Raw genomic sequence first — 288358 nt, 5'->3', positions numbered from 1 at the left:
ACCATTAAAAATAATACACATGAAGCCATTTTGATTCCTGGATATCAATGGAGGAGAATTCATATGCCCTGCTTTAATTGGAAGGTTATTTAAACTTTAGATCACAGGTTACTATCACAATACTATCAAATACATAGAAATATAAATAGATATGAATGTTTTCAAAACATACATAAAGTTAGAATATGTGGAGGTACATTATAATAGATTAGTACGAGATTAAGAGAAATGAGTATGTTGTTGACTTTTTGTAGAAATACTGTAATAGTCACTTTCATGTTTTTACAGATTTGATTTTATTGGAAAAACAATGCAGTTTTTAGGCATTTTCTAGCCAAACAATCAGAAACAGGATTTTTTAAAAAAGAAGTCTTAAATTATTTTCAGTATTTTGCAGCATTTTAGCATGATTGTGATTCAATAAACATGAATTGATGAGTATAAAAATTGTTTAATGCTATGTTTTATTTTTGTTACAAGCTACATACATGCTAATATTTCACTCATTGTCATCTTTATTTCCGTTTTTTAAATCTGTACGAACCACTGTAATTTTGAGGGACATATGAAATAAAATATTTAATCTTTATGCTAGACAATAATTTCAGACATTTTCAAATGAGCAGTTTTTGGTCTCACTCTTCATATACCCTTTTAGTAATCAATGGACAACACTACTGTGGAATTTAGGAAATATATTTTTAAAAAGGACTCTTGAAATCTGTATGAACAAAATATTTTTTTATGTGCTAGAGCATCATAAATAAGAGTTTGGATTATTTTAAAAAAAACCTGACTTTTAAAGCGCTGAATAAAAATCTACTCTGTAATCATAGGGAAGCAAAAAGGCATCTGGTGGCTATACTTTTCATCCATTTAAAATAAATTATTGTGAGGGAAATACAAGAATACAGGTAGACCTTGATTTAAAATAGTTCATTTAGTGACTGTTCAAAGTTACATCATCACTGAAAAAAGTCATTGTTTTTCACACAAACTGTTGCAGCATCCCCATAGTGACATGATCAAAATTGGATGCTTGGCAACTGACTCATATTGATGATTGTTGCAATGTCCCAGGGTCATGTGATCACCTTTTGTGACCCTATGACAAGTAAAGTTAATGGGGAAGCCAGATTCACTTTAACAACCATGTTACTAACTTAACAACAGCAGTGATTCACTTAACAACTGCAGCAAGAAAAGTCATAAAATGGGGCAAAATTTACCTAACAACTGACTCACTTAGCAACAGAATTTTGGGCTCAATTGTGGTAAGTCAAGGACTACCTTTACAGAGTTGTATCAACTGGTTTTTTTTTAATGTAAATTAGTTTCTATAGCCTATTCACATAAAAATTGGTGGCTTTCAATGTGACATTATTAATAAAAGCACATATAAGCTAAAAATAGGCCATAAGGCTAGTTGAGATCATTTAGATAGCTACCGGTAGTTTTGTGGCAATTCCCTAAAGCAATGCCCCCCAAATTTATTCCTTCATTACCCAAAATCTTTTTTCAATCCAAGATGAATATTCCCAGTCATTTACTTAATTTTCATTTTAAACATAAGTTGGTAATAATTTTAGGAAAGGTGCTGCACTCAAGTTCTTTGCGGTCCATATGCAGCTCCAGGCATCATGTTGGGCTCTTGTACTCTTAAGAATTAATAGAAATATTTGTTTCAGTTACTTATTTAGGACTGACTGTAAATTTAAATCATTTAGAGTTAGGGTTAAGCAATGAGGTGTCTGCATTTGCTGATGCTACGATACTGTTCAGAGTGTTTAATAGGAATTGCAAGGAGCTCAAAAGCAATCTCTCCAAGCTGGATGCTTAAAACTGCCAAATACAATTCAATATATACAAGTATAAAAATAGTTATTTATTCAATTTATATAGCTGTCCATCATACCTACATGACTGGGCAGTTCACACAGTTAAAAGACAATAAACAAATAACCAAAACAAAAGGAACTCCATTAAAATTAAACTTACCTGTATTAAAACAAGATCCATGGAAGAATGCAGTTCATACATTACAAACAATGAAACCATTAGCTGGCTCCATACTTTCACTGGATCTCCAGGCATGAAAGTGAAGTTATATCTTCAGGGCCTTACAGAATACAATAAATAGAATAATTTATTAATTGATTAGTCTTGCAACCTTATCAATAAGATAAAAGAAAAATAAAATACGTAATCTAGTTTCAGGATAAAATAAATGGAAGGCAAATCACATGGAAGGTAATAAAATATGTGATGATACAATGAGTCAGCAATCAGATAAGTGAATCTCCCTTGCAGGATATGCCAATTTGTTCAATGCATCAGATTCTTAGCTCAACCACCTTAAGATAAAAACTTAGCGGTTCTGCTTACAATAGAGCCCAGGAGAAAAGAAATTAATCTGTCATTCAGTTCCCAGCATGCTGTTCTTTCCAATAGGGATGATAAATATTTAAGCCTAAAAGCGGCATATTGATAGTTGAACAACATGAGGAATATTTTCAATGATTGAGGTATTAGGCTTCCAGAAAGCCAAAGATGCTGGCATGCGCATGCATGCACGCAAATGCACAAACACACACACACATACATATCCTTATAAATTAATTGTCTCTGATATGGCAGTGACTGACAAGAAAAGGAATCTTAAGAGTCACAGTGTGCTTACAATGTTTGATAAAAATGTTAACACAGCATGCAGCTGCTGAGAAGGATAGATAATGCCATGTTTTGAATCATTAGAGAGAACTGCAAAATTAATGCTTTTATATAGATCTCTGGTGGGAGCACATTTTGAGTATTACCGATATGTACACATCTTAATAAGCATATGATACAACTAGAAATAATATGAAGAAAACATATTAACATTTTTAGGGATCAGCAGCAGGTCCCTTATGAGAGAAAACTGCAACAGTTGGGGTTTTTCATCTTGGGATGAAGGAGGATAAGGGACACATGGCAGAAGCCTACAAAAATCATAAATAATGTGAAGAGAAAATTTTCTCGATCTCTCACAGGACTTGAGATCATCCACTAAAACTGAACACCTGTTCATTCAGGTCTAAGAAAAGGAATGCTTTTCAAAGAGCACACAATTAACTGTGGAATTTGCAGCCTGTGGATATGGTGACAATAGTCAATGTGATGGTTCTAAAAGTTACTGAACAGGATCATGGAATGTTACAGTAACAATGACTATTAATACTTGAAACATAGGCTGCAGATTTCAATATTAATTGATGGGAAGTGATAGCAGAAGGGACAATCCCCCTCCATTGAGACCTTTCAGTTTCCCAAATTCTTCCAATTGGCCAAAATGTGACACAAAATGCTGGAGAATATGGTTTTAGCTTCTGAAGGAGGAGAAGAAACAACGGGCAGCAAAACACAACACTTGCACTGTGGTACATCAATATACATGTCACCCATTTGGCTGGTTACTGACATTAAGAGCAGGAATCTTCTATGGTTAAAAGGCCAGCAAGAATATTTATGGACATGCAGCTGACCATCAGGTGCAGTGCCAGTTTTGGATACTTGATAGATGTGAGTTGTATAGCCAGATTTTCTTTCAACTTAACACTCCACAGCCTCTCTTTTTCTTTTTCCTTTCCTTTTTTAAAAGAAGACAAAAATTTACACAAGTTAATGTAAAGCAAGAAAAAAAATGAAGAAATCAAAGAGAAAGTTAAAGGTGCAAGAAAAGAGAAAATAAGGTGAAAGAAAAATAGAAATGAAAAAGTAGCTTCTGATCTTTACACCAGCTGAGTACAATTATAAATTTATTTCTTACACTATGTTTACAAAATAAGTCTTGTTTCTATAATCTATTCTGTCTAATCACTGAAACTATAAATCATAACTTCATTTCCGTTTTACACAAAAAGTTTGTAAGAAGTTTCCAGTCAGCAATCAACGTCGCATTTCATTTTATTAGTGCTGCCCAGGGAGCAAATCAGAATTTCCTTTGAGTAAGATGCTGGTCAGTGAAATGCAATCACAATTTTCTCACCATTCAAATTTGATTTGACTGAAGTGCGCAACACTTTCAGTTGCTAAGGAAAATGTAATTCAGAGCACAGGGGAGCCTGCATATAGCATCTGTTGAAAAGTCTTAAGATAACTGCATGGGGAGGGTGGGGGTTTCTCATCATTATAATTGTCTTCAGTCACTCTTTGATCTTAAAAACAAGGAAACAAGATCAATCTGTGATCTTTTTCTGTGTCTCTTTCACTCTCTCCGAGCACTCGACCTCCAATCTATTTGTCGTGATATTCTTCCAAATTCCCCCCAAGCCATGGAAGAGCCACATCCCAGGAAAATACGCTGAGAGGGGCACTGCTTAGAGGAGGAATTGGGGGTGATACCTTGGTGGTGGGGGAGGAAACCCACTTCTTTCCCTCTCTTTCTCGTTCCTTTGTTTTGCAGTTCAGGGGCAGAAAGGAACTAGGGCAGCCTCAAGAATTGCACGGGTTCCATTTCTGCTAGCCATATAGCTGCAGAGAGGAAAAGTGAGGGGCAGGTGTTGAGAAGTGAGCCTGATTTTGGGGGCGGGGAGGGGATGCAGGGCCTGCAGCAGGTTGTTGGAAGGACTGTGAGGCGATTTTCCTTGGGGCAGGGAGAAAGTCAGAATAAGGCTTCTGGCCTTGGGAATGGGACAACTTGCAAGGGCCAACAGCTGCTGATACAGTGCTACAGGTGAAACTCAAAAAATTAGAATATCGTGCAAAAGTTCATTTATTTCAGTAATGCAACTTAAAAGGTGAAACTAATATATGAGAGAGACTCATTACAAGCAAAGTGAGATAGTTCAAGCCTTGATTTGTCATAATTTTGATGATTATGGCTTACAGCTCATGAAAACCCCAAATTCACAATCTCAGAAAATTAGAATATTACATGAAATCAATAAAACAATTGTACATAGAACAATATCGGACCTCTGAAAAGTATAAGCATGCATATGTACTCAGTACTTGGTTTGGGCCCCTTTTGCATCAATTACTGCCTCAGTGCGGCATGGCATGGATGCTATCGGCCTGTGGCACTGCTGAGTTGTTATGGAAGACCAGGATGCTTCAATAGCGGCCTTCAGCTCTTCTGCATTGTTCGGTCTCATGTCTCTCATCTTTCTCTTGGCAATGCCCCATAGATTCTCTATGGGGTTCAGGTCAGGCGAGTTTGCTGGCCAATCAAGCACAGTAATCCCATGGTCATTGAACCAGGTTTTGGTACTTTTAGCAGTGTGGGCAGGTGCCAAGTCCTGATGGAAAATGAAGTCAGCATCCCCATAAAGCTCGTCTGCGGAAGGAAGCATGAAGTGCTCCAAAATCTCCTGTAGACGGCTACATTGTCAAGCACAGTGGACCAACACCAGCAGATGACATGGCTCCCCAAATCAAGAGACTGTGGAAACTTCACACTGGACTTCAAGCATCTTGCAGTGTGTGCCTCTCCATTCTTCCTCCAGACTCTGGGTCCTTGGTTTCCAAATGAGTTGCAAAAGTTGCTCTCATCAGAAAAGAGGACTTTGGACCACTGAGCAACAGACCAATTCTTTTTGTCTTTAGCCCAGGTAAGATGCTTCTGACGTTGTTTGATGTTCAGGAGCGGCTTGACAAGAGGAATACGACATTTGAAGCCCATATCCAGGATCCATCTGTGTGTGGTGGCTCTTGATGCACTGACTCCAGCCTCAGTCCACTCCTTGTGAAAGTCCCCAACACTTTTGAATGGCCTTTTCCTGACAATCATCTCCAGGCTGCGGTCATCCCTGCTACTTGTGTACCTTTTTCTTCCACACTTTTCCCTTCCACATAACTTTCTATTAATATGCTTTGATACAGCACTTTGGGAACATCCAACTTCTTTTGCAATTGCCTTTTGAGGCTTTCCCTCCTTATGGAGGGTGTCAATGATGGTTTTCTGTACAACTGTCAGGTCAGCAGTCTTTCCCATGATTGTGATTCCTACTGAACCAGACTGAGAGACCATTTAAAGGCTCAGGAACCCTTTGCAGGTGTTATGGCTTAATTAGCTGATTAGAGTGGGACACTTTGAGCCTGGAATATTGAACCTTTTCACAATATTCTAATTTTCTGAGATTGTGAATTTGGGGTTTTCGTGAGCTGTAAGCCATAATCATCAAAATTATGACAAATCAAGGCTTGAACTATCTCGCTTTGCATGTAATGAGTCTATCTCATATATTAGTTTCACCTTTTAAGTTGCATTACTGAAATAAATGAACTTTTGCACGATATTCTAATTTTTCGAGTTTCACCTGTACAGCTGAATTATTGAGTCTGTCATCTGCACCTCTATAACTGTCTGGTTTGATTCTGCAATCCAATAAGACAGACACAGACTTCAGAGGATAATTAGAACGGCAGAAAAAACAATTGCTACCAACCTGCCTTCCATTGAGGACCTGTATACTGCGCAAGTCAAAAAGAGGGCTGTGAAAATATTTACAGACCCCTCACATCCTGGACATAAACTGTTTCAACTCCTACCCTCAAAATGACGCTATAGAGCACTGCACATCAGAACAACTAGACACAAGAACAGTTTTTTCCCGAACGCCACACTCTGCTAAACAAATAATTCCCTCAACACTGTCAAACTATTTACTAAGTCTGCATTACTGTTAATTTTCTCATCGTTTCCATCACCCATCTCCTTCCAGTTATGACTGTATGACTGTAACTTTGTTGCTTGTATCCTTGCGATTTATATTGATATTGTTTCCTGATTGCTTATTTGTACCCTATGACTATCATTAAGTGTGTTACCTTAGGATTCTTGATGTACGTATCTTTTCTTTTATGTACACTGAGAGCGTATGCACCAAGACAAATTCCTTGTGTACCCAATCACACTTGGCCAATAAAAAATTCTATTCTATTCTATTCTATTCTATTCTATTCTATTCTATTCTATTCTATTCTATTCTATTCTATTCTATTCTATTCTATTCTATTCTCTCCACAGGACAATTTAACCGAGGGGGTCTTCAAACTTGGCAGCTTTAAGACTTGTGGACTTCAACTCCCAGAATTCTGCAGCCAGCTATGCTGGCTGGAGAATTCTGGGAGTTGAAGTCCACAAGTCTTAAAGCTGCCACGTTTGAAGACCTCTGTAATAACCGTTCAATTTAATTATTTAAAATAAATAAAAATATTTTAATTTTTGTCGTTCACATTTCATTCTGTCCCTCCTTTTGCATCCTTTTTAAAAACAATTCTATTCCACCATTTCTTTGATTATTAAGTGTATCCCTTGTCCCATAGTGAATTGCCCCACGGTAGACTTCTCCCGCTGCGAGTTATCCACGGCGAATTGTCACTCCAAGATTCAAAGGTCCCACTCTAGGCCGTACAACTCTACGAGTCTAACTGCCCTCAGGCAAACCGGCTTCTAACAGCCTCCATTCGTCCCGAGCGCCAGCCAAGACAAGCGACCGCAACCATTAAGAAAGCAGCTGGTCCTCCAGGCCTGCAGAGGGGGCAAATTGCGGAAGCAGGTTCGGGAGAGTCCTGATCGGCCCATTTGCTCTTCTAACCCGGAAGCGAGAAGAGCAGCTTCAGGCGGGGGGAGCCTTTGCGGTTTAAGTTCGCAGCCACCACTCCCATCCACCACCGAAACTGCGCGACGCCACGTGGCCTGAACCACGCGAGGCACGTCGAACCTGACCGAGCGGCCTTCTCCTGCAGCTGAGCCCCGTTTCCCAGGCCTGCTCCGACTTTGCCTTGAGCTCCCGTCGGCCGGCCTGAGCTGCCGCTCGGCATACAAGCAGTAGGCAAAGTGGTTCCCGGCAGAGCTCGGGCTATGAGTGACGCGACGCCTTCCCTCGGAGCGTCAGGTAGGCAATAAGGCGCGCGTCCAGTCTCGCGCAACGAATGCTGCCGTTAAAGCAGGGCTCTCCAACCTTGGCAACTTTAAGCCTGGAGGACTTCAACTCCCAGAATTCCCCAGCCAGCAAAACTTTGCTGGCTGGGGAATTCTGGGAGTTGAAGTCCTCCAGGCTTAAAGTTGCCAAGGTTGGGGACCCCTGCCCTAAAGCACGCCCAGGCCGTTACAGGGCGTGCCTGACATTGACAGGCCGTAGAGGCCCCTTTTTTTAAATGGCGGTGTGGTGAGAGGTTAGCATCCCCCCCCCACACCGGAATATGTACACCTTTTCAAAGCACGTGTCCTTATTATAGGCAGTCCTCAACTTGTGACTGCAATTGAGAAACCAAAAATATAGGTTGCTAAGCGAGACATTTGCGAAGTGAGGTTTTTTTCACCCCACCTTACGACGCATTATTTGTACCCTATGACTATCACTAAGTGTTGTACCTTATGATTCTTGACGAACGTATCTTTTCTTTTATGTACACTGAGAGCGTATGCACCAAGACAAATTCCTTGTGGGTCCGATCACCCTTGGCCAATAAAAATATTCTATTCTATTCATTTGTTAAAGTGAATCGCTGCAGTTCTTAAATGAGTAAGGCCGCCGTTAAGGGAATCCGGCTTCCCCTTTGACTTTGCTTGTGGGGATGCGGCCAAAGATGGTCACATGACTCACACCCACACCCACCCCGGGACACTGCAACCGTCGTAAATGTGAGTCGGTTGTCAAGTATCTGAATGTCAGTCGCATGACCACGGGGATGCTGCAACGGTCCTAAGTCTGAAAAACGGTCGTTAAGTCGCTTTTTTCAGTGTCGTTGTAACTTTGGGATGGTCACTAAGTGAATTGTTGAAAGTTGAGGACAACCTGTAGTCCTGCCCCTGGGTACAATAAGAGGGGGCTGTGTTTGTGCCAAACATACTTCTTCAATGGGTGGCAGTTCAAATGGGGCCTTGTCTGTGTCTCAGTGGCTGCTGGGGTTGATTTTAATGGAAAGCAGAGTTGCATCACCATGTGGGATTGGAGTGGAGTGAAGAGGAAGGAGTGGTGTGAACTGTTGTGTTCTAAGATACACTTTTGTATTTATTACTGGAGATACTAACCTTTGTACCTTATACAAAGTCCTCCACTTATGACTACAATGGAGCCCTATATTTCTATTGCTAAGTGAGACATTTGTTAAGTGAGTTTTGCCCCGTTTTACGTTTTCTTGCCCCAGTTCTTATGTGAATCACCTCGTTGTTATGTAAAGCTGGCTTCCCCACTGATTTGGCTTGTCAGAAGGTCCCAAAGGGGGATCACAGACCCCAGGACACTGCACCTATCATAAATATGGGTCAGTTGCCAAGCATCTGAATTTTGATCATGTGATCCTGGGGATGCTGCAACAATTGATTGTATGTGTGAAAAGCGGTCACAAGTCACTTTTTTCAGTATTGTAATTTTTAACGGTCACTAAGTGAACTGTCATAAGTCAAGGACTACATGTAATCTTCTGAATGCCGAGAAGAGACATTTAACCTTTTAACTACAAAGTCTAATACAATTTGCCATCCAGCTGCAGTCTTGCAAAGAGTTGGCAGTAACTTTGATTTCTGTAGCCCAAAGTAAGAGAGCAGAACAGGTTATTTCTATTGATATTTGATTTTGTTTTTATTTGGCAGGTATATGTATTTTATATTGTTTGTCTCTGACTTTTTCCCCAAATCTGTAAGGTTCAAGAATTCTTGAACAAATTCTGTCATATTCTTAAATTTAAATTAATACCCGTTATCTGTAACAATAAGAAAACTTCTTAGAAAACATTTCTTGACATATAAAATATCTATCCCCTTGACTTCTTAAAGTAAGATAAATTTGACTTCCAGGAACATTAGACTATAATTCCTATTGTCAGGTGTGCTGGCTAAATTATGGGAGCTGTAGTTCAGTATTCCTGAAGGGAGCCAGGATGGAAATGTCTGAAATAGAATTATATCTGAGCTAATTGATTAAGCCAAATTTCTTTCAGTTCAAACTTTGATGTGCATTTACTTGTTTCCTTTCTTCCCAGCTCCAGCATCATACACCTGCATCACTTGCCGAGTAACTATCAAGGATGCGGATGTTCAGCGAGCCCACTATAAGACTGACTGGCACAGGTATAACCTAAAGAGAAAAGTCGCTGAGATGCCTCCTGTCACTGCTGAGAACTTTCAAGAGAGAGTACTAGCCCAAAGAGCAGGACTGGAAGAACAGAACAAGGCCACTGCAACTTATTGTGTGGCTTGCAGTAAGAGATTTTCCAATTTCAACGCATATGCGAACCACCTGAAATCCAGGAAGCATTTGGAGCTTGAGAAGAAAGCAGTCCAAGCTATCAGCAAGAAAGTGGAACTCTTGAATGAGAAGAATTTAGAGAAGGGCCTTGCTGAAGAGAACGTTGACAAAGATGCCATGAACACTGCTATCCAGCAAGCGGTCAAAGCTCAGCCATCCTCGTCTCCAAAGAAGGTTGCCCTGTCTGCAGATGCCATTGGTTCTTCTTTCATGGAAGAAAGCAGCAGTTCTCTTCAGAGAAAAGAGTGCATGGAAAGACCACCTCGATTACACTGGTTTGAGCAACAGGCTAAGAAGCTGACACAACCAGAAACTGACGATGAAAGAAAGGAGGAAGATATGGAGGAAGGTAATGGCAAAAGCAGTCAAAACTAAAAGTGAAAAACTTAAATGTTGATCTTGTAGCTGAAAGGAAGCCCTGTATAATGTTCAGTTTGAAACTTTGAAAGCAGGTTAGCACCTTCCAGTTAGGCTGCAGTATCTAATCAGATATTTGGGTTATGTAATAGAATATGCTATGCAATAATCTTTATTGAACAATAGGCCTTTATCTTGGATAAAAAGTCATAAGATTGTGCTGCATTGAAAACATATTAATTAAAAGAATGATGTCATATACCGTATTTTTTGGAGTATAAAACGCACCTTTTCCCCCCAAAAAAGAGGATGAAAATCTGGGTGCGTCTTATACTCCGAATGTAGCCCTGCCCAGCTTCTCAAATGGAGATTTCAGAGGCTGAAAAAAGCATCAGAAACAAAGCTTCAGAAAAGAAGCCCCCAAACAGAGCTTTTATTCTGAAGCTCTGTTTCGGAGGCTTTCAGAAGTTTTTTTCTGAAACAAAGTTTCTGAGGTAGAAAAAAAACAAAAAAAAGCAAGGCACAGAGCTCACAACCAAGGAACCTGTTGCTAAAATTCACCTCTGGGAACAGCTGATTGGAGGGTATTCTGGGAGGCCGATCCACCTGCCAATCAGCTTTTTTCTTATTTTCCTCCCCCAAAACTAAGGTGCGTTTTATACTCCGGTGCATCCTATACTCCGAAAAACATGGTAATTGGCCTGCATTTTTTTAAAAAAACAACAAAATTAGAATATATAATTTACTGTAAAAAAAAACAAATTGTTTTTAAAGGCTTTTCTTTTGCTTGTACCTTAAGAAATATTTCCTATCTTGTCCTCTAAATTGTATGTAATTCTGAAGAAGTGGTTTGCTTCAGAATTAGATTTATTTTTACATTATGTTATGGTTGAATCAATATATGTAATTTTGGCTGAAATCTTTTTTTCATTGGGCCAAAATTTCTTCATATCCTCTGCTAGTTGGTTGATATATAATTTATGAGTGACTTTTGACCCATCATGTAGAATATTCATCAAACTAACCACTGCTATACTGATCTGAATCTCAAATTTCTTTTGAAATTTGATTTGAGCCTTTTGGAGCTCACATATGTGGCACCTGTCTTCCAGTCTTTAAAACAACTGTGTCATTTTTCAGGAACATGTGACAGCTGCAGAGAGTAGCTATATGCTTCTGGTTAAATTGTGGCTGTGCTATACAAAAGATTTTCTCTCAATTATTTTCCAAGCACTGTCCTACTAGAATGTATTTTTTCAAAGCCCTCAAGCTTATGTATTATCTTAGGAAAATGACGCTTCACAGAGAAGAGCTGGTAAGGGACTGGGCAGCTTGAAGGTTTAAAGTCAAACATTGGCATTGGTGTCAAAGTTTTTCAAGTGATTTTGAAAAATTCATTTTCTTAACAAAATTAAAACAGTTAACATTATCCTTAATGGCAAGATCTTGTAGTATGCTATTGCTTTAAATTGTTGACATGCATCATCTTAATGCAATCAAACCCCCTTAAGGTTTTGTTCTGATTTCTTGTAGAAGGTTGGGAGGATATCGACTCAGATGAAGAGTCTGAAGAAGAGATAGAAGGAAATCCAGATGAAGCGGAAAGCAGTGTACCTGGGAATGATGGGGCTGAACCTGATGCAATTCCTATAACAGACTGCTTGTTCTGTTCTCACCATTCAAGTTGCTTCATGAAGAATGTGGCCCACATGACAAAAGACCATAGTTTTTTTATTCCAGACATAGAATACCTTGTAGATTTCAGAGGATTGATCAAGTATTTGGGTAAGTCTGTCAGAGCTTTCTCCCTTGTAAATAGATAAACATTGTTATGGATTTTTAAGAAAGAGGAATATGTTATTTCTCTCAGTGTTTCATTCTCCTTATATATAACTGATTAATAAATATAGCATTTTTTTAAAATCACATTTTCTTAATAATGTAGATGGCATTTTTAACATTAGCTATATTAGGGTTGGTGTGGATGGCGCCTTAAATGTATATCAAATAGGATAAGATGTCAACCTGTTAGACAGAAGTTGACCTCTGGAAATAAAAACTATTCCATATAGATGTAGACTATTGGATTTTCTCCTAGAATTTAATGCTCTTTAATAAACCTGATCTTACATCAGAATAAGGTTGAGCACACACACACTGGAGAGTACACCTATAAGTTTTGTAGATCTTTGGTTACAACCAATTATTCAGCAATCATAAAAGTTATAGCAGAGCTGAAAGAATGGTACTTCCAATCAGTTCTTGTAGTTCCAGCTGTTGCAGCACCCCTGTGGTCACATGATCACAATTTCCAACATTCCTGTTGGCTTCCTATAAGCGGAGTCAATGGGGAAGCTGGCAGGAAGTCAGAAGTTGTGATCACATGAGGTCCTCACTTGATGATGGCAACCAGGATTGCCAGAATTGCCATTGCTAAATGACCCAGTCACATGACATTGTGCTTTATGACTGCATTACTTAGCAAAGACAATTATAACCCAAGGACTACCTGTATAATGTATAGATACAGGTTATGAAACAATTATATCTGTTCCTCTCACTGGTGGAATGGACCTGCACCAGAGGTTCTAGTAAGCTCTCATGTTCAACCGAAAAGCTTATCTCGAAAATAATGTTAATCACAGAAAATGGAAGTTACTTTTCAGGCGAACCGGATGCTAATTTTAAATCTGGTTTGCTGACTCAGTAGTTGCAAGGACTGGCTGGCCATGCCCATCTTGCCCCTCCCCTCCTAGGAGTCTCCATGTGGCCCATTTTGGATGCCAGGTAAGTGCAGGGCCCACACGGAGGCTCAGGAAGGGCGAAAAACAGGCCTCCCGGAAGTCCAGAAACGAGTCCATTTCTAGCCTCCGAAGGGCCTCCGGAGTCCGAGGAATGCCTTTCGCCCTCCTAGAGGCTTGAGGAAAGCCTCCGGAGCCTGGAGAGGGTGAAAAACGGGCCTCCCAGAAGTCCAGAAATGGGCCCATTTCTGGCCTCCAGAGCCCAGGGGAGGCCGTTTTCACCCTCCTGGAGGCTCGAAGAAAGTCTCCAGAGCTTGGGGAGACAAAAATACTTCCCCCCCCACTGTGATTCAGGAGGCCGAGTAGGCCACGCCCACCATGGCCATGCCCACCCAGCAACCGGGCAGAAAACCGGTTGCTATAATTTTTGAACAATTATATCCTTAATCCCAAAACCAGGTAAAGATTTATAAAAGATTGAATCCTATCGGCCCATTTCCTTGATTAACCAAGATGCTAAGATATTTACTGCAATTGTAGCAAATAGATTGAATAATTTTGTAGATAAATATATAAACCACAATCAAGTAGGTTTTGTTAAAGGGCGTTATATGTGTGATTTAGTTAGAAGAGTATTAAATGTTATTGATATTGCTGAGAATAATGGTGATAAAATAGGTATTCTTGTCTTGGATATTTTTAAAGCCTTTGACTCTATACAGTGGGATACTATAAAAGAAATGATTTCTGCATTAGGATTTGGTTTATTCATATTATTTCTAAATTGTACCAGAGGGGTATGGCAAGAGTGAAGGTAAATGGTATATTTATACAAGATATAAATTTGGAAGCAGGGACGAGACAGGGTTGTCCCCTGTCTCCGACCCTATTCTTATTAGCAATGGAAATTTTAACAACTTTGATTGAAGAGGATTCAGAATTAATAGGTTATAAAGGCATCAAAGTTAATTTATATGCAGATGACACTCTTGTCATTTTAAATAATATTACAAATGATATAAAAAGAGTTCAAATACATTTGGAAGAATTTGAAGATATGACTGGTTTGAAAGTAAATTGGACAAAATCAGAATTATTAATGGAAATTGATAGGGAAAACAAATTAGAAAAATTACAAAATCAATTTGGAATTAGGATAAGGATAAAGGATAATTTAAGATATTTAGGTATTATACTTTCACTTAAAATTAAAAATTTAAAGAAACTAAATTATGACATAGTAATAAAAGAAATTGAAGAGAAAATTGGGAAATATAAAAAACAAAAGTTATCTTGGTTTGGTAGAGTAGCTATATGTAAAATGATGTTACTTCCTAAATTTAACTTTTTATTCGAGATGCTTCCGATTTTTTTAACTGAGAAGGACATTGAAGTATATCAAAAAAAAATTAGATAAATTTTGTAATGGGGATAAAAAATCAAGATTGATTAAGAAAATGTGGTATCAGAACCAAAAACAAGGTGGTTTAGGAATTCCAAAATAAACTATTTATTTATTTATTTATTTAACTATTATTAAACTATTATAGAGCATTTAATATAAGAACAGTAGTAAAAATTTTAAAAGGAGATGTTGAACTTTGGGGTAGTTTGGAAATGAAGTGAAATAAAGAAGTTTGGTTACGAATGGTTTTTGGAAAATTTTAAAGGTAAGGTTAAAATTTGTAATTATTGGTTGAATAGTTTGACTAAAAATTGGGACAGAGTAGCAAAAAAATTAATACCAGACGTATTGTATTTAGGTAAACTGAAAGAGAATTGCCCAATGAAATTAAATAGCAACAGAGAGAGGATTATAATAGAAGAGAAAGTGGAAACAATTAGTGAATGGTTGAAATTTACAGAAAATGAAATGAGGAAAGAGGAAATTTATGGAAAATTAAACATTAATTGGTTTGAAAGAATTCAAATGAATAAATGGAATAGGAAATGTAAAGAAAGGAATGATGAGAGTAGAAAGGAAACGGAATTTGAAAACTTGACATCTCGAATAATAAAAGATGAAATTGGGCCAAAGGGGTTAGCAAAATTTATAAAATTATTAACTTTGATAATAATTCACAAATGGTAATGAAAGAGAATTGGGCAAAAGAACTGGGTATTGAAATTTCTAATCAAAATTGGAATATGAACTGGGTTAGCAGAATAATGAGGACATTATCAATAAGGATTAAAGAACATAATTACAAAGTTATTTGGAAGTGGTATCTGACCCCAATAAGACTTTTTCAAATGGATAATAAAGTGGATAAAATGTGTTGGAGATGTATAGTGGAACTTGGGACATATGCTCATATGTGGTGTAAATGCAATGGGGTTGAACTTTTTTGGTCTAGGATAGAAAATGAAATATTTGAAATGATTAAGAAGAGGGTCATATTGAAATCGGAAACCATATTATTATTAATATTGAATGAAACAACATTAACAACTGGAGAAAGAGAATTGGTGAGGATTTTGGTTATAATGGGGAGAATTATAATTGCTAGATATTGGAAATTAAATGTTGACTTAAAATTAGAAGAATGGTATAATGAAACATGGAAATTTGCATTAAATGATAAATTGACTTGTGATATTAAAATTAGAAGTGGTATATACAAAGAGAATGTTTTTTGGAACACTTGGCAACCATTTGTGGACTTTGTACTTGGGAGATTGGATGAATCGGCGGCAGTACCTTATCAAAGAGATTTTTGGAAGAATTGAAGACTTTAATTTCCTAAAACTTCCTTTCCATTTGTATAGCACATTGGGGGGAAAAAAAATTTCTTTCTTTACTATTGATTTTTGTATTGTTTCTTTTTTTTTCTGTTACTCTTTAACAATAAAAATACAATAATTTTTTTTTTAAAAAAAATAAAATTTTTGAATCCCACTCCTGATTAGGGTGCAATTAATATTTTGAAGTCATGTAAGATCAAACGTCAGTTCTTGTCTCTTTTCTTCCAATGTTCAGGAGAGAAGATTGGGGTTGGGAAGGTCTGTCTATGGTGCAATGAGAAAGGGAAGTCCTTCTACACAACTAAAGCTGTACAGGCACATATGAATGACAAGAGCCATTGCAAGCTCTTCATTGAGGGAGATGCTGCTTTGGAGTTTGCAGACTTCTATGACTTCAGGTAGGAGTTGCATTGTTGGTGAAAAACATGGAATGCTTGGCTGATGGTGATGGCACAGTCCTGGGCTTGGGATGGTGTATGTAATGAATCTGCTTATGGATGACCAAAATTATAAGGCTACATTCTAAGTCAGTGCTATTATCTTGTAACAGTTACTTGGGAATCACTGCATAGAGTAATCTTTTCATCAATGTGACCCACAGCAAAGCCATTCAAGGTAGAGTGCCCCTGTTTGTTTACCACTCTGCCTTGGCTCTAGGAGAATTGAGCTTCCTTCCTATCAGTCCTTCCTGTCTGTGATTGTGTCTACCTGTAGACCTTGTATTCCCTACACTTCTCTAGATACAGTCACTGTAGATGCAACAAATTCAGTAGTACAGCATTTATGGTGGCCTTTTGAAACTTGGAGGTGTGTCTTCATTCTGTCTGCATTTTGAGAAGTCATGTGGGGTATATATTTCTTCTTCCTTTACGTGAATTATAAATATATTGAACAATATGCTGATAGCTTATTCAGTAGGAAGGAAATAGGTTATTAAAGGGCATCATGTCCCTGATTAAAATACATTCATTAAATCTGTATTCTACAAGATCCTTGTTCTTTTGCCCCACCATAGGATGCAGTATGGTTTAAACAAGACTAGAATAGCACATTATCCAGTCTTCCTGCAGTTGTACTTGTTTAGATTAAATTGGAAGAGCCCACATTAATTCCGTACATATAAAATACTAAGTCATTGGGGTGAGAGCTAGGTTGCACATTATCTGTATGTAATCCTGCCAGTGTGATTTTATTTTATTTTATTTTATTTATTCCTCCCATCTCACTGTTAAGTTATTCTGGGCAGCTTATCAACATCATAAAAACAAAGATAGAAAACATTAACACATTGAAGTTTAAAATGGACAGAAGTTAAATAAGTTAAAAACCAGAATACTACAGAGTGGAGGTGGGATCTTCGTAGTCCACTAACTACCTCCAACATGGAAGGCCCAAAGACAATCAGCAGAGCAAGGTTTTGAGGCTCTTAAAGAAGACCAGGAGGGTGGGGGCAGATGTCTCTTTGAGGGGCATGTTGTTCCAAAAGGCGGGAGCCATAGCAGAAAAAGCCTTTCTCTAAAGTGCCTTTTATTGCATCTGGTGCACTTTTAAATTCTTTTAGAGTTACTAGCTATCGCTGTTTCAGGAATCATTTTTTCTAGGACTATTACATTGCATTTGAATGATCTGATTGAAGAAAAATATCACTGGCAATCTATTTCTGATTATTTAAAGCAATTACGGAATACTCTGTTCATTAGTTAGAAGGAGTGGCCCACAGATCAATAATAAATAATAAATGAAAATAATCCCTGATCTGAGCCATATAAAGAAGATTTTTGTTTGTTTGTCTGTTCTAAATTTCCTTCTGATCAATTATATTGAATAACCACTTCTCCCGTGGCTTAAGAGAACCCCAGGTCCTGCTGCTTACAACAAGGAAAAAAATCTTATCTTGAGCCAGTTTTTCATGCAATATATAACTTTATACACCTTGATTATGTTGCCCTTTATATGCCTTTTTCTAGGCTAAAGATCTTAACTCTTCTAGCCTTTTCTTTGTTGGGAGGGTGTCAAACTGACATTGTTTTCATTGAATTATTTTGTACTTTTTTTCAGCTGTATTTTGTACTTTTATAAATGTCTTGACCAGACCAATATATATTATTCAGCTTCGGCCATAGCATAAATGACAACATTGGCTGCTTTCTTTTAAGCCCCTTTTCTAATAATTCCTAGATATATCCACCTCCTTAAATTATAAAAATAATAAAGGTGGGATAAAAATAAATAGATCTTAGTCTCATGATGATAAAATACATGATACAAGGAAAAGAGATAGTAAGGCTCTAATTTTAATGATCAAGATTCATACAACAATCAGCTATAGTGCAGCTACATGGCCAATAGGATGGAAAACAGCTCAGTGAGAAGAGAAGCAAAATTGCTGGTCCTTAATTGAATGCATGATTCCCCAGGAGGTAGGATTAGGACAGATATGTGTCTTTTTCATGTTAAGCAAACTGTTTTTTTCTTTGGCCTCAAAGTTCCCACAGTTATATTTCTCACAGCACAAGATTTTCATTTTCAGACCCAGCCATTTTAACAGCTATTTTTTTCAGACAGTCTCTTCTCACTTTTAAAGGCAAAATGTTGACCCTTTTCTTTTATAGGAGCAGTTATCCTGATTACCAAGAAGGGGAGGATATAGAGATGTCTGAACAACTGCCGTCAGAAAAGAAATTGGACTATGATGATGAAACTATGGAGCTGATTTTACCTTCAGGTATGCGACCCTATGCAAATTAGCCATGATTGTCTTGCTATGCTAGCTTTCTGTTATTGCAGTTTAGAAGGATGCAGCTGCTTGTCTGGGATGGGATGGTGCAGGAATACATATATATGGCTTCTAGATTTCTTGGTTAGTGATCTGCCTTTCTATGAAAAACTTATTTATTTATTTATTTATTTATTTATTTATTTATTTATTTATTTATTTATTTATTTATTTATTTATTTATTTATTGGTTCGATTTATATGCCGCCCTTTTCCAGAGACTCAGGGCGGCTTACAGTGCGTTAAGCAATAACCTTCATACTTTTGTATATACCTGCTTAGTAGGGCTTTCGGCCCTCCCCCAAGCAGTGTTCTTTTTTATACAAAGTCAGCTTATTGCCCCCACAAACCGGGTCCTCATTTTACCTACCTCAAAAGGATGGAAGGCTGAGTCAACCTTGAGCCTGGTGAGATTTGAATTTGCAGTAATTTCAGGCAGCTGGTGTTACTTAACAGTGCTTTAGTCTGCTGCACCACCAAGGCTCATCATTTTGTACCTATTCCATCCATTGCAGAAAACAGGAAATTGCTGTAAGGATGGGTTTGGTTTAGGACAAGGTTATGGGTTTAGGAATGCTAGCAGTTCAAATGCACATATCTTAAAGTTGATAAGATAGAAATGCTGGTCTATGGATTGGATACTGGCAGAAAAATTATCCTTTGGCCTTTTGGTTAGAAGCCTAGAATAAAATTGTGATCTGTTGGAGAGAGCCCCTTGGAAAAGGGGACTGGCCAGCAACTATTTTGTAAGAGTAACATTATTCTGGACTCATTTCTCCCTTCTCTTATTTCCTTTTTACACTAATTATCTCACAAAAATAGTTATCAATAAAGACGTTTGCATTGTCTTTATTCTGAAAAAGTGTCTCCTGTAAAAAAAGATAAACTGTGTGAATAACAATTTCCTAAGTGCCAAGAATTGTAATCCATAACTGTCATAGACAGTTAAAACAAGGCCTTGTTGATTTCAGGGGACTTTAAAATGCTGATTTTTTTCAAATGTGATCCAGCACATAGACTGGTACCTAATGCAACAACTAATCATATCTGGATCTGGTCAGTGCTTTAGTGGGAGCCTGTCTAAGGAAGTCTGTCTGCATTGCCTTGGGTTAAATATTGAAAGAAAATTGGATTATAATTATCCTAAGTAACTGTAGTTCTACTTTTCATGCAGCAATTAGATCAATAGAACACTTCTCTTTTGGATATAGGAATCTGATTTGAATATTTGTAATGCATTTTATGTGGGACTGCCCTATAAACTACCCAGAAGCTCTTACTAGAATAGAGTGGCACAAATAAATAAAAGTCATAGCTTGGTACATCTGTGAACACCAGAACTCTGTGAGCTGGGTTGACTCCCTTTAGATTTCTGGATTTAATTTGGTGTGCTGATCATCACCTAAAAGTTCCTTTAAGGCACTGAATGATTAATATTGTTGCCCAGAATTTGATATACTATGGCACTTATAAAAAAAGTTTTAAATAAAATAAATAAAAGACAGTTAAATTGTCTTCAGTTGTCTCTGTCCCATAAGATCCTGCAGGATGAGTGTGCTTCAGGCTCCTTTTTTTGAAACCAGACCACCTATGGGGGAAGAGGGCAGAGATGTACTTTCGCTTTCACAGCACCTGCCCTATGGAACATTATTCCCTCTGATGTGTGGATAGCTCGGACCCTGCTGGTCTTCCATAAGCCCTGGTTCTTTGCTCAGGCAATGGATGAACCCATTCAGAATTAAAGTTTTTTGCATGGACTGTACAGTTTTGGGCCTGTTTTGTTTCCTTTTAGTTCATTCTGTTCTTTATATGTGTTTGCTGGGAGTTTTTTTCTAACTCTTTTGTTTTCATTCTTCTGTACAATTATAAATTACTCAGGATTGCTTTATAAATTGGGCAGCCTTATAAAGCAAATTAATATAGAAACAAATAATTTGCAAGTACCAAATGTTCGCAAAAGGCTGGGTGTTATGAAAAAAATAACTTTTAACTGCATCTATATGATTTCCTTACCATAATTTATAAGTGTGCCATTGAGCCAGCTCCTGTCTTCACCCAGACTGTTCAAAAACAGCCTCCATTGGACAGTTTAAATGAGATTTTTATTTTTATCTCCCTGTGGCACTTTGCCCTTGTTAGCAAAAAAAGAATCTGTTTATTTGAAATTCTTTTCGCTGATTAGTTTTTCAAATCATGCAATGTGCAATGACATATGGGCAGCTTTTTTTTAATCATAGGGGTCAGGGAAGGATACCAGATGGGACTTGCATCTGGATACCTTTAACTAGAAATGATGGTAAGTGTGTTGTGTAATCTCTTCCAATGAGCATATTGAGAATAATATAATTGTTTTGCAGAATTTGGCTTGATAATTTCCATACAGACCCCTAAGAGCTGTCTTGTGCTGAATTGTTTCTTTGGCTTCCAATGTGCAGTGTGAAAAATAAAGAACCTTTTCCCTCCTTCTCTACATCACAAATTCAGCAGGAGTGATTCAATGTACAGGGCACACTTCTGCTAGGACATGAAGCAGATCTGCCTCTGAGAACAAATTGGAATTACATAGATGCTATAGTATTGGGTTAATCGATGGGAAAGCATTATGCTTAAAATAGCAGAAACTGAAGTGACTTATATAACATTTTAAAACAATTGTTCTTCAAAATTTAGTGTTCTGGATGAAGTAACACATAATATTGAATGTTAATGTTATTACCTTTATTTATTCACGATTACCTAAAAACATTTTTGGGATAAGAAGCTGTAGGATTACCGTTCGGTACAGTTGATCTCAAATACCTTGATAAAGCAGAGATACACATGAAATAAAATAAATGGTTATGTTCCCTGTAAACAAGGGATTTCGAACATATGGTATATTATTTATTGGAATACATTTTACTGCTGGGATTTATCTTTCTTTTAAAGAATCCATGGAATATTACTCATATCCTCTGGAATAAATAATACATAGTTGGAACTTTATTCTTGAAAATATATTTTATTCAGGCTGTTGCGTTAATCTTTTATACTGGATAAAGCCCCATTATTCATAATTGCTAGTTTATATGCTCTAAAATACTTTAATTGCATACTATTGTATTGCATTTTATATTTAGACGTGATGACGTTGGCAAGTGTTATATAAAAAACTAAATACATAAATAATGTAGGATAAGAAATAACCTTAGCATTAGGCTCAAGACATTGATATAGAACATATTGCCTTTTGACTCATACTGCTAGACACGTTTTATCATCAAAAAAGATTGTTCTCAATCATTAGCATATTCACATGGGCAGGAATACTATTCTGTCAGATCTCTGCATGGCCACATTTACCAATAGTGACTCATTCATTCATCTGATCTTAAATTATGTTCATCTGATATAAAGTGGAGGGAAGCTAATGTTTTCTAATAATGCAAAGACTTTTCCTTGCTTTTGGCTTGTAGTAGTCTTAGATTAATTATAATTCATAACTGTTTTCCCAAAATGATTTTGAGAGAGATTTGGAGGGGGCGGGGCAGTGGTAATAAGGAAAGAGAAAGGTTTTCATCTAGAAATATTTTTGTTGGTTCCATTTAAGTATGATTCCCAATCTTTGGTGGTAAAATCTGGAATATTAATTTTTATACTGTAAAATTTTTACTTTCTAAAATAATCCCTAATCAGGCATGTGCATATGGATATTAAACACGGCAAATTGAGAGGAGAAAGAAACACTTAGTGGTAAGAGTCTATTTATCCATTTGAAAATGATTCTGATAGACAGCATAGGGAAGTTGTTAATATTTGACCTCGCCCTGAGGATAAAATCACAAATCTTAGATTTCTTGCCCTGGTTTTTCAATTAATTTCTCTTGATATATGATATGTCTGAATTCCAAAAATTAATAGTTGATTACCCTCCATTCACTTACGAATGGAGTGAATATGAAAAAAGTTTGATGAACTTTTGGAAAGAAAACATAGAGTAATGCAATAGCTTCAAAGTTAGGGTTTCAAAATGTCAGTCAAATTCCACCTAACATTGGGTGATGGCCCTCAAGCAAAAGAATTTTTTTTTACCATGCATATGTGTGTACATTATCTTTTCTGGAATGCCAGTGGGTTTGTTTTTTACAGTTCATATATTATGGTTTGTGACCTGCATGCTAGATAGTAGGTTAAGGCTCCCCAAAAATCGGGTTGTGCACAAATTTGGTGCACCCCTGAGGTATGTCAGAAAGTTTCATACATATGCTGGTTCTTCAAGGCAAGATAGAATCTCAGCACCAAATTGAATGTTGACTATGGGGACGCTTTGGTGTGATTCAGCTCTTTAAACTGTTTTGAGAAAATAATACATTGTGTTTACATTTTAAAAAGAGCTATGTTTAGCTTTTGTTTCTCCATAAGATGGCAAAGTGCATATAAAAATGGATGAGTGATTGACAGATCTACTTTCTTATCACAGGACAATATATTAGAATATTTCCATTAGATTGCTGGGGGAAGAATATTGAATCTTTCATTTCCTTGCAGCCAATCTTATTCTTTTAAAACAAAAATGTGTCACAGGTCCATAACTTAATTAAAACAAAGAATTTAAAGTAGCCTACTTTTCAAAGCCCCAAAGTTATTTCTCTACAATTTATCACCTCAGAAGGATCTGTTGTGCCTGCATATTTCATCCCAGGTTTCTAACAAAACAAAGTTAACATCAGTAAAAACTGGGAGCTATGTTTCCAAACCTTACTATAGACTTAGTTTTTACTATTGCAGTTACAATCTTTAATAAAAAATGATTACAAGGCAAATCTCGCTATAAGCTCAAAGGTCCCAAAGAAATCAATCAGCTTTCAGAATTGGAATCCAAATGAACTCTAGCAGTTCTCATCAAATTTCCTTTTTGTGTGGGCATAGTATTCCACAGTGAATTTCCAACTACTTCTGCAGTTACAAGCTTTTGGGAAAGAGAATATTCCTCAGATAGGGACACAATATTCCTATTATAACAAAAAAGGTATCTTTTATTATTTTAATATATGAATATTGGTTTTTCTTATAAAGGTGCCAGGATTGGTCACCGTTCCTTGATGAGATATTACAAGCAGCGATTTGGTTCTTCACGAGCAGTAGCGGTTTCCAGAAACAAGCAGACAGTGGGCAGAGTGCTGCAGCAGTATAAAGCCCTTGGTTGGACAAGCAACTCAGGTCAGCAGATAAAAGCAGTGTCCTTCTAGCTTGCTTTTTCATTGTTCTTAACAGATTTGCAAGTAAAAATACTTAAATAATAAAAAGCTTATCCTTGAGAAGTAATTTGTTGAACCATAAGGTTCCTGTAAGTAACTAAATCTAGATCCTGATGTTGACAGAACTCTTCTCTCACACTCCAAACTGGATGTCATGTTTTCAAGAACAGATACGCCAGTTCTTCCATCCCCCTTCTTCCCTATTTGTAGATACAGAGTGAAAATTCAGCATCATGAAAGCAAATCTATATTCTAAGAGGGCTTTCTCTTATTTATCTGTGCGCCTTTCCCTTTGGGTGCTGGTAGAATCCTCTCCCCCTCATGGTTATTCTGCCAAAAAAAAATGTTACAGAATTCTACTGATAGCTCAGAAATACAGTACAGTAAGTATAGTTGGAAACAGAATATTGAACTAGATAGTCACTGATGTTTATGTTGATCAGTTTGCAGGGCCAGAACAATAGGCAAACTCCATATAGGATAATTTCAAAGTGTTTGTGAACATTTAAAGTGTAAAAGTAGTTGCATTTCAAAAATGACAGACTTTATGGAGAGCACAGTATACCTTTGTAGAGTTTAAGCAGGTTTAAGCAGCTATGTTCATCTTGAAAATAATTATGCTTTTTGGTGAAATTCAGATATTGGCTCTTTCTCCATTAATGCAGGAGCAGCTCTGGCTCACGAGCGTGACATGCAGTACCTTCAAAGGATGAAAGCAAAGTGGATGCTGAAAATGAGCATGCAAAATAATAGTACAAAGCAGATGCACTTCCGCTCACAAATCCAGTTCTAAGAGCGTAATAAAAAGTATTCAGTATTGAAGTATTGATGCCGCAAATATATGGCTGATGCCTTACCAGTGGTTGCATCTACGCTGCTATTTCAAATATTTCAGTTCAATGTTGTCAATCAGATATGCTCAATAAAATATATGCATAAAATGTATTGTAATTTGCTGACAATATTGCATCCCAATCATGTGTACTACGTAGCTGAGTTTAAGGTGTACCTCTTCTTGAGAGCTTTCAGATAATATGTATCATTCTGGCATGACACCTGTAACCATTTCACACATTCCAGTTTAGTGAACCATTTTGCATACTGCTTGGTAAACCGCTATTGCATTAAAACCTCATCAAATTGGAAATTCACTAAGAATAAGTTTGAATTGGTGACTGCCTTCCTTGCACTATTAATCACAGTGTTCAAGCAGTTCTCTGCTATTCTCAAAGGTAATTTGAGGTAATAAAACATTCCAGATGGCTAGAAGGGGTTGTGGGAACCGTTTCATTTACTTATCTTCTGATAAATCAGTGTTTTATAATTGGCAAGGTCCTCTCCACAATCATTTTTTTCAAGGTACCAGTACAATATTCCAAAATTCCAGTTGAGGCTACTAGCCCTGAAATGCTGGGGACTTTGCACTTTGGCAAATTGTCACAGCATGGTCTAACATATCATGTAGAGACAATTCTCATAGAACTTAATATTGCACTTATACTGCGATTTTACTGAAAGTAGGAGGCAGATCTGTATACTACTATCTAATATAAAAGAGGTGAGTTTATACATCTTCCAGTTAAACTAACTGAACAGTCTTGGATAATTGGTTAGAAAGAAGCATCTTGCCTAGAGGGACATTTTTCAAGCAATACCATATGTGACTATATCAGAAGTGACCTTTCTCATTGCAAAATGACTGTGCATACAATTAACATTTATTACAGTCAAATTATATTGCTCAAAAAGATTTTAAAAAAATAGGGAGAATGTGAATTATCAAGAGATGGAACTGCCTGACCTCCGAGTATAATACCTATAACATTCTCTTGACATGACAGTTTTAACATTTGCAATAGAGCTATATCCTTACTTAGCAGAACATTTCCCTTTTAAACAGTATGCTATACATTGTCATGTAAAATTATACAGGGGACTGTCCCCATACTGGGGACTTCTGGGGAAGAAATGGCAGACTAAAGAAGTCTCTGCAAAAAACATAGACAAATGACTGTGATAGAATAAAGAGCCAGTGAGAAGACTGGCTGTTTGTAGTTCCTCTGCAGACAAAGGGAAGACTTAAAATTACCCAAAAGTGCTCCAGACAATTGCTTTTTGTGAGGAGACCATAAGACAGTGGTTTCCAGCAAATTTAGAGCTTTGAGAGACAAGGAAATAGCCATCTTGCTCAAACCACAGTTCGTGTCTTCAAAAGGACACTAGATTCACATACTTTATTTTCTAATTACTTTTGGAAATTACTTGTTAATTGCTTTTCAGCTATTAGGAACCTTTGAATTGATAAGTCTGAAAACATGGAGTGAGTTTTCTTCAGTTTTTCGCAAAAGAAGTTTTAAATACAAGTTCTGTGGGTTTTATTGAATAAACAAAAAGGCTGATTAGAACTTTGATTCTGGAGAGTTACAAATACATTACTAAAACTCTCCTATCTGTCTATAACCTTCAACTTGGCAAAATGGTGCATAGGGCAAACATTTTTGAATCTCAGTACCTCAAAGGAAGTAACTTAAAGAATACATCCAAAATCCATGGGGCTACCTGCAGCACCGCTGAAGCCAGCCATGGTCATATTAACTTGATTTCCAATGCTCCCTGCCAACTTCCCATGTGCAAAATCAATGGGGAAGCTGGCAGGAAGTTGGAAATAACACCTGTTCCCTTGCTGTTGTGCTTACCCATGGTCATTCTGCCTATAACTGACAAGACTTTAATCAGTTTCACGTGTTCAGCTTTTGTTTGCCTCTTTAATGGCTCAGGGCTCTAAGCCTGCTAGGCAGACACTAATGCTAGCACATTCTTTTCTATGTGTATTCCCCATTGTGTACCTGCTTACTCTCCAATGATTAATGTAAATACATTAATTCTCTTCTTGCCAATTATCCCAGTGCCAAGTGGACATTCCAAAGGGTGGAAAAGTGGGTGCAGGGAGGAAAATGGAACTAAAATTAATAAGCACAGTTACAGTCGTGTAATTGTTCACTTAGCAACCACTTCACTTAACCACTAAATAGTTGGCCTGAATTCTAATAGCTAAACAAGGACTACCTGTACTTAATAAACAAAGCAATAACTGGGTCAGCCCAAAGTTATACTGAATATTTTGTTTCTGTTTCCTGTAAAAGCTGAGTTGATTCCCTTGGAAATTTGGAAATCCTTATCCACAATTATTGTTGTATTTTGTGGAGGGTGATGTGTACTATTAATACCTGTTTTGCCCCAGCACTTCATGTAATTTGAAAGATTGGGGAGTTTGGTCAGCACTGTTTTCAACTGACAAAGTCATGTTTGACCTGTGTGAAAGTCAGTTCTTTCTGTTGCAACACAGCAATGACTACACAATATTCACTCCAGTCTCTGAATATAGCATTCTAATCTTGAAACACTCAATACTGCAAGCATGCATCAAATACTGAAATGACTTCTAATCAATGCACTGTTCAAAAATGAGCAGCAGACCTCTGCAGAATTACGGTATTCATATTGCAATACTAAGCCTCTTTCACACTAGATTATCTTCTGCAAGAGTAATAGATTTCCTAAGGATTAACAATTACTAATCTACAGTACCATCAGTTTATGACAAGACTAACAGCAAGAAGATCAGTATTGTGTGTGTGTGTGTGTGTGTGTGTGTGTATAAAGCTCAGAAGTGTTTGCTTTTTAAAAAATGAAAGGAAATAAACTCTCTTCTATGTTACTTAGAAGAAGATGGATTCAGTGATTCAAGTCCATTAAAAAAAACATGTCAAGTCTTGCTACATGAGTAATAGAATTCATCAATCAAATTTGTCATGAACTGCTCTTGTAAACTGAATAAAGTATTTGTCAATATTGGATTGGAAAACTATCAAGAAGTACTGAAAATGCTATCTCATCTTGTAATAACCTTAAAGGCATTAAAGTGATTCGGAAAGAGTTATTAAGAATACATATATAGTATTTTAAAATGCACCAATATCCCCATTGATTAAAAAAGTTATGCGTTGCTTAGTTCATCCCCCCTCCCCTTTATTATTCAATAGAATATTAGAAATTATGAAAAGGGCTTGCGATTCTGGCCATCTGTTTGTCTCTGACCATCAGCAGGATAACGGAAGAGATTGGGTCAAAATTTGACAAGATGGGAAATTTGACAATATTCAGCAAAAGAAAGGCTGAATATATACAGTATCCCCACTGGTAAAGACAGGCAGCAGCATGGAAAGTTGCTGTTATATTCTCAGCCTTCCTCTCTTCAAGTCATGTGACTCCAAATGCAGAGTATGGAGCCCACTCTGTGCTTTTCAGCATGCACAAATAAATACACAAGTATAAAATGAAGGGGAAACAGAAACCTACACTACACAATTTCATTACGCTGAAAAAAATGCAGATGCTTCTAATTGCCAACTTTGGCAAATGGTTTGCAAGCAGGTCCAGAAGTTAGGCTCGTGTGCTTTCCCTAAAGTCTTCAGTCACATTATCCATTTCCTTTCTAAATTCCTCTAAATTCCAGCTGTTTCCACTGACAAGGAAACGGATGGAAATGTGAAGGTTTTTCATTTCAGAAGCCAGCCTGTCACACTTGGACAACATAGAGCTAACAAGATCATCTTGTATTCCGAACCACTATATATTCTTAACTTATTTGATTGATTGATATCCTGGTTGTCCTCTAAGGATATGCATTGGGCTTTCTTTGCCCATTTTTTCCACACAACCCTCTGAGTTGGTACAGTGCTTGGAGAGACTGACTACCCCAAGTTATCTAGTGTAATATACAGCAGGAATGATCTTGAGGAACAGAAGGAAGAGCTGCTACCAAGACAATGATCAGATAAAAGAAACTTAAGTCCAGAGCAGAACTGTAGCCTGAGAAAATGTCTCTGACAAGACTCTGCCTAGCATTCACACCAGGGATAGGTTCTACTTACCTCCGCTACCGGTTTGCTTCGCTCATGCACACCTGCTTCTGCGCATGCATAAATCGTCCATGATGACGTCTGGCTGGGTGGGCGGAGCCTTCTGCTGCCATTACTACCAGTTCTCAAGAACCGGACCAAACCAGGATCAACCCACCACTAATTCACACATATAAAGGGAAGGAGAAGGGAAGCACACTGAGGCTTGCAACACAGTTACCACAACTTTATAATAAAAATAGTACTGACCTGCATGACTTTACTTTTCTAATCTAATCTACCTCTAGTAGACTAGATGCCTAGGGCTGACATCTATTAAACTTCCATTGGTGTAAACAGGAATAAAATGAGCTGACTCTCTGCTCAATATTGGTTTATAGTAATACAGATAGGCCCTTCATAGTACAACCTGCCCTTTATAGTACAAAGACAGGTCTTCAATATTAATCCGGAAACCTAGCAAAAAATTCACACGTGCTTATTTCTTTAAACTTTTGAATGAGTATCATGCATATAACAGCTTTATTTATCATATACCTTGCAACCTACCTAGAAGCATATACACATAATAACCATGCATTTGACTACATGTTCAGACACAAAAACATTTTTCAAGTATAGGAGAAGTGAAATATAAAATCAGATGTGATATGCAAGAGTTCTTGTTTGATACGAACTGGCCAAAGGGGTAGAATCCCAGTTATTTCAAAAGGAATACTTTGATGCAGTCTGAAATGATATTTGCTCAGGAATAATATCATGGGGACCTCCCCTAGCACCCCCTAGGCTTCCTGTCCTAAGACTTGATTTCTAAAATTATTGTAATTAAAGAATAAAATAAAAATTATAGGATGAATTAATAGAAAGCAGAAAACTATGCTGTAAAGCACAGCCCCCAGAAGCATTTTCTATTCATTCAAATGTTTTTATTTTTACAAAATGAAAATGGTCTTTAGTTGCAGACAAGGCAAACACAGTCTCTGTTAGATAGCCATTTATTACGATGTTTCATAAAAATAATCACAATTCCAACAAATTGCATGCCCTTGCACAAACACGCATACACAAATTCACAAGTATATTGAGCTCATGATCCAATGTTGCAGCACAGATTTTCAGACAGCTACTCCAAACAATATATTACTCTATGTTTCTCTTTTGAGTAAATTCTTTTCTCGGGAACTAAGTTCTTCAGCTTTGCAATTTATTTCAGATCTTCATAAACATGTGCCTATCACTTCTTGTAGGTGATGCCGTGACTGTATTCTACAAGTGACTATGGGAAGAATTCAGTTATTTATGGATGACCTCATTTTAGATACAGCCACCTTTTTCTGATGTATGTTCAATAATATATCTTGCTACATCCCCACTCAACAATTATTTTAATCTAAGAACTTTTTGGGAAAGATAGGCATCACTTAAAATGCAGGGCTGCAAAACTGCTGCCATTTCTCATTAGCACAAATGTTGCGCCTTCATATGATATATTTGCCTTTTGTTTAATAATAAGTAGCCTGAGTGGCTACTCCTGAGAATAAGGAGCCTGAGTGCGCAGCAGACTAATGCTACTGCTAAAGGTAGGATTTAGCTTCCAGCTGCTTGCAATTACTGCGAGTTCAATTCTCACCAGGCTCAAGGTTGACTCAGCCTTCCAACCTTTCTAAGGTAGGTAAAATAAGGATCCAGTTTGCGGGGGGCAATAAGCTGACTTTGTATAAAATATACAAAAGTATGAAGGCTATTGCTTAACGCCTTGTAAGCCGCCCTGAATCTCTGGAGAAGGGCGGCATATAAATAAATAAATAAAAAGTAGTGGCCATTTTAGTCGAAGGCCTTTCCAGCTGCAGGCAACCATTCTACAGACCATTATGTCTTCATGGATTGTTCTGTCTTTCAGTATATTGCAGCAGTGTTTTGCCTCTCTACCATAAACGTTACAAGTTCAAAAACTTCACTGTTGAAGTAGAGCAGCTCTAATGTGTCTTTTGCAGATTAGGAATTATTGCTTGTCACACAATCCCTTTTTGGGGCTTTTTGTTGTACATATGGTGACAATTTGTTCACATTGTTGGATAGCAATGTGCCTTGAGAGCCACATCTCTGTGCTGTGGGGAACAGCTGGCAAGGACACAGATCAATGTGTTGTTCAGCTTTCCCATACCAGTCAGCTGGGTAAATCATGAGAGGAAAACGATCGAAGTGTGTGAATGAGGAAGAGAGAAATACTGGTGTGCTTGTGCATAAATAAGTGCAAGTTAAGGAATGGCTGAAAGTGAACAGGGGAAAACTGGTGCGTTTGCATTGATAATAAGGGGAAAGAGGATCCACCACTGGCATGGAAAAAAGGTTTGCCCACCTCTGATTTAAATTTATGAATACTTAGCCACCTATGAATAGAAACGATGTGATTTTTAGGGTCATTTTTTATAGCAAAAAGGAAAGGAATAGTTAGAGAAAGGAAGCTAAACCGTATTCATATTTGTCAATGAGCTCCCATAACCTCCAATGAAAGCCAATTTGGTATAGTTGTTAAGGCATCAGGCTAGAAACCAGGAGACTGATTTAGTCCTGATTTAGACACAAAGCCAGCTGTATAACCTTGAGTCAGCCACTCTCTCAGCCTTAAGAAGGAGGCAATGGCAAACGATTTCCAAAAAATCATGATCTAGTGATGTGTGAATGAGAAAGTCCTGATTTAGACACAAAGCCAGGTGGATAAGCTTGAGCTAGCCACTCTCTCTCAGCCTTAAGAAGGAGGCAATGGCAAATGATTTCCAAAAAACCTTGCCCAGAAAATTGCAGGGATTTGCCCAGATAGTTGCCAGGGGTCAATGCTAAGTCAAAGAACCAAAACAAAGCACAAAAAAATCTACTTTTCAATTGCACTGTTATTTTTCTACGATTGAGGATATCAAGACAAATGAAGCACTGTGGTCATAATTGATTGTATACCATTTTTATACTACCATGTTTTCCCAAAAATAAGACCCAATCTTATATATTTTTTTGCCAGCAAAAAAGGCACCAGGTCTTATTTTCGGCACCAGGTCTTATATTTTTTTGCCACCAAAAAAGGCCCCAGGTCTTATTTTGATTGCACACATCAATCCGGAGCTCTTTTATCGGCTGCAGAGGCCTTTCCTGAAGGCATGTGCAGCGAAACGGAGGCTGGGGGCGACACGCACAAGTGGGCCAGCAAGGCAAGGCAGGTGTTGGGGTATGTGAGGCCTGGCTGCAACTGTCTAAAGGTAAGCAGCTCGACCACCACCCCATCCACACCTTTGCTTGATTTTTACCCGTGCACGTCGCCCCACTCTGTGTAACCAGGTGCAATGGAATGAGTGGGATCTTAACTAGGGCTTATTTTGGTGGTAGGGCTTATATTGGGTGCATGTATAAAAATCAAGCTAGATCTTATTTTCAGGGAAACACGGCACACACACACACACACACACACACACAGATGTGTATTCTATTGAAAATTGTCTTCTGTCTTCTTAACATTTGTCCTCTTTCATATTTATATCTACATCACAGCCAGGACAAATGCAGAATGTTAGTCTGTAAATAAATGTCTCCATCGCTATTATATTTCTAAGTATTCTTGACATTTCTAAGATATTGTGATACCAACTGAGTGTGTGCACATGAGTGAATGATTATTATAACCATTCACACTATTAACTCTTCAACATATTCCTCTTCTGACAACTTTCTAAGGAAACCTAGTGAGTCATAGGACTTGTGAAAAGCAACAAATCTCTGTTCCTCAGCTGCAGATTTAACACACATTGACTTCTTATTGTACACACAAGTTCTCACTTAACACCTCCTTGAGTCATCTCTAGTTCACTAAGACAACTAAGACTAAGACTAAGACTATTACAGTATGAATGCCCTAGGAAAACTTTTTTGAGACATTGCTTTAAGGCACCTCCAATTATCTTAATTTTAAGGTGACATAAAATAATATTAATAAATAAACAAATCCCTTCAGACTACATCTGCCAAACAGCTATTACAAGTAAAACAAATAATCTTATTGAACTGGAAAATAGCTACTGCTTTTCCAATGTATCAATTTAAATTGTATTGCTGTCAGTTGAGATTCCAGCTTGACCACATTCTTTTACTAGTATTTAACCTCAAATTAATATAATTGTGCATTGTTTAAATAATCTAATATTGGAGTAATGTTCTGATATAAATAATATGATAACATTATTTAATAAAATAGAATATGTTGTGCCAGGACAAATGAAGAATGGTATTCTGTAAATAAAAAATACTACGATTTCAATGTCATAACATTGTAAAAGCAACTGATAGTTGCTTAAATGTAAAAATTGAAGCTTGTGATTTCAGTTTCATTAGTTAGTTTATATTGCAGAAATAACAGGAAAAGCATTTGAGCAGAATAAAATTCAGGGATGCACTTTATTTTGATAGACAAGCTATTTAGGTATATTGCCAAGTAAAACCAATTCTTTTATAGAATCCAGAGGGAATAAAAACGCTGATTAATAATGGAATTTTAAGCTTTATTGTTCACTCTAGCAGTAAGATTTAAACAGAAGCAAAAGCATAGCATACCAAGCAAGGTGATAACAAATCTCCATTCAGCTATTGACAGCCCGGTGGAACAACAACAAATACCCAAAGACAGTCAAAACTCTAAACTCAAGCAGCAATACCAGTGTCATTTATCCTTATCATGGACTAAATCATTTGTCAATAGGTTAATCTGTTTACACTTGGTTTCAAAACCTCCTGACCTTGTTTACATGATACCACAATTGCATGACCTTAGTTAGATGGCATAGCTGTTCATCATGCAAATTGACAGTATCTGGATTTAGACCAAAAGACTTATAAATATGCAGATAAGCAGATGCCAAGTTAAGTGATCTCGGGGTTCTCCCTAGTGTATTAGAGCTATGTTAAGATTGTTCCCTTATCTTAGTTAGCATCAGTAGAAAATGAGAAGCAATTTAGATACCATAGCAACCCCTGGTCTAAAGTTCTAGAATCTTAATATGAAGAAAAAATTCAGATGTTGAAATACAATGGTCTTCTACAATGTCACTATATTAAGAAACAATTAGATGATACGATATAAATGAGCCTTGGTAGTACAGTGGTTTAATGCACCCTGTAATTAACACAGCTGCCTGCAATTTCTGCAGGTTCGAATCTTACCAGGCTCAAGGTTGACTCAGCCTTCCATCCTTTCTAAGGTAGGTTAAATGAGGACCCAGTTGTGGGGGCAATAAGCTGACTTTGTATAAATATACAAAAGTATGAAGGCTATTGCTTAACGCATTGTAAGCCACCCTGAGTCTCCGGAGAAGGGCAGCATATAAATCAAATAAAAAATAAATAAATAAAAATGATATGTGATAATTGAACATAAAGAAATATTTCCCCAACTTAATGAAGAATGTCATTTAGAACAGTGTTCCTCAACCTTGCCAATTTTAAGATATGTGGACTTCAACTCCCAGAATTCTCCAGTCAGCAGTCTACATATTTTAAAGCTGCAGATTGAGAAACACTGCCTTATAAATTATATAGCTATAGTTATTAAAGCTTCCACACAAAGCCCTTTCAAGAGATATTTTTTAGTAGAAGAATAAATGAACATGGAGCTGTAGACTATTAACTCAAACTATAATCTCCATTAGCTGAAAGAGAAGGTATCAACAGCATATGCAATTTGAAATTTAAGTTTCTGTATAATTGTAGGGGAAATCATAAAATGCCGTAATTTAGAATAGTGAATAAAACAATTTTTCAATGCAATGTTATTTTTAACCTTTAAATAAAATAAACTTTGTGTTTTGAGATACAAAAGTCAGATTATTCAATAACAGCAATTGTAAGGACAAATGTTATATTTACTTGTGAGGAGGCAAAACAGATTTTATTAATGGATCACATGTTATGGATTTCCTGTTTGGCCGCTCTCAGAGGGTCAGATTAGGTAATCATATCTCCTCAGCCCTTATTCTTAACACTGGTACATCACAGGGTTGTTTGTTGAGTTCCTTACTCTATACTCTTTATATACATGACTGCATTCCCATTCACACCAGTAATACTATTATTAAATCTGCAACAGTGGTGGGACTCATCTCCGGGAGGGATGAGTCTGCCTATCGAGATGAGGTGGACCGGTTGCTTTCGTGGAGAGAATAACTTGGTCCTTAACACCAATAAGACCAAGGAGCTTATAGTGGACTATAGAAGGAATAGATCAGACATCCAGCCCTTGGTTATCAATGGAGACCAAGTAGAGCAAGTGGCTAGTTTTAAGTTTCTGGGTGTTATCATAAAAGAGGACCTGACCTGGGGCACTCATATTGCAGCACTGGTCAAAAGGGCCCAGCAGAGATTATACTACTTGAGACTTCTCAGGAAACAACAACTGAATGGAAAACTGCTGGTGACCTTCTACCGCTGTACCATAGAGAGTATTTTAACTTACTGCACCTGTGTGTATGGTTTGAAAATTGCACAGTGGCAGATAGAACAGTGCTCCAGAGGCTTAACATCATTGCCCAGAAGATCATTGGTTGCCCTTTCCCCTCTTTGGAAGAGCTTTATAGCTCCCGCTGCCTTAAGAAAGTTCAAAACATTCTTAAAGATCCATCTCATGCTGGGCACCCTTTTTTTGAACTATTGCCATCTGGCAGATGGTACAGGGCAATAAAAACAAGGACAAATAGCAGTGGTGAAATCTAATTTTTTTACTACCGGTTCTGTAGGCGTGGCTTGGTGGGCATGGTGTGGCTTGGTGGGCATGGCAGGGGAAGGATACTGCAAAATCTCCATTTCCTCCCCACTCCTGGGAAACAGATTGCAAAATCTCCATTCCCACCAGGGGTGGGTTCTATTTACCTCCGCTACTGGTTCACAATGGGAGCGCACGCGTGCTTCTGTGCATTCGCAGATCGTCTGTGATGACGTCCGGCCAGGTTGGCGGAGCTTCCTGCCACCATTACTACTGGTTCACAAGAACCGGACCAAAACAGGAACAACCCATCACTGATTCCCACCCCACTCTGGGGCCAGCCAGAGGTGGTATTTGCTGGTTCTCTGAACTACTCAAAATTTTCGCTACCGGTTCTCCAGAAACTGTCAGAACCTGCTGGATTTCACCCCTGATAAATAGGCTGAAAAACAGCTTCTACCCCAGAGCAGTAACTATATTGAATTCTACTGTATAGTGCAATATTAATGCAATATCAGGGGTTTTCAATACAATTGAATAGAATGTGAAGGATGTGTGTTTTTGTTTTATTTTTCTATGTATAATGTACACTGAAGATGGCATTTAATTTAGTTGTATGTGGAACAATGACAATAAAGTAAATTAAAGTAAAGTAAAGTAAACTAAACTAAACTAAAACAATCCTATTATCAATAATTATTGATACTTACCTAATTGTAGATAAATAATTCTAGTATTACTGCTTTTATCTCTTTATTTTTCATCACTCAGATATCCTTGATTTTGGATGAGACATCAGTCATCAAACTACAAAATGAATGCTCAATTGCATACACATTTCTTTAAAAATATATTATTGCTATACTGTCTTACCAGCTGCACAGTGCAAAAGAGCTGATTATACTTTTTTTTACTTCAAAGCCCCTTAAATGTGGTCATATAATAATAATTACAATTTCAATTAATTTCTTTCAATTTCCCACCAAGTTAATTATGATGCCATTATATTACCATCAAGAAAATAGTATAGTGTAATCTTAAGCATAAATAGATAAATATTTACATAAATAGATAAATACATACATAAATAACATAAGCCATTCCATTTCAACACATTTCAAAGAAAATTGGACTTTGACAAAGCAGGATAGGAAGAGTATTGATGCTTCTGGTGTTAAAGAAGACTCCTGAAAATATCTTGCACAGGCAAGAAAGCAGATCTTAATAATATACCTCAGTTTAAAAAACCTGGTAAAATGAATAATTTAATTTTAGTGCAGTAGTTTTTAGCCTGCAGCTAAATTACCAGTTTAATAATTAGAACAGAATTCAACAATTTATGAGTTACCAATTTTTATATGACAGGAATTTTGAAGACTTAAATATGTTCTTAAGATACGTTGCTAAGGAGAAATGAAATGTGCTAATTTGCTATTTGGCTGACAGAAACTGAGTTGTTTTGTACTACTTCATGTGACAACAACAAACAGATATGGAGATTGCAGTGACATAATGAGAAATGGTGAAAATATCTGAAGTTTTAAAATAGGTGATTTTAAAAAAAAGAACAAAAGAAAAATCTTTCTTTAGAAAATACACAAATTCAGGAAATTAACTCAGGCAGAAATAGATACATCTCTTTAGAGTAAGTACAAATGAAGAATATACCATAGGACAAATGCATTATGCTTTACTTTACCCATTATTTTACATTTGTTTTTTTTTAAATATAAACTAGACAGTGGTTTACTTCCAATTTTAAAATAATTTTATTGAAGTTTTTAAAATAAACAATGTAACATTAATATAAACTTAATTAGAACAAAGAAACAGAAGAAAAAAGAAAAAAGCAACGAAGACAATAATAAAGTGACTTCCAATCTTCATCACGTCAAGCATAAGCTTGTCATCGAGTATAATAATTTTTCCCCCTTTTAAAGCTACAAATAAAAAAAACCTTTCTGCCTAGAGTCTAACTTTTATCTATATGTAATCCAGAAATTGTCATATTCTCAGTCCTTGTTCAACGAAAAGTCCGTTAGGAGTTACTAATGCATGAAGAATATTCCAACATTTTTCCTCATAAAATTCTCATTCTGATCCAGTAATGCATCCAGTATTACATTCAAATACTTAGTTACAATAATCTGATCCATATGTTTCTCCAGACATTTTATTAAACAAAGACAAACAATATCAGACTAGGGTATAAACATTTATGTAAACTTTTGGGTAACCTCTAACAATCAATATTATATTATGTCCTTCTGATTTTGATTTATACTGGTAGAAGAAGGAAATGACAAGACATTCTCAAAAATGTTACCAAAAAAACTGCAGGAACTTTTACTCATCATATTTATATCTGATTAATCTTGTTTCAGCTGAAAAGTATTTTTCATTAGGGAGACTATTAATTTTGTTCAAGAAGAATATTTTAGTCTTTATTCTCTTACATTTATGAAAAATCTTTCCCATTTTATTTTACCTCTTAACTCTTTAATTTTCCATAAAACAAACATTGTTGTCATGTAATAAAATCAATAATATCAAAAATACTTTATTTTTCATCATAAAGATTAGACCAGATTCCAGGTCTTGGTTATTAAGCAAATATTAATAAATTTGTATATGTGTAAGTGTGTGTATATGTATATGTATATATGTATGTACATACACATATATTAGAGGGACACGGCAGCTCAGTGGCTAAGATGCTGAGCTTGTCGATCGAAAGATCGGCAGTTCAGCAGTTCAAATCCCTAGTGCCGCGTAATGGAGTGAGCTCCCGTTACTTGTCCCGGCTTCTGCCAACCTAGCAGTTTGAAAGCACGTAAAAAAATGCAAGTAAAAAAATAGGGACCACCTTTGGTGGGAAGATAACAGCGTTGGCTTTAGTCATGCCGGCCACATGACCATGGAGATGGCTTCAGACAGCATGGGCTCTTCGGTTTTGAAATGGAGATGAGCACCGGCCCCTAGAGTCAGGAACGACTAGCACATCTGTGTGAGGGGAACTTTTACCTTTACACATATATTAAGAAATAATATAAGAGAGAGAGAGAAAATTCAAGTAACTGAAAGTAAAAAAGAAGAGAAAAAATGTATTTTGGATACAGTAAAGATCACAATCTTATTTACAAGAAAATTTACATAGGGACTCCTAGAGAAGGCAAATGTGTAAACACATCTCTGAAAGTGCTGAAATGATGACTGTGCCAAAGACAGAAGAACTGACAAGTAGACCAATTCTTGAAAACTTTTCTGGATAAGGAGAGGACAGGAAATTACTCACATGTGGTCTGCACAGCAGTCTCCTGAAGATTTGAGCACCAGGAGACAAAGGGATCAATAAACATTCTCACAACCATGGCGGAGCCTTTTAAAGGACACTAACGTCTACTTCTTTTGCTACCCTCACTTTCTAATCATTTTTGGAAACTGCTTTTTTAACTATCTTAAGGGTATTAAAGATATTCAGAATGACAAGTTTGAAAACCACCGGATATATTTACCTTCATTCTTGAATAAAAGTTAAATTAACTATAAGTTTAAGAAAGATTTGGAAATAAATAGGAAAAAGCTAAATAAGCCTTTGATTGAAGTCGCTCGGATTCGGGAAGGCTTGGACTCCGACTGGGTGAGTCCGGGAGAGGAGTCGAGGGTAGGTCTTGAGAATATTACCTGGGAGGAGTTTGATCCTGTGGCTCCCGAGGATGTGGACAGGGTTCTGGGTAGGATTAGTGCTGCCACATGTTTATTGGACCCATGTCCCTCCTGGTTGGTACTGGCCTCCCGGGAGGTTACACGAGGCTGGCTCCAGGGGATTATAACTGCTTCTCTGAGCGAGGGTGCCTTTCCCGCCACCTTGAAAGAGGCGGTGGTGAGGCCCCTCCTCAAGAAGCCTTCCCTGGACCTGGCTGAATTAACCAACTACCGTCCGGTCTCCAATCTTCATTTTGTGGCGAAGGTTGTTGAGAGTGTGGTGGCACGACAACTGCCCGGGCACCTGGATGAAGCTATCTATCTAGACCTGTACCAGTCGGGCTTCAGGCAGGGGCACAGCACAGAAATGGCATTGGTCGCGTTGGTGGATGATCTCTGGAGGGTTCGGGACAGGGGTTGCTCCTCTGTCCTAGTCCTATTAGATCTCTCAGCGGCTTTTGATACCATCGACCATGGTATCATGCTGCAGCGGTTGAGGGGGTTAGGAATAGGGGGCACCATTCTGCGGTGGTTCTCCTCCTTCCTCTCCGACCGCTCGCAGTTTGTATTGGCAGGGGGGCAGAGGTCGACCTCGAGGCATCTCGCATGGGGAGTGCCACAAGGGTCGGTCCTCTCGCCCCTTCTGTTCAACATTTATGTGAAGCCGCTGGGTGAAATCATCCGTGGTTTTGGGGTGAAGTGTCATCTGTACGCTGATGATACTCAGCTGTACATCTCCACCCCAGACCACCTCAACGATGCCCTTGATGTGATGTCTCGCTGCCGTGCAGGTCTGGATGGGGAGGAACAGGCTCAGACTCAACCCGTCCAAGACCGAGTGGCTGTGGCTGCCGACGTCCCGATATAGTCAGCAGGTGCCATCGCTGACTATTGGGGGTGAATCTTTGCCCCCCACAGAGAGGGCTCGCAATCTGGGTGTCCTCCTGGATATACCGCTGTCTTTAGAAGAGCATATGACGGCCGTGGCCAGGGGGCCTTTTATCAGGTTCGCCTGATTCGCCAGTTGCAGCCCTTTATGGACTGGGACGCCTTGCGCACAGTCACTCACGCCCTTGTCACCTCCCAGCTGGACTATTGTAATGCTCTCTACATGGGGCTCCCCTTGAAGACCACTTAGAGGCTCCAACTGGTCCAGAATGCGGCCGCGTGGGTGGTTATGGGCGCAACTCGTTGTGCCCGTGTGACACCCCTCCTGCGCGAGCTGCACTGGCTCCCAGTGGTCTTCCGGGTGCGATTCAAGGTGTTGGTCATCACCTTTAAAGCGCTCCATGGCACAGGACCCGGGTACCTTCGAGATCGACTTCTGCCACCAATAGCCTCCCACCGGCCAGTTCGCTCCCACAGAGAGGGTCTCCTCAGGGTGCCATCAGCCAAGTTATGTCGGCTGGTGACACCCAGGGGGAGGGCCTTCTCTGTGGGAGCCCCAGCCCTGTGGAATGAACTGCCCCCGGAAATACGTAAGATCTCCGACCTCTGGGTGTTTCGCTGCACACTGAAGACCCTGTTGTTCCGCCAGGCCGGGCTATCAACATAATAATTTTAAATTGGGGTACTTTAAATTTTCGGGGTTTTAAACTGGGCCAAATCTATTTAATTATTTTAATTTTTAATCATTGTTGTCTTGTGTTTTTAAATTGGCTGTACACCGCCCTGAGTCCTTCAGGAGAAGGGCAGTATAGAATATTATTATTATTATTATTATTATTATTATTATTATTATTATTATTATTATTGTTGTTGTTGTTGTTGTTGTTGTTGTTGTTGTTGTTGTTGTTGTTGTTGTTGATTTAAAGAAGTTAAAAATAAATTATTGTCTAGATAAGTTTTGAATATTGAGGCTTTTATTAGAAGATTTTAGACCTACTTATATAAAAGAAACAGCTTTTAATGGGAACCAAATTGTTTAGTCATTACAGAGATTTGAGATTTCATGATTTCAGAAATTGGACACTAGAATGAGACTTAAGATTCCAGGCAGAAAAAAAGGTGTAAATTTGCCCTTGGCATCTGGTTAGTACAAAGATTTTACAAATGACACAAAACATTATAACATTTGAAATACTCCAGAAGATTTTTGAAGTGGATAGAGTAGGGATGTTCTTTAGCAAAGCAGCTTTGATTGCAAAACCTAGAGTACTGTTTTCAGTCTGTGGTTTTCTTTTCCAAAAAAACCAAACAAACCCATCCCACCATATATCCACTCACTACTTCCTGTAATGAATCTTCATATGTTAGTCTGGTTTCATTGAGTGAGGCAACGTCAATGCTATAATAGGAAAGTCTGGCTGCTATGTGTGCTGTTCCTCTTTCAGGCCTTGATACCTTGTCTCTATCCAGCAAGGTATGAACTGGGCTCGAACAATGACGGTTTTTTAATTCTTTTTTTTCTTGATTCTCAACTGCTTAAGGAGATTTCTAACTCCCTTCCTTGTGTGGAGTTTTCCTCATAAGGCCTGCTCAATCACCCTGGATGCTGCCAGACATCAACACGCCCTTGCAAATATATGTGCATTAAATACACAGAAATAACTCTCTGGTGTAATTATTTCTCAACACTGTGGCAAAATTCCAGCCACAATATGGATATAGTTCATATTTTAGATAGCTATTTCAGCATCATAACATTTTCTCACACTAGAATCCAGGACTAAGCGAACATGTATAAAATATAAGAAGAATGTCTTAATCCCATTTTCTGGCAATGAGATGTGCATGATGAAACTCTTTAAGCTTCTTTACTACTCTTGGAAGCAAATCTAAAAATAATTTTTGGTTTCTTTCCCCTTTGCATTCCAAAATGTTTGCATTCTTTAATCCTTGTAATACAATATTTTTTGGATAACTCTCTCATCCCCCACCACCCAAAATCAACAACTACAGAATTGGGACTTTGAAGAGATTTATTCTTCACAAAATGCTGTGTCGACTAAATCACCTTAGTTCAAATGAAACAGCTCTTGTTCCCCCTGTACCCCACCTCAATTGCAACTACCAGTGATTGTGTATTTTCTAGAATGGGAAGCCTTAAAATACTATATGTATTTCTTTTCCCGGGATATTTGACCTTGGATCCATTTCAATTGATCTTGGCAGGAACCCAGCTTTTTGCTCTTGGTAGTTTTTGTCTAGTTCTTGCAAAGTTTTAAACTCTTTCCTTATATATAGAGCTTCTTGCTGCTTAAATATTTTCATAATGGCATAGTATCAACCACTTCAACAATATATTCAGAGAGGTGTTGATTCATCAGTTGTAACTCAACATTTGTAAAATCCCTTACACAAATGTTTGAAAAAATTCCAGGATTTAAAATCTTGTATATCTCACATCTGTACTTAAGTTTCAAGCCAAAGATCTCACTGATGAAAGAGGTAAATAAAAATAAAGTCATACATCCCAGCAATACAGTGGTTCTCTCCAGAAGCTAGAACAGGAGAGTGTCATCTGACAAAAACTGTTGCTCTGTAGTGGAAACTAGTAGAGACATATTATTGTCCAAAAGGCAACTCAGAACAATATCACTAGTAATTCTTTTTTTTGCTAACACCCATTATTTTTGTAATTTATGAAGGGAGAGATTTTCAGGCAGATCATCAACTTGCCTGAAGTTCCAAACAAAACCATCTGAAAAGCTAATAGAGAAGACTTCAAGCAAACATCTAGAGGCAAGATATTTTACTATGTTGAAGCAATTACAGAAAATAATTTTCTCTAGCCTTAAATTCTCCTAGTGAAAATGCTGTGTTTACCTGGTTATCTTTGGGACCATCTCTTCCAGATAGAATCTGGCCACTCTACACTGTCTTTTTGAGAAGGATTGTTTGAGATGCCTATTGCCAGGAAGTTAAAGAAGTTGAGATTTTGAGAAAGACCTTCTTGATGTGACCTCTTGATGTGGAACACCTTTCCCTCTGAAGTCAGGTTGGCTTCCATAGAAGAGCAGTAAACATTATTCTCTTCCTGAGAACACTTGTTGAGGAAGTGTTTTTCAGCTACTGTGCATTGTACAAGCCTCAGCTTCAAAGTGGTTTTCAAAGACAACTCAGTTCATTACAGCTTTTATGCTTCACAAAGTGGAGTATGCAGATTCATCACATGTCATATTACTTACCATTGTCATTATGTTCCCTTAAATTAGTTTGCAGAATCATTATAAATGTGTCATATTTCTGACATACATAAGGAGCCTCATGTCTGTAGCAATCTAGTTAAGGCTGTGGTTCTGCTCATTGATGACTTGCAGTTCCTTTTTCACTTGCTTGAAGTTTAATTACCATTTTGAACTTAAATGGGTTCATGCATCCTTGCGTACAAAGTTATTATGTCAGCATATCAATTTTTGAGTTAAAACTATAGGTATAATAATAAAGTAATCAATGTCTTTAAGCTTTAAGACTGAATAATTTTAGAAGTTTTGAATCAAACTTGGAAAAATTAAAAAGGTGACTTTGAATCCTATAGCTACCTAAACAAAAAATAGTTATGATAAATGATCTCCTTTAATTTAATAAAGGTTTAAACAAATATTTTAAATTAAAAACAAAAGAAAATATTTATTTCTCTGTTAAGTCAGAAACTGATATTATGTATTATTTCAAATATTCCTTTTCCAGGAAGAAAGAGAAAGAGAAACAGTTTGATGTAGTGGTTAAAGTGTTGGCTGGAAACCAGGAGACTGTGAGTTCTAGTTCCCACTTGGACATGAAAAATCGGCTGTGTGACTTTGGGTCAATCACTCTCTCACAGAGTTGTTGTAGTAGGGAAACTAGAAGAAGGAAGTACTATTGGTATGTTTGCCATCTTGAGTTGTGAAAAAGAAAAAGGACCAGATTTTTTAAAAATGCTAGTATTCCAACAGGAAGTTTTGTATTATTTTTATTTGACATTTTAAAATCAGTTTGGACTAGAAAATTCACCAGTGTTAATTATATAACTAAATGAACTGAATAATTCACTCAAATAATTTGTGACTGATACAAGGTATGCTAGTATCTATATATCCTATAGGATGCTTGGAATATCATAGGAATAATTAAGATAGTAAAACAGAAAATAAGATTGGAAACAAAGCATTATTAGTGCTCTATGTTTTATATTATCCATTAAGTAACATCTTCCCAATTAAACATTTGAAGTTTCTATTACCTTACTATTATTCCACACACTTTTTATAAATTATTTTATCAACTCTATAATTTGCTTTTCTGTTTCAATGTAAGTATACATGTTCAGTGAGAAACTACTTGTTGTATGTACTGTATTATTTATACACAGAGAATTGCAGTCTTAATCTTGTCAGAAGATTATGAGAGCTATTAAGACTTGTGTTACAAACCCTCTGTGTCTTTGCATAAACACAATGTTTGTGGAGATGTTTTATATATATATTTCTCATCAAGCATAATGATAATTTATTTCAGCATATATAACAATAATGAGTTGAAACACCTAATCCTATTATGTGAACAGGATATTGCTCTGTTATAATAAACTATTATTAACAATGTCAGCAATAGAGGTCTGGAAAATACAGCTCATAATATAACAGGTTCCCTTTCATAGCTTTTATTTTCTGCAATGTTTTCTTGTCATCTGTTTCAGTATTCTTTTTCCTTCATTCCTAATGTTCTACTGATAACTTCAGTGTTATTCTTGCTCATGTACTGTTAGTTATTAGAAACAGAAAATTATTCGGAGCTCACATCCAACTCAATTATGCACAGGGGAGGATGTGTAGGCAGTTGTTTTTCCCTGATTCCACGCTATCACAGTTAATTGGAAATTATCATATTCTACATGGAAGATATTTCAGTCTAGCTTTCGCAGGCTGTATTTGAGCAGGAAGAATGTGAATAGTTCAGCACTCCAGTGTTTCCTGGGACTTAATATCCCTGATACAATCACCATATCTGATTGCCTGGTTGGGTAAACTGCATACTCTTTCATCCAGCAGTATTTCCCAGCTATAACAAGACTCTTGTCAAGATTTCATGTATTTCATGCATAAGTAATCAAAACAAATACTGCATTTTCCTACACAATTTTCTTGCATATAGGGGCTTGTCACTGATATAATAAACCAAATTTGGTTAATAACCACCCAAAACCCACTATCCTACTTATCAAGCACCATACTTTAACCAAAATTACTTCAATTTTGCATTTTTAAACTTATTTTAGAACAAATCCAAAATGGAGTCTTTTAGTATGGATAACAAGATAAACTTCAAATTTTGTAATGCAATCTATGAAAATGACAACAGGTACACTCAATAACTGAATTTTGGGATTGGATTGTGCAAACACTGTTGTAAAAATTTGCCAGATATTTATACTGACTCAATTAAGACACAAATATACTGACAGCTTTCTCTTTCAGAGTGGAGAAAGGCATAAATAAATAAGTCATTCTTGTTTTGATCCTAACACAGGAGGTAGGATAGTTTCATACAACCAGTTTTCCCAGATCTCCAAATCCTCATAAACTGAATTACAGCTCTGCAGTTGTCCTCATAACAAATGCTAGGAACTGTTTATGTGTGGAACAGCACTTTCTACTCTCTGATCAATGGAGGTGAACAAAATTTAGCCACCCTGTGCCCCTTGCTCCACCCTTGCCCTATCTTTGCATGGATCATTGTCACAATAACTTTTTAAAATGTACGAGCCACTGCAAGGAGAGTTGCAATCCTTCCCCAATAAGAGACACAAGAAAGGGCACCATGGTACTTTGGTGCATTAATTCAGTTAAGGACAATTGAATAGTCAGGAAATAGGCAGAAGCAAGAAGTGCAAAGTAGAATAATGAGGAAGATCAGAGGACTGGAAATTAAATTTTATGAGAGACTGAGGCAACTGGATATGTTCACTCTCGAGAAAATAGTGAGTGAAGCAAGATAACACTGAACCTGAAGAAGTATTACATAAAAGGTCAAGATGTTTTCTCTATTGTTCCTGAGTGCAAGGCGCTGTACAGCAGTGATAACTTACATACAAGCAGATTATGGTTGAATGTTAGGAAAAATGCCTAATGATAAGAGGAATTTGACAAAAGAACAAATTACAGTGGACAATGTAATTGATGAGCTCCCTTTCACGAGATATATTTCAGCAGAGGCTGAGCAGCCATCTGTCAGGAATGTAGCAAAATGTATTATTTCACAGAGCTGGGGATTATGTTCTGTTGCCCTTATAATTGTGTGATTGTGTGTGCATTGGCTCCTAAAGTCAGGTTTCTAAAGATACCACAATCTCAAAATCTATTTATATATGTAGAGACTTCCAGACTTCCACACCCTATCTCTGAGCCCTGATTCATAGTTCTAAAATGTATTTAGATAAGGCAACTTTCAGTAAAGCTTTTGTATTTGTTATATATAAATTTAGGATTTTATGTATTTATGAAATTTATTTACTACCCATCTCACTGTTGAGTGATTCTGGGTGGCTCAGGTCATTAAAAACAAGAGTATAAAAACATTAAACATTGTTAACAAAGTTATCTAAAAATTGAAATTACTTATATTCCAAAATCATACTTTTACCTGATTTTAATTTTCTCTTGATCTTTTGGTTTTTTATTTTATTCTTACATTTTATAATTGGTACTGTAATTGCTCTAAGGTACCTCAAATGTTGCATATATATAAAGATAAAATATACATCTAATAAATTAAAAAATAACAGAAACAGATCATATTACTTAATATGAATGTTTTTTTATTAAAAAGTTTTTTATTTTATAAACAAACAAATATACAATATATAATCAATCAGTCAATATATCATCTGAATACATCTTTTTTCCATCTTACTCCTCCAATAATTATCATATCTTAATATTATAATTTCATTTATTATTACATTTCCCCCACATTTACTTTTCTATTAAAACATATATCTATTCAACACTTTTATCCCAACCCAACCTTTGTCCCTCCCTCCCCACCCCACCCCCAACTTCCCAGAGTGAAAACAGGGTATAACATTTAACAAGCATAAGCTAAAATATACTAACTAACTACAAAATTCAAAACTCCCACACACACTTTAACTCCCCTTACTCAAATTCATCAAGCTCCCTTTTATAAATTCTCAAAATCAATTGAATTAAATTCATTCTTCCTAAATATAAAGACCTTTTTCTTGATGTGTAATCCAATAATTTAACAATATTACAAACATTAAAAATCATGGATAAGTTTCATGTCCACACCCTCAAACACCATTCTTTTTCAGCATTACTCCCTAATAGGATTCTAAATTTAACATTTATCCTCTTTAATCCTTCATAAAATTGAACATTTTAAAACCTTAAACATTTTCTCTCGTATACCTTTTAAGATACTATAATCTTATGTTAAACATTTTAAAAATCTCTTAATACATCAATAAAACATTCTTAATTCATTTCACAAAATATAAATTTCAAAACCTGCAGGAAGATATCCTTCAAATTTTCATTTAACCATTTTAATACCTCCATAACTTTTAAAAAACAATCGTTTTTATATCCAAAACTAATTGTAAGAAAACACTTCCTTTATATCATTGTCTTAAAATAACCTTTAAAAATACCAATTTAATTAAGATTTCAATTTATTACTAAAATCCTCCCCCAAAAAGAATTAATCTTCTATTCTTCCCTTCTTTCTATATTTTTTCCAGTTCTTCTTCTTCAATAATTCTTTCAACATTGCTCCTCCCCCTAATTTTATTTTCAAAATTTTTGAATTTTGATTTGAGGTTGATGTATCTTGAAAGCTCGCTCTCTTCTTGAAATCATTTTCTCTGGTTTAAAACCCCCATTTCGACTCTTCTTGCTTGTATAATCAATCAGTTCATTCCTTTGTCTATAAAGCCAAGAATTGTTACCATAAAGTTTATCAGCTTGCAATAAAGAGTCTACTTGTTGCTTTTCTATTAATTGAGTGGAAGTGTCTGCCAAGACCTCCGTTTCAACTGTGCCAACCTCCATTTCAATCCTGACAGCCTCTTCGTCCTCCAGAATCAAAATCCTCTGTTTAATTTCCTCCTGTTTTCCAGCCAACAAATCATTATAATTCTCCAAGCTATATTTTTGAAAAGTTCTTTCAATTGATTCCAAAAGAGCAGAGCTAAAAGAGTCTAAAAGTTCTTGAAAAACCTTTACAGTCACAAGTTGAGAATTTGCTGATTCACCAAACAGTGATCCTCCAGCCCTGATGTCAGCCATGTTTCAGTCTTCACTTTATATTTATCCAGCTATCAGGTCGACAAATCCAACTATTTTCCACACAGTGTAAAGATGTAAATTAATTGAGGTCAATACCAAATTTTTTTCCATGCCGCTTCCACTTTAAATCTTTTTCTTAGGGTGTAATCCAGTAGCTGTATCAATGTTACAAGTGTTAACAAGCGTTAGCAAGCATTTTCACTAAGCTTTTGCTTTCACGCCCTCAGGCACCATTTTCTGCATTTTTAAACAGAGTTACTTGCATTTTTTTTCTTTTTTGTTCTCCTGATTTGCTCTGCCAGCACCCAAAGTCCAAATTCTATATGATCCTTAAAATTGCGTTGCTGGTGTGGACGCGATGCCTCCGTCTGCATGAAGCAGACTCGTCCCGGATTTGGAGCAATGAAGAGCTTACAGGGAGCTCACCCTGCAACCCCCAGGCTTAAAAAGACAAACCTGGGGGTCTAGGGGAGCTCTACCCAGACCCTTTGGTTCTTCTCTCCCCCTTTTTCCCAGGGGGAGATTTTCAAGCCACTGAACAGCCGGTTTTCGCTGTTCTAGTGGCTAACGAAATCACGGGGCTGGAGCTCCTGAAGGAGCGTCCGTTTGGCGATCGCGGAGCCAGCGGAAGTTTCCTTAATATGAATGTTATTTCCTAATTAAACGAGTTGTGAAGCCTTCAAAATCTAAAGAAAATTAAATACATTTTTTATTCAGAACCCTATGATTTGAACAATTTCTTCAAGAATCTTCATGAGCAAGAAAGGATTGTGTTGAGAACACAAAAGGGAGGCATCACTGTGGTTTAATGTTTAGTTTTACATGAAAATTTGCCCTAGCCAAAACATATGTCAGTCATCTCTTTTATCATTTTACTATGTTTAACCACTCATAGGATTAGAAATGGGACTATTGTGTGAACAAAATGATTAAAAGCAGCCATCTCAATTGCCTTGCATTTCCATAGGAGAGATAGAATATTGTGAATACCTCATTGTGGGACAGCATAATGACTACAACTCTGAAAGAGGCATTGTGTTCACTCCATTTTCAAGCTACTGCCTTGTATGCACTTGTATTTGACAAATATTGTTCTATATCCAATCTTCCCTATGTGGGGAAAGTGGTGGAACAACAACTACAAAGTGCCTACAACAAATGGATTATTTAGTTTCATGAGAGCCAGGATTCAGATTCTGGCACAGGGACTGAAAATACATTGGTCATGCACATAGAGGAGTTGGGCAAGGCTTGGATAATAGGAACATGACTGTCCTTGTCTTGCTAGATAGCTTTTGAATTTTTGAACAAAGTATGCTTCTGGACTGCCTATGAAGTTTGGAAGTTGGTGGCACAATTTTACAGTGGTTCTAGTTCTTAAGATATTCTAATTAGTTCTCGAGCTGGGTGGGGAAAGTTCAGCCCTTTGGTGATACATTATGTGATGCCTCAGGGCTTGGTCCTACTCCTATTCTTTTATGCATCTGTATGAAACCAATGGGAAATGATGATGGCCAGTTATACATCTCCACTTTGGGATGAATGAGGTTATTGTGGAAGCTTTGATCCAGTGTTTGTAGACTGTCAGAACCTGAATAGGGAGGAATAGGCTCAACCTAAGAGACAATGACTGACTTATTTTTGACTCTTTGTAGGATTGTGCTCTATATGGACAACAGGCTTGCTACTTTGCATTTGTCTTAGACTTATGGCTTCTTCTAGAATAGCAATTGGAAACTGTAGCCAGGATGACTTTTGTCCAATTTCAGCTGGGGTATCAATTTTGGGCTAACTTAGAACTGGGGACATTGAAGAGGGTCACTCATGATCTTGTCTTCTCCCACATGATTTTATTTATGCATTAGTTTTATAGTGTTGCTTATCTCACTTTCCTGACTCTGGGCAGCTTACAAAGTTGAAAATATAACAGAATAATAGAAAAACAACCAAAGAATATGACCACACAAATTGTAAAACATTAACAATAAAAACTATTAAAACTGTAAAACATATGATTTGTGGGATAGTATGGTATCATTCATTTTCCTAACAGTACCACGTAACAGTTTCTTCACCAACATCACTGAATCTCCAGACCATGTCTTCAGTCTCTTTCAAAAGGCTAACAAAGTCAGAGCCAATCTCACTTTATCTGGGATGATGTTTCACAGGCTGAGCAATATGACAGCAAATGCTCTCCTTCTGTGTCTTGACAGATAACATTCCTTTCTGGATAAAACACATTTTTTTCTACTTCCTAATAGGATAGATCATAGATGTGATTGGGAGAGGTGGGCCCTCAGATATCCCAGTTCTATGCCATGTAGGGCTTTATAGGTAATTACTAGCACCTTGAATTCAGAAGAAAACTGGTAGCCAATTCAATTTGTGGAGCAGACAAATATTACATGATGATGTAGGTGCAGACTGTCCACACCACCAATTTTGCACCAACGGAAGCTTCCAGATGGTCCTCAAGGGAAGCTCTATGTAGAGCCCATTACAGTAATCCATGGAAGAGGTGATCAGAGCATGAGTGACTGAACATAGGACCTTGTGGTTCAGGAATTACTGTAATTCTGCTGTACATTATACATGAAACTGCATCTAATCCAGAATACAGAGGCATGGGCGATTATGGGCATATCTCCTTGGGCTGCATTGGTTACCATTTGACTTCCAGATGTAATTCAGGAAACCTGTAGTTTCTCAAGCTATACAACTTGGTTTTCCAAGGACTGTCTTCCATGACTTCTCCTGGCTTGTACAATTGGGCAGAGTTGCCATGCCCCAGAACCCATCTACTAAGTAGATCCTATCAGGCCCAGCTGATGGGATTTAAGAAACATGCCTTCTCTGTCACAGCACTGCTCTCTGGAACATCCTCCCCTCTTCTTCAAAATACATCTGGCCTCCACCCTGGCCATATTCAAAAGAGCTTTGAAAATCAGGCTCTTTCTCCATGACTTGGGTTAAAATATTGCATGTGTCATTGCCTTTTAATGGTTGTTCTTCTTTTTGGCTGGGGCATTATTTTAAATAAATAAATGAATATCAGCTTTACATGGGACCACCTTAAAGATGACCTGGAAAATTCAGTTGGTGAAAAATCCAATGGCCAATATGCTTATTGGACAGTCTTGTTACTATCACATACCACTATTGCTCTTGGAGTATCACTGGCTATTGATATATAGCCAGTGGGCAAGATACCCAAGCCCTAAATGAGTCAGAGCCTGGGTATCCTCAAGACCATCTATTGTATACAGAATGTATTCTGCATATATTCTGCCTGCCCAGTCATGGGACACTGAGAATGTCTGTTGAAAATCCCCAATTATCCAGAAATATGATGGGAGGGGTGCCCAAAGCAACAATTTTTGTGATGACTCTCCTTTTTGGAACTGCTGGCTTCTGAAATAAATAATATTATTTATTCTTTGGCCTTCTGAAAGATAGTAGAAACTTGACTGTTCCAAAAGGCCTTTTGGACAAGCCCTCTAGAATTTCTGGTACTAAGGATTATTATATTAATTATAATTTGTACTTAATTTTATATTGTATTTCTGTTATTGTATACTATTATTTATTGGTATTACTATTTCCTTGGATGCAGTTGTTGTTTTTGTAGCCCACAGAAGCTAGCCTTGATTGGATTAATATATAAAATATAAATGTAATAAATAAATCAGCCCCTTAAACTATGCAAATAATGTAACAAAATACATTTATAAGGCGGAAAAAATGGTCTTTTCAGGATATATTAACAAATGGTCCTTTCAGGATATATTAACAAATGGTTTAAATAAATAATTTGCTGTCTGCTTTAAAATTCTCTTTTTGACAATTAAGCCATCCACATGTGATATATTTGTGCATATATGGCATTCAGTTGAAGTCTATAGATGTCAAATATTGAGTGAGTTGGAGGATAAGCCTATTTCTCTCCCCCCCCTTCTTGAGCTAATTGTTTTTCCACTGGGTGTGCATGAGCACTTCATGCAAAGTGGGAAAAACTGAGAACATAGCAGGAGACAGAGAATATGTGCATTATATTCTAGTTCTGAGCAGGAGAAAGTGACATATATACATCAGGATCTCCTGCCTGAGGAGGATGAGTCAAATTATTACATTGTATTTCTGTTATTCTATATCATTGCTTGTTAGTGTTAGGATTTCTTCAAATGCAGCTGTTGCTTTTGTTATCCTTAACCGAGGAGGTTTATAAGTGCATAAATTCATAAACTATAAATGCAATAAATGAATCTGCATAGTTCTTAAACTATGTGCTATGATGACATCACGGTTACTTTCTAAAACATCTCTTGGAGAAATATTGCCTTTATGCATTTTGATCTCTTCCCCCTCCTCAATATTTAAGAGAAAATGGGGAAGAAAAAAACCAGGAAGATACAAACAAAGGTGTAACATTTCTCCTTCACTCATGGGAAGAATTCTTACTATACTCAAGACTTTTGAGAGTTTGCGATTATGATTATTCAAGGATCACTGAACAAACGTGGTGGGTTACTCTGAAGCCAATCCTCATATTTGAACTACTGGGACATGGAAGTCAGAATAGAACTGGAAGGGACCTTGGAGGTCTTCTAGTCCAACTCCTTGCTCAAGCAGGAGACCTTATCCCATTTCAGACAGGCGGCTGCCCAGCCTTTTCTTAAAAACCTCCGGTGGTGAAGCACCTACAACTTCTGAAGGCAAGCTGAGAAACATGTTTCAACATGTTTCAACATGCCTGAGAGGGTAAACCAGCGTCAAGACGAGCAGAACAGGTGCGAGAAGTGCAGGCGCTTTTGAGGAAAAAATGTCTCCCCAATGCTTTTGGCGGGGGGCCCTCCGGGGCTTCTGTGAGGGGAAAAGGAAGCGCACTGGGACCCTAGGAGGAGGTACATGATGAAGTCGGCAGGAGGCATCTGGCGCCCTCTGAGGGGAATGGCTGCTTCGTTGGCTGTGGGGGGTAGAAAAGAGCATTTATCGTCGGGGTGGGGGGGGAGGGGGAGGAAGGTGGTCGCGAGGAGGCACGTGTCGCGTGCAGGTGGCGGAGTTTCCCCACCTCCCACCCCCTCTCCGTCTTCCTCCCCCCTTTCGCTCGCGCCCGGTAACGGTCTCTAACGGTTTCTCACCCACCGCATTCTGAGGCAGCCGCTGGCGTCAGAAGCGGGGAATCTCGCGCCCGCACCAAACCGAGGGATGGGGTGGGAGGGAGGAGGACGCTGACACGCGGTGACCGCTTCGCTTGCCCTCGTCAGCCAGCCAGCCAGCCAGCCAGCCAGCAGGCGGCTCGTGCCTGCCTCGCCTCTCTTTCGCTCTCGCCCTGTCCCCTCCGCAGAGCAGGAGGGGGCGGCGACCGGGCAGGGCAGGCGGGTGAAGAAAAAAAAAGGGGGGGGGTCTGTCAGACACCGGTGTCCCCCATGAGCTCCGGTGGGGGAGACGGTGGTAGCCCCGGCGGCGGGGATCTACCGCAGCAAAAACCCACCTCGCCTTCTGTGCCGCCTGGGACAGCAGCTGGGAAAGCGACTGGAGTCCCGCCCGGGCCGGGCCCTAGTAACCGCTCCGCGAAGGGCGGGACTGGCCAGAGCGAGAAACCCGAGACCCGCTCGGTGTGTAGTAACAGCAGCTGGGAAGCCGGCGGGGGCGGTGCCGGCCCCATCTGCAAGATCTGCTTCCAGGGCGCTGAGCAGGTGAGCTCTGGGGTAGAGACGGGCTCAGAGAGGAACGGGGAGAGGGGGGGAGAGTCTTCCATTGACAAGGATGGGCAGGCAGATTTGCAGCCTGCCATCCCCCCCCATCCTGCCCCCCCCCAAATCAGGCAGCAATTGTAGTCCTGAGACCCGATTGGGAACCACAGAGAGTCTCATGCTTCTAAATGACAGGTTAAGATGCCTTAAATGACTTTCAGGGAGGAAGAAGCAGAAAAGGAGGGGGGGTCCCGCACGCGCCTCCGCCCCCGCTCCGTTTGTTATATCTCCCTTAAGGCATACTGCTTCTTCAAATACGATTAGTGAAATAGTAGTAACTCCACGGGCTGCTCATCAGCACCACGGACAGCGCCTGGGGGGGGCTGCTTTAGAAAAGCACTGCAGAAAAGAGGAAGTGAAGAATCCGGTTTCTGGTTTTGCCGCTGGGTTGAATCATCATAATATTGTAGTAGGCGGGGTTAAGCTCCCAGACTAGACATGCTACCTCTTATATGACGAGGTGATAGCATGGTGGTGGCACCTTTTGACATTCAGTAAGAACAAGTAAGGGTAACTTTCTTGTTACAATGGCAAGTTGCATAGAGGCTTGCTAATACATCTGCAGGTCAAAGAATCCGGTATTAATTAACCATTAGCTGTTTTCGGACATACAGCTGCAGGGTTGAATGTCTTTCAATCAAGATAACTTATGCAATTCACTTCAATAAATAGGTGGCTTAGATCAGTATAAATTGTAAACTATCACCTTATAACAGCCTAGTTTTGTATACTTAATAATGCTGCAATATGTGTGTGTGTGTGCCTATATAGACATTTATTACTGGCCTGTGTTAATTTTTATATGGGAGTATCAGTATGAGTGCAGCCTAGATCAGGATGCACCTTCATTTGGATCAAGAATCACACTTATGTATAGCAGAAATTACATTCCAAAACAGCAAACTAGACCAGGACTAAAATAAAAATTGTTTAATTTGAGGGTAAACTTCAGATCAAAGTAATTTAATACAGACAATATTATTGCTTTCCCAATGCCACAGTAAAAAGTATAATTTTGTCGCAAGTTTTCACAGTTTTGGGGATGTGTACCCCTTAGATGTAGTTTTTTTTCTGCATGGATATTAAGGAAGTGGGTATATGCTTAGATTACCACCTGATGAAGTTTCTTTTCCCCCATTCCAGAGGAGGATCTATTAAGATGTCCTGACTCCAGAGGTTTATGAAATCTGATAGATTCTTGAATTTCCAGTGTATTTTCCTGAAGCAAGTATCAATTATTCCATTAATGTTCCTGATGATATATTAATCATCAGGAACATTGAGAAAACAGAAGGGCTGAGAAAACAGAAGGGCCTTTCAAAGCTTAACTCAGTTCAATGAACTGCAAACAAGTGGGTTGTAAATCACAGATATATTAATGGTTATAAATTGTACATCATCCTGAAAATTGAGATTGAGAATAGCAGGGAACCAAGCAGTAGTAATGTTTCTAATCCATGATAAGAATTAAAATTCCAGCAAGAAGTACCAAAAATATCAGGTTCAAGGGTAGCAGATGTCATGTTTCATCCAAGAGCCAGGAAAAGTACAATTTTAGAAATGGTGCCATTGGCAGAGTACCCAAGTAACTTTCTCATTCCATCCAGGGACATCTCATAATAGCCCTGATTAATTATGATTGGACTCTGCAAAACTTTTGCTTCAGTTCCAGCTTTCAATCTTTTATATTTTAATCCAGATCTGATCTTGTTCCCAATCCTAAATGTATTGCCTTTTCTACAATTAGATCAGGAATGTAAAGGTCTGTATCCATTGCCTCATGGTACATTAGGCTCCTCAGCTTCTAAGATGATAGGTTCATTTGCTTAGGATTTTTATATATGTAGCTGGACCCTGAAAGAGCCATTGAGACAATCACTAAATGTACTCTTTGACAATGTTGGAGAGCCGTGGTGACGCAGTGGTTAGAACACAGTATTGCAGGCTACTTCTGCTGATTGATGACTGCCAGCAGTTCGGCAGTTAGCTAAAGGTTGACTCAGTCTTCCATCCTTCCGAGGTCGGTAAAATGGGGATCCAGATTGTTGGTGGCAATATGCTGATTCAGTAAACTGCTTAGAGAGGGCTGTAAAGCACTGTGAAGCCGTATGTAAGTCTAAGTGTTTTTGCTATATGAAATCTAACATACAAACACATTCTCAGGTTTTCTGGAAATAGAAATAAAGCTAGCCAAGAAATAACTGGATTGTATATGGTTCAAATTTATATTGAAACTAACTGAGTTTGGCTTAGTATATTCAGTTACATCTACAATGGCAACAAAAGTCTTATTTTGTATCCTCCATTGCTTTCTTAGGTAGCCAGGCATAATTCTTCAGAAAACAAACAAACAAACAAACAAACAAACAAACAAATTTTCTTATTGCCATTTACTCTGCAAGGCTCAGTGCAGGAGTCCTCATACACCCATTGTAACAGATTAGTGAGACATTTTGAGGATACAATAATTTATTTTCATGGTCCTTAAAACACTGTTTTTGATATCCATTGTACTGAAGTATCTAGTATGTGTCACCTGAGATAAATGAGTGGGATTGTTTCCAGTTTTCATAGTATATGGGTAAAATGTTTGTAATGTATTGCCTATTCTTGAATGGATACAGAGAGTTGTAGATGTATTATGTAATGGAATAGTTCCACCACCTCGAAAGGAGTCAGTGATCGGTTCATTCCTGAAGAGGCTGTCTCTATGTTAAGAGAATTTTGTCCTATTAGGATAAAATATTTTGGGGAAAATATATTTGCGAAATTAATATTGTGAAGTCAATGCCCATGTATTGATAAAAACAGTTTTTGTAAAATTTAAAAATAGGTTTATTTAAATAAAATGTATAATGTTCCCCATTGGCTTTTGCCATTGATTTTTCCTACAGCGGATGTTTCTCTCAGAATTATGGTTGATTTATTGAGAAATACAGCTTTAATAATAATAATAATAATAATAATAATAATAATAATAATAATAATAATAATAATAATAATAATAATAATAATAATAATAATAATAATAATTTTATTTCTATACCGCCCTTCTCCCGAAGGACTCAGGGTGGTGTACAGCCTATTAAAAACACAAAAATATACAGACATCAATTAAAAAATAATTAAAATTATTAAATAATTTCGGCCAAATTAAAACCCAAAAATTTAAAACACCCAATTTAAAATCCTTTACATTGATAGCCCAGCCTGGCAGAGCAGCAGGGTCTTGAGGGCACAGCGAAATACACGGAGGTCGGAGATCTTGTGCAATTCCGGGGGCAGTTCATTCCACAGGGCAGGTACAATTAATGAACACCAATGACCTCAAAATTTTTGTATTAAATCTTCACAAGAGGAAGACCATGTTGGCATTTCCCAAATTCTCAAATGGTTGCAATCCCTCAACAAGAGTTTGTTTGTCATTTAAATGTACTCATAAACTCAGAGCTGTCATTGAGTGCCCAGATAACTTCTGTGGCACATGCACTAATTATGCCTTTTCCTGAACAGAGCCAACCAAGCTACTGTTGTGCAGGTATTGCCAATCTTATGTTTCATTTTTGTAATGTACTGTTCATAGGACTACCCTTGCCCTGGATGTTACAGCTAGGCATAAAATAGCAGCCATATTGCTGAGTAGAATGCCTGTTCATATAACATGTTAAATTTCTGTAAAAGCAATTGCACTAGCTGCCAGTTAGCATCAAACCATATTGTAGTTATGACATATAAAGCATTAAGTAATTTGGGATCAGGATGCTTGATAGAATGCTTGCAATATTAAGACTTACTCAGTCCCTATGGTAATTGGAAGATATTATATTGTAAGTTCCCACTACCACAGAGTATCATTTTATAATAATTCATGGACATACATGCTTGCTCTCTACAATCTGTACCACTCTTTTTCTTGAAATTAACGAGGTCCCTACTGTTGGCATTTTGTAGATGTTTGACGAAGATCTTCACACATTTTCTCTATATGAATATAGTATGAAAAGATTTTTTTGACATGAAATAATAGTTTTTTTCTCATCATATTCAATATCTTTTGAGAAAAATCATCCATTATTCATTATTTCTTAAATGCTTTAAAAGTATTGCATATTGCATACTATTTTTCATTAATGAATGTTATGATTTTTCTAAAATCAATAGCATTAGCATTTTCTCACAACATCCCATTTATCAGTTAATGACCTTAAATTAAACTTTGAACCGTTAAACTACAAAAAAGCTTTATTCTTCATTCCTATCTTTGTCCTACTTAATTTATTTTAGCTGTTCATTTCACATTTACCCATGGAACTGAGTCCCACTTTATGTCAGTGAACTGCTCTTTAACTAATATTACTTTATGTCAAGTTAAAATTTATTTATGATTCAATACCAAATACATGAAAAAGACCAACAATACCATAAATACCGTAAAAGAAGAAAAATATTGACAGAAAGTATTACAAGAAAATACAGTTAACAATAGCATGGGGGAGAAACTAGATGACTTCTATCAGTTATAGCAATTGACAGCAATTTTACAATCTTCTTAGACGTTTCTGAAGAATGGTCACCCTAAAGAAGAGCAATGGCATTATAGCATGTTTTTAGTGATCTGGTGTAACTCGTTGTGTGTGTCAGCAAATGGAGAAAGAGAAAAAAAGAAGAAGCTCAATTCTAGCCTTGAAGGACAGGTGTACTGTCCCAAGGGCTGATGTGTTGACCTGGCTGCTAGCCAGAATTGTTGTGGGGCAGACATAGACAGCATTGCCATTGGCCAGGCCTTGCATATAGGTGTGGGGATCTAGATCCCTGGGATGAAGATCTCGTTAGTTGCTGGACAACATGATACTAGTTTAACCCAAAATTGGAGAGCAAGCAAGAGTGGGAAAAAAATGAGAGGAGAAATGAAGAGACAAAATGACAACTACAAAGACTATTGTAGAATGGAATGGCTGGAGAAGCCAGAAAGAAAATCTAGAAGAAATGTTGATGTGTGTGGAGCAGTTGTCAGTTTGTGGTTGTAGAAAGAGAGCAGAAAACAGATGACTTTCCTGGGGGAATAGAAGCAAAATCCCAGAGAGATGGCATATGGGTAGGAGGGAGATGGCTGGCTATGGACAGAGTGTCAGACTCTTCGGCAAAGCCCTAGTCTCTAGGGAAAGAATAAGAAAAAGATGCCCAAGAGAAGTTCATCTCCTAACAGAGGAGATGCAGATGATGATCATCTGAAGAGATCCAAAGAAAGAATATTAACAGCATTTAGCACACTCGTTCATAAATCCAGCACATTCCTTCCTTTAATTCTCTTGTGGTGATTCCAGAAATGGGCAATGCAGACAAATTGAAGGAAGAAGAAGTGAAGCATTTAGGAGAAGATTTAGAAGGAAGTAATCTTTAGAAAAGAGTTGAGAAGAAATCTAAAACTAGGTAAAAACCAGGATCTTGTTGTAAATATCTATTGTAAATAGTTTTGTTGCATATAGTGAAAAAGCATAAAAGCCTCTACTGCCTTGGTTACCTTGTGTCAATTGTCATCCTTGTACTCTTGAATACACATTCAGTTCTAAAAGAATCCAGTCACACAATGACAGCCCTCTTTGTTACAACAGAATTAAAGTTTTTAACAATTGTAAATATTAAGTTCAATTGTCACTGGGTAAAACAGACATTGTAACAGCACATGTGAAACAGATTCTTTCTCCCTGCCTGAACAGAAAAAAAACAACAGCTTTCATAAGGGAGACTTTTAAATACCAGTGGTTTCTCTAATAGGTAACATCTCAATTCATGCCATGACAAATTGTCTCCTTTGAGGGGCATATATAATATTGAAAAAAATATCTAGGACAATCCAGGGAGGGGAATCAATCGTACTATAAAAGGGGTGGGAAATAGTAGCTCTTTTATTTTGCATATCTAAATCCTAAATCATTTGGTTCAGTTAAATTAAAATTTTATCACGACTCAACTCTAATAATGCTGAGAAGGAAAGACCAACACAAACAAAATTATCATTAATTTCTCTTTTAGGATAGAATAGAACCTATCTAATAAGGTGAGATGAATGAAGGAAAGTCCCTATTTAACTTGCTTTAGCCAAAATTTGAGACAATTGCATCTTAAACAAGCCCCAAGAAAAATGCAGTCTTCTTTCAGTTGCATTCAAGTGTTAAAGATTAAATAATGGACTCATTAATATTAACTTTTTCAAAAACTAAGCAGCGCTGATCTAGCTTATCCATATATTGCTAAAACTTTCATGTCTGTAACCTTTATCTGGGGAAAATTGTACATCATAGGGCAAAATCTTTTCAATCAAGGTACCTCAAATGGGCTAACTTACAGAATGCATCCAAAATTGAGGAATTATGTCTCCCATGGAATTGCTTTTTAAATTTTTTAAGAATAAGATTTGGCAAATTTTGTAAAACACTCTATGACACAAAAGTTGACAAAAAGTATTTTATGGCGTAATGCAAAATGCCATGAAAGATTTCCTGTGCTCAACTCCTGATGCTTGACTGTACTATACAGATCAACATAGGCTACTTTCAGAACAGATACATCTCTGAATATCTTCCTGAATTTCTAAGAACTTTTCAAGTACATTAGTTCTGCCGTTGTTGAAAGTATTGAGGAATCCGGAAAGAAAATCTCATAGATTAGAAAACAGTCATAGATTATTGTCTAGTTTTTAATAAACACTCCTGACTTTTAATCATTTTCTTTCTAAATAAAACTAGTGGTTTATCCATCCATAAGTAAAATATTCTTAGATTTATAACTATAAGTAGAATGAGTTTATGAATCATACTAAGACCCGGTTTGCTTGAATTTCAGTTGTCTGAGTTTGTGCAACATACTAAGCCAAAACTAGGCAAATCAAACTTTGGCTAAGCGATATAAACCAGCCAGTGAGTGGGCCCACTAAAGCAGTGGAACTCTATTCAAGTAATTTAACATTAAAAGAATTTAAATATGGCTGGGATGTCTAAATTGTTTAATGTATAAGAATCAGAATTATAGATTTGAAATTCTGTATTTATTTCCTGTTCCCTTTTTACATAATATTTCAAAACATGCTTGTAGATGAGCCAGAATACCAACTCCACATAGCAACTTCTAATTATTCTAATAAGTAGTAAAAGATAGATCCTACAATATTTCTAAGTCTTTGTAACAGGAAGTTCATGTCCTTGGATGGAAGCTGTGAGTCAGTGAGATCCGTAAATATGCTGTAAATATGCTGTAAATTTAGCTACTTTGATCAAAGCTTAGGGAATTCAGCAAAGTTGCCTATCTGATCACATTTAGATTTTATGCAAGTAGTCTTTTTATATATATTTTTTAAATTAGCAAAAATACTCTTTCCATTTATTGTTTTTTTTAATATTTCTTTTTCAAATTTGCAACTTTGTGTTACTGTTTTTAGTTTAACTCACAGATGCATAGAGCTGACTGAATACATTAATAGATGTAGGTACAGTAACTGCCCTTTTACTTCCTTTAAATTTCATTCCCCCCCCCCCCCCCAGATAGTTACAAGCATTTTGCTAAGCATTCTGCTATGGTTGTGTTTTCATAGTCTACTCATTCTCTTTTCACAGCAGTGTGTCTTTTTCTCCAATCCTTTTAATATGCTTTAATTGGCAGTCTATTTGAACATCTTTTCTTTTAACATATAATTTCATGTCTAGATAATAATGGCTGTTCTGAAATTTAACATCTGTGCTAAATATATTGTTTCCTGACCTAGACAAACTTATCTGCTTCCCTTACAGCTTGGTCTGTGAGCAAGTGCTTTTGGTTGAGTTCATTCCTCCACTAATTTTAGAGGCAATCACAGCAATATTACTGAAAGAGGAAGGCAGCACCATCATGGCTATTTTTTATGAGGCCAATGTAACTGTCAGATGTAAATGCCTTATTCCCTAATGTGTAAATAATGTATATATGGGATATCAGGGGTTAACTTATTCTTTGTTTCTTAATGTATTCATAATTCACCACTCCTACTCTTGGCTCCACCCTTTGTATATATAAGGAGCCACCTTCGCCATTTTCCTTGCTTCTATCTGTGAATATTCAGTGAATATAGAATGCCTACTATAATTAAAGAGAAATATATTTGAATCTCTAACTCTAAATATTATTATTGAGTCTGATCCTAAAAATATTGCAACAAACTGGTAGCAGAGGATGGTTAATTGACTCAATAAATAACTAAAAATGTCTAAGAAAGATAGGCCCAACACCAGGGCCTACAGCAAAGAAATAGAAATTGAACAAGAAATAATCAACGAATCCACAAACGCGATTTCGAGAGAATCCGAAGAATACACCACTGAAGAAGAAGAACTAATAAATGAAAATGATGGCCAGGAAGAAATCGAAATAGAAAATAACGAACTCAGGTCAGAGATACTAAAGATTTTAAAAAGCCAGAAGAATGATGAAAGCCTCATCGCGAACCTCCAAGAAATGCTGAAGAACAGCGGAGCAGCGAGAGAGAAAAACATCGCTAAAGAGAAACCCAAAGACCAAAAAACTGTGAGTGATGTGACTACAGAGAAAGTCGTTATGAAAAAGAAAAGATGTGATCCCGCGCGAAATTTTGAATGGCAGCCATCTTGGTTTCAACAAGCCTCCAAAGTGAGCGAAGCAGAGCCAATCAAAATGCTCAGTTCAAAATTTCTGGCGCCAAAAACGTTATCAGACAACGAAAGTGAAAAGGAGGATTCAAACTCTTCGGAAGAGCCAGAATCAGAAAATGAAAACGACTTAACGAAATCCCAAGTAAAGTCAGCAATGAAGACGCTTTTTGCCGCATTCGGGCCAAAATTAAAAATTTCCAAAGCGCCAACGAAGAAGCAAGCGAACAAGCCGATGCTTCAAGACCTGCACGCTCCCATCCTGACTTCGAGAACGACGACGCCCGAGCCCAGAGAGCCATGTCGATTCCGCCCTACACCGCAGACCGAAGCAAGTGCCAACGCACCCAAAAGAAAGAAAAGAACAGCCGCCGCCATCAGAACTCCTAAGACCGAGCCAGAGACCGACTCGTCTGAAGAGGAACGGAGCGAGCGAGCTGCAATGGAGAGAACCTTCCATGACGACGTCAAAGAAGAAATGAACAACGCGCATGTGCGAAACTACGTAGACGGTCCGGAAAGACTTGAACTGGCCAGAGAACCGCGCAGACTCGTTGCGAGCATTCCCATGCCGTTTTGCAATTTTCTACACTTGCGAGACCACGGACTGCCTCAGGTTGTAAGTAATGGACAAAATAATGTGGGTAACTTACCCAGTGACTTCCCAAAACTTAGAGTTGATGGCATTAATTTACAAGAATGGTATCAACAGCTCCAGGTTGTCTTTATGAAAGAAAATTTACTATTATTTATCACTAGTCCCCCAAGAAGACCTTGGACTTTAAAAATAGATTGTTTACACCATAAGGCATTTTTCTTAATAATATCTAGCGTGTCTCCTGCAATGTATCATAGCATCAAACCAAACCTAACTGTTTCAGAAATAATTCAATGCATGTTTAATTTGTTTCACAGCGATAGTGTAGCTACCACCACAAGAATGTCTAAGGACTTCTTTTCTTCCAGAGTAAAACCAGGGGTTTCCATAAGTGAGCATTTAATATCTTTAAACAAAATAAGAGCTGAGCTGCATTTGAGGGGGGAAGTGATTTCAGATCAAACAATGAAAAGTGTTATTATCAACTCACTTGATTCATCATGGGATAGTTTTATGTCACACTTAGACACCATCAATCTAGGATATTTGTCAATAGAAAGTCTATCTAACAAATTAATAGCAGAAGACAATTCAAGAAAAAATCGCTATAGCAATCACACAGAACACAAACCTTTTAGGAAGGTAGCTTTCCAAGAAAAATATAGTGAAACCCTTAAATGCCACAATTATGGGTCCAGAGAACACAATAGAAGAGATTGCCCCAAAATCTCAAAAGAAAGACATAGGTCAGAATATAGGAATAAATACAATTATAGACAGTCTTCCACAGACAGACATAAATATAGAAGCCCACCAAATTACAGAGAAAATAGAGGGGGCAGAGAAAATTCAAAAGAGAGAAAATCTGGTTCACTGAATGGACTAAATAAACAAGATAGCACCAAAACGCAACCAAATGAGAACAATAATTGGCTTATTGATTCTGGAGCAACTAATCACACCACTAATAACAAAAATATATTGTCTTCATTTACAGAAGATAAGTTTGTAATAAAAGTAGCTAACCAAGAAAAAGTTCAAGTACTAGGCAGAGGGAATGTGACCTTGCCTGGTCTAGGAAAAATAGAGGGGGTATTGTTAATACCAGAAATACCTCATAACATACTAAGTGTCATAAAATTAAGCAGAGATTCTGACATCAATATAGTTTTCTCAAAGGGAAAAGCAACTTTAGAGAAGAATAAAACTAATGTAGGCACTGTGATGATTAAAGGAGGCCTACCCTATCTGATAACAAAAGAAAGATGGTTACATAACATTGATTCAAATATGGAAGATTGCATTGAGGCAGATGATGAAAATATTAGTAACAGTGACAATGATGAATGTAAAATATCTCATGGTCACACAGATACACACAATGAGAAGAAACCAAAAATAGGTAAACCAATACATGACGAGTGTGCTCATATCTTACATAGGAAGTTAGGACATGCAAGTTTTCCTGTAGTACAAAAAATGATTGAACACGCAGAAGGTGTCAAAATAAAAAATTGTGAAAATTATTTGGAATGCTCAGTATGTAAATCTACTAAATTAAAAACTAGTCCCAGGCCAAAAAAATCCACCAGATCAACTAACAAAATTTTTGACTTAGTACACATGGACTTAGTTGGTCCATTAACTCCATCAATCACTTATAGAAAACGTTACTTCCTAACAATAGTAGACGATTATAGTCGCTATGGTTTTGTTTACACATTAAAACACAAGGATGAAACCTTTCAAAAATTTAAGGAATTTTATAAACGCATAGAAACACAACATAATATCAGAATAAAACAAATTATGACAGATAGGGGATGTGAATTCATGTCTAAGGAATTCTCCCAATGGTTAAAGGATAGAGGAATGTTACATTACACATCTAGTCCATTTTCTGCGTTCCAAAACGGGATTGCAGAGAGAAAGAATTCCACATTACAAACCATGATTAGATGCACATTAGAGGATGCTGGTTTAGGCAAACAATTTTGGTCAGAAGCCCTACATTATTCAAATTACACTCAAAATAGAACCTGGTCCAGTATTGTGAATAAGACACCATATGAGGTGATGTATAATAGGAAACCAAAATTAGCACACATGCACATATTTGGGGTCACTGCAGACGTACACATACCCAAACAATTGAGGAGAAAGGGAGAAAACGTATCCAGAAGATTAAGATTTATGGGATATGAAACTGGCACCAAAGGGTACAGATTCATTGATAATAATAATAAATTTATAGTTTCTAGAACAGCTGTGTTCCATGAACAGGCCAACTGGTCTAAATTACATCTTAATGAAATATTTCCGAATAAATGCAAGGATACCAAATCTCGTGAGGAAGGGACAATAGAAAATCAAAATATTAACAGAAGCAAAAACAAAACCAAAACATGGACAAATAGTAAACACAAAATAAAGACAGACACATTAACAAAAAAGGAAGCAAGATATTTGCATGACTACCATAGCAAACCAGAAAGAACTATTAGGAACAACAGAAATCAAATACCAAATAAATACAAAGATTACATAATGCATATGGATGGTGAACAAATAACACCTAATACATATGAGGAAGTATTAAAACTACCTCGTGAAGAAAAAGAAAAATGGGAACTAGCTATGAAAAAAGAGATGGAGAGCTTACAAGGATTAAATGTATTCACACCTGCGATTGCACCCAAAGATAAAACAATTATTGGTACCAGGTGGATTTATAAAATTAAGAATCTAGAAGGAGGCAATACCTTATACAAAGCTAGATTGGTTGCACAAGGTTATGCACAAAAATATCCGGAGGACTATACTGACACATACTCCCCCACAGTAAGAACAGAGAGTGTTAAAACAGCTCTAGTAGTAGCATCCACACTCAATCTTGATGTATTCCAATATGACATACAGACTGCGTACCTACACGCAAAACTAGATAAGGAGATATACGTAAGAGCACCTCACAGTCAATACACTAATAAAAATGAAATTTGGCTATTGAACAAGAGCTTATACGGATTAAAGCAATCTGGCAAAAGATGGTACGATTGCTTGGTAAAAGTACTTAAAACCATGGATTTCAACGCTACCACTGCTGATAACTGTTTCTTTGTCAAAAAGAGTGATGATCACGTTGAGTTTGTATTGATCTACGTAGATGATATTTTATATATAGGAAAACACAGAGAGAGAAGAGAAATCTTTGTAAACAAGTTAAATGAACATTTCTCGTTGAAATCTCTAGGTAAAATAAACAAATACCTTGGTGTACAAATTAACAAAACTAGAAAGGGTTTCAAACTTACTCAGAAAGATAAGATTATTGAACTTCTAAACAAATGTAATTTAAATAATGCCAAACCCTGTGACACTCCTATGCAAACTGATTTCCTTAGAAATACTGATGAATCTTCCCCTGAATTCAAGGATAATACATTCTATAGATCAGTAATAGGTTCACTTCTTTATATATCTAATTGGACCAGACCAGATATTGCATTACCACTCAATTTATTATCAAGGCACGTTAGTAAACCAACAATGTATCACTGGGAAGCTGTCAAAAGAATTTTAAGATATCTGAAAAGTACATTGGACTTTTGTCTAGTATTAGAGCCTAGTGATAACAAAGAACCAAGACTTACATGTTACGCAGATGCGGATTGGGCTGGAGATACATCATGCAGAAAAAGTACCTCTGGTTATATTTTTCTGTTAAATGACTGTCCAGTTTACTGGTACACTGGTAAACAAGAATTGGTAGCCACTTCAACCACAGAAGCGGAGTATGTTTGTTTATCCAAAGCTGCAAATAACCTTGTATGGTTTAATGATTTAATTTCAGATGTTTGGAAAAAACCTGCTTTGCCTTTTGTTATGCATGAAGACAATAAAGCGGCCATTGAAATATCTAGATCCGATGCCATTGGACAAAGATCCAGGCATATAGATATAAAATTTAAGCATGTGAGACAATTGTCCCAAGATGGATTTATCAAAGCAGTACATTGCGATACCTCTGAACAATTGGCTGACATATTGACGAAGCCTTTACCTTCTAAACAGCACAAATACTTAACTTCCAGATTGTATGTATTATATTGTCCTGAATCTGAATGTAATTGGTGTTGTATAGCGAACCGGCATTTAGAGGGGGATTTGTCAGATGTAAATGCCTTATTCCCTAATGTGTAAATAATGTATATATGGGATATCAGGGGTTAACTTATTCTTTGTTTCTTAATGTATTCATAATTCACCACTCCTACTCTTGGCTCCACCCTTTGTATATATAAGGAGCCACCTTCGCCATTTTCCTTGCTTCTATCTGTGAATATTCAGTGAATATAGAATGCCTACTATAATTAAAGAGAAATATATTTGAATCTCTAACTCTAAATATTATTATTGAGTCTGATCCTAAAAATATTGCAACAGTAACTATCTGTAGAAGAGCTGAATAGCAGAAACATCTTTGATTTCCTCAATTAAAAACTGTTAGCTGTTTTGCTCATAAATTTAGCCTGGCATGAGGGAAGTGTTTTTTGTGAGAGCTTGATCTTTCTCACATCTTGAAGCAAATTCAGTAGAACTGTAGAAGACTGAGAAGACCTTATTCTATTTTAGAGCAGGTCTTCATCTGCTGACATGATAATCTTCATTCCGAGTAGAATCTACATTGAAGGCCTAAATGAGAAAGAATGAAATATATATCTTCAGAATAATAATACTTCTCTTTTCATAGATGTCATACAGGTAGTCCTCGACTTACAACAGTTCGTTTAGTGACCACTCAAAGTTACAATGGCACTGAAAAAAGTGACATGACCATTTTTCATACTTATGATTGTTGCATCCCCATAGTCACATGATTTACATTCGGATGCTTGACAACTGACTCATATTTATGACAATTGCAATGTCCCAGAGTCATGTGTTCACCTTTTGTGACCTTCTGACAAGCAAAGACAAAGGGGAAACCAGATTCACTTGACACTATGTTACTAATTTAACAACTGCAGCAATTCACTTAACAAATGTGGCAAGAAAAGTCAAGAAATCAAAAAAGGCAAGAAAAAGGCAAGAAAACAAATGGGCAAAACTCACTTAACAAATTTCTTACTTAGCAACTTAAATTTTGGGTTCAATTATAATTGTAAATTGAGGACTACCTGTAGTCTAATAATTAAGGATTACAATCTGAATTACTGCTGTGTATTAGAATTTTTATATATCCTTACAGTTGTTACATGCATATGTTTATTTACTCAAGTAAAGTCTGAAATCTGATAAATGAGGCAACATAAATTTTTGTATTGTATCAATATTTGAGCAGTTTTGATTTCTTTGAAATGATGAAATAAAGATAGACTTTAAAACAAAGACTTTAAAACAAACAAATAATCAAGAATGTTTTTGAGAGCCAATGTGTTGTAGTGCAATTTGGGTGTAGATTGCTAGACTAGGAGCAGGGAAATCTAGTTCTCCCTAAGAAAACAGCCAGTTTGGTGATTTGGATAAGACATTCCCTCTTATCTCTCTCAGATTCTGACAAGCTGGTTGAAAAACAAAGAGCCTTGTTACTTCATACATTGAAAAACTTTGTTGTGAGAACCAAACAAACATAGTGCAAAACAGATCCTCAATTGTGGGAGAAACTCAAGTCTAAGAAAAACAACATAAAGAATGTTTATTTATGAATTTGTATTTTTCATTCCACAGTTGAGATTAATTTGAGAATAAGAAAGGTAACGATGATTGCAAATGAATCTGCAAAATGATGTTATTGAAAGAAAAAACTAGATTTATTCAGCCAATAAGACCATTTTTGAAAAAAAATGTGTTGCATTTTGGAATTTTAAAAGTTTAATATTGATTTAAATTTTTAATCTTTTTCTAGGGTGAGTTGCTAAATCCTTGTCGCTGTGATGGCTCTGTAAGATATACACATCAACTCTGCCTACTGAAGTGGATCAGTGAAAGAGGATCATGGACTTGTGAACTCTGCTGTTACAGATACCATGTTATAGCAATTAAAATGAAAAGGCCTTGCCAGGTAATATAAAATAATTTCCACTATCAATATATCACATGAACATAACACATTTCTTTTAACCATTTCTTCTCATGCTAAAATTTAGGGAAAAGTCCATCCTCTCAATCTGCAATAATCTTTTTAAAAATGCATAAGGGTACCAGCACAAAATGTCCTCCTAATGCAAATAACAGAAGGTTTTTCCCCTTTTAAGAAAAGAGACTTTATCTCCCTAATATGCTGGATGCCTTGTAAAGTAGGTCAGCTGGACATATTCTCTTTTTGTTGTAGTAGCTGAGAAAATTCCTCAGTGACGTGAGGCAATTAAAGTACAAGCTTTACATTTATATTACCTTTCTTCTTTGCTAAAGTGGTAGACTTTTGTATGGTCTGCCCTGGGTGTCTGATTGATCCAGAAGGCTTCCTGAGGGTGCTTGAGGATTTCCCTGTAATCTGGTGGGCAATCCTAGTTGCTTTCTAGAATAAAGAAGTGACAAGAATGCTGCCAATATGAAAAGTCCATTGATTTATCTCTGAGAAATGAAAAGAATGAAGAGATCTTTAGAATAAAAATACTGGGAAATAAACAGTGAATATGATAGGAGCCTATGTTTGGGCCTACCTTGAGACAATGCAATAGTATGCTGTTAATTGTGTCATAGAATGGTATGCAGCTGTCTTGTTTTGAATAACTTAGTTCGTATTGGGGATGAGTGGTTGGGACAATACTCTTGCTGTTCACTGTGACGTGTCTACCTATATTATTATTATTATTATTATTATTATTATTATTATTATTATTATTAGTCACTCAAGCCAGATGTTTACAGTGGATTTGGCATTTTTATACATCTATCAAGTTCTTCCTAAGGACCTGGGATAGACAGATGTTCTTGTTTGATGATGTTATTGGCATCATTGCAGGATGTTAGCTGTTTCAAGTAAAAATGCTATTTGACATTGACTGATGGTGATTTTGTCAATGTTGATGGTGTTCAAATGATGCTCCATATGTTTTAGGATTGCACCCAAGGCACCTATTAGTATTGGTTCCGCTCTAAAGATTCTGCCAAAATCAAAACTAAGTCATCTATAGTAGCTCTTAACTTTTATGATTCTTTCTTAATTTTTATACCTGCAATCTTTTCATATTGTATTATATCTCTATTTAGTATTTCAAGAACTAAAATAAATAAGAGAAGAGATAGTGGGCAATCTTCTCTTGTTCCCTTTTGTATTTCACATGGTTTAGTTAAAACTGTGTTCATGATTATTTGTGCTGTCTGTGAGATGTTAATCAATAGAAAGAAGTTGTTTCTCAACCTAGAAAGATAATCATGATAGTCTATTATACATTACTACCTCAAGTCATGCTAGAAATGGTGTGGAAATCCTGACTTGGTGTCTTGAGATATAGGTCTAAATCAGGGGTGGGTTCTAAATTTTTTTACTACCGGTTCTGTGGGCGTGGCTTATTTTGTGGGTGTGGCTTGGAGGTCATGTGACTAGATGGGCGTGGCTAGCTGGTCAGAGTCATTTCTGGAAGGTCCTCGCACTTACGACCAGTCCTCGCACTTACGACCCAACTCATTTGTTTGCTTTTAACACTGATCAGCTGTAGGATGGCCCCTTGAAGCCCCGCAGCAAGAGTTTAAATAGTTTTTTTCCCTCTAGTCATCAGCTGGGTCTCAGGAGGCAGCAATAGATTGGGGGTGGGACCAAATAAAAGGTAAGAATAACGTGGGGGGGGCGGGGGCGGGGGTGGAGAACCGGTTCGGTGACGTCATATCACCGCTACTGGCTCGGCCGAACCGGACCGAACCGGGAAGAACCCACCACTGGTCTAAATGAGCCAAAACAAATTTAATCTGAATCTAATACAGAAATAGCCAGGCTTCTGGTGATTGCTCTGGACAAAGTTACTTGTCCTTTGAAGGAACAGTTCTGAATTTTGGATGTCTTTCTAGACTTATGACTTCTACTGGAAATGGAAGCCATGACCAGAGTGGCATTTGCCCAATTGTGCTGATTGCAGCCCTATCTGCCAACAGTGACTCATGCCAGTGGTGAAATCCAATTTTTTTTACTACCAGTTCTGTGGGTGTGGCTTGGTGGGCATGGTGTGGCTTGGTGGGCATGGCAGGGGAAGGATATTGCAAAATACTCCTGGGGGAAGGGTATTGCAAAATCTCCATTCCCACCCCACTCGAGGGGAAGGATACTGCAAAATCCCCATTCCCTCACCACTCCTGGGGGAAGGATATTGCAAAATCTCCATTCCCACCCCACTCTGGGGCCAGCCAGAGGTGGCATTTGCCGGTTCTCTGAATTACTCAAAATTTCCGCTACTGGTTCTCCAGAACCTGTCAGAACCTGCTGGATTTCACCCCGACTCATGCCCTCATCACTATATAAATAGGCTTTGTAATGTACTCTGCATCCCATTGCCTCTTACAAGATCCCAGAAGTTTTAGTGGACACAAATGTTAGTGTTGAGAGCCAATTCTCCAGTGAGTGAATCCAATTCAAAATGCTGTTTTTGGCTTATAAAGACTTATATATTTAAGTTCAAGGATATTTTATGGACTGTCTGCCCAGCCTGGACACAAGCAGGAAGTGGATGCTTTAGGGCAGTGGTCACCAACTGATGGTCCGCAGAAAAATCATTTGCATTTTTTATATTGCGCTAAATCAGGGGTTCTCAAACTATGGCCCCCTGGGACAGATACATGCAATGAACACTTGTGTTTCTACAAAGAGTCTCCTCCTTCAGAGTCTTTTTGTGTGGGTCGGAGGGGGGGAGAAATTCCAACTTGGGGTCTGCTTCGGCTTCCTGGTCCAGGGCTTTGGGTAAAGGCTGGAGGGAAGTGCCGCTGGTGGCAAAGAGCTGGAGGGCCTTGTTCCAGTGGGATTGCATCATGGCCTGGAACTGGCTGACCATCTCAGCCCACTGAGCCTCCAAGCGCCTGTACCTGGTCTTGCACTCCCGCAGGTCTTACCTCTGCTTGGAAAGCCTATGCTCGGAGTCCTCAGTGAGGTGCTTCTACTGAGCCTCCTTCTTGGTCAGATCCAATTTGAACTGAGCTGTTTTGCCAACTCTTCCTTGTGGTGGCTGCTTAGCTCCAACAACTGCTTCCTGTTGGGGCCCTAAGGAGCCTAGGCAGGTAGGCAAGGAGTGGCTGGGAGGCGAGGGAAAAGTAGAAGCTGGCGAGGCACCCCTCGATGTGAGTGACATTGAGTTGGCTATGCCAACCCAGTCATATGACCACCTAGCCACACCCACCCATCCAGTCATTAGGTAGATCATATTAGTGGTCTGTGGGATTTAAAATTATGAATTTAGTGGTCTGTGAGGTCCGAAAGGTTGGTGACCCCTGCTTTAGGGTCCTGTCCCCACGAGAACACAAAGGGACAAAGAGCCTAAGGCAATCCTTCTGATTCATAGCTGCCTGGTTATACAACACCCTACATTAGAGATACACTAGGAGCCCAACTTATTTGCATTCCATAGAGCAATGAAACTAGCTTTATTCCAGCAGGCATTTGACGATTGATTTTTAGTAGTGTTATGCTACATGGTGTTTGAACTTCTGGGTTTTTTTAATGTGGATATCAGATTTATATATCTTTTCCTTTTAATCTTATTATGAAGCTTTTAGAATCTTGAGAGCTGAGTGTTGCTTAAATTCATACAAATATGAATAAGTTCCTGGAAATGAGATAGCATTGGAAGCAAAAATCTCCACTAATGGACTAATAGCCTGCCCTCCATTCATTCCCTGTTAGGTAGCGAGGTGAACACAAGTTTCCACAGAGCTGGGCAGCAGGTGAACAAATCTTTGTTGGATTTGTTAGAATAACCACCCAGACTCTAGCTCATGATAAACTAATGAAGGATTATGCCAAAGATTAAAAACAAAAGCAGCTTAACATGTACTACTTATTCTGAAGTATGAAACTCACAGAACACAGAGGACATGTACAGTTGTATCATACAATAACTACATGCGATATTCAGCAGGACAAGGGAGTAATGAAATTATTCCAATGTTTATTTGGCTACACAGGAAAAACAATTGTCTTTTCTTACTATCTATCAATCAGGAAGAAACTTTCTCAACCTTCTAAAAGCTAGAAGATGTATTTTATCATTTTACTTACTAAGCTTATACTGTATATGTCTCTTTGGTTATAACTGAGTCTGGTTGCTTATCCGAACCCTCTTGGATTCCACACAACTGTTTTCTATCACTTTTTTGCAACAACAACCATCACTACTCATAATGGATTCTGAATAGAAAAGAGCTGGCAAAATGACAAGATGGTCAGTCTTTTTTATCTCAGGTCAGATTTGCCTGGAATGTCTGAGATGTTTATTCTGATGGATTGCTGAATTGATTAACAATTTCTCCATATTTGTTACCTACACATATCCATATTTCTAACAGCAATCTCCCTTCCCCAGTTCACCACTTTGTCTTTTTCTCCTGGAATTGTCTTCTGAGCCTTGCGGTTCTTAGTTTCTGTGTGACTTCTCTTCTTTTCCCTTTGTTCCTTTTCCTTTTACCTCTCTAGCCATCTCCAACTCACCATTATAGCACACTAAAAATCTGCAATCCCTTCTCTAACCAACATCCCTCCATCTCTGCGAGTTCTTAACTTGGATGGAATGTATAGTTGAAAAAGGAGTGAGTGAGGAATGTTGGCAGTACTACTGCAACTTCCCAGGGAGGAGGCAGAATATTCCAGAGGGGGACCAAAGACTAACGACTGAATAATCCTGAGCTGCATGGGACGGGGGAAGAAAATGGTTCAGGATAGCCAATTACAATGACTTATTACTATTTCTTACTACTACGGTAGTTAACTTTAATAAAACATTAATGGTAAAGGAAAATTTAATTAAACTGTGCTATTAGCTTTTCTTCAAGTCTTAATTAAGCACTATATTAATTAAGCAAATACATTAATATGCTCCTCATTGTCAATTAATTAAAATAATTTTATCAGTCTCCTTTAGCTATCATAAGTATCAGAAAAGAGGTACAGACTTCTCTACCTCTTTTCTCCCAGTTAATGGTCATCTATATTTTTGCAACCCTAAGATGCATCACGATACCTACCCTAGGATAACAGAATAGAATAAAATTATACAATAAAATAACATTATATCTCACAAACTCTAGTTTTAAATTGTGTAGCATTGTTCTTTATATTGAACCTGAACATTCTATTACATCTATGAGAGTAACAGTTGCCCAGAATTCTATAAGTCTGACTATTCTTCATTACTTAGTTAAATCTGTAGGATTAATGGAGCTCAGCTGATTGAATAGGATAGGGGATAAGAATTTCTTATTCCTAGGTTTTCTCATTTCTGTGCATGCTGCAAGCAAATTATTTTTTGGCTTTGCTCCTCTTGAATACACAATGAAGTTGGCCTATAATATTTGTAAAATATATATTCTGAACATCCAAAATCTCTTATCATTTTTTTTTTTACATTGTAATTCCCTTAAAAAAGGATGCATAAAATGTGCTCTCCATATTTTGGCCATTAAATTTGTTGGGGTGAATTTAGCTGATATAAGAAGTTTTCTAAGCTAAGCCTACCCGCATATCTTATGCTGTGGTCATTTCTGCCATGTTTTCAATACTATTACTGTTACAGTAATAGGACAAATGTTAATTATTAATTTGTTTAGTAGCATTAGATTTTGTTTTTCTGTTGACTCTTACAGAAAAGCTCACAACAATTAGAAAATGCAGTGGTACACATATATCACATATAAATATACATACACCCCAACCAGGGGTGCGTTCTAAATTTTTTTACTACTGGTTCTGTGGGTGTGGCTTGATGGTCATGTGACAGTGGGCATGGCTTGATAGTCATGTGACTGGGTGGGCATGGCCAACTCAATGTCACTCACGTCAAGGGGTGCCTCATCTGGCCCCTCCCCTCCCAGCCATTCCTTGTCACACCCAGCCTCAGTGTAGCTATAGTTCTGTAAAAATGTTGTTTCACCTTTTTTCAATTTTATTATCTACATACTATAGATGTACTTTCACGGACCACTGAAATAGTGGTGGGTTTCAAAAATTTTTACTACCAGTTCTGGGATGTGGCTTGGTGGGCATGACGTGGCTTGGTGGGCATGACAGGGGAAGGATGCTGCAAAATCCCCATTTCCTCCCCACTCCAGGGGAAAGTTACTTCAAAATCCACATTCCCACCCCACCCCACCCCAACCTGCTCTGGGAAGGAATCAAACTCCCCCCTCTTCATTTCCCCCAAATAAAATATTACTCATAAGAAAAGGCTCCCAGAAAAGCAAGGAAAAATCAAGCTGCTTACAAGAAACCTGCCTGATACTCATTCCACATTCCTGCCAGCTGCATAAAGGAAACTTTGTAAGAAGAAAACAGCTACCGGTGCTTAGAGATAATAGAAGGTGGAAGCTGGAAGTTCGGCTCCATTTACAAGCAGGCAGAAAACTCATTCAAGACAGGATATTTCACAATCGAAATCGCCCAAACCTTTTTAGAAACACAAAGCCCATGTTGCACAAACCCCAAAACTTCAAAAACATAGAACCATATAAGAACCCCTCCTCTTATCCAGTTTGTTGTTCAGCTAACCCAGAAATGAACTGCTGAATGTCACTGCGCTTCTGCAAGGTTCTGCAGCTGCTTCTTGGCTTGTCAATTTAAAGCGACGGTATCTTGTTTTTTTTCCCTCTTCTTTGTCAAGTGAGCCCTGATTTTCTCCTTCTAGCTGATCAGCTGGGAGACTGGGAGGCAGCAAATAGATTGGGGCAGGGCCAGGCAGAGATGGTATTTACCGGTTCTCCGAACTACTCAAAATTTCCACTACTAGTTCGCAAGAACCAGCAACCCACAACTGACCCCACCCCCAAAACAGAGCATCAGCATTAAAATAGATATAAGATACTGTTTTCATCTATTTGAATTGTTTCTCTCATACACCTTTATTCTCATAAATTTCTGTCTACAGGACAGTTGTATTGGCACCTGCAGTTGGACCTTTACTTAAAATAAATCCACTTATTTCAATGGAATTAGTTTATGCAGAGATTGTTTCAACTCAATCTAATATGAGAGGTAGACTATAATGTATAGATGAAGATAGGAAGGAACACTGATTCTCACCTACTGAATAACTGCACTAATTTATAGCCTATAAATTTCAGCTAGTTAGCTGCTGATCAAATAAGGAAGACATCTTAAACACAGAGTGAAGCATGGACTGTACTTCATTTTTATATTTGTTATTTTTTTCAACCCAATGGAATATTGAATAGGAATTATGTAAAGAGGCTTGGGGTCTCAGGACTCTATTAACATGATAACTCTGAAAACAAAACAGAATGGGACCAGATTTGGTTTGGGACAAAGTAGAAAGATCTAGTCTGAAAACGGACTGGATCTGATTTTAATACAACATGCCCATAAAAAAAAAAAAAATCCCTTCTTCATTCTAAGTCCCTCCCTCCTCTCTCCTGGTCATGTGGCCTAATGTGGAGCTGCTATTAAGGGATTGGAAAGAATTCCAAAAGCCACACTATGCATGTTCTCTCTAATTTATCAGTGATCATAAATTCCTTATATAATACAATATTTAAAAGCAATCACTTAAAATATAAAACTATTGACAGTCACAGAAAATGTACAGCAGAAAGCAAAATAATGGTAATAATCTAGGCCACAAACATTATTTAAAAGCCACATCTTAACTGCTCACAAAAATGCCAGCAGTGAGATAGTCATACAGGCTCCCCCACAGTAAATGTTCTACAATTTAGGAACCACTTAAAGTTCTTTATTAAAATCCTGCTGTGAAATCTTTATTTCTTCATCAAATTGCAGATGCAAAGCTTCCACTTCCTACTGGGCTACTTTGATCTCAGAATGTTGTTAATTACTCCAGCTTTCCCATAGCTGGTACTCTCGGGTATTTTGGACTATTTGGTTAATCCCAAACTATAATGGCTGGGGATTATAATTACTGTAGTCTAAAACATCTAGTTGAAGAACCAGTTATTTATTCCATGTTGCTTTATTCATTACTATATAACTTTCTGTTTAAATAAACAGTGATTCTATTCTTTAAAATTGGGGGCAGGGTGTGTTCCAAGGGAGAAATTCTAGGATCAACATAATAGAACCAAAACAACAACAAAAAAAGAGTTAATTAGAATGCACTTGCATTGCTAAATGATTATGACACAAGTCAGTGCTGACTCTTAGAAATCACACAGAGAATCCTTCTCCAGGATGACCCTGGCCCTTCAGATCTTTCAAAAGTATATCCATTGCTACTGCAATTGAGTCCATCCACTTTGCTGCTAATCATTTTCTTTTTCTTTCTACCTTTCCCAGCATTTTAAACTTCTGAAGAGTTCTGGATCTTTGTATAATGGGTCCAAAATGTACTAAATTATCAGACTAGTATCCTCAATTTAGCACTGGTAATTCATGATTATTCCTCTAGTTTTAAAACCACAGATTCATTTTGTTCTTGTCCAACCCTTCTCAATATATATTCAGTATATATATATTGAATGAATAAGGGAAGAGTATACAACCTTCTCTCATTCTTTTGCTGACTTAGAACCAGTCTGTGTTATCATTTTTCCTTCTTGACTATGGTTTCCTTTCCTGTGTACAGTATAAGGTTTTCATGAGGACAATGAGAAATTCTGGGATCCCATTTCCCCCAAGTATATTCACAGCTTTTCATGGCGGATACAATCAAAGTCCTTTCTATAACCAATGAGGCATATATTGACTTTCTAAATTATCTTGTGTGCATCAACAACAACACCTTTTGTTTTTTTGGCCATTTGTAAAACCAGCTTGAACATCTGGCATCTCTCCCTTGTCATGTAAGGCCCTAATCTGCATTGGACGATCCTAAATATCATTTTGTTAGCATGTGAAATTAAGGACATTGTATAATAGTATAACCAATTCCTGTAATTATCCAACTTGGTAATGACTTGAGTGTTAAAATAAATGCTGAAGATGTTCTAGTATGGTGTTAATTAAAGCAGCTACTGACCAAAATAGTATGCTGTTGTGGTAGCAATGCTCTGGAATAGTCTTTCTTTAGTGGTTTCAGTTGTCGTAGCCATATTGTCCTTTAAACTAGCCTTGAAGACCTGGTTGTTTTCCCAGACTCTGGGTTAAGAAGCATTTGCCTTGGGGCGGGGGGGGGGAGTCAACTTCATTAATACGTTGGGTATGTCAGTCCCTGGGTTATCATTTTCCTCCTCCTCCCCCCTCCTTTTTTTCCTCTCAAGTGTTGGTTTAAACTTGTAAATTTGTTACCCAAAGTTATTTATGAATTGGATGGCCTATAAACTACATAAATGTATCTCCCAATTTTAGTATGCTGGGTAAAGAGCCACTTTGGTCTAATGGTTAGTGAGAAGCTGTACCACCTTAGCCATGAAAGCTGGTGACTTTGGGCCAATCATTGTGTCTCAGCCCAACCTTCCTCACGGTGTTGTTGTTGTGGGAAAATAGGAGAGGAAGGTGTATTGGATATTATTTTTCAACTTGAGTTATTCCACTCATAAAGGCAGAATACAAACTAACAAACAAATATTTTTTTTAAAAAAGTACACTAGGTTAATTCCAGTTTGTTAGTCTGTAATACAACTCAATTAGCATGTAATGTCATATTGCAGGACTAAGTGTAGAGTATCATTTTTCATCTATATGGCTAGACTACTAAGTCTTTGCAATATCATAATGGTACCATCATCCTTTTCATCACATCATTCTATTTTAATTAAGCTATTTGAATTCAGAGATTCTTGCTGTAGCATCATGGATTTGAAACTGTAATATTCTTCAAGTAAGGTTTTATAATTTGAGGAATATATGAATCACAGTTTAAAGTAAAATGTCAATATTGATGAAAATGTTTGTGTCTTTATCAAGAGTTAGAATATGAAATGTTGGCAATGCTATTTCATCCATGATACTATTTTGCACAATTCTGCTAACAATTTCTAGAAATTCAAATTCTGCTTTAGCTCTCTGGTATGCTCTTATGCTTTTTCTTTTGACATTCATATGCTGGATATAAACTCTGAACTATTCAGTTCAATAGCCAAGATATACTGATAACCAGCAAAACACAACAAATACCTAGGTTACTTCTGGAGTTAAATGCTTGCATTTAAAATTAGTTTTCTTCCTTTTTGGCTGGATCTTCAAGCAGTGTGATGAGCAATCTTACTGTTTGTTTGTTTGTTTGTTTGTTTGTTTGTTTGTTTGTTTGTTTGTTTTGGACCCATTATATAAAGACCCAGAACTTTTCAAGAGTCTAAAATTTTGGGAAAGGTAGAAAGAAAAAGAAAATGATTAGCAGCAAAGTGGATGGACTCAATTACAGCAGCAATGAAAATACTTTTGAAATATCTGAAGGGCCCTGGGGACAGATCATCCTGGAGAAGGCTTCTCTGTGTTATTTCTAAGAGTCAGCACTGACTTGTGTCATCATTTATCAATGCAAATGCATTCTAATTAACTGTTTGTTTGTTTGTTTAGTCTATTTATTTATTAATAAAATGTATTGCCTGTCATCTTACCATAGGGTAACTCTTATTACACAATCAACCACCTCCATTGTGCTGATCCTCCACTTGGGCACCAAATCTACTGGCACAGTCACATCTTTAGGCCCTTATGAAAAGATAGAAGGGTTGGGGACCAACCTCACATTGGGAGGCAAGATGTTCCAGAGGGCAGGATATGGTTGAATAAAAGAATAATTCTCATATTAGAGACAGTTCTGCTTTGAAGAATGGGGTAAACTTTGGTTTGTCCCTTTGTGGTAAGATTATACATGCTAAGATAATACGTCACTGAAGAAAAATTATTTACAATGGTCATGAGTAAAAATTCTCCAAATTTTATTTGAATGGCACTTTATACAGTATTTAATCACAATGAATTTGTATATACGAGCATGCTTAAAAAACTAATGTATAACTATAAATAATATATATTCAATTATGCAGACTTTATTCTCTGTGCTAGGGTTATGTTCCCTGAAAACTGCTCAAAAATTATATTCATATAAATTGAGACACTGAAATGGGGATTGTAGGGTATTGTAATAAATGTTCTCATAAATTTTTAGAGCTTTATTCTTAAGCACTACATCATTCAAACACATTCCTTCTTTGTTTTCTGTTCTACGTACAGTGAAAGCATTTTCTGCATATATCTTTACAATTGGATTTCTAATGTGTACAATTATCCTGACAAACAAGAAACATGACACACTTTATTAGTATTCTTCATTGTGTTGCACACAGTACTAAATCCAGTTAAAAGTTTGTTCTAGGACCCAGTTTTGACAAGGACCATGTTTTTACCAAACATTGAAATGTAATGTCCAAATAGTGATTTGTGACATTTCTAAACTGTTCAAGTTATTCAATTTAAAATGAATGGAGTTTCTTTCTCCAGAATGAATATGAAAAAATGCTATGAACAAATATAATAGAACTTTGTGAATATTGTCATGATGAGTTTAAATAGACCTAGAATTTTTTGATTAATATTTTATTCATATTGCTTTTTCTTCCTTTTAGTGGCAGAGCATTACTGTAACTCTGGTTGAGAAGGTACAAATGATTGCTGTAATTTTGGGATCATTATTCTTAGTAGCAAGTGTAACTTGGCTTCTGTGGTCAGCCTTCAGTCCCTATGCCGTATGGCAAAGAAAAGACCTCCTTTTTCAAATCTGCTATGGAATGTATGGTTTTATGGATCTAGTATGCATAGGTAAGTTTAAAAAAATAATACAATCATTCATTTTGCTAAATGTGGTATGATATCATTTGAGACTATGTTTTTGTATATCTGATTTACATACATGGTAGTTTCCAGAAAAAAATAAAATGTATGTGAATATTGTCACTTTTAGATATAACAAGAATTTCAATTTTAAAGATGCAATAATTCAGATAAACAATATTAAAAAGTTGCCTGATAATTATGCTTACCCACAATACCTATAGAATGATCCATAATACTCTCAAGTTAAATGAAATTACAGCAGCCTTCAAGAATATCAGGGGCAATCAATCAGAGGATCATGGGTCACATACTTCTAGAATCACCTGAAATTGAATTTCTGAAATTTGCTAGCAAATTTTGAAAATTTCAAAAGAGCCAAAAGGTTTAGGGGTTAAGGCACCAGGCTAGAAACCAGGGACTAGTAAATTAGGCATGAAAATTAGCTGGGTGACTTTGGGCCAGTCATTCTCTCTTAGCCCAACTCACCTCACAGGAAAGTTGTGGGGAAAATAGGAACAAAAAGGAATATTTGATATATTCACTGCCTTGATATATTTACAAAAATAATAAAGATGAAATAAAAAAAACTATTAAAAAATCACTAAAAAACCCAGTAATATTATTTACAGTGTGAATTCACAAAAATTACATATTAATATACTTACAAATAGGAAAGGGCCCAAAACTATAAAAGAAGAAAGACTGGATCAAAATTTGACTTCACCTTTATAGTCATGTCACTATATTACTACCTTATTTAGTCTTTTGACAAAGAACTCCAACTATTATATTATTAAAAATACTCTAATTCTTGTATATAAATACTATATGTGTATATATTCAACTATTCTTAGTTGAATGCATACATATATAGTATTTGTATAGAAATATTGGCACAAACCCACCACATTTAACAATTTATAACTGTATTTATTTCTTTGAGGCATTCCATCTAATACTCAGATAGGTACTCAAATACCTTTGGACCAGTGAACAACCTTCACATATTTCTGAATGATATTCATTAGTTCCATTCATTACAGATGGCTAATCTGGAGACTAAGCTATATATTGCACAGATAACTATTTCATTGCTACTGTTTTTTGAGAACTTAAGTTTTCAACACAATTGATTTTTCAAGAAACACTTTTAAAAATTAGATTTTGACATACTATTTTAGGTGGTTCTGTTATTCTTCCTTGTGGTTAATCTTCTGAAGGGTATGCTAAAGGCCATGGAGTCCCACAGATTCATCCGTCTATCATATTATTTAACAACTATTTGAAGTTATTGGTGAAAACATAAATGGATTTTTACTTTTTTCTAATAAGTTACTTTTGGCACTGCTTTTTCTGTTGGATTTTAGACAGTTAGAAGTCCTAAATAAATATATAGAATCAGTACTGAACAAAGTAGTTGAGTAGGTTATGAGTAGAATAGTTATTATATGATTTTGTATTCAATTTGCTTTGAATAAGATTGACCTTGACTAGAATTTTAAATGAGAAACAAGATGTTGCATTCACTGGATAGATCTTTGACCAGAGATCTTGATCAGGATTGCAATTTAGGAAAAAGAATAAACCATTTCTGGGTGCCCTGGTGGTGAACTGGAAATTTGTTTGTATGTATGTTGCTGCCTTTCCAAGAAACATTAAATTGAGCTACAATCACACATGACTCAATCACATTCAAATTAGATTATTAATGTTCTACATCATCATGCCTTTTAAGTGTCTATAAAAACTGAGCCTTTTCAAAATGTGGTTGTGAGCAAACTAACTCGGCCCAGCAAAAAAAAAAGTATAATGTGTATTGATTTCTAGTATGATTTCAGTCCCAGTTCTCATTTTGCATTTGAATAGAGGCTAATATTGATATGTCCCCATTTTTATGTACTACCCTCTCTCACCACCTTCCCCGCCCATGAGATAGTATTCTTCTTTCCAACTCACAAGATCCTTGGGTTTCTATAACAGAAATGATGCTGGTATTGAGAAGGAGAATGGAAGCATAATTTTCCTTTTCCTTGTAGTAATTTTGAGTGAGTCCGTGGAGAGTATATCACTCATCCCTACCCACAAGCAGTTCTCCTCAGGAAAGCTGTTCTCTAGCATTAGCAGCAGAAAATGATGCTTCTACTTTCACAGGGCAATTGATCAACATGATCAATGCCTGATGGGAAACAGAAAAGCAATTTTCTATTACTAAGAGCAAAGGGAAAATAATAGTAAGTTCCCTACCAGTTATTTGACTAGAGAGAAAAGCTGCTAGACATTCCCACAGTTTTGCAAGCTGCATCTTTTGCAGTTAAAGGCTTGTCTAGGAGACAAGTTGTTCCCCCACCTGTACTTTATAGGCTTCTGTAAGGATGAATCCACCCAATGAAGTGAAGTAATGCTACGTGAGATACTAGTAAGTGATTATCTAAGTTCTTCTAGTAATGGAAATTCCATAACATTTCTGGTACCATTATTTTTTGCCTGAAAATAATGAAAATATTGTAAATACTATTGTGCCTTTATTTTCATTGATGCGGATGTTCCTATTTATTTAGTTTTTTTAAAAAATGATGGTTGTCTCTTTATGTAGAAGTTTAACTTGCTTGGGAGAAAATTTCTAATGAGATCACTCCTAAAGAGTTATGGTCTAGTTTGTAGCCTTCGGACTCCCATATTTGGATTTTAAAAAATCTAGATGACAGCTATATTACAGCAAAGAGATAAAAAAAACCCCTATGTATGTAATGGTATAAACTTGTGGTCTGGATTCTGAAGCCCAGGCATGCCTTAAACTTACTAAAATCATTTTCTACTGCTACCAGTTTTGCAACCTTGAACTAAGTTTCCAAAGAAAGGACAGACCCACAGTGTCTAAGAGATCACTACCTCCTTAAAGTTGGGAGCAGAAAAATTAAATACCAGATTTCTGGGAAGAGTACATTGTCTACACAGATGTTACTCTGAGTAGGCTGTTCTTCTATAATTCTATAATTGCTTTATAATCTCAATTCAACTGAAGCAGTACTGACTGTATTTGAGCTGAGTGGGAGTTTCTGGGATAAAGGGCTCATAAAGTACTGACATAATGTTTCTAGAAGTCTAACTGAAACTGTGTTATTTCTTGAGATGCATTTTTACTTTGATCATCCAGATAACTTGATATTTGCCAGAACATTGGCACAATCATTGCCTAATGCTCTGTTTTACAAACAAAACAATATTCCTTAAACTCTGGATCAGATCTTGACTAAGAATTTCTTTACTATCTTTGCTGTAAATATTGACTGCTGCTTTTTCATCCCAGATTTTCTAGGTTAATGCTTCTTGCACTGTTACGGCAGAGCAAATACAACTACTGACTTGGAAAGATAAAGAAAGATCACTAGATGGCAGTGAAGAAACACAGAAAGTCTAACCCTTAGTTGCCATCTTATGCTGTTTTAATTTACCATTCTGAAATAGTAGCATTAAAAGAGGGCAGGGTTTTTTTTAGCCACTAAAGCACAGATGGAGGGGTTAAATAGCAGGATAAAGTTCTAAGGATCTGAGTGTCTCTTTGCCATAGTTACCAATGCTATGAAAAGTTAATTGAACCAGCTTGTGGCTTAACTATTTTCATCACCTAAGCATCCAATATGCAAATTCTGAATAAATCTATCTGGAAAATATGATGGGGATACTGAAATATTTCCAGCAACCCTTGACCAGCATACTTTTTATGCTGAGAGCAAGAAATTTCACAAAGAGAAACCAGTAGACTTTACTGTTACTGGATAACTTATTACAGGAGAGAGATACAGATGAGTACAGCGTTCAAGTCTGTCACACCTTATATAAACATCTTTGCAAAGGTAATGTAAATATTTTGTAAGGATTCTCAAAAATGTGAAAAGCTGTATTAGACACTTTTGCATAATAGGTGTAGGGCAGAGATCTGTTGCTATATACACCAGTAATCATTGACTGGTAGCTCATGACTACCATGGTATACTAGGAGCCATGGTGGTGCAGTGGTTATAATGCAGTATTGCAGTGTGACCATAGCCTGACAGGGTTCAAGGTTGATTCAGCCTTCCATTTAGGTCAGTAAAATGAGAACCCAGATTGCTGGGGGAAATCTGTGCAGTTGATTTGGATTCTGAGGGGTTCATAGGCTGGTTGTAGGTTAACGTGTCTGTTGATGGAATTGCTTGTGGAATGCCAGGCTTCGATGAACTCACGAGCATGGCGGGTGGTAGTGTGGTTGATGATTTTTGTGTTGCTCCAATCAAGTTGGTGTTGTTTGGTGTCAGTGTGGGTAGAGAATAAGCATTTGGGATCATGGCGTTGACTGCCAGCCAGTGTTCATGGATCCTGGTTTTTAATTGATGTGATGTTTGGTTGCTCGATGTCTTTCTCTGTAATAACTATCCAAAAAATGTCATATTCTGACACACAGCACTCAAACCGCACCACTCCACACAGCCAACCATCATGCAAAAATGAACCCTACGGTACACAAAAGGGGTGTCGGAAATGACAGCCAGAATCCTCCAACCCCTAGTAATAACAATAGCCCACAAACCCACAGCCACACCCCATCAGGAATTATCCAGCACCAAAGAGAAAATACAGAAGGTTGAAAGAAACAATGTAATCTACAAAATTAACTGTAACCATTGCAGCCAATTGTACATGGGACATATATCACATCAATTAAAAACCAGGATCCACGAACACTGGCTGGCAGTCAAATGCCACGATCTTAAATCCTTAATCTCTACCCACATGACACCAAATAGCACCAATCCAATTGGAGCAACACAAAAATCATTGGTCACGCTACCACCTGTTATGCTCATGATTAGATTATTATCTGAAAATATTATTATAATTTAATATAAGTTAAAACTGAAAAGGAAAATCTATGAGGAATGGATGGATAAGTTGGATATGTTTCATTTCAAGAAGAGAAGACTATGGGGAACTCTAACTGTTTTCATTATAATGTACATTATATATTATAGTAGCAATCCACAATCAATTCCATCAACAGACATATTGCCCTACATCCAGCCTACGAACCTCTCAGAATCCAAATCAATCCCACAGCCAACCAGAAACAGCACTGACCCTCAACCAACCCATGCAACCCACCCCCCAGCAGTTCACCTCCCAATGATCCTGACCTGATGTAATCTCCTTATCACATGGCCCACCACAAGACTCACATATGACTCACACCTGACCCATCACAGGAGCCTCACTTGACACCCACCCACCCCCAAAGCCCTTATAAACAGAAGAAAATTGACACTCTGCTGAAGATGTTACCTAGCCTGGTAACAAAATGTTTGGAAACCAAACCATAAGATCAGAGAATGAACCTTCACCCTCATCCTACATCCAAGCTACAGATATTCACCACTATTGAAAAACCACATATTTTGTCATATAAATTCAGATTCAGTAGTTCAGCCTATGAATAGGTCCTGAAAACCACCATCTTGCACTTTGAAAATTTCTATTATTTTCTGGAACCTTCACTTGTGTTTGAGATAATTTACATTTACAATAACAAAAATCATTAACAAGTCAAATTGTGAGAATATGTTAAGCCAGGCCAGTTTCCATTTTACCTTGTACTCTATCCAAAATTGCTGATCGCTAAATCCAACTAAGTATAACCCATAGAATTATAAAATCAAATCAATTTACATCATGATCATCTGACTACTAAATATTTTGGATTCTACAAGACTTTGTACCTCCAGTGACCTTTGGTGGCCTCAAATTAGAAATTATAAAATGTATCACAATCTCTAATGTAGGTGGGTGAACTGCTGGCCTGGTTAGCATACATGTCTTCTTATACATGTCCTCAAGCACAGATAGTCAATTGTTTTGGACTTTATTTTCAAGTATAAGTCAAAATACAGTTTTATTCATAGTTGAATGTGGCCAGTCTCCTTCTAATCCTTACCCACAGCTCATGAAGTAAGGACATAAAATGTGAACTGCGAAAAATCTGGATGACAGCTTGATAGCAACAAAGAGAGGGGTTTTTTGTGTATTTCCTTCCTACCAGCTAGTAGTTATTTGAATTTTGCATAGTTATGAAATTGCACAATTATTCCTGAAGTATCTTTGTCCCTTTATGGTCTCCCAGAATACAACCATAAACAAAAGCTATTAATTTATTGCAAATTTCAGACATAACATATTCAAGATAATATTTAGAATACCCAAGTTGTCTACCTTGTATAACTGTAGTTAGGCAGAATGTCAATGCCACTTTGGAGCAATATATGTACTTAGATTAGTTTTCAGTAAACCTGTTGCCATATAACAGCAAGCTTCTATACAGCAATACTCCAGGTTTTCATTTGTGTTTTTTCCCCAATAGAATCATTCTTTCCTCAGTTATTACAGTGGATTAGATGCACTGGATAGAACAAGGATGGCCTAACAAGACTGCAATGTCTATACAGGCCAGAAGAAACAAAATGGAACTTTTTTTCATAGCTGGTAACAAGTCTGATTTTCCATGAATCATCTACTGTTTTATGCTCAGACTAGAAATCTAAGCCTACACTTCATAGCAGCCTTCAAGATAACTGCTCAAATTAATCTTACAGCATACCAGCTACATTCATACAACTACACATCTGTTCTTGATATTCCTTCCCAGTCTGGTCATGTCAGCCTCTTTCATCCTCTAACAATGCTGATTAAAGGACAAGAAGATTATGTAGTAGTACAGATTTTTAATTTTCATTTCCATTATTGATGTGTGCAGTATCTGGGAAGGGATTAGAAGGTTTCTCTTTTGGAGTGCTTTAAATGTGCATTCTCTCAGCTTGACAAACCATTTTCCTCTAAACTAAAATAAACCAACTTTCACACAACTGGAGAAGATATATATTGGGAAGGGAAATAACTTCTCCTTTGAAGAGAAGCACAACTAGGTGAGAATTAGGATTCTAGCAAGTATAAACTAAGGAATTTAGTTCTATCTCTGAGGTCTTGGTGGAGTCACTTTCAACAACCTCTGACTCTGCTTACATTAACTGAGATTCTGAAGGAAAGACAGAGGCACAAAATCTATAATAATGTTTGCAACTCTCGTTTGAGTAGCAGAGAACAGAAAAACAGAAATACCATATTCTGGGGAAAATGTCTTGAGATTACTATTTTACTCTGAAGTAGGCTGCTTTTTCAAGTAGTTCAGTGACTAAAATTCATTTCAAACAGAACCAGTTTTGTTTGGTTGGAGACTAGGAGCTTCTGGTCCTAGGTCCTTTTAAACATTGGAACAACACTGTACAGCTGTATTTTGACTCCTTTTTTTTCCAAATGACCCTTTCTTGGACAATGCAAGTAATTCTGTATTTGCTGACCTTGTGATGTCTCTTGCTCCCAAACTGTCTGAACCTTGCTGTATACATAATGAAACTTCCTGACCATTCTACTGCCTACTGTTTGTTTGCTTCGTGTAGTTGTTTGATGCTGTTTTTTGCTCTAATTTCTGGATAGATGGAGAGGGAGAGAATTTCTTTCCCTCTCCATCTATCATCTCTCCCATCTCTCTCTCTGTTTATCTCTCTCTCTTCTCTTCTCTCTCTCTCTTCTATCTATCATCTTTCATCTCTCTCTCCCCATCCATCATCTATCAATCAATCAATCTATCCTATCTATCTATTTATCTATCTATCTTGTATAAATGGTACTTATTAAAATTAATAATAGATCCCAGTTTAGCCTAACTTCTAAATGTTTAAATAAAACCATTATCTTTCTTCTCTTTATCAATAATACATCTTGTAAGCTATCAAAAAAAGATATATCTGGATATAAACATTTATACAATGGATATGTGGGAATCAATTATCCATAACTCAAGTCTTTGTACTTAGATTCAAGCCAGCATTTCAATTTTAATTGTATTTCTTTACAAAATGTACATTTGACGTACAGAACTAAGGGCTTCAATAATTTTTTCCTTTAATTTCAGGACTTATTGTACATGAAGGTGCATCAGTTTGCAGAGTATTTAAGCGTTGGAGGGCTGTCAATTTGCACTGGGATGTACAAAATTATGACAAAGCAACAGACATAGAAGAGAGCACTCGAGGAGAATCCTCCACAGCTAGGACTTTGTGGCTACCACTAAATGCATTGAGAAACAGAAATTTAGTTCATTCAACACAGTTAACTTCACCAAGATTTCAATGTGGCTATGTTTTATTACAACTCTTCAGTCGAATGAGACCTCCAGAGGATTCATCAGATGACAACAGTTCTGGGGAGGTTGTTATGAGAGTGACTTCAGTGTAAAAGTTATGATCATTATGCTTCACAAACAAAGACATTTTGCCCAGAACTTGTGAAATATCCTGGAATGTAATGCAATGAATGGTGAAACCATAGCCCATAAAAATATATAAACTTTTTTAGTTTATGCTTTTATATGATCAGTTGAATTGCAAATACATTCTCCCAAGAAAGTATTTCTTTCTTTTTATACCATGATTTATTACTTTTTATCTATTTGTACTTGGCATTTATAAAAATATAATTTAACAGTAGCTTTAATAATGTGAAGACAAATATTTTAAACTACAACTATTTTTGATAGATTTAAATGTATTTTTAAAGTTCTATGTCATCTATAATTTTCCAGTTATAGTAAATTAAATTAATGACATAGCTTGAGGTAAGGAAACAATAGAAATTCATCTACATAATTTCAGTTTGGGAAATAAGTATATGTTTTATTTTGGTCTTTGGACAAACAGTGTTATTTTGGGATTGGATAGGGGTCTTGTGCTGTAAACTAAGAGTTGAAAAACAAAATATTGCATTCTTGAAAATAAAGAAATTAATTATCTGTGATTCACAGATATACACATCACCTGGGATCCAAGATATTCTTATCCATATTTAATGATACAGGTTCAATGAAGCAATTTTAGAGTTATTTTATGGAAAAAGGGGAAATCAGCATTTAAATAAACATTTCATGTAGGACAAAAAAAAAAGTTCCACAATTGTTTTCAGGATTTATGACTGTAAACATTTAGGAAGATGGTTTGTTTCTTATTTCACGACAATTCTATTTGATTTTATTTTCAAATTAGCTAAATTAAATTCAGTTACACTGAAAGAAATTTTCTTTACTGTATTCCCATTTTTTAATTCTTTGTATTCTTTCTTCTGCATTTAACATTTCATTTTCACTCATTTAAAGATGAAAAAAAAAAAGCAATTGCTTAAAATCCAGATATCTTTACCAGAAAAAAGTAATATTTATTTATATTCTTCCAAAGTTTCATGTTACTTAAGTAACCTTGTCTAAGAGATTGATAAAATTCTTTTAAATATTAAAACAGCACAGGCTTGGATAGATAATTTGTATAAAATAGGTTTACCTGATCATCTTCATCGTAGCATACTATGAAAATGAAGGGGTAAAATTTGTCCTTCTTAATCCTTTACAAATTGGATGCAGTAGGATCAGATTATATAATATCCTGTTTTGAAATTATACCAGAGAGATGGCCTTTTTACAACTTTTTCACATACACAGCCAAAAACATCTAAGCACACTGGCCAGAATTTCAGCAAAATCAGTTTGTAATAAGAAATAATGTTGATTTAGATTAGAAAGATCCAGGAATTTTATATTTCTGCCATATTCTTTTATTACACCTTTTTATACTTAAAACAACATATGGAGTTGGAACTACTTAGAATTTTTTTTTTAAAGTCAAGTTTGTAAAATCAGTTTAATTTTCAGTGTTATTTCTTAGCAATTGCAAAGTTGACTGAAAATATATCTGAATTATATCCTGGAAAGCCACCATAGTAATTTTGCTAATCTGTAGTTGTCCACTTTGGTCTTTTTCAGATTGGGTTGTCATTAATTTTCAGATTGTCATTAATAGTTATTCTTCATTGTTTTCAAAAATTATGAACTTAACTAATAAGAATGCTCATTCATTTAACATTCAAGGACTTCCAAAATAACTAGAGCTTTAGCCTTAAGATACTTAAAACTGATATCTTTAATTAATTAATTAATTAATTAAATTCTACACATTTTACATTAGTATTACTCCTGTGGAATATAATGAAATAGCTGAGTAAAAATGTGTGGGCTTGAGCTGAAAGAGATATTTGCAATCTTTTATGAGTGTTATATTTCTTTGCAGTCCTACTTGGCTGCAAGCTTCACTGATTAACACACTATATATCCTGGCAAGTAGGTGCAATATTTATAGTGCAGCCCTAAGTCTTACACTTAGTAAATCTTCTGTTGAAAATCCTACTTTCAATGTGATGTATCTACTTATTTAGATTTATAATATACTTTTTAGTTAAGCTCAACTCAAACTTAATCTTTTGGTTACAAAAACTGTCAAGATGGGGTACAATATATATTTATGATTTAACTCACAAATACAACAAACCAGGGCATTACAGTAATAATGTTCTGTAATAGCAATATGTGTGTGTGTGTGTGTGTGTGTGTGTGTGTGTGTTCTCACTTAAATGTAAAAGAATAAATGTAATGTTTATTAACTGTTTGGTATAAAGCAGCCTTAGCAACCATATGCCCTGCAGATAAATTAGGGAATAAACTAACAGGAAATTGTCTGGGAATCTCAGGCATTGCATTTTCAAAATACTGTATCTGAAAATTACTAAATTGTGTGTACTAGACTGTTTTAAAGAGAGCAACTACTCTTTCCTTATTATATCTACTGCATGATTTGCAAGAATTCTTGTCCTGAGCTCATGTTTGGAAAGGGATTTTCAAGAGAAGAGGTCCTCCCCTTGCTGCGCTATATATAATTAAAACGTAACTAAAATGAGGAAAGTCCTAATCATGAATATTTTATTGCTCCAAATATGTCTCTAGAAACTGGGCAATGAAACAAAAGTTATTTTTCCATTTGAAACATTCCTGTACAGCATAAAGATACTTTAAAAATCTCTCTACCTTTAATTGCCCACCCTAATTCCCATTCTTTTAGAACATTTACTATATTTCCTCTACTTTCCTCTATTTCTTTTTTTCCTTCAAGTGACATTTCAGCACTTGAAGAAATATCCTGAGGCACAAGGTCCAAATCAATTAAAAAAATAAAATAAAAATAAATTTAAATACTTCCAGTGTTTCTCCAGCTATATAGCTGGAGAAATCCGCAAACTAGGTAGAAAATATCAATTTTTGCATAATTCCTTTTGCTCTAAACTGATCTCCCTGTTAGAGGGATATGATATTCAAATGAGTATTTCTACTCTGACAGTTTCATAGAATAGGTCCCACTTTTTTGTATCAACCAATAGTTTAAATAAAGAAAAAATTAAAAAATAATGCATTTTTAAATAAAACACTCATATTTGTGTGCAATCTTCTTTGGAATAATATTTAACAATGAAAAGGGGAATACAAATTATATATAAAAAAGTATGAATTTTAGGATATTTCTTAAGTATATTGTGTATTGGACTAAGATATGTACTTTCAAACTAAAATTCCCATATCTCTGCTTTTTAATATTTTTTGTCAGTTAAGAATAATATAAGGAGGAAGGAGGATTGTTGAGGAGGAAAACAAACAATCCAGGGAATGCAAGTTAAGGACCACATCCTTCAAAAATGCAGACTGAATTAAAATAATATTTTGATGTAAAACAATAGAACAAGAATAGAATTATAAATCAGTATTTATTTTTGTTAATTTTTCTTAATGCAAGTCTTCCCAGGCATTTTGACATAGCTTCTTTTCTTGAAGTCTTCAAATAATTTTGTACAAATGTGGCTCCAATTTTAAGTTGCTGCACTCATAGTCTTTGCAAGTGAGTAAATGGAGATATCTAAGTTTGAAGTAAAGATTAAACACATGCAAGATATATGATAGCATAAGACATCCTTGAAATTAGCGGGTCATGTTCTTGAATAAACTTTGATGCAACCACAATGCTTAGTAGAAAGATCTGCGCATAGATGACATCATCATTAACTTATTCACTCATTCCTAGAAAACTGGAATCATCCCTCTCTAGTCTAATAAGTGTATGCTGGAAGGAATATATGCTGCATTTTATACTATTTCTTTTGGGAATCTTGTGTGTTAACAGAAAGAGACTGACTAGCCAAAATCTTGAAGCAGAAAAATGTATAAAGCTTGGAAGCTTCAAAGATAAAAAGATGAATTTCTTCAAGCTGTCTATTAGAATCCAAAGCCCCAGCTGTTGCAGCTGTACCAAACCTTGGGGAAAGTTTTTTTCCCCCAAGACTTTATTTGTTTAATTAGCATGGGAAAAGTGCTGTATGATTTTGTTTGGCTATCTAATTTTGTCAATTCAAAAAAGGGTTAACTTTGGTAAGTCTTTTATACAAAGCATGAAACAATTATAGTATAACTGATTCCAAAAGGTAATTCATAGTTCAATTTTCTCCATTTCTTTGCCATTTTATTCTTTTAATTCTACAATTGTTTTTTTGGACAAAGAACTATTGTCTTTCCCAAAGGTCTCTGAAAAGTCTTGCACTAAGAATTGTTCATTCTAAGGCCACAAATACAACTGTCTCAAAAGATTGGATCAATTTAGAAAAATAAGACAGGACATTTGTACTTTTGACATCTGTGTAGAAGGGAGCATTTGGTATGTCTCTCTGGCATGCGACATTACATGTGCTGAAAATTCCTTTGTTTACAGAATTATTAAATTCTGTTATTTTCTGTGTCTTGTCACTCTGCTAAATATTTCTGTAGAATTTGTGGACAAATAGGGCACAACCTATGCTATATCAATGTAATGTTTGATAAATTCAACTTTAATGGTGCATAATTTCATGGGCTGTGGTTTTATATTGGTCTATTCTTTAATCAATATTGCTAAAATTAGGTAAATCATGCTCAGAACTTCAATATTCTTGTTCACAGCTCTTAGACTGAAAAGAAATCTAATTTTTCCTTGTATCTTTAATCCATCTTTCATACCTAGTATATTAAATTACTTTGCCTTAAGGAAGGTGAAAGTTGGTGTGCTCTTCACTGGATTTTACCCAGAGTTTTAGTGTCCCTATAAATATCTCACTGTGCATTAGTGTTTTAAAGTGGATGGATAGAAAGAAATAGGATGGATTATTTCATATTAAGTGAAACTATATTTACTCTGTGGTCCATTATGTAAATCATTACCTTAGAAATGTGAATGAGCCCTTTCACACTTTGGAATAGTTACAGCTGCAGTCAAGAACCAGTAGTGATTAAATGAACTTTCACACTAGTAATGGATGGACTCAAATAGACTGGACTCTGAACAGGTTGCTGTTTTTTGTATCTTTTTGCTGGAGATCATTTGGATTGTAGCTCAGATATTCTAAGCCTCATTATTTTTTGGCTTAACATTTTGTAATGTTAAGAAAGGCTTAAACAATATCCTGACAGCTCTATGTTTAATCATAGATTTCTTGCTGAAGTTAACAAGAAACAAAATGCAAAATAGTCACATTTTGCAGTGCATATCATCAGCATGGTTGAAAATCCTTTACTATTATTATGTCCTCCCTCCTCTTTCTAAAGCCAAGCCTTTGCTAGGTTTGGGCATCAGATGTCAAAAGGATTTTCTTTTCTAACTCCAAAATAACTCTGGCTGGTGTCATATGAATTATTATAATACAAGTTTGGACAGTTCAGTGTAGAATCTATAGTAGATAGCATCCCCTTCATTCTTTAGCTTCAGACAAGATATTAAGTAATATTTTGCTTTAATGACCATTTGTGTACATAAAGCTATGTCTGTAAAATTACATTTATTGCAGGATATGAATTCACCCACTAAATATGGGATAATTTAGTTTCACTTAAAAAAATAGAACAATATCCCTATATTTGAAGTGCTGTTGCTTATCTCTTCATTTTTCTTTTTTCTTCTTTCATCTGCTATTTCCTAATGTGGTGCTTCTCAAATAGAGAATGGTCATTAATGTTTATTATTCTTTTTATATAACATATCAAACAGAAAAATTAAACTTCATTGGCAATAGAGTTATATATCATACTGGATAAAATCAATGAATCTCAGAACAAAAGTGATTATTTAAGTCCTGGGACATTTCTCATTGTGCTTTCTGGTCTCAGATATAAAAACATATTTATTCTTCGGCTACATTTGTGAATGCATCTAAATTACTAACTTTATATGACTCTTTCTCCTGAAGTAATCTACAGTAGTGTTTATTTACAAAAAAGCCTCAGCAAAACAAATCAAACAATAATATTATCAGCCCTAAAAACCATAAACATTCAGCATTATCCTGAAGGAATTGCAAATAGTGTCAAACTTCAGTCGTTCAAACAAGAGCATGAGGACCAGTGGTGGGTTGCCCCCGGTTCTGTCCGGTTCTATAAAACCGGTAGTAAAACCGGTGGGAGGCTCCGCCCATCCACCACCACATCATCATGGATGATCTGTGCATGTGCAGAAGCTTTGCAATGGGAGCGTGCGTTCCCGTTGTGAACCGGTCGTAAAGGTAAGTAGAACCCACCCCTGATGAGGACCATATTTATTTCACTTAGGAGAGAATTCCAAAATAGCTGGGGTGTAACGAGGAAACTTAATACCTGGATACTGCATGGTGAGTTGAAACGTTAGTGAGGCATATCTCAGATTATTTTTGGATGTAGATTGAATACTGTCATGAACAAACTTGGTAATGCATAGTAATAAATATTCAGATTAAAAACCATTGTATTAATTGTACATGTAGGTTTTTTTTTTAATTTGGTGCAACAGGAATGTAATCTGTAGGCCTTTGGCAGTCAAAACTGACAAAAGCCAATTATGTTACTGGATTATGACTATTACTTTGAAATGAGTTGTGTTTCCTAGCTAGGCAGTTATATCAATATAGATTCTAGGGATGATTTTATTCAGTCAAGGGTTTTGTCCTTTAGATATGAGATAGTTCTGTCACACAGTTGTGCTTCACCACCTACATATACCTGTATTTAGACATGAAACCAAACTTGCTGCCAGGTATCAGGAAGCTGAGTTCTGTAAAGATTTGCAAACTGAGCCAGGGTAGAAACTCAGCTTTTAGGCAGAAGCAAGTCTCGTTCAGTTGGTCCACCTGCCTGCACGGTAGCATCTCAGGATCTCTCACAATGAGCAGTATCATCTTCCAAGACCCTTCTCTATTTACATGCTATAAAGTTGACGTTGCTTTCTGTCAGTGCTCAGCTCAGTGGACGGGACAGCAAAGGAGAAAAAACACTGAAGGAAAGAAAGTGTTCTGAGAGAGGGGGCAAAAAAGGTAGATTTGGATCAGATCAATGTAACAGTAAATCAAATATTAGTTTGTTGGTTAATGAAAAAAAGGACACCACCTAAACAGATAAAATGAAGTGGCTCTGTTTTACAAGGAGCTCTATTTCATGATGAAATTTTAACTTTTAGTAAATATATGTTTATATGGCACACCATCATACTTTTATTTTTTTTAGTGAATAGAGACTCATGCATCAATGTATGAAAGGATTTTAATGTTCACCCTCAGGCTAATGCAGTAGTTCTCATGCTGATTTAACTTTTAGACCTCTAATTGAGTTGCTGGGAATATTCCATTTCCTCAAGGTTAAAATCTATAGTAGATTGTCATGTCAAAATAAAGAATAGTGAATGAATATTTAGAACTGCATGGTAGAAATGAAAGTGGAGTTAAGAAAAGTAATTGAAATGAAATGATTTTAAAAAAACAAGGAAATGATCCAAGATATGGTTCAATGCTAAAACATTATTGAACAACAAACTGATTAAACTTAGAATTACAGATAGGAAAAGAACGTATTTCATTTGATAAATATGATTTGTTTTTTGTGTTTTTGGAATGGGTATCATAGCACATAATCAATCACTGGTGATAAAAATGGTGATCAGTAAGTTAATATTACATTGAAATCAATACAGGTAATCCTTGATTTACAACCTTGAAGTTGAAAAAAGTGATTTATGACTGTTTTTCACACAATCATTGCAGCATCTCCATGGTCACATGATCAGAATTTGGATGCTTGGCAACTGGCTCATATTTATAATAGTTGCAGTGTCCCAGGAAAATGTGATCACCTTTTGCGACCTTCTGACAAGCAAAGTCAATGGGGAAGCCAGATTCACTTTACAACAGGGGTGAAATCCAGCAGGTTCTAACAGGTTCTGGAAAACCAGTAGCAGAAATTTTGAGTAGTATGGAGAACTGGCAAATACCATCTCTGGCTGGCCTCAGAGTGCGGTGGGAATGGAGATTTTGCAGTATCCTGCTCCTGCCATGCCCACCAAGCCATGCCCACCAAGCCACGCCTACAGAACCGGTAGTAAAATATTTGGATTTCACCACTGCTTTATAACCGTGTTACTAATTTAACAGCTGCAGTAATTTACTTAAAACAATGGCAAGAAATAAAATGGAGCAGAATTCAACAACTGTCTTGCTTATCAACAGAAATTTTGGGCTCAATTGTGGTTCTAAGTCTAGGACTATCTATATTGTCTCAGAAAAAAAAATGTATCAGGGCTATTCTCCAAAATATTGGAGCTACATAACCATTATAGTACCTATTTAACAAAAATGAGTCAATTTCTCAAGCTTTTTAGAATATTTAGATTTTAAAATTATATTCATAATTATTGGTTGTATTTTAGTAATGCAACTATTTAAGCACCAGTATAACAGTATAATAGTAATTGGGGAATATTTCTATATAGGGAATGCAAAATAATTACTGCTTACATTTAAAAGTCAGGAAGGAGTAAATAAAAGTTGATAGTTAGTGATAGGATTGAAGGTTGAAGAAAGCTATTTTTTTAAAAAAAAGATTCAAAACTATATATGTAAAATTATATGATCCTTATTTTAAACAAATACCCTGGTATATAAGTATCACACAAAATACTCCTAGGTACATGTGATAAGAACTAATAGTTCATGTTTCATCACATTCGTATTTCATCACATGTTTTTCAATAACCAGTTTGGGAACATCACCAGGCCCTTTATAAATGAATGTTTCATTGTACGCTGGCCTCATGACCTGGAACCACACAATCTGTTTATCCCACATTTAACAACCAACATATGTATCAACATTAATTAGTTACATTAATTAGTTGTTGATCTTGCAAATATATTTCTAACGCCAAGTTCTTTGCAATTAGATAGTTTCAGCCTGGAAGGACAAGTGAGAAATGGAGTCAGAAGCTGAGTAGATACCATCTTACAATTGTAACAGATATGCATGAGATGGTTCTTAGCCATGGAAGTTAGTTATTTTGATTGGTTGAATATCTTGAGGACTGAACAGCTTAAAGAGCAAAACTGGCCAGGAAGGGCTTAGGTAGTTAATGGGACCAGCATTATGATGTGCTCCCATTTTGTTTTTCCTCAGATTGCCTGGGTGATTAGGTGAAGTTTCTATGAAAGCATGTCCTAGCTAGGGAAGTTGTCACACCATCTGGAATATACAACACATATCAGCATTTCAGTTCTGTTACTTCCTTGCCTTTTTTATGTAAAATGAAGCCATCTCTTAAAAAAAGTTTAAAGTGAGATGCTGTCCCCATATGTATAAAGAGTTTTCAATTTTACTCATTTATCAATCAAGGCATTATACTAATATGCTGATTTATTTCTTGGTAGTTGTGAATTAAGGCTTTATAGTAAATCAATGAAAGTCAATCTACATATTAACTCCCTTTAGGAATCAAGTAATGTTATTTTTTCCTTAATATCAGCAAACCAAATTACTTCAAAAAGACAAAAAAAAAAAAGTATCCTTCAATCTTGTTTGAAACCTTGAAAAAAGAAAGCCTTGTTCAGATCACAATTAATTTTCCCTCAGGACACAGATCACAATTTAAATCTACATTTATCCTTTCTACGAGCAAAGAATAGTGAAGACTATTTTAGGCAAGGATAATATTGTACGAAATAATCAACATATAAATGAAAAAGGAGGGAAATTAAATGGCTATTAATAGTGTTGTTTCTCAAAATTTGCTCTAGGATTACAGCAGTGTTCTACCATTATTATTGCTGGATATAAATGTTCAATATATAATAGAAAACTGAATGTATTCTTTAGTGAGAGGCAATAGCATTTTGGATACGTATCTTAAGAAAGTGTTTCTCAATTTCAACAATTTAAGATGTGTGCATTTCAACTATTCTAGAATTCCCTAGCCAGTATTTTGCTTGGGGAATTCTGGGAGTTGAAATCCACTCATCTCAAAATTGCTAAGGGTGGTAAACACTGTTCTAAGAAGACATTTATGTACTGTATGTATAAAAAGTCTATACACTAAACACAAGATGGACAATCTATGAGTTTAGATGCTGATCAAAACCAATTTCTTATTTTCCTTGGCCAAGTTGGTTGGCATTGCAGTCTAACACATCTGAGTATTGTAGAATGTGTGCTATTGCAATATATAAGGATTGTTTACTTGCCCGATTTGTTTAATAAAAGTGGAAACAATTTTTAACATTCTCACTTCAGTCATTTAAAAAGGGTTTTTTAAATGAGAATTGTTACAAATAATGTACATTTCTTTTGTTCCTTAGGATGTGAATTTTTTGCTGTATGTTTGTTCCACATCTGGAGACACTCTAGTTATGGGTTTTTTTAAAATGAAAACCAGACAGGATGATTCCCTTCCTACAGTTCTGTTCAAGAGATGTTTTAAGTAATGCTCATAAACCAGTTGTTAGCCATATATGAGGAAGTCCATCTGAAGATATAACCAGCCTTGCTGAGTTTCATATTACAGGACACTGTCTGACTCTTCAGATAGAAATTGTGAAAACATTTGCTCAGGAAAAAAGTGATTACAATAAGAGGAAAATACTTTTAAAAGACAATTTTTAAGTATTGTAGTAGACTTTGGAGATAAACAGTGGCATTTTAGGGTGTTTCAGTCATTCAGAATGAAGGTGACAGCTTCTCTTAAATTCAAGATCTTACGATGAACAACTTCTAAGAGAGTTGTTTAGGTTATTCCCATGCTGAATTCTTTCACGGTTCTGACCTGATTTATTGAATAAAACACTATGTCTGTGTTGTTACAACATGCAAAGTCAAAGAAACCACAGTACTGTATGGATTAGTATGTTGTGTGAAACAACCTTATGTGGGTAAAAAAGTAATGATCAATTACATGCCCTGTCAGGGCCCTAAAAAACCTATCTCTGCATTCTTTTGTAAACTGTACTCGCTCATGACATATAGAGTTCTGCAGTAGTTGCACTGAGGTTCCCCAAAGATGAATCAATGAAGCTAAAACATGTGAACACCCCTGATTTTGAACATGGCTTTTAAGAGCGAAAATTCAATATTTATGTCCAACATTGCCATTCTCCAATTCCTTTCAGGTTCTTGAGGCAACAGTCGGCTTACTCTGCTACAATTTTAGGCTTCCTAACATCTGTTGAACTTCAGCAACTAAAAGAATGCTTACTTAGCGATAGCAGGTCAAACTGCATAACTGGATTGCCATAATAGGCTAAGCCCAAATCAAACAAACCACATTACAGCTGCCTGTGATTTGTGGATCCAAGCTGCAGGTCAGATGTACAGAATATCAGTGCAACTGCTGACTGTTGGGGCCTCCCTAAACATTCCTCCTACACTCTGTAATTGTACTTTGAAAGCAAACTTTCCATGATTCCAACAGGAGGTATTTATCAAACCTGATTGCAGTAGCTCCTACGTGTTTTGTACATGAGGGTGTCTGGGAAGGAGATGTGTGTGCATGGAGAGCATTTGGCTTTGGCCCCACACCTTTCAGGCTTTGGCCTTGCACTAGTAGGGGATATGAACAGTGTTTTCAGAACATTGCTGCAAAAAAAGCTTTCCATGACCATATAAGATACTAGGAGTTGGTATTTGTGTTTCCCAGTGTACTATGGCATACATGCAGTAGAAATTGGGGGTGCATTTTCAATTTGCCTTCTTTAACTAGACGATGGAGTATCCTAAATCTCTGTTCTCTAAGGAAATGGCTTTAAAAATTAATTGCTTTACTGTCTGGAAAACATTGCTTGGTCTGAGAGAAAGAATATTAGAACGTGAGCCAAAGGATTTTTTTTTAATAGCATGAGATACCTCTGTCATTGAGAAACAAACATATTATGCCTGTTACGTCTACAAAAATTTACTAAGAATATCATGCTAGTAAGACTTAGAGAAAACTTATTTTAGTTTTTGTAAGCTTTCTTACAAAAACTTTGAAGAATCTATTATTTCTATAGATTTATGGATACAGATGTCCTGTTTTCCTGACAGAGTAAAAAAAAAAAAAAAGAACAACAGAAATTTGGGTTTTTCTAAATTTTTCTAGTAACCTTAATATTTTCCCAAGTTTAGCAGAATAAATTCCTCTCTGCTTTGCTGTATTAATTCCTGGACTTTTTTTTGCACAGCAGCTGGAATCCAGAAAGTCATCTGTGCTTTAGAAATGGAAAAAAATGGTAGCATTTTTATAACATTATTCATGACAAATAAAATTGCCTGAGTGTCTGCACAAATATATAAAATCTTTGCTCAGATTTGACCAAATGCACATGGAGCTTGTTTAATATGTACACACACTGAATTAATTATTGTATCAGAAATATTTGGGAAGAACGTAATGGTTATAGTATTGGTCTGAAAAAATGAACCAGTAAGTAGAACTTTCCCCATAAAAAAAATATTAATGCTACAAAAATGTATGTAAACAGAACTCTCTGGTCTAGAAGCTGAGACTATAGTCTGTGATCATCTTCTTTTCCTTTTCTTCTTTTGAAATATTTCTGGATTGTAAGGTTCTCCATGGTTGCGTCGTGAATTGTGAAACATCTGAAAGGCACTCAGTTAGGATAAAGGACACAGGGATGTGAGGTGAGAAGGAAAAACTGAAATAGGAATACAGGTAAATCTCAAAGCACTGAGAGTTACATATTTTAAAACATTTCCTTAGTATGCAGGGTCTCTAAAATAATTCTCAGACCTCCTAACAGGACAATTTTCATTGTGTCATCAGACTGTGAACAATTTGATAAATGTACTGATTGGAAAACTAATTCTATGCTACTAATATCAATTTACTGCATTCCTGAATCTATGAGAAATAGGATTTAAGTACTAAACTGAAAGTGTCAGGTGAGCATACTTTCACGGTTAACATTAATTTTTTTTCCTCTTGTTAAATCTAACAAGTGCACAATATTATTTATTTTGAAAAAGGTTTTTTTCCTGAATAATCATTGAGAATATACATTATTTCCCTCCAACTTAATGTTGCTTAGTCTAATAAATTTCTGTCAGCGTCATGACAGGGCACACAGTCCCTTGAACATTAATTGAGGTTTGTTTCTAGAATGCAAAACCAAGGAAAGGTGCTATAGAATTAGGTGATTTCCATTAATCACACAAATGTGAATATTCTTTCATTGTGCCATAGGCCCTCCAGATCTTAAATATTAAAAGATAAGACAGTGTGTGCAAAGAAGGGGCCATATTCTACATAGAGGAGAATGGGAAGTCTAGTCAATGACCACATTTTGTTATAAGCAGGGGAATATTGCCTGGTTACATTTTGTAGGTTGATTGTGATTTGGGAGGAAGTTGGAGGGAGATTTTTTTGTTTCTTTGTGATGGGCCTGTTTTAGGGTTTACAGTAGTCTGAGCTTGATTGTTTTCTTGCAGACATTTCATTATCCAAGAATCCCTCATTTCAACCCTGAGCTACAAATATTCTCCTTTATTGGTTAAAGGAGTCTTTATCTGTTTCCAGCCTAAGCATAGCAGGAAACTGTGATGTCATTTTTCAGCAATTGTGGTCAATCAGAGTTTGGGGGAAAGGCACAAAGGGGAATTGGGAGGTCAAAAGTGGCCTCCTTTACTACGTATGTTTTGAGATAAAAGATTGCCATAAGGATACCGAGTAGATTAAATATATGTTTCTTTTAAATAACAGGATATGCTATGACACTCTGAAGGAAGGTGTCCTACAACCTATTAGAGAAAAACTCTGAGAATTCCTGAGAGGCACCGGAGAGCAGGAAAAGTAGGGAACTCATTCAAAATGGAGAATCATAATTAAAATACATGTGTGCTTAATCTCTCACAGTTGCATAATTACAATAGCTAGAAAGGACAGAGGTGCTAAAAGTATTGCACTTTGAGTGGTAACTTTTGTTTTTGCAATAATTATGGCACAAACATGTAAAACCAAACACAGTCTTAAAAGAGGGGAGGTTTTTATCATTCCAACTTAGCTAAAGATAGCCGTGACAAAGTTCCAAAGAGAACAACAATGTTTTTTCATAACTATCTTTTCCAACAAGTTTTCAAGGAGTTAAAATTAAACTTACTCTGAATTAGACCCCAGGATGTTTGACATCAACAACAAATTTAGACTTGTTACTTGCCTTGGGATTTCTGAACGCTACATACATATCACTCGCTCAGTAACCTGAAAGGCCAGAGAGTGATGATTTTATGCAGTTTTCAGAAGTTGAAGAGTTGAGTAAGGCTGCTAAAAGATATCATATAGGGACCAACGTAATGGCCAAAGTCTATGTTGCTACTCCTGGTATAAGAAAGGTATAGTTGCATATGCGGACAAACTGTGCACATGTACATACAAACAATTTTAATCTTTTGTTTCAACAACAAGTATGACTCTCGCTTCAAAAAAAGGCAGGGTTAGTATGCTCTATAATGCAGCGCTTACAATGGCGCTTAACAAACCGCAAAGCTTCCACTGAAATCTCACAGTCCTGAACGTTCAGCATCTGCAGGTCAAAGCAATTGGCTGCTACAATCTGCAGGCCTTGTCCGGTGACACTTTCGCATGACTTCAGGCTCAGTCGCTTCAAGTTGAAGCAGTTCAGAGCCAGGAACTCCAAGCCAATGTCAGAGACCAGAGGGCATTTCCCAATGTCCAGTGACTTGAGTTTTGTGCAATTTTTGGCCAGGTATTCTATTCCATGGTCTGTGATGCCTTCACAGCCTCGTGCATTGAGGTAACGCAGCTTGCTGCAGTACTTAGTAATGTATCGGAGACCGACATCAGTGATGCGGACACAGTGGGCGATGCTGAGATAACGCAGGCGGAACTCCAGCTTTGCAATCTCACGCATGCCAAAGTCACTGATGAAGCGGCAGTCGCTCACGCTCAACTCCCTGATGGAAGGGCAGTAAATCATCAGGTACCGGAGGCCTTCATCGGTAATGCGGATGCAGCGGCGCAAATAGAGATGTGTCAACTGAGTGCAATGGGTGGCAATGGTGTGCAGTCCTTCATCCTCAAGGACAAAACAGTCACTCATGTCCAAGTAGCGAATAGAAATCTGCTTGCCGTGTAAAGGAGATAACTTGATGGAAACTTCGCGGGATAAGCTGATGCACGTCACTTTGGAACAACCTATATTGGAAAGAGGAGAAAAATTGTTAACAAGGACGGTCCACTTCCCCTTTATATAAATGAACTTAGTGATATAGGATTTTCATCCCAGGAATGACTGACCGGAGCTTACTCAGTCAGCCAGCAACATTCTGCCTAAATTCAGTAGTTAAACTCGTGAAGGCTAAGCAACATTACTCAGTTTGTATTTTTTTAAAAAAAGTTTAAAGGTCTTTGAAAAACTTACCAGATTTCAATCAAATCTGATGTGGCTCAGACTATATACTACTACAGGTAGTCCTCAAGTTATGACCACAATTGACCCCAAAATTTCTGTTGATGAGTGAGACATTTGTTAAGCGAGTTTGGCTCCATTTTTCCACCTTTCTTGCCACAGTTGTTAAGTGAATCACTGCAGTTGATAAGCTATTATACGGTTGTTAAGTGAATTTGGCTTCCCCAATGATTTTGCTTGTCAAAAGATTGCCAAAGGTGATCACATGACCTTGGGACACAGCAACGGTCATAAATATGAGTCAGTTTGCCAAGCATCTGTATTTTGATCACATGATCATGGGGATGCTACAAAGGTTATAAGGGTGAAAAACGGTCATGTCACTTTTTTTCAATGTTCTTGCAACTTTGAACGGGCACTAAATGAACTGTTGTAAATTGAGGACTACCTGTATACACTTGTTACCGTAATCTTGAACTAATTTTAAGCAAAACGGTGCATCACAGCGCAACAAATTTTGAATCAAGGTAAATGAGCTAATTTACAGAATGCCTCCAAAATCTGAGACCCATGATTCCCATGGAACTAAAATTTGGCAAATTTTATAAAATGAACTATGCAGGGGTGAAATGCTACTGCTTCGTTCTGGTTCGTGCATAGTAAAAAAAAGCTACTGCTTCGGTCGAACCGGTAGTTTAAAACAGCTACGATCTGACAATCACCTGTGCCGCACAGATTAGCTTTGCTAGAAAGTAGGATTTCTTAAACCGCATGCCACAGCTGATTCCCCTCAACCCCCACTGTTCTACTTACCTTCCCAAGCTTCCTTTTGGTGTGGTAGCTTTTAAACTACCAGTTCGCCTGAACTGGTAGCTAACTACCAGTTAGCTTTTTAAATGTGCAGTGCGCGTTCAGTGCACATTGAGCATGCACACAATGCGCATTTGGTGCGCATGCATGCAGCACGCACTTGGTGCGCAGCTCGCATGCACGGCCAGTGAACCGGTAGCAAACCGGTTCAGATTTCACCCCTGGAATTATGCTGTAAAAAATCATAAAACAGAAATGTCATGAAACATTTCCTGTGCTACACATTTCAACATGGAGCATTTTCAAGACAGATACATATCTGAATGTATCCCAATTTTTCCAGTAAAGACACCACTGAGGATTCTGATGAAGAAACATATCTGGAGAGATGACCCAATGAGTCACACTTTAAAATAAAATCATGTAATATTTCCTTTGCTAAACTGCAGACAATATTCAGGAAATGTGTCTAGTTGATGTCTATCAATTTTAGGTAATGTCACACCTGAATTCCTGAGTTGATTAAAGCTTTCTTCATGCTTTATTGTGGGAACTGATGCATGGCATGGATAGCAAAATTAACTTCTGTCCTGGACTAGTATTATCCAGAAATTAATCTCTAAAAATATAGAAACTGGCTATTATTTATACATAATTCATTGGGCCATGAGAATGAGAAAAGGAAAAGACTGATTCACGTGCTGCTGATATTCTTAGGAAGGTGCAGATGATAGATAGGGCTAATGATAAAACTGACACCATCTGGATAGAGAAGAGAAAGGAAGAACAACTTTTTTTCAGTCCCTGGAGACAATATCTTGAAAGCAAGACTCTGACAATGGGTCTGGTCAAAACACCTCCAACTTGTTTTGGTTCTGTGATAACCACCAGAGGTAGTATTCAGCAGGTTCTGACCAGTTCTGGAGAACCGGTAGTGGAAATTTTGAGTAGTTTGGAGAACCGGTAAATACCATCTCTGACTGGCCCCACCCCCATCTATTCTCTGCCTCCTGAGTCCCAGCTGATCGGGAGGAAATGGAGATTTTACAGTATCCTTCCCTTGGAGTGGGGTGGGAATGGAGATTTTACAGTATCCTTCCCCTGTCATGCCCACCAAGCCACACCCAAGCCATGCCACGCCCACCAAGCCACACCCACAGAACCAGTAGTAAACATTTTTGAATCCCAGCACTGATAACCACCACCTCAAACCATCCCTCCTGCTTCTTTCCCACATTTCCCTCTTACGAACTTCAACAAAGAAATGAGGAGGTATAGGAAAGAAACCAGGAGTTGAAACAATAAAACACCTGAGGTGGGGATGATAATAATCATTACTATTTGATGGAGCTTTCTCTTTTTTTATGTTCTTTATTTAGTCAGATGGACACATCCATCTATTTAATCTTCTCCCTCTCCCCCTCTCTTTTTCTTCCTCCTTCTAGTTCCCCAATTTTGTTTCTCTTTCATTCTCCATGAAAATGTTGTCAGTTCACTGGACACCTGCAGACCACAGCAACCTTCTTGCTATTTTTGCCAGAGGAAGACAACAGAGAAACAGACCAAATGGCAAATAGGCCATGGCTGAAATCCAATTTTTTCCCCTACTGGTTCTGTGGGCGTGGTTTGGTGGGCGTGGCAAAATCTCCATTCCCACCCCACTCTAGGGGAAGGATACTGTAAAATCTCCATTCCCTCTCCACTCCAGGGGAAGGTTACTGCAAAATCCCCATTTTCTCCCAATCAGCTGGGACTCGGGAGGCAGAGAATAGATGGGGGCGGGGCCAGTCAGAGGTGGTATTTACCGGTTCTCCAAACTACTCAAAATTTCCACTACCGGTTCTCCAGAAGACCCTGTTATTAAGCTGGTTATTAAGACCAGCTGCCTGCAATTACTGCAGGTTTGAATCTCGCCAAGGCTCAAGGTTGACTTAGCCTTCCATCCTTTCTAAGGTAGGTAAATTGAGGACCCAGTTGTGGGGGCAATAAGCTGACTTTGTATAAATATACAAAAGGATGAAGGCTGAGCACATTGTAAGCCGCCCTGAGTCTCCGGAGAAGTGCGGCATATAAGTCAAATTAAAAAAAAAAAAAAAGGACACTGCAAAATCTCCATTCCCTCCCCTCCTGGGGGAAGGGTATTGTAAAATTTCCATTCCCACCCCATTCTGGGGCCAGCCAGAAGTGGTATTTGCTGGTTCTCTGAACTACTCAAAATTTCTGCTACCGGTTCTCCAGAACCTGTTAGAACCTGCTGGATTTCACCCCTGAAATAGGATGAATCGCAATGATGCTTGAAAGTTTAATCATAAAGCGTGTTTGAGTCATGAAGCATAGCCTTTCCAAAAACAACGTGCAGCTTTATAAAGTTGATGTGCTCCAGAGTTGACACTCCAAACTTATATTTATATTTGCCTCCTAATCTTCTTCGTTTTCTCCTGGAAGATCGCAATGGCTGACTTCAGTAATGCCAAGTTTGGCTTCCCAGTCTGTATGGTCTGCAGACTGTTGGTTACTTCCTGAAGCAAAGTTAGAAGGTGAAATCATGCTTGGCTGATGGATACTGCAGAATTCAGGGCTACTTATAATCCTGAATCCATTTAAATAGTGTCCATCCCAACCTTTTAAAATAGATTCTATAGTTTAGTTAGTATATTTACCTACACTATGTCTGGAAGCATTTTATCTACCCTGAATAATAATAATAATAAAACATACATGTTCTTGGCAACAGTCTTTCCATAGAGAAAATGTAAATGATTTTAAATCAAATGAGAAAGTTTCAGGGAACTTTGAAACTCTGAATAAACTTTGGCCAGTTATGAGATAATGGGTCATAGTCTAGTCCATCTGTGTAGGCGCTCTGCTGAAAACTGAGAGAGACCTTTTAAAAATGTGGAAAATCTGATATCCAACTTTTCTGTGGTTTTTGACATAATGGTATAATTTCTAGGATGCATTATTCATAAGATCCCACAATGACTTTTCAAAGTAAACTAGGTCTCACGTGAGGCCTGCAAACTAGTCTAACATATAAGTTGTCATGTTGATACTAATAAAATCCCATTTTATATGGACATCTATTCTATGCCAAACATTTGAAGAGTTAAAGCCAGCTAAAACCAAAGACTTGTCCCAAAGCATGTATACAGGATTAATTCCTTATATACACACTTGGAAATATGTAAGTGCAAGCTATACCTAACAGAATATTTCTATAATGATTACACTATAGCTATACACTCCAAAAATTATGCATTCTTCTATTCCCATTTATCTCTCTCTCTCTTTTACATTATCTTGCATAAGTTCACTGAAAAGTTATGTACAGTATATATCACATTCAGGTCTGCTTATTTAGCAGAATTTTTGTTCCAATGGCTGAATGAAAGAACGTGTGTGATGCACAGAGATATTTTGCTTCCTGAGAAATATATTTTTACATGATGTAAGAACCACACATTCGAAATGTAAAATGGCAAGTATGCCAGAAGGGTGGCAGCTAGCAAAAACTCTGTTATTATGAACTTTTGAGTCAATTTTGTCTCTTGGTGACTATGTGGATGACTCTATGCCGTTTTCTTGGCAGGATTTTTGAAAGTCCATTGTCAATACCTTCTTAAAGGATGTTTTTCAACTTCCCAAGGTAGGGTTGGGAGAAATGATTGCTTAAAGTCACCCATATGGCATCAGTGCCTAAGAATAGACTAAAACTCAAATCTCCGTAGTCTAGCATCTTTAACTGCTGCATCAAACTGGCTTTCTGTGGAAAACTTTGTATACAGTAGTCCTCAATTTACAACAGTTCATTTATTGATCATTCAAAGTACATTGGCACTGAAAAAAGTGACGCATGACCGTTTTCCACACTTACAACCTTTGTAGCAGCCCTATGATCATGTGATCAAAATTCAGATTCTTGGCAACTGACTCATCCTTATGACCACTGCAGTGTCCCAAGGTCATGTGATCACCTTTTGCACCCTTTTGACAAGCAAAATCAATAGGGAAGCCAGATTCACTTAACAACCATGTTACTAACTTATCCACTACAGTGATTCACTTAAGAACTGTGGCAAGAAAAGTCATAAGATTGGCAGGGAGAAATACACTTAACAAATGTTTCACTTAACAACAGTAATGTTGGGCTCAACTGTAGTCATAAGTCAAGGACTTCCTGTAATTAATATTTTACAGGTCAGCTATCTGTTGGTACCATGAATATGTCCCAAAATCAGTTATATGCAGATATACATGCATACTCACAACATTTTCCCAATGTTAGAAAACACTGGTGTCCAGGGATAAAAATTTCTGTGTCCCACATCTGCTCCTGGCAAGATTTGTCTGTTGTGTGTAAATTTTGTAATCCACTTATAGTGTTTTCTGCTGGCTTTATGTAGTCTTTGTTCCTAGAGCTTTATGCTGCTATACATGTATTCTTTCTAAAGCAATTCAGTGAGATTTCAAAACATTCTGAATCAAAGTCCTTGCAGGCAGTGAGTTGAATTTATTTCTTTTCCTTTCCAAAACCAACAACTCCTAATGACAAATATTCTTACTTCCTGCTTGTTTTTCTGTAAGGGCTTTTACTTTTATCTATGAAACAATCTGAAGGAACTGCTTGTTTGGGGATCAAAAGTAAATGAATGGTGCTTTACATCAGGTTGCAATGCTGAATTTTCTCTACCCTATAATATGGCATTAAGCTAGCCTCAGGAAGCTGCAATTGTGCGAAATACAGAATTGATCTACTGGCAAGTGACTGAAACTAGGTTGCTGAAATGCGTTAAAATAATCTGGGGTAGGTGGAGGGGGGAAAAGGAGACGACGTTGAGGGAAAGAATGTCTGTGCCCATGTATGCATATATCATATATCATATCATATCATATCATATCATATCATATCATATCATATCATATCATATATCTTGTCTCGTCTTATCTCCATCTCTCCATCTCTTTCTCTCTCTCTGTCTCATCTCTACACACACACACACACACACACACAAGCATACACACATTTGCTAGTTTGGGCATTTTTCTCAGCAGAGGGCAGTATTGCTTCCCAATAACATCACACTGAGAAAATCTGAGAGTGAATTCTGCAAGGATGATTGTGGCTGCAAACATAGCAAAGTGCTTTGTGGCAAGAAACACTATCACTTTTAAAGAGGTCATATAATGTTTCTGGGACAGCATAGAGACCTGAGGATCAAAGCTTACTGTTACTGACTTGCCTTTCTTTTACTTTCTCCTTTCTTTGACTTGCAAGTCGAAAGTGGCATACCCTAAATTTATCCTACCTGATGTTGCCTTCTACTTCCTCCAATCCAGAAAATTAATTTATGATCAAAGTTGATTATTCTCTTTATAAGCAGACTAAATGGATAAATTGGATATTCCTGTTGAAGTGAGCCCTGGTCACATCAGAATTTCCATAAGGAAATTCCATAAGGAAATAAGGACAGTAGTAATTTTTTATTGGTTTATTCTGCCTTTTCTGCAAGACCTCCCAGGACAATATAGGGCATTCCCTCCTTCACTGTTTGCCAACAACTCATCTGGAAGTTCAGTTGGGTTGAGAACAAAATAACTGATCCTACATTGTCCTGTGAATTTCCATGGGAAGACTTGGGTCTCTTTGCTCATAGTTCAGAAATCGTAACCACAACATCACACTTCTTTTATAAAATGTTGTGGCATGTAAACACTAACACATTGGTACAATGCACACATAATGAAATGGACTGGGATCCACAAATGCTTGTGCAATAATATGTGACTGTTTAAAGAATTGCAGGGACTTTTGTTGTTTTGACACGCTAAACCTGGCACTCTTTAAAGATTCATGCTCAATTACAAACCCTTTGAAGTATTTAACGGTACAGAGTACAATTTTAAATGCAAGATTAAAATTGAGATTTAAATGCAAGATTATTTGGAGAAATCCATAATATTATTTTTTTAAAAAGCAGAGAAAGAGAAAAAGAGAGAGAGAGTGAGAAAGAGAGAGAGCAGAGAGATATTCTAAAAATGTTAGTTACAGAGTGAAAAAGTTACTATCAAGATGTGATCAAAAATATTGAGAATATTTTCTCCATTAAATTTGACATGCTTTTTTCCAAAACTTTCCAGCCAGAGTGTAAATGTAGACTTTTTCCATTACCTGATACATCTAAATGTTCCAAGTTTGGACACAAGGACACTACATCAAAAACCGCCTCATTGGAAATGTTGTAGCAACCAGATACTTCCAATTGCCTCAGTTCTGGGCAGCATTGAGCAATGGTGTAAAGTCCTCGGTCTGTGAGCCGCCTGCAGCCACTAACAATTACCGTCTCCAGCATGAGACAGACGTTTGGGGTGTCCTGGCAAAGTCGTCGTGTCAACACCTTCAGAGCCCTGTCCACATTGATTGTCTCCCCTATCAGGCGAATAGTCCTCCAAAGTCGTGGGTCCCAAGCAAGATTATACCAGCGGCGGCACACGCGAGCACAGCGGCACAACTGGTTGGTGGGCAAAAAAGAAAATATCTGGATCACAGAAAGGTCGGGAAGCCGGTTGATATTGGCCTGTTCTTTTTGAAGCCGAGAGGCAGCATGAATGAAAGGGTGGGTGAGGCAAGTGGAAGGAGGCGAGTGAACCATTGCAATGGTCTCTCCGGTGACTGAAGAAGAAGATGTAGAAGATTCTTTTCCATTTTGCAAGCTGTGTGAATTTGGTGGACATATTAGTGCAGGACTGGGAGTGCTCAGAGTGCGCATGCTCAGGTCGGAATCTGAAAGAAACCAAAGGACACAATGGTGAGACTATTTCATAAATTGGAAGCCATGTTCTGCATCAACATGAAGGGCTCCCAAGGATGTTCATGCTAAAAGAAGGCTATATGCATAAAAACAGATTCTGTCTGCATTTATTATCAGTAGTTGCCAAGCTCAGACTAGTGCCTGATGGATTTTTTAAACAAACAAAAAACTATCACCAACTTTTTATCAATTTGCTTCCTACAATTATTTTGCAAAACAATGTGAAAATACGTGTTGAGTTTAGAACTGAGAAACACAGCAGTGCTTTGCTGAGTACTTAGCATGAGTGATTTCCTGGAACAGTACTGTCAGGTACCCTGCAACACCCAAATCAGAGTTCTTCATCCAAATCCCTCCCACATGTGTCAACACTACAATGGCCAGAATTTTTGTAAGACAAATATAGTTGGAGATTCTGGGATCTGGATTCCCAGCATATCTGAAGGGTACTAGTTAGGAAATCTCATTTTGTCTTGGAGATTATTTAAAACTGTAAGAATAGATTTATTTCCAATTATAGTATTACTTCTACTACCAAGAGGTGCATATAACTATGGAAACATGAAGCAAGAATTGAGATCCTAGAACAAATATATAATTTTTATTATTGGTACTATAAATGTAATCAAAAAGGGAATCTTCTAGCTATTAAATAATAACACTGAATCTTTTTTGAAAAAGAGATTACTCCTTCCCTAATAGTCCACTGAAGCCATAAAGTTGAAGCTCTTAAAAATTCATAGAATTATTTTATTCTCAGCTTTATGTAACTATTATTTTAATTAACATGATACAAGTGAACATATGAAATTTCTGATACTAAGTCCAATTGGTCCATTTAGCTCAATCTTGCCGAGCATGAGCAGCAACAGCTGTCCTGGGTTTCTAGAAAAAGGAACCAGGACACTTACACTGAAGTTTGGATGCCTGTATAGAGATAAAACCAAAGAATAGCAAGGTGGTTAAAAAAAAAGACACCAGCTTTTTGATATAGTGTGCCTGGTTATAAATACAATTTGTAATAGAAATAAACTCAAGAGATTGTTAGGAATTGTCACGTCTTCACAATTTATTCATCTGATTATTTGCATTTTTTCATTTATTTACACTGCAGTTTATTTAGATCAAAGTATAAATATAGAACATTAATGGCAATCTGTGGATTAAAATTTTAAGAAGAATGTAGCTAATACCTTCTCCTATGGGACAGTATTACAAAGCTTGAACACATCCCAGGTTTCCTTACCGCAATTGTGATGAAGCAATACATTGCCATCTTTCTGGAAATATCTGAAGATGTATTAGCTGTTAGGAAAGATGCATTGGCTAATAATTTATTAACTAATAAAAAGGATGTCTACTCTTTCATGGTGCAATTTCATGCTGGAGCAATTAACAATATTAATTCAGAGCACCATGTATAGTGGACAACTTCACAGAACACGAGATGTTGATTCAGCAACATGCAAGGACAGATTTGGTACTCTCATGCCTGGTGAAGGTAAAAACTTTTCTATGAGAGACAGGAAAAATATTTAGGGATAGATAAAGCCTCATCCCAAAGATCAAGCGTTTGGATTTTATTGTTGCCATTGTTAGCATTCCACACTGGACATTAAAAAAAAATTTTTTTTAAAGGAATTAAAGTATAAAATTCCTTCTTCAACCTCTTAATCACTCTTCAGCATAGAAACACAGATACTGCAGTTTACGACTCAAAATTACACAGGGTGATCAGGTAAACATTTAACACATCTCTGGGGATGGATGGTTCTTTTCCCTATTGTGGCGAACATTGTTTGCCCAGGATGTGTGTATAGACCAGTGGTGGGTTTCAAATTTTTTTTACTACCGGTTCTGACGGTGTGGCTTGGTGGGCGTGGCAGGGGAAGGATTTCCTCCCGATCACCTGGGATCCGGGAGGCAGAGAATAGATGGGGGTGGGGCCAGTCAGAGGTGGTATTTACCGGTTCTCCGAACTACTCAAAATTTTCGCTACCAGTTCTCCAGAACTGGTCAGAACCTGCTGAAACCCACCTCTGGTGTAGACTCTTCCTCATTGATTTGCAGTCCTTTTAGATAACATCAAAGACAACAACAATTGGTTGTTAGCATAGACAACACCTCTTAGTTAAAGTGAGCAACATACACTTCTTATTATTCTAGCAAGCTGAGTTTCCTGCCCTTGAACTGAGTTGGAATCTTAATTTGGTGACCAGTGTGAAGGAAATATGTGAAACAGACTTGAAAGCAACAAAAATATATTGGGGTGGTAGATGTAAATACCTGGGTTTTTTTAAAAAGTAATTTTTGTCTGGAATGGAGATTATTGGGAGTTCAACAATTCAGGGATCCAAAGTATCTGGAATTTTCTTAAAATTCACAACACCTTCAATTAAAAAAAGATGAATAATGACACGATAGCACTACAACTCTTTTCTGCAACCTAGGCAACCTACAGGGTAATTCTGGCTTTCTTTTCTACGCATTTTCTTCTCATAAAGGAGACAAAGGTAAGGATTAATAGATTTGGCCAATTTTCTACGTAAAACTTTAATGACAGTCAAATCAGTGTGGAAAGTATCTTGTTAATCGGAAAACCTCAACTATAGTTCTTAACCAGAATGCAAGGAAAGATTTCGACCATATTCAAGAAATGAAATGCATATACATATAAGGAAAAATAATTTAGTGAGTTGCTTGAAACTAAAAAAAAAAAGGGGGTGGTGGTGGTGGAGGGCTAACTATTGCTATCTGTATCTAAAAACAATTCTTTTTTTTTTTTAATTTGATTTATATGCCGCCCTTCTCCGAAGACTCAGGGCGGCTTACAATGTGCTCAACAATAGCCTTCATCCTTTTGTATATTTATACAAAGTCAGCTTATTGCCCCCACAAACTGGGTCCTCAGTTTGGGTCCTCAGAATTCTAGGGATTCCTTTGAAATTTCCAAACAAAAAAACAATGATTAGAGTTGTTGACATATGATTATTTTCGCCAACAAACCTCCAAAACAATTACATAAAATTCAAATGATCTAATACCACTTATACAGTATGATATCACTAACCCTCCACAAAAGATAAATATATTTGACAAAAAATAATCTCGTCTTCTGTCTCAGTGTCTGCTCCTTCATCTGGAATGGGAGCTTCTGACATGTCATAAACTGATGTGATTCTTCCCATCAACACTGTGTACAGCATTCCTTGTGTGAGCACAAGTGATCCACAAGGATTATTTCCTCATTTATTTTCACTTTGGCTGAAGTCCCTTTTATCTACTACTTCAGCTGTAGCATCCATCTCCTACTGGAAATCCCAAAGCTGCTTTTTTCAAGAGGCAACTGGACTTTCTTGCTTTTCTTTGAAGATGTTTTGCTTCTCATCCAAGAAGCTTCTTCAGCTCCTTCCATTCCCCACCATCCAGTCAGAGCTGAAGAAGCTTCTTGGATGCGAAGCGAAAGGTTTTCAAAGAAAAACAAGAAAGTCCAATTGTCTCTTGAAAAAAGCACTTTTGGGACAATCATGACTTAGATGATCGAGAATCTCCATAGACACTCTTATTAGAAAGTGAGTAACATGATCATTTCATTATAAGGATATGTGTAAAGTATTTTGAACACTGAAGAACAGCTATATAAACATTGGGCATTAGACAGCCTGAATTGTGTGGGGTATGGAATGATCTGCAAAAAGGCCTTCTATAAATCTTTAATGATGTTCATTAAGTAAATAAAAATGCCAATTTCATGGCAAAATCCTTGCCAGCACAACTGTACACATAAAACCTTACTCATTTTATTTACTAGAAAAGGCAAGTTTGTGAAAAGGAAGAAGCTGAAAACAGACCTGCCTCCTCCATTTGCATGAATGAAGACAATACCAATATTTATTTTCATGACCTATGCTACCTTTCAGCCTCCAGTATTAAACCGCTGCACAATTCTTACCCACACCTACCTAGCAGCAGTTGCATCAAAAGCATGATCTTCAAGGATCGTATGGAGTCAGTAAAGCAGAGCAGGAGGGCAATTCGTGATGGCTATGTATGCATTAAATGTAATTTTCCACTGGACAAATATAATTGGATTTTTTTTTCAAATGGACACTTAATTGCAACATGTTTAAAAAGTCCAGGAATGTGTATTTATATTATGGTGACTGAAGAAACTCAAAATTGAAAAAAAAAACCCAGACTATTACTGTACTCCTCTATGATTATCAATCCTTTAGTGCAGGATGATTATAATTATAGCTTCCTTCCAATTCCCAGGATTGTGTATTGACGTGAAACAAGGCTGCTGAGAGCAGTAGTTGTTTGTAGAACCTGCAATTTTACTATAGTCAGAGCTCTCATACTCAGTTCAATGTGAATTTCAGAGTTTTAATGCCATGGTAAAGAAAAGGATTTGATGTAAAACCTAATCATATATTTATTTTCCTCTTTAAGAGGATTGTTGCAATCAATAGCCATCAGAAACAACAAATGTGAATTTTATTTAGAAATCATAAAATTTTTTAGTAGTAGAAGCAGATTTGAAAAGCAGCTGACATTTAGCTACCATCACACCATACCTAATACAAAACCACAATCAACTATTGTTGATGCCAACACCCAGATACCTCAATAGGTTTGCTCCCTGCATCTTCATGCAGTTCCCTGCTTAAGTCCAGACCAGAAGAGACACAAGTGCTGATGAGTGACATCACAGTCAGAGATTGAAGATTTGTTCAGGCCAGCACTATGGGATGGCTGCAGATTGAACCTCATCTCTAATCTCTTTAAATTTAAGGAAAATCTGAGAGGCTTGATAATCTGTGATCTTAAAATAATTGAAGGAATCACTATAAATGGTTTAGCACTTCTGCCAAAGGGAAAATAATGATCCATAATTACTGGATAGAAGAGGAACCCCAAAGCATAAAAAGATGCTAGAAGGGAATAGGCAAGAACAGACCTCTGTGTTACCAAGAGGGACAGAAATACAGAGAGAAAAATGGCCAAGAGAAAAGAAGAGATAATATGCAGAAGAGACTATTCAGGATGGCAGAAGCCAATGCAATGTGGTGTAATGGTTAAGGGGATGGACTATTGTGGAGGAGACAATTTATGCTCATTTTCAGCTACGGATGGCAGTTGTATGGATTAGTGGCCATCATTAAAAATGAGGTTACTTTTGTGGAGAAAAGTCAGAGAGGAGGAAGTACTATGCATGTCCCCTTGTGTATATAATACCGTGTTTCCCCTAAATTAAGACCTGGTCTTATTTTCTTTTGGGTTTGAAAATAAGCACTCGGGCTTATTTTTGGGGAGGTCTTGTTTTTTTTAATGTAGAAGGCGGCAAGTGCGGGGGCTGATGGGAGTGGGAACGCAGCTACTGCTGGCCATACCCTCTCCGTCCCACTGTCTGCTTGTTCTTGGCATGCCCCGGCCTCTACATGCCCTGCCTGCTGTGCCAGCTGCTGCCAGGACACTTCTTGGCCACGGCGCCTCACAGAGGGTTTAACCCTCCTGGCAGGGCAGGTGGAGGCTGGGGCATGCCGAGAGTTTGGTCCATTGAGGCTGCGGGCGAGCAGACAGTGGGATGGAAAGGGCAGGGTTTGTGGTAGCTGCCCAAACACTTTTCACCGAGAGGGAGACAAAGCTTTGTCTGCTTGCAAAGGGGATGGTTTGAAAAAGAACTAATTGTAACAAACCTCACGGTGTTCTGCTGCAAGCTGCTCCATCGGTGCAACAAGCCTCACTGTGTTCTGATATGAGCGGCTCCACCGGCAAGATGAGCCTTGTGGCATTATGCCACGAGCAGCTCCACCAGCGCGATGAGGTAAGAGGTTGCGGGGTTCATGGAGCACCTCCACCCCCCACCGCTGCCCTAGCTTGATTTTTACACCTGTGCTTCGTGCCCCACCTCATACAGCCAGATGTGGGCAGGGTGTAACTAGGGCTTATTTTTGGGGTATGGCTTATATTATTAGGCGCAGGTGTGAAAATCGGGCAAGGGCTTGTTTTCAGGGTAGGTCGTATTTTCAGGGAAACACAATATACATATAACGAGCTAACCAATAAGCACATTTGAGGAAGAACATATTCTTCAAGTGTTCCAGAAGTCCCTTAAGACTTGGCTTTGATCCTAGGCCTGGGGTTAGGATGCTTGAATATTCTTGTTGTTCTCTTGTAACAAATTTAGGAAGTAAATAAGTAAATTTCCTGCTCCTTAATCCATTATTCTGACCATGGGTTGGCTCTACCCTCATGCTCACTGCAGCAGCAGAAGAGAAGATATAAGGAAAGAGAGTTCTTCCACTGTCCTCACCCTCAAGATATATCAACTGAAGGCTTATTTCCTCCTGCATTCTGATCTCCAAGCTATTCAGATGCTGCTGAGAAATCAACAAGGACATAAGACAACAGGTACAATGGTATTTTATTTCTAGCAATGGGTATTCAGTGATATATTACTTCTAACACTAGGAGTGTACATCAATGAATAGGTATGTGCAGAATCTCATAGAATGGCAACAAAATCTCCTCTCCCTGCCCCATCACATAAATACACTCTGCCAGAACTGATGAAGCTTCTTCGATGAGAAGCAAAACATCTTAGAAACACAATGAAAGTCCAGTTGCCTTTTGAAAAAGCACCTCTGAGAAAACCAACTATGGATGATCTCCATAGACATTCACCACACAAACGCTTAATTATGTTGAAGGCTCACATGTTGGGGACATGAACTCTGCAATTTTCATATGGCCCTGGGTTAAAAGCAAGAAGCTGCCTTTAATATATATGATGGAAAGACAGAGTAGACTGAAGCACAACATGTGACTAAAGCTTTCAAATTCTTTTATAGAAATATGGAAACCATTTCTTCCCCCTGGCCAGTTCTGTCCCTTGCCACTTGGCAGAAATGATTTTTGCTTCCCGTATTTTGAATAGAACTAAAAATACCACAGTTGCCTTTGTTTAACAAACAAAAAACAGCAATCGGCATATATGAGGTTTGCCAAGACATATTTGGTTTCTGCATCAGCATCTTTGCTTCTGCCAACATGACAAGCCTGTGAAAAGTCTATCACTACCACAAAGTACCTTGGAAAGGAAAAGGCAATAGGGTGGGAAGGGGATGCATTCTTTCAACTTAGAAACAGGGAGGATAATGATACATTTACACATACAATATGTTTGAATTACCATACACTTGAGGGAGGAGAGATCTTGCAAAATATCAAACTAGTATAATTGTAATATAAGAGAAATAAACTCTATTTATCAGCTTTCTACCTTGCCTTCTGTTCAGATGCTCAACGTTACCAATAGCAGTATTCCCTCTTTTCCTCCAAAATGATATCCTGTGAGGTAGTTCAATCAGGAAAAAAACCAACTTACTGACTCAGGTTAACCAATTTATCTGGTCCAAAGTCACCCATTGAGCTTCCATGGCAGACTTAAATCTGGGCCCTGGGTCCAATAGCTTAAGAGCAGAGCAGTACAGAGCTAAGCAATGACATCTCCATAATACGTCTCAATAAAAATTACAGAAGGTTTGGAGAACCTCCCTCACAATTCTCTGTATATCCCTCCAAATAATCAAATTCTCTGATTAAAACTACTCTCAGTCTTCATTTGGGCTATATTTGAGGATTGTGTTTGGTGTAGTATTCTGGTCCGGTAGATTTCAATTTCTTATTTTTTTTTCTCTTTTCATAAAATACATATAACAACAATGCCCAAGTTTACCCTTAACATATATTAGTGACAGGAACCCTCCAGAGATGTTGGGATAAAACTCTCAAAATTCTCCAGACACCTGGAGATCTCCCATTTACAGTCCCAGAACATTTGGATCATCCTTGGTCATGGATTATAGTTTGCAATTCATAAAATGTGAGACCATCACTGGCTTCCACAAATTTGTTTCAATACACAGTGAAGGATAAGATTTGTTTCTAACAATGTTAGTTTCTGAGGATTTTCTTTATAACCCTCCAGAAAGTTCTCTAATCTGATGTATCCTCTCTGTTACACTTCTCTGTGTCTTTCGCATGAATTAAAATGAAGAAAATATTTCACCTCTAGAGTGAACAGAGGGCTTAATTCCATAAGACTGTACCTGAAAGCGGGAGTAGGACTTGACTGCTAAACAGGGATATTTGTTCCCCTCAATTTTTATATCTCTAAAGGGCATAGTCATAACCTTTTAGTTTTGGAGTAATTTCTCTAGGATGAATCAGATTATTAACACCAATCTATCAGTGGTCTTTTTCTAACCAACTGGAATCAGTAATTTCCTCTGAAGTCATTCCAGGAGAGAAGGTGATATATATATATATCCAAATGATTGACATGCCCTTTCACAGAGGGGAATTTATTGTTAGAACTAGATTTAATTATAATTTCTGTTAGAGTTCTCTCTTTAGTACCACTAATACTTATTTTCATATATCTCTGTCTTGATTTGTATGCATGAACAGCGAAGATACCTGACAGGTGACATAATGTCTTTTGTATAGATCAATAAAAGTGGAAGCACTCAAATTGATAGGAAATTAATATTGTCAGTCAGCTAAAAATATAGATTCTGTAAAAATGGTGCAGTCCAGCAATATAAAGTACAGAAATATAAAGGTGTCCATCAAAAATAATGGGACAGATTTCAGAATAGTCCAGAGAAATCTTTTTTAAGTTATATAAAAAAATCTTGAAAACAGCTAGATCTTAATTTTGATGTTCTTTTTTCAAATTTATGTTTCAAATTTATGCTCTATCTTTTATTTCTACTATTTATTTTCACTTGTTTTGCTTTGTAAACAAGTCACAATGAGTTCAATAGGATTTATTTGCAGAAAAGTTCATTGACTATTAAAACCTTTGATTCAGGGGCATCTTTTAGGAGCCAGTGTAGCAAAGTGGTTACATTGCTGGACTAGGAGACATAGATTCTAATCCACCTTTGACTGTGAAAGCTCACTTATTGACTTTGGGCTGGTCATTCTCTCTCAATCCAAACTATTGTGTGTTATCCTTTTTTTGCGAGAAAAAATAGAAGAGAGCACTGTGCCTACTAGTTTGAGCTGTTGAATAAAAGGTAGGATATAAATCTAAAAAGTAAAATAAATATGTGTATACTGGTTGGACATGGTGAATGTAAAGTCACTGAAATTAGAGAGGCTTACTTTAGCCATGATTAATTTATTCAACTATTTCAATGAATGTGCTCTAAGCATGAGTACATCTACATTCAAATCAGTGCTTTTTAATTGTAAGCAATCTTGGATCTCTTGGGGAAATATTCAAATAAAATATAAATAAGGGCTGTATTATTTTTTTAGTTCCTCAGTGAAGAATATAATTATAATTGGTTAAAGGATGAAAGGGGAAGAGGAAGGAGGATTTTTAGAAATGCTTTATTAGGATCTCAGTAGACTTGCTATGCTTTGTTCTTAAGCATAGGAAAAGAAAATGTAAAAAATAAAGCCTCACAGATACACTTAGTTGTTTGATATACAAACAATCCAGTGTTTTCTCTCTTGCTCGGTTCTCAGTTACACTATCAACCATACTGACGTCCCCTTGAAATTTCTGGAGCCATTTCTTTTGTGCTATTATAAATACATAGACTGAAATCACTGAGAATGTAAACTTGGCGGGGCATCTAAATTGTATAACAAAACAACTGAGGGACCCGGGGAGTCCAATTCTTTTATGGGATGCAACTTCATCCGTTTTTTTTTTTAGTCCACTCTTTTTCTCGTAAGAATACATAAACTCTCGGTCTTAAACAACAAGGTCCCTACATTTATGAGAGCAATTAGCTTTTGTTTAGACAGACGTATTTGTCTGTCTCCTATATTTTTCAATGTTTCTCATTTTCTTTGCCTAAAGCAAACAAATCACTGTTTAGATTTTTAATGAAGAGCTGGCCACAGCCAATGTTTGTTTCACATCCTGAAATGTCATTAACTTCCAAAATGGAGATATTGACTTTTTCAGGAGATCTGCAATGCCAACTTTACATGGAGACTCAATATGAGAACATATGTTTCTGTCTCAGGCATATGCAACAATTTCATTTGTGGCCTCGCTGGAAGAATGTTTGCCTTACAAACTCTCTTAGACAGATACATCCCCAGATTCAGAGTCCCACGTGGCTCCAGATAATTTTATAGTTGATAAACTAAGAGGAATGGAGCATCTAAAGGGCAGAGTTGAAGTTTTGGAGTCTGGAACAAGGGAACTGAGTTATTCCACAAGGGGTGGGAGGGGGTTTATGGTTTGTTTAACCCAAAGGTATGAGTTATTATTGAAATGGGGCAGTCATGTCTTCTATTGTTTCATTAATTTCTTAACACCATAGAGGCAACATGTTGCTAGTGTTCTCTGAGTATGCAAACCCACAATCGATTTTCAATTGCAGCCAGCCAGCCTATGGAAACATACACTGCACAAGGAAGTGACAGCCTCACCCCAGTGTCCATTATTCAGAAGTATACAATTGTTACATACAGAGACTCTCATCAGTTCTTGTTTTAATAAAGGTTGGCAGCATGACAAGTTGAAAGAAGCCCATGAAGATAATTATGGTTTTCTTATGAATGGGATGGCTCCTTTGGAATACAGTATAGCTTTATTAGGCTCGCGCAATCCTTTCACAAATTATAAAGCCGCTCATAGTGTCCATTTTTTAAAAGGTAGGATTCCATGTGCAGCTGCTGTCTTCAGTAGGCCATTCAGTGCATTGTTCACATTGACCTTTGAGGCTGACCTTATTTTATCAGTGCTGAAAGGTCAGGTTTACTCTTGACAACACGACTTTTAACATCCTTGCCAAGGAAAGCAACCAACAAAATGTCAGCACATTCTGAAGACTTTCCCATGTGACGCGGGGAGAAAAATAAATGCAGCCCTGACTCCCAGATTTGTTGTTTTTTTTTTTTAAAAGAAAATATTTTGAATGCTGTGGTACTCTGTTAAACATGTGTTGAAATACATGTTTGACTTCATTTGAATGCTGGCAATCTTTTAAGCCAGTAGGATCTGCTTATCATTTGGGAAAAATGGGGAACAAGTGTCCAGATCAAGCGATACAGTTGCAAAAAGCAAGATAGTTCTCTCTTAAGCAAAACAATGCAGTGAATTTTATATAGCAAAAGCATTATAGCAGGCAAGCCACAATTTCATATTTTATAAGTAATGGCAATGCATGTTATAAATCAAGCATTCATGCCAAACAAATACACTTAGGAAAATGGGTGTGGCACTCTGAAGTTCTTCTTTTGCATTAATGTCATGTTTTTTTAAATCATTTAAGCCTTTATTACCTACTTAGAAACAGATCTTTTATTTTCATTTTTGTACCTAGCTTTGCTCCCATGGGCCCCTGCTTCTCCTCTGCATTGTTTGGCATTTCCAGTTGCTTTGTCTCCCAGTATATCTGCATAGCAATTCCAGTTTACACAACCACATTCTACCTCTGCATAACAATTCCAATTTACAAGATCACATCCAACTCATCGCATAGCTCCATTTTCCAATCTGCAAACTCTCCCCTCCAAATAATCCCCAATGTTACATTTGAATAGTTTTGCCTTTCCCTTATCTGCATTTAAAATTATGACAAACAGCATCTTTAGTAAATCAACTCAAGTTTCACAAAATTTTTGCAAGCAGTGGTTCTCAACCTGTGGTTTGTGAACCACTGAGGGGCCATGATATTGTCACAGGAGGGTTGTGAAGGCTTGAAGAAATGTTGTGATTTAAAGCTTGAGTTAAGTCTTTGGGGGGAGGGGGTCCATGACCATCTTCCGTGGTCACAAAAGGTACTTTAAGGGGGTTCATGATGAAGAAAAGGTTGAGAACCACTGCTCGTAAGATTAAATATTTATCATTGTTTAAACTAAAAAAAAGGAAAAGAGGAAAAATAAGGATAATTACAATAAAAATACCTTATCACAGAAAAAAACCACATAGAAAGTGCTTTTAAAAATAAGTTAAAAATACAATGGAAAAACGAAAAAAAAATAGTATAATATATACTATTTTAACAGCAAATACAGGTAGTCCTTGACTTACAACAGTTCCTTTAGTGACTGTTCACAGTTACAACTGTGAAAAAGTGACTTATGACTGTTTTTCACACTTATGACCATTGCAGCATCCCCACAGTCACGTAATCAAAATTCAGATGCTGGGCAACTGATTCCTATTTATGATGGTTGCTGTGTCCCAGGGTCATGTGATCAACGCTTGTGAGCTATTGACAAGCAAAATTAATGGGGAAGCCAGATTTATTTAACAACCATATTACTAATTTAACAACGGCCTGGATATTTACAGGACCGCCTGCTGCCACTGACTGCCTCCCACCGACCGATACGCTCCCACAGAGAAGGCCTCCTCAAGGTGTCGTCGGCCAAACAATGTCGACTGTGACTCCTAGGGGGAGAGCCTTCTCTGTGGGGGCTCCTGTCCTATGGAACGAATTGCCCCCGGATATACGAAGGATCCCCGACTTCCGTGCCTTCCGTCGTGCACTGAAGACCCTGTTATTCCAGCAAGCCGGTCTGATGGGATAATAATTTTAATCAGGTTTTAAATATGGGTTTTTAACATGGTTTTATAAGGGTTGTAGAATGGGAATTTTAAATTTGGCCAAAAATTGAATTATTTTAATATGGTTTTTAAATTTGTCTTGTATATTGTTTTATTATGGCTATTCAGCACCCTGAGTCCTTCGGGAGAAGGGCGGTATAAAAATATAATCAAATCAAATCAAATCAAAATCAAATCAACGGCAATGATTCATTTAACAAATGTGTGAGAAAGGTTGTAAAATGGGGCATAACTCACTTAACAAATGTTTCACTTAGCAACATAAATTTTGGGCTCAATTGTGGTCATAAATTGAGGACTACCTGTAGTTACAATTCCATTTTAAATATATAGAATTATAAACACTTGTAAGTATTAGGGTTTCCAAGAATTCAGCCGTGACAAAAACAGGGAGAGAAATTTGGCTGATCTGCACCAGTTTCTATTCTGATTTGGATTGAGAACATTTATTAAGGAGAGATTATTACTGTTGGTTATTTGATTCTTATTTAGGCTTTCATTAAGCACAGATTTTTGTTACATTACCCCTGGAATTCTCCCAAAGCTTCCTGGGAAGAAGAAACATATAAATGTTTCCTTGCCTTACTGAAATTATAACTTCTAGCATCAATAGTGACAACAGAATTTAGAACAAAATAAACAGAGATTCCAATCTGAGGATTCCATCATCAGGACCAAAGGTTTATTCTTCCAAGCTTTCGAGCTCATAATGGAGGCCATCATCAGGGAACTTCTCTCTCTCTTCAGAAAATGTGCACTGGGCTGTTCTGTGCATTGTATTTATATGGTTCTCGGTTGTGCAGTAGCTTTTAGTTGTTAATTAGAGTGTTGATGGCTAGCTATTAAGTAATTAGCTGTTGTTTCCTTATGCTGCCTGCCCTTGGCTTCAAAGTACCTTATAGGCTGATGATAAATCAGCACTCCCATTGACTGAGAAGGGACTATTTCCCAGGTTTCAAACATTTCTCTGGCTATTTTTGGGGTGTGGTGGCACAAGAAAACAACAACTAATGACTTCATAGCAATAGCACTTAACTTATATATTGCTTCACAGTGCTCTACAGCCCTCTCTAAGTGGTTTACACAGTCAGCATATTGCCCCCAACAATCTGGGCCCTCATTTACTGACCTCAGAAGGATGGAAGGCTAAATCAATCTTGAGCCTGATGAAATTCGAACTGCCAAACTTCAGGCAGCCAGTAGTCAGCAAAAGTAGCCTGCACTGCTGCATTCTAACCACTGTGCCACCGTAGTTCTAGCTAGCCATCAACAACCTAATTAACAACTAAAAGCTACATACAACAAGAAACCATATAAATACAACACTTAGAATATCCCATTGCATATTTTCTGGAGAAAGAGAAGTTCCCTAACGATGGGCTCCAGCACAAGCCTGAAAGATTGGAAGGATAAACCTTTGGTTCTGGTGACCAACTCAGATTGGATCTTGAACATTATCCATGGTCACATATGTTTACCTTTATTCACAAAATCAACTGAATCCACATAATTGGGATTGTTCTCAATTGGGAAAGTAGTTTGATTGAAGCCAAGCAATGATTATGCAGTGTTGAACATTAACTATTAGGATCATTTTGATGTTTGGATTTGCTGGTTTCTTTATCCACTAGTATGTAACTTATCCAGCATGGATATTTTTTTCTAACATGCTGATTTCAATAACTTACTTTTTAAAACAGCTTCTGGATGTTGGATGAATTCTTATTGTTCCTGATATGATCCCTATTAAGTCACCTTAAAATCTGCCCTTCATTTTTACAGAATATAGTTGGCTTGCACAATTGTACTAAGAAAACATGAAGGTGAAAATAAAGCTGATGATAAGACTGATGAATAGAAAAATAAAAATTACTGAATTTGACAGAAAGATACATAATTGAGAACAATAGCTGCAGTTAAATTTGCTTCAATACTATGTTTGAGCTACAAGTCTTAATCTTTAGAATGAAATCTCAGTTGTATTATTTTAAAAAAATTATATTCAGGACAAAAAGCTATAAATATCACAAATGCAACTAAGCTGATCTTGTATGTCCTCAACTGCCACTCTTATCAAATATCAAGAAGCCAATGGTACTCACAAAATTATTGCAATAACTACTTTGGCCCAGTTGGTTTGGTAATTTGAAGTTAAATTCTCTATAAATATCCTTTTTTAAGCATGTCACCTAACTGTTTTGGGCATCATTTGAGGTACCTTGATTCAAAATTTCTTGCCTTGTGGTGCACTATTTCTATTAAAATTAGTTAAAGATTATGGGAACAAATGTATAGTAGTATATAGTCTGAGCCACATCAGATTTGATTGAAATCTAGTAAGTTTTTCAAAGACTTTTAAACTTTTTTTAAAAAAAAATACAATCTGAGTAATGTTGCTTAGCCTTAGGGGTGTAATTCAGCTGGTTCTGGCAGGTTCTGGAGAACTGGTAGCAGAAATTTTGAGTAGTTCGGAAAACCAGCAAATACCACCTCTGGCTGGTCCCAGAGTGGGGTGGGAATGGAAATTTTGCAATATCCTTCCCCTGCCACGCCCACCAAGCCACACCATGCCCACCAAGCCATGCCCACAGAACCGGTAGTAAAAAATTGTTGAATTCCACCACTGCTTAGTCTTCACTAGTTTAACTACTGAATTTAGGCAGAATATTGCTGGCTGACTGAGAAAGCTTCAGTCCATCATTCCTGGAATGAAAATCCTATACTCCTAAGATCATTTATATAAAAGGGAAGTGCACCATTTATTAACAATTCCCCACCCCCACCCCTTTCAAATATAGGTTGTTCCAAAGTGATCAAGTAACTGCTTTGAAAGGAGCTGCAACAATGACTACATTGTTTCAAGATATACAATAGAGAGATAGCTTTATATTGGTCTCACCAGTTTGTCTTGACTGGTGCCACATCCATTTTATGAGATATGCCTTCAAAAGTCCAAGGCTGTCCACCACAAAAAAGGCTGGTTACCTCGGTAAAAAGATGAATATCCCCAGCAAAAAGTGTTTCTAATAAGAAAAAGTACAAACTTGACTATGTCATAATTTCTGTATAAACTCACATAGGAGAAAACTGCTAAAGGAAACACAACCAAAAATGAAATAAACAAAATCAATTCAAAACATTCTTGTTTTTTTCCTCCACATTCTTCTGTTAACTATTGTTCTGTGCTGCTTTTTTTGGAATAAATAAATGTTGTACAACATACCAACAAAAAACTTGGAAATAGAGTAATGTTCAGCACTACTCTGGCCTAGATATGCAGAACGGAGCCTTTAACAAATTATGAAAAGAACAAATGCAGACTAAAGAAGTATCCTCTTCGATGAATAGTTTAATGTATTGCCTTTTATTGAATCATACTTGTCTTAAAGCTGGTCCAAATTAAACCAAAACCATTCTAATCCTCATTAAACACAAGTGAATCCTGTGGTTAATTACTCTGGGCTACAATTTAGAATTTGAATACCATATGTAATATTAAGACAGCATGCAAATACAACATAGTCTCATTTTAATTATATATGAATTACAGCCTATCATCAAAATTCCCATATTTTTAAATGTTATGTTTTAGTGAGGAATGTTATATAAAAAAAGAGAAATAAATGGCTCTTAAAACAAACAAACAAACAAAAACCTATCCAAAGTTGGGGGAGAAAAAAAGACATGCAATAGAAGCAAGAATCTATACAGAAACTTAACCGAACATCGAGAATGGAGAGAGAAAAGAGAAAAAAAAAAAGCCCATCTGCCTATTTTACTAAATGGGAAATATAATAGTTTTTAAAGATGAAATCATGCTAACATTCTAAAACTATTTTTAGCATCTTGGCATACGATTAAGCACAGATGCAGATTTAGTCTAGCCTGAACAAATAAAGAGTTATATCTAAGAATAGTAATCTTTTTTTAAAAAAGCCAAATATCTTTGAAGTAGGCAATATAAAGAAGCTTTGCTCTTCGATCATGGCAGCAAAACCATGCTTTTATGTCCTGAACAACAAGGCAGCAACAAGCTAGCTCAGCATGAGCTGAGTGGCATGATAATTAAGTCAATACATAGCTAGCTTGAAGATTGTACTCAAAGAAAGTCCATCAATGTTTTTCATCAAGCTGTAGAGAGGATCTTTGTGGAGTGCCACAAAGTTCAGTACTGGGTCCTCTACTCAACATTTTTATTAATGAGTTGGGTGAAAAAATGGAGAGAATTCTGACCAGACTGCAAAAGAATTAAGATGGAATGAGATGGACATAAATAAAGATCAAAATGATATTGATGAATGAAGAATAATGGGTTTAAAATAAAAGAGTTAAACTTAACATATGAATTCTTTCTTTGCTTACAAAATAGAAATCAAATATACATTGGGAGAATTATAGTAGATAACTGAATTAGTAATACTCCTTTTGCGAAAAATATCTTGAAATATTAGTTGCCTGCAATCTTGATTTCAGACAATAATGTAATACCGCTGGGAAAAATATCAAATGCAATTTTAGGCTGCATCAACAGAACTACTGTTTTCAAATCATGGAAAGGAATAATTCTACTTTCTGCTATTTTGGTCTGATTCTCTCATGGTTGCTGCATCCAGTGCTGGGCACCACACTTAAGAAGGATTCAGAACAACTGGAACAAGTTCAGCAAAAAGGCCACAAGGTTTAATCAGTGGATTAGAAACAAAGTTCTACGATGCAACTGATGAAACCAAGAATGTTGAGAATTGAACAAAATTGAGAGGGGATAGGCTAATATTCTTCAAATACACAAAAAGATGTCACAAAGTAGAAAGTCAAAACCTTTTTTTCTACTGTTGCCAAGTGTATGCCACAAAACAATGAATTTAATTTACAGGGAAGAAGAATCCAATTGAAGTTTTAAAAAAAACTGATTTATTTTTTTTTGAAATAAAATAATGCATGGAATGGATACCCACACAATAAAACAGGTAAACAGCAAACACACTCAATCTTCATAAAATGAGAAAATAAATATGGATAAAAAAGAGAAGGAACTGTAACACCTATGAGGTTAGATCAGGAGTCTCACATGTGCTGATGCACCCCAGCATACTATTTACACCACACAAATACCATTCACATAAAACACTCCCACAGTATGACCACAGCTTTCTTGCTTATTTTAGGAACAGATACAGTATATTTTGAGGACAAAAAACGAAGGAAAATGTAATGGCTCCTTATTCTTATTCTATTTTGTAAGGTCCTGACAATATCAGCCTAATTTCCAATTGATGCTATTCAGTATTTAATTCCCATTGGAAACAAGGCTGATTCTTTCCATAACCTGCTGCTACCCAAATATGTTCGGCTTTAACTCCTACAATTTCCAGTCAACTAAAGGCTGGATTTGATGAACATTGGTTTGACCTTTAAAATTTTGTATCTTTATCTAATTCTATTTTGCAGTTTTAGTGTGAAGTATTCTCATCATTATGGGGTTTAAGTACTGTATATGACGGTGTTCAGCATTACAAATCTAGAACCTACAACCTCAACACAAGATTGGGCTGCTGCCTGGGATATTTGTAAATAATACAGTATGATCCATTTACCAAAAAGATCATCCACTTTTTAACCCACAGGACTGTAAGTGTCTGGGCTTCAATAAGGAGGCTACAGTTGACTAAGAGTAACAAGAACAGTACTTCAACTTGCAGGGAAGAAGAGCAACAATATTGTAAAGATCCTCACAAAGTTGCATCAGAACGGACCAAATACAACCATTTGAAACGTATGTCTGCTATATTCCAAAATAAGGAAAGCCAAATGCACATATTACCAAAATTGCATACAAACATTCTGCTTTTCAGTCAGCTGAGCCCTGTCATATGAACATATGTTATGAAGAAGTGATCCATAAAAATCAAACTGCTCCCTGTTGAAGAACCTGGTGAAAGTCAAAGATAATACAGTAGAACCCACTGGTCACGAACGCTTCTGACCACGACCAAATTGGGTTCCGACCAAAAAATTCACAATTTTTTTTTTCACAGCCGATCTTCCCTTTCGTGCCAATTTTTTTTATAAACGCCAAATTTATAAAATTAGGTTCGGGTCATGACCAAATCGGGTTGTGACCAAAGTTATGGAACAAATGTAGTCTGCATTATTCAAGAAGTCTCTTGCATTAGGTTATAAAAGACCTCACTTGCTTTAAAAAAATGTTAATTATTGATAACACTATAGCATGAAGCAATGATTTGGTAGTGGTGCAGCTGGGTGGGTAGCCATGGCAGTGTGCTGGGAGTATGGGGGCCATGGCAGATCACCTGGGGCAGGGGCTCCATGATCAAATAGCTGAGACAATGTGGCCATGGCCAACTGTCCTAGACCCATGATGCTGTAACCGGTAGGGAGGAGCTGACATTGTGAATATTTTCAGTATATCTTGGTGTCAGTTGCACCATATCTGCAGACAGCAAATGCTGTTTCAAGGGGTCCAGTGGCACTTCTGGAATGGTGCTAAAGTATTGTTGCTTATGTTGATAGGGCATTTTCTGCTCTTGGAAGTGATGCTTAGCAACTGCTGTATCCCAGCTTGCTTGCTTGCTTGCTTGCTTGCTTATTTATCTATCTATCTATCTATCTATCTATCTATCTATCTATCTATCTATCTATCTATCTATCTATCTATCTATCTATCTATCTATCTATCTATCAAATTTCTATACTGCCCTACTCCCGGAGGACTCAGGGCGGTGAACAGCCAAGATAAAATACAGATAATACAAACATTAAAAGTCCATTAAAATTATTAAATATTTTGGCCGAAAATTTAAAACACCCCATTTATAAAACAAATTAAACAATTTAAAAATTTAAAAGGGAGAGTTTCTTGGATCCCACAGCATGTGAAAATGATAAGGAAAAGAAACTCAAATGCACTACTGTTGACACACTAGCCTTAGTGTTTTTGAAGGAATTTTCACCGGCAAGCCTACAAACAGTCAGAAGTTAGATAGTAAATAAGAAGTGATAGGCTAATAGTTGTCTGTTCTCAGTTATGGCCAGAATGGGCAAGTAAGACTATTGGTACTTTTCAGCAAGCAACTTTCCCTGAATAGGTTTGAAAAAAGTCAAAAATACCCTGGTTCAACACAGTTGGGAAGCAGAAAATCAAATCCTTGGAAGTTAAGTCCCTTTAACTAAGATACAGGCTAAAATAATGTTAAAATTTAACGTTCAGAATTTTGATAAGCATCTGATTTTTCTAGCCTAACTGGAACTTCATCAATCTAAAAAAACAGATACTGTTAGATTCAACAGAACACAAGTTGTCCTGTGTTCCAAAAACTGTAACTATTTTCTACCACTTGCAAAAGAATTACTCATTCCCTGCTATACATATTACTTCATTCTTTTTAGGAGCCAGTTAATTTTCTATTAAAAAGCATAGAAAAGAAAATTAGATTACCGATAGCACAGATGGTTTTGAAATTAATTTACTTTCATGCCTAAAAGATAAGGGTATCAGTGTAAAGCATTGGGTTAAAGATAGAGGCCTTTTATCTGATAGTGAAATCAGGTTTTAATCAACTGCTCTATGTGAGGATCTTGCTGTGAAACATTGTGGCAGGCCAAAATAAAGTTATTAATTTCCATGATCACCTACAGAAACATGATAGCATTCTGGATTCAGAAAGTATGATCCTTAGGAATTCACATTATTAGTAATCACAGAAAGCTCTAAGGTATTTCAAATCAGGGCTGGGTGCCAAAATATGCAATGTAAGCTAAAGCAAACATGTACTTGGTTGTACTTAGTAAAATCTCATTACAGGGGTACCAGTCCTGATCGAATCCCCACAGAGTACAAATATGAGCTAGCAATCATCAATCAACTCTTCAAGTAGGAAAACTATATCTACTCTGAAAGATGTCAAGTCTGGAATGGTAGAGAAATTTAATCAATACCCTCGACCCATCTTTGTTGGAAATCTCCTTCTCAATAATGGTGGGTCTCCTTGAATGTCCCTCATTAAAAGAAATAGATGCTTTAACAGAAAATTAGTCCACTGATTCAAAATTATGAAACAATACTTATCTTTTAATAACGTAGATCTAAACAAAGAATGTTTAAGGTCCTCCAAGAAACTCCTCTTTAATAAAAAGATGTCTTACTAGACTATTGGAAGAAGTGATAGCTAACAATCTTTACAAGTTATGCTACGTAGTCTACTGAAAACTGTCCAAGTGATTCTTGTTAAAGCTTGGTCTAATTATGGTCATGCTTGCTCAATCTAGCTCTTAGAATAAGAATATGAGATAATCACACCTAGTGGTTAATCTTGGGATAGCCAAACTAAAACATTTTACATATACATTGTCCAAACATTTTGAGAAAGAACCAACATTTAATACTGTAAAATGGTAACATTGGGAAGCAATCCCAAAGGTGTTTTTTCAAGGGGCAACTGGACATTCTGGTTTTTCTTTGAAGACATTTCACTTCTCATCCAAGAAGCTTCTTTCAGAGCTGAAAAAGCACAAATGACCTGGATGACTGAGAATCTTCATAGATATTGGGAAGCAATCTCCATAAACAAGCAAATGTAGTTTGACATTAAAGGAATAGTGGCAAGCCAGAAACAGTAGTCCAATGAAACATTTTCAGTTCTAAATTCTACATATTAACATTCCCAATCTGTTCACTTGCAGATATGTTGGACCACATCACATCTTTGGGTGGCAGTGCTAACTCTCAAACTTTTGGAAAACACCAAGTGGGGAAAACTCCTCTACTTGTTCCTTAATTGAAGAACTAAAATGCATGACATTTCAGAAAGTATCAATTAAACAACAGAAAATATTATCAAATATACTTAATTTAATTTAATTAATTTAATTTAATTTAATTTAATTTTTCCATTCAAAGCTAAGCGGCACCAGAATACAGGTATTCCTCGACTTACAATAGTTCATTTAATGACCATTTGAAGTTACAGCACTGAAAAAATGGACTTTAAAAATGGTTTTCACACTTACGATTCTTGCAGCATCCAAGTGATCATGTGATCAAAATTTAGATATTCGACAACTGACATGTATTTATAAAGACTGCAGTGTCCCAGAGTCATGTGATCTCCTTTTGTGGCCTTCCCACGAGCAAAGTCAATGGGAAAGCCAGATTCATTTAACAATCGTGTCATTAACTTAACAACTGCAGTGATTCACGTAACAACGGTGGCAAGAAAGGTCATAAAATGGGGCAAAACTCACCTAACAAATGTCTCACTTAGCAACAGAAATTTTGTGCTCAGTTGTTGTTGTAAGTTAAGGACAACCTGTAAATATAACTGATATACTGAATATACAATGAAAGAATAAGAAGAGTTAAGAAGCCATTAATAAAAATAAAAGATATGAAGTTGTGCTTCAATTTTTTTAAAAAAATCTTCACTTAAAAACAGCAATTTTTTTCACAGAAAGTTGTACATTCTGTGTCTCTTGTTAATAAAGAAAGGAAAAAAAGAAATGTTCCTATTTATATTGTATTTTTCATTAGACAGAGATTAAGTTCATGAGTTCTTACTTTGCTAAAAAATATACATAGGATCTTTGAAAATGTGTATTTCTGAATCTATGAATGGGTTATCAACTCAGTGAAAGCGAAAATTACTATTATCATGAATTCTCAGAATTTCAAAAAATTGATATTAAAGGAGCTTAACCCATAATACATTACAGAATTAGGAATTATGTTTCCATGGAGTACAAGCATATTATTTAACAAATACTGTTGCTTATTCAAGTTATAAATTGCCACATGCACCCTTTTATGGCAATGGTTCTTAACCCGGGTTGCAATAAAATCCATTGCTTTGCCTATTTTTATGAATTACCAAGTTTAACGAACAATGTATATTGATGGACTTTCATGTTTGTATGATTGTTTTTCTTATTAAAGTTTTTTGCACATATACTTCCATATTAACCTTAGCGCTCAACTACTCTTTTGTAACTGGTATTCAACAAAAATACTATAAATATCAGTACATTTCTCTAAATAAAAACCCTGTACATAAATCAAACTGCATTTATCTAAAAATATTTTTCAGCTTGAAAATTTACTATTTTAATTCACTTTTTAAAATTATAGTGCTAAGCACCTAAATATTTAGGATTCCAATTAAAAATCCACTTGGCTTATAAGGATCTATGCTGTTAAGTAGCTGACGGTTTCCTAGCAATGATCTAAACTGCAAAGATCTTGCATAGGATACAATTGTATTTGGCTCTGATAATGCTATGCATTGCCAATCCCTCTGCATAGAGAAAAAAGATTCAGAAGAAATGGAATGAAAACTTACTTTCTGGCTCTAAGGCTATTTTCTCTGGCTGAATTGTGAAGTAATAATACTAGCACCACTTGAATCAACATAAATTGCCATTAACTGTTTCTTCCCCTATTGTATATGCTGAAGAACATCCAAATCTTTATTGCAAGGCTATTATTATGGACACATTAGGTTTTTGCTTTTTGGCAATAACTATGAAACAAGGACCCGGCTTTAGCTAGTTAAAGAAAAAAAATTCTCTCTAAACAGGCTCAATATTAGGGCAATCTTTAAACTTTTAAACTTTCTTGCAAAGATGTTGCTCTGATACAAAGCACATCTTCTGCATCAAAATAATACTTGCCTACTAACCACATTCATAGCCATCAGACAGATGGAAAAAATGGAAGGTCTTGGTCCAAAAGCTTTCAACCCTAAATCCTGATTCTGTGTACTTTGTTCTGTTTATTATTCTTTTATATGAAGTCATCTCTTGAACTATTTGAACTGGAAAAGAAAACTGCCTTAAAGTTTTGGATAATACCCAGAAAATGGCAGGCCATTGCATAATGCAACAGAAACTATATTAATTACAAACCTTATAAAACAATGGTCCAGAAGATGATGATGAGTAGCCATCATTGTTTACAATCTCGTAACAACCCAACTTCAAAGGGAAACTGTCTTATTCCAAGAAAAACGGTTAAAAGAATAAGAAAAAAATTCTTTATGTAAAATATAATCTTGAATGTAAGGAGACCCTGTCAAATGTTCCCCCTATACTTTTCCCTCTATGTTTTGTAGTGGTGCAGCAGCTTAAAGACGCTGGATTTGTTGACCAGAGATGATCAGCACTCCAGTGATTTGAGCCCGTGGCATCATATGGCGGAGTGAGCTCCCATCATTAGCCTGGAGGCTGTAGTTTCTGCCCACCTAGTAGTTCAAAAATATGTAAAAATGCAAATAGATAAATAGATACCATTCCGATGGGAAAAGCTAGTAGCATTCTGTGTGGAAGCAGGGCCCAGCACTGATTCTGCCCGGATATAAGGCAAGGTCGGCAGAAGAAAACTTGAATGACCCAAATGCTGCTAGCCAGCTGGTGCAAAACTAGTTTGTGCCTGTGATGTACCATGGATGAGTGAACAAAATGAACTAGCAACCTTGGACTGCCAGAACAACTCTATGGTAAAAAGCATTGTAGACTTCCTTGGCTACGTCATCATACGTCAGTGATGGCTAACCTTTTTGCCATCACGTGCCAAAAGCATGGGGAACATGGGGGGCTGTCACGCATGTGTGTGCCCACACCCATAATTCTATGCTCCTCACCCCCCAGCGTATGCATGCACGACACCCCCCCGTGCTCCTGCTTTTGGCATGTGATGGCACGGTGGGTCCAGTAGGCCTGTTTTTCACCCTCCCCAGACTCCAGAGGCTTTCTAGGAGCCTGGGGAGGGCAAAAACAGCCTTTCCCACCCCCCTGGAAGCCGGAAACAGCCCGTTTGCCAACTTCTGGTGGGACCAAAAGTCGGCAAACAGGCCATTTCTGGCCTCCGGAGGGCATCCGGGGGGTGGTGGGGAAGGCCGTTTTTGCCCTTACCAGGGTCCTAGAAAGCATCTGGAGCCAGGGGAAAGCGAAAAATGGGCCTTCCGGTCCCACCGGAAGTCAGCAAAATGGCCATTTCCAGCCTCTGGAGGACCTCCAGGGGAGGTAGGCTGTTTTCGCCCTCCCCAGGATCATAGTAAGGCTCTGGAGCTTGGGGAGAGCAAAAAATGGGCCTTCCCTACCCCAGCCCCCCAAGGCCCTCTGGAGGCCGGAAACAGCCTGTTTCCCGACTTCTGGTGGGCCCAGAAGGCCAGAAAATTGGAGCTGAGCTCACATGCCCACTGATATGGCGCATGTGCCATAGCTTCACCTTCACGGCCATACACTAAAAAGAAAAGTGACTAAATGTCTACTTAGTCACTTTTTGTGTCTAAGTGTCTACTTAGTCACTTTTTGTTCAGGGAGCCTTTCTATTAACTGAGAATCCTGATTTCCCTATAATCTGAAGGGCCACAAAAGAATAGAGTTAGGTGGCTTGGCTGAGGAAGCCCTTTCTCCTCATGTCCTACTACTGTTTCGCCTCTTGCTTTCGTTAACTGCACTTCCAGCCTAATAGCTAACTTTCAACTCATTTTTCTCTATTACCCTATTTTCAGTTAATGTGAGATGATTCTTTTCACCATTCATCTTGAGAACTGTTCACACTTCTGGATTTGCAAGAAAAGAATGCTGGGGTAATTTCTGGTTTATATTTCTCAATATGCCAACCAGACACTGTTTTCATTTCTTCTTCCCCTTAGCTAATCCGCTAGCTAGATGCATACTGGTGAAAAAGCGATCAACTGTTAATTCTCATTCCAAATCCTGTAAATGTGTTATTAGTTTCTCAACTGCTGCCTGAACTGTGTTTTGAATTGTGGAACTGGATGATGGAAAGGATGCCTGAGCACAACAATATATTTTCTAAAAATATTGCTGCGAACAGAAGAAAACGTTCACTTAAGAGTCATTGATTAAGAATTGCCATTAGATCTGGCCACCAACTGCATAAGATGCTAATTGCTTGCAGATACTTATAGATAGTTGAATTCAAAACGGTCCCTAAAGCAGAAATGCTAAATACTTTTAGCATAAACAGAACAAATAACTATAATGAATTAAAGTACCATAAAGATTAGTAATTTATAAAATATGTTCTAAACATCAGAGTTATAAAAGGTTTTGTAAATCTATTTTGACAAGTAATTCCAAGTATTTTTAGTAGTATTAAGAAGCAAGTAAAAATGGAAAATTGTTTGTATTTCCTTTCTCACAATAAATGGAATTCAACAGGATGTAAGCTAAGTATGGAAATCAATAAATTTAAATACAATTTTTCAAATTAATCTTAAATGCACATCTTTAATTTTTCTGTGTCAGTTTAATGGGAGTAGCAAAAGATTTTCGGTTCCATATTGCTTTCTTTGGAGATGTTTTTCAACTTCCTGTTCTATCTACAGTCCCACCCTTTGGAAGAATCTCATCCAAGTACTGATCAGATCCAACCCCCACTTGCAGAACTTGTAGAATAATTTTTTTTTCCTGCATGTATTTAGAATATAGAAGTGAAGCATCATGAGGGAATTGATGAGATGTCTCAGGACTTTAAGGCAGCTAAAACACACTTGTACTCCAGTTACTATAGATTTCTGAGGAATATTCGACCTTCCAGTTGATACAAGTTTTTGAGTACAATTATTCTGTATCATATTTTTATATCAGAAATAGATTTGAAATGAAACTAGAGTACAAGCTCGTTAGCTAAAGCACATTATGATCAGTTATTTACTTCTGCATTCATAAGTGTATATGATCTCATAAAACTTAAAAGCAAAACAAATTATAAAGTTTCCAAAGCTATTCCAAATCCTCAGTGATGAATGTGCCTAAGACCGTTTCCAAGGGAAAAACAATGTACATTTGTATATATTAAAAAGAAAACAAAGTTGTGGTTTATATAATAGAGTAAAAAGACTTGATGGTTTTCTACATGTGTTGCATTGGTACATGGAGCTCAGTTGGAGGTTTAAAGTCCTCAAACCTTCACGCTGAATGAACTGCACTTTATTAATCTGATTTCCTAACATGAATTATTCATGCTATTGATCTACACAGCATTCATTTATGGAAAGTATAATACATCCTAAGCAGGGGTGGGTTCTACTTACCTTTACTACCAGTTCGCAACGGGAGCACCCAGGCGTCCATTATGATGTCTGGGCGGTGGGCAGAGCCTCCCGCTGCTTTTACTACCAGTTTGCAAGAACCGGACAGAACCGGGAGCAACCCACCACTGATCCTTAGTTACAGAATTCCACTAGAAAAAAAAAATCAGTCTATTTTCCTAAATATCAATACAGTCCTCTATATATTTCAGCTGCATAATTCTGATACAATTTAACAGCAATGAAAGCAAATGTGGTTTTAGTTACTTTTCCCTCTGTACCAACAAGGCAGTTTTACGCTCAGTAGAAAAGTGATTTGTCCAAAAAGTGCTGGAATAATTTTTGTGGATATCTTTTCAAACAGATGAAGATCTTCCTCTTGATTGGTTAGAATCCCCAATCAAAAGGAAAATTCAGAGATTGTAGTGCCAACTACAAATGACTGATTATTAAAACCTGAGAATTTTCTATTAAGCTTGGAGGGAATAATTTTTGTGCAAGGCAAAATTGTTATAATCAGATTCTTGCTACTTTGCTTCCTGAGCCAGCTGGACAGACAGTTGAATATAATACTGCTAACAAGATAATGCTCTCCACCTCATCTAAGGCATCACACTGATTTAAAGGAACGGAGGAGTTGATTAGCATGAACAGTTTTTCCTCTAGTGCAGAAAACAACGACTGATTCAGAAAAACCACCCAGGAATCCCTCTCTTTCGTTTGATTGGTCTAAGGTAGGAATAGGTAACCAGCAACCTAAGTATGGCCCCTAGAATGCAAAAGTCAAAATTGGGTGATCCTAAGCATATTTACTGTTGAGGTCAGCCTGTCACTAGGAACAATCTGCTTTGCATGGAGAAAATTAGTGAACCAAAGAGAAGCCTGTCAAATGGTAAATTTAAAACAACTGGAGACTTAATTACACCACATTTCAACCACCTTTCTGTCCTGCCCCAGCTACGGACCCCAAAGAACGCAGCACACACAAAGTCTGTACAAACCTTAGCTTACTAAATTAAATCAGTCTTTTTCAAACAAAGGCTGTTAATTAACTTTCTTAACAGCCTACAAGAATCCAAAGAATAAATAATCATAATCTTACTATGGTTGGCAGAAAGCCCAGAAGCAATTTGCAGAGAACTAAGATCAAGATGCGAAGGAGAGTGAACGAAGTTGTTCCCTGCAAATTGTCTCAGTTGTCGTCCTTCCTTAAATAGGCAAAGGGAGTGGCCAATTAGTCCCAAGCCTTACTCTCGAGGAGACCTCCTCCTGAGGAGCCACTCCTGCCTTTTGGCAGCTCTGTGCGCCCGTATATCAAGAACAGGCTCCTCCTCTTCTTCCTCTTCACTTATGGGAGCTTCTGGAGGTTCTGAAGGCCCTGGCTGAATCTCCGCTCTGGCACCACATCTTCTCCAGCCTCCTCATTGTCCGACTCAAGTGCCAGCTGCACAGGCTGCTGGTGCAGCACCACACCAGCCTCCTTGCTGTCGGAATCAGCTACTAGCTGCAAAGGCCACTGATGGGTCACAACACTTTCTTACAAAGCAATTTTTCTTCATTGCCAGTATTAACTCTTACTTGTTTGTTTCATCTTCCTGACCGATGGGGTTAGACCAGGTGGATCTTAAGCTTGTTTAAGAGCTCTATCCTTAGTGGGTTCAGCAGTCACCGAGGACAATAATTCTACAGGTACAGAGATATTGAGCTGCCCTTTTAATTCACTTCTCATTTCTAATACAAACAGCCACACGATAACCATCATCCATGCAACATTACCTCTTCTGCAGCTGACAGAAGAGCTGATGGCCAGTCAAATCAATGGATAGATTGTTGGAGCCAACTTGAACTAGGAGCTTAATAAAGACTTGAATTAACTTTTGTAGTCCCTTTTTCTTTTCTCTCTTTTACTCTTCAGGAAGACAATGTGCTGGACTCTGAACAAAAATTTCCAACTAACCCAAACCTGGACATTATTATAGTGTTACTCCCTCTTTGAAAAGAATAATATTGGGATTTTTTTCATCATCTCCAAAATGTTCTCTTCAGTTACAAATATTTCACATTATCTTTCTGTATCTTTTGGCTTTTAAACAATGGATTTCTGCTATTCTGTCCCCCCCAACCATTCTCCACTTACGTCTGATAGCTCTCAGGTTTGCTCAAGTACTATATGTAGTTTCCTATTTTGCCTTATGATAATCCTTTCTTAGAAAAATACTTTGTATTGAAGAGTTTAACACTACTAAAAGATAATACAAACAGGTATCATACAGAAAAAAGTACACGATAAAGGAAAGGAAAAGAAAGGAAAAGAAAATAGAAGAATGTTTAAAGAAGTATTTTTTACTTTAACTTTGATTAGACAAAATATTCCTTTTATTTTTATTTTTTGTTTCTGACAGTCTTGCTCTTTAATTTATCAAGTTGTGTAGTAGGATTGAATCTCCATTCACCAAATTTTTTTTCTCAAAGGTTTGTTCAAGGCTTCAGAAAACTTTTGTAAATCCAATTAAAGGTCTTTTTTCATCTCTTGCTTACTGTTTGTATTTTTACTTTAGCTGTCATTTCTGTCTTATAATTTTATAATTGTTGTAGTCTGGTTCATTGATGTTGGTAATACTAGGATTGAGGAAAAACAATTTATTTATTTATTTATTTATTTATTTATTTATTTATTTATTTATTTATTTATTTATTTATTTAATTTGTTGAACAAATTATGAAATACTCGTAGATTGAAGATGAACACTTACGGAAAAAGAAATATGTTGTTATCCGTATAGCCCTGTGAGCAATATCTAAATGCCTCCTTTGATATCTGGAAATACTAAATTTATCAAATCAAATCAAATAACTTTACTATGGTCATTAACCAGCAGAATAATTTATCAAACCTGAACACCCTAATTTTACAAACAAACAAATAAATCCTTTCTTGGAACTACCTATATTCTTAGACCTTTAATAATTATTGGGTCTTTAGTTAGGATTTGAATTATTTAGCTTCCACCAGTCTTAAACTGTGAATCAAACTGTAGATTAACCACACATAATTAAATTATGTGTTCAGGTTTGATAAATACATTTACACCTATATGTCACACTATTCCTAATGGTCTTGGTTGTCTGGGCTTCAACAATGTTGTTACTCAAATCTTTTGAATAGTACGAGAAAAATGAAAGTAATTGCCATCGTGGTTTTTTTTCTTTCCTCTTTACAACATCTGAAAAACATAAGGCATCAATGAGAAAACTAACTTAGACTGACCCTGTCAAAGTTATACTCCAGCAGAAATCAGTTCTCAGAGGTGACTGAATTTTATGTGCAAATGACTTGTGAAAAAACAAAAAGGAAAAAACCTAATTATTTGAAAATTTCATGTGCATATGTGATATATATATATATATATATATATATATATATATATATATATATATATATATATATATATATATATATATATATATATATATATATATATATATATATATATATATATATATATATATTTGTTTAAATTTCTATACCGCCCTTCTCCAATGTAGGACTCAGGGCGGTGAACAGCCAAAGTAAAAACAAGACATACATACAAAACATACAAAATCTAAAATCTGTTTAAAATAATTAAATAATTTTGGCCGTAATTAAAACATTCCAATTTAAAATCCGTTTAAAATTTGACTCAAGCCAGCCCAGCTAGTTGAAATAAATGGGTTTTTAGGGCCCGACGAAAAATCCGGAGGTCTGTTATTGTACGTAGCTCTGGGGGGAGGTTGTTCCAGAGGGTGGGCGCCACCACAGAGAAGGCTCTCCCCCTGGGGGTCGCCAGCCGACATTGTCTGGCGGACGGCACCCTGAGGAGGCCCACTCTGTGGGAGCGTACTGGCCGGTGGGAGGCTATTGGTGGCAGAAGGCGGTCTCGTAAGTACCCCGGCCCTAAGCCATGGAGCGCTTTAAAGGTGGTCACCAACACCTTGAAGCGCACCCGGAAGACCACCGGGAGCCAGTGCAGCTCGCGCAGGAGAGGTGTCACGTGGGAGCGCCTCGTCGCCCCCAAAATCCCCCGCGCGGCCGCGTTCTGGACCAGCTGGAGCCTCCGGGTGCACCCCAGGGGGAGCCCCATGTAGAGAGCGTTGCAGTAGTCCAGGCGGGAAGTGACGAGTGCCTGAGTGACTGTGCGTAGGGAGTCCCGATCTAGAAAGGGGCGCAACTGGCGTATCAGGCGGACCTGATAAAAAGCCCCCCTGGCCACGGCCGCCAAATGATCTTCTAACGACAGCCGTGCGTCCAGGAGGACGCCCAAGTTACGAGCCCTCTCCGTGGGGGCGAGTGATTCGCCCCCAATAGCCAGCGATGGCGTCAGCTGGCTATATCGGGACGCCGGAAGCCACAGCCACTCGGTCTTGGAGGGGTTGAGTTGGAGCCTGTTTCTCCCCATCCAGGAGAGAGAGAGAGAGAGAGAGAGAGAGAGAGAGAGAGAGAGAGAGGAGCCCAGTAACTCTCCTCATTCTTGTTCTCCCTGCTTAACAATATCATTTCCTAGATGGCCACTATTCCTCTGTTTCTAATGGGAACATAAAACTCAACAGCCTTTGTTAGTTTTAGTTCATCTCTTGCTGGTCTTTTAGCCAAGGACTCTGGAACTTGCAATACACTTATTTTCATAAGTCACAAGTGATTTTTTAAAAAATCATTTGATCCATAAAGGAGAATATTTTATTCTGTGAACTGAAGTTACTGGTAAAATACTTGAGCAAACTAAACTGTCCCAAAGTATACAATCGTATCTGTACCTCCTTAAATGTGGAACAATTGTAGACACCAGTATTTGTTATCTACAAACACAGACCATGGAGGAGATGGATTCCATATAATATAGAAAAACAATATATTACATGGGGAATGGGGGGACGCCTATGCTGATTTGTTTCTCCTGTGAACTGAACTTAGCACTCTAGAGAATGGGAAATTTCCAATCAAGGTTTGTGCGTGAAATCTGGCAAATCTAATGCTCTGTGTGGTGTGGGTGGGTGTTTAGCAGTGTTTGGCATTTTGCCATTCCAAACAGAAGAGAAAGATGCCTGCCAATAGCAGAGAACAATAGGGGTCCATACAAAAATGCAGGAGTTTTCCAGCCACTCATATAACATGTTGAAAGAGCTTATCTCAAGCAAGACCTTGGTTTTGACTCTTACTGTGACAGTATGTTGCCATGCAATTTCTAAAAGGCTTTGTTACTTGACAAGGCACAAATTATTATGTCAGTTGTACTGTCAGACAACTGACAAAATATTAATGTTTATGGATTTTAAAAAGTTCCAGGGGAATGTAAATAAACAGATGATGCCACTCTTTTCCCCGCAACTTGTCTCAGACTTTTTCACCAATGACTCCTGCTCTTTTGTTGACAATCTATCAGTAGAAGAATAAAAAAGTCAAAACCTAGAGCTGTTTAAAGCAAACTGCAAGGTAAATTGCCATGGTTTGTAAAAACCAGGGGATCTAGTAGGAGTTTAGGTAACTTGATCCATGATAGCAACCTGCTAAAAGGGAAATGGCTAAGCAATTCTTTTTTAATACAGGTAGTCCTTGACTTATGGCCATAATGGAGCCTGGATTCTCTATTATAAGTCATGACGGTCATACGTTGAGGCTCCCTCATGATTGACCGGATTTTATGGCCCTTTTAGCTGTAAAGTGAACACGGTTATAAAGCAAGCACAGCAGTCAGAAAGTGACTTGATTCATTCCCATGGGTGTTTTATGCTGAGAAGACCAGAAACTGGTGTAAAGTGATGTAAATCAGGTCATATGACTATGGAATACTGTCACTGGCCATAAAAGTGAGCCGGTTGCCAACTACCTGAAATGTGGTCATGTGCCCACATGTATGTGTGTATGTGTGTGTAAGGGGGTGCAATTGGAACTCCAGAACTGGATTGTATGGATCTTTTTGGGGGGGGTGTCCATCATAATTTTGAACAGTTGCTAAGTGACTGGTTCTTAAGCAAAGTGTCACTGCGTTTTTTTATTTCCCAGCTGAGCTTCATTATTTTTGGACTAATAGACTTACTGTAGTTTGCCAAGTTCCTTATCAGTATTTTACTACGCATGTCCGCATTCTTTCACATTCCTTTCACACACCTTTTCCTTTGTTCTCATGCCACGGGGGTGTCAACTGCTGGAAAGCAGCCGGCCTGATTTACTTTCAAAATGTAGCAATTAACTTTCTTAGTTAGTGAGGTGTTTTATTTTCTTTATAACAAATACATGAGTTTTATTAGAAACTTTTCTTCGGGATTTCTTTTCAGAATATTGCAACAAGGAATAAACCACGATCCATCCTCTAACCATGGTGATTTGTCCCAGAGCCAAACATGGGATTAATCAATGCCCTGACACAAAGATTACCTGTACTTGCAACATTAACATTGTATTAGATTAGACAGTATTATCAAAGCAAAACCCAAAGGCACAAGATGTACACATTTATTTAATGGGCTGTTTTCTTCACAATGAGAATATTTTAAACTCAGAAATACTAAAGTAACGTAATTGAAATATATTAATTTCAATCCTAATTGTTACTGAGGAGATACCTACTGCTGAATTTAAGGAATGTTCAGATTTGAGACTGTGCAACAGTGTGCAAATCACTTACTAGTGAGCGAGAGAGGCATAAAGTATAAATAATTCTAATACTTGGTTTTACATATCTAGACTTTACACCCCTTGTGTTGCAGGTAGTCCTCGACTTATAATGACACTTTATGATCCTTTTTTTGCCATAGTTAAAGTGTTAAATTTGTAAAGTTGTTAAAGTGAATCACACGGTCATTAACCAAATCTGGCTTTTCCCATTGACTTTGCTGGTTGGAAATTGGATGGGAAGGTTACAATGGTGGTCACCTGACCCCAGGACAGTGCAACAGTCATAAATAGATGCTAGTTGCCAAGGGTCCAAATTTTGTTTATGTGACCATGGAAGGATTGTAAGTGTGAAAACTGGCTACAAGTCTCTTTTTTCATTGCCATTGTAACTTCAAACGGTGAAACTTCAAACAAACGGTTGTAAATTGAGGACTACCTGTAGATCCATATGCAAGAGCCATTTGGTGTAATGGTTAAAACTTCAGGCTAGAAACCAGGACATCAGTTTTAGTTCTAATCCACCTTAGCACAAAGCCAGCTAGATCAGGGGTCTCCAACTTTGGCAACTTTAAGACTTGTGGACTTCAGCTCCCAGAATTCCAAAGCAAAGCAAAGCTGGCTGAGGAATTCTGGGAGTTGAAGCCCACAAGTCTTAAAGTTGCCAAGGTTGGAGACTCCTGAGCTAGATGATCTTGTGCCAGACACTCTCTCTCAGCCTTAAGAAGTTTGCAGTGGCAAACCACTTTTGAAAAATTTTGTCTAGAAAACAGCAGGTGACCAGGACTCAAAATTGACAAACACACACATACATACCTTCATACTATATGTTTTGATATACACTCAAGATTCCAGTGCTTTTTTCCCACAGAATTTCATCGAAAAACAGTTCCCTGAAATTCAGTTTTCTGTATCTGGCTCTTATCATTTACTTCTTCTGTATAATTTTCCGCACTGGTTTGAGTTAGAATGCCAAAAGTCATTGACATTTACTGAAACCTACAGGGAACATCCCTCCCTCTTTATATCTTAATATACGGCATTTCTCAAGCTGAAAAAGAAAAATGCCCAGATGGAGAGATGGCAAAAGCTAACTGAGGCTTCCAGATTGAACACCTCTTTATATGGCCTTTATTAACTTTAAATCACCTTTTCATTTCCAGAGGAAAAAGAAGTTGGAGTACAGTAACAGAAAATTCCATTTATAAATGTATCTTCCTGCTTTGTAAGAAGTCTATCTGAAATACATCAAGAAATGGATATTCTCAACAAAGGTATCCTACAGAGGTGATCCAGCCCAGAGGGGGTGAGTCATGGCTATAACTCCTTGCTATTTAATTACTAGAGAAACTCATATGTCTAGGTTCAGATCTAAAATAAAAATCACTTTCTTATTTTGGCTTAAAAAGTCATTGGCTGGTATCCTGTATGCAAATTATTTGGCAATCCTCTTCTTTACTCTTGGTGGAATGAAAAGAAACCTATGTATTCAGAGAGAGGGAGAGGGAAAAGGAGAGGGAGAGAGAGAAAGAAGTAAAAATCATAGATGGTGGCTGGAGAACAATCACATAAGACCCACTAAATCACTTGGGACTATTTTCCCATTTTCAGCAATATGGAGACTCTATCTCTATTATACAACTTGTTAGATTGGCGCAGGGAAAAGAATATGCGAGCAGCGAGTGGTGTGTTCAGCACTTTATTAAGATGGAAACAGAACAGCCGGCTGTGCTGCTGGGCTCGCCTTATAAAGGGAGTCAGCAGGCAAGCCGGCCAATGACAGATCTTCAAATCTCCCGCCGGTGGACTAGCCAATCCGGCGGGGATGCCCATATAAGGATATAACACAACTAAAAATGCAAAGGGAAGTCTGTGCAAGTATTGAACCTTTTTTTTTTTTCTGGTGAGATGATGGTTATTCATCCTTGAAGCTTTCCAAGATTTTAAGTCACTCAAATTAATATATGTAAAGATTATAGCCCAACAGAAGCTCACCAAGCCAAACTTCATCAGTCAATTTTGCCCGTATGTATCAAATGTTATGTTGTCTTTATACACTGTGATATCTCAGTAGAAACCAGAACATGGATTTGGTTAGAATGGATGGTTTTCCTTTTCCTCCCGCTGATTTGACTATTAATCCCAATTGATAATTTACAGAAAACCCACTTCTAATAAGAATACAGCTAGTCCTCACTCACCGACTCTAATTTGGACTGGCAATTCTGTTGCTAAGGGATTCGATTGTTAAGTGCAATTTTGCATAATTGCATTGACTTAATGGCATTGGTTCCAGCTATGGTAGTTAAGTGAATTACCATGGGTCCTTAAATGTGACTTCATCTAATTGCAATTTTCTGTTAGCTTCCCCACTGGCTTTATTGGAACTGGATGTGAAGGTTGCAAATGGCAATCATGAGACCATGGGACACTGCAACCATCGTAAATGTTTACCAGTGCCCAGTGCCCAAATGGTGCTCACATGACTGTGGGGATGCTGCAATGACCACAACTTTAAGGACTGGTCATGCATTTCTTTTTTCAACAGCATTGTAAATTTGAATTGTCGCTGAATGAGTGGTCAGTAAGCAAGAACTATCTGTCTCTATGGATGCAACTATTTAAGTCACTAGGAATTAAGTGTGTCTCAAAGGGAATTTTATTTCTTAGACTGGGGGAAAGATATGAGTTTCATTTTTATGGATTTTCTAGAAATTTATTATATCCCTTGGTCCAAAGGAAGTAAGGAAAATGACAATGGGATCCACAAGAATGAGTGAGAAGAAAAGTTTTACATAAGTATATATCTGTCTTACATTACATTATTGAAATAGCACTTGTACCTTCACATGTATCAGGTATAATGCTCTGTCCTTGATGAAATTAAAGAGTAAACTATGACCAACTACATGTCCTTGTGGGAACCATGACGTTGAGACTGTAGAACATATTATATACTACACTGCCCTTTATAGAAAAATCTTTATTGTTCTTATTAAGAATCTTTATTGTTATTAAGAACCTGGTATTTTTTTATTGCATTGCACCCTGTCCTCCTGATGTTGCTAATTTAAAGAATGGTTGCCTTTTCTGTCAGGTAATGATCAGGCAATTCACTAGATCTATCTCTTAAATTTACCTACTTATATAATTTGCTTATGGAGGAACAAGAGTATCAATATGTAATCCCCACTGAAGAAGTTAATGGTATGACACAAAATTCGTCTTACGGAATGGTTCTTTTTAAAAATTTAAAATGTTTGTTAGTTTATAATGGATAATTTTATGATATTGGTATACCCATGCTTAGATTATTACTTTGACCAAAAGTAACTCATGATACTGATACCTGTTCAAAGACTTTGCTATCTTTTTGAAAATTATTTTTGAAAATTATTCAGCCAAATGGATAAGCAATCTCTACTACCTACTAGAGTTCTGCAGCTCTCTGCCATGCTAAAGAGGAAGTGACATTTGGAAGACAAGGCAGGGTGATTTTTATAATTTAGTTTTTGACAGTATTGTTTCTGATGAAAAATAGATTTTAATATTTTTTTTGTATACTTGATGTAGATTCATCCTCTTTTAATCCCTTTGTGCCCAGCCTGCTGTCATGATTCGAATGTTCTACATGCCATAGAAATGAATACTTTGCTAATATGAAAAATAATACAAATCTAACATTTAAGGTTATCCATTAATTCCCTTCAAATGTCATTGCTGTATACTGTTAAATATGGGTGATTAAAAGTATGGGATTCTCTTTAAGAACACATAGGTTCACACATTCATATTTATCCCAAAACATTTTTGTTTGCTTCTCTTTTTAGTCTTATTTTCTCTTTTAATTCTATTATTGCCTTGATGTTTAAAATAAAATGTAGCATTTTAGGTTACCTTTACCCCAGATGTGGATGAAAATAAATTGTAGCTCTGTTTTCAGAAAGAAGATAGAAAAAGTGCTTTATAGCAAATCACATAAAATGGTTTTGGAAAGCACCTATAGGAATTATGAGTTGACCCTTTTTTCCCCAGACACTGAATTGGAATATCTGCATGGATAGTCTCTGGAAACAATAGGAACAATTAAAGCAAATTGAGTTAACAATGGTTGAATGAAAATTTATGCTTCCATTTTTACAAATTGCCAACAGATTACAAATACTGACATGCTGGAACTATGCCATGTTCTTTAGCATCTTTTTTTTTTTAACTTCAGAAAGTTGTTGTGAGAAAAAATTGTGTTGCTGTTGCTTATGATATGGAAGCATGCAATGAGCACTCATTAGAACACACCATTATTAGTTTATAGTGACACCCCTAAATATTGTGCATCATTGGGTCAAAACATATAAACACAATGAATCAGTAAGAGCTAATTTTTGATCAAGAACAAAGTAGACAGCCTGTGGCAGCAAATGACAAATTTCACATAGGACATAGTAATGAATTGATTAAGGACAACTGAGATTGCTCAAAAGATAGTTGCGGTCAACTTTTGCATTTCACAGGAATCTTTGGGTCACATTATTGAGGTTCTTCAATAACAGAAGATTTATGCAAAATGGGCTCTTCATATGCTGATTGCAGAGGTCAAAGTTTCTCAAGATGAAATTGCCAACAACTGTTGTTATTCTATGAGAATGAAGTTGAGAAATTTCTCCCAAGTATTGAGACAGTGAAACATGGAATCACTATTATGATTGAGAATTAAAGCATCAGTCCATGGCATATCATCACAAAGCTTCACTTGTGGAAAAAAAATAAAAATCCAAGCTTCAGCAAGAAACTTATGGTTTCAATTTTTGGAGACACAGATGGTGTTATTCAAATGGATTTCCTTGGATCTGGTACTGCTATCAACTTAGAGTGCTACTTTGAAACATTCAGAACTTTGCATCAATGATTAAGCAGATTGGAAGCAGAAAAAGGAAATCTTGATGCAAGATGATGGTGCTAAGCCTCACTCTTCATGAACCTCCCATGAAGCCATTGTAAATTGGATCTCACCATCTTACACCATCTGTCATACAGTCTTAAATCAGTGCCATGGGGCTTCCACTTTTCCCAAAGTTAAAGGACTGCCTTCATAGGATCTGCTGATTTAAGTAAAAAAGTAAAGTGATGGCTTTAAGAAACATGCACATTGTTGGCAGAAGTGTGTAGCAATGGTGAAGATTATGTGGGGAAGTAAGCACAAATGACAAAAGAGCTAATTTCAAGATAATTTTCCTGTTTAATTGATTAAAATATCCCAATTTAAACTACAGTTATAGAGGTGGAGGCATGATTTTTTCATTTAACCGTATTATAAAGCATTTTGAGAGATTAAAAAAATAACAAATCACCAAGTCCTGATGGCATTCACCCAAGTGTTCTTAAGAGCTCAGACATGAAACTGCTGACTTCCTCATTTCTCCTTCAAATCAGGCTCAGTGCCAGAGAATAGAAGGTAACCAATGTGATATCAATCTTTAAAAAGGGAACTAGGGGAGATCTGGAAAATTACAGGCAGGTTAACTTAATGTCTCTTCCAGGTAAATTGGTAGAAATAACATTCAAAGAAAAAGTAACTCAACATACAGAGAAATAAGCCTTGCTGAGGAAATGTTATTCTGGACTGTAAGTAAATCCTACTTCACCAACTTTTTTCTAGAGTGTTGACAGGCACATGGATGGAAGTAACTCTATCAATGCTATAGTCTTAGATTTTCATGATGTTTTTAACAAAATTGCTCATCAAATGCTTTTGAGTAAATTTAGCAACCACAGCTTAACAAGATTCATCAGTTTAGCTATGAAAGCCAGCTTGGAGACTTAGGGTTTACCACGCTCTCTCAATCCAACCCACTCACAGAGTTGTTGTGGGAAAGAAGGAATACAGGTAGTCCTCAACTTACAACAACAATTCAGTCCAAAATTGCTGTTAAGTGAGACATTTGTTAAGTGAGTTTTGCCCCATTTTACGACTTTTTTGCCAGATTTGTTAAGTGAATCCCTGCAGTTGTAAAGTTAGTAAAACAGTTGTTAAATGAATCTGTCAGAAGGTCTCAAAAGGTGATCACATGACTCTGAGATGCTGCCATGGTCATAAGTATGAACCAGTTGCCAGGCATCTGAATTTTGATCACATGAGCATGGGGATGCTGCAAAGGTCATAACCAAGAAAAACATTCATAAGTCACTTTTTCAATGCCATTGTAACTTTGAGCAGTCACTAAATGAATTGTTGTAAGTCAAGGACTACCTGTATTAGATATATTTTCTGCCTTGAGTTATTTGTAAAAATATAATAAAGGTGGGAAACAAATAAAATAAAGCTTCCTAGAAAAACCTCCTTTTCTAGGACACTAGGACTAAGTCTCACAACAAAGATCAGTGGAAGGACACTTAAAACAGATAAAAGGAAGCACTTCTTCACACTCCTTTGAGTGACTCAAAGGAAGATTCTGACTGAAGATGCATTTTACAAATCAAAGCCTGGGTTCTTCTTGTTATAGAGAAATATCTAGTGACATGATACTATTTAAAAATATTTTTTTTAAAAAATGAAAACAACCAAATGTTCCAAGGCTTTGTAAACTTGCATTTTTCTTTATCCTACTACTCTTCATTCAGAGCCATAAATCATATAAATACAATGTGTTTACAATTCACACCTGTACTACTGCAGTAGAAAGTAAAAGGACCAAATTAAGCATTTAAACATTTATGAATCTAGCATGGGAAGAGCAAAAAGGGCTAAATCTTGTTTTTGTTTTGTTTTGTATTTTTTTTCTTTTCATTAATCTCAGCTGACAATATATTGCAGCCAACACCAAAGGAACTTGAGACACAAGCATATGTGATGATCACACAATTGTATACCGAGATACAAGATCTCCTGTGCTCTTGACATAAAACAAAGGAGACATTGTTCTCCACACAATAATAATGTTTTCGAACAGGAGGTTGGAGAAAGACCCTTAAGGTCTTTCCTTTGTAGATAAATCTCTGGCATTGTAGTAAGTAAGAGAGAGAGAGTAAAGAGAAATTTTATTCTTTGGGAAATTCTGTGTTCATGTGTTTATTTTAGCACAGGCACCATTTGAGATGTGGTTAGAGATGTTCTCAGAAGCAAAATAGATGATGCCACAACTTTCTTATTCACACAGTTCATTTCTCAATTTAACAAAACAGCTGTATTGACTGAATATGTTGAAAACATTGTGCACAATCCGTCTTGAGCTATATATTTAGATCCTAGTGACTCTAGATATAAATATGCATGTGTTGAATCTGTATATTTTCTATATAGGGTTCCAAGTAACACCCCCAATGAAAGAAAACTCTGAGGCTTGAGTTTCCTCAAAGTTTCATTTTATTAGAGATGTCATATTGGCACATCTGGGAAAACCTGAAACTGAAAGCCCCCGGGTTTTCCCCACCCAAAAGAAAGTTCAAGACCCTGCCCAGCACCCACATGTCCATCACATGGTCCAGTCCAAGCACTGTCCCAACTGGAAATACCTCCCAGTTCCAACCGTCCAGGTGCAGGGCAAGATGTCCTTGACTCTCTGAGAAAGGAATGTTATTATGACTATATATATCAGCCTGGATCCATACAATCCCCCCTCTCAGTTTCCCACAGTAGTACATGTGGCAGGTCTGAAGATCTAACGAAAAAGATGGCTTCCAGGCCTGACAGATAGAACTTTCAGAATCTATCTTTCTTAGGTAGTTAAGACTGAATTCATTATGTAGTGAATATGCATGCATGAAGTACTCCTGGGTTTCACCGCTATACTGTAGGTTGCATTCTCAGTTGTAACTGACTAAACAGGACACATGGATGATCGAACACTCTATGCGCATGCATGTATATATGATTTTTAAAAAGTCTATCCAATTTGCTCTGGATGATCAGAGTACAGGTAGTCCTCAATTTACAACAACTTACGACTTAGTGACCATTCAAAGTTACAACAGCACTGAAAAAAGTGACTCACACTTACGACCCTTGCAGCATCCCCATGGTCAGGTGATTTACATTTGGATATTCAACAATTGGTTCATATTTATGACAGTTGCAGTGTCATAGGGTCTCGTGACCAACATTTCCGACCTTTTGACAAGCAAAGTCGGTAGAGAGTTCAGATTCATTTAACAACCATGTTACTAATTTAACAACTGCAGTGGATTCACTTAGGACCGCCGACATGATCACCAACGTCTGATGACAGATATGGCACAAGAAGAAGAAGAAGAAGAAGAGTCATTCACTTAATAAATGTAGCAAGAAAAGTCATGAAATGGGGCAAAATTCACTTAACAAATTTCTCACTTAGCAACATAAATCTGGGCTCAAGTTGCGATCATAAGTCGAGAACTACCTGTAATTTCATAACATGGATAATTAAAAAAAAGTAAATTTGTTGTTTTGCTTGCCAGTGTCACTTAAGATTTTTTCGATGAAAAATCAGGTTCGCCTGATCCGCCAGTTGTGTCCCTTTCTAGATCGGGATTCCCTACGCACAGTCACTCATGCCCTCGTCACCTCTCGTCTGGACTATTGTAACGCTCTCTACATGGGGCTCCCCTTGAGGTGCACTCGGAGGCTCCAACTGGCGCAGAGTGCGGCCGCACGGGTGGTTATGGGAGCGACGTGGCATTCCCATGTAACACCTCTCCTGCGCGAGCTGCACTGGCTCCCGGTGGTCTTCTGGGTGCGCTTCAAGGTTTTGGTTATCACCTTTAGAGCGCTCCATGGCTCCATGGCCTTTTCTGCTACAGCATTATTAGAAGGTAGTGGGGTTCAGCCAGTACACAATTTCTGATTAGTTGGCTAAATTAAAGGCATCAGGGATGGGACATTTGCTTAATACAGCAATATTCCCTAAGATGTTCAGATTTTCACTTCTCCTCTATATTCTGTAAAACTGAATATAATAATATAATAACAATAAAGGTCAAGGAATCCTGGCAGGCAAAGGACCTTCCTAACAACATCCAAACAGGAAGATCTGATGATCTCTCATCAATTATTCTCTTTGTGATAAATTCTGAACAGACACTGAACCCAAACTAGCCTATTTAAGTTTAGATAGCTGATTGTACTACTTTTATTTAAAACTGTGTATTTTTTGCCTCTCTTTTAAATTCTGCTTTTCTCCATGAATTACTTTTTATATTCAACTCCCTTGCCTACAAAAACAATAAATTTTGATACTGCATCTTTAGCTGTTCTGCAATATCAAATATTGTTCTGAGGAGAAATGATTGAACAAAATAAGATTATCAATCATTCTAAGCTTCTCCCAACTTATCTGAATTATATTACAGTAAAAAAAAATGCTAAGGGATCATTTTCCCAATTCTCTACTTTTACAAAGTTGCTATCAAATGTCATCTGACACTGCCATTTAATGAAAATATATGTTGACATATATCATTCCAGTAGGAATATACTACCACTAGTCTCACCTTTAAATGAATTAGACATTTTAAAAAATCAACTCTATTCTCTGACTGCAAAATTCTTAATTTTTCTTAAGGAAAAGATGTCAGACATTCTCTAATCAAACCATAGCTCAATACATTTATCCCAATGCTGATTGTCTGTAATCAGCATAAACAAGCTCATTGCTATAAATACATACTATAGCATAAAGAACAGAATAGCCAAACTTTAATGGACTAACAAATATAAAATATATTACATTGGAAGAGACGTCTGTACAATATAGGACCTCAGGGAATTATAGTTTATATAAGAAGGAGCCAATGTGGGTTAGGTTTCCCAACCTTCTCCCACTATTACCAAATTAGAAGTTTAAACAAGATATTTTTGGAATTACTTTAGATTCATATTGCCAGTAAATGTAGCTGGGGGAGGGAGTGTTCATAATGCTTTGCATTATGGACTTTTTCTACTAATGTGTACTCAAATATATTCACTGAACAGTGAAATGTATTCTTTAATCCCAAATTTAGGAGCAGCACTTCCAAAATGATTTGGAAAAGCACACATTGGTTTTCTCCTAGAATTATGCTTGTATCAACAATATTAACAATGGAGGATATTTTCTTTCTAATGGCTTATAGCAGGGGTGTCAAACTCAAGGCCCGGAGCCCGGATTCGGCCCACGGGATATTTAGTCTGGCCCGCAGGGCCGCCCTGGAAAAAGTGAAGGACCGGCCTGCGGTGCTTCTGCCAGTGAAAACAGGTTCACAAACTCCATTTTCGGCTGCCACGGCCTCCTTTTTCACTGGCAGAGTTGCAGGAGGCTATGGCAGCCGAAAATGGAGTTCGGGAGCCTGTTTTCGCTGGCAGAGCATTCAGGCCATCACAGGAGTCCCCGACAGGACTGAAGTCAAGCTGGCCATGCCCACCCTGGCCAAGCCCACCCCGGGCCCCTGAGTTCAAACACAACCCTGATGTGGCCCTCAATGAAAATGAGTTTGATACCCCTGGCTTACAGGAAGAACTAGACAACCTCTGACCCACTAGGGATTCAGAGATGTTTCCTTGTGTAAACAGAGAAACAGAATGCCCATAGGCCGCAGACTGGTAATGAAAATTGCCTGCCTATGGCTTACCATGGCATTGTGGCAATGCAACAGCATGGTGGCACTGAAGCAGACACAACTTTGCTAAACTTCAATTCCTTGGGTGTAATGAGTCCCAGATTTTGGACGTATTCTTTAAGTTAGCCCATTTGATTTATATCGATTCAAAAATTGTTGCCATATGATGCATCGTTTTGCCCAATTAAAGATTACAAAGAGACAGGAGAGTTTTAATAATATATAGTTTATACATGCAGTACAGGCTATTCATGTTAGATTTATGATAACTGTTGTTGCCAAAATGAAAAACTCACAATATAATTAAAGCTATTGCCATAAAATCTAAACAAGACTGTTCCAAGTATAGATCCTGCAAGATGACTTTACAGTTACAACACAAACTGGCAAAAGAGCACACCCGGAAGGGTGCAATTGACTCACACACAGTTTGTGCTTATATACTAGCTATATCCACTTATTGGTTCATTAGTTTATCCTAACAAAAAGCACAATATGCAAATAATCCAAAATCACTGATATCTGATCGTTCATTATTTACATTGAAGTAATAATTTGATTCTATAATTATATATGCCACCTCTGACTGGCCCCGCCCCCATCTATTCTCTGCTTCCCGAGTCCCAGCTGATTGGAAGGAAATGGGGATTTTGCAGTCACCTTCCCCTGGAGTGGGGTGGGAATGGAGATTTTACAGTATCCTTCCTCTGCCATGCCCACCAAGCCATGCCACGCCCCCAAGTCACGCCCACAGAACCGGTAGTAAAAAAATTTGAAATCCACCACTGGTGCACAGAACAGTGGTTTTCCACATGGATTTGAGTATTGAGAGAAGGGATTAGCCATCTTGCTCACAACTGTAGCAGAATGTTTGAATGACACTAACTTTGCAAACCAAACTTTCTAATCACTTTTGGAAATTGCTTATTAACCCTCTTAAAAGGTAACTACAGAACTTTGGAACAAATTTGGAAAGTCAATAGGTGGGTTTTCTCTTCAACTTTGAACAAAACAAAAATGAATTATAAGCTGAATAACTTTAAATTCAAAAAGAATTTGAAATGAAAAGCAAAAAGCTAAATAAGATTTTGATCTAAGAAAATTATAAATGGATTAGGGGGACAGATAAATTTGTTTGATCGACTTTTAATTTTGGAATTAGTAATAAAAAATAAACAGCTCCTTGTGGGAAATAGTCTTATTTTAGCTATCCTGGTTGTGGTAAGCTATAATAAATATGTTACTTTATGATTTTAGAAACTGGACACTAGAAGGGATGAGAGTTCCTAAGCAGTAGGAACAAACCAAAAATACAAGCCTGTTTTTGATATTGGTACTAAGACTTAAAAAATGACACAAAACATTAAAACATTGGAAACATTAAGGGAGATCTTTGAATAATGGAGCCAAAAATGAGCAATTACAGTAGTCTTCAATTTATGATCGTTTTTTAATGGTTCAAAGTTCCAATGACTTCGGAAAACCTGACTTATAACCTGTCCTCACACTTGCAACTATCACACCATCCCTGCACTCATGTAATTGTAATTCAGGTACTTGGAAACCAACTCACATTTACAACCAGTTGCAATGTCCTGCATTCATGTAATCCTGATTTGCAACCTTTTCAGCTGGTTTCCATTATGTAATGTTAATTAGGGAAGTTGGATTCACTTAATGATTACAATAATTTGCTTAATGATCAAGATAAAATGGTCATAAATCCAGGTCCAGTCAATTGATGACTTACTTTATGATTGCACTGATTTATGATGGAAATTCTGGTTCCAATTGAGGTTGTAAGTTGAGGACTACCTGTCGCATATCAACATATTTACTCAGTAATAATATTTGCTTTCATGGATAGACTATGTCCAAAAGATGTTAATAAAGGAACGACAGATATGGAACAAATTTTATCTGATAAGAGTAAATATCAGCAATGGAGCTACAAATGACAGGTCAAGAGAGTGATTTGGAAAAAGATACTTTACTGGATACACAAAAGAAACTGGCTGAAGTTTTAAAAAGTAAAAGGGAAATACAAATGATAAACCAAGAGAATCAGTGGTGGGTTCCTCCCGGTTCCCCCGAGCCGGTAGCGGTGACAATATGACTAAATCCTAAAGAATTGTCACATGACCATTAAGCCATGCCCACAAAATAAGCCACGCCCACAGAACTGGTAGTAAAAAAATTTAGAACCATCCCTGAAGAGAATAACTTGGAAAATATTTCTTATTGGATTTACAAGAGAGGCTTGTTAGAGCTTGAAGAAATCTGTGCAATGGGGAAAAGAAGAATAAAAGAGGAATGAAATCTTATGACAGTATTTGTTTGAATGAAAGATTAAGACTGTTAGAAGCAAAACTAAAAAAATATAAAGTTGGTTTATTTGAATAAAGTTAAAATAAGGTGTTTTTTTTGCAAATTTCTGGTGAATCTTTTTGCTGATACCAGGATTGAAAAGTTGATGTTTTATGAATTTGCTTATAGATAAGGGATGGGATATAGGTTGAAGAGATCTCTATTTGTAACCTTAGAGTAGGCGAAAAGTTACTATATTGTTATGCTATACATGTTATGATGAAGGTTGGAAATCACTTCTCCACATATTTCTTTTCTTTTTCTTTATTATATTATATTATATTATATTATATTATATTATATTATATTATATTATATTATATTATATTATATTATATTATATTATATTATATTATATTATATTATATTATATTATATTATTATATTATATTCTTTTTTCTTTTTTCCTGTGTTTTTTGTTTTTCTTTTCTATTCTCTTTCTCTTTAAGTTAATTTGTATTACTTTTCACTTTTATAATGAAAATTCTTAATAAAGGTTATATTAAACAAAAAAAATCAAGAAAGCAAATAAAATCCTTGTTTAAAAGGAAACCTTTCTCCTCTTCAATGTCTCCAGAATTTGAAGGAAAGGCAAAATGGGCGTTGGTTCTTACCTGACACGCCTCTTCTCTGACTGTCGGGCACGGCAGTCAGGATGGGTGGAGACCTGGTTGAGTCGTCATTGGACCGGGTCTGCTGAAAAAGGCAGGAAGTCCCTCCCCTGTCCGTGGCTGTCAGTTTGAGACGAGGGAGTATCAGCAGTAAGACGTGTCTAGGGATAGAGAACAAAGAGAATTAGAAGAACCCGCCCCCTCCCAGGTGAGGTCGTACCGGGATCGGCCTCCACAATAAGGGTGGGGCTGACTGCCGTGCCCGACAGTCAGAGAAGAGGCGTGTCAGGTAAGAACCAACGCCCATTCTCCTCCAGTCGGGCACGGCAGTCAGGATGGGACATACCAGAGCCAAGTGTCCAGACGGGAGGGAGAAGGCCGGTCCCGAAATCAGGAAGCCAAGTGGACCCCTTGCAGGACTCTCCGGCCAAAGGCCGCATCCGAAGACGCGTACTTGTCCAAGCGATAGTGGCGGACAAAGGGAGAAGGCGATGCCCAGGCCGCCGCCCGACAAATCTCGCCGATGGAGGCCCGGGTGGACCACGCTGCTGAAGTGGCTGCGCTTCTCGTCGAATGAGCTGTTATATTGCGAGGAACTGGAAGAGCAGAGGCTTCGTACGCCGCCGAAATGCAAGCCCGAATCCAGCGCCCCAAGGTGGTAGAAGAAACCTTCGATCCCAGAGAAGCTGGTAAAAAGGATACGAAAAGGGCGTCCGAACGCCGTAAGGTAGCCGTGCGGGAAATATAGATCTTTACAGCCCGACGGACGTCGAGGGTATGCCATCGCCGTTCAAGAGGATGTTGAGGATTAGGACAAAAGTTAGGAAGTACTACTTCCTGGGCCCGGTGGAAAATCGTATTCACTTTCGGGATGAAAGAAGGATCCAATCTCAGTACCACCCGATCCTGGTGGAAGATACAGAGCTCCTTACGAATGGACAGGGCCGCCATCTCAGAAATCCGCCGAGCCGACGTCACCGCCACAAGGAAGGCCACCTTAAAGGATAGGTATCTTAAGGAAACATCTCTCAAGGGTTCGAAGGGAGGAGCAGTTAGAGCCCGGAGAACCTTAGGTAAGTCCCAAGAAGGGTAGCGATGGACTGCAGGCGGACGGATATTGGTAGCGCCACGCAGGAACTGCCGGATCAGAGGATTCTGTGAGATAGGGTCCGTTGAGGAGCCGGATAAGATCGTGGAAAGGGCAGCCACCTGGCGGCGAAGTGTGTTAGGCGAGAGGCCGGAGACAAACCCTTCCTGCAGGAACTCGATGACAAGAGGAACTGAGGCCGAAGTAGGAGAGACAAGTCGAGCCTTACACCAAAGCCAGAAGGCTCGCCAGGTGGCGTCATAAATCCTTGTGGTTGAAGCCCGTCGAGAGGCTTGGATAGTCGAAATGGCGCCTGCCGAGAGGGGAAGCTTACTCAACACTTCCCGCTCAATCGCCACGCAGTGAACTGGAACCAGAGAGGATCCGGGTGCTGCAGTTGGCCCTGGGTGAGGGTCATCCAGTCTCCCGGTATCCGCCAAGGGGGCATTACCGACAGGGATCTGAGGTCTGCGAACCAAGGACGTCGGTTCCAGGCTGGAGCGATGAGGATTAACTCCGCTTGCTCCTGTAATAATTTCCGTACCACTCTGGACAGCAAGTTGACCGGTGGGAAGGCATACAGGAGCTGATTGGTCGGCCAATGACTCCGGAGAGCGTCCACCGCCTCTGCCCCGGGGCAAGGGAATCTGGTGAAGAATCGTGGTAGCTGGTGGTTGGACGCACTGGCGAATAGATCCACTGTCGGACTCCCGAAGCGGCGAACCACCTCCTGGAACAGACGAGGAGAAATGGACCACTCTGCGTCGTCGATCGGGGACCGACTGAGAGAGTCGGCCGTGCGATTTAGAACACCGGAGATGTGAGTTGCTTGAATCGATGCCAGGTGGTCCTCTGCCCAGAGACCCAAATGCCGCGCTTCCCTCATCAGGGCTCTGGAACGAGTCCCCCCGAGGCGGTTCGCATGCGCTTTGGCTGTTACATTGTCGGTCAGAATTAAGACATCTCGGTGCAGCACCTGAGGCTCGAAAGCCTTTAGGGCGAGGAAGATGGCCCGCAGTTCTAGCACATTGATGTTCATCCGTTTCTCGTGTGCTGACCATAGGCCCTGAGCTAGGTGGGGACCCAGATGAGCTCCCCAGCCCGACAAGCTGGCATCCATTGTAAGCTGCAGTCGGCACGGCTCTCGAAACCTGGTCCCCTTTAACAGGGCATCCGATGTCCACCAGGACAGAGACCGGATCACAGACGGAGGAAGGACCAGTCTTGTGGATGAGGTGTCCCTGTGGGAACGTTGAAAGGGCAGCAGCATCCACTGTAAGTCCCTACTGGGTAAACGGGCCCAAGGGACTATCCCAAAGGTAGACACCATCTTGCCAAGAAGACGCGACAAAGCTAGCAGCGAAGAAGACCCCTGATTCTGCACCCGGCCAGCTAACTCTCTGAGGCTGTTAACCCGGTCCGGAGACAGGAACACCTCCGAAGACAAGGAATCAATTACTGCTCCCAGGTGAAGAATTCGATTAGAAGGGGTTAAGTGGCTCTTAGCCAAATTGACTGAGAACCCATGATCCTGGAGAATCTGAAGGGTCCTAGTCAGGTCAGCCTGCGCTTGCTGCCAAGACCTTGACAAGATCAAAACATCATCTAGATAAAAGGACACCCTAATTGGGAGTGTGGCGACATAACCCATGAGGGCAGCCATTATTTTGGTAAAGGCCCTAGGGGCCGAGGACAAACCAAAGGGAAGGGCCCGGTACTGGTAATGGTTGTTGTTATAACAAAATCTGAGAAACTTACGGTGTTCGGGAAGGATGGGAACGTGGAGGTAGGCTTCAGTTAAATCCACAGATGATAAAAAATCCCCTTCCCTAATGCAAAGTAAAATTGTTTGTAAGGAATGCATCTTGAACCGGCGATAAGTTATGTGCCGGTTCAAGGACTTCAAATCAAGGATAGGACGCCAGTCCCCGGAAGACTTTTGTACTAAAAAGAGTCTAGAGTAAAAACCTTGGCCAAATTCGGAGGGGAACACCGGTTCGATGGCACTTATAGCTAGCAAGTGATGGATAGCCTTCTCCACTAGTGATCTCTTAGTAGCATTGAGGGAAACTGGGCAACGAATAAACCTAATAGGGGGACTAGATGAAAATTCCAGGGAAAGACCAAATTTAATGGTCCGTCTAACCCACTCATCACGAACGGTATCCTCCCAAGCCTGGGAGAAAAGGGTCAGACGACCCCCAAGCTGTTCTGAGGAAGGCCTCCTAACGAGACCATCTAAAGGGACGGCCCCTGCCACCTCTTTGGCCTCTGCTAGGGGGGTATCGAGGGCCTTGTCTGACCTGATTATAGTGTTGAAGGTTCCCACGTTGTTGGAAGGGTCGGTGGGATCGCTGCTGCAAGTAGCCGGAGTCAGGGCCCCGAAAGGACTGCCGTCGAAAGGAAGACGACGAACGCCCATCTGACCTGCGGGATACCGCTGGCAAAATCTTCTTGTGATCTCTGGTCTCAATTAAGAGAGGCTCAAGAGCAGGCCCAAAAAGTTTGTCACTCGAGTATGGTGAAGACGCTAAGCACCACTTACTACGAACGTCAGCTTGCCAATATTTCAGCCAAAGTAAGCGCCTAGAAGTAACTGCGGAACCAATTGCTTTGGCCGAAAACCTGGCTGCAGAGAGAGTGGCGTCCGCCGAGTACTCTACCGCTGCCAGTATTTTGTTAATGTCTTGTAGTGTTCTCACCTCAGAAGGAGGAATACGGCTCTGCAACTGCTTCAGCCAGAGGATCGACACCCGGTTAAAAAACGATGCGGCAGATGAGGCCTGCACGGACCAGGCCGCCGCCTGATGACCTTTGATGAGGGTGCGTTCCGCTCTTCTCTCCTCCGGACGTAGGGATTCCTCAGCCGGGCCCGAGGCGGGTGAGGACGAGGTCAAAGCCACCACCGGTGTGTCCACTGAGGGGATCTGCAAAAGAGAAGCATACTCCTCCGCCAGATTAAATAAGCGTCTGTCTAGGCTGTTGGGGATTGGCCCCGTGCTAGGGTTCTTCCATTGCCTCTGCAAGACGTCTGCAAACAATTTAGGGGCTGGCACTATCTCGGTTTGAACTGTAGGCACGTCAAATAAGGCCGAAGAAGATGTTGAAGTCCCAGGTTGGGCTTGGTCGGAGGGCGAAGGGATGCCAAGACCAGTGGTGATCTGAGCTTTATGTAATAAGGAACAAAACATTTGAGGGCGGAACAACCCTACAAACGAGGGCTGATCCGGCTCTAAGCCTTCATCCTCCAACAGATCTTGGTCAATGATGGCCTGTTCTTCCTCGCCTGAAAGGGAGCCTTGGCTATCCCTGGAAGGAGAAATTGCCCGAGGCAGGACCTGAGAAGAAGCCTGCAAGGGCTGAGAACTAATCGAAGGAGCTTGGTGATTCAGATATTCGGAAACTTTCGAGGAAGACCTCTCCTGCAACCCCTGAGCAATCCCTTGCTTTATTGAGTTAGCTATCAACTGGGCCAAAGCAGGTGTAATATCCAGTTTTTGGGCCTGAGAGGGCTGGACCACAGAATCTCCTGCCCCTATGACAACCGGTTCAGGGTTGTGAATTGTCTGAGAAGGATTGACCACCTGTATGTCAGTGGGAAAAACGGTGGCTGTATCAGGAATCCAAGAGTCCCCCGTGACTGAAATATCTGGGGAGAGAGGAGGTACAGGAGAGGCCTGCGACAAGGCCGCAGTCCTGGCAGGAGCAGGTGGGGGCTCAGGATTAGATGAGGCCTCTGGAGGCTCTTTCGAGGAAGGGGAGGCTGCTTTATTAAATGCTTTCTCGATAGCCTTATGTCTTCTTTGCTCATCCTTAGCCTTAGATTTAGATTTAGATTTAGGGGCCTCCTGGGAGCTATGATTCCTAGGCCTCTTAGCTTGGGAGGTTGAGGCCTGCTCCTCCTCAGGACCTAGCTGAAGCTGAGGGCGTTTATTCTTTTTTCCCTTGTGGGAAGGAATGGCGTCCGCCATCTTAGGAGGGTCTGTAAAATGGCCGCTGGTATAGACTGCTAAGGAGGCCAGAGGATCCCCTCAGACAATAGCAGCTGAAACTGAGACAAATCGGCCCACGGATCTCCGAGGAGGAGTACTCACTGCGTAGGACTTCAATTTAGAAGAGCTGGAAGTATTTGTGCAAAGTGTTAGCCAGCCGGCCTAAGCACTTTGAATAAGCGCGGGATCGCAAACGCGCTAAAAAAATAGCCAGCCGCTATCCCCCAGAGCCGACGTTCCGCTCAGAGGCTTCTTCGCTTATGGCCCTCTCCTTTTCTTTCTTTTTTTTTTTTTAAACTAGGGCGCAAGCCAGCCGGCAAGACACCCAAAGGCGCGGAAACACAGCGCGCTAATTAGCAGGGAGCCAGGCGATTCAGAGGCCTCTCCGCAGTTGGTTCTCGTTCCGTAGTTTTTTGTTTTTTTTTTGAATCGGAGCGCAAGCCAGCCGGCAAGACACTCCCGGAGGCGCGGAGAAGCGTCGCGCTAATGAGCAGGCAGCCAGGCGATCTAAGGCCGATCGTAAGGGCTCCCTCGGCTGCCAGAGAAGTGAGGCCGCCGCGACGGAGCGAACTCGTGCGCGTCGGAAGAGGAATCACCAGCCGGTGATGTAACCTCAGGCGATCCCCAGCGGAGCTAGCAGCTACCACGCTGAAGGGAATCAAGCCTCGCCCCTGCTGCCTTCAACTAAGTTCTCTCTTTCTTTCTTTCTTTTTTTTTTTTTGCTTATCCAAGCGAACAGACTACCCTAGACACGACCGGTCTGGACTTGACCGAGTCGAAAAACTGACAGCCACGGTCAGGGGAGGGACTTCCTGCCTTTTTCAGCAGACCCGGTCCAATGACGACTCAACCAGGTCTCCACCCATCCTGACTGCCGTGCCCGACTGGAGGAGAATAATTCCTTTTTTCAGCCCAAAGTTCATAATAAGTGCCTTCAAGGAAACCCTGATCAGGCTGAGTGTTTAAAAACATAAATTAAAAAGTGCAAAATATATTACTGATCAATCATTACTTTATCTGCTCAATGATAAAAGAGGCTAGCAGACTAAGCAATTTATTAAACTACAAATTTAATAATTGCTAAACCAACAGGATAATTACAGTGGTACATTGGTGCTCAACTGCTTTTTAGTTCTCAATGCATTTTGACACGAACATTTTGTCCCAGTACTCATCATTTATTTGGTACTCAATGCACAAGCTAGAACTTGTTGGTGTTGGCTACATTATTTGCTATGGAAAAAATTGTTTGGTACTCAGCATTTTTCATACTAATTATATTTCCCAGAACCTATTAATGATGAGTACCACTGTAGCTCGGAAGCAATGTTTAAGGTTGTGAAGTAACTTATTCTACTGTATTAAAATACTTTTTTGTCATTTATTTGTCAGTAGATTCTCTTCCTGACTTTCCAACCTACAGCTGTACTGCTACAACCTTCAATGCTGCTTCTCTGAGCAAAAAAATAAAAATCGTATAGACTCACTACTTCAAAGTTACTCTGCTTACTCTATGCAGAAAGATGCAAAAGTCTGACCAATATTTTAAAACATTGTTGATGGAAAAGGGGTGAAACACAATGCAAGATCCCCTCTCTCCCAGATTTGATTTCTCCTTTACTGCTGCCATAATATTATAGAAAACATATGAGGGAAGCAATACCCAGAATGTGATTTTTAAAAGTCTTTTTAAAAAAATCACAAATGTTGTGAACCAGATACAATTATCCTTTCAGAATGCATGACAGATGGTGCTTTTACCAAATGGGTGCAAGATGTGTACTCAAAAATATACTAGCAGCTCAAGAAGACAAAATAGCTGGCAAGGAGCATTGGCAAGTTGGCACCAACCAGCGAAGTTTTTGACAGTCTTTTGCAAGCCCAACAATTTCATATATGCTCTTTCTGGCTTTCTTTTTTTGGGATATTTTGGCAGCTGTATAGTCCCTCTTTTTTGCTTAAGGTTTCTGACTGAGTGTTTCCATGGTGACACTGACCTGAGAATATCACACTACCAGATTAAATCACAGGTTTAAACAAAATGTATGCCATAAGATACAAGAAAAAGAAACACAGGACTTGATTTATGGAAGGTGTGGAAACACTCTCTCAACTCTGACTGATAAATCAAACAATTTTGCCACTTGGCAACAGAGGCCAAAATCACCAGAGGTGATTTTATGACACTGAACACCATGGAGGTAATAAAATGAGGCTAATATCAAATTCCACATGCTTCATCAAATTTGGATACTGCACACATTCTTTGCTGATGTTGTACATAGTGAACAACGGATGAGTATATGCTTTGATGCACTTTTTTACTTTGCCCAATAAAGCAAATCATGAGACCAGCAGGATGTTAAACACAGACAGCACTTGAAAATCTCCCAAAACTGTGCATTATGGATTTTTCAGGTTCTACTAAATATCAACCACTAAGGAATAATGATTCTGACTTCTTGTTCTACTTGGGAGGAAAAAAAATATGTTAACCTTGATAGACAATTCGAGGCTCTTATAATCTACCTGTAACAAACAAACCCAAATCTGAAGTGATGATGAAGATGTATCACAAGTATAGAAAGAGAATATTGTCATAAAGCTCAGTTTGTATTGCATTTTTGTATTCATGAGAACAAGAACTGCTACAAAATATTATTTCAATACTTTGAGTGGGTATGTCTAGTTTAATGAAAAGAAGGACTAGGAGTGACATGATAGCATGTCACTCGGCTGTACTAGCGAACTATCATCCAGTCTCCAACCTTGGCTTTGTGGCGAAGGTTGCTGAGAGTCTGGTGGCACGACAACTTCCCCAGTACCTGGATGAAGCTGTCTATCTAGATCCATACCAGTCGGGCTTCAGGCTGGGGTACAGCACGGAAACGGCATTGGTTGCATTGGTTGATGATCTCTGGAGGGCTTGGGACAGGGGCTGTTCCTCTGTCCTGGTCCTATTAAACCTCTCAGCAGTTTTTGATACCATCGACCATGGTATCATGCTGCGCCAATTGGAGGGGTTGGGAGTGGGGGGCACCGTGTTGCAGTGGTTCTCCTTCCTCTCTGACCGTACGCAGTTTGTGTTGGCAGGTGGACAGAGGTCGACCTCGAGGCGCCTAATTTGTGGGGTGCCGCAAGGGTCGGTCCTCTCGCCCCTTCTGTTCAACATTTATGTGAAGCCGCTGGGTGAGATCATCCGTGGTTTTGAGGTGAAATGCCATCAGTACGCTGATGATACTCAGCTGTACATCTCCACCCCGGACCACCCCAATGATGCCCTTGACGTGATGTCCCGGTGCCTGGAGGTCGTGCGGATCTGGATGGGGAGAAACAAGCTCAGACTCAACCCTTCCAAGACCGAGTGGCTGTGGTTTCCGGCGTCCCAATGTAGCCACCTAGCTCCATCACTGACTATTGGAGGCGAGATCTTGACCCCCTCAGAGAGGGCTCGCAACTTGGGTGTTCCCCTGGATGCACGGCTGTCTTTAGAAGACCATATGATGGCTGTGGCCAGGGGAGCTTTCTATTAGGTTCACCTGATTCACCAGTTGCGTCCCTTTCTGGACTGGGACGCCTTGCGCACGGTCACTCACGCCCTCATCCCGTCCCGACTACTGTAGTGCTCTCTACATGGGGCTCCCCTTGAAGAGCACTCGGAGGCTCCAACTGGTCCAGAATGCGGCGTGGAGGTGATTATGGGGGCGACACGGCGCACCAATGTAACACCTCTCCTGCGCGAGCTGCACTGGCTCCCGGTGGTCTTCCGGGTGCGATTCAAGGTGCTGGTCACCACCTTTAAAGCGCTCCATGGCTTAGGACCTGGGTATATATGAGATCGCCTGCTGCCACCGATAGCCTTCCACCGGCCAATATGCTCTCACAGAGTGGGACTCCTCAGGGTGGCATCGGCCAAACAATGTCGACTGGTGACACCCAGGGGGAGAGCCTTCTCTGTGGGGGCACCTGCCCTCTGGAATGAACTGCCCCTGGAGGTTCGCATGATCCCCGACCTACGTACCTTTCGCCGTGCCCTTAAGACTATTTTGTTCCAACAGGCCGGGCTGGCTTAGAAAATGAATTTTAAATTGGCTGTTTGTAACTTTTAACTTAAGGGCCAAATTTATATATTTATTTTAAATTGTTTTTAAATTTTGTGAGTATATGTTTGTTTTAATATGGCTGTACACTGTCCTGAGTCCTTCAGGAGAAGGGCAGTAAAGAAGTTTAATAAACAAATAAATAAATAAAATAAATAGCAGTGTTCCAATATTTAAGGGATTGCCACAAAGAAGTGGAGGATCAACCTATTCTCCAAAGCACCTGAAGGAAGGAGAAGAAGTGATGGATGGAAGCTAATCAAGGAGAGAAGCAACCTAGAACTAAGGAGAAGTTTCTTGACAGTTAGAACAATTAATCAGTAGTATGGCTTGCCTCCAGAAGTTTTGAGTATTCCAACACTGGAGGTTTTTTTTTTTTTAATTTGATTTATATGCCGCCCTTCTCCGGAGACTCAGGGCGGCTTACAGTGCGTTAAGCAATAGCCTTCATACTTTTGTATATTTATACAAAGTCAGCTTATTGCCCCCACAAACTGGGTCCTCATTTAACCTACCTTAGAAAGGATGGAAGGCTGAGTCAACCTTGAGCCTTGGAGAGATTCGAACCAGCAGTAAATTGCAGGCAGCTGTGTTAATAACAGGGTGCTTTAAACCACTGTAGTACCAAGGCTCTTTTAAGAAGAGATTGGATAACCATTTGTCTAAAATGATATAGGGTTTCCTGCTGAGCAGGGGGTTGGACTAGAAGACCTCCAAGGTCCATTCCAATTCTATTACTTTCTGAGCAGTGGTGGGATTCAAAATCTTTTACTACCGGTTCGGTGGGCATGGCTTGGTGGGCGTGGCAGGGGAAGGATATTGTAAAATCTCCATTCCCACCCCACTCCAGGGGGAAGGATACTGCAAAATCCCCATTTCCTCCCGATCAGCTGGGACTCAGGAGGCAGAGAATAGATGGGGGTGGGGCCAGTCAGAGGTGGTATTTACCAGTCCTCTGAACTACTCAAAATTTCCGCTACCGGTTCTCCAGAACTGGTCAGAAACTGCTGAATGCCACCTCTGTTTCTGACACCTAATCATGTGATACACACACACACACACACACACACACACATATACAGAGAGAGACACTATGAACACAGATATTGCAATATAAAACACAGTAAAAAGGATATAATTATATAGTTAGAAATTCTGGATTGGTACTTCAACATATCTAGCGGATACCAGGTTGTGAAAGATTAGTGATAGAATAGATCAGCCTTTGCAACATATTGCTGCAGATGTGAGACCCAATTTGCCGAATGAGGTAGTACAAGTAAAAACCAAAGTTAGGAAAACATTTCCTTAGAATTGTACTCTTTTCATGTTTAAAGAGATTTTTTTAAAAAAAAAAAACCCTTAAACTTCTAGGCACAAAGCCAGCTGGGTGACCTTGGCCCAGTTACTCTCTCTCAGCCCTATGAAAAAGGAGATGGCAAACCCACTTCTGAAGTCTTGCCAAGAAGGCAGGGACTTGTTCAGGGAGTCACTTGACGTTAAGACTGATTCAAAGGCACAAACAATAATGCCAAACAAACAACCTAACCACTACCCTTTTGCCTTTATTTAATAAAGCAGAACAAAGGGAAGGGAAAGAATTGTGAAGACTATTTCAGTTACTGTACACTACCTGGTTTATATAATGTATATAATACCATACAACAACAATAATGTATTCGTATAAATATAGTAAGTATTTTTAACTTTTGTCCAGTCAACTATTTTCAGTGCTATAGGAATTGGAAGGGTTGAAACAATGAATTAAAGCAAATTAATGTGCTGGCATGCTGCCTTTGAAAAATGGGAACTTAAGTCCAACACTTCTAGAGGACACCAAAGATACCAAACTGAGAGAAGATCACTGGCCATAAATACATAATTAATGTCTGCTAGAATTCAGCTTTTCAGAAAGCAAAGGCATGGTGTCCCCTCCCTTTGAAAGAAGGCTGCATGGTCAATGGAAAATGTCCATTTAAAAGAGAATGCATACAACAAGCTCCTTATATGTTGATACGGTTCATACCCCCTAATGTGTTTGGTAAATTGGCTTCATGCTGGGGAGACTGAAGAGACTGATAGACCTGAACTCACAAGAAAGTCATGGAGTTCACAGTAAACACTATACAGCGTCCTGTTTTGTTGGATGGTTTCTGGGGTGCTTTGTTTATTTCTTTGAAGGGGTATTCAGCATTTGCTGTAATGAACTGCAGTACATTCTTCCACACTGAGCACTAAGGTTATGCAAACACACATTAGATTGCTCTAAAATTCCAAAGGCACTATACAATGACTTGGGGAGGGGGGTCCACAGACAGCACAAGAATATTTCTAAAAGTCCCAAGCCAGAGACACTGTGCTTTATTACCAGAATACAAAGGAATGGAAAGCAGGCTGTCCTGATAATGTACACAAGGCCAAATATGACATTTAGGCTACGCAACTGGCCAGGTTGCATCTTTTTTCACATTTCCCCAATTACTAAGAAGTTCTAGTCTTGCCTTTTATAGGGTTAGCTGAGCTCCCCAGGAAAGAGAGGATGCTGAAATTGTATTTTGTTTTTCTAATAAGTTTATTTAGAAACATGCAAGAAGTAGGAAGAAAGGAGTTAGATTCCCAAACACTGCTGGTTTATGTGGGAAAATACTGCACACATATTCCTGCAGCAATCCAAGGCTGTTTCTTGCCCTCCCTATCTTGGCCTGGAAAAACCTAAACCAGCTCAGCAAAAGTGCTTCCATCATTCTCCTTACATCTGCTATCTCCATAGTGGTTTCAAAAGAGGCAGAATGTATGCGTTTCTTTAATGTTTATTTTAGAAAATTTATTTCAGTAAGCTTTCTATTATAGCTTTAGTAGAGCTCATGGATCAGTAGAAACAACTTTTTTTTTTTTTTACTGATGAAGCTGAATACCTGAGCATGTTCAGTTGAGATGGATTTAAATCAAAGGATTTAAGCACAACTTTTTCAGTAACTGAAGGTTGGATATGATTGACCGACCATGACTTCAGCTCAACTAATGTAACAGCATAAAAACATTAGCATTGTTCAAAAAGTAATTCTGCAAGGCGTTGTTTTCCAATCTAAGAATTCACATTATCCAGGTAAATTTGTTTTTAAATCTAAAGAGCAAAGCAGAATAGACGTAAGAATGAAAATGATCACTCTAAATTAAATTTCTATACTGTAATACAGGTAGTCCTTGACTTACAATCATTTGTTTAACAATGATTTGAAGTTACAACAGCCTCAGCAAAAGTGACTTACAACCCATCCTCAAAGTTACAAGTGTTGCACCACTCCCATGGTCACATGATCACAATTTGGGCAATTGGCAACCAGCTCACATTTACAACAGTTGCAGCATCTTGCAGTCACATCATTGCAATCTTTAAGAAATCCAGCTTCCAACAAGCAGTCAATTGGGAATGCGGCTTTGTTTAATAACCTCAGTGATTTGCTTAATGACTGCAGTAAAAATGGTTGTAAAATTGGATCTGGTCACCTGGTGACATTTATCAACTGCTTTGCTTAGCAATCAAAATTCCATTCCCAATTGTGGTCATAAATTGAGGGCCACTTGTACAGAGTTTTATACTAATGACAAACACCACGGAGCTGCCTCAAAAAAAATGACATCTTCACATTGAGAATAAATCTACTATTATTAGTCAATTTACGCAATGTTCTAAGTTCCTCATAATGCACTTTCCTCTCCTATATTACTAGGATATATATATATAATGAGAAAAACCCATTCTTTCATGTTTTAAGACAAAAGATTAGTAGAAGAAGTTTTCTATTGGGAAATGAAAACTTAAAATTCTGGTGATCTTTGTAACCAATTCTAGGTGTATCCTGTTTTCTTTGTAATGCATCACTAGTAATGCCTCATACATGTTTCACCACAAATTTATTTGAGAGCATGGTAAGATGAAAACCAGATTCAAGTAAAATATTGCTAAAGCTTATCCTTCCCTTAGAAATATAAAGTAGGCAGAATGGTTGCATTTACTTTTTAACAGTATTCAAAATGGCCAAGAGGTCTCTTTTAGTTTTTGAAAATCTTTAAAAGCCTGGCATGCCTTCAGTGGTAACACCATTTACATTTTCTCATCAAGTCTATCTTACTTATGAAGCCCTTCATCTAGCCTCTGGAGGAGAAAGTTGTTAGCAAGGTAAGTCAGTAATTTCATAGAAGGTCCACTCTTGGTAAAATTTCTCTTCCATAGGTTTTTGGACAAGATGTCCATCATTGTAACCCCCTGCCTCTTTAAAGGTACAAGGTAATTTTAAGGGGGAGGTCAGAGTGTACCAGAAGGTGATGGAGGGGGTGACTAGGATTCATAACACTTACTATGATGATGTCAATCTGCTATGTTGCATCTGCTCTGTTCCAGGGTGAGGTAGCAAGAGCACATCTTCCTGTGCTATCCCATATATGCATAAAGTCAAGAGGGGAAGGAGGACTGGGTAGGGTGCAAGCAATGGTCATATGTCACTGTCACTGTGATATCACATGTCACTGTGATATCAACATCAGCATCAAAGAAAATGCTGTTCTCTGTTTTGCTGGATAACAGAAAGTTGCTATGCTAGGAAAGCAGCTAGATCAGGGGTGTCAAACTCACATCGTCATGGTGATGTCATGTGATATATTGGGACTTTCCCCCCCTTTCGCTAAACTGGGTGTGGGCGTGGCTAGCACATGATGCATCCAGCCCATGGGTGGGAGTTTGACAGCCGTGGGTTAGATTGTACCAGTAGTGGGTTGCCCCCGGTTCGGACCGGTTCTATAGAACCGGTAGTAAAACCGGCGGGAGGCTCTGCCCAATGACCATGACGTCATCCGAAGCGATCTGCGCATGCGATCCCATTGCAAACCGGTAGTAAAGGTAAGTAGAACCCATCCCTGGATTGTACCATTAATCTGCATAGGTTTAGTACATTCACACCTAATTTATTCTTTAATGTTAAATATTTTTAGCAGAAAGGGGATTTAATTATTTTTTAAAAACCCATTAATCCTTATTTTTTAAGGTAATTTAATAGTCACCCTACTGTTGTGGTTTTCACCAACCTGGGCTATGCCCAGCTGCACTAACACTGCCTCACTGCCCAACCCAGAGCCTGTTTTCTCATCAGATAGGATTATGAAACTTGCTGGGGGCCCTGCCATTGGCTGCTAACCCGGAACCCAATGATAGCAGGCCAGATACTCCCTTCTTCCCATCCCATTGTCCGCTTGAAGTCTTAGTGAGGAAGAGCAAGGCATGGTAGAGTGAGTGTTCAAGATCTTATTTTGCAGGAATCCATTGGCAATGTTATGTTTGGGGTAGTATTGGACCTACCTAGTAGACATCATTAATATTATGGTTTCTATTTGTTCCTCCATTTATTTTAACTTAGATGCTCTTTTTACAGCATGACTAAATTTAATCTTCAGAATTAATGAGCAGAAATGGATATTTGTAATGTACAGGGAAATTCCTCCATTTCTTTTGCTTCTATTCCTTTTGAACAAATGATATATGGTAGCCACAGGAATGGCTCCCACAACTAATTCATCCCTGTATGAAAATTGTATGAAAAATATAATTATTTGTGTGCAGAGGAGGGAATGAACTTTGTGAGCCAACATTTCTGGTTTTTCTGTAAGTAGTTTCAGAATCCCATTTCATCCACCTCTCCATTTCTACAGGTATAAATCTTTAACTGAAGTCCTTACTTCAGGGTTTTAATTTCCATTCCCCTCAGAAGTCATTTAAAGCTCTCCTATTGAACTTTAAGCCAAATGCATTTCTCTTGTGAAGGAAAAATTTGTGATGGACTTTGCCTTAAATCTCTTTCCTCCCCCTCCAGCAAGTTTCTATTAAATCTCATTGTTTCTTCTTAGCTTCCTTCTTACTGAGCAGAAGGCAATCACTTAATCACCACAATGGGCAATGGGCAATTATCAGAATACACTCTTTGCAATCAGCAGCTGACTTTCCCCCCCCCTTTCTCCTCAACTCACAATTTTTCAAGACACACAACTTCTCTACTCACGCACACACATACCTTTCCCCCCCCCTTCTGTTCAACAATTCTAGCAAATTCCTGTTAGCTCCCTCTTCATTTCCTTAGTGAGCTTGGAGCCTGGACCCTCTCACACCCTTACTTCCTAAAACAATCAATCCAGTACAATCACCTGCTATTACAGTAAAAGTCAACTCTAATTTTAATTATTCCAGAATATTTTGGGAAGCCAACTGCACTTATTTATTTGCTCTCTCCCCTTCCCCTTAACATTTAGAATCTCTTGATTTAGTAATATTATTGAATCTGCAGGTTTTTCTATATTGCAACCTTCAGTTGCTTGTCTTCTGGGTATAAAACAGCTGGAAATGAAGCCAGGTTAAGAAGTGCTTTTCAGAATTTCAATCATTTCATCCACTTTGCCCAGCAGGATGGCCAGGTTTTCTGCCTGGGGAGTAGTTAATACAATCCCCCATTGCTAGAATCCTTGCTTCTTTTCCCCATGCAAGCCCCAATTACTTCCTGTTCTGTTTATTCAGGATGACAACAAATTTACAGTTCTTGTCACTTGGGCTAGGAAAGGAAACTTGGCGGAGCCGTTGTCTATTTCACCCAGTGAAAAGGAAAAGGAGGACAAAGAAACAGCCAGCATTTCACCGTTCCACTATGGAGGCTGTAAAAAAGAACAAAATCCAAACAAATGTTTAGCTTTTCAGGGCAGGCAGCCCAACAGTCCAATATGAAATGGTTGTTGAAGGCAGAAAACGGAGATGAGGGTTATGCCCGCTAGAGCGCATGCCAGCCAATTGGAAGAGAGATTTTTGTGTAAGATGGAATGAGGCGCAGCAGGAGGCCTGCCTGCCCAGCTTCTACCAGTGCAGGGGAGAAATCACTACATTCATTCATTCATTCATTCATTCATTCATTCATTCATTCATTCATTCATTATCAGATTTATATACCACCCTTCTCCCAGAGGACTCAGGGCGGTGCACAGCTAAAGTAAAAACATAAATACAAACATTAAAATACAGTTAAAAAGATATATATGCGTTTGGCCCCATAATTAAAAAACAATAACAAACCTATTAAAAACATTTAAAATGACTATTTCCAGCAAGACAGGACAGGCTGAGGAATATGTCATTAATTCATGCTCTTCTGAAACTTTGCGCTGGTTAAACAGGAAGTACAAATCAGCTCAGCATCACAGATTTATAAAAGGAGCCAATCACAGGTGATTTGGGCAAAAGTACACCTCCTTTCCCATTGTGCCATTGTGAAAGCAAGCTAAGAACCTATAATAATGTTCAGAAAATGCCTACAACTTCATCCTTACTAAAATCACTGCCCAGAATATGACGGGAGGGATTGCAATCTAGAATATGATCTATAAACTAGATTCTCCAAACTTTCAAAATATGAAATCAAGAAAAGGGATAGTGATCAATATTGTCCCTGTTTGACAGTTTTCTGTAAACCAAAAGATTTGCTGCTGTTGTGACTTTAACACTGGCCAGCATCTGAACAGAGGGAGTCCCACCAACATTCAATCATGGTGCAGTCCTATAAAACCTACAGCAATATCAAAAGCTTTTTCTCTCCCTTTAGTTCAGCTTTAAGATATGAAGTTATGGAGTTTAAATGGACTGTATGACGTCTTTCATTGATTTCCCCATTACCTATCTGACTGACAGGATTATAGTCGTTTATACAGCTGGTTTCCTTATTTCAGAGTTAGTGATGATCCAAGAAACAATACTTGCTTGTTTTTCCTTGAATGCACTGAACAAAATGTTAATATATTCTGAACTTTTAACCATCCTAGCTGTCATCATTACTGCAGTAGTGGTGGTGGCACTGATAGATTTTCTTATTCTGTCAGAACGCAAATAAGGGGTTAAGTGGAATTGCTTATGAAGAAGTTTGCCAGAAAACTCAGAGACCTGCAGAGAGACAGAGAGGGGAGAGGAGAGAAAGGGAGCTTGAACAGAGGGGGGGGGGAAATGAAAAGGGATGTAGAATAAGCTAAAGAAAGAGAGAGAAGAAAGGAAAAACATGGCAGCCCTTGGAATGAGCCCATCTTTCTGTAAGTAAATACAGAGGGGTAGATTTAGTGATGTACCTCTTTAAAGGAAAACTATCATATACATAGTTTGTACAATACTACTTACATTACTATTAAAGAAAGTTTTAAACATGTGTGATTCCCTTAGGAAAATGGGATATAGAAATACAACCTATGATACTAAAGATACTGTGAAGCCAGCAAAAGAACAGATCCTGCAGGAGATACATAAGACTGACCAGCAAAGTTTGCATTACTGATTTTTTGGGTTGGGGGGAGGGAAGGGAGGAAGCAGCAGCATCTTAAAGAAAAGGCCTTACAATCACCTTGGGGCATACTATTTATAAGTTATACAGCGGTGATTGTGAACCTATGGCATGTGTGCCAGAGGTGGCACACAGTGCCCTCTGATGACACCATTGCCCCAGTTCAGCTCTGCTGTGCATGCGTGCACGCCTCCCACCAGTCATCTGGTCTTCAGGCCCCTGCCACGCATGTGTGGGGTGTGTGCGGGGTATGCGTGCGTATGCATGGAGAGCCAGGGTGCATGCGGGGGCCTGTGTGCGCATAGGGACGCATGCGGGGGCCCACTTGCGCATGTGGGAGGCACTTGTGGGTGGGGCGAGTGCAGGGGGGCCGCGCACACATGCATTTTGGGGGTTTGGGCACTCGGTCCAGAAAAGGTTAGCCATCACTGTTATATAGCATACTAGTACATTGCTGTTTGTAATAGCAACAAAACAATTATTACCATCAACAAGTTAGAATACTTGAGTTAATGTATATGTATGTTTATATGTATGTGTGTATATGTGCATATGTATGCATGTGTGTGTTCTTTCAGTAACAGGACATCTGAACCTATTCAATTCTATTAATGGAAAGCTACAAATCACAGATGGTATTTATATAAATCTACCAAAAGAAATTCTCAAAACATGCTGATGAAATAAAGAGACTAGATTTCCTGTACATGTGCAGTTTGTATCTTTTTTCTTTGTCTGAACCTTTTCCTATGTCAGATGTGGGTCAGCTTTTACCATGTGCAATCTAAAAATATTCTTCCTGTTTACAACAGGTGGTGTTATTTAAAATTATATATATAGGCAATAGCTTACTATTGAGAAGATCAAACCATTTAATTATTGATCCTTAATTTACATGATGCTCAACCTCTCTGGTTTCTACATGTTTTGTTGTGGTCTACAGTCCACAAAGCATGGAGATGTCTCAAAGTGAAGATGAATGCAATCATGAACAGAAATAATAGAAATAAAACCTATACTATATCTCTATCAAAACCTCAAAAATATTTTAATTTCTGGGATATTTTCAAACATGGACTAAAAAACTAGAATTTCTGACAAAAGTCCATCAATGACTTTATGTCCTTAAAAATGTTAAAATGGTATATATGGATTTGAGTTTGATTAAAACTTGGGTGTCCTCCTGGACTCATGGCTGTCTTTGGAAGAGCACTTGACGGCCGTGGCCAGGGGGACTTTTTATCAGGTCCGCCTGATTCACCAGTTGCATCCCTTTCTGGATCGGGACTCGTTAAATACGGTCACTCATGCTCTCGTTACTTCCCGCCTGGACTACTGCAATGCTCTCTACATGGGGCTCCCCTTGAGGAGCACCCAGAGGCTCCAGCTGGTCCAGAACGCTCCCATGTGACCCCCTCCTGCGCGAGCTGCACTGGCTCCTGGTGGTCTTCTGGGTGCGCTTCAAGGTTTTGGTCACCACCTTTAGAGCGCTCCATGGCATCGGACCGGGGTATTTACGAGACCGCCTTCTGCTACCAATAGCCTCTCACCGACCAGTACGCTCCCATAGAGAGGGGCTTCTCAGGGTGCCATCGGCCAAACAGTGTCGACTGGCGGCCCCCAGGGGGAGAGCCTTCTCTATGGGGGCACCTATCATCTGGAACGAGCTCCCCCCAGAGATATGGAGGATCCCGGATCTGCGCACGTTTCGTCGTGCTCTCAAAACTTTTTTATTTCAGCAGGCTGGCCTGGCCTAACTCTCCCTTTTAAATTTTTAATTCATTTGATTTGTTTTATAAATTGGGTGTTTTAATCTGTGTTTTGGCCAAAATATTTAATAATTTTAAGGGACTTTTAATGTTTGTATTATCTATATTTTATCTTGGCTGTTCACCGCCCTGAGTTCTCCGGGAGTAGGGCGGTATAGAAATTTGATTAATAATAGTAATAATAATAATAATAATAATAATAATAATAATAATAAGTCAAAAATTGTATTTAAGGTGTATTAGACTGTCCAAAGAACGTATCTGAAAGATGGACAGATTTTCTATGCTGGATATGTAAGAAATTCAGTTCTCTGACCGATGTGATATGGTCATATAAACATTTAGTATTGAGGAAGGGGGGGGGGGGAAACAGTATATTAAGTATAATAAAGATTTAAAGATTTATTGGAAAATATTTAAATGTTAAAGATGCTTATTTATTTTATTAAATTTCTCATTTTCTCTTCCTTCTTAGTTTGTATTTTTAGTTATACTTAAAACTTTTTAAATAAATAAAATCGTAGAATGTTTTATATGTCTGTTTTCTTCCCAACTTTGCAATTATCTACATAATTCAAAGCTTCAATTACAATCCTTTTCCCATTCTTCAGATGACCATATATAATACTATTCAGTTCTGTAATATGTACTTTGAAATAATGCAACAATATCTTTTTTAGATACAATAGTCAACAAGTGCAATCCACAAGCAAGTTATCTCTAACTCAAGTTTCAGCCCCTGAAAATCTGTACAATCAATACTGAATTTTTTAAAAAGTGCCTGTCTCCATTCAGTATCACAAAATCTTACTTAACAGTATGAATCAAACATGCAGCAGTTTCTTCTCACTGTACTTTTTAGGAATTGTTATTATTTTGGCTTCTGAGGGGAATAGTGATTATGGCCAGTAATACCAAGTTCTTATCAGAATGGGTGGAATATATCTTTTTGGTTTCTTTTAGATTTAAAAAGAATGGGAAATATCACCCACATTTTGGGGGAGGTCTAAGAGCCTTAGGCCTCTGCAATGTTTAGGTTATCCATTTCAGTCCTCAGTCCTCTCAACTCCTCAAAAAAAGGCCACAGTTTTGGGGTGCTCTTTTCAAGGGGGTCCTCAGTGTTGCAAAAGGAGTTTTGATAACAGAGTGATGGAGAGAACTGAGAGCACCTGGAAAAGGAAGACTGCTTGCCTAATGCACATGAATTACCTCTGATACCTCTGATACATCTCTGATGTTACCTCTGATACACAGTATTTCAAGGGTTGCCAACCAGCATTGTCCAAAATGTCTGTGTGTATCAATGTTGGCATGGCATTTTGATACAAGCCATACTCATGCATGTGACATTGACACCCTTCCAACCCTTAGATAATCCTGTTTCAAACTTTATTTGGCTATAAAAAACCCGTCATGTATTAAATAGAAAGATATGACCTTCTGAAGACCCTCAAAACTCTTTTTAGACCATACTTTGCTACAAAACATTTAACATTTTCTACACAACCATGTGTCTTATGAGGATACTGAAGCACATATATTTCGAATAAAGGACAACAAGGTACCACAATATTGGGGCATTTGCAGTGGTGAAATCCAATTTTTTTTACTACTGGTTCTGTGGGCATGGCTTGGTGGGCATGGTGTGGCTTAGTGGGCATGGCTTGGTGGGTGTGGCAGGGGAAGGATACTGCAAAATCTCCATTCCCACCCCACTCCAGGGGAAGGATACTGCAAAATCTCCATTCCCATGCCACTCCAGGAGAAGGATACTGCAAAATCCCCATTCCCTCCCCACTCCTGGAGGAAGGATATTGCAAAATCTCCATTCCCACCCCACTCTGGGGCCAGCTAGAGGTGGTATTTGCCAGTTCTCCGAACTACTCAAAATTTCCGCTACCGGTTCTCCGAACTGCTCAAAATTTCCGCTACTGGTTCTCCAGAACCTGTCAGAACCTGCTGGATTTCACCCCTGGGTATTTGGCTTGCTAGCTAGCCTTTTCAGTTACAGATAAATACATCTTTAGGTATGCCTTCCAGTAACAATTTGCAAAATACAATTTGATTTCATTGATGTTGAGTTTTGTTTTGTTTTGTTTTTTGTTTTTTGAGATCTAAATCTCAATGTTAGCAAAATGATATATAGTTACAGAGGAATATGAATAAAAAGATGTAAGAAGTATGTAGGAAAATTGTCTACTAATTATACATAATTGAAAATCTGCTGTTTATTACATCTTATTTAATGCAGATGATACTTTAAACCAAACAATGCTCTGATCTATTATGCAGACAGAAGATAACCCCTGTATAAGTGTGTCTTTGAACATTTCATTTGCATCCACAATGTGTACATTAAAAAAATATTTCATACATACCAATCAGCACCAGCTCAGTTATGGTATGCCAAAACCTTCTCTTAAAATAATCAGAGTTAGATTTGGCAGCTCTTCAACAGAGGGAAATTCTATATTTGTAATTGGTGGATTCCCTCAGTGTTCTCTTCATTTGTAGGCTGGGTGTAAAGAATAGAATAAATGGCAATCTCAGCTAACCTCAAAGACCACAAGTCTGCTTCATTCCATGTTTTACAGATGGTTCATGCTGCAACTTGAGCTCATCCTTCTAGTATATTGTATACCCCCCCACACAATCCAGTTTCATCTGCCTGCTATGTTCAGAAAGTCACATTTATTATATTCCATTTTAAACTCTTTATAGACCAAGATTTATTTCCAAGGAAAATTCCCAATATTTGTTTATTTGCTGGGTGCATACTGAATACTGTCCCTGACTATATAGTGCTGACTGGTGAGCTCCTTAGGTTGGATGGCCCTCACATGTTACTGAGGTAGAACTATGAATCTTTTTTAATGCCAAGGATATTTATGGCAAGGATAGATGAAAGTCTTCAGGACATCTAGTGCCATGTAGAGAATCTGAAGCTGCAAAGACAGAATTAACATGGGAATATGGAATGCAAGTAGCACGAACATGGGAAAGCTCAACACAATGAATGATGAAATGAATTAACAACATATTGCTATGTTAGGCATCAGAAACTAAAATAAACTAGAACTGTACACTTTCAATCAGAAGATGTTAATACTCAGGACACTGAAAAAAAAAGAAATTGCATTAGTCTCATACTCAGAAAAGATATAACAAAAACAGTACTTGAGTACAATACAGTCAGTGACTGAATAATATCAATCAGACACCAACCCTTTAATGTGTCTAGGATGTCTATTCATATTTATACTCCAACTACAGATGCAGAAGAAGAGGAAGTTGACGTTTTATGGTCAAGAGTCAATTTGAAATCTGATGTGCTACTTATGATTACAGCCAGAGTGCCAATGTTGGAAATAATAAGGAGGAAAATGTAGTTGACTGCATGGCCTATTACACAGAAATGAAGCAGAAAAATGATTTGACAATTTCTGCCAATCGAATGATTTTTTTGTTGCTAACACAATACAAACAGCCAAAATAGCAGCTATATGCGTGGATATCACGATATGACTACATAGAAATCAAATAAGCCCTACCATTAGTATAAGAAAGTGGGAAATCCATAATATGATCTTGACCATATAGCCATCATTTTCAGCAGCACTGATAGAGATGTTGAGGAAATGTGAAATAAAAAAAAAATGTTAATAAGGCTTAACAGGACATGCAAAATTTCATGCCCTTAATTCAATATGCTAGCAAAATGATGCTTACTATAATTCAATATAGAGTAGAGCTCCATCTAAAAAAGGAGATGCCCTATATTTAAATAAGTTTTAGAAAAGATAAAAGGAACAAAAGGGATTGCTAGTCCACAGTGGATAATGAGAAAGCCAAGGAATAACCCAAAGAAATCAATACATCAAAAGGAAGGCCTTTGATTGTATCCATCACGTCAAGCTATGTCATATCCTTAGGAAAATTGTACTCCCAGAAGATCCTACTATTCTCATGCAAAAATCTATACATAGTTCTGGTTGCAATATGGTGAAGCAGACTGGCTGTAGATTGGTTAGAAAGTAAGACAAGGCCCCATATTCTTCCATTACTTATTCAATCTACAGTATATGCAGTATATATATTGAGAGAAGCTGGACTGGAAGAAAATGAGTTATGATCTTAAAACTGGAGGAAGAAACATCAATAACCCATAGTATGGTGATGATACTACTCTAATAGCTGAGAACACAAATGACCTGAAAAGCTCTAGTCATGAAAGTCAAAAAATACCATGAAAAAGGACAATAAGATTAAATATAAAGATTAAACTAATGACAACAGGTACAAAAACCAGGCTTAAAATTGACAATGAATATGTAGAAGTGGTAGATAGCTTCTGCCCTTTAGGATTCTATATCAACAGTAAAGGAACAAGTAATCAAGAAAGTACAGCAATCACAGCAGCCTTGAAAAAGACATTCAGACACCATGATGTGTTTATATCCCATAGAGATCAGAATTGTGCAAGCCACGGTATTTCGCTGTGACACTTTAGAGAAGTGAATTTGGACTCTGAAGAAGAAAGTAAGAGTATTAACAGTTTTGAAATTTGGTTTTGGAGAAGATGTTGAGAATTCCCTGGATAGATAAGAAAATCAACAAACAGATCAAATCAATCCAGTCACTTGATTGATCTCAGATTATCCTACTTTGGCCGTACTTTTCAAAGTCATATCCTTTGAGAGGTCAATAATGCTGGGAAAGGTGGAAGGAAAAGAGGATGTCCATCAGCAAGGTAGATGGACTCGATTACAATGGCCCATAGGCACACTGTTAGAAAATCTGAACATTGGGGATGAATCATACAGAGACAGTCTATATACACGACTAATAAGAGTCTCTACGGATTTGGTGGCACCTTATCAATCAATCAATCAATCAATCATTATGCTGCTTCAATGTAACTGACCATATATAATGCAAGAATTCTCTATATTTTATTTTCTTTCCAGCAGCCTTTATTCCCCAGGCTCTTGTTCATAAGCATGTAAAGACCACTCAGCTATTATCATCTTGGTTGTAGCTTGTAATGCCTGGCTATTTATTTATTCCTATCTGTTCTAGACCTAAGGCAGTAATATTTTTGGCACACACAAACTTGTAAGGGGAGGGGGGGAGACTACTTTTTTCACAGTAAAAAGGAAAATTACCTGCTAAAACAATTAAGTCTGCAGCTTGCTGAGCTGTGTACCCAAGTCACAGAAGGGAAATTGAAGAAGCAGGTTTCTCTCCAACAGCAACATAGCATGTTACTTCTTATAACGTCCCATTTTCCCTAGTCTAACTTCCACTGCAGCTACCTCAAACAATGAACAGTGCAGGTGGCTGGGGATTACCGACATCAATAATGGCTAAGAGGTATCCAGAATTTAATCGGAACCCAGCTTCATTTCCACTTTTCCACATCTCCTGTCTCTATTCATTTAAATCTGTTTCATGCTCCAAGTTAAAAAAAAAAAAAGAATGAGGAAACAGTCACAAGCAAGGCAGAAATTCATGAAAGACAAGGCCCACTTGCTCTTTCCAACACATCTAAATTTAGCTTGTGCAATGCTGCAACAGCCGTCATCAAGCAAGGCCTGCTGTGTCTCTCATAACGGTATTAAATCATCTCCACTTTTACATTTCAATTATGGCAAGAATCCATTTTGGACTCATATGGAGATGCCCACAATGATGTTAATGGAAGATGAAGATGCTAGCTACATTTGAGAACTAAGGGGAAGCAAACTACTGTTCTGAACTCAAGTTGCAATGTTTTTTTGTGAACTAATCCTACAAAAGGCTCCTTATAGCAAAACAAGATTAAACCACAGAAATGGGGGTGGGGTACTTTTGCCTTAAAAACTGAGTTAAGTCAGTTGCTTTATTCAAATTTCACCTTTTGCCATCAATTCACAAGATGGACGCATGTAAACATATCAATCTCAGAAAGTTACAACACTGATCCACTTTACAGAACTATTGTTAGAACAGCTGTGAGAGAATATGAGGGGGGGGAATCCTCAGAATTTAAAGTATCATATTAATCTCATTGTTAATTATCAGTTGGGCTGATAATTCTATGCAATTCTATGGCTCCATATTATGGTGATTTTATTATGGTTTTATCTTAATTTAATATATTATCTCCTAAATTGTATTGCCTACAAATCTTATATACATATATACTGATGCTTTATTTAAACTAAATTTGTATATCAGTAATTGCATGACCTCTGTAGATGCCATTTGCTAAACAAATAACAAATCAGTTGGGCTGAATCACTAAACAGTTTACTGAGAAATAAACTGATTATGCATTACATGTAATCCTGATGACAAAGAATTGGTTTAGATAAAGAGAAATAAACCTGATATTATTAACTGAACACGCCCCTTTATCACTTCACTTCTAATGGAAAATGGATATGCCACCACTGAAAAACATGTGGCTTTAAAACAGTCTTATACTGTTGGATCTCTAATTACTATTTATTCATGGAAGTCATCCTGTGATACCACAGACATTATTCATTAATTATGAATAATATGTTACACACATGTAAATCCTTTGGGGAAACAATATTAAAAATACTGTTTGAAATCAGGCAGGATGAAGAGTTGATTTAAGATCTGGGTAATTAAGAAATAAATCATGCTTTTATCCTGTTTTTACCAAAGATGTATCAATTAATACTTTCAGTTCACTAAGGAGTGAACTGAGGAAAAGAGGAAATATATGAATACTGAGAAACATATGAATACTGAGTAGTTTTTCAGGGATCCTGCCAACTGGGGAATTTCCTTACACTAAGCTTCATCCTCGATCTACACAAACAGCATCCCACAAATTATATTACTCCTGAAATATGTTAATGTATACAAAGTTTGTCTTGTTTACTCTTTTTAAAGCATTTAGTATATTTAATTAGTTAGATAATAGCTATGATTAGTGGTAGGTTGCCTATTTAAATGACTCTAGGTCAACATTTTTCAAACTTGGCAACTTTAAGATATGTGAAGCAACTCAGAATTCCCCAGTCAGCAGACATGAAGTCCATACATCTTAAAGTTACCAAGTTTGAAAAACACTATTCTAGGTGGTTTACAACAGTCACATTAAAAACAACAAAATATGTCACTATTAAAATCATTTAAATCAGCTGCTAACTTCCATAAAATTGAATAAAATCCTGCCAGGTATTTCACGAAGATGTTAAATTAGGGAAGGGGCTTGGAAATACCCCACAGTATGGTGCTTAAGGGCTTGATATCTCCCCAGTAACACTGTCTGGAACTGATGTCTCATGAAAGATCAAGACCAGTGCAAAACTATACCTCGAATCCTCAACTTTTGTAGACAATCCAAAAGGATAATCATCTTTATTGCAATTAGCCCAGACATTTGACAGTACTGTCTAAGAAGACAATTATAAGACTTGTTCACATTAAAAGAAAGCTTGTAAGTATCAAAGCTGACACATCTCTTAGCCAAATGGCCATCTGTCTCTCTGCAGCAATCCTCAGTAATAACTGAACTGCCAAAGACAACTGGGCTCTTCCCTCAGTTAGCAAATCCGTGGTTTGCTGACTTTCTACTTGTAGATAGCAATCTCTTTTTTTCCATCCTTCCTTGGCCAATAATCTCCTTCTCTCACCTCATTCTCTTCCAGTTTTGTTCTCCTTTTTCTTTCCATTCACAGTCGACCTTCCCCCCACTTCCTTCCCCCCATCTGCTTTCCCCCTCTTTTATGTTCTTTCCACTGGAAGGAGAAGGGGCACATAGCATATCTATGTATCTCTGTCTCTGTCTCTGTCCAAAGAGAGAGAAGGAGAAATATAAACAGGTAATCAATTTCCTTTAGGAATGGACCTCTTATTTTACAGGAAACTACTTTCAACTAACAGCTATTCATGCTTTTATTATTATTTTTTGTCCTGGTCTTTTATATTTTACAAGTGTGGTTTCTAGTTGGCCTGCCTGCATGCCTATCTATCATCTATACACACACCAATGCATACTCATATGGACCAGAAGTCACATGCTTAAAAATACCAGGACCAACCCATTTATTGGGAAAAAATATCCAGGATTAATTTCAATAGGGATTGGACCCTATGTTAATAAAGTGGTGGGGGGGGAAGCCCTGATAAAACGTAAACTTCTGCAAGACTCCAGAACCAAAGGAGGCTTCGGCCTACCCGATTGGGAATTATACTATCAGGCAGCGACAATAACTTGGTTAAAAGATTAGGTACAATTAAGAAACAAGAGAATATTAACATTGGAAGGCCATGACCTTCAATTGGGATGGCATGAGTTTCTTTGGGAAGGAAAAATTAAGACGCATATATATTTCCAGAGACATCTGGTGCGAAATGCTCTGATAAATATTTGGGATACTATAAGAAAAAAACATTACATGAAAGTTCCGGTTTGGATATCGACAATGGAGGCCATAATTTATCTCAATGTGCTGGACCTAAATAAAATAGTAACATATTCGGAATTATTAGATGAACTTGGAAATTTAAAAACAGAACAGGATCTAAAAGTGGGGCAGTAGACATTGCACAGATTGTTTGTGTGTTTATACTTTCATTTTATCTGTCATGTCTCTTAGTGACAGAAATTCCAGTCCCAATTTCTGTAACAAAGTGAAATCTACCTGTAACCTGCTGTTACCAAACCACTGTCAAATCAATCCCATATAGAGTACCTCACAATAATTTAATCCAGTCCTTGCTAATTCTATTCTTGTAGCAAAGATATGAGATAAACGCAGTTTGGTGAAATTGTTAATGAAGGTTCCAGGTTAGAAACCAAGAAGCTGTGAGTTTTAGTTCTGCCTTAGGTATGAAAGTCAGCTGGGTGACTTTGGGCAATCACTCTCTCAGCCCTAGGAAGGAGGTAATGGCAAATCCAAAATCTTGCAAGGAAAACTACTGTGACATATCCAGGCAGTTACCGGAAGTCAAGATTGATTCAAAGGTACCCTCCAAAAATGCTATAATTGGTCATAATTACACCAGCAACAGACTAGCAATAGATCCTCTTGGTGATTAACTTTAATTGGGCTTCTTGTTACAAACATGACTCTATGATGGGGGTGTCAAACTCGTGTCATTATGCTGTCGTCACATGACATATCACGACTTTCCCCTTTGCTAAAATGGGGGTGGGCGTGACCAGCGCATGACACATCTGGCCCATGGGCCACAAGTTTGACACCCCTGCTCTATGAGCACCCTAAACAAATAAATACATCACCTGTATATTTTGTTAGCAGTTTTGGTTATCACATTATAAAAATGATGTTGAGACTTTGGAAAGAGTGCAGAAAAGAGCAACAAAGATGATTGGGGGCCTGGCGACTAAAACATATGAAAAATGGTTGCAGGAATTGGATATGGCTAGTCTAGAGAAAAAAAAAGACTGGTAACAGTGTTCAAATATTTTCCAAAAAGAAGAGGGGCTCACCCTATTTTTCAAAGCACCAGAAGGCAAGACAAGAAATAATGGATGGAAACTAATGAAGGAAAGAAGCCACTTAAGAAGAACCAAGGAGAAATTTCCTAATAGTCAGAACAATTAATCAGTGAAATGGCTTGCCTTCAGAAGTTGTTGGTGCTCCATCACTGGAGGCTTTTAAGAAGAGACTGGACAGCCACTTGTCCCAAGCGGTATAGGCCAGTGATGGCTAACCTTTTTGCCATTGCGTGCCAGGAGAGGGGGGGCAGGAGAGGGTCGCGCACGCACATGCCCACGCACATGTGTGCGCAACCCCCTCCCTCCTCCCCCCCCGCTCCTGGCACATGATGGCCTGGTAGGCCCGTTTTTCTTTCTTACCTGGTTCCAGATACTCTCTGGGTATCTGGGAACGGCGAAAACAGCCTTTCCCACTCCCTTGGAGGCCCTACGGAGGCTGAAAAGGGCCATTTCCCAACTCCCGGTGGGACAGGAAGTGACATTTTTTGCTATCCCCAGCCTCCAGAACCTTTTTTTTTTTTTTTTTTTTTTTTAATTTGATTTATATGCCGCCCTTCTCCGAAGACTCAGGGCGGCTTACAATGTGCTCAGCAATAGCCTTCATCCTTTTGTATATTTATACAAAGTCAGCTTATTGCCCCCACAAACTGGGTCCTCATTTCACCTACCTTAGAAAGGATGGAAGGCTGAGTCAACCTTGAGCCTTGGCGAGATTCGAACCCTGCAGTAATTGCAGGCAGCTGGTCTTAATAAGCTTAATAACAGGGTGCCTTAAACCCCTGTAGTACCAAGGCTCTAGGAGTCTCTAGGAGCCTCTCTAGGAGTCTCTGAAGGCTGGGGACAGGAAAAAACATCACTTCCTGTTCCACCGGGAGTGGGGAAATGGGCCCTTTGAGCCTCCGTAGGGCCTCCAAGGGAGTGGGAAAGGCTGTTTTCGCCGTTCCCAGATACACAGAGAGGATCTGGAGCCAGGTAAGAAAGAAAAACGGGCCTTCCCCACACACACCCAGGCCCTCCAGAGGCAGGAAACAGCCTGTTTCCCTACTTCTGGTGGGCCCAGAAGGCCCGAAAATCAGCTGGCCGGCGCACACATGCACCCCAGAGCTGAGCTGGCGTGCCCACTAATATGGCTCCGCGTGCCACCTGTGGCACGTGTGCCATAGGTTCACCATCACGGGTATAGGCTCTCCTGCTTGAGCAGGGGGTTGGACTACAAGACCTCCGAGGTCCCTTCCAACTCTATTATTCTGTAATTGGTTGGCATATGTGAATACAGGGACTGACTGTGAGTGTGCTGGGTGGAAACTAAACTGGATATTACTCACACAAGAGTAACTCTGCTTAAAGAGGCCAGTGATGCATTTTAATTCTCTGTGTCCCAATTTACCTTATTTTGATTAATATTAGGGAAACTGCAAGCTGACAGTATACTGCTGAGGCAGTATGATGTTTCAAAGGTCTTGTAACCTTAATTATGTATGGGATGTGTATATTTTATTTTATTTTTTTAATTTGATTTATATGCCACCCTTCTCCGGAGACTCAGGGCGGTTACAGTGCGTTAAGCAATAGCCTTCATACTTTTGTATATATTTATACAAAGTCAGCTTATTGCCCCCACAAACTGGGTCCTCAATTTACCTACCTTAGAAAGGATGGAAGGCTGAGTCAACCTTGAGCCTATTGAAACATTGTAAATGTGAAATATATAATTTTGGAGAAAAGAGCTTTTCAGAATGCATTAAACATTACATCCAGGATGTGCCATGTTTGTCTCACTTTCAAATGCAAACTCCCAGCTTCCTTCCATGCATTGTTTATGCAGATATACCGGAGGCAGTTGTGTAACTGCCTCCAGGCTCTTTTGTGTAAAGGGCCTGGTGGCTCAGCAGACTAAAGCACTGTTATTAACACCAGCTGTCTGCAATTACTGTAAGTTCAAATCTCACCAGACTCAAGGTTGACTCAGCCTTCCATCCTTTCTAAGGTAGGTAAACTGAGGACCCAGTTTGTGGGGGTAATAAGCTGACTTTGTATAACTATACAAAAGTATGAAGGCTATTGCTTAATGCATTGTAAGCCGCCCTGAGTCTCCGGAGAAGGGCGGCATATAAATCAAATTTAAAAAAAAAAACATAGCACACATCACTGGTTGGGGAAATAATCATGTATCGTTAGTCACCATCCCTTGAGAATAAGGTTACAACATAGTGACTGCACATACTGCCTACATTTTTTATTAGACATTTTATTAGAATTATGATCCCTTCCACAAGAATACTATTTAAAAAGAGCAACCAAGCTTGATTGACCATTTCCAGTTCATGTTACAGGAAGTCTTATGAGCTCTGCCACTCCAAGAATGGGTTGTATTTCAAAACTGAATTTAGAAATGTGGGCTATAAATAAATAAAACTGAATTTAATAGAAGAAAGCCTTATTTTACTGCACTGGACCAAGTTTCTACAGCAATTTCGCATCATTTATAAAGGAAAATGAAAGAGGTAACTGGATGTAAAGACAGAAACACTGCATACGTGTGTTAGAAAGGGTTAAAATTCACTGGGAAGCAAGCCCCTCTTCAGGCATTTCCCTTTAATCTGCAGTCATTTGCTCTTTGTAATAATGGCTTTAAACCTTTTATTGGTCCTATCAGGGAATGAAAGGCAGCTCGTCCCTCCCACTGCCCCTAATTATTAACTTATATGTGGTTTTTGTCTTGGGTAAATAGAGTATAGCGCAATCTACAAAATGAGCTTGGCATCACTCAAAGAGCCTCATGAAGCACAGCATGTTTACAATACTACAAACCCTGAACTACTACAGAGAAGAGGAGGCATTGAGACATTACGGAGGTAATTTGCAAAAGTCAAGTAATAAATATAGGGTTTGAGATTTAGCACACTTTCATAATAATTGGATCTTAACAGATTTAAAGAACAAAATAATCCTCCATGAGAAAATTGCCTCACCCCATAAGAGTGAAAGCTAGCAGAAGGATATCTAACATAAACTAAAGGGTGGCTTAATATCAGCACATCAATGCTGTTAAACAAGAAGAGATGCTATCACTAGGTACCATATTCTGAGCTTCTCACATAACATCAAAGCCAACCTTCAACACAGCAGTGACAACATACAAAGAATGTGTCATATATAACAACACAAATACAGTTGAGCAACTATATCCCTACCTAATATCTCCTGCCATATCAAGATATACCGAAGATTCAGCCGAAATTGATAAATACAATGATTTTCTAAGTTCAGAAATCTCTCTCTCTTTTTTTTTTAATTGAAAAAGGGTGAAATAATAAAAAGATGCAGAACTCTCAGCTGGAAAACTTCTTCCTTAGGATTATATGCAGAGATGTCACTGCAGAACTAATGGTTAAGTAGTTAATGTTTAGCTGTTCTTTTAACTTGGTCTGTAGCAAAGCAACTGTTGGCATGCTTGCTTGCCAGTCTTCCTGACCAGGTGTGGTTTGCCAAACCCCCTTTCAAGGTTGAAGCATCAGCCTTGGCTCTGAGGTTATCCGTGCAGGCTTGCCAACATTTAAACGGTTGCTTCATTAATTGGGAAGCTTGCCCTTTGATCTGGACTCTTCTAAAGGGAGGAGCAAAAGAGAAAAATGTCAAACTATTCAAATTCAATCCAAACAAACCCAGCTATAGATAGCTGTATTTATTGAAAGCATTCTCCTGGAATTTCCTGAATCCCCTTGTCTCTGTTGTCTCTCAAAGAATCACAATTTAGATTATAAATTTTCAAAGGGAATATTTTTACTTCCAGTGTATTCTGCAGTTCTGAAACAAAAATAGTTCAAGAAATGTTTTAAAATGTCAGTCAACAGTATACATACAGTTTTGGATACTTAGTAAAGTGTATTACTTTTATTCTGTATCCAATATCCAACAGTAACAATCTTACTGTTTAATCCAAGACTACCGAATACCCAGTACTGTAGTTTTAATGGGAAAGGACTGAATAAGTCATAGTGAGAAGGATTAAGGAATGAATTAAAGATCAACAAAATACGTATGATACACCCCAATACCAAATGCAATCCTTTGGGATAGAATTGTGAAAATAAGTTCAATTACAACTTCAGTTTTCAGTAATTTGATAGCACTAATGGAAAAAACTGGAATGAGAAAACATTCTTTAAGTTGATGTGATAACAGTAAATAACCTTAAACTCAAAGTTAAAAAGATGAAGACACAGGATGTCAAAGAAAAGAAAAGCAATTACTAAGAACAATGGAATGGAATGGAATGGAATGGGGATGAGGATGGGGATAGGGATAGGGATGGAATGGAACAAAATAGAATTACTAAAATAAAGTAAAATGCTCCTTAGTTTTCAGCATGTAAAACTTTCAACATGAAAAATTGGCATAATTGCTTGTTTATAAAATTCTGTGATTGGATTTCCTAGATAAAACAAGTCTTAATCAGTTTAGCCTGAAAGTTTGTGCAAGTGAAAAATATATAGTATATTCAAGGAGAGATAACATGCCTATGGATTTAGGAGACTGATGAGGAAGATTTGCTATAGGGCTCACTATACAGGATCCAGCATATACAACGGATAGTCTTTTATCCATATAGAAGCTATTGGTGGATGAAAGATTGAGCTCAAAAAGAAGTCATTAATTAATAGTAAAATATTGCAAACAAAAACAAAATGAAGAAGTATGCCATTCCAGAAGAACAGCTCAGAGGAAACTTCCAGAGTTTTTTTTTTTTAAGGAAAGTATTTTTCTGTTATTTCAAAGAGAAGGTAAAGAGACAAGAAACAATCAAGGAAAACCCAAAAAAATAAACACCAGCAATAAGTTTATATTCTAGGGCTGAAAAGTTCCCAAATTTTATTTGCCTTTTTCTTTCTCCCCATTCTTTCCTCCACTAAATGTAACTGTTATTGACCAGGTGGGTGTAAGAAGGGATAAACAGCAGACACCTTCTGTTAAAACTGGGTTTTGCTTGGGCAAGCCAGTTGCCAGCTTATCAAGGCACAGCAGGAGAGAATGTTGCCAGAGTCCAGTTTGTATATAAGTCATAAGGCCATGCAAAGAAAATAAGGCATTGGTTAGGACAAAGCAAAACATACCTCTCCCTGATGACATTTCCAGGGACTTGAGAAACAAGAAACCCCATCAGCTCAGCCATAAAACATTTAAAATGCCAAGGAATATTGATAAAGCTGGGAGAAGATACTAGGAGGCGAGAATAGGCTCCTGGAAGCAAGACCAATATAAGATAAACCCTTAAAAGTAGCTCACTAGAAGTGACCAAATTCAGAGTATACAGCAGTAGTGGGTTGCCCCCGGTTCGCACCGGTTCTATAGAACCGGTAGTAAAACCAGTGGGAGGCTCCACCCACCAAGCCCGACGTCATCAAAATGCTTCGGCGCACGCGCAGAAGAGTGTGCAGCCCCGCTGCGAATCAGTAGTAAAGGTAAGTAGAACCCACCCCTGTTATACAGTACTGTCTTTGTACTCTCAATGCACCATTGTTTTTGTAGCTCCATCCCACATCTGACCTCATTAACATATAAGATGCTCCCATATCCAATCATATTCAATTGACTATCTTGTTGGAGTCAATCAAATGTCTATTTTATTTTGCACAATTCTGTATGTGCATCCTTGCATCTTCATCTTTCTTAGTTTGCTTCTGCTTCCTCTAATACCATAATAAAATATCTGAGCTTTAATGGTATATTGTGTCCTGTCTCCAGTTTAAATAAATTCTTGGCGAAATTTGTAAAAGATTCCTCTTAAGTTGTTTTCCATGTTTTGCTATTTGTTGTCTTTATTGGCCTTAAGCAGCTTTTCATGTTATTCATAGGGATAAAATCTGGAGTAAACTCAAGTCATTCTCTATAACTGGTATCTTTTACATCTTCTTTGGAAGCTTCATGGTTAAGATTGAATCAGCACCAATAAAAAAGGGTGTCAAACAGGGATGGAGCCTCTATAGTAACTTGATAGTTTACAGTTTAACCTTTCCTGGGATTTCTTCCATTAGATCAGTTAGCTAACATTTTCTATGAATTAAATTCGGAGGTATCCGATACATCTGAGACTTTACTGCATAAATATTAAAGCACCTTCCTTTAAAACGATCCATGCTGCTTTTTTTCTATGCATAACCTTTTATAGTAAACCAATTTGACCCTGATTAGGAGCATACATAGATGCTAGAGTTAATGTTTTATCATCGCGTTCCCCTTCTATAAATATATTTCAACCATCCTTATTTTTTTTAAATGTTTTCAATCTTGAAGTTTATACCAGCTTTAAATATAATGGCTATTCCCCTTGATTCATTAGACCATTGTGCAAAAAATTGTACATCCAAGTACCTATCATTCAATCTGTTGGTATTGTATGTTTCTTGTAAGATAATTACATGACAAGGGCTCGTCTGCTAATTCTATAAATTCTTCTCTTAATGCAAGATTGTCTCCACAACAGTGTGGATATTGGTGATTTTAAAAGGTCATTCCATTGTATATTATTTTTTCAGCATGTCATGCTCCAGTTTTACTCCTGAAACCGCAGAGGTCACCATGAAGTAGATATATAACTGTGGTAAATAAATAAGCCTGAGAATTACAAGAATGATTTGTTTAAGTGTTTTTAAAGAATAAGTTAACAAATGAGTGCTGGGATTGCAAAATCTATCTCCAAGCTTAATATTAGCGATTCACAAGTATCAGCTCTGAAACATCATCCTTCCAAGAAATGGCCCTACAGTGTTGCTATGAAGTCTCTCCAGATCAGGCTTTAAATAACCATCTCATCTACTCAGCACTCCTCAGTAACTCAACACTCATCCATCAGCATTTTTAGTAAATTTTGACATACCTTTCTAACACAACTGACATGGAACACAAGCAGGGGAAAAAAATCCCCACACTGTTGTATGTAATTCATGTTTATCCAGTTGTCAACTCAAGACAGCCAAAGTTGAAGAGAACCTGATTTATCTGTCCAGCTTGTTGTTACAGTAAATAATGCGAAAATAGTCGTGGCCACACACATTGAGGCTATCCCTTCCTTTTTCCAAAGAGCACCAAGGAACTGTGTTTGGTTACTTCAGAAAACAAGTCAGAATCTAAGAAGGTGAAATGTTACCAGGATAATGAGAAAAGGGAGTAAAGTTTGTGTGTGTGTGTGTGTGTGTGTGTGTGCGTGTATGTTTAATGTAATCTAAAGTTTCCCACATATTGATTTCAAGTTCTGCTTCTTAAATTATATTATCTGCCATTTCCCATCTAACACCAATTTTCACAGACAAACTCTTCACAATCTCGCAAATCATCTGCATCTAAAATAACCGAAATAATGTCAGTTTCATGGTGATCAATGATATGGCAAAATCCATCACAGTTCTCTGATATATCTATTTCATTAGAATAAAATTATTGTCTTATGTTTCAGGTTATACATTAGTATGACAAAGGAAGAAGGATAATGCTCTCTCAGCTGCAAACTTTGGACAGCATTTTCTTCCAGAAGCCAAGTCTTAAACCCTGCTTTCTAGCTTAGAAGAGAGAGTTAACATTTCACTGTTGGTTTTACCTCTGATGACTCAGAAGAACATTAACTCTATGATATTCCAAACATCATAATGGCAATTCAAGTCCCCTCTAGGTTTGAAATGGAGGAACCACAAAAATCCAACCAATGAGCCTAAGCAAGATAGTAAATAGAGTTAAGGCATTTCAACAGCAGATGTCAATAGCCAGAGAGATTATGTCATGAACAAATGGGTCTATGGATTAGAAACTCTATGTAGTGATCCACTCATCCTGAATCATATATTTTATTTCTGGGAGAGAAAAAATTGTATTTTAATTCAGTCCCAGGGTATCTCCCAACCTAATTCTCATCTTCGTTTCTCTGACTTGCTCCCAACATTGACAAAAATATGAATCTACTTTTTAAAAAAATATTCCAATATCATGAAAAAAATTAATTACATTCTTATAACAGGCACAACATTCTCTAAAGGGTCTGTGCAAAGCTGTTTCTGTAAATCAAAACCTTACGCTATCGGTCTGTTTTCTGGCAGAACTACAGGAGTGCTTTTACCATTTATGGTTGCAAAACATATACAGCATTTTTGGAGGTTTTCTTTATTTAATTCCTTCCTTTCTCCTGCCTCACCAGATGAAATAACACTAGTTTTAGCTAAGACCATATTGAAACAGAAGGCTCCGTTTTAACAATTTAGATAATTATAAAAACCTTCATAATATTTGAACTTCCTGCCTTTTTTAAAAAAAAAAAATACTGAGTTGGAAAAGTTGTTTGAGGAAAAATGAGTTTGATGGATTCTTTGACTTTAGCTAAGAAAGATATGACAACTTTATTCAGCTTTGTTTCTACTTCTAAATGTGGCTTCCTGAATTCTTATTTTTTCTGATATTCATATTTTTGTTCTGACAACAAATATACTACTGCTACTCCAATTTGTAAATGATTGGTTTATTCACCGACAAATCCAAACCTACAGTAACCTAGATGCTGGTATTGTATATGGGGACATAAAAAATATGATACAGAGTTCTGTGGACATGAACATCTGAGAAAAATCTGCTAGTACCTGTATTCCAATTAAAAACCACATCAAAAAGCCATTTATTTCTAAAAGCTGGAAGAGAAGTCATATGAGAAGGATGTGGCTTATATTGGAGAAATCTGTGCCAACAAAAGCTTGCTTGAGAGCAAGCCCTATAGTTCAGACAGAAGAGATGCCGAGATGCTCCTATAGACAGGAAAAGCTTTTCTTTCTTTCTTTTTTATTAGTTTATAATATAAACTACAAGCATACAAAAGAAAATAGTAGAAAAAACAGGGGAGGGCAAAGAGAAAGGGAAAGTATAGGAAAAAAATGGGGGGGGGAGAAAAAGGCATTGACTTCCGATTCCCTTTGGTGCAGTAGAATAAAAAAATAACATCAAATCTCAACTTTTTACTTTTACATAACAGTATAAATTAGCCATTTCTATAACAACAAACCCATCTAATTGGTAAAATCAAAGTTTCATTTTTTTTGAACCTCAAACACAGGAAGAGCTGTAACAAAAGGAGGTAGCACCCAGAAGAGAAGGAAAGAAATGCAACAACATTGGAGAAAAGACATGGGGAAAGGAAGGGCTGAATCAGAAGAAACAATTAAGGGTGGGAAGGGCAAGCAGAGCCAAACAATAAGAAAAGCCAACCAAACAAATTAAAGAGAAACATATATTCTTTAGTAATATACAGTATGTTTAATATGTAATTAGAGCTTCTTCAGAGACCCTTGAATTAATCTCAGCTTTTGAAGGCTTTTAAAACTGAATTGATATCATAGACCCAATTGCCCAGAAGGGTAAGAGAAGTTTGCATTACAAGGATTCTCAACTAACAACAATGTTTATTAGGGTTAGTGTTAGCACATAATCTATAACGAGAGATAAGATATTACATACTTGGATTTTCAAAGAGCTTTTGAAAAAATCCCTCACCAAAAACTTTTTAAAAAAACTGATTGCCTGTGGAATAAGAAGACTCATGTTTTAATGAGTGGTAACCATCTAAAGAACAGAAACACAGTGTATTAATACACAGACAATTTTCAAATTGGAAAAAAATGTTTAATGCAGAATTACACTCAAATCAATGTTTTGACCATTACTTTTATCATCTAGGATTAGTTATGAGCAGAAAGATGGCCATGTTGGCTGATGTTGTTGATCCATTTAGGGAAATCAATCCAATGAGATTGTAAAGAACTACAGAAGGACATCTTCAAATTGTGTGACTAAGCATCAAAATTGTAAAATGCAATTCAGTATAAAGGAGTACAAAGTGATACATGTTAGGAAAATAAATAATCCCCCTCTTTTTTTTCCTCACACAAATGCATACGCAAACAAGATTAATGAGGATCTAAACTGGGAGTGACAGTGTTGTCACAGCAGATAGCTCAGTGAACTGTAAACTCAGCTAGTGTAAAACACACCCACCCATATGCCTAACTGTATTAGGAAGGGAACATAAATTATGTTCTTTGATGTATAGAATGACACCAAATCACAATATGTTCTATTCTTTTTTAAAGTTTGTATTCAGGGATTTATTTTGACTGATTTTCCATTAAGTTTGCTCTGCCTTTGTTCTTTTATAGAATAAAGAACTTAATGCCTCAGCTTGACTCAGAAGCAGGAGTGCCCAGGAGCACAGAAATGACTGGGTATATTATTTTTCTCCAGTAGTTTTTCTTCCAGTAGTAAGTAGATTGTCCATTTTCTTCTATAGCTCTTTGCTTTTACTGACTAGTTAGGATATGGCCTATTCCTATTCTGTTCTTATTTTCTCAATTAAAATATTTTTATCATTATTCCTTTGAGAGAATTGCCCTCGATCAGATGTGGTATTTAACTGGTTCAGGCCGGTTCAAGTGAACCAGTAACAGAAATTTTAACTGGCTCACCAAACCGGCAAATACCACCTCTGGCTGGCCCCGCCCCGGCCCGGTCACCGCTCACCCACACCCGCCTGTTCGCTGTTTTATCTTGCCCATCATACAAGAGCCTTTGTACAAGCAGAGAATCAGTTCTAAGTAATTATAGAATGGAGATCACTTGAATAGACCAAAAGGACCATTACAGACTCACGTGGATTTGGTATCTTTTCTGAAATCTTGGAAGTTCATCAACACAAAGTTATTAAGTGAGTGAACACTATAAAGTTACTTCATTTGGCTTTGGCTGCGGGCAGTGATTAAATTAAATTGTTCTGCTATATAATCAGTTGTCAGAACACCAGTATTGTCTTGATTCTTATAGGTAAAAGGACAAATTGCCTAATAGTATTATTTCCAAAATAAAAATACTTTAGAATTACAACAATCTGTTACGCTCATTAGTCACTTGCTTGAAAAAAGTTTTGAACCACAGCAAACTGTAATTGATCTGTTTTTCCTATTATCTGGAAGAACAACCATGAATGCAAATTTTCTGATACTTGTTTTTATTTATTTCTGCAATTAATCTGTTGCTTCAATCTTGCAGACTCTGGATGGTTTACTGATAACAAAGCAGAAATAAGTTTAAATTATATTTTAAATCTTCAGTAATGAAATTATTTTATAACGACTAACAACAAAATAGTAAGAAAACATGCACATTTTGATTGATGTGCCATCAATCTGTTGGCTCCTAGTTGAGCCAAGTCACTGTTGACTCCTAGTGAGCACATATATAGATTTTCTTCCAACAGTGCACTCATCACTACTGTAACTGAATCTATCACCTTTGCTGCTGGTTGTCTTCTTCTTTCCTTTCATTTAACCTTTCCTTTAACCTTTCCTAACATTAGATCCTTCTCCAGAGAGCTAGGTCTTCTTATACTCTGCCTAAAATAGGATAATTTGTGTCTAAGTCATTTGTGCCTTGAGGGGGAACTCTGGGTGAAAAATATGCACATACATTTATATATGTACACAAATAGACATCTGTGGCTCTGCAGTCATTCTCCAACAGCCTTCTAGAAAAAACAAGTTTTTATTAGCTTCTGGTATCTCAGAGGGTAAGATGCTCCACAGAAGGGAGTGGCTGTCAAGAATGCTGGACATTACAACCTTCTCCTGCCTCACCTCCTGGTAGATGGGGGAGAGGAACATTAGTAGGGTGCTCTCTGGCCACCCAGGTCCAATAAGCAGAGACCATTCAGGAAAAAAGACTCTCTTAGATACCCAGGCCTGGAGCAATATAGGCCTCTGAAGGGAGTAACCAGCACCTGGAATTGCACTTGAAAACACACTGTTGGCCACTACAGCTCGTGAAGCAGCAAAGCAACGCTGCAGTAGAAATATGTGGGCCATTGCTAGCTCTCTCAAATACGCCAAACAAGATACATCACCAGATGAACTGATTTTACTTTATTATAAGGCTACATTAACACAGTCTTGCAAGTCTGAAGGTACAACGTTTCCACCACTATTTTTAACCTCTTGATCCATTAGATGGGTCGTTCCTAAGTCTTTTTCTCTGACTGCTAAGACACTGGGGGCTCTGCCTTTTTTGTCTGATTGTTTCCTAGGCAGCATAGCTTCTCCTTGTCCTACAAGATCACCCACATGTTCCCTTACAGTGGTTGTACTCTGGCAGTTGAAGTTGTAATGGAACATATGAAAGGTCCTTGTGTTATTTCTTGTGTTATTCCACTAGTTTATTGTGTTGTTCCACCAGTAGTTCAGCAACTGAAAACCAAATACATAACTATTTGCCAAATACATTTTCTTGTAGTTTTTCTGTAAGCAGACTTTGGATACAACCCAAATGTTGCATGATTTTGCACATTCAGTATCATATTCCAGTTACATTTGCTTACTTATTCTGTCATCGCTAATGAAACAATTGTTTTAATGCAACAATATCCCACTGCCTGTCTTTTTATTTACGTACTCATCATGTACCACTATCAGAATTACCCATGAGGTTTTTACTTAGTTCTTTTTTTTCTTTATTTAAAGTAACCAGCCAAAGAGCACAGCAATTTGAATGTTTGTTAAAATTCATGCAAGCATAATGTTAGTTTGATGTCACCAATGCCTATGCATTGCAAGGTGAGAATTGCCAGACATTCACATGTACCCTGTTAACATTTCTTAGATTTGCAGCCAGGAATGCTTCACTTTTTTAGAATAGTACCTTTGAAGATATCCCCTTTTTATTCTGCTCTTACATTCTGCCAAAGCACCAAGGCTTATGCCAACTCTCCTGATCAATGTGAAGCAGAATCATTTGGTAAGCAGCTGGTAAGGGAAACCAGATATCTTTGCTACACTACTGCTGATAATTATTCATCTCTCAAATTAAGAAGCAAAGTTCCAATCAAAAGCACAGAAATAGGCAGATTATTAATTTTTTATATGGCAGCAGCTACCAAGTAAACAACTGACTGCTTCCTTCTTTTAAGAATTTTGTTCTTGATTTCTTGCTGACAAATAGGGACGGGAGACCTCAGAACATATTCTATATTACAAACAAGTGATGCTAGGGGAAAAAATGTTAACACCATTTCTCTAGACCCAAAATACAACACGAACTTTACAGATCAAGTTATCATAAATTGGAAATAAAGGAATAAGCTATTTGGGGGCGGTAACATTTTAAACTGCAGGTGAAATCTTAAATAACTACTCCATTTAGATAAACACTGTATGTTTATTTTGTAACAGAACAGAATTCTTATTGAGGTCAATGACCAGCCAGTAAAACTCCTGGATACATAAAATTAATACTGATGATTTAGTTTGACGAAGAGCATTGTCATCCAAACCGCTGCACATCTTACATCTGTGACAGAATTTTGCCACCCTTAAAGAGACAGAATCATTTGAACCTGATAATAAGATGATTTAAATAGAACTGATCAGAGTAATCAGGATATTTAGTTATATGTAGAATTAGAAGCTCATGAACGTTGGCATAAAATGGACAATAAGGCATGTTTGATGGTTTCTATGGCTCCTTCACCACACAGGCAAAATCTGGATTTGAATGCAATCCTTTTGTATCTTCTCCCCTAAAACCACTTTAAGGACCGTCTTTGTTTAAAACATGTAGACCCACTAGATAGTTTAAGCGTCTAGTGTAGAGGTGTCAAACTCATGGCCCGTGGACTGGATCTGGTCCACGGGGCCACCCTGGAAACAGCAAAGGACTGCCCATAGTGCCTCTGCTAGTGAAAACAGAGCTCGGGAGGCCTGAGCTTCATTTTTGCTGACAAAGTGCTGAAGTGGCCATCACAGCCGAAAACGGAGCCTTGGAGGGGTGCCCCCAACATGAGTGATGTCAAGATGGCCATGCCCACCCCAGCCACACCCACCTGGCCCCGAGATCAAACACAACCCTGATGCGGCCCTCAATAAAATTGAGTTTGTACTAGAAGATAAGATGCTTGAGATATTTGCAGCTTTAGTGGTGTAAGATTGGAAAGAACAGATTAAGGCCTAGTATTCTAAAGATTAATCATATTCTGATACACTTCATAGATCAGGGCTGTCAAACTCAATTTCATTGAAGGCCGCATCAGGATTGTGTTTGACCTCGGAGGACCAGGAGAGGTGCATGGGCATGGCCAGGGGGCATGGCCATGGTGAGTGTGACTTGGGACTCATATTGGGGGCACCTGTGGTGGCCAACTGCTGATGCAGGACTTCCCTGAGACCCTCCCTCACTCTCTTTATAATCTCCTTCCTTCCTTCCTTCCTTCCTTCCTTCCTTCCTTCCTTCCTTCCTTCCTTCCTTCCTTCCTTTCCTCTCTCTTCATTCTTCTTCATTCCCTTCTTTCCTTATTTTTCTTTCCTTGCTCTCTTCCCATCTTTCTTTTTCTTTTTCTTTCCTCTTTCCCTTTGTCCATTCCTGTCCCTTCTTGCATGCTCAAATGCAAAAGGGGAAACATTTCTCCTTTTGTTTTGTTTTCAGTTTGTTTTGATAGCCTTCTGCCAGCGAAAACAGAGCTCAGGGGTGGGGGGGAGCGCATAGCACTCCGAGCTCCATTTTCGCTAGCAGAGGCAACACGGGTCGGGTCTTTTGCTGTTTCCAGGCCGGCCCCGCGGGCCAGATCTAAGCACCTCATGGGCCAGATCCGGCCCACGGGTTTGAGTTTGACACCCCTGTTCTAGTAAATATATATCTCAAAATTGTTCTCACATGTTAGTTTTGGATTTGTTTATTTATTTTTTTAAAAAAAGCAAGTGCCCATGACCAGTAATGCAAAAAATACTGACAGAACTAAGGTAAAAATGCTGGATATAGTTTGCGGTTCTAGTTTCAGTCTATACTGCCTGATAGGTCATGTAACTTGGCAGTATTGGTTTGGCCACAGTAATGAAGGATGTCTTATGAGCAATAACAGACTTATTTATTTATGTTACTGTGTTTTTGCATTCTGCTGAATAAAATTCTGAGTGGCTTATACTGCTCCCCACCCCCCTTCAATTCAGTTATGATTCCTGGCAATTGCTTGGACAAGTCCCTGCAGTTTTCTTGGCAAGATTTCAGAAGTGATTTGTTGCAGACATATGGAACATCCATATAACTAGATGTTTATACTGAAGCATCAATGTAGCACTGATGTTCCACTATACAACAATAAAAAGCAGCAGTTTTCATTATAGAAATAAATGGCACAGAGCCACATGTTGATTGTTAAAAACTGAACAACACTACAGCTCTATTGACATGGAGAGATAACTTAAGCTCTCTGGCTATACAATATGTCCAATGTTATTTATCATCTGTTTTAACAGAAATGGGAGAATAATATAAGGACAATAAATTTAATGATGGGGAAGGAATCCAAGACTACTAATACTACAAGGTAATGAAATGCTTTGAAAAGGAAAATCTAGGATTCTGCTTCCGTACAACAGGTAGGAAAAATAGTTGATCCATTTTATAAGTGGATACAAAAGCATTCCTTTCAGCATTAAATTTGGAAAAATGAACAAACCTTGTTGTAAATTAATTGGAGATGGAGTAGAGATTAGCGGAGACCCACACTAATATATCATATGTTATTGCCTGTATCCTAATAATGAATTTAAGTGGATGAATTCCCATGAAAGTAAATAGGATATCCTGCTGAGGGGCATTTATTAGCAATATGTAAATTAAAAGAAAAATGTTAAAAGCCCAAAATGATGTGACAAGGTGTTTGGACAGAGTGTTTGCCGAATTGACAGCTAAAGGGAAAAAAGAAAGTGGAAGGACAAGGAAGAAAAAGGAATCCCCTTGTTCCATCTCCTAAGAGGTTATGGAAAGTATTTTGAAGGGTTTAAAGATGTATACTCTAACAATCTGAGGATGACTTCTGATAGCTTAGTGCAGGGGTCTCCAACCTTGGCAACTTTATGACCTGTGGACTTCAACTCCCAGAATTCCTCAGCCAGCTTTGCTTAGTGAACACATCTAGATAGGGTTTTTCTGGTAACAATATAGGTTTGTGAGTGCCTGTTGTTTGCTTCTTTTTAAGCCTACAATTGAGGGATTGATTGTCCATCCAAATATTAATCAGGTCCAAACCTGCTTAGCTTTTTGAAGTCAGATATTTGAGTAATTACTGCTATCTCCTGTAACAGTAACGGCTAACCTTTTCGGTGCCGAGTGCCGAAAGTGAGCGCGTAGACCCATAATGTAAAGCACCCGTGCCCCCCACATGCTCCCTGTGCATGCGCATGTGACCTCCCCATGTGCACCCCACCCTTCGTGCATGCATGTGACCCCACCGCATATGCCCCCCATGTGCGACCCGTCCCCTGCGCATGCTTGCACGTCTCATGCATGCGCTGTGCCCCCGCGCATGCGTGGCAGAGACCTGAAAACCAGCCCAACGGTGGGAGACGCGCACACATGTGAGGTAGAGCTGAGCTGGGGTGACGGCTTGCGTGCCCACAGAGAGGGCTCTGTGTGCCACCTTTGCCACGCATGGCATATGTTCACCATCATGGTTCTATAACATTAACAGGAGGGGGGATCCATGGTCCTTACTGCATGATATGTGAATGGGTATAGGAGAAAATGAGGAGTCTTTTTTCATGCTTTCTCAAATGGTTATGTTGAAGAGTTGTAAAAGTCTATGTTCAAGGCCAGCAGCCAGCTACAGGCTGAATTATATATTTTCTTGCGACAGGAAATTGCTTTATACAATAACAGACATTGCTATGTTTGACCTTCGCACACCAAACCTTTAGAAGACTTTGCATGCCAGATGCCAAATAATGAAAAAAGTAAGCCCTTCATACTGAAATTTAAAAGTGTGGACAAGTGAAGGAAGGACAGAACATCACAGGCTTTTAAAAAGTATTGTACATTAATCAAGTGGGCTCGTCTCATCTAACCTTTATGTTGGTTTCTCTACTTTTCTGCAATGGGGACAAATCAGCCCTGCAGATTTCTAGCCTAGAAATCTGTTTAAATTCTCCAGAGCAAGAAATGCTTTGAGATGGCTGAGTCAAACAAATTAATTGTACTGGTCTTCTCCGAGATGTCCTTTTTTCAGTTTCCCCAATTAAAATATCATATGGCATAAATTAAGTGCATAAAATACATGAACTGGTAGATCAGTGCTGCTCACCAGCTTCTCCACACACCCCACCCCTGTCCTACCCAATGCTTAGAATCTGCTGTTATATTAAATCTTGCAGTAAATACTGGAAGCTACCCAGTATGCAATTTACTCTCTTGGATCACTAGCAGGGCTACTACACCTCATTAACTGAACAATGGGCAAGTGTATTACAGAACATTAAACTTCTCATTTTTTTGTAATTAAACAGCTTAGTACAATATCAGCAGCAGCAGGAAATTCTTTTTCTGTGGAACTTTAATGGGAATTGCTTATTCTACCAAGAGACTCCATAGTAGTAGTATATAAGCGGAAAGTGAATTGCTTCTTCCTTTCATCTCTCAAAATCTACTCACTCTACCAGCAACATATAATATTATTTTTGAGTATACTTCCATTTAATTAAACCTTCAATTGTTTTTCCCAACAGAAATAACACACACTTAGCATACTAATTTGACACTTTTTATTCATTTTTCCCCCCTCACCAAAAAAAAACAAGAAAAAGGGCAAGGTAAACTAAAAGACAAACAACCTAATCTTTTAATGAGTCCAGTGGTGGAATTCAATTTTTTTTACTACTGGTTCTGTGGACATGGCTTGGTGGGCATGGTGTGGCTTGGTGAGCGTGGCTTGGTGGGCATGGCAGGGGAAGGATACTGCAAAATCTCCATTCCCACCCAACTTTGGGGCCAGCCAGAGGTGGTATTTGCCGGTTCTCCAAACTACTCAAAATTTCTGCTACTGGTTCTCCAGAACCTGCTGAATAGCACCCCTGAACGAGTCTGTATAAGGTAAAATTTAAAACTCTATAAAAACAAAACATAAGAAAAATAAAACACAGACCCTAAAATAGTAGCAGTGTTTGGGGAAAGTATGCTTTGTGACACTTCTTAAACTATAATGATAGTAATATGTTACTTATGATATAACTGATCCTTGAACTTTTTATGTCCTAGCAAACTGCTTTCTGATCTCCTTTCTGACCAGCTTCTATCTTCTTTCTCTGGAAAAACAAGGAAGTGGCAACTATTTTGAGAAATAATGTTGCTCTCAAACGCCATGAATGGCTACTAGGATGTTCAACTTTTCAAATTTTATGATCAGTCCCTGAGCTATGTCTCCGCCATTTCGAGTAAACATCTGGACATGTTTATACAAACCAAAGTGTAATGGGAAGCATGAATTTGTGTCAAAATTCATGTTTCCCATTATACTTTGATTAATACAAGATGAATTCCAGGGTGTAGAGAAGCTGAAAACTTCTATACAATATGTCCATCCAGAACCTGCATTTTGTTGCTTTAATCACTGAATAAGTCCACGACAGTGAAAACATTCCACATTTTTATTTAGCACATTCTCTACCTAGGCATCTGAAGAATGAAAACTGAAGCTTAGTTCATGCTCACTTGGCAAGTGACTTTTACCCTATTTTCACTGAAATCCTATGCTATATACTAACAAATGGGAATAGGAATGGGAATGGGAGAATGGAGCTGAGTTACCTGCTTCAAAGAGGATACTTATAAATGAAAAGGACAGAATATGCTGTACATAGGTTCTGTTGCATCTCAGCCCAGGAAAGAATCTGCAGTAAACATAGGTGGCAGAATCTGTGTGTTGCTTGAAAATCCAAATGGATGACATACATACATACATACATCTTTGCACTAGCAATCCTGAGATTAATCTTCTGAAAAAACAAATGTTATGATCAGCCCCAAGCCAGATAATATTAGGAAATTTTGGAGGCAAATACCTTCAGGTCTAAGACAAACTATTTTTCATCCTGTATATTTCTGAATCTATACCAAAACATACGTACTCAAAAGGGAGCAACGAGAACCTGATATCTGCTGGGAAAAGAATAGGGCTCCCAGTATATAGATAAGGCTAGGCTAACTCGGCTGAGTATGCTTTGCTCATCTAAAGAGGAGGAAAAATATACAGAAATAGAATATTTGCATTATGCCCTTTAATTCTGAAATTGAAAATTAAAACAAATTAAACGGATATATTTTTGCTATCATTTTTCAATTTGATTTATTTAATAATATAATTATCATTTCAATATTTATTAGTTATTGAAGTAATTTATTTGGTTAGATATTATTTTTCTTTTGTAATTACCATAGTACTTATCTTTGTAATTACTATTATAGTAAAGTAAACAATTACCTCATTCAAGATTAGGTCTCCAGTGGCCTACTAAACAGTTACCAAAGCATCATCACCAGCAAATTTTCAATAATAATGTGTGCCTTCCTTCATGAGTGGGAAAGAGAGCAAGTATTAAGTTAATATCACATTTCTTTCTGAGACTGGCTTGAACATGTTTGTACCATAATTGTATCACTCTTACTGCTAAATGGAGCCAACTTTGCCTCATCATGCCAAAATAACTTGGTATATTTCAGGATACAAACCACTGGCTATAGAAAAAAGGGTTCCCCTCTAAATATAACTGTCGCTGTGATGACCAGTTTGCTATATTCATTTTGACACATTTGTTCTAAAGTCTGACCTCTGTCTGTCATGTTGCCATCGTGAACTACAATGGTTTTCAACATAGGCACGTCAACACATTCTCCCTGTTTCCAAAGCAGCATCTCCGCATCTTGTGGCCATGCTTTAATATAGCCTTGGAGAAGATTAAATTAATTGCAATTTCCTCTCTTTTCTTTGCCTTGGCTTCTCCACAATATTGCTGAAGCAGTCTAGAACTTGGCAGCAAGGCAAATGTAATATGATGTATTTGTGTCTGCCTTGTTCAGCCAAATTGGCCAGCACTTCAAGAAGCAAATGAGCAGGCTGTGAGGAAAGCTTTATCCCACTTTCGGGAGGCAGCAGGCTGTGGTCTACAAAAATGGAGGCAAGACTCATCCCCGTATAGGCTGCTCAGAGCAGATAAAACTCCAGCTGTCAAATAAACGACATGCTACATTATTATGAAGTGACTAAATGTGTGTGCTTCAATTTACAGATCTTAGGAAAAAAAGAAGATACATATTCATACATACATACATACATACATACATACATACATACATACATATCTGTAAAACAGACTGTTCATCTAAAAGAGACCTCCACCCTGTCTTATTGCAATTAGTGTTTTCCATGGATGAAGCCCAATTTCCCATATTAAACAAGAGGGTCTTTCATTGTGGGAAAAGGTAGCAGAAGAAAAAGTTTGATTTTTTAATAAGGTAATTTTCTAAGGCCTTCTCTCTAAAAACATACCAGTATTTACAGCAAGGAATCTGGCAATGCTCTACAGATTAAATTATAAAAAGAGACTTGCAGTCAAGGATTTGCCTTGCTCCTTCAAACCAGTTCTCTTTCCACTTTCTTGTCCTTTTCTAAATAAGTTCCTTAGACTCATTTTCTTCTTCTTCTCTCTCAATCCTTCCTGACCGCCTTCCTGTTGTAATGTCACTTTTCTTTTGAAGCCTCTGGTTCTTTCCTCTTTCTTTATATTTTACCTTCTATCTACTCTACCAGAGTTAGGATTTAGAGCATCTGACCCAAGGGTGAAATCTACTTACCTTCCTTACTGGTTTGGAAGCGCATGCGCTGCGTGCACGTCACATGCACACACAGACCTTCTGCACATGCGCAAAACCTTCAGCGCATGCGCAGAAGGTAAAAAATACATCACTTCCTGGTTAAAACCAGGAAGTAATGACACCCGGGTGGGTGGGCGGAGCTCTGCTCCACTATCGCTTCCGGATCACCGAACCACTGGCCAAGATCGCTACTGGACCGGGCGATCCGGTCCGGTAGTGATGTGATCTGGGAGCATTTCACCCCGACCTGACCATATCCTCTGGAGATCTTCTTGCACTGCTCATCGTTACTACAACAATCAGATCTTCTCTACCTCCGGTTCTATCAAGATTCATTGTTTAAACAACAAGTATCAAGAGTGGTGGAAATATACAATACAGACCTTTCCCTTCTATTTGGGTGCACTGCAAAATTTGACTGGTATCCTTAAATTCTTTAGTCTTTTGAAATGTTTAGCCTTCTTAAGACTTTAATCCTTTGAAATTCTCAGCCAAGAATTTATTGGACTGACTAAATTCCAGTGGGTCACCGATCCTTCCTGGGCATGAAACAGCTCAAAGAGCAGGTGGCAGTCATAGCTTGCAATATTCTCCCTCCGGAGGAAAGGTAGGCCCCCACTCTTTCGGAAGTATCTGAAAACCTGACTCTGCTGAATCCCTGAGGGCTTTCAAAGAAGAACACAACTTTTGGGTTGGTTAGAGCCAGGGGTGAAATGCTATTGGTTAGGTCTGGTTCGCCCGAACCAGTAGTAAAAAAGGCTACTGGTTTGCCGAACCGGTTGTAAAAAATGTAAAAAAAAAAGTTGAGTGACGTGCGATCGTCGGAATTTTTTAAAATTACGTTTTTAGCATTTTTTTTTACTACCGGTTCTCTGGAACCGGTAGTTAAAAATGCTTTAAAAAGTTTTTTAAAAAGTTCCGGAGATCGTGCGTCACTCACCTGATCGTTGGAATTTATTTTTTTACTTTTTAGGCATTTTGGTAAAAAATGCTTTAAAAAAGTAAAAAGTAAAAAAAAAAAAAAAAAAAAAGGCTCCGACGATCACAGCTGTGACGCACGATTGTCAGGTTTTTTTTTTTTTACCTTTTTTAAAGCATTTCTTTACAACCTATTTGGCGAAGATCGCGCACCACAGCTGATCCCCCCGTGCGCTGTTCTACTTACCCCATGCCTCCTTTTGGTGTGCACTGTGCACGCATCTTACATCTGGTGCATGGTGCGCATGCGTGTGAGCAGCGCACATTTGGCACGCAGTACGCATGCGCAGCCAGCAAACTGGTAGTAAACCAGTTCAGATTTCACCACTGGTTAGAGCCTTAAAGGCCCTTTTCCTCTAATCATTCTATTCTGATTGCAACTGCTTCCTATTGGGATGTAATATTTATATGGTTTTTACGTTTTTAATTGTACTTAAAAGTTGCTCTGTGAATGAGATGAACAGTTCTTTTTAAAAATGAGGGAGGAAGAGAGAGAGGGAGGCAGAGAGAGCATGTGTAATTTATCTAAATATCTGCTTATTTCAGATCCTGGAGAGAAGGAGACATAAATAAGGATGTTAGCAAACACCTTGATTTCACTTCTTATTGTACATTGGGACTCTAGTTTAAGTGACTTGGTTAGGGTTAGTATGATCAAGAATAAATTTGGTGATGCAAATAGTGTCAAAGAAATGATGTGCAAACATGTTTTTAGAAACCTCAATTCCACATTCCAGACATTTCCTGAAATCTGGCTTCTGTCCTTACCACAAACTAATTATAACCTCTTCTTACTTGCTTTTCAGAAAGTATTTCTGAAAAAAAAAAATCTCAACGGAAAATCACCACAAGCCTGAGCAACATGGACATCCTGCCTCAGCACAGAGGCCTGGTTCTCTCATCAGCCAGTTTCTTGTTGCAGGTTTAAAGCATGGATAATATTTTAGAGGTTTGGGATGCCTAATATATCCTTTGGTCCATCAGGTATTAAGTTCAAGATACACATCATAACTCAGCGATTTCAAAACCATACTAAAGGCAGAAAGAAATATTGACCACACACCAGGCAGATGTGCCAGTGATGCAGCTCCAAGAGTCAGTAAGTAGCCAATTTAACTGGAGACATATATCTCTCAATTCAGTAGCTGAACAGCCAGATCACCTCATCCATATGAAAGAGTCTCTGCTTCCCTGATCAGCTGAAAGAAACAGGCAATCTGGTGCTCTATCTATGTTTTGGAGTTCTTTGACTGTGGCCAAATTGTCTGCGGCTGATGAGAGATGGTCCAAATATCTGCAGGGCATCAGGATATCTACACCTGAGCAAAACTTTCCAGGGATTTCTGTGATACAATAGGTTGTTACAGAACATTGGCTGTTAAAGCACAGTTAAAATAATAAAAAAAGGGAGGATGGAAGCAAACAGCTCCCCCCACCCCCACCCCCATTTATGTAACTATGATGCACTCCAGCCTTCTGTGCTTCTGCTGGCCATTTCAGATTGCTCCTAAAGCATCCTGCACCTACACGTTGAGAGCCAAATATGAGTTCACACATCTCTCTAAGCCTTCATGTGGTTTGTTTTGCCTTGGCTTAACAATCTGCCACTTTTAGGTTGCAAACCATGGTTCATAATATATACAGCCCTAACCAGTTGAGGCTAAAAATTTATTTATTTTTTAAAATAGTTTTTATTGAACAATTTCCAAGTTTAAAAACCACAAGTAAGAAAGAAAAAAGAAAAAAAAGGAAAAAATACAAATACAAACAAATAAAAAACACAATTAAAATAACAATTAAAACATGTCTTCGTGTACAAGTCGAGGTGGTTCATAAATCACTTTGAGCCATATTATTGTTAATCATGTTTTATTAGGTTAACCACAACTGACACATACTGTATTATCCCACAAGCTTGAGTTTGCAAGATCTAATAGTAAGATTCACACAGTGCACTAAGAGAAGCCTATATAAAACTTTAAGTGGTTTAGCATGACTTGAAAATCTGCTATTAAGTGAAAGATAAAGCCAGATGCCTATAAATGTATACACACTTATGTATACAAAGCTCTAGAACCCCTGCATTTAAAGTATTCCAAGGTGATAGACCAGATGTTGTATGATGCTGAGATCCAAGGGTGGGATGAGAAGGTTGTTTCCCAATTCAATATAGACCAAAACAACTTCATAGGGAAGATCTGGGAACTCTCCCAGGGCATTCCTGCTCCTTATCTAAGGATGAAGATAGGGTTAACTTCTAGGCTGTCAGAGGCCATGCTGTGGCACTTTACAAAACTAGAAAGTCAGGTAGAAAGTTATCTTGCCAAACTTTATTTTCTCTATTACACACCCGAGAATCAATAAACAAACCTTTGTAACCTACATATGTATTCCCAACCACTCTATATACAGTTGTTAGAACAGAGGAAATGTTAGAGAGTTTTTGAAAGGGATGCCAATAAAAATGCTACTATAATAAAAAGCTTAAGGTTTCCCCTGTCCAATTGTGTTCAACTCTAGGAGGCAGTGCTCATCTTGTTTCTTACCCAAGGGAGACAATGTTATCCAAAGACATTTCAGTGGTATTGTGGCCAGCATGACTATGTGCCAATGTGCACAGAATGCTGTTACCTTCCCACCGAAGTGGTACCTATTTATCTACTTGCATTTGCTTGCTTTGAAACTGCTAGGTTGGCAGGAGCTGCGTCAAGTAACAGGAGATCACCCCGTTGCGTGGCATTCAAGTCTTGAATCTGGGCTGAAATGCTCAGCATCTTTAACTGCTGAGCGATCACACACACACATACCCGACACCACTACTACAGTAGAGACATTCAAATTTTCATCTTGGTTGCATTACTATAAAAACATAGAAGCCTCTCCCAGTATCTGGTTAATATCACCAGTGACCCACTGAGAAAAGCTTTTAGACCAGGCTTTTGGCATACTTTGAAGGAAAATTTTGTAAGCTTCCTGTCAAATAGCATCTCTCTGGTACGAGTCAAGAGGAAAATAATTTTCACTACATCCTTCACAGTCCTGTTTCGGTTGAGATTAAGGCAAATCTATTTATAGGTGAATTCAAGGGCTCAACCCTCAAATTGTTGAATTATCTTCTTGTTGATGTGTTTCCAACTGATAGTAATCAGGCTGCCACTTTTACTTTGATGTCACTTAAGCGCAAAAAGAATTTTTAAAGTTTTTAATCATAGCCCTAATTTAACTTTGTATCCAACACTATTTTTTGTTATTCACTTAATTTTATTTACGCGCCTTTCGCCGTGCCCTCAAGACGTTACTGTTCCAACAAGCTGGGCTGGCCTAAACATGAATTTTAATGATTGTCTTAGTTTTTTTTAATAATATTGGGGCCAAATTATTTAATATATTTTAAATTGTTTTTAAATTTTATGCATATGTGTGTTTTATTGCTGGCTGTGCACCACCCTGAGTCCCTCGGGAGAAGGGCGGTATAAAAATTTAAATAAAAAATAATAAATAAATAAATTATTATTCTGTTGTATTGTATTATATGTTATGTTACATGGTTATGACCTATGATTACAATAATAAAACTTAATCCTTGACTTACAACCATTCATTTAGTGACTGTTCAAAGTTACAATGGCGCTGAAAAAAGTGATTTATGAACATTTTTCACACAACTGTTGCAGCATCCCCATGGTCATGTGATCAAAATTCAGACCCTTGGCAACTGGCTCATGTTTATGACAGTTGCAGTTTCCTGGATTCATGTGATCAGCTTTTGCGACCTTCTGATCAGCACAGTCAATGGGAAAGGCAGATTCACTTAACAGTAGTGTTACTAACTTAACAACTGCCGTGAATCACTTAACAAGAGTGGGAAGACAGGTCATAAAATGGAACAAAACTCACCAACTATCTTGCTTAGCAGCAGAAATTTTGAGTTCAATTGCGGTCGTAAGTCAAAGACTACCTGTATTTACACTCAGTCCTTGATATTCTAGAATTCTGTTTCCATAGATTCATTTATAGACTTCTATAAAAGTGCAACCCATTAATCTTCAAATATAGTCTTAATCCAGCTATACACAGTCATGTACAGTAGAGAATAATGTCTGAGAGCCTTCCTGTGCAGTGCCAACATGGGCTACACTAAGGGAAACTGTGTTCTTGTTCATGTGGTGTTTATTAACTCTCCATGGTCATCTGATACTAGATCATGTGTTCTTACTAGGAACAATGTTTCAATAATTGTGGTTTCCATTTCCACAGAGGTTTTTAAGAATGAAACTACCACAGATAATGAGGATTGAGTGTACTCATACAGCTAATAAATGACAATACCATTTTTCCCACTTGAAGGAACTGTACTGTTATGGACTTCTGCTGTATGACCAAAGTATTTCTCTTTGGAAGAAATTTCTAACATTATTTGAACTGTTTAGTTATTGACAGAGACAATATTTTCTTTCATGGCTCTGTTTTGTCCAGTTGATGATGCTTCCTTGCAGATAATATTTTAGTTGTTCTTGTTTATAAGTTGCATTAATTTTGGCAGTTTTATTTATTTCTTTTTCTTTTTATAGGATTAATTCACTTTGAAGACAAGACCATTCTTGCATATAAAGAAATAATTCAAATAAAATGTATTTTAAATACACGATTTGGCTGTAGATATTTATGAAATTCTCCAAGGGATTTGGAGTCCTGAATTACCTGATCTCACTTATTTTTACATTATTTATTAATCAAACTTATATAGTCATCCTTCTCATGATACATGGCCTGGGTGGCATAAAATAGTACATTTAATAAATTCTCATTTATATATCCTGTCAATCAGAAAATATCACATTATCTTTCCCTTTGGGAAAAAAACCTCTTGGATAAATTTGATGACTATTGAAAGCTTAGTTTCCTTTTTCAAAGATTTATAAAATCACATGAACTTGTAATATATTGATAATTACAGGGGGGTTTCCCCCTTTTTTTCTTGTGTTGTTTTTCCTTTTTTCCTTTTTTATTTCTTGTGTTGTTATTTTCCCTTTTTTCTCCACATGTGCTGAATTGTTCATTTTTATTTTATGTTTTCTTGAAAATGAAGTAATAAAGCATAGCTATCTGACATTCTTCATGGTTTTAACAATATTTCTTTCACTAACAACCAAAAGAGAAGGGGGAAAAGATAAAAAAAATTAAGATGGAGAAGGGAGTGGCTGCATTGGGATAAGAAGAACAAATACACAGTAAATTAAAGCAGAGAAGAGATAATTAGAGAGGAAAAGAGTGAAACAAAGAGAAACATTGCTGAGGGATGTAGAAAAGGGCAGAAAATCTATGGTATGAAAACAGCAGCTCCTCACCTACCCAGCAAAGACTAATTTGATTTTCAAAGGAAAGAAGAGATGCCTCCAGTTATTTGTAGTATTCCTTTGTGTTCAACAGCTCTTCTGCTCTTATTAGGGAATGTAAAACAGCTCTCCTTAAATCATAGATAATTGTTGAGGGAGGGGGGACACTCATTTTTTCTTTCAGGAAATAGAATAATTTAATAATTTGGCAACATCCTTATTCTTCCAGATTATATACACACACACACACACAGACACACACGTGTGTGTGTGTGTCTGTGTGTCTCTGTGTGTGTATATACAATGTATGTATATGTATGTGTGTGTATAATTATATAATTTTATCAATACTTCTATACAGTTAAACATTAAAAGATGGGCAGCTATAGAAATAAATAAGTACATACATACATATATACATACATACTCAGTGCAGGTTATCAGTTAAGTGAATTTGAGAACAGTTCTTAAATAATGGTTTATTTAATGTTGACAAGGGCATTCCCCCCCCACTCCCTAAATTTACTACTTAGTGAATGTGGCATTTACATATTAGGTGCACATAGGAATTAGCCTATGGGAGGAAATATTTCAGGATTTTCACAGTAGAGTCACAGCACCTCTGTCTGAAACACTCTTGCCTTATTTGAGTAATGCTCTGACATTTTTATGGCTAAAATGTGCTTTACTGTTTAGTTGTTTATATCTTACATATAACAAGACTTGACTAAATAATGACAAAAATAATAAATTCTCAATAACACTAGAGAGTCAAAGAAGTGGAATGAAAAAGCTATTAACCGATAAAAGAGACAGTAAATGAAATCTCAGCTTTGAAAAAGAAATAAGCATAAGAAAGTGATTCAGAATAACCCTACTTGGATATAAGAGAGAACAAACTGAAAATCTGGTAGACTTTCAAGAGTCTGTTATTATGCCCTACAACAATAAAATAGAATGCCAAAAGCATTTATTGTGTCTAATTCCTGATCTGGCCTACCTTGAAGGACTAACAGTAAGAGATTATTTTGATTAAATAATTATTTACAGGTTTCATTGAAATTGGTAATATGTTAACACCAATTTGCCAAACAAGTTAACAAAATATTTCCACCAGTTTGCTTGTTAAAGAAATGAAGTCAAGAGTAAAGTTATAATGACTTGAACATTCTATTTTTGTAATTAGAAGAGAATACATTAACTCTATATTTCCTGGTGGTTCAATGTGAGAAGGAAAAAAATAGGACTGACTATAAATAACAATCGCATATTATTGTACAATTTCTTACAGACTCTTGTCGTATTGGGACCGATTCAATAGCCTGTCCACATTCCTTACCATGTCTGTCCTGTATTAACTACAGAAGGAATGCACGCTGATTATTACAATGATACCATATATTATGATATCCACATAAACAATTCAGCATAACATGAATAAGGTTTTTGTCCTAAGCCAACACAGGTTATCTTAAACATTTTTTTAAAAAAGAGTAGGAACAGAAAGCAGTTTCTAAAACTTGTTTATTATATAGCAGGATTTATCATGCTTAGATTTTGGGTCCAAAATATCTAGAAACTTATCAGGCTGAACCAGGGGTGAGTAGGTAGTGATGGCAGCGGGCAGTTCGGAGAACCAGTAGCAAAAAACCCTGCCCCCATGCCCAGCTGAGCCACGCGATCATCAGAGCCTTTTTTTTCTTTTAAATGGCTCTGACCAGCCAAACTCTGACGATCCCAGCTGAGTTGCCTGCTAATTGGAAGCAAAAATCCCTCCCCCTCCCCCCCTCAGCTTGCTTACCTTAGCTGCTGGTCGCAACGCCTTGCTGTAATCCCTGCAATCCATTGCATCAGCAAGCAACTGAATCTCCCTGCCTGCAATCAAGCAGGCAGGGAGTTGTGGACTTCAACTCCCAAAGCTGGCTGAGGAATTCTAGGAGTTGAAGTCTACAAGTCTTAAAGTTGCCAAGGTTGGAGACCCCTGTTCTATTGGGTAAGTTTTTTTCCCCTTTAAAAAAATAGTTAATTGGGTTTTTTTTAGTTGTTCTTTTTTTAGACCTAGCCACTTAAAGTTTAGGAAGTTTTAAATTTAGCTGCTTTTATATAAAAATAAAAATAAATTAAAATAAAATAATATGTGTGCAGCTTTCTGAGATTTAGTGTGTTTCTGTAGTGTTTCACTCTAACTACACAAACATACAAAATCTCACAAAGCTGTATGTGGGATTTTGTGTGTGTGAAATATGAAAGTTGGTTTTTTGGGCTTTTTGTGTCTGTGTGAGGTTCCTGCTTGTTGCAGGGGCCATTTTGGGTCTAGCACAGCTGCTTTTATATTGTGTTGTGTTTTATATAGTTGTGTTGTGTTGTGTTTTGTAGGTTAAAAAAGGATAAAGAAGTGACATTGACTTGGTCACGCCCACCTGACCAACAAGCCACGCCCTCCCAGTCACCTTACCACCAAGCCCCAAACCCAGTGGTGGGTTCCTTCCGGTTCGGTCCAGTTCGGTCGAACCGGTAGCGGTGACGATATGATGTCACCGAACCGGTTCTCCCCCCCCCGCCCTCCCACCCCCACCCACATTATTCTTACCTTTTATTTTGTCCCACCCCCAATCTATTGCTGTCTCCTGAGTCCCAGCTGATGACTAGAGGGAAAAAAACTGTTTAAACTCTTGCCGCGGTGCTTCAAAGGGCCGTCCTACATGTGATCAGTGTTAAAAGCAAACAAATGAGTCGGGTCGTAAGTGCGAGGACTGGTCTTAAGTGTGAGGACTGGTCGTAACTCTGACCAGCTAGCCACGCCCACCTAGTCACATGACCTCCAAGCCACATCCACAAAATAAGCCACGTCCACAGAACCGGTAGTAAAAAAATTTAGAACCCACCCCTGGCCCCGTCCACTAATTAAGCCACGCCCACAGAACCGGTAGCAAAAAAATTTAGATTTCACCCCTGGGCTGAACCCAATGGCAGGGTCAAATGCATCGTCAGTTTGGAGCTACTATGCTCCCACAAGAGACTTAAATCCAATCCCACATGAATTCCAACTAATGATCCAGGCAAATTGGCACTAGATAACAGTCAATGGAATTCAATTTGCCTTGACCATTAGTAGATCAGATTCTTGTGTATAGGTAGCATGGAATAAACTTGCAGTACTTTTAACCTCTATTCTGGCTTCTGGTTTCAGGTGCCTGATAATATCTTCTCCATTAATTTCAATAATTTGGATGCTAGGGAGAAAACAAGATATTGATATAATTTAAAGAGAGAGTGGGGCGGAGAGAGAGAGAGAAAGAACAAGATATTGTAAGAGTTTAAAGTCCTTTCCTGATCTCTTGGAAAGCAGTTTCATATATGATACAGTAACTATTAAAGCTTCTTTTAACTACAAAAGTGTCCTTTTCATTCTTTATCTTTTTAAATATTTGGGGCACTTTTCTTATCCCAGAAAGGAAACTCTTTGCAGTAAATTTTGCTTAATGACTTTTTAGTGTTATGATTAATAGGCGAAATATAGGCAGAATAAAATTGTACTGAAAAGGGATACATTTGGGGTTCCAGAGAAAAGAAGTGGAGAAAGTTCCACAATTAGCCCCTTTTTAAACTCTTCAGTTTTTGAGTTTATTTTAACACATCTGGAAAAAAACAACAACTGAGGTTCCAGCTGAAACTCTCGGAGCAGACTTTTTGAGATTACTCATTGGCAAAATACATATTTTTACCTTCCAGAGAGAACATACTATTTCTCACTGTAAATCAAAAGAACTCCATAATTTCTCACAATGGCCTTGATCATTCAGGATGAATTACACATGTATTTTTATAAGACTTTTCAATAGAAACTTTTCACACATTCAGAAAAGTAAAGAAACAATAATGATGAGGAATCACAGAAAACTCTCTTTCCTACTGTATTAGGAAGTTCCCCACCAGGGAACTCCATAAATCTAAGGCCTACAGCTTTGAAAGTTATAGAGGAAAATATATTTCCTCTCATACTTTCTACAGTATGAAAGGAAAAATTAAGAAAAAAGCAAATAACAATGAGAGGTGCTGCATTCATTCTCATAATGAAATAGCATGCTTTGGAAAATAATTGATTATTCTCATCTAACAACCAGAGTATGTACTTTAGTTGTACTGTTAAGTATACTCAATTGTGATCAATATGTGCAGATTAATAATAATATTATGAAGTGTTTGTACAATTTTTGTATCAGTTCTTGATATCAATATATCTGGATATATTATGTCTGAAAAACTTACACAATTGTAAGTTATCTGTTTGCATCTTTTCTTAAAGTAACTTCTTCCCATCATCTCATAACCACACTCTCTACTCCTCCACTTAAGCTTAAAGTTTTCCAAATTTCGTCCCAACTCTAAAGCACTTCATCCATGTGTTTTCCAACAACCCATTATTCTAGTTTTATGTACATTAATTCACTTGGCATACACTTCTAAGAAGCAAGAAAACGTTATCTATAGATCAACTTCCAGAATAGCGCCATTTTTATCCTTAGAACTATAGTTAGCTAGGTGCCACTGAGTCTGGGTGAATCCTCATTATTTTGTCTTTTTTCTAGGAATAAATGACAGCTCTTCCAAGGGCAATCCTGAAAGAATCTTTTATTGTTTAAACGTAAGATGTAGCAAGAAAACTGTACCACACTAATACAGAGTTAAAGGGAGTCCTTGGGCTTCAACCACTTGGTCAGCGACCATTCTAATTTGCTGCAATGCTGAACAAGGGGTACTTATGGCTGGTCCTCAAAGTTCCGGGTGTAACACCTTCCCTGTGGTCACCTGATCACTATTTCCAACATTTCCTGCTGGCTTCCCAAAAGGAAAGTCAATGGAGAAGCCAGCAAGAAGTCAGAGTCACATGAGGGCCTTGCTTAGTGAACTGAACTGTCCTAGCTTAATCACAGCAACTGGGACCACCATCACTAAGCAATGCATTGCACTTTACAACTACATCACTTAGTGACAGTAATTCTGGCTCCATTTGCTGTTGCAACCTGAGGACTACCTATATTTGGGAAGTATTCCTTCAATGCTCCTATTGGAGGAGTATAAGATATTAAAACATAATACATGCCGAACTAAACTTAGGAGAAGGTATGATGTTGCCTTTTGGTTCTTGTCTGATTTTGCCAGAGACAGGGATTTCTAAGAATCAATAGAAAAAGACATTAATGGTTCTAAAAATCTCCTAGGACCAAACAGAAAAAAGACATTCATTTGTGCACCTTCACTTGTGGCGGCATTCTTTTGAGTCTTGGTTGGAGTGTGATCTGTACTTGAACTCACGTCGGATGAGATGCTTGAGCTGCCTTTACCTGCAAAGAAAATATTGGAACATTAAAAAAAAAAACACCTTTATGATACTTTAGGTCACAAAGCTTTAATTATAATCTAATATCTGGTTTCCAAAATTAGATCATAAGGCCATTCTGGAAATCTAAAACAGAGAAGGAATAGGCTCTTAAGAGCCATAGCACAAAATTGTAATTGCTTTTATAAAACTTTATTAAAATTCCATGCATAAAATAAACATTAAAAAACACAACAGACAAAACATATATAGAAACATAAACCCACAAATATAAAAATAAAATAAAAAAATTATCGTCCACTTCTGCACTTCATCTTCCTCATAGATCCGTTAACCATATCTTATTCTTCTAGATTGTTGTAATCACTACATTTTCCACAATCTCAGCCACCTGTGTGACAAACTGATTTGCTGTGGAATTTCAAACCTAGCTTGTAGTACAATACAACATTTGAGCGTACGAAATTCAAGATTTTAAAAGAGTGAGATCACAAGAATCCAGATGGAAATAGCTCATTTATTAGCTCTAAAACATCATAGTGAGTTAAAGTTTTCATTGTCTTTTCTTATTTTAAACTGAAGGCAGCTAACCTGATGGGACAGGGAGTTCACAGAATGGGTGTTATAATAAAATTCTCTGTTTTAAAAAAGCAGAACATTAAAATGTTTTCCAAGAAATAGAGCTTTTGCTCCCCCTCCAAAAAAGAGTTGCCATCCTAACAGCACTGTGCAATATGGACAAGAAGGGTATGGGAAAAAATAAGAACTATGGGTTTTTTGTGAATCTCATTTCAAGTTTGAAAAACATTTCAGTTTTATGTAGGATATGTGCTTTAAGACAATATATTTCAATAACATCTGATATAGCTTTCAGAAGAGGAGTTTGCAAGTTTTTTATCTAACTCTTATATACAACATTTGTCTTTTTTTAAAAAAAAATCTGCATTTTTCTATGACAATATATTGAAGGGTTTTTGCAAACCACAAAAAAAAATCATACAGAGAGAACAGACCATTTGCAGCAGCAAGATGTCAGAACAAATCATTGTGAAAGACCGATTCTTCAGGGAAGCTGGAGATGTAAGACCTATCTCACAACTGTTTGATGAGGTCCACCTCCTCCCTTCAACCAACTACATATGTAATCAACGGGGCTGCATGAAGATCCCAACAATGACTTCATAGTGAAGTTTATCATTTATTAATTTGATTTATTTCAAACATTTCTATACCACCCAATCCCATGATCCTGGGTGGGGTACAACAATAGAAATGATAGAAAATGGCATCAAAAGTGACTGTGTCAATTACCACTTGAAAGACCCAACAACACAATATATAACAAAACAATATACAACACTTTCTTCCAATATAACCTAGGTACCAAAAGCCTTCAAAAAAAAAAAAAGCATCTTTTTAAATACTAGAAGAAAGGAGGACAGGACACCTCTGTAGATAATGTATTTCTGAGTTCAAGGATTACTTTAGAAACAGGAAAAGTATTTTCATTATCCAAGTCAGAAGGCTGTATTTGGGGAAAGAGGGTGAAAAGAGAGAGAGAGAGAGATTGGCCCGTATTGGGAGGCCTGACTGCTCAACCCCCACCTTTCATTTATTATGTAATCACCTTCCATTTATTGAAGCAATTTACATAGCCATTCATCTCACCAATAACAGAGTAACAGAGTTGGAAGGGACGTTGGAGGTACAACTCCCTGCTCAAGCAGGAAATCCTATAATATTTTATCCAATCTCTTCTGGAAAATCTCCAGTGTTGGAGCACCTACAACCTCTGGATTCTGGGCAGAGTACAAATATTAAAAGAAACAAAGACAATGGCACAGTTCATAAAAAATATTTTTAAAAACCCATATTATAATACATGCCTAGAGTTCCACTTCAAATGATTGAGACTGTAACCAAGCAACAGGGCTTGCTTAACCTCCTGGCCCTATGCCTGTCTTGATCCAAGTCTTGATCACCTTACAAAAGGCCAACAAGGTCAAGGCCATTTAGACCTTGGCAGATGGAGGGGGGAGGATAATTTTCCACAGGACAGGACAGTGACTCTGCATTGATAAGTGTAAGAAATTCTGTCGGCCAATACATTTTGTAAGAAATTCAGAAAGCAGATTAATGCTATTCAGCAATGTCTGTTACAAGCCGTGGTGATATATTTACAATGATGTCATTGCACAAATGATATGTATATGTAATGATACAATGTCTGATGCAAACACACAAATCATATCATTTGCATGATGGTGCCATTACACATCCTCATTTGCTTCCCTTGAAGTTGCCTCTGACATCAGCTACTGTATATTCCAGATCCCTTGGAAAAATGTCATCCTATTTCCTCTTGTTCTTAATCCAAATCAAAGTGACATAAGTAACATGAAACTAAGATGTAAGGTAACATAATACGATCTGTCTTCACATCAGGTCTAGTTGTAAATCTTGACTCTCCAGACACATAATCCCTCAGTCAGGAGACTATTTATTTAGCAGAAATTTCTCATATTTTTTTTTTATCATAGACAAGAATTAAGCAGACTTTAGTATACAGAAAAGTTCCCTCCCCCCTCAGACTACTATATGTTCCAGGTTTTGAATTTCATTTTTTCTTCCTGCTTTCTAAGCATCTGAGATACTTAGCCCTTCTCTTCATGCAAAGGTGATGAAGGCATCTGCTTTTTATCGATATAATTTTGCTTTTTGTTTTCTGAGACTGTTGGTTCCTGTCTTGCCAGTTTCATTCCTTACATTTAATATCCAGTTTTAGACATCATCATCATCATCACCAGCAGAAGTACCACTACGCACAAGGGAAAATGTACATAACCTTTACTGTATAGCTATAATGCTAGGATACCATTTTATATGCTGCCCAGCATATGTTTCTCATGAAACCCTCTGCTGAAAAAATACTGTAAACTATACTAAGTAAAAACATCCCACCCTTACTCTATGAGAACACCTGAAAAACAGATGGAAGCATTCTCTGAAGTCAAGACAAGGAAGAACTGTCTGGTGCCAGTCTCAGATAGATCCCTGATGCCTAATTTACACCTACTTAGAAGAAGAAGCTAAAAAAAAAGAAAAAGAGTGAGAAAGGAAGATGATTTTCCTTCTGCACTGCAGACCAAGATTTATTCTGCACAAGACTTAGAATTATATGCTCTGAAGGATTCTCTGCAATGGAAAATATAGTGTTTTGGCAGATGTATAGGTTTCTTTACAATGGCATTTTTTTTATGTTGGAAACTCACATATCCTATTTGTGAAGCGCCATCACTAAACACAATCACAGTAGTGCAGCTTGTAAGCCTGCTGGAATAGTTAAGCCATTTTAAACTTTGGCTTTATTGGTAAAAAAAATGAAGACTTTTTTAATTAGTGTGCAGAATTAAATCTCAAATATTTTTAAAACAGGAAGAATGTTTGCTTTTCAATTACTTAACTGTAGATGCAACAATTACCTTCCTGCTTGCCCTAAGCTCTTCTGTTGAGCTGGATAAAGGTAGGAATAAACAGAAGTTGACTTCTGAATGAAGGAATGAATTCAGTCTAGGTCTTGTCTGGTTCTCATGATGAACTGATCTTGTTTTTTCTTGTTTATTCTATTTCAATGTTTAATTCAATGTAATTTAGTTGTTTGCACCAAGCTTAAACTAATAGATCTTGGGCTGTTAGTAAAAAACAAAACATGGACCACACAAGTCTCACCTCAACTTACAGTAGATGAACTGTGACCTGAGATACATTTCTGCTTTAGATGATAGCATATACTATTTCACCTACTTTAAGCAGTGGCAAACCAAGCTCGCTTTGATGTCCTGATAAAAGCAATGAGATGAATAGAAAAAAAAATTTTGTAGACTTGACATAGAAACCAAAGCAGCAAACATTTTTTAAAGAGTAATTAGAATGTAATTAAGCAACTAACATCAAGCCAGGCAACCAGGAGATCACTGTCAATCTAGGGTAAGACATCAATAATTAACACTTGGAGCTAAGCAGCTGGCAGGTCCATATATTTCATGAACACCTCTGGGAATGTGGATCAACTAAAAGGCAGTTTGTGAAACTGAAAAAGATAACACTACATACTGTATATGCAATAGAAGATGGATATGTAAATATATACATCAAAGCACTGCTTTGGAATAAAGATAAGATGCTTCCTAGATCTATCATAACTTTGTGATATGGATCTAAGCACTTCAGCCCTAAAGTTCTAAAACAAATCTTCATATTCTTTGGAGTCAAACCATCAACTGGCATATCTAAAAAGAAGGGCTCTCTTTAAAGTTAGACACTGGACTTCTTCCCTAATGCAAGGGACTTGATAAGTCTTGTAGACCTGTTTCCAAAAAAGGGAGCATCTAGATATGGGCTTAAATCAGGGGTGAAATGCTCCGGGTTCGGACCGGATTGCCCAATCCGGTAGCGATGGCGGCGGGTGGTTCAGGTAGCAAAAATCCCTGCCCCCCCCATGCCCAGCTGAGCCGCGCAATCATCAGAGGCTTTTTTTTTAATTTTTAAAAGCATTTTTTCTACAACCTCTTTGGCTGAAAAAAGCAGTTTCCAACCTGATTCCTATTGCAAGTAGCATCACATTTACTGGCCCTTAGGTTTGTAAATAGCCACTTTCTACAGTCATTTAAATCATGAAGATTCATTATGGCCTATTAAGTTTCATTATCCTGTATCATAACTATACATTCTTTTCTATTGCAAATCATGAAATTAATTAATTCCAGATGATTACATATGGAAGCTCCTATAAATTGGAAGAAAACTAATTACTTGTTTCTTTCAAGCCATCAGTGCATCTTATCTAATTAATATACTTGAACTACAGTATATGTTGATACAGCATACAGGTAAATATTTTGTGGGTCAGACATCTGAGGAAACATATTTGCAAATTATTATAAATCAGTAGGTACCAATGTTTACAGCATAAATTAAAAGAAATATCTCCGCCCCTTGCCCCAGAAAATTGATTCATATTCTTAGATATTAAAAGAAAGTATTGATTGAAAGAAGTCCTGGAATTTATTTTTTTCCTATTTGTTATATAATTCATGCAAGCAACTGAGGGAAATAAGCGTTCATCTCTATGAAATCAACTTCTCCGGCACAAATATTTAGGTATTTTATCCATGCGCATCCATATATGTTCAGCTTTATGTTTACACGAAGAGCTATAGAGATAGATACAGACTTATATTTATGGCTGGAGGGCAAGGAGAGAGACCACACAGGAAGTTATTTTCTCCACTGTAAAAACAGTGCAAGACTATGATAGCTTAAACCCTCATGCATCATGAACTTTCAAAATTCAATGTCAAATTGTATGAGACCCGGCCAAAAGGAAGGGGAAAACAGTGGGCTCATTTTGCTAAGCATTCCCCTTAAAGCAGGGGTGTCAAACTGGCGGCCCACAGGCCGGATGCATCACGCACTGGCCATGCCCACACCCGGTTTAGCGAAGGGGGAAAAAAGTCATGACACGTCATGTGACGATGCTGTGACGGCACAAGTTTGACACCCCTGTCTTAAAAGATCTCCGAGGATGGCTAAAATCAGGAGTCAGGAGGACAGATGAGAAAGGAGGTTTCTACAGCAGGGAAATTGGTAAATTCTGCAGCTTCACCAGAACAAAAAGATTTTTATTATCATTTGAACTGTAAAGCAGCTGAATAAATCTACTTAGCTGTGAAAGAATGGCAGTCCTAATTTTGAACTGGTCTAGATTTTTTGTATGAAAGTACTTCAGGTTTAAAAAGATGGCCTGTTTCTCTTTTCCTACTTCCTATTTTATTAAACTTCCAACACCAGCTAACTATTTGAGAAAGAAAGATGAGTGGGATGCATGGAGCTCCATCACCCAGATAAATCTTCTTCCAAAAGTCTCCTTCCTGCTCTGTGTAGATAGTATTGCTGATTGTGCAGTTTAACTTTATCCCAAAGCTATATACAGGTAGTCCTCAAGTTACGACCACAGTTGAGCCCAAAATTTATGTTGCTAGGTGAAACATTTGTTAAGTGAGTTTTCCACATTTTACAACTTTTCTTACCACAGTTGTTAAATCAATCATTGCAGTCGTTAAGTTAGTAACATGGTTGTTACATGAATCTGGCTTTCCCACTGACTTTGCTTATCAGAAGTTTGCAAAAACTGATTACATGACCCCAGGACATTGCAACCGTCACAAATATGAACCAGTTACCAAGCATCTAATTTTTGATCATTGTGACCATAGAGATGCAAAGGTCATAAGGGTGAAAAACATTCATGTCACTTTTTTTCAGTGCCATTGTAACTTTGAACTGTCACTAAATTAACTGTTGTTAAGTCAAGGACTACCTGTATATAAAAAGCTACTGACAGGCAGATTTTCAACTCTGTGAAAACCTAAAAGAAAACCAACCACATGTAATGCAAGTGCAATGGCATCATGCATATGGATGTGCCAATCATAGCATCCTTGTGTGGCAAACCTAATCTATTGTGTAAAGTTAATATTTGTTCACCTTGATCAGTGGGCACTTAATGATCTGTCAATATCACAACAGCTTCTTAGTAATATGCCAGAGACCTAGGAGTTCAGAGATACAATGGTTATCACTCAATAAGCATATAATATGAAGACTTGTACAAGTCACTGATTCACTACTGTGTTTCCCCAAAAACAAGACCTGGTCTTATTTTCTTTTGGGCTTCAAAATAAGCACTAGGGCTTATTTTTGGGGGATGTCTTATTTTTCCCCATGTACTTTAAGAGTACATGGGAGGCCCACTTCTTCTGCTTGCTTGCGTGGCTGCAATGGAGGAGGCCGAGCAATGTGCTGGTGCCATGGCTGCACGGGGAGGCAGTGGGATGGACCTGCCCCAAATGCCCTGCACTGGCTTATCTTAGGGCCCGCGCAGCCAGGCCATCCATGCCCCAACACCTGCCTCACCTCGTGGCACCAGCACATCACTTGGCCTCCTGCTCTGTTGTGGCCATGCGAGCAAGCAGAAGAAGTGGGCCAGCAGCCATGAAAGGTTCTGCTGGATGGGGCTGGTGGAGTTGCCGCCGCAAGGTGAGGCAGGCGTTGGGGCATGGATGACCTTGCTGTGGGGGCTCTGAGGTGAGTGTAGGGTGCGTGGAGCAGCTCCACCCTGCCTCGCAGCTGTGGCACCACAAGCAACCAGACAGAATGGGGGGATGGCTGGCCGTGCAGGTGCTTAAATAGGGCTCATTTTGGGGGTAGGGCTTATTTTGGACACACATGCAAAAACATGGTAGGGCTTATTTTTGGTGTAGGTCTTATTTTCAGGAAACCCAGTACTACACAACAAATTCTGTTAGCAAAGCTTTTATGAAATTTACTATCATGCCAGCCTTTGGAACAGAAGGTAAACATAGTCACTGATCTTCCTAGGCACTTCCATTGCTGCAGTTTGTAAATGGCATGCAGAGGGCCTAATAGAGATAGCATCTCTGGTCATAGTGTAAAGCAGCGGTTCTCAACCTGGGGGTCGCGACCCCTTTGGGGGTCCAACGGCCATTTCACAGGGGTCGCCAAAGCCCTCTCGCGCCCCCCCACACCTTCACTCACCCTCACCCTCTGCCTCTGTTGGATCGCCGGTTGCCGTCGCTTACGCTGCCCACTCCCAATCTATTGCTGCCTCCAGAGTCCCAGCTGATGGCTAGAGGGAAAAAAACTTTAAATTCTTGCTGCGGGGCTTCAAAGAGCTGCTCTACTCTCAGCTGTTTTGCGGAGGGCTCTGTTGCTAGCTAGCTGCAAAGAGGTAAATTCCTGGAGCAGATTTTTTTTCCCCTAGCTATGCTGAAAAATGAAACTGAAAGTAAGCAGGGTCTTTGCTGCAATGTGACAAAATGGGGCAGAGAGATTTCTTTTTCTTTTTCCTCACCAAAAAAGGTAGGTGCAAAACTGCAAACAATGAGAAATTTAGGGCAAAAGAGGAGGTTCAAGATTTTAAAACACAAAAGAAAAAAAACTCTATTTAACTAGGGAATTGTAATAATTGAGATACTATTCATTGTATATTGTGTTGAAAGCAGAAATGGTTAAGTTGTGGTTTGGAGGAATATATGGGGGAAATTATTTGGTTTATTATTATTGGTAAATATAATTAATTGATTTGTAAGAAATTGGATTGCATGAAAATAATTGGAATATTCATGTTCATATTGATTAATATACAAAAAAGATAGTTATATAACTAATTGATTAATACAAATTCAACATTTTAATATAAAACAACTGTATTACATGATTACATAATTAACCAATGTGAGGATGGATATAAAAATAGATGACAATGCGAAGGGGTATAATATAGAATAGAAGGGAAAAATTGAATTTGATTAAGATTAGAGATGAGGATGAAGGGTAATATTGGTTTTTTTAAAAAATAGATGAGGAATAAATATGGTAAAAAGGAAATATAGAAATTGTAAATTTAATTGAAATGACTAAACACTGTGTTGGAAGAAATATCCTTCTGAGTTCTGCTCCAAGTGGGGAAAAAGACACTGGAAACATGGAGACTGCTTGGAAAGATGGTTTAATGGTGGACAGAATCACATGGCTTGAGTTCCTGAACAGAAAAGGGGCAGATACAGTAAATCCTTGGGTTTTTATGCTCTCTCTGGCTTTGCATTTCTTGGGGCCCCGAAAGAGTATCCTGATTGGTTGTCAGACTCCCAGGGGGTGGGGGTCTTAGCTAGCCTTGCTGGCTGATGGTCACATGTGCTTCCCAGGTCACATGCTTCCCAGGTCATGTGTGGTGAGTTTTGGTTGCTAGATGGGGCCCATTGTGTTAGTTTCTGTTGCTGTTGTGTTGCAAATGTCCTTTGACAAAAGGATTGACTTTCTGCCTCTGGCCCATTAACAAAGGGTGGGGGGCAGGAAGGTGGGAGCTGCTTTGTCTGTAAAATATGCTTCTCCATTTCTCATCCAGGGAAATATAATATTCTGCCTTTTTAATATTTCATTCTTCTAGGAAAGGGGTGGGTGCTAACCTCCTACAACTGTTTAAATTTGTGAACTGGCCAAATACTCTGTTCAAAGAAAATACGTTGTATGTTTGTATGTGTGTTTTTAATTATTGCCATTTATTGCTATTTGTTCTCTTTTATTCTTTAAAGTTTAACAATTCATTCTTTATCTTAATATCTTTATATTTGTTTGGGGTTGGCTTTCTTCCCTTTCATCTTTTTTATTGTACAGCAATCTTTCTCCTCAAACCTACCACCTCTGTCTTTTCTTTCCTTCTTACTTTCTCTTCCTCCCCTCTTCTTCTTCTCCCTACTTCCTCTTCCTTTCTCCTTCTCCTCCTCTCTTCCTTCCTCTCTTACCCTCACTCCTACTCTAATTTCCCTTCCCTTCCTTCATCCCTCTCTATTGCTGTATCCTTTTATGCATATGGACTACTCAGAGGGATGAAAAAGTTATTTTTGACTGGTCCTCGCACTTTTGACCAGTCCTCGAACTTACGACTGTCCTCACAATTTACGTTTTTGCCCTATCTTGTCACCATGGTGAAGAGAAGCAGTTGTGAAATGAATGACACAGTTGTTAAGAATGCTACGATGGGCATAAATGATGACCAGTCATAACTGTGAAGACCGGTCAAAAGTCCGAGGACCTGTCAGAAATGACTTTTTTCAGCCCTCTGAGTAGTCCCTATACATATAGCCATGGCCACCCGGTCACATGACCAGCTAGCCATGCCCACCCAGTCACATGACCTCCAAGCCACGCCCACAAAATAAGCCACGCCCACAGAACCGGTAGTAAAAAAATTTAGAACCCACCCCTGGTTGGGGGTCACCACAACATGAGGAACTGTATTAAAGGGTCGCGGCATTAGGAAGGTTGAGAACCACTGGTGTAAAGGATTGGTACCATACAGAAGAAAGCACTTTCTTCCCAATGCACAGACATCTAGTAGGAAAAGAACTGCATAGTCGGCAGCTTGTGATGTCCCACTGGCAGATTACAAATGGCTCTGCAAGAGCAGCTGTGGAGCACTTCGGATGCAAGCCTTTTGATACATTTAGTTGACCATTTAATACCTTACAAATAGTGGTAGGCAACTTGGTTTAAGCTGTAGTCATAGATTTCCGAAGCTCCCTCCATCATGCTAGGGTAATATCAATCTACAAAAATAATTCCTGGCTTTTGTGAAAGCCTTCAGTGTTAATTCTTTCTAACACCAGAACTCCTAGCAAACAAATCCATGTAAAGCTTGGCAATTCTCTTTTTTCATCAGTTTTGAACCTGGAGCAGCTAAAATATTCCTTTGTAGAAAGCTGGTTTAAATAAGTGAATGAGGAAGGAGCAGATGTAAGAGAGATGGCAAAAACCCTAAAGGGTTTGGACTGAGCTTAGCCAGGACATGTGGAGCCTTTGAGTCAGTCTTGGCTCCTGGTGATTGCCTTGACTAGTCCCTGCAGTTTTCTTGGCAACATTTTCAGAAGTGGTTGAAGTGGTTTGCCCTTGCTTCCTTCCTAGGGCTGAGAGAAAGCAACTGGCTCAAAGTCACCCAACTGGCTTTCATGCAGGACTAGAACTCACAGTTTCCTGATTTCTAGCCCAATGCCTCTAACCACAACCCCAACCGGCTGTCTTAGCCAGGATATTAACACCCATTACAATCAGTGGGAATAATTCAATTTATTTAGTCTGGATCTAATTTGACAGTTTTATATGCTCAGCTGCAAATCTATGACTTATTCGTTTTATACTATGTACTTATTTATGTTTTCTAAAATAAGCATAGGAAATTTTTGATTGCTCAAAATTCTGTGGTGGCTGCAATATAAGCCTACCTCATGTTACAATTTTTTTGGTTCCTGATGGAACAGAATTGAGCAGTCTTTCATCTCCATTTTGTGGCTTCTCAAGTGCTTATTCACAGAAAACATTAAACCAAGGTTATCTATCTATTTATCTGTTCAATTTGTTTGGCTGCCCATCTCTGGGCAGCAAACAATCTTAAAATAAATGAAAAACAATCCCATCACAAATATAAAAATTAAAATGTATAACAGTTGAGGAAGAAATTATACAGGATGGTTGTTAGCACAACCAGGAGATGGGACCCTTCAAACATTTGGGGGGCCAGTTCAGAAGTAGCAGGGCCTGCTGGTCCAATTAGGAGTCTTGGTGGCACAGCGGATTAAAGTGCTGTTAAGTAGCACTTAGCTGCCAGCTGCCTGCAATTACTGCAAGTTCAAATCTCACCAGGCTCAAGGTTGACTCAGCCTTCCATCCTTCCGAGGTAGGTAAAATGAGGACCCGGATTGTGGGGGCAATAAGCTGACTTTGTATAAAAAAGAACACCACTGGGGGGGGGGCAGCGAAAGCCCTACTAAGCAGGTATATACAAAAGTATAAAGGCTATTGCTTAACACATTGTAAGCCACCCTGAGTCTCCGGAGAAGGGTGGCATATAAATCGAACCAATAAATAATAAATAAATAAATAAACAAGATCAACTACCACGCAGCCCAAAGGTGTGCAAAAGCTCTCTGGATCACAATTGCCACCTGCTTTTCCAGCAGGAGCCATAAAGCTCTTCAGGAGGACCAGATCGTGCACTATATAGACAATGCCATCCTATCCAGCTTTGAAAATGGAAGATCCCCAACAATGGAAGGTCCAAACACCCAAAGTCACTCAGCCTTGCTTTGGTTGAGTTGAAGCCTGTGGTGCCCAATTCATACCCCACAACCTCTAAACACTGAGATTAAAATGCAGGACTTGTCTGCATGGCTTGCAAAAATAAAACATTAATTACATGTTACAGATTCCATTTTCATCGTTATACACAAATGAGGAGCTGTGCATTAAAATAAATTTAGGTCAATTTATAAACAAATCAGCTTTAAATTATGGGACTGGTTTGTGATTTCTTTAGCAAACTGGAGTTCCTTTTACACCAAAACTCCTGGCTCATATGTAACAACAGCATGCTAGATTGTTGTAGAATTGAAATGGAATCCGAGTTACCATAATTGCTTATGATGCAGTAAGGGGAAGGAGAAAATGCTCAGATTCATAGCTTTATTTGAACACTTTCTGACTCAGGTGTGCAATGATAAATTATGATTGAGAGGTATGAATGAATTGGCCCACAAAGTGATGAGATCAGATTTTATTTTTAAAAACATATATGCATACACGAGTCAGTCAAATACATATATATGCATACATGTGTCAGTCAAAATACACAAAGAGCAGCATGTTCTTTGATCAAAGGGGGAAAAAACCTTAGACAATAGGATAGTATAAATAGAGAAACCAGTATGAACTACAGGATATTAAATGCAAAAAGTAAGCACAGGGAGTGAGCACGGGGAGTTCTCCTTTTTTTTAGGAGAAAAGGTAAGTAGTTAATCATGTGTTTATGATTAGACAAAATCCTAACAGCAATTGAAAACTGCACTATTGAAAAGCACAGGCTGCTTGACAGCAGAGGCTCAATAGGTAACCCCCAATCTTCCTAAATAAGCTTGCCAACTGACATATAGCAGAATCAGCGCAAAAGAATGTAAGGTCATTAAGGCAGTAAATCATTTCTTAAAACCAAGATTGTGTAGCCATTAAACAAGAGCAAGATACAGAGTATCAGGCCAGATAGGTCACCCTAAAACCTAAAAACACAGCATGGTGAACTAAAATAAAATTATACATTTTGGGAAGGTGATTAGAATTCTGGAATGAAATTTCTCCTAAGAGAACTTAAGGGGAATCTTTCCTCAGTTCCAGACTAATAACATTTTTCTACCTCAAAATAATTTTCACTGTCTAAATCCCTTGAATCGTCCATGCTCCTTCTTTTCAATGTTTTCCTCCCGCTCCTTCTTCAGAAAATCCTAGTAGTTGAAAGCTGCAAAAGATTGGTACCATCTGTGAAATGTTGGCTTTCATTTTACCATATTGAAAAAGGCATGGAGATGATCAGAGTGTAAGCATGGGTTGGTCAGTGGGAATGAATTCCATTTGAATCCTATTATTTGGCAATGGCAAACTGCAAACTGGAAAAATTAGCCGTCATCCAAAAGTACACAGCTGCTGGTGGTTAGGCGAGTGTAACAGAATAAATCCCACCAGGGTTGGCTTGCCAGTTAACTTTGCTTCCATCTGCACATGTTAAGATTTATTAATAAAAAATCTGAAGCAACTAAGAACACATGAAATCAGCATTAATGAGAAATGACAAGTTGGTTTAATTGGTTAGATAATGTATTTATTAGTTTAGAAGATTAAGTATATCAAGACCTAACACAGTGTTAACTAAAAATAGGAGGAAATTGTTATAAGGTCCAGAATAAGGGAGGATCACCTTTGCATGGGACCCGAGTCTCTTCCATGTAATGGGCTCTCCACTAAGCAGTTCTGACTAATAATCTGGCTGTTCTGCTAGCTACATAATTATTAGTGCCCTGAAAGGAAATAGGACACAACTGCTTTTGAAGTCGCAAGGTTCTGTCAATAAAGTTTCTAAATACCGAGCCTTGCTGGGGCATATAACTGCCACTCAAGTATGACATTCACTGACTTCTACATCTGGACCTCCACATATACACTTTCTCTCATAGTATAGCATGAAATGGAATTGCCTGCATTTTACTTTGGAGCCCAGCAAGGTATTTTGTTCTGACAAGACTTGTATGACATTATGTCAAAACTTTGTCAAAAGTTAGGTATTTTTCTATTATCCTTGATCTAGTGTCTTGCTGAAAGTAAATGTTAGGTTGACAGCTTGAGCTGCAAAATAGTATTAACAGATTGGTTAATATTATCGAGTTATCGATTATTCTAGGCACATTTTGTGTAGTCTATCAGGGCCCACTAGGAGAACCTTCCATCAATAGTTAAACACTTCAATTATTGACTAATTTAGTGTGGGATAAAGCTCTTGCTCAGCTCTTACCGTGGGGATTGGCATATTCTTATCAAATCCCAAGATCCTCTTTAGAAAACTCTTACAAAAGAGGCCTTTGCTAGATCGCACAATTCTGCACTGTACATCAACATTGAGGCTATTTTTTTTTCTTTGTAAGGGATCAAGATATCTGGATAATTCTAACTCAAAGTTTAAGTAGAGATAGTCCTCACTTAACCACTCAGAGCTACAATGCCACTGAATGAGGGGGACTTACCACCACTCCTCATAGTTAGGGCTATCATAACATCTTCATGGTCATATGATCATGATTCAGGCTCTTGGCAATGGCTCATGATTATGACAGTCACAACATCTCATGATTGCATGATCACCAATTGCAACCTTCACGTCTGGCTTCCAACAAGCAATGGAGAAGCCAACAGGAGATTGCAAATTCAGATTCCCATCACCATGGGACTCTGTGACCATGGAGGATTCACTTAACCAAGGCAATGTAGACTGCTGCAACTGCTGTCAAAAGTGAGCACAGCCATGTGACATTGTACGTTATGATTGCATTGCTTAGAGATGGAATTGCCATCCCAATTATCATCAGCAAGCAAGGACTACCTGTAGCGTTCTGGAACTTGCTGAGCCCTTACTGGTCTTCTTTTGAAGCAGCATACCCACAGGCCTTCTACAGATGAAAACTCTCTTTAACTTTGGAAAGGGATTAACTAGTTCAATGGGTTCCCTAGCCCGGCGCCAATTATATTTAGTATAGTTCTTCTCAATAACATCACTTTAGAGTTGGCTTTGTTACTATTCAAGGAGTTTGAAACAAACCTAATTGTTGCAAATAGTTTTCTTAGGCCAAATTGGAAATGTGACATTAAAATAAGGTTTTTTGCATATATAACTGTACTAATAAATTTATTAGAAATTTTTGGTATATGCAATATCATTGATATCACTGGCATAGAGATTGAATAGTACTGGAGTCCAAGGGCTCTTTGGACGTAACACCTTTATGGGTAGATATGCTGGTATTTGTGTAAATGGATGTAACCAAGTACAGGGTTCCATAAAGTATATTTATATAATTTATATACCATCAATTGCCTAACTTCAGTTTCAAATTTCACTATGAGATAGTATAGAATAAAACTGTTATGGAGCTCTCAGGTCTGAACATGGCCTGTTGTTCAAGTAAAATTTTTCTCCATCACCTAGTCCCAATCCTACTCAAGGAATGTTTCACACAGATCTTGACCACTAGTAAATTGATAAGGATTTTGGACCTATAATTTATGGGATCTCCCTTATCTTCTTTTTTATATATGGAGGCTATGATGAATAGAGAATTCCCATTCTGCTGAGATAAGGCCAATATTATTTACACAAAATATACAGTCCTGCCAGCAGGGAGGCCCATCAATTAATTTATGTCTAAAGTTTTGGAGGGAGAAAGGCTTAGCCAGGCACTTAATTAGGTTATAAAACATTAAGAATTGAACATCATTTTGACACTTAGAGTAGGGTTATTTGGCTTATGTATACATATAAACCCACCCACACTCATATGGATGAAGTTAAAAGCATTAAACTATGCTCAGCTAGTAGGCAAAACACACTTTTATCTCTTCAAAACAACACATCAAAAATCACTTCTAAATAAGGTTTATGTTTCAGTGGCCAAGGCAGACAAAAATTAAGCTTTTTACAGAACATTAGCAGTCAGTTTGCAATCCATTTTTAATATGCCACTTTCTCTTTCATTTTCTCAGTCAACAGCAGACTACAGACGACCACAGAGAAAGTAATTAAAAAGCAGATTTGTAAGGATAGAATTAAATGGAAGGAATGAAGAAATAAAAATCCTCTTGAGTTTAAAAAAAAGTAAAGAGAGCAGTGAACTGAACACTTGGTTAAAAGGCTTGAAAAATATTTATATTCTTCATGAAAAAAGAAACACTTATTTATCTCCATCTAAGAAAATATCTCTGATTATTTTCTGATAAAATTATTTTAATTCACAATATCCATCATAGCCTATATTAGAATTGTATTTCACAAGATGAGCATATACAGGTTGTCATCTATTGAGCCCAAAATTTATGTTGCTAAGTAAGAAATTTGTTAAGTGAGTTTTGCCTCATTTTATGATATTTCTTGTTAAGTTAATCATTGCAGTTATTAAGTTAGTGGCATAGTTGTTAAGTGAATCTGGGCTTTCCCAATAACTCTGCTGCTTGTCAGAAGATCACAGATGACCCCACATGACCCTGGGACACTGCAACCATCATTAAGTATGAACCAGTTGTCAAGGATCCAAATGTAAATCAGATGACCATGGGGATCCTGCAATGCTCTTAAGTGTAAAAACTGGTCTTAAGTCACTTTTTTTTAGCTCCATTTTTAACTTTGAACAGTCACTTAATGAACTGTTATATGACCATAATGGAGCCTGTTCATTAGGGTTACAAGTCAGGACAAACATTGAATGAACTGCCTCAAGTAAAACCAGTTATCCCTGTTCTTCCCAGTGCATTTGTTAAATATACGTGAGGTCATTAAGTGAAGCAGGGGCTGCACTGGGTTGGGGGGAGGCAGTTCCTTTTAAACTTAGTGCACACACAAACCCACCTGCCTCAAGCCTCCCAAGACCTCCCCACGCCCCAAGATGCCCCATGCTCTGCTTTTGTCCTTTGAATGACTCCCAATACATCTGCCAAACAGCTGATTGTCTCACCTGTGTGAAACAAGGAAAATGTCAGGTGAGCCTGACTTTCCTGATTCAACTACAGCCCTTCCTCATGCAGAGGTACCTCTGCCTTTTGGAGCAAAAAAAGGATCAGTTCCTCAGACTTTTAGAGCTTTCTGCCCCGTTTAGCTAACTGCCAATTTAGCTGACTGTCAGGAGACTGCAAATTTTTAGTTCTTGCTAGACTTTGGGAAACCAGACCTGCATAAGGCGGCAGCTTCAGCACAAGCTTCCCAAAATGTTTACCTTGTTTATTTATTTATTTTTATTTTTATTTATTTGTCAAGTACGTATTAGATAATATATATAAGCATGAATTGAATACATAAAATGAATACAAATAAAGGGAACATTAGGACAGGGACGGTAGGCACGCTGGTGCTCTTATGCATGCCCCTTACAGACCTCTTAGGAATCGGGTGAGGTCAACAGTACAGTCTTAGGTTAAAATTTTGGGGGTTTGGGGATGAAACCACACAGTCAGGTAGTGCATTCCAGGCATTGACCACTCAAGTCATATTTTCTGCAATCAAGTTTGGAGCGGTTCACTTTAAGTTTGTATCTATTGTGTGCTCGTGTATTGTTGCAGTTGAAGCTGAAGTAGTCATTGACAGGTAGGACTTAGTAGCAGATAATTTTATGAGCCATGCTTAGGTCATACCAAAGGCGACGTAGTTCTAAGTTTTTTAAGACTAGAATTTCAAGTCTGGTGGCATAAGGTATTTTGTTGCAAGCAGAGGAGTGGAGGAGTCTTCTTGTAAAATATTTCTGGATTCGCTCAATTGTATTAAAGTCCGATATGCAGTGCGGGTTCCAGACAGATGAGCTGTATTCGAGAATTGGAATTAACCCCTCCCTCCTCCAGAAAGTCAGATTTCTTCAATAAAGAAAATGAAAAAAGCTGGGAGGGACAGACTTGCTGATATCTCTCCCCCCTCCCTCCCAATTAGATGTTAAAACTCTCCAATCTCTATTCTTTTTTTTTTATTATTGAAAAAGTTTTTCAAATACAAATTTCCCCCCCCCTTTCCCCCCCCCAGCCCCCCTCACCCTCCCCTCTTCCCATGGCTTCTGCAAGATGAAATCCACATTAATATCACATTATATAATACTTCACCACCCTTTTACACCACCCCCATGTGCTAAACATTTCTTTCTAACATTATTATTATGTCCCCCGTATACTATACATTTCAAAACAGCATTTGGCTATAAAACTATATAATAGATCCTAATTTGGCATTTATTCTACTCATAATCTACCCATTTCCTCCACCCCCATACGTATATCTCTTAATTCAAATCTTTTAAGTATATTAATATCTAAACATAACATCCATTTTCCTAAACAAAGCAATCAGTAACGTTACCTATCACCTTGTACCATATCAATTTTGTTTCACCCACTTTCCTACAGGTCTACCATACATAATATATTTAATATCTTTATTCTTCTGCCCGTATCACTAAAAGATATTTCCATATATAAATAAAACCCTCAAATGACTTTAAATTTGTATTCCATATAGTATCTTCTGTAATGTCTTTCAACTAGATTGTTAATTCCATCGACCATGTTAGGGTAACATCAAGTCCTGCTTCCAACAGTATATTCAGTATCTTCAATTACCATCTGCCCCCATCATTAATAAGTATTTCTGTATATATAAAAAAAAAAACCCGAGTGACTTTATATTTATATTCCATATGGTATCTTCTGTAATGTCTTTTGTCTGGATTATTAATTCCAACAACCACGTTAGGGTAACAGCCAGATCATCTGCATGCCCCAATTCCATAGTTCTCTTGCCTTATAGCTCAACATATACGTAATCCATTTTTCAGAGAGTCCAAGATAGAAAGTTCCAATCCACTCAATCACAGGCCATCTTCCACATCCCAAAAACACCAGCACTGCAGAGATCTGTTATTCTTCTCAAAATAGTATAAGTCTGTAATTTGCCTCAGCTATATTTTCTGTATCAGCCTTCTATAAATCCCGCTTATTATATTTAATCGTCTCTTAAATAACTGGCATTAATCTGTTGGCTAAAAAAGAATTGTAGTTTAAAAATTTTTAGTTTTGTAGAACCTGCTTCTTCTTTTCTTAACTTGTTGTGGTTTAAATCTCCACCCTGGCTGCCTTTCTAGGACTTGTATATCAGCTGATTGAATTACATGCTGGTCTTTAACTTGATAAGACGTCAAATCGAGATCCAAAGCTGCCTCTCTTGTATTTATAGGTGATCCAGCTATAGCCTCTGAAGGAGAATCCAAAAGCGGCCCATCCAAAAAGCCCTCTATAACTTGTCGTTTTTCCATTATCTCCATCTCCGTCTGCTTAGCCTGAGTTTCAATCTCTTGTTCATTTTGCTTTTCTTTATCCCCCTCCTGTATTCCTGACACTGATGACATACGTGGAGATGTTGGGCCCATTTTAAAAACCTTGTAGTAAAATTCTTCCGCTTTTTCAACAGTGTTTAATTGATATCTTTCTCCTTGATATCTCAATATTATACCAACTGGAGCATCCCACCTAAATGGGATGTTTTGTTTCTTTAATTCAGTCACCAAAAATCCAAAGTCCTTTCTATCTTTTAACATCTTGGACGGCAGCTCTTTATATATCCAGATCTTCATTCCATTCATTTCTAGAGTGGAGTTAAAAGACTTTTGCACAATATCATTTCTTATTCCTTTATCAGTAAAATAAATCACCACATCTCTAGGCAATTGTCTTTGCTTTGCCACCCAAGAATTTATTCTGTAGACCTTATCAATCTTACAGAATACTTCTTCAGAGCTGACCTTTAAAATCACAGCCAGAACTTCAGCAGACATCTTTCTCAAGTCCTCTCTGTTATTTTCCTGTATTCCTCTCATTCTGATCGCAAATTCCATGGATCTGAATTGCATCATTGTAACTTCTTTTTCAATCCTTTGCTTTATATTATCTACATTGTAAATCTTGTGATCAGCTTCCTTCATTTTAGACTCTACTTCTGAGCTATTTTCTTGAATCATTGTCAAATCATTTTCAATTCTTTGTATTTTATTATCCAGATTATGAATCTTATAATCAGCTTCCTTCATTTTAGACTCTATTTCTAAATTGATATCTTTATCCATCTTTAGAATTATTTCTGAAAAACTTTTCAAAGCTGTTACAATATAGCGCTTCAGGTTATCATACTTTTGTTGAACCAACTCTTTAATTTCCTGTCTAAATTTTTCAAGATTCTGGTTCATAATCTCATCATGTCTTGCCAACTCCTCCACAACAAATTCCTTTAAATCTTTAAAACCATTCTTCTGCATCTGCAAGGTCAAAAATTGCTCTTGTGATTTATAAATGGGGGAGCCCCCCCCCCCACAGCTTGGTTATCTGGCTTTGTCAATTTTAACGCCATCCTGCCACGCAAACACTCTTTTTAAAGAAAAAGTCTTCTCTACACACAATATCAATATCAAGTCTCTAAGAAGGAAGAAGCATGAAACAGAATTTTTTCTCTTCTCTTGTAGCCAGCGCTATTGCTTCAAATACTTTGTAACATATTAAGCCATTCAAACGGACTTTTGCTTTCAGCTTTCTTCTCAAGCCTCAGCCAGCCGCCATTTTAAACTTTTTTTTCCCTTTCACTCTTTCTTCATTCTTAAAATCAATCATAGGGTTGTTACAAATACTTGCGATTTAGAGTCCCAAATCCGGATTTCGTCCTGCTTATTCAAGCAATATGTTAGTTTTCGCTAATTAGGTTGGTCACATCGTCTAGCTCTGCAAAGCGCAGAGTTCTCCCAAAGCCCGGAGCAGCGGCGAGCTGGATAGGGAGCCTCATCCTGCTTCCTCCCCAAGAGTAAAAAAAAACTCTGGGGACTTTGCAGAGGGCTCTACCTGCTCTCCTCACATTTCCTTAAGGAAACGGAGTTTTTCGAGCCGCCTCTCAGCTGTAAAGGCGGCTCTTTATGGGCGGCGGGGGTGGCGGGCCCAAAAGACCGTCTAGTGACGACGGAAACCAAACCGGAAGCCTCTATTCTTTTTTTTAAAAAAAACTTACCTTGGCTCCAGGCTGAAGAGAAAGGAAGCAAGCAAGCAAAGAAAATCCTTCTGAAAAAAAAAATTCAGCTCAAAATGTTTAGCCAACTAGAGCATGACACATGCAGCAAATGGGACAGAAGCTGGGTCCCTCCAAAGGACTAGTTAGATCCTAAAGAGAGTCAGATGAACAGCAAAAAGCTAGTTTTTGGGCTGACATTTTTTTCTTCAGCTCCTCAATCCAAAAAACTGCAGAAAGATTTCCTTTGGTTGCTTCATCTCTTTACTCTTTCAGTCTGGAGTCAAAGTAAGTAACTTACACCCTCTTTCCAGGCATGCTGTAATTTGGCTGCAAATTACTATTGTTAAAGGGGGTAGGGATTGGAGGGCACAGGTGGGGAGTTTAGTTTTAGCACCTATTTGGGGGAGGAGAAAGATCAATAAATTTCTCCCTCCCACCTTTTTTGTTTTCTTTCTTAATTTTTTGAACAATTTTATTGCTTTATAATATATCATACAAAAAAAATATATAAAAGCAAATAATAGGAAAAATAAAAAGAGAAAAAGGAAAAGAGATGGGGGGAAGAAAGAAAAGGCATTGACTTCTGACTCCCTTTGCTGCAGTAGAATAGGGTAGTAACATCAAACTACAACTTTTTACTTTTACATAATAGTTTAAACTAGCAATTTCTATAACAAATCTATCTAATTGGTAAAACCCAAAATCAAAGTTTCATTTTTTTTCTACCTCAAGCACAAAGTCCAGAAGTGGTTTCCAGGCAGAAACAAAAGTATTTGTGTTTTTTTCCTTGATCAAAGCAGTCAAGTTAGCCATCTCTGCTAACTCCATCAACTTTTGCAGCCATTTGTCCATTGTTGGGGTCGAAATGTCCTTCCATTTTTGTGCACGCAGTAGTCTTGCTGCTGTCAACATGTATAGCTGCAAAGTTCAAATCCCCCCCCCAAGTCTTTTTCCATTAAGGCCAAAAGAAAAGTCTCTGATTTTCTTTACTGAAGAAATGTGGCTTTCTGGAGGATGGAACAGGTTAAGCAAGGGAAAGGTTCTGGGAAGCTCGTCCCAAAGCTGCCACCTTAGTATGTACGACCTGGGTTCCCAAAGCCTAGCAGGAGGCATGAGAGGTTTGCAGTCTCCCAATGGTCAGCTGATCAGGGGAGAAAGCAGCCGCCATTTTCTGCAAGGAATTGTGGGAGCACTGAAAATGTTGGCTGCTTCCAGTAAGCATGGGGACAGGCGCAAGCGCTGCGGGTCCCATCAGGGTGGGAAGGGGTAAAAATAGAGCAGGGGGTGCTGCAGCATCCCTATCGTCAGTTATAAAGGTAAATGATTGTGGGGTTGATGCAGCCGTCGTAACTTTGAAAAAGGGTCATATGTAGTTTTGATGTGCCTTTGTAACTTTAAACATTCATTAAGTGGCCTGTTGTATCTCTAGGACTACCTATAACTGAGCTATTAAACAGATAAGATGTAGTGTTGACAGTCAGGGAACTTCACTAAGGTAGTTTGGATGATAGAAACGTCATAGAAATCTAGGATTTTTAGCTCTGGTTTGCATGCACAAGTAACAAAAATTTCTTTTTAGAACTGCTTCTTTCCTCAAAATATGTTCTTGAATGTTGACAAAAAAGTCTGTTCGGTTAGGTCACAAGTCTGATTCTGCTCCAGGACACTGCTTTCCTTAATGGATAAGAAAGATCATAGGGACCTGAAGGAAAGTTTCCCATACAAGTGACATTAGAGTTACCAGTTTTTCTCAATACAAAGAGCTAGTATTCTTTTCATATTTTAAAAATCACTACATGTCTCCTACCCTCCTCCCTGTTCACTCTTTATCTACTTCCCATCCATTTGCCAGGGTTTCCTCTCCTCCCTTAATCTGTCAACATTCCAATCATTAAGATACCATGAAGCTGTTATTTGGGGGACAGGAAATTACTTCACCTTCTAACACTGCATACTTTTCCAAACCAGCTGATAGCTCTTGCCTGGGCGGGGAGGATGGCTATATCCATATAAAACATGGGGAAAACTGATCTCGCATTTCAAAGGAAAGATACTTCCATGAAATGGAATATTTTATAGTTGTTGTGATTAGTGGCTATCATTAGATCTATTCTCTATGAATAGGTCACGTCCCATCCTTTTAAAAGTACCTAAACTAGTGATTACCATTAAATCTTGTAGCCTGGAAATTAATTATTCCTTGGATAAAATGACTTTCCTTTGTCCTGAACTGCTAATTCAACATCCAATGGACATGAGACAGTGAGGGGAGGGACAGAAATATGAGCAAGATGATGCTTCCCCATCTCTCCCCAATACAGCATTTAGTCTGGCTGAGTGGATCACAACTATCCTGCAAGTTTGTACTCAGAAAATACAAATTTAGTCTTGGGAGCTAACAGCAGGAAGCAGATGCTTTTTTCATTCTGATATTCTGTGCCATCTAAGTTGACTGTCTTATAAAAAGTAAGACTCTGTAATCCATTCCAATCTTTACCTTCTGGTGAATTCCTCCATGTTGTCGTAGGCTGAATTGGAGAAGCGGAAGGAACTGAAGAATTCAGAGCCAATACTTCTTGGCAAATGAGTAATAATTACTGGGATTTTTCATTTTACCTTTCTCAATATTCATTAGTGTTAGAATAGCCAGGTATTTTAAATGCAGTCTCTCCAAGGTCAAGTGCACAATTTATATTGTTAAAAGCACCTTAGCATGTTGCACAGGAATATTTCACCCATAACCAACGCATTTTATTTATTACATTGAAAAGCTAGCCTATGTATTTTTCAATGAGACAGAACCAGCAGGCTTCATCTTATGCCTCATTTGTGACAGTATTTATTTTATTGTAACTCAGATTCAAACACAAAAGAGCTCCCATCCCGTTTACTGTGGCTGAATGCCCAGAGTTAACTTCTCCCCTTTTTTTTTTGCATGCTACTGTTTTAAATACTGTATAAGCTGCAAACAGTCTCAGCTCAGAGAAATGGAGATCCAAAACAGTTATGAGCCTTCTTAGGCCCAGGTGGGGTTTAGCAGCTTCAAGGCTGGAATTGTTTGTGCAAGATTATCTTCTGAGAATAGACATCCTGCAAGAAACCAAAGGCCTACAATCTACTTTAGACCTTATTCAAGTACTGTTTGCTCAGCCATTTTCATCACCAGTTCTCTTTGCCAGAACCATTTGCAATTTTAGGGTAGCTTTCAAATTAATTAGTTTTACTGAATGTCTGGTAAATTGCAGCAGTAATTCACCAAAAGATGTCAATGCTGCTGCTTAAGAACCTTGGCTGTACTCCAATATATTTTGCCAGCCAAGGAAAAAGTTTGTCTATTCTTTAGAAATGAATAGGGACACGCTGGGATGACGTAGCACCTCACTATGGTTTTCAAGAATTCTGCACCTTTCAAGAAATCTGTGGTTGGGGAATTTTAAAAAGCACATATGCTTAAAAACTAAAAACGATGAGTGACTACTGTACAGGCCAATGCTTTGTTTTAAAATGTGCCAAGATTATTAAGGGGGGGGAAGACATAATTTAAGAACTGCAGGAGCATTTTGGTTGAATAATGTTTTAAAAACCCTTATTATCAATATAATTAAATATAATTTAAAAATTAAATTAATAAAGCTCAGTTTAAAAAGGAAGATTTCTATATGTAGTCCTCAACTAATGACCATTTTTTTGGTAATAAGTTTTTATTTTATTTTGTAACATATAAAAATTCCAATTTCAAGTAAAATCTGTCCCATGACATGCTTAGTAGAATATCCAGCTCTGGCACACACTTGTCCTAAACATCTAAATCTTATGGCAGAAGAATTTTAAGATATAAAATGTAGATCACCTTGGCAGATTAGATCAATCTTTGTTATCCATTTTCACGTGAGATTCAACAATAACAACTTGCATCAATTTAAAATGGTAGACACTTCCTCCCAAGATTAAAATAAATGCTCAAATGGCTACAGATGTTGACCTAGTTCTATTCCTACTAAAAGTTACATTGTTTGTTTTTTTTAAGACATCACATTTTGGTTAGCATAGAAACCCACGCCTACCTGCACTCTGTTATAACCATCCCACACAGTCTAAAAACAGCTAGTGTTTTGTTTCAAGAGCCCAACTTGGTATTGAAAGATGGCAAAATGAAAATAAAGAATGAAATAATAAATTGCCCATTCCTTCCTTGGTTTGGATGCAAGAAGTCTTATTTCTTAAAAACAACATTTTTGTGGTTGCATGATGACAGTAAAAAAGAAAAAAAACTCATTTGGCTTTTCCACTAGATTAAGAAACACAAGGAGCAATATATAAAACATTACTTTCCCAAAGGCAAAGAGGGAAATACAACTTGCTTGTATGAGTCTCTTAAACTGAAAGCCATAACACAACAACTTTTAAATGTAAGACAAACCACAAACAATGCTTAATTTGTCATATAAATAGAACATGGAACATAATGCTGCAGTATATCTTTTCTTCAAAATGTAACATTCCAGAGTTCCAGCCATTACCTTTAAGCTGACTAATCTTCTCTCCATTTTCTTGTTTTTCAGCTGAACATCTTCACAATAGTCAATGTGTAAGTGGGAAAAGGATTAACATGCCAGTATCTTCATGGCTATCCTAGAATTTTATTACCTCTTACCTTCTGAAGCCTCTCCTTTATTTGAGCTTTACTATGATGTTTTCATCATCATCTGTACCCATGGAAACCAAGTCTCATTATGACTTCAACAATTTCCATCCTACACATCTGATGAAGTAAGCTGCACCTCACAAAATCTAATGCATTTTAATAAAATTTATTAGCTGGACAAGGGATATGAGATTCTTGGGTTTTTTGTCACTAACATGGGTCTCATCTTACAAGGTCAACTCTAAGTAAATTTTTTTCTCCCCAGTATTTCAACAAGGGGGGATAACAGGTAGTCCCAATTAGTGTTAAAAAAATACCATGAATTAGTTGTATTTACACCACTGAATTCAAAGTGATATTTCTAGGTAAAATAGGAAAATTGGTGCCAGCTTGAAACAGTCAATGTTTTAACCTAGGTTTTATGTTTATTAGTGAAGTAATAACAGCAAAAGATTGCTTACAACTTACATTTATTTTTAATAAAGTTATTGAGTAGTTATAGAAAGCAAAATAAAAACAAAAATATCTAAACAACATTACTATGTATTTTCTAGAGAGATAGATCCCATAAATAGTTTAAATAAAGTCAACAAAAGACAAGCTAGAGCCGTAATGGCGAACCAGAGGTGGCACGCAGCTCCCTCTCTGTGGGCACACGAGCTGTTGCCCCAGTTCAGTTCTGCCGCACATGCACACACGCCTCCCGCCGGCCAGCTGGTCTTCGGGTCTCTGCTGCACATGTGTGGGGGGCGAGGCGCGTGCAGGGGGGCCATGCATGCATGCACGGGGCAGGGTGCATGCACGGGGGCCACACACACATTGCGTTTTGGAGGTTCAGACATGCGCATGTGCATTTGCATGCTTGCGCTTTGGGCATTTGGTCCAGAAAAAGTTAGCCATCACTGAGCTAGAACATGCCTACTATCTTCCATATTCTGTTGTAGTTCTTCAAAATGAGATTCTTCTTTTTTGACTTTGTTCAAATGGAACCTTCCTTTTTTTCAATTTGTAAACACAATGATTAGTGTCTAAAACCCTAACAGTAACTATGCAGTGCTAGCTTCAACTACACACAAGCTCACATAATATTAACTACATTTTTGCTCACATTAAATGCAATCTTTTATCAATTTATAACTTGCACTAAATCAAATATTGCTTGGTTTGAACTCACACTCATTGTAATCTACCTGTATATCTGCAAATCTTAAGTTTCTTTGTGCATGTCTAAGTGTCAATAGTGTCTTTCTGGTTACAAATCTAAGGAAATAATGACATAGAGACTATCATATACTGTATGTAAAATCATCTATCTCCGTTTCTATAGTCATTAATTGTAGATGGACTAAGGTGTGTTTTTTTTATGTAGTGGGCTCCCTTGCATATTCCCAACTACAATTTAGAGATAATGAAAAAGTTAACTCTCATGAAGACTCAAGCTAAAATGTAAAATGAGGTATAAGGAATATGTGCTTGAGATTTCAGCTGCCAACAACCAGGAAAAGCTACTCTGCAGGAAAGATTGAAAGAAAGGACTCAATAAAATGCAAATAGGTATGCGTAAGTTTTACTAAGTCCAGCTTTCATTATTATGGATTTCTATGGAACAATGGGAAGGGCATGAGAGAATCTGGTTAGGAAACTGCAGCTCTGGGATTTAAAGTATGCTGGAGCTAAAAAAATTCTTCTACTCTTTATCAACTTAGTAGATAGTTTCCATGTTTTTTCCTGTATAGAATAGAAAAATACATACCACATACCCACACAAATCTAATGTATGGGTGCTTCCTTTATGAAAATAAAGATAGGATAAAAATCTAATGATAGATAAATAAATAAACACAATTTTTAATCTCCTTTCCATTAAAAGGAATCCCAAAACCAACCAACCAAGAAAACCATACAAATTACAAAAATGTAAACCATTAGAACAAAAATACATTATCTACACCTAATTCAACTATATATCATTAAAAACTGGGCAGGGTGGAAACTCATGAATTAGCACATTAGTATTGAAAATGCCCTTTCTGAAAATGGCAGCATTTTCAAAAAGATATCCCACTTGATCATAATTGTCAGACAGCTTCTCAAGAGAAAAGGTCATCCAGCAATGATCGGTTCCAAAGATATGCATCCCATATGTATCCCAAGATACGTAATAATATACATACCATGACCAGAATGCAGGTTCAAAATGTGTTCAGCATAATGTGTCCAGTGATGAGCTAGTAAATGTTTAAGAACTGGCTTTGCCAGCTCCATTGCTAGTGCCCACAACCCCATTGTTGGGGTTGCCAAGGAGCAGCTGAATGGCATGGAAGGCAGAATGGCTCAACACTGCTTTCAACCAACTCACAAAATTCTAGAAAATGTACCCTGTTTTCCCCAAAATAAGACAGCCCCTGATAATAAGCCCAATCGGGCTTTTGAGCGCATGGCAATAAAGCCAAGTGCTTATTTCAGGGTTCGGGTCTTATTTTCAGGGAAACATGGTAACTGACTCTTGTGCAAGTGTGAATCTGTTCATCATCACGTGCCTCCTTTAGCACCCTGGCCATAGAATTCTGGATTAGCTGCAGTTTCCAGGCCACCTTCAAAAACAGCTCTACAGAAAACACATTTAATAGTTGTCTATGGAGATTCTCAGTCATCCAGATCATAGTAATCCCAACCGTGCTTTTTTCAAGAGGCAACTGGATTTTCTAGTTTACTTTGAAGACATTTCGTTTCTCATCCAAGAAGCTTCTTCAGCTCTGACTGGATGGTGGGAAATTTATACCATTTCCCACCATCCAGTCAGAGCTGAAGAAGCTTCTTGGATGAGAAGTGAAACGTCTTCAAAGAAAAACCAAAAAGTCCAGTTGCCTCTTGAAAAAAGCATCTTTGGGACACTTTTACTAGTTCCAGTTTTGACCTACTGGCTTATGAATCATAATGGCCAGGTTGTTACTACCCAGAAACAGTTGGAGGTAAGAAACAATGCTCCTACCCTATGGAGCTTACTTGATTCACCACTGAAAATTATGGAACCAGGAGCATTGCATGACTACGCAACTGCTCCACTGGAAGGAGTTCAATTTTTATCTGGAGTATGCATTTTTTCTTAATTCCTCGACATCAAAACTGCCCATATATTCTACTTTATCAAGAGTCAGCTTCAGCTTCCTGATCCTCATTTAGCCCACTACTGCATATAAACCTCTAACTGGCCTCTCCTGATTCAAATGGTACAAAGAATTTGATGCTTCATTCCAGAACACCTGATGATCACTCCAACTGCTTCATATGTGTTTTATTTAAGCATGGGGCTAGAGCAGGGTCAGTTCATGGTGGCAAATACAGCCTTCTAGAGCCAATCTGTAGGTAATCTGAAATATGAGCCTAATGACACAGCAAAGTCAGCAATCTCTAAAATGTTTGCCATTTAAGAATGGAAGGGAAGCCAGAGCTCCAACTTCATAGCTGCTTCACTGGCATCGTGCCCAGACAGCATGTTGGAAAGATATGGATGTGACAAAAGCTGTCTTCCCTGAACTATGGTAGTTAGAGAAAAATGGTCGCCCTGGGCCTCATGCAAAGATAAGCAGAGCCAGTATTGCATGATATATGAAAGCACTAACAAGGAAAGATTGGATAATCAGGAGACATAAAGTGCAGCTACTACTCAGTCAGATACAACCTTCTTCTTATCCCATTTTGGAGAGGTACAACTAGGCAGGCTCACTTATCTGTGTCTGGGCATATCTGAGAGCATTTAATGGATGGTCTCACAAAATGGAGGGACTTGTTATTCATAAAATAATTGTCATGGTAGGGATGGTCACTTATAAACCTTCCTTTACCGGGAAAGTAAGCTGGTGAAATAACCCCCCTGGCCTCTCTTGCTCTTCCAGGAAGCTGTCTTCCTCACCATCTTTGTCTTTTTTTAATAGATAGGCACCCTTCCAAACAAAGCACTGAGTCACAGCCATTGAATTTTTTTTTTTTTATCCATGCTATGTGACGCCAGTTTAAAAAATTAACAATGATGGTGCTAGAGATCTGTGCTCTACTTTACATAAAATCAACCTATGTTTGAAACAGAACTGTAGCTCAGTCTAAAAAAACCTTCATTTTACTGTATGATTATGTGGCAATATAGTTATATAGCTATAACAATATAGTTATAGTTATACAATAGGTCCTATCCAACAACATGAAATTTAATGTGGAGAAAAGCAAGGTTTTAGATCTTGGCAGGAAAACCAAAGGTACAAGGACAGGCAAAACCTGGCTCAAAAACAGCAATTTTGAGAGGGACCTTGGAGTCCTAGTGAATGATCACTTAAACATGAGCCAGCAGTGTGTGGCAGCAGCCAATACAATCCTTGGTTCTATAAACAGAGGCATAGAATCAAAATCACATGAAGTATTAGTACGGCTTTATAAATCCTTAGTAAGACCACACCTGGAATACTGCATTCATTTCGGTCACAACATTAAAAAAAAGATGTTGAGACTTTGGAAAAGTGCAAAGAAAAGTAACTAAGATGATTAAGGGCCTGGAGACAAAAACATATGAAAAACTATTGCAGGAATTGGGTATGGCCAGGCTAGAGAAATGAAAAACTAGGGGTGACATGATAGCAGTATTTCAGTATTTGAGGGGCTGCCACAAAGAAAAGGGGGTCAACTTATTTTCCAAAGCACCAAAAGGCAAGACAAGAAACAATGGATGGAAACTAATCAAGGAAAGAAGCAACCTGGAATTAAGAAGAAACTTCCTAGCAGTGAGGACAATTAACAGCTTGCCTTCAGAAGTTATAGGTGCTTCATCACTGGAGATTTTTAAGAAAAGACTGGACAGCCACCTATCTGAAATGGTATAGGGCAGTGATGGCTAACCTTTTTGCCATCACGTGCCAGGAAGGGGGGGGCAGAGGAGGTTCGCGCACAAGCATGTCCACACCATAATTCTATGCGCCCCGCCCCGCGCATGCGCACGCAACCCCCCACCCCTCTGCTCTTGGCACATGATGGCCAGTTTTTCTTTCTCACCTGGCTCCAGATCCTCTCTATGCATCTGGGGAAGGCGAAAACAGCCTTCCCCATCCCCTCAGAGGCCCTCCGGAGGCCCGAAACAGCCCATTTCCCAACTTCCAGTTGGACAGGAAGTGATTTTTTTGCTGTCCCCAGCCTCCAGAGACTCCCGGAGTTAAGCTGGCGTGCCAGGTGACATGGCTCCATGTGCCACCTGTGGCACGTGTGCCATAGGTTCGCCATCACGAGTATAGGGTCTCCTGCTTGAGCAGGGGGTTGGACTAGAAGTCCTCTAAGGTTCCTTCCAGCTGTATTCTGATTGACTGAAGAAAGATTGTAAAATAGGGCAAAACTCACTTAACAATAGCAGATATTGAGGAAAAAAGGTAAATGATTTTTCCATAAATACTTATGCTCTACTTGGAAGAGGACATGCTTCCGTTCCAAGGTTGATTTTCCTGCTTGAGACAGGAGCTTGGCCAGAACATACTGCTGTGTGAATCATCTAGGAAGGTTATCTTCCAGGCAAGAATGGAAATAAGAGAAAACTCATATGAGCCACAAATAAAAGAGAAAAAACTGAGACACCAAAAGGGCTACCAAAAAAAAAAAAAAAACCCAAGCCAAGAGCAGCCAAAAAATATCAGAGATAACTGAAGGCGACTTGCATCCATAAAGGAGGCCTTGACTTAATTCACATTCTAATGATATTGAGGCAAAAAGTTTTCTTAACTCTAGAGCACAGGTGTCAGACTCGATCGTGACATATTGCAACATTTTTTGCCCTTGCGGAGCTGGGGTGGGCATGGCCTGCATGTGACGCATCCGGTCCTTGGGCTGCCAATTTGACACCGCTGCTATACAGAAATGATGATGTCCCAGGAAGCCACAGCAAATTCCTTCCATTTCAAACCTGAGAATAGCAACCTTGCCCCATTGGTAGTGGAAAATATTGTAATAATACAATTCAGGGACATCAGTTGAGCAGATAACCAAATGTGGGCTTAGTAAGGGGGAGTAAGAACTTTTCTTACTAGTTGCCATTCAGGATTTTAGTATCCAGAAGTCATCTAGACAGAATGTTAAAGAACAGCTCCTATATATTCTCAACTATTATAATGGAAATGGGGATAACAATGCTCGGGAAGATTCTCTTGACTGACACAAGAGTGGAAGCAGTGAGGAAAATTAGAACAACCTATCTGTCCCCCCCACCCTCCAAGCTGGGGTTTCTCAGCCACAGTTACTTCCACAGCTGGAAAACACAGCAGACACAGCTGTTCCTCTAAGGAAGTGAGGTGTAATTCCAGGAAATGTTTGTTTTTCTGGTGTCTGGTATAATGGGGGGTTAAAGTTACCTTCCCAAAGGAGGTTTTATAGAAGAGCACAAATAATATTTCAGTATGTGATGAACCCTCAAGGGAGAAGATAAAAATAAGCAACCAAACGTAATTCTACTGTTATTTTTTTTCCTGTATTTTTACTTTTACCAGTGAAGAGACTTCAGATAAAATTATTATTACCTTCTAAAGTATAAAGCAAAGATTATGGCTTCAAAAATTTTAAAAGAGATTCAGTAGATACCTGGGCAGGGTGGATTTGATTTAAATCGAGTTGATTTAAATCACAATTTAAATCATGATTTAAATCACTAGTAAAACAGCTTGATTTAAATCAACTCGATTTAAATCATAATTTTTAAAGAGCAACTGTCATCTCTGCTACTCCTTTGACCCACTGATAGTCCCAGTGTTGCAGAATATACAGCCTCATGCTATATAACTAAGCTCCATTTCATGCTGAATAAACTAAATTATTTATGTATCTTAAATAGAAATCTTACGATAGATTTTTACCCCAAAAGTTTTTTATTAAAATAAATTCGATAAAAATAAAAAAAAAATCCGATTTAAATTAAAAAAAATCCGATTTAAATAAAAAAAATCTGATTTTTTTGATTTTTTTAAAAAAATCATTGATTTTTATCCACCCTGTACCTGGGCAATAGGAAATAAATTCTCAGCAGAGAGAGCTATTGGTCAATATAACTGCTAGCAGGGAATGGCAAATAACACATCATCTATAGATTACATTTTTCCATCTTCAATACTGAAACAGACCTTCCCCATCTGATCACTCTCAGTTTTCATCTAGACTTCTGGTAATGCCAAGAGAGTTGAATGCTACAAAACATGGTCTGATTACCACTGATCAGTTTCCCAATTGGGAAACTCACATTTCTTCAAATCACCATATTCCATTGCTTAGGAAAGGCCCAGAATCACTTGTGGTGCCCCAAATCTCTGTATCAGTCTCCACCTTACAATCTAGCTGTATCAGGAGAGAATTTTGAGAGAAGCATTAATGACATCACATTATTTGCGGGCTTTCCTTGAGCTGCTTCAAGTTAAAAGGAAGCATTCTCAACTTAGAGGAAGTTGTAAAAAAGAAAAAAGGTGAAGTGATGGCCCAGGATGAAGCCATCTTGTAATTTATTGCACTGGTTTTTAGACCACAGCAGGGGTGGGTTCTACTTACCTTTACTATCGGTTCGCAATGGGATCGTGAGCGTACACTTGCTTTGCTCGTGTGTGCCTTGCTTCTGCGCATGGGCAGATTGTTGATGACCACATCCAGGGCGGTGGGCGGGGCCTCCCAGTGGTTTTACTACCAGTTTGCCAGGGGGCAACCCACCCCTGAACCACAGCCATCTATGGGTGTGGTAATAGTGAGGGATAAAGCCATTGTAATAAGATTTTCAATTACCTCAGGTAAAGGTAAAGGTTTCCCTCGCACATATGTGCTAATCGTTCCCGACTCTAGGGGGTGGTGCTCATCTCTGTTTCAAAGCCGAAGAGCCAGCGCTGTCGGAAGACGTCTCCGTGGTCATGTGGCCAGCATGACTAAATGCCAAAGGCACACGGAACGCTATTACCTTCCCACCAAAAGTGGTCCCTATTTTTCTACTTGCATTTTTTACATGCTTTCAAACTGCTAGGTTGGCAGAAGCTGGGACAAGTAATGGGAGCTCATCCGGTTACGTGGCACTAGGGATTCGAACCGCTGAACTGACATTTCGATCGACAAGCTTAACATCTTAGCCACTGAGCCACTGTGTCCCTCTACAATTACCTTACAATTACAATTACAATTACAATTACCTTATTGAGAAATAAGAAGTTTATTAACTGTATGAGCTGTACTGTACTGAACAATACTGTGTACTTCATTCTGCCAAAGACCCTGTGGAAATATTTGGGGAAAGATAATGTAAAGGGTTTTGTGCAATCTTGAGGAACAACAATTTGACTCCTCTCAACATTTGTTTCTGGCCATGTGCAGTATGTGAGCCCACTCAGTGTGGTTCGTAAATCAAAATTTATGGCCCAACATACTGCATTAATCCAACTAATCACAGTTTACCAAGCCACCCATAGTTAAGCTATGTTTGGACCCAGCCAATACAACCAGCTTGTTCTCCATGACAACCTGGAAGTAATATTTGAGGAAAATTTCCAGGGGGAATAAGTAATCTTATTTATCATGTTTTGATGGCAGTAATTTTTGATGGTAGCTGTTGTTTTACAAACAGAAAGGGATATTAATTGAATTAACTGAATTACTGGGATCCTCTTTTGTGCCACAGTGGAAACTCAAGCTGTCCAATTGATAAAGCTTTAGAACAGGGCTGTCAAACTTCCGGCCTCCGGGCCGAATGTGTCATGCACTGGCCATGCCCACGCCCGATTTAGTGAGGGGGGAAAAGTCCTGATTTGTCACATAACACCGTCATGACGATGTGAGTTTGACAACCCTGCTTTAGAAGGTAAATTGCAAAGCTATCTCATGGATAGTGGATCATGTAAAACAAGTTGTTTGGAGATCCAAATCCAATGCCACTGATTCTTCAGCACCTATGACCATAAGCAGAGGTTAGAATACAGATGAAGAGTTGAGGATTTACTCCAGTGTCCCTTTTTTATCATTTCATCCCTTCTTTGTCAAAGAGATTGTTCACTCCTACTTTTCTTTCCTGACACATATGTATAGAGAGTACATGTACCTTGATTCTTCTCCTGGTAGGATACAGCTGGTTAGCTGCTAGGCCAGGGGTCCTCAAACTGTGACCCGCAGGCCACATACAGCCCACCGAAGCCCTTAATCCAGCCCATGCAGGACAAGGCTGTCCCACCCACATTGCCCCACCCACCTGCTGGCCTCCACCCTTCGGCCGAGTATAGGACTTACCTTCACAAGCCCCGCAGGTTGGAACTGGAAGGTAAGGTCAACATTTTTGGCCTGCAGAGTGCTTCTGGAGGCAGGGGAGATTAAAAATGGGGGGCACGGATGTCCTAGGAGGCCAAAAATGGGCACGTTTTTGCCCTGCAGTATGCTTCTGAAGGCAGAGGTGAAAATGGGGCATGCGGATGCCCCGGGCCCGTTTTTGGCCTCCCCTGCCTCCAGAAGATAGACAGAGAGAGAGAGAGAGAGAAAGAAAGAAAGAGAAAGAGAGAAGAGAGAGACAGAGAAAGAGAAAGAGGGAGGGAAAGAGAGAGAGAGAGAACACAGAGAGGGAGAGAGAGAGAGAGAAAAAGAGAGAGAGAGAAAGAAAGATAGACAGAGAGAGGGAAATAGAGAGAGAACGAGAGAGAAAGAGAGGGAGAGGAGAGAGAGAGAGAGAGAGAGAGAGAGAGAGAGAGAGAGAGAGAGAGAGAGAGAGAGAGAGATGTTGATTGTAAGCTCCTTGGGGTTGAGAAGAATTGCTGCAAAAAATTGCTGAATTTCCTGAAGTGGACCACTAGCTCCTAAACAACTGAAAAAACGATCGAGTAAAAAGAAAAGTCAACCAAAAGAGCAACATGCAAACAAAAGCAAATGAAACACTCACAGGAGCAAAACAAGTTAAAGTTTAATTTGTGTGCATTGTTTAATGAACTGCTAAATTGGCCATGCCCACCTAGTCACAATACCTCCTAGCCATGCTCACCCAGTCACATGACCACCTACCCACGTCCACCCAGCCAGTCCAGGCCCACAACAGTCTGAGAGACTGTGAATTGGCCCCATTTAAAAAGTTTGAGGACCCCCTGTGCTAGGCTTTGCCAGTAATGTATTAGCTGTGGTTAAATATCCTTTCTCTTATAGCTATAGATTGTCTGCTTCACGAACAATTGTTTAGGTCAGATTCCTGCTTTCAGGAATACTCAAAGGCACAGACAGAAAGCTTCAACCTACAGCCTGTAGTCAGGATGATTCTGATATTTTGTGACTCAAATGTATTTACCTCTTTCATAATAATATCAATTTAGTAAACAGACATGTATGAAGGGAGAAAGTTAATTTCCTGAGGCAAGTTACCATTCAGTGAGCAACTACATAGAAGTATTTTGAGTATACAGTAGTCCTTGTCTTACAACAGTTTGTTTAATGACTGTTCAAAGTTACAATGGCTCTGAAAAAAATGACTTTTGAGTCATTTTTCACACTTACAACTGTTGCAGCATCCCCACGGTCACCTGATTAAAATTCAGATGTTTGGCAATGGACTCATATTTATGACGGTTGCAGTATTCCAGAATCATGTGATCCCATTTTGCAACCTTCTGGCAAGCAAAGTAAATGGGGAAGCCACTCACTTAACAACCATGCAACTAATTTATCAACTGCAGTGATTCACTTAACAACTGTGGCAAGAAAGGTCGCAAAGTGAGGCAAAATTCACTTAACACCTATCTTGCTTAACAACAGAAATTGGGGGCTCCATTGTAATCATAAGTCGAGGACTACCATTATTAGAATGGCTAAATGACACAGTTGATTTAAACATAATTTTTCTAATAATTATTTATGTCATGCCATAATTTATTTCCCAACCCAATACTTATTAGATGCACTGAACTATCACACCATTATTCCAATGTGGTCACTACAATTCTACACTAAAAGGATTCTATATGAGACAGACACAATACTACACATCTAAATGCAGGCTCGGAAAAAAATGTAAGTGGAATGAAATTGCAGAGGTAGCATTTAAAGAGAACAGCTGGAGCACATTAAACCCTGCCTCTCTCCTGCTTTGTCCCTGGGGTTGAAAAACTTGCCATTTAGTCAGGAAGCAGTTCTGTGCTATACCGTACAATACAGAATCTTAAACTATCAGAAACAAACTATAAAAGATGACATAGAATGCAGTTTGTACTTGCTCAAAACTCCAGAGCAAAGGTTGCTTTTTACCTGCTCTTCAATGTCTGCCATTAGAATATGATTAATACAAAAGTCCCAATGTATATTTCATAATACTACGAGGCAGGCACAAACTTCATACTTAGAACACACCAGCATCCAGAACTAACTTTGGAAATCTGCAAAGGTGAAGGCAGCTTTTAAGCTTATAAATGATGTCAAATTATCCTCCATTAGTGTCATTTTGCACACATGCCCTCATCTTTTATATAGCATATTAGGTCAAAACCATGTGATTTTAACCTACTTTTATATGTTCCTCTTCCTTTCTGCTAACTGTATTGATAGGTGTTGTTTTTTTTTAAATCATAGGCAGTGGTGGGCTGCTTCCGGTTCGGGCAAACCAGTAGTTGTGACCTGCCCACCCACCCCGGCGCTATGCATCCTATTTAGCTGCATTTTTTAAGCTGCGCGCATGCGTGCAAGCATGCACGTGAGCAAAGCGTACGCACAAGCTCACATTTTCGGTATTGGGGCAAACTGGGTATTAATTCATGTGCCGCCCACGTCTGATCATAGGTTAGTTTTTAAAAAATCTTCAAAGTTAAATAAGCATTGGCCTTTTTTAAATGAAGCTAAATGTCATGGTTGCATGTAACAATAAATCTCAAACTAGCCAATGAGGGAATGATGCCCTGCTGAGAGAAAGACAACTATGTACAGACCCAGTATGATGTCATGGGAAATGTGTTGTCTTCTAGGTGTCTGTATCCAGAATGTAGCAGAGAGGTTATTGACACTGTTCAAAGCCAATTCTTTCCTTTTGATTTATGAGTAGAAATCACAGACCAGAAGAAAGCATTACAAAAACCTGTGAGGTTTTAAGCAGGAAGAAACTCGGAAGAGAGGTAGGTTGGTTTTTTTAACAATACTTCCAGACAAAAGCCATGACACTACGAAAAAAAAACCAAAATCTTGAAAGTCAATAACTAGCTATGTAAGTACTACTATCCAGAAGAATTTGGATTCTGGGATGAACTATGTTGCCTTCATGAAGTTCACTTGGGAAGAGATGAGCTACAACTTATGAAGATAAGGAAAGAAATATTGGCAAGTGCCAATCTCATCAGGAGGGCATTAAACTAAAAGAAATGGGGAAGGGTGGCAAAAACCCATATCCAAATTTGTAGCCAAGGGTTAGAAAGCAGAACATAAAGGAAGAAAAAGGCCAAGTATGGGCTCAAGTGTTTGTAGGGAACTACAGACTAACTAGAAAACCCAGTTAGTGGTGCTACTCAAAACCTCAGATGTTTCTACACCAATACAAAGAGTATGGGGAATGAAACTCAAGAAAACGGATATGATACGATAGGTACCACTAAAATTTGGTGAGATGATACTCACCATTGTAAATATAAATTTAACAATCAGAACACAGAAATTTAATTGAAAGTGTCCAAGTATGAATACAATGAGAGCAGAGGTGGGTTTCACATAATTTAACCACCGGTTCGCCGCGCACCAAAAATGTGAGCATGCGCATGTGCAGACTTGCTTCGCTCGTACGCAGCCTTGGGGCAGCGAGCAGAGGCGGGGCAGGCCCAACCCCCTGCAGGTCGCTACTACCAGTTCACCAGAACCAGTCCAAACCAGCTGAATACCACCACTGAATGAGAGAAAAGCAATATAAACCTAGGAGTTTATAACAGACTGCCTGGGTAGGAGAAAGACATGGATGAAGGCGCATGCAATTAGCCTGGAATCACAGTTAGATTCAGAGGTGCAACAAATACTTGCTGTTTTCATTTGTCAGAAGATAGAAGAAAGAACAAGGGGGACTGCAGCTGGGGACCTAATCCTCACCAACAGAAATTAATTGGTTGAAGTAATAAAACAAGGGTCTTCAAACTTGGCAGCTTGGCAGCAAACTTTACCAGAAGCAAAGCTGGCTGGAGAATTCTGGGAGTTGAAGTCCACAAGTCTTAAAGCTGCCAAGTTTGAAGACCTCTGTAGTAAAAGTACCCTGTAGGAATGTGATTGTTTTGAATTTGTGACCCCCCAGAGGAGGAATCAGTGAGAAGACTCACAGCTTTACACCAGATTTCAAAAGAGTTGATTCTGATTATAGGTAATCCTCAATTTACGACCACAATTGAGCCCAAAATTTCTGTTGTTAAGTGAGACATTTGTTTTGTCGCTAAAGGTGATCACATGACCCCAGGACATAGCAATGGTCATATATATGAACCAGTTGCCAAGCATCTGAATTTTGATCAGATGATCATGGGGATGCTAGAAAGCTCATAACTGTGAAAAATGGTAATAAGTCACATTTTTCAGGGCCATTGCAACTTTAAATGGTCACTAAATGAACCATTGTAAGTCAAGGACTACTTGTAATTTTAAGGTAGCTTGGATCCAATGGCATTAAATCTTGAAGGATAAAATGGTAATCCTAAGAAACAAATTCCCACAAAAAGAAAAATGGGAGAAACTAGAGGCCAATGAGCATCCACGCTGAGTTCTCTAAAATGTTAAAGAGAAAAAAAGGTTATGCATGGAAATGGAAGGAGAAACACATAACCAGAGAAAAAGTCAAGACAGTCTCCAGAAATGGTAGGAACTATCAGAAAGGCTCCAGGTCAGAATGTGCTGAAGCTTGTGACAGCTATTAGAAACAACAAAGGGTTCTGTTGGTTGTTTAGAATCAAAAGGGAAGCCAAAAGGGGTGTGAGGAGAAAGTAGTGAATTGATATGAGCAATAGTGATGTTTTGGCTTTTATTTTGCCACTGCCTTCTTGCAGAAAGATTGGTCATTGTTATGTCACTGGGGGAAGGAGGGATTGCAGCTGAAGATATAGTGGATAAGCAAAAGGCAAGATAAAACTTAGCCAATTTGAACAGATTCAGATCTTTAATGCCACATCAACTACATTCTACCATTCTTGGTCTTCTTTGAGAATTCCCGGAGGACTGGTGAAGGAAGGAGCAGGATCCAGGAAACTACAAACCTGTCAACTTAATGTCTATATTAGGCAATGTTCTTGAACAGATTAGTAAATAGCATGTTTGTGAGCAGTTGGCTAGACATGCTCCAATTAACAGATGCCAGAATGAATTTGTTGCAGATTATATCTTTTTCTCAGATATAATTTTAGATCAGAGGAATGCCAAAGAAATCAGCTTACAAGGACTTTAGTAATCCCTTCACCTTAATAAAATGATAAAATATGGACTAGATCAGGAGTCTCCGATCTTGGCAACTTTAAGACTTGTGGACAACTTCCAGAATTCCTCAGCCAGTGCTTGCTGAGGAATTCTGGGAGTTGAAATCCACAAGTCTTAAAGTTGCCAAGGTTGGAGAGCCCTGGACTAGATCAGTGGTCCCAACCCCCGGGCTGTGGACCACTACCAGTCTGTGGCCTTTTAGAAACCGGACTGCACAAGTGGCAGGTAATTGAGCGAAGCTTCCTCTGTGCATGTGCAGGATCTAGGTTGCGCATGAAACCACCACCATCACCGCAGCCAGGGGAATATTGTCTTCCAAAAAATCAATCCCTGGTGCCAGAAAAGTTAAGGACCGCTGGACTAGATGATGCTACTGCTAGATGGATTCACAATTGACTGAATGCCTGTCCTCAGAGAATGCTAATGAATAGCTCCAGCTTCAGGGAAATACTGAATGGAGTGGCATAGGGCTTTGTCCTGGATCCAATGTGTTTAAAAAGTTTATCAATGTCTTGACTGAGGGAACTGAGACAATGCTTACAAAGTTTGCAAATGACACAAAACTGTAAGGGGTGGCTAATATTTTAGATGAAAGAGAAGAGTTAAAAAAAAAGTCTAGGCAGACTTGAGCAATGGGCTGAATGAATAGGATGGACTTTCAGAAGTGCTTCAGTTTAGTCATACCATGGTTTCTGATGCGGGTTTTTTTTTAATCTTCAATTAGACCAACAGTATTCTTTATCTGGGTTGAATTAATTAATACTAATGTGTTCCTTTATATTCTATTATACTGATCTGTGCTTCCTGATAAATGTGTGGGACAAATTGAGTTGTCAATGTTCTGTTGACATTTTTGGTTAGTGAAGTTAACAAATAATCACTTCTGGAAGAGACCCTCAGTATGAATGTGCCAGAAGGATTCATCTTTAGAATATACAATAAATTCTACATGATTCTTGATTAAGAGGGCAAATTCTTTGTGTGTCCAATCACACTTGGCCAATAAAAGAATTCTAATCTATTCTAAAACAAGGGAAAAAAAGGATATACAACAGACATCTACACCATTCACAAAACTCTCCCGTGACACCAGAGACATGCCTCTGCACAGTGTTATAAAGTGAGTAGTGATGGTGTTCTCATGTAAGTTCAACCTACTTATATATATCATTTATTTAGCCTCCCATATGGCATTTGGGCCAGGGAAGCTACATTGCTAATGCACTAATATACAGGGTAGTCCTCAATTTACAACCACAATCTAGTCCAAAATTTATGTCGTCAAGTGAGTTCTGGCCCATTTTACGACTTTTCTTGCCACATCTGTTAACTGAATCATTGCAGTTGTTAAGTTAGTAACACGGTTGTTCAGCGAATCTGGTTTCCCCATTGACTCTGCCTATCAGAAGGTCGCAAAAGGGGATCATGTGACACACACACACACACACACTGCAACCGGCATCATTGTGAGTCAGTTGTCAAGCATCGGAATGTAAATCGCAGGACCGTTGGGGATGCTGCAACAGTCACAAGTGTGAAAAACTGTCATAAGTCACTGTTTTCAGTGCCATTATAACTTCCAACTGTCATTAAGAGACCTGTTGCAAGTCGAAGACTACCTGTATACAATTCTTTCTTATTCAGCCTAAACAGCTCCTCGGCTCAAACTTTAACAAGACAGGCAAAAAAAAAAAAAAAAGCGCATTGTCCCATCCCGTCCCGCTCCGAAGCAAGGCGTGCCAAACCCCAATAAATTGTACTGCAAACATTTCGGAGAATTCCAACTTGGGTCCGTTGCAGCAACTTCTGAGCGACGACAAAACGGCAGATGCGCCAAGAGACTAAGAAAGGAAAACCGCAAACCCTGCCTTGAACTTTACAAGCTGCCGTCCCGGATCGCGGGCGTTGCAAGATGGGGGGGGGAGGTGACCTCCTCTCCCTCGCTGCTCCTAGCGGAGCGTCTGCAAACGCTCCCAGCCTCTTAGACGCGGCTGGAGTTGCGCCCGGCTGTCCGTCCCCAGGCAGGCGGCCGCACGCGCGATTCTCGCTCCCCGGTGAACATCCAGGGACCCGCCTCGGCGCAGCGGGACTTACCGTCACTGCCGTACTGCTTGCCATTGTTTGCGCCCATCCTGGAGGCTTCATGCTGTCGTCCTCCTCCTTCTCCCAATAGCCACCATGGCGAAGTCAAAAAGGTTTGGGGTTGGGCAGGAAGAAACAAAGGGAGTGGGAAAAGACCCCCCTCTCCCCCCAAAAGAAGACCACCAGTGGGGATAGGTGGGTGGGGGTCTTCTGTATCCTCTCAGATGCTCCTTTTCCTCTTAAGTTTCCCCCCTTCTGGCAAAGGACAGCGGAGCAAAACTTGACAAGCCGAAGCAACCGAGTCTCCCCAAAGAACGAGGAAAGCAAACAAGGGACGGTAGCTCGGGTGATAATCCGCGGGGAGGCTGCGGCAGCCCAAAGGCGGGAAGGAATAGAAGGCGAGGCGCGCTCGTTTCTGTAAAAAAGCTGGCGGAGGAATGGCAGCGGTCTCGACCAAGCGCTCCAACTTCGTTCGTGGTTCTCTTTCTTCCCGCCTCCCCCTGGTGGTCGAACCTCCTCTGAAAGTTACCGGATTCGTTCTTCTCTCCCACCCACCTACCCAGCCACCCCGCGCTCGAGTCCTGCGCCTCGGACTTTTTGTCACCGGGAGGCGCCTCCTCCCCGTGTCAATCAGCCCTTAAAGCGGGGCGCGAGCGGTCGGGCGCTGGCGCGCGCGCGCGCGCGAGTGAGAGAGAGAGAGAAAGAGCGAGCAGACAAAGCTGCTGCGATTAGAGACAAAGGATGTTCGTACAGATTTTGCAGTCTTCCAAGTTTCCCTTGATTACCGAGGTGATCCGTTCCAAGGGATGTTTCCAATCTCTCTCTCTCTCTCCCTCTCTGTCACCTTGTCTATCTGTCTCTCCCTCCCTCTCTCTCTCTGTCTCTCTCTCTCTCCATCCCTCCATCCCTCCCCCTCTCTCTCTCTCCTCCTCCTCAGGCCTGAGTGAGGTTTTTCAAGGAGGCTTGATATCATTTATGGAGACTTGGATGAACAGTTTGGTGAATTGATCCATGCGCTTTTCTAAATGCAGCCCTTCTAAATTGGAAACCTTGCACACTTAAGTCTAATTCAAAAGATTCTGCATGTGCCTAGGGCAGTGATGGTTAATCTTTTTGGTGCTGAGTGCCCAAAGAGTAAGCGTGCGCATGCACACGAGCGTGCCCAAACCGCCAAAATGCAATGTGAGCCCCTGCCCCATTCATGCATCCTGCCCCCCCATGCCCCATTTTGGCTTCCAGGTTGGGGCAAGTGGCTTTCCAGGCCCAAAATGGGTCGCGGGGGCACAGCGCGAGGCCCCTGCGCATCCCATTTTGGGCCTGGAAAGCCTGCACCAACTGGCACCCCCCACGTGCACATGGTCATCCCACGTATGCACCCCGCCCTCCCACATGTGTGACAGAGATCTGAAGACCAGCTGACCAGTGGGAAGCACACACGCATGCACAGTAGAGCTGGGCTGGGGCAACGGCTGGCTTGTCCGCAGAGAGGGCTCTGTGTGCCACCTGTGGCATGCGTGCCATAGGTTCGCCATCACGGGCCTAGGGTACTCTTTTCGACACTGCTGCAAATTGTCTGATATGTAGATTTGACACTATTCCCCCCTCCCCCTCAAGAAGACTTGAAACAGCTTTCAGAATAGAGTAGGGTTTTGCAAGTCCTGTGAATGTCTAATGCTGTTCACTTTCCTCTGCAACTCCTATTGCTGCTTCAGGCAGCGGTGGCCAGGGTCAAGGTGGGGCTATAAGAAGGACCTTCTGGAGCTGATTGGTAGGAAGTGGCTTGCCTTCTCAGGGGGAACCTTGTTGATATTTTGAGCTCACGTGTATGGTATTTAGTTGCTGTGTTACTAAATGATGTGAACGGTCTTGGTGGTGGCTGAAAGGGTTGCACTTTGGTTTGATGTCCTTGGAATCCAAAAGCCAGAGAAGGGAAGCCCAGGCTGTAACCCCCTCATCTGTTTTGTCAAATATTTTCAGTAAGGATAATTATGCATGACTAGCTTTTCCTGATTGCAGGTATGTGTAATTCTTTTAAAAATTTTAAATTTTGTATTGGTATGTGTTTTAGTTCTGGCTGTGCACCGCCCTGAGTCCACTAGGAGAAAGGTGGTATACAAATTGAATAAAATAAATAAATAAATAAATAAATGTGTTCTTCTAATTTCCTGATAACAATTGACAGTCCTTCAACCTGCAATGGCATGGCCACTGTGTTGATGCAAATGCCACAAGTATAGGTCCATATCAATCATTAAATTACACATCACTTTTTCTGGACTGGGTCTGGATGTTCATTGTTTCTTCCATGCAAGGTATTTCTCCAGATATGGACATCCAAGATATTTTTGGCAATAGGAAAAGCAGCAAAGCAGGGGAGATACCTAGTATGTAGCCTTCTCTTGAGGTGGAAGCAAGTGGCAATGTTGCAATGTCCCCCAACTGTTATTACTGTGGATATACAAAGTCTATACATCTCTGTTAAAAAGCCAGTTTTGGAGATGTAAAAAAAATCAGACCAAGAGAAATCAATTCAGAATGTTTTCCACCTTTAATATAACATATAAGGTATACAATTCAATTGAAAAGCAAACAAATATTTTAGAGAGGAAAATAATAAAAAAAATTAGGATAATTGTGAAATCTTATAAATAGGGATGTGGCTGTGTTCAGAATTAATAAATCATATTCAAACTCATAGTACATACACAGATGTCATCAATTAAAGTGACTCTGATCAAGCTCATATAGAGTTCAGCTTGTTCTAGTAGGATTTTCCTGATATTTATTCAGTTGCCTGAATTTCACATTTCAACACAACAACGACCCAAAGCATATCTCCAAATCAACAGAACAATGGCTTCCCCAGAATAATATTAAAGTTGGAGTGACCCAGCCAGAACCTGGAACAGAATCCAATTGAAAATCTGTAGGGTGTCCTGAAGAGGGCTGTGCACAGGAGATGCTCTTGCAATCTGACAGATTTGGAGCACTTTTGCAAGGGACAGCGGGCAAAGATTGCCAAGGCAAGATTATGCCATGCTGATAGCCTCCTACCCCAAACGATTGAATGCTGTCATAAAATCAAAAGGTGCTTTAACGAAGTCTTGGTTTAAGGGTGTGCATCTTTATGCGGCCATATTTGTCTAGTTTTTTATTGTTATTTTTCCCCCTATAGATTTCAGTTTGTTTTTCAATTGAATTCTACAGCCCATATGCTATATTAAAGGTGGAAAAAAAGTCTTTAGTCATTTATTTTGGTCTGACTTTTTTACATCCCCAAAACCTGGCATTTTAAGAGTGGCATATAGACTTTCTATATCCACTGTAGGAACAATTGGTCCACATGGAAAACAACGATTTTGGGCTCTATGTCACCCTTCTGTTGAACACAATCCTCATCAAGGTTTGGCAACAGGAGTTGCTGAAACACCGTTTTATAATCTGTCCAGATTCTGATTTCTGCTTGGATACATCTGGCATGCAGACCTTCCACTTTTTGGCTGTTGAAGCAGTGGGCACCATGTTTACAATACTATCTAGCTATCTAAATGGTGCATTGTACAAATTTCCTATTATTTTTATGTAGGGGGTCTGTCAGGCAGTTCATAGCAACTAGACAGAGATTCAACAACTTCCACAGGCAAGTTCCACAGTTATCCAGACGCATGCTACAACTTCTTAGAATATAGCTGCATTGGCAGACTGCCTACACCCAAGGAGATATCTCTGCAAAAGGTGGTAGGTTCCGAGGAGGAACTATGTTGGCTGCAATTTCCTTCTGCCCACTACTGAATGATGTACCATTTCAGTCTCTGGGGGAGTGAGCATGTTTGGACCGTGGTTCCATCACTGAAGTGCCTCAGTACCTTGTTCTTATGTGCTGCTGTTTGTGTTAAAGTTGTGCTTCAGGCATGGCAAGATTATCCTACTGCAGGATTATGTCACTAGATGCTTTCTCCAGGGGTCATGGTCTAGGGAGATGTGCCTTGTGTCTCATTCTGGTTGCTCTCATAGATGTATTGCTGTTCCTTCCTTCTTAAGTACTGTTGCTTGCTTCTTCCCTTCCCATTAAGTGCTACTTATGCAGATGGAACACATAAGACCCACCCTGTACCAGTTGATGTGAGTAGAAGCCTGGGGAGCCTTGCCTCCCTCCCATCCTGACTTCTCTTCTGTGTCACTGCTCTTTCCTTCTTCAGGACTGCTGCTTGCTGATCATTATTCCTCTTCTCCATCACCAGCTCCATGTAGGATAAACTGGAATGTTCTTTTGACATTGGCTATGGGTAAATGAGTCATTTCTATTAGTACAGATACAGTAGTAATATTATATAGTATATTCATATGTTGTTTCTCTGTCGGTGTTTGTGTAGGTCAAAAATGGTATTTGTCCATTGTTGACACTCATATCCATTCCCAGTAGCTACAGTTCACCCTCAATTCTAACTTCAATTCTCCCTCCCTCCCTCCCTCCCTCCCTCCCTCTCTCTCTCTCTCATACACACACACACACAGACACACACACGGGCACAGAATAGCTCTGTGCTGGACATGCGGAATTATTTGTCCCTTTTTCAGTTAGAGAAGAGGATCAAGAGAAAGTTATCAAGGAGACTCTTCATAAAGAGAAAAGGAGGAGGCTAAGCATGCATGCAGTTTCTATGATTTGGGAAGCCACTGACAATAAACTTGGCTAATGAGGCTTTGGGAAATGAGAAAGAATCTAACTTCCTTGGTTGTAAGCTACTGTTAGGACTTGGATTCTATGCATGTGGAACAGCAGAGTGACCCTGGAACGCTGGACAGTCTGAAGGCAGAATACTAGCCTTCCGTTCAAATATCCTATGTAGAGGTAACAACTATGGCTGATCGTCTAAGGACCACTATTAATTAACTGGTCTACAACAATTTATGGGACCCACCATCAGTACTGCCTTCTTCAGTCCATCACAGTGGGCAGCAAAGCAAGTAAGGGTGGTGGCCAATTCACTAGAGAAACACTATTTTCCTGTCCACAGTATTAATCAAATAGCCTTTCATTGACTGTGCCAAGTGTAGTCAGAGTCTACTTGGCATTGTTTGCCTTCCTGTCCAACATTACAATCTGTACTTTCTCTGCTGCTCTTTCCTGTTTGGGAAGGAGCATTATGCTTAGGATTGAGGCTGAGGCTAGCTGCAGCCACAGTAAAGATTCTACAAGGCTCCATAGGTTTTATCCAGGATACTCAGCTTCTTGTCCAAGACTATCTTTTGCCTCTTTTGTGGAACAGATTGTATATGTCCTTCACCAATGAAGACACAACTTCCCAGAAAAACTCTTCTTGGTGAGCGAGTGGCACACATGGCAGTATGATCCACATACCAAGAATATTTAGTGCATTTCCCATGGGTGGGAAAGGGAAGTTGATTGGCTTTCCAGATTTTAAGGAATTTCTGCCTTTAAGATCTTGCTGGTAGGTGATTTACTACTTCAATAACTAGAACATAACTTTTTTACCTGAGGTTCCACCAAATTGAGAAAGGCTGAGATAAGTTTAGAATTAAAGAAGCAAGCTTGTTTGTTTGGAGGAATGTTATGAATTGGTGTTGCCATAGACAGTTATGGGATAGATGCACATGACAGGAGAAAGACATTAAATTAGGCACTAGGAGACAATAGGTATGGATGTGACAGGGCAAAACGTTTGTGCTGTCCAACTCTGTCATTAATAGTGAATGCAAGGTGTGGGATGGGGGCACTGCTTTTCTATTTCTGTGACAAAAGGAGTTTGAATCATGACATTATGAGCCATGGTGGCGCAGTGTTTAGAATGCAGTAGCAGGCTACTTCTGCTGACTACCGGCTGCTTGCAGTTCGGCAGTTCGAATCTCACTGTCTGAAGGTTGACTCAGTCTTCCATCCTTCTGAGCAGGGGTGGGTTCTACTTACCTTTACTACCAGTTTACAGCGGGGCTGCTCACACATGCACGTGCTCTTCTGCGCAAGCACAGAAGCTTCTGTGCATGCGCAGAAGCGTTTTGATGACGTCGGGGTCGGTGGGCGGAGCCTCCCGCCAGTTATACTACTGGTTCTATAGAACCAGTGCGAACCAGGGGTAACCCACCACTGCTTCCGAGTTCAGTAAAATTAGGATCCAGATTTTTGGGGGCAATAGAGAGGGCTGTAAAGCTCTGTGTATATAAGTCTAAGTACTACTGTTTTTTTTGCAAGCCTCACCCTTTCCAGATTCATGGGGTTGGGTCTTCCAGCTTATAAAACTGAAAGCTGTCTTTTCCAGTTTTGGAAGTGGCCAATTTTGGATCAGGACATCAACTGGCAAGCCCCGTCCCATCTGGTTTTCTTGTGAGGGGTGGGACTTGTGCATTGTTGGCACATTGGAGCTCTTCCCTTTATACAGCAAGGCCTCTAGCTGTATCATACACAGAAATCTTTGCTCCTCTTGATTAAAACACTATCAACGCTGAACCATCAGCATTTACTGCTCCTATTGGTAATTTCTATCCTGCCGTAAGCATAATGCTGGCAAATTGTTCTGTTTTTGTTGACTATATATAGCCCCCTTTATGGACAAGGATCAGTGGATTTCTTTTACTTTGTTCCCCCCCCCCTTCCTACCAAATGTCACCAGATGGTTGCAAAGTATTAACCAATCTGTTTCCTTAATGTGGGTTCTTTAATAGATAGTTAGATCAACAGGCTTAACCATTTGACATCTGGGTTTCTTTAGTATGGGTTTTGCACTATCTCAAATATTACTGTCTAGAATAGTGCTGATCTGCAATTGCACTAAACCCATGTTCAGATAGTCATGTGATGGCTTGCTTAATGACCATGTCACCTAGCAACAGAATTCCCAATCCCAATCAGGGTTGTTAAATGAGGACTACCTATACTTTATTATGCGTCCATCGAAGTAGCATTCTTACCTAAATTCTGGGTTTTTTTACTCTACCAGAAAATCTGCCCATCACAGACATCAGACCCTTCTTGCTTTGTAGAGGCTCATTTTTCTCATTATAATTGCCTATTCCTCTCCAAGGAAAAACCTCAGTGGCCACTTGCCATGACTTGCCTTTCTGAACAATGAAGCAGATTTTGACAAGGAGAAAAGCCTTGTGAAAAATAATGGCAATGGTGGCAAGATGGAAAGTCTACTTGTGGAATGCATTGAGGACATCTTATACAAATGTCAGTCCTGTCTAGAGCCAATTCAGCATGACTTATGTCTACATATTTGTAGAATCTCAACAGATTTCCCTAATTATAGGCTCTAGGGTCATTTTCATGATCTCATGAATTCTTTGGTGTTTACAGGTACCCAGCAATAAACTACAATCATATTATGACTTAACATATTGTGCAATCCTAGTTTGTAGCTAGTATGAAAATACCAATTCCTACATTATGCATCAAACCCACTGTTTTCTTTCTGGATTTTCTTTTTAAGCTCCAGTCTACTTCGTTTTATATTTTCTAGTTAATTTATTGCTTTTTCCCCAGAGACAGTAGGAATATTTACTTCAGTTGCAGTGTACTAAATCAGGTCTGATGTTGACATGGCTTTATATATAGTAATGTTAATCATGGACATCATTGAAAATAATATGCAAGTTCTTGATACTACTGTCAGTTGTGGCAAAAAAAATGAGCAGGAGTTGAATTTTCTTGGTCTCTAGTTCTGGGTGATACTTCAAGTTGCAAACCCTATGTGTCTATATTATTGTTGTTGTTGTTCATCTCAGAATGTTAGCCAGATGTTTAAACTAGATTTGGCATTTTTATTCACCTGTTGAGTCCTTCCCAAGAACCTAGGATTGGCAGATATTGTTGTCTACCATGTCTCCAGGTACTGCCATGTCCACTATCCAGATTATTATTGTTTACAAATATATAATTGCCTGCATACAGCAATCTTTCCCCATCTGGTGTCCTTCAATTTTGTCAGGCCACAATTCCAGCAATCTCTTAACCAGCTTGATCTCCTCTTTTTCACCTCTGTGTTGTGACATGCCCAGAGTCCTGCTAAGTGAAGATGATAATGGGTAAAGTACATGCATGCATAGACCTTAGAGCACTGATGGGTAACCTTTTTGCTATTGCATGCCGAAAGTGGGAGGAATGCAGGGGATCATGTGTGCGCATGCCCACACCCATAATTCAATGTACCCCATCCCCCCAAACTCTCCCCACTTTTGGCACGCGATGGCACAGTGGGCCCGGTAGGCCTGTTTTTTGCCCTCTCCAGGCTCCAGAGCCTTTCTAGGAGCCTAGGGAGGGTGAAAATGGCCTTCCCCACCCTCCTGGAGGCCCTCCAGAGGCCAGAAACAACCTGTTTCCTGACTTCCAGTGGGCCCGAAAGGCCCGAAAATCAGCTGGCCAGTGCGTGCATGCGCGCCAGACCTGAGCTAAGGCAAAGCTCGCGTGCCCACCAATATGGCTCTGCGTGCCACCTGTGGCACGCTTGCCATAAGTTCGCCATCCCAGCCTTAGAGTAATATTGTTTTGTTGAATGCTTTAAATTATGTGAATGACCCCTACATGCGAAGACATCTGGTTAAGAAAGACTGGGAAAGAGCCATAGCTGTCTGTTTTCTAGTGTTAGCAGATTAGTGAATAGCAAGTTGGGAATTAGTAATGATAAAATGCAGAGAAAGGGATGCAAGAGATCTGGACTAGAAGAGGGAGGACAGAGCATGAAATTCCATTTGGAAGTAATCTTAGGAACAGTGAAGATGGAAGGTGGTTCATCCTTTATGAGGTAGTTTTTATTACATCAGAATACATACCAAGTTACAGAATTTGCACCTGTAATAAAAATGTGAAAGTCTCTATGCAATCACATTCCAAGTAATTTGAACAAAGCTGAACAACCGAGTTCTGAACCAAGTAGGTTTTGTTGCTGTGTATGATCAGACTGTCCACGTGGAATAAAGTAGCAATGGACTCAAGTCAGGTTTCTTTCCTGACAAACAGGCTGCAGTAATAAATAGTGGAAGCTGAGAATTATATTTCTCAAGGGCCAATTAAAAATAAATAAATATAAAACCACCTATTTAAATAAAGAGCAGGCAGACTGAGCTTTCACATAGTTAGCAGCTATAACGCAGACAATTATAATGACAGGCATGATTGACACGCAGACAGAGGTAGGATTAATCAAGCAGTTAATCCCATTGAAACCAGACATTTAATTAAAGCTTCTTCTGGCAGCTTTTGTCGAATCTCATCCGGCGGGTGGTTGGGGGTGGACTTTAAACATCCTCGCAGGAATCAACAGAATTATAGGCACACAATGACCCTCATTAATAAGCCCCCTGATAAATTAGAAGACAGATTTCTTTGGGAGAGCTGCAGAGAAAATACGCAAGTGTGTAAGAGCCAAGATTATAACAATTTTGGGCGAAATTCCCAATCATCAATTTAAACAAAAAAATCGCTTTTGTAGCCAAGCTGGTGGTCTAGTTTCAGATTTCTGCTTTTAATTTAGCTTTTGATTTTCCGTTTTTTGATTTTTATCATCTCTTTATCCCCCATCACAAGGCCTTGGTAACCATACACTTTTAAAATCTACAATATGTTTTAGAAATCTTGGTCTCAGTTTAATATCTGTGTCTGCATCATTTCAAATAGAATTGTCTCATTTATCTTGGATGACCCAAGTTTCTTTCCTGAAGAGGTCTCATAAAGTTCACTTATAAAGATGTCATAATTTTAACAAGTTTAATTTTTCCAGCTTCAAAATAGGGAATGAATAAGTTCACAAACCATGTTTACACACTCCACTAAGTCATGGTTTGTTTAATTATGCATTGTTAACCAAGCCATGCTTACCTTATTCATACATCAGTTGAGCCATAAACCATGCTTTATAATCCTATACGGCTGGATTTATATACTGTATCTTTGTTAAGCTAAAGCCAAATAAACCACAAATGTTGTAGTGGAATATGTGAGCAAGCCTTTCTTTGTTTAGAAGGAATATTTTCAATTAGTAGTGCAGTTAAATCTCAAGATGAAGAATCTCATTTAAATATTCTGTCCATCCTGCTGATGGTAGAATTTTCTGTTTTAGGATATCTTTCCCTATAATGCATATTCATCACTGGGGTGTACTCCTTATGAGAAAAATACTGAGAAAGATGGGCAGGGGGAAGGAAGAATTTATTAATTGCTCAATATTGAACCTGGGGTTCTTCTGTACAAATACCTGCATTATTGACAAATTACAATTCCTCTCAGTTAAAGATTTAACTAGATTGTCAGTGCTGTCAGTCTACATACTGATCATTATGTTATTTCCCCCAAATTCAGTCAATTGCATTTCCCCAATAATCTTCTCTATTGCATTAAAGTGCTACCAATGTAATAGGTACAGTATTCACACCAAACACATTCTTTTTTTTTTTTTTTTGCATTAATCATAATGAGTTATTATCTACGTATTACCTGCCAACACTAGAAATTAATATAAAGTCATGGGCCAAAATGTTACAGACCCATACAGAGATGTTATTAATCCTGGCATCTATCTAACATTACAAGGGATCAATAACTTACAGGGGGCAAAGTAAACTGTTTGGCAATTTCATTTGCCTAGAATTAGTTCTTTACTCATTGCATGTGGTTTGGCAATTGGTTATTTGCAAGTATACATTACAGTGGCATATTAAATAATTTTTATTCTACTGATTTATTTGCTGGCACAGCAAATCTCATTGCTGTGGTACAGTTTACATTTGAAAACAATAGATATAAATCTCAGGAACTCCTGAGATTTATAGTGTCTTGTTAACCCCTTAAATACACTTTGACTTTATTCCACACTAAAGTATCTGGACATTTATGCTATTCTAATGGAATATTTAATAACAAGGATTTTTCCCCAGGATAGGACTTGCTACAGCTGGTCAATTGCAGGACCGCACAAAGACAACATGCTAAACATATTGACATGCTCTTGTTTGGAATATAGTTTTGTTTAAAAAAAATTAAAAAGAAAATAGAAACTAATATAAATTAGCATAAAATAAGAAAAAAAAATCAAAGGAAGCTAAAAGTGCAAGAAAGGGAAAAAAGTAGAAGAAAAATAAAAAGGAAAGAAAACTGATAAAAAGAGTGGCCTCTGATTTTGTTACAGCAGTTATAAGTACAAGGATAAGTTTACCTAGTTCTCTAAAGTTGCAACATCTCTCTCTTTTTTCTATAACTTATGCTATCTCGTTATCAAAACCAAATATCTTAAATTAATTTTTTATGTTATCTGCTAAAACTCTATAAGGACTTTTCCAGTCAGCAATAAATGTAGACATTATCTTTTCTCTAATTAAAGAAGTCAATTTGGCCATCTCAACAGGTTCCATTATCTTCATCAACCATCCTCCATTGTAGGTATTGTCAAATCTTTCCATTTTGTGCATGCAATAATCTTGCTGTAGTTACCATATACAAAAATGAAGTTTCATTGCTTTTCTTCAAACTGTTTGTCCATTAGTCTCAAAAGAATGACCTCTGATCTCAACTGTACATTAATCTTTAAAATCCTCTGAATCAGTGCAGGTATTTGAATCCAAAATTTTGGACACATTGCTACCAAGCATGGTAAAGTGTCCCTTCTTTGTTGTTCACATTTCCAATGTGTATTTGAAGTGCCTTTATACATTCCAGACAACTTCTCTGGTATATCATTTTCTAAAAATTCTTTTTAAGATTATAACATAGTATAAATTTCAAGCTTCTCAAAGGTGTTTTCCCCTTTGTTCTATCTGTATATTATAACCAAAATTTTAGTCTACTTTATCATATAACTTTTCTCTTGTTCTTCTGTTTCAAATTTGACTTTTTGTATCATAGATACCCATTCTTCCCAAGTCCCACATCCTTCTAATGTCAAAAGCCTTCTATTTTTTAATAGCCTCCATCTAAACCAGGGGTCTGCAACCTTAAGCACTCAAAGAGCCATTTGAACCCGTTTCCCACAGAAAAGAAAACACCAGGAGCCACAAAACCTGGGTGGGCATGGCCAACTCGATGTCGCTCACTTCCACCAGTCACATGACCCACTAGCCACGCCTACCCAGCCGGTCATTAGGGCAGAGAACCAGTTGTTAAAAAACACTGGGAACCACAAAACCCTTTTGACATATCTCTCTCTCCCCCCTCCCCATCTCTCTCCCTCTCTCTCTGCATCTCTATGTCTCCCTCTCTCCCCCTCTCTCCGTATCTCTCAGTTTCTGCCCTGGCCACTTCTCCATCTCCCTCTGTCACCCTTATCTTCCCAGGCGAGGAGTGACTGGGAGGGGAGGGCGAGGGGTGGGGCCAGTCAGTGGTGGGATGTGAGCCACAGCAGAAGGGCCCAAAGAGGTCTCTGGAGCCGCAGGTTGCTGACCTCTGATCTAAACCAAACAGCAAGCTGCAAAATACAATTTCAAACCAAGTAAACCCAATTCTCTTTTTTCCTTTCCATCCCATATTACCTTAAACTTTAACCTGTGTTTTTCCCCCTGCCACATAAATTTAGACAAATCCTTTTGCCATGTTTAACTGATGCAACAAGAACATCATTGTAGGCAGGACATTCATTTTTATCACAGAAATGCTTCCCAGAGGTGAAAATTGTAGCTTACTCCATTTTAACTTATCTTTTTTAAAAAACTTCATTCCGTGACTTAACATTTTGAAATAATATACAATTCACATTGTCAGATTTTTTTTTCAATCTTAAAACCTGTTTTATTCATCAATTCTTCTTGATAGCCTATTTTCTTTCCTTTTTCTTTGTTAACATCTTCATTTCCTGTTTGTTGATCTTGAAATCTGGTAAGGCACAAAATTGTTTTAAATTTCCTATTAGTTTCAATTTCCTTTAAAAGATCTCATTTTGTCTTATATTTTCAAGAACCAAAATAAACATGATACAGTGGGAATTGCCATCTTCTCACTTTTTGTACCTAAAAGCTTGTTTTTCATTATGTTGCTCAAAATATTCCAAAATTCACATTAATCCTCATTGAATATAGTCAATGTTGCTGGGAAGTTGTGAGCACAAGGAACTATTTTTATTTTTCACATGAGTCACTCTTGGCTCAGAAACTAAGAAGAACTGGGCCAGGTTACTACTTGGTCAGAAAGCCATATCCATTGCATTTTTATCCCACTTTTCCTTCAAAGAGGCCTACTCTGACAATATAGGAACAGAGCTGTGATAATCTATGTAGCAAAAAAAAAGAAAGAAAAGAAAAAGGAAAGAGAGTAAAAGGAAGGAGTCTGATAACATCTTTTCCAACTAATGCATTTTACAAAAAGGTATAAGATTTATTGATATACTTACTTACATACTTACATACTTTTACTTACTTATTTACTTACTTGCTTACTTACTTATAAAATTTATAGGCTGCCCACTTTATCTCAAAGTAACTCTGGTGACTTGCAGTCATAAAAGATAAAAGCTATATAAACTAAAAACATAAATAAGTTAATTCAACAGCCAAACACTCTGCCCTAATTAAAAATGGGGAAGGCTGGAACAGGAGGGGGAGTGAAGTGGGATCTGTTGCCAATCGATCAACCACCTTCATTGTGATGCACCCCCATTGGAGCCCCAAGCTAACTGGCAGAACTAGGTCTTTAGGCTCTTCCAGAAGGTCAGGAGGGTTTTGTTTTTTTTTTAATTTGATTTATATGCCGCCCTTCTCCGGAGACTCAGGGCGGCTTACAGTGCGTTAAGCAATAGCCTTCATACTTTTTGTATATTTATACAAAGTCAGCTTATTGCCCCCACAAACTGGGTCCTCATTTAACCTACCTTAGAAAGGATGGAAGGCTGAGTCAACCTTGAGCCTTGGAGAGATTCGAACCAGCAGTAAATTGCAGGCAGCTGTGTTAATAACAGGGTGCTTTAAACCACTGTAGTACCAAGACTCTTTTGAAACGAACCTCACTTGGGTGGGGGGGCGGGGGTGTAAGATGTTCCAGAGGGCAGGTGCAACAACAGAGAAGGCTCTTCTGGCTCCAGCCAGTTGGAATAATCAGGCTGAAGGGGCCCACAGCATGCCTCCTCTATCAGTAGGGGTGGGGCATAGGTGGGATGGGCCAATCCAGTGGAATGAGACAATTCTTCAAGTAGCTTGGATACATACAATGAAGGGCTTTAAAGATGATTACCAACACCTTGAATTGCACCCAGAAGTACACTGACAGCCAATGCAACTCACAAAGTACTGGTGTTACATGGTCCATTCTTGGGACACCAAAAACTGCCTATACTGTTACACTCTGCACTAGCTGTGGTTCAAATGCTCTTCAAGGATAGACTCATGTAGAGCACGTTGCAGTGGGCCCTGAATGATTGAATGTAGGGACTCCTGCTCCAGGAAAGGCTACAACTAGCACACAACCCAAAGTTGTACAAATGCTCTCCTCTTTGAGCAGGAGTCATGAGTCCAGGAGAACCCCCAAGTTGTGGGACCAGATCTGTCTGGGATAGTGTAATCCCATCTAGAATTAAAGATGACAAAGTTTTGGATCTGGAGGGGTCTATGCACCCAAAATCATTTTGTCTTGCCAGGGTTCAGTCAAACCTGTTGCGCCATCCAGGCTCCCAAAGCTTCCAGGCACTGCAAGAGGGAAGTAACAGCAATACTTGGGTCCCCAGGGGTGGAAATACAAAGCTGGGCATCATCAGCCTACAGCAGATACCTTAGTCCATAGTGACAGATGACCTCACCCAGCAGCTTTCATAAGCTACATTTGAAGTGAGTCGCAGTTCGTAAAAGTTTGTGCTTTTGAATAAAATTTGTTAGTGAGAAATGGTGTTCTCAAACTCCTATTTTTTTAACTGTAACAATTTCCATGACAATTGTCTGAAGTCCACAAAATAAGATGGAACAATCATTCATATTAGATCAATCACTCTTGCCTAAAGTTCAGCCTCTCTGTGTAATGATTTATGACCCACAAAAATCTCATCACTCAAGAGAACATAGTCTGCAAATAAATAGCTGTATTGTTGATGGGCCCTATCAAAATATAAAACATACTACCTAAAATATTTAATGTTATTAAATATTTAATCAAATATTGAATACTTAATTAAATACTAAATAACAAAATATATTAAACCTTTAATTAAACATATACTAACATTTAGAATTTCTGTCACTCTCTTTCCTCAGAAAACCTACGGCAGATGACAATAGATAGCTGAGCCACAGTAGGTCTCAGGAAAGCTAGGCAAGTAGCATCTGGATGAAACTTGAATGGGTGACAACGAGGAAATCCCAGACAAGCTGGAAAGTTGAAATTGCATCGCAAAAGAAGGCAGTGCCAAACCACTTCCATGCTGTTGCCAAGAAAATTGCACGGATGTGTTGATGAACTGGCTAGGAAAAAGTGTTTACCAAAATAAGTATTTGGTTCTGGGAATTTACAAGAAGCGTTGAAATTATATAACAACAAAAACCACATTGCTTCTGCACTCGATATCGAACCCACACTCCCACATCATTTAAACTGTGTATCAGGTTCGGGGGGTGGGGGGAGGATGAGAAGAGCTCCAATTCAAAATTAGTTTATAACATATGCATGTCCATTCTTGGTTTAGTTTGTATGGTTTGTTTTTAAGTCTGAGAACTATCAACTGAGTAATCTCAAAGCTCATTTCCATGATGTGGTTTCACTGCTCACTATTGCAAAGCATGTTTTAAAAGTCCTCCAGCACTTGGATGTCTGATCTCATTGAAAGGCCTTGAAATGATTTAGTTTTCAGCACTTTTTTTTTAAAAAAAGATGTCCTTGGATTTTGTTAGTATGTTTAATTTTTTCCCAGCTGTAAATTATTATTTTAGAAAATCTAATCCAAAAGTATTGGAAAAGAAAACTTAGCTTCGCTTTTTGCATTGGCTGCATGTTTCCCTGACACGAAGTGCATATTATTTCTATTTAAAGAATATTCCCTTCTTTTCTTTTGTATGTACTACTCATCTATGAATATCATGATCAGCTTTAAAATGACCCACTGGTGAATATTTCCATTTGCACCTGTTGGTTCCTCACCTGACTGGTGCAGCTAAAAGACAGTCATTCTACCATAATGTCTGCGGAAAGCTCTATTGTTTGTTTGAGTTGTATAAATTGTGATCTCAGAAGCACATTCAGATCCGCAATGTCATAGGTGGGGCCCCTTCAAAGATTATTTCCAAACTAATTTTTGAGATAATAGAAATGGAAAGTTATTGAATAATTATAGTAATTGTATTTAAGTAGATTCAATGTGAATGAGAAATAAATATTAAATTTTTTTGTCTTATTCTTGCCCACTTTTTAGACTGAGGTCTCTGGCATGGATGTAAAAGGCCAGGTATGGTTTAATACCTCAGCCCATCCCCAGGTTGTATAGTCTGGTTTTAAGTATGTACATTTGTTAGCAGAATTAGAAGATGATAATGAAGAGGACATCCAACCTTAAGCCAAAGTATAGATCCCTGTTTCATATCTATGTCATTTAAGGAGAGTAGCCTGCAGGTTTGAGTGGATATTTTCAGTGACAAACCATTAACAATTAATCAATAAGATATAATATCTGAATGGATCAGGTCAAATGTCTAGAAAACAATTATTTTGGAGTTTTTGATGCTTTCTGCGCTTGGTTGGCTGGCAGATGTTTTGTTACCTGATTAGATAACATTATAAACGAAAACTAACCTCAGAGAGCACCAAAGACTCCAGTTCAACCCTGAACAATGTATATTTTCTATTGGAACAATTACTTTTTGTATTTTATGATATTTTGTTATGGACCTTTAATACTTAAGCATAATGAATTACAATAATATTGTATGTCAATATTATGGAAATTAAATGCCAATAAAATATTCTTTAATTTTGAGCTCCAGTAAGAAAAAAATATATTATATTTTTCCCTATCTCAGTATGCAAATGAAGTTTTATCCGATCATTATTTTTATTATGTTATAGAATCCACTAAGACAGGGCTGTCAAACTCCAAGCCTATGGGCCAGATGTGTCACATGCTGGCCATGCCCACACCCAGTTTTGCGAAGGGGGGAAAAGTCCCAATATGTCATGTGACACAGCCATGACGATGTGAATTTGACACCCCTGGCCTGCACTAAGAAATACATCTAATGGGGTTTCTACATTCAAGCATATAGGACTACAAACACAGTTTCCAAATAACTGTTATATATTTCATACTTTCTGATTAGCTTATTGGTTTCTTTTTACACAGAGGAATATCTCAGTGTGTCTAAAAGAAAATAATTGATTTTGATAGTTGGTTTGGAAATAAAATTGGGATTTTATTTTGCAATTAGGAATAATTAGGAATTAAGGATAATCAGTGTAGATTTTAGAGATTACAGAATCTAATTATTCAAATGCAAGTGAACTAATTCAAGACTAACTAATTTAATCTTTAAAGACTAGCTGACTATGCATATAAAAAAATAGAAAATTGTGATCTACATGCTGCATTTAGCCCTCTCTTTCCCAGCACTATAATTTAAAAGTATAATTTTTGCCAAATATATTCGTAATTCCACTCTAACAGTTGGTTAACATTTATTTTAATTAACATGAATCTGATGTCAAATTAATTAAAATAAAGCATAAAAGTCTTAAATCTAGTTTAAAAACATTTTCTAGAGATTAAGGTACATTGAAATTGGTGGGATTTCTTAGTATATGTTCAGAAATTCAAAAATAGATGGTAATAATCAAGGGTAACAATAATAACAACAACAATGGTATGATCTTCAAATATTAATGATTTTGTTTCAGCAGCTAGATCAGGAACTGCTGGGAAAGGGGAAACAAGGTGGGTTGTGAATAGGAGGAAACGCTAACCTAGCCAGTGCAAGGAGGCTGCTTGGCCACCAAACAAGATGGTGCTACCAGTTCCATAGAAATTAGGTAACTGATATTTTAAATATGTTTGAAAGTACCAAGCAATAAGGTGACAGAGGTTTCCGAGCTGGACTTGCTGAGTAGGTTGAGGTTTTCATGGAAAAAAAGACCATTTTAAAGAGTTTATCAAACCTGTACTATTCAAACCTGTTACAGCATCATTTCAGATCATTATTTTCTGCTTCAAGCAGTATGTGTGGAAATTGTAGCTGTCCTATATCCTATACCAGTGATGGCAAACCTTTTTGCTGCCATGTGCCAAAAGTTGGGGAAGCGCGGAGGGGTTGCACACGCACGTGTGCCCTCACCCATAATTCAATGTGTCCTGCCCCCCACGCATGCACACGCAACCCCCCGCACTCCCCCCGCTTTTGGCACACAATGGCACGGTGGGCCAGGTCGGCCCATTTTTCGGCCTCCCCAGGCTCCAGAGGCTTTCTTGGAGTCTGGGGAGGGTGAAAATGGCCTTCCCCAACCCCACCCCCCAGAGGCCCTCCAGTTGCCAGAAACGCCCCGTTTCCCGACTTCCGGTGGGACTGGAAGGCCCATTTTTCACTCTCCCCAGGGTCCAGAGGCTTTCTTGGAGCATGGGGAGGGCGAAAACAGCCTCCCCCCCGGAGACCCTCCGGAGGCCGGAAACGGCCCATTTCCTGACTTCCAGTGGGCCCAGAAGGCCTGAAAATCAGCTGGCCAATGCGTGCATGCACAGAGCTGAGCTCGGGCAATGCTCGCGTGCCCACAGATATGGCTCTGCGTGCCACAGGTGCCATAGGTTCGCCATCACAGTCTATAGCAATGATGGCAAACCTTTTCAGCCCCAAATGCCAAAAAGGGAGCGCCCACACATGTCTTGGCTGCAACCCAGAACAGGAGCTGCACAGGGTGCATGAGTGTGGCCAAAAATGAACTTCCCGTTTCAGCCAACTACTCTTCTGGGTTTCTGGCGTGCATGTGTACGTGACGATCAGCTGGCAGGCACGCATGCTCATGCTGGAAAATGGAAGACCAGCTCTTTTAGTTTACAGCACTGCTGCATGCAAAAAGGCCAGGTGATTGTCGTGCGTGCATGCACACCAGAAATTCGGAAGAGGAACATGTGATGCCGTGCATGCCAGGCGACATGGCTCCATGTGCCACTTCGGGGGCACATGTGCCATAGGTTCGCCATCATGGTCCTATGCAGATATAGTTTCTCTTTTATTTTTCTTTTTTTTTTTATTGAAAAAGTTTTCAAATACAAAATTCCCCCCCCCTTTTTTTCCCCCCTCCCCCTCCCCCTCCCTAACCCCCCTCCCCACCCGTCCCCCCCTGTGACTTCTTCATAACAAAAAACCTAATTCATAACAGATTACTTACCCCCTCCTCTAAATACTGACCTTTACTTACTAAAAGTATTATTAATATTATAACATCCCCTTTATCAATACATTTCAAGAAAGGAATAAAAAAAAAAAGACATTATACTATAACATTGTATAGTAACTTCTAATTTAGCAAAATAGTATTATAACTCCCAATTTGGCAATAATCTACCCTTTTTCTCCTCTCCCAAGCTTGTATCTGTATATTATTACAACAATTCAAAACCACCTTCCACTTTAAAACTATACAATAAATCCTACTTTAACATTTGATCTATATATATTACTATAACATTCCAAAGCAGCCCTCCCCGTAAAACCTAATTTAACATTTATTCCACTCTATCCATTCCCTCCACTCCCCTAAACGTATCACTTAAAAATCCCTTTTCTTAAACTAATCAGTCTGCAAACTAGCTTATTCACCCACTGTCCTGCAAAATTATCATACACAACAATTCTTAATGTCTTTAATTCATTGCCCACTCTACTTAAAAGTACATGTATATATATTCCATTATATCTAAGTAAAAAAGAAAAGACAATAACTTTAAATTTATAATCCATATGATATCTTCTTTAAAGTCTTTCCTCTGGATTATTAAAACCATCATCCATAATAGGGTAACATAGCTTGCTGATGCAACAGTATATTCAAAATCTTCAATCATATCTGCCCCCATCAGTAGTAAATATCCTCTTATATATATGAAAGTAAAAACAACCACCCGAGTGACATTATATTTATATTCCATGTAGTAATAATTGTGGCTTTCATCAGGATTATTAATTCCCATCATCGTAGTGGGTAACAACCAGATCTTCTGCATGCCCCAGTATGAGTCTTTTGCCTTATAATTCAAGATAATTATAATATAGTTATCAGCACAAAAAGGAGTTCCAAAGTAGATAATTAAAATCCATCAGTTTGAGGCTCTTTTCACATCCCAAAATTACGGCAATGCAGAGGCCTGTCACCATCCTCAGGATAATATTGACCAATACGTCACGTCCTCTATATTTTCATATACTCATTCATTTTTAAAGTCACTGGCTTCACTGTTGCTTGATTTAGAAATTTCTATTTTTATGCAACCTATTTCTTTTTTTCTTTTCTTTTTGCGGGTTTGATTTCCATCCTGGTTTCCTTTCTACGGATTGTGTATCAACTAGTCGGTTTTGATTCTGCTCTGTAGATTGATCTTGTTGGTTTTGTTTTTGTGTCTCATCTTTCTTTTTTGCCCCTTGTATATCCCCTAATTGGTTTCCATGCTTGTCCTTGACTTGATAGGTCATCACATTAAAGTCAGATGCCACTTCTCTCCGATTTGTAAATAATCCAGCTGGGGTATCCGAAAAATCCAAAGACAGTTTATCTGGTACAGTCTCTGTAGCACGGTATTTTCCCTTTATTTCCAACTCCTTCTGCTTATCCTGTATTATACCTGAAGACGTTAAGTTCATTTTCAATCTGTTTTGATAAAATTCTTCCGCTCTTTCAACAGTATTTAACTGGTATCTTTCTCCTTGATATCTCAATATGATACCAACTGGAGCGTCCCACCTGAATAGGATATTTCTCTTTTTTAACTCAGTCACCAGAAAAGCAAATTTCTTCCTTTCCATTAATATCTTAGGTGGGAGTTCTTTGTAAATCCAAATCTTTCTTCCATGCAGTTGCAGATTAGAATTGAAGGAATTTTGCACAATATTATTCCTAATTTCCTTGTCTGTAAAATAAATCACTACATCTCTAGGCAATTGCCTTTGCTTGGCAATCCAGGAATTTATTCTGTAAACTCTGTCAATCCTACAAAACACTTCCTCGGGTTGAACCTTTAAAATCCCAGCTAGAAATTCAGAAGATATTTTCCTTAGATCATCTCTGTTATCTTCCTGCAAACCTCTCAGTCTTATCGCATATTCTGTGAAATTATATTGTACCATTAAAACCTCTCTTTCAATCCTCTGTTGCAGATTTTCTACATTACCAGACTTTTGATCAGCCTCCATTTTAGGTTTTTCTTCTGAGCTATTATCCTGAGTGTTTATCAAATCATTTTCAATTTTTTGAGTTCTATTGTCCAATTTATCTTGAATTTCTTCCATTTTAGACTCTAGTAAATTAGTATTTGTAGCCAACTGTATCATAAATTCTGACAAACCATTGGCCACTTTTAAAATTTTTTGCTCCAAAAAATCAAATTTAGATTTCACCAATTCTTTAATTTCCTGCTTAAATTTTTCAAGATGCTGATTCACAATCTCATCCCTTCTTACAATCTCCTCTAAAAGAAATTCTATTATATTAAAATCAGGTTTCTGAGATTGAAGAGTTAAAACTTGTTCTTTTAAGTCATTAGTGGGGGAATCCCCCCCCCACTACTTGTTTGTTTGGCTTTATAAGTTTCAGTGCCATATTTCCACCCAGGCAAGCTTTGTTAAAAGAAAAAAGACTTCTTTCCAATCAATAACAATATCAAGTCTCCAGGGAAAAAAAAGAGAGAAAAAGACACAGGAGCGAAGTTTTGTCCACAAATGTAGCCAGTGGTGTTTATTCCGCTACATTGTATTAATAGAAAACGGAAGGACTTTCCCTTTCAGCCTCTTCTCCAGCCACGGCAGACGCCATTTTAAAAGGCTTTTTTTTCTCCCCCTTTCCTTTCCTCTTTTCTCTTAAATAAATTTTTTAGAAGATAAGTAAAATACTTGTGTTTCAATATTACAGGTCCAGCTCACATTTTCTTTTAGTAATCTGTTAAATTCGCAGGCTTGCTCTTCACGCCTGGCTCTGCATTGGCAGAGGTCTCCCAAACCCCGGAGCAGCGGCTGGGGATATGGGGCATCTCATCCGCTCCGTCCCAAAAGTAAAAAAAAAACTTTTGGGGCTCTGCGGAGAGTTCTACCCACCCCTGCCGGCTCTATCTCCGTTTCCTCATGGAAACGGAGTTTTTTCGAGCCGCCATTCCGCTGTGAAGGCGGCTCTGACAGGCAAAGGAAGCTGACGATCCCAAAGGAGCGTCTAGCGGCGGCCAGCAGCGAACCGGAAGTCTCGGAGACAGAGATAGTTTCTCAAAGATAAAACTATAGATGGCTTTACTGCACCATTTGTAGCATATAGCATGCTTTGCCTACTTGGATGGACAACAATGGGATAATTGCCTCCACTCTATCTCGGATTATTGTCTCTGGCATGCATTGCATTAACCACGGATTGTTTAAACAGTGTGTATAAAATAAACCACAGGTGGTTGCATCTGCATATGCTATGCCATATATCAAAAGCCATATCCCATTGTTTGCAAGCCACATTATCTGGCTTCACACAATAGATCAAACCCAAAACAAACAGTCAACGTTGTGGAATAGACTTTGAGTGAATATAGTTTATGATTTGGTGATGTTATCATATCCACAATGATTGGATTCACACAATGTCTTAAGCTATAGTATTGACTAGTTAGTGCTTCAAACTAAACTGCCTTCTGTGATTTGTACAGGTAAATTAGCGCTTATCGCTAAGCATAGTTAATAGCAATACAATAGCACTCAGACTTATATACCGCTTCATAGAGCTTTACAGCTCTGTCCAATATGCTTACAGAGTCAACATATTGCCCCCAACAATCTCAGTCCTCATTTTACTGACCTCAGAAGGATGGAAGACTGAGTCAACCTTGAGCCAGTAAGGATTGAACTACTGGCGGTCAGCAGAATTAGCCGGCCATACTGCATTCCAACCAGTACACCACCACTAATATCAATTAAATATTAAGTTTAATGTTTTATCTTTTAATAACTGGTTTTCTGATGTTTTAATCCTGAAATTGTTTTCTTCTGTTATTTATGATGTAAACCGCCCAAAGTTGCTTGGTAAAGAGACAAGCAGCATACAAATTTAATAAATAAATAATAGTATGGTACCTCACTACTGTGTAATCCATTCTTTAAACAAATCACAGTTGAGGGCAATGTCTGAATCCAAACCATATACTGTATCCTTTTCAGTCAGGATAAAGAGTCGGGGCTTCCTTTCTCGACACAGCTTCTCTCTCCAGCTCTCTCAAGCCTTCATAAATCAGCTCAGATATTTGTAGATCTCTTGCCTAGCATGTGGCTGAGAAGAAAAGCAGCAAATCATCCTGTCTGTTACTATACTATGTACGCCTCATGGAGCTCATCAGGGCAGCCGTTGCTTTGGGCCATGAAGTAAAACGCAGCTGGCAAGAAGTGCGCTCGCACAATCACTACACCCTGAGCGCCGCAGACTTGCACAGTCTGGAAAACAATTTCCTCCACTTCTGTGGCCACAATTCATTCTGGACTTTGCCAGAGGGATGTTCTGCATGTGGGGTATGAGGTGAGGCCAAGTCAATTAGGATGTGTTCAACAGTTTCCCATACTTTACAAGTGCTGTAATAGAAGGCTAATTTCTGGCTTAATTAAAGTCAGGTTGTTGCTTCTGGACAGTATAGAGGGACTGTTTCATTTTTGGCATCTATGCACACTTTCCCCAGTGTACATATTACAATCATTTGCACATGTCCACTTCTCTTCTTATTTTTCAAATCTGTTCTAGGAGATACATCAACTTAATTAAGATTGCCCCCTTTGGAAAAAAAAGTTTCATGAAATACAAAGTGGAGATCAAAACTAAGCAGATTGGGGGTGGTATGTGTTAGGATTCAAGTTTGATCTTCTCAGAACTCAGTAAAATAATATATTATTTAAAATACATAGCTGCCCAAGAAAACAATTACTTTATTATTTGATTCCTTTCTCTTTCTTTATCCTGAGTTATATACTAAAGAACCTACTTCATACATTTTCCCAAGGGAGCAACCAATAATTTATTATTATTATTATTATTATTATTATTATTATTATTATTATTATTATTATTATTATTATTATTAATAATAATAATAATATAATATAATATAATATAATATAATATAATATAATATAATATAATATAATATAATATAATATAATATAATATAATATAATATTGTAGGAAGTTAAAACCCACCCCTCTCCTAGAAAAATGAAATATTTTAGGAAATATTAAAAGGGAAGAATATTTCCCCTAAAAGGGAGGCAGAAACTCAGCCCAACCACCACCTTTGACAAGATATCTTTGTCAAGACATAACAAAGATCTACCTCCTTCAGGCAGAGCCATAGTAGGAATTGCCCAAAGCCCTTTCATTACATCATCACCCAACAGGAGTCAACCAAAAGACAACCTACAAAGTTACTTCTGCATGGCCCCATGGGAGTTTGACAATCAATCAGAACACAAGTTCAAATTCAAAGCCCAACAGAGGGCATAAAATCCAGGCATTCTCAGCATCTCTTCCCTTTTTTTCTACCCAAGATCTCTAAGGCATGTGATCCTGTTCATCAATAAACCTTCTTTCCAAGCAACTTCCATGAATCCAGTGTCTTTTTCCCACTTGGAACTGAACCCAGAAGGATATTTCTTCCAACACAGGCACTGGGTTCACTTCCCAGTTCCCACACTATATTATTATTTAAGATTGCATGTGTGGAGGTAGGTGAGGGATATTTGATTTGCCCATTAGCAGTAATACTGTATGTGATCTTTAGAAAGATAGCTAAAAAGTAACATAGAACTCCATGTGAAAAATCTTAGTTATTTCTAGTGCTGCCTTTTATAGTATTTCCTTAAAACAGTCATGTTTGAAATTAAATTCTATTGGAATTCTAAGAAAATTTGCCATAATTTGTCCTGGTTCATCACTGGGTGAAATTTTCTAAATATGAGAGTTTCCCTCTTTCCAAATTCATCTACATCACTAAATATATTTATGATGAAGTGTAATGTAAATATGAACAATGTTGCACTTTTGTCTCTTATTGCCTTTTCAAACTAATCAGTTTCTTTTGATGGAATACTTCAATGTGGAAAAAGTAATTTTTCTAGAAGAAATTCATATTACAGGAATGACATTCTTATCTGATCCCATGAATTCTGATTAAATCATTGATTCTTCTGCAAGATTAATCGGTTATATGCAGTGGTGAAATCCAAATTTTGTAACTACCGGTTTTGTGGGCGTAGCTTGGTGGACGTGGCAGGGGAAGGATACTGCAAAATCCCGATTCCCTCCCCTCTCTGGGGCCAGCCAGAGCTGGCATTTGCCGGTTGTCCGAACTGCTCAAAATTTTCGCTACTGATTCTCCAGAACCTTTCAGAACCTGCTGGATTTCACCCCTGGTTATATGAAT

At 38.2% G+C, this 288358-nt stretch overlaps 3 protein-coding genes and 1 long non-coding RNA gene across 10 annotated transcripts; 3 read left to right on the top strand and 1 right to left on the bottom strand.

Moving 5' to 3' along the window:
• The first annotated feature begins 7359 nt into the window (after positions 1–7359).
• ZNF622 (zinc finger protein 622) lies at positions 7360–25036 on the top strand. Its single transcript, XM_060691125.2, has 7 exons — positions 7360–7880; positions 9970–10584; positions 12126–12377; positions 16314–16476; positions 18691–18803; positions 23910–24053; positions 24757–25036. The coding sequence occupies exons 1-7, from the start codon at positions 7847–7849 to the stop codon at positions 24882–24884; spliced, it is 1449 nt and encodes a 482-aa protein (XP_060547108.1). The 5' UTR covers positions 7360–7846; the 3' UTR covers positions 24885–25036.
• Positions 25037–53839: 28803 nt separating this feature from the next.
• MARCHF11 (membrane associated ring-CH-type finger 11) lies at positions 53840–90725 on the top strand. Its single transcript, XM_034411905.3, has 4 exons — positions 53840–54386; positions 69604–69759; positions 81375–81567; positions 89579–90725. The coding sequence occupies exons 1-4, from the start codon at positions 54117–54119 to the stop codon at positions 89899–89901; spliced, it is 942 nt and encodes a 313-aa protein (XP_034267796.1). The 5' UTR covers positions 53840–54116; the 3' UTR covers positions 89902–90725.
• Positions 90726–103861: 13136 nt separating this feature from the next.
• FBXL7 (F-box and leucine rich repeat protein 7) lies at positions 103862–265160 on the bottom strand. 6 transcript variants are annotated; one of them, XM_034411898.3, is made up of 4 exons: positions 262830–265160; positions 220826–220915; positions 112241–112852; positions 103862–105047 (listed from the first exon to the last, which is right to left on the bottom strand). In XM_034411898.3, the coding sequence occupies exons 1-4, from the start codon at positions 262864–262866 to the stop codon at positions 104311–104313; spliced, it is 1476 nt and encodes a 491-aa protein (XP_034267789.1). In that variant the 5' UTR covers positions 262867–265160; the 3' UTR covers positions 103862–104310. The 6 variants fall into 6 exon arrangements, with proteins under 6 accessions (XP_034267789.1, XP_060547106.1, XP_034267793.1 ...); XM_060691123.2 differs by lacking the exon at positions 262830–265160 and adding an exon at positions 253558–253631; XM_034411902.3 differs by lacking the exon at positions 262830–265160 and adding an exon at positions 246175–248273.
• Positions 256075–279701, top strand: LOC117662464 (uncharacterized). 2 transcript variants are annotated; one of them, XR_004590414.3, is made up of 3 exons: positions 256075–258415; positions 267017–267103; positions 277992–279701. It is a non-coding gene; the product is annotated as an uncharacterized LOC117662464 (long non-coding RNA). The 2 variants fall into 2 exon arrangements; XR_015733249.1 differs by lacking the exon at positions 256075–258415 and having other exon boundaries at positions 266958–267103.
• The last annotated feature ends 8657 nt before the right edge of the window (positions 279702–288358 follow it).

Source organism: Pantherophis guttatus, chromosome 3 (genome assembly GCF_059756535.1).
Source record: "Pantherophis guttatus breed Tessera chromosome 3, ASM5975653v1, whole genome shotgun sequence".
Taxonomy (NCBI): Eukaryota; Metazoa; Chordata; class Lepidosauria; order Squamata; family Colubridae; genus Pantherophis; species Pantherophis guttatus.
Note: the sequence above shows the minus strand (reverse complement) of the source record. Positions and strands in the feature narration are given on the sequence as shown.

What these genes read in the sequence shown, in the direction of transcription:
- ZNF622 (XM_060691125.2), top strand. Translation starts at nt 7,847, where the DNA reads ATGAGTGACGCGACGCCTTCCCTCGGAGCGTCAG. An exon ending in GGAGGAAGATATGGAGGAAG is followed by an intron (nt 10,585 to 12,125) that starts GTAATGGCAAAA and finishes GATTTCTTGTAG; the next exon opens with AAGGTTGGGAGGATATCGAC. An exon ending in GGAGCTGATTTTACCTTCAG is followed by an intron (nt 18,804 to 23,909) that starts GTATGCGACCCT and finishes TTTCTTATAAAG; the next exon opens with GTGCCAGGATTGGTCACCGT.
- MARCHF11 (XM_034411905.3), top strand. Translation starts at nt 54,117, where the DNA reads ATGAGCTCCGGTGGGGGAGACGGTGGTAGCCCCGGCGGCGGGGATCTA. An exon ending in AAATGAAAAGGCCTTGCCAG is followed by an intron (nt 69,760 to 81,374) that starts GTAATATAAAAT and finishes TCTTCCTTTTAG; the next exon opens with TGGCAGAGCATTACTGTAAC. An exon ending in TATGGATCTAGTATGCATAG is followed by an intron (nt 81,568 to 89,578) that starts GTAAGTTTAAAA and finishes CTTTAATTTCAG; the next exon opens with GACTTATTGTACATGAAGGT.
- FBXL7 (XM_034411898.3), bottom strand. Translation starts at nt 262,866, where the DNA reads ATGGGCGCAAACAATGGCAAGCAGTACGGCAGTGACG. An exon ending in GAATGCCGCCACAAGTGAAG is followed by an intron (nt 112,853 to 220,825) that starts GTGCACAAATGA and finishes GGTTTCTTTCAG; the next exon opens with ATTCCGACCTGAGCATGCGC. An exon ending in GGAACATTTAGATGTATCAG is followed by an intron (nt 105,048 to 112,240) that starts GTAATGGAAAAA and finishes TTTCCAATATAG; the next exon opens with GTTGTTCCAAAGTGACGTGC.